The sequence below is a fragment of the Molossus molossus genome, unplaced genomic scaffold (genome assembly GCF_014108415.1).
Source record: "Molossus molossus isolate mMolMol1 unplaced genomic scaffold, mMolMol1.p scaffold_m16_p_1, whole genome shotgun sequence".
Lineage (NCBI taxonomy): Eukaryota > Metazoa > Chordata > Mammalia > Chiroptera > Molossidae > Molossus > Molossus molossus.
Window position 1 is genome coordinate 238,022,467 of NW_023425344.1, and position 288,358 is coordinate 238,310,824.

Consider the following 288,358-nt stretch of genomic DNA (forward strand, 5'->3'; position numbering starts at 1 on the left):
AATGAATTTGGCAAAGTAGCAGAATACAAAATTACCGTTAAGAAATCGACAGCATTCTTATACACCAATGATGAAATCAGAGAATTAGAAACTGAAAAACAATCTCATTTACCATCATGGCAAAAAAATAAAGATACCTAGGAATAAACTTAACCAATGTAATAAGGAACCTATTTGGAAAAAACTATAGAATATTGAAAAAAGAAATAGAGAAAGATATAAAAAAGTAGAAACACATACCTTGTTCGTGGATGTGAAGAATTAACATCATTAAAATGTCCATATTACCCAAAGCAATCTATAGATTCAATGAAATCCCTACCAAAATATCAATGACATATTTCACAGAACTAGAAAAAATACTTCAAAAATTCATATGTAACCAAAAAAGACCTCGAATAGCCACAGCAATCTTGAAAAAAAAGGACAAAGTAGGTGGGATTACAATACCAGATATCAGGTTATACTACAAAGCGATTGTAATCAAAACAGCTTGGTACTGGTACAAGAACAGGCATATAGACCAGTGGAACAGAACAGAGAACCCAGAAATGGATCCAAGACATTATGCTCAATTAATATTTGACAAAGGAGGCAAGAGTATACAATGGAGTAAGACAGCCTCTTTAATAAATGGTGTTGGGAAAATTGGACAGTTACATGCAAAAAAAAAAAATGAAACTAGACTATCAACTTACACCATATACAAGAATAAACTCAAAATGGATAAAAGACTTAAAAGTAAATCCATAAAAATTCCAGAAGAAATTGTAGGCAACAAAATTTCAGACATCACACTCAGCGGAAATTTTACTGATATATCACTTAAGTCAACAGAAACAAAGAAAAAAATGAACACATGGGACTACATCAAACTAAAAAGCTTCTGCACAGCAAAAGAAACAACCATCAAAATGAAAAGACAACCCACTGTATGGGAGAGCATCATTGCAAATGATACATCAGATAAGGGGTTAATTACAAAAATATATAGAGTATTCATACAACCCAACAAAAGGAAGACAAAGAACCCAATTAAAAAATGGGCAGAGGAGTTGAATAGACGTCTCTCCAAACAGAACATACAAATGGCTAAGTGACATATGAAGAAATGCTCAACATCACTAATCATCAGAGAGATGCAAATTAAAACAACAATGAGGTATCACCTCACACCTGTCAGAATGGCTGCCATCAACAAATCATCAAACAAGTGTTGGCAAGGGTGTGGAGAAAAGGGGACTCTAGTATACTGCTGGTGGGAATGCAGACTGGTGTAGCCACTACGAAAAACACTATGGTGTTACCTCAAAAAATTAGAAATTGAACTTTCATTTGACCCAGTTGATCCCACTTCTAAGAATATACCCTAAGAAGCCTGAAACACCAATCAGAAAGAATATATGTTCCCCCATGTCCATAGCAGCACTATTTACAATAGCTAAGATCTGGAAACAGCCCAAGTGTCCATGAGTAGATGAACAGATAAAAAAGCAGTGGTATATATACACAATGTGGTACTATGCAGCTGCAAGAAAGAAAGATCTCTTATCCTTTGAAAAGGCATGGAGGGACCTGGAATGTATTATCCTAGGCGAAACAAGCCAAGCTGAAAAAGACAAATACCACATAATCTCACTTATATATGGAATATAATGAACATAACAGTTTGAGGAATAGGGTAGATTCAGAGATGTGGAAGTAGGGTATAGACTGACAACCCTCAGAAAGGGGGGGGGGGGAGATAAACCACAGAACTTATATGCATGTACGCATAACCAATGCACATGGACAACAAAGCCGGGGACGGGTGAAGGAGATAGGGAGAAAGGTTTCAATGGGGTAAAAAAGGAGAAACATCTGTAACAAAAATAAAATTAAAAAAAAAGAAAAGCAATTTGTATTGACCCAAAAACATAAATAAAAAATAAATAAATAAAAAGTTACTCTCTTCACTGACGCTCCAGCCAACTAAATTATATAAACATTTATGGTCACACAGCACTGTATTACAGAGCTTACATTTTATAATGTTCCTCTCTTTTTGTTTTTTAAGTTTTGGTTATTTTGATCAGATGGAAAATTTCTTTTGATCTATCACTAACTTTGCTGACATTATAGATATTCAATAAACATTACCGATTCTTTTTACAAGCGCCCCCTGTGTGCAAAACCACTGTTTTGGGCACCAGAGTTCAGGCCCACATAATAAATGGAATACATCTGCCATGGAACGTATTCTGGATTCAGGACTGTGGCCTCCGCTACTGCGGCTTCCTCCTCCCAGGCATTGCCCTCCTTGCTGGGCAGTGGCTGTGGTTGTCCTGGACTCTGTCTTCAGTTTTTCAAGGCCAAACATAATAGTGGGTTTTCTATGGGAGATTCAGCTGCCCCACAGGGCAGAAGCCATAAAACATGACACTCACCAGAGCTGTCTCCTTCATCTACATTTAGTCTTTCTCCTTCACCTGTCTGCTCTCTGAAGCCTTCGAATTTTTTGTTATGTTTTTTAATGTCTTTCAGAATTTATAATCACCTGCGGAAGAAACACTTTAATAGCAGCTACTTAGTTATTAACCTGTATTTTGCTTATTTGTTTGTTTGTTTGTTTATCTTGTCTCTGTCCCCAGTTCCTGGCTCAGGATCCCTGAAATCATTGTAAATAGGGGTGATAGGACCTTTCATTCTCGTGTGTAGTTTCTGACCCTGGTTCTTGACAAGAGCTCCTAAAACTCTTGTGACTTCCTAAGTGATAAGAACAGTGGGAGCATCTCTTACCCTCATATTTGGTCTTTGACCTCAGGAGGGCTCCTAAATCTCTTTCAATTTCTTGGATGATAGAATTGACTTTTGTTCTAATGAGTGTGTTCCTGGATGGCTCTTGGATCTGGGTTAGTCACCAAAAAAAGACCAAGCCAAGGTTAGAAGCTTGAAATTTTCAGTCCTGCCCCTTCCTCATTCTCTAGAGAGGAAAGAAGGATTAGAAATGGAGTTAACAACTGATTATGCCAATGGGATGCCTTCATACAATTTCAGTATAATGCATTTAGAGGGGCTGCCAGGTTGAACATATCCATGTACCAGGAGGATGATTCCCCTCAAGTTCAAGGAAACAGAAGGCCCTGCCATCAGGACCCTCCCAGGCCTTGCCCTATGTATCTCTTCTTCTGACAGTTTGTCTTTACCCTTGATCGTACTTTAATAAATTAATAAACCTAAGTTAAGTGTTTTTCTGAGTCATGGAAACTTTTCTAGGAAATAATTAAATCCAAGGAGGAGGATATCATGGGAATTTCCAACTTGTACCCAAGTCAGACAGAAGTCCTGGGTAACCCGGGGACTTACTACTGTGATTGGCATTTGGATTTGTAGGTAGTCTCCTGGGGAATCCCGCTCTCTCCAAGTAGTGAGTGTCAGAAATGACTGCAATTGTAGACACTCAGCTGCTGTTGCAGAATTGCTTGGTGAGGGAAAAAAACAACCCCATGCATCCTCTCTATCCCAAACTATAATCCTCTTGAGAAAAGTATCCTGGCATTACTTATCTCTGTTTCCTCTAGTAGTATCTAATAAAAAAAAATTATTAACAGTTGAAAATTCTTTGTAGAATTATACCCACATAGTCAGGGCTTAACGCATTCTTGAAATTCTTCAAGGATGGGAAAGTTATAGAGCTATTTTTCACTGGTTGAAATTATAAATTCTATATCATTATACTATACTTGACACTCTCCACTAACCATTTGAAAAATATAGATCTTATATTATTTCCAGTAGCTTTTAAACTAAAATATTGGCAATTAAATACTCATTGGTGAAATTTATCATGTAGAAACGTATATACAACAGGGTTCACAAAATATAGAATACTCTTTGGAAAAAATATTGCTGCAAAGCAAGCACAATAAAGATATTACATTAAACATTTAAACTAGAAGTGCTGAGAATTAGAAAAAAACTTTCCAAATAAGTAGAAAGTGGCTCCCACTCATCTCCCTGCATTTATTTGAGCCAAATTATCTTCAGAGATGCTGAAATGTTTCTGAAGTCTTCATGCTGTTCATATTTGAGTTAAGAATGTAAATTTCTCAGAATCTCTTCTTTTACATAAATTTCTAATGGATAACAATCATTTTTGAATCCCCATACTGTTTCTTCATGGAATTTCCTTGAAAAAACCCAAATGTGGACAGGAAGAGCAGGGTTATTTGCAGGCAACAAGAGGCAATTGGCTATCCTAGGCATTTATCTCAAGGACACCATAAATTATAAATGCTCTTTAAAGAAATTGCATGCTATAAAAAGTGCAATTCTTCTATTTTCTGAGACTCCAAAATCTGTAATTTCTGCTACAAATTAAAGCATAATAACGGTACCCTTAAAAGTTGAGTTTGGCCCTGGCCGGTTTGGCTCAGTGGTTAAAGCATCGGCCTGCAGTCCAAAGAGATCCGAGTTCAGTTCCCACTAGGGGCATGTACTTTGATTGCAGTTTGTCCCCGGCCCAGATTGGGTCATGCAGGTTGCAGCCACTCGATGTGTCCCTTTCACTTCGATGTTTCTCTCTCTCTCTCTCCCTCCCGTTCTATCTGAACAACAACAACAACAAAAAATGTCCTCGGGTGAGAATAAAAAAAAAGTTGAGTTTGGCATTATTAAAATCTATTAACAACGATTAAAAATCAGAGGTGAAAAAAAAAAACATATATATATATCCTGTATTTCATAAGCACTTATTGGGTGCCACTTGTGTTCAGAGTAGAGGGGAGCTGGATTATTACATGCAAATGTAGCTGATGAGTTGTAAACACACCTAAGAAAGACATGTCCTAGTCCATGTTACTCTAAGTCATGATTTTTTTTTCTAACGTACAAAAACCACTTTTTCTAATTTATTATTTTCACCTGCTATTTAGCCATCAGCCAATCTTTCTCATCACTTCCCCAGTTTTGAGTCTTATCTTGACTGTTTCCCAAAATGTGTTGAACAATTTGTTATTAGTAATATGATTTTATTTCCCAGATATTTCCCTTCATTAACAAATCCTTATTTGTTATCACATTCTATTTTTCCTAAGTAGCCTTCCCCCTCACCCCTAAAGTCTACCTTACACTTCTCTCTGAGGCCTGAAAATGAGTGTGTGCAGGAACAATGAGTGTTAAAGCTCCATCAGATTAACCTCCCTCTTTGTTCTGGTGCCAAGGCACTTAATTGACATGACAAAAAATAAATTCAGAAGAAGGGGCTCTAAAGTGCTAATCTATCAGGAGGAAATGGTCCTATTTAAATGGAAAATAAACTGTGTAATCATATTTCTCTAAATGCTGGGATAAATTCCTCTCCACCACATCTTATCCCACCCATTTCTTTTAGAGAGAAAATATAAATCAAAATAATTTAATTGAATACAGAGCCAATTTCCTGGGTAAAAGAGAGAGAGGACATTAAAAGTTATGCAGCAGAATAATTTATAGAAGTACTAATTTCTATATTGTCCTCATTGTTAGAGAAACCTTAATGAAATTTTTAAAAATTGTCTCTCCTCCCTTCCTTGGCTGGAAGGACAGCCAACCCTTTGTGTTGAAGTATCAGGTTTCTCCACATCAGCAACTCTTTTAAGGAATTAGGTTGCAACACCGTTTTGTGGTCAGAAGTGAGACTTCTACCCACTTTAGAACAGGAAAGTGACTCATTATGAAGAAAAATGGCTTCCCAAAGACAAGGAGGGTATACCTTCGGTGGAGAGGTCCTTCAATGGTTTATATCTATGTACTATCTGAGAAGTAAGCCCCAGGAGGTTCAATTTTTAGTGCTACAACTTGGGAGGCCTTTATAAAAATCTCTGTGTCCAAAGTTTGCACCAAAAAGAAAAAAAAAAAAAAAAGAAGAAGAAGCTACATGATTTTATTGAAAAATTATGTCTATGAGGAGTCAGCAGTACTCAGCAAAGCAGCCGTAAGGGTTAGAAGACCAAAGACTGTTTCCAAAACCATTGAGCTTGTCTAAACTAAATTAATTTGATTTAGTTTGGCCTGGTTTTTTTTAATATGTTTTCTTTACCTCTGCCTTGCAGAGAAAATGTAGAGAAAATATGAAGTATGATGCTGCCAGCTACAGAGTGAAATAGAAAAGAACCAAAGGCATCCAACACACTGAGGGGAAGCCATTATTTCTAAGAACATGGCCAAAGTCTTGTGTTTAGGCAACTATGATTTTTTTCCTCAAAATGAGTGTAGAAGGTAGAAGGTATGATTAGTGGTTATCTGTTGATTGTTTATGGCTTCAAGGCATATTCTTTCCAAGCCTCCTATTCTCATTTGAGGATTAGCCAGACCAAGACGTTCTTCTCAGCCTTATTAACCTTCAGTCAGATTTCTTCTTGGCTATGGGCAGCTTGCTCTCTCTTTTCTTAGAACATTTTATTGTACATTTTATTGTAAATTCTTTCTTTGCTCCTTTAAGGTGTAATATTTTGCCTATCTCCTGCCAGTTTTAAACCCAGGAATTTTTTCCTCAAGGATTTGAGAATCTTCTCTTTGAAATGTAATTATTTCAATCATCAAGAATGAAAGAGCCCAGCCTCTTTTGGAAGGTAGAGGTCTAAACTTCATGAATGCCACTTAGCAAGCACAAATGGCCTAACCCCATTATCAAACCTCCCTCTTAATGTCCTCCCAGCTTTCCACCAGCTCACTCCAGTGCTTAAAAATCCTCCTGCCTTTTGTTTTAGTGGGATCGAGTTCAGTCTTTCTCCTCTATTGCGAAGGTCCTGAATAAAATCTACCTTGCCTCTTTAAATATGTCTACTACAATTTTTCTTTGACATCTCCTTCTCACATTTATTTCATATGGGCTGCAGTGAAGCAATTCAAAAGGGACTGAGAAATGGAGGGAGAGACTGTAGGTCCTAGTTCAAGCACCATGAACAGGGTGCTTGATATCACTTAAGTCTTTCCATCAAGCCACAGCTAAAGCAAGAGCTACTTTTGGATTTTTTTTTTTTTTTAATCCTCACCCGAGGACATTTTTTCATTCTTTGTTCAGACAGAGCAGGAGGGAGAGAGAGAGAAACATCGACGTGAAAGGGACACATCGAGTGGCTGCCACCTGCACGACCCAACCAGGGTCAGGGACAAACTGCAACTGAGGTACATGCCCTTAGCGAGAACCGAACCCAGATCTCTCTGGACTGGAGGCCGACGCTCTAACTGCTGAGCCAAACTGGCAGGGGCTACTTCTGGATTTTCATGAGTGAAAGCCCATCCAATCTATTTCCTTTTTGCTGACTTCAGTTAGGGTTGAAAGGCTTTGTGTTGGCTTGGTTTTGCTTGTTTTGTCTTTTACATGTGCAACACAAGGCATCCAAGTTGTCATAGTTGGTCAACTGGTAAAGTAGCCAGCCAAGCAGCAGTTTGTACTTGTAGGGAAACTGAAAATAAAAACTTGTACCAAAGAGTCAACTTGAATCCTTGTTTGTGGGACCACAGCCTGTCCTCCAGCATCACCTCACCTAACCTCCGTAGTCCCTATAGGATAAGACAGAAAAAACATTAACGCCATTTAGCTGGTGTCCAGGGCATGTGTCAAGACTGGATGGCCCTACAGGAAATCAGAATAAAATCTCTTTCTGAGGTAAAGCACGTAGTTTTCCCACAAAGGGGATTATGCTTCAGCCTGTGAGTCTTGAAGAACAGGGTGCTTGAGAGGTTGGCATGCTAATTAGAGGCAAGATCTTCTCAAGTATTCTCAAATTTTAGTGCCTTCTCATGGGACATACAAAAGGAAAAAGCCATACCCTCCTTTTGCAACTTCCCCTCGTGTGATTGCACTAAATCTGTGGTAAGGAAATTTACATAACTTGAGTAGCATACACAATCTGGCATGTTCATTTTTAGAATTCAGTGAGAAGTGGGTGGCTATTTTTTCTCATTGTTCCTGCATGGGGAAAAGAGGTTTAGATCACAATGGTCTAAAGGTCATGGTCTCAAAATTAAAATTGCTTATGGCAGTCGCTCATAAGAGTTTGGAGAACATCAAAAGATCCATGCCCTTGTGCATTGTCCTGGAGAGGTCACAGAGTTCCTGACAATGACAGCAAGCTTCTAGTTCCCTCTGCGGGTTAACCAATGAAAGATGTGGGGAGGGTTGCAGCTCTGTCCTGAGTTGTACAGATCGGACAGTTTGGAGGAGATCCAAGAAAAAAAAGAGAAAATCTTGCTGTTCATAATCTTCTTGATAAAATGAATAAGTTTGTTTGGTTTTGTCATCCAATTAACAGATGTTTTCAGAACACAAGGAAAAAGGAGAATTCAGTCAGTCATCTGATTTTGCCGGAGGTTTCCCAGTTAAATGGCAATTTATAAAGCAAACAGCACACGACTTTCTTGCGTCGTATAAAAGGCAACTTAATACACTCTAATTTAATTACCCTCATTTCTGGTGATGCTTTCTAAGTCTTTAAATGCAATGTGGGGGTATTTATTTTTCAGATTAGAAAAGAATAAATGGTGTATGAAAAAAAAAAACCTGCCCCACTCTGTGCCCCTCAACAAAGCGCCTCTTACAGCTCACTGAAAGATAGCTTTAAATTAGCCAACAGCAAAACATGACACTGAAGTTTAAACTAAAATTTAAAAAGCAGGCCTAAGAATGCTCATATTTAATTATGGCTCCACGTAATTAAGTGTGGCAATCTGGTGAGAAAACCTTTAAGTAATGACTCATAAAGAGATAAAAATGGAGCATGTGTTTAATCAGTTCACAGCCTTCCTCAGAAGCTGGCATCGCTCAGGTGCTAATGAGACACCTGTTACTGGGGACACCAGAGGGAGCAGGCGAATCAGCCGATACAGAAAGACGCAGACTCACTGTCGCTGAAGGCAGGTGGCTCTGCCAAGATGACTGTCGGGAGGATTCAGCTCTGAAAGTTATTTAAATGAAAGCATATCACCAATTCTGCATATTTTAAAATAGAAAATACAAGAGAAAAGAAGAAATTAAAAAAAAAATACTTTTTCCTTTACTTCAAGGACAAATTGTGGAGCAAGGTTTTAATGTTTAGGTCATAATTCATTTCAGTCTTCGGTGACTAATAAAGGTAAAATTCCTTTTCTTCTTTGTTTCTCAGGCAGTTGTGTCGTGTGCATTCAAGAAATGTTATTTCTATTGTGTATTCAGGTTCCACTTCCTTGTGCAATTTCGAGGGGCTATATTTCCAGTCTTCAGAAATGAATAGGGAGGTATTTGCCCATGGTACAATGATAGAAAAATAAACGCGCTCTGGTCTTTGAGTATGGATTGGGCTCTTTCTCTGGCTAGGTTGACTGTCATCTCACATGTTGAGAGATATAACCTTGTTCCTTCCATTCCAGCAAAGAGAAATGGGGCATTCATATCTGGGTTCCTACATAACCTTAACAATGTATTAGAGTGTGACAAGCTTAATGGCCCAATGATGAGAAATGAAGACAAGACTCTCACTCCTGAAAGGTGGAGGGTACAATTGCTAGCACTCTACTCCCTGTAGGGCTTTAGACTTGTCACAGAACAACCTCTTTCACTCTTACAATTATTCTCTGTGGTCTATTCAACCTTTGGCTATAAGCAGAAACCACCCCCAAGGAGCTATTGGCACCGAGTTTAAATAAACACATGCTATATTAAAACCGGCTTTCACAACATCTCAGAATAATGTCTTGCTATTTCTGGAAATGGAAATTGTTCATAGGTTTCAAGGAGCATCAGAAATTTTGGGAGTTTGAAGTTAGAGCAAAAGATATGGGCTTTTATCAAACATATGCAGAGGGGGGAAAAAACAAGAGTAATTAATAAATTTTTGAGACAAGACCAATAGAGGAAAATATTTAAAAGGAAGGGTAGTGATTGAAATATTACATAGGCTAGTTATGAATCAGAGCAGTGACAATACCAGTAATAATTTCACATTGAGCATTTGCCACCCAAATCTGGCTAGAACAAAGTGGCATGAGTCATACCCCAGCTTGAATGCTAAAACACTTCAACAAAGAATGCTTCTTCTAAACAAAGTGACTCGGCCAAAATAAATAGGACAGAGCTCAAATGTCACATGTGATGTTCCCATCATCCAAGCCCCTCCCTGCCCCCCCAAAAAAGGAAAGACTATTATTATGGGTGGAAAATCAATTATTATCAGATAGATTATCTACAATCAATACATTCACTGATTTCTCAACCTCCTATTTAATTTTGATCTCTAGGTAGATTTTTATCTTTATGAAAACATTTTAAATGTCCATATTTCAGAAAAGCTAATGAATGAAGGTCTTAGTGTCTGTTTAAACCTTGGAAAAGTCTTAACTTCAGAAAATATTAACCTTATACTCTCTAAATAACTTATTTTATGGTCCATATAAGAAATGGCTGGAGTCCAGCCAGTGTGGCTCAGTGGTTGGACATTGACCCATGTACCAAGAGCTCACAGGTTCAATTCTTGGTCAAGGCACATGCCCAGGTTGTGGTCCAAATCCCCAGTGGGGGGTATGCAGGAGGCAGTCAATTGATGTTCTCTCTCATCAATGCTTCTATCTCTTTATCCCTCTCCCTTACTCTCTTTCTAAAATCAATAAAGAAAAGAAAAACAAAAAAACAAATAAAAAGAAATGGATGGAGTTTATATAAACTTTTATATAAATTTACATTGAGCAGCTTACATTAAATTTTTTATAAAAACATTAATTTTGTAAAGTAACATCCACTTAGAAATCTTGTGTTAAATATGCAAATTTTGTATTGTTTGTATCTCACAGGTTTACATTAATTTTATATTTTTGCATCAATTGCATTTTTATGTCAATAGATTTTTTTTTTTTTAATGAATTTTTATTTATTTTTTTGTTACAGATATTTTACCTTTACACCCCATTGGCACCCCCCACCCTACCCCCCCTCCACCCTGTCCCCTGCTTAGTTGTCCATGTCCATTGGTCATGCATACATGCATATAAGTTCTGTGGTTTATATCTTCCCACCCCCCCACCCCCCATCCCCTCTTCTGAGGGATGTCAGTCTGTGCCCTACTTCCATGTGTCTGGGTCTACTGTATTTCTCAGACTGTTATGTTCATTATATTCCGTATATAAGTGAGATCATGTGGTATTTGTCTTTTTCTGCTTGGCTTCTTTCACTTAGGATAATACTTTCCAGGTCCCTCCATGTCGTCTCAAAGGATAAGAGATCTTTCTTTCTTACCGCTGCATAGTACTCCATTGTGTATATATACCACAGCTTTTTTATCCATTCGTCTACTGGTGGACACTTGGGCTGTTTCCAGATCTTAGCTATTGTAAATAGTGCTGCTATGAACATGGGGGTACATATATTCTTCCTGATTGGTGTTTCAGGCTTCTTAGGGTATATTCCCAGCAGTGGGATCACTGGGTCAAATGGAAGTTCAATTTTTAATTTTTTGAGGTAGCACCATATTGTTTTCCATAGCGGCTGCACCAGTCTGCATTCCCACCAGCAGTGTATTAGAGTCCCCTTTTCTCCACACCCTCGCCAACACTTGTTGTTTGATGATTTGTTGATGGCGGCCATTCTGACAGGTGTGAGGTGATACCTCATTGTTGTTTTAATTTGCATCTCTCTGATGATTAGTGATGTTGAGCATTTCTTCATATGTCTCTTGGCCATTTGTATGTCCTGTTTGGAGAGGTGTCTATTCAGCTCCTCTGCCCATTTTTTAATTGGGTTCTTTGTCTTCCTTTTGTGGAGTTGTATGAGCACTCTATATATATTGGAAATTAACCCCTTATCTGATACATCATTGGCAATGATGTTCTCCCATACAGTGGGTTGCCTTTCCATTTTGATGATTGTTTCTTTTGCTGTGCAGAAGCTTTTTAGTTTGATGTAGTCCCATGTGTTCATTTTCTCCTTTATTTCTGTTGCCTTAGGTGATGTATCAGTGAAAATTCTGCTCCGTATGATGTCCGAAATTTTGTTGCCTACATTTTCTTCTAGAATTTTTATGGAGTCACGGGTCACATTTAAGTCTTTTATCCATTTTGAGTTTATTTTTGTGTATGGTGTAAGTTGATGGTCTAGTTTCATTTTTTTGCATGTAGCTGTCCAATTTTCCCAACACCATTTATTAAAGAGGCTGTCTTTACTCCACTGTATGCTCTTGCCACCTTTGTCAAATATTAATTGAGCGTATTGCCTTGGGTCCATTTCTGGGTTTTCAGTTCTGTTCCACTGGTCTATATGCCTGTTCTTGTGCCAGTACCAGGCTGTTTTGGTTACAGTCGCTTTGTAGTATAACCTGATATCTGGTATTGTGATCCCACCTACTTTGTTCTTCTTTTTCAAGATTGCTGTGGCTATTCGGGGTCTTTTTTGGTTCCATATGAACTTTTGAAGTATTTGTTCTAGTTCTATGAAATATGTCGTTGGTATTTTGATGGGGATTGCATTGAATCTATAGATTGCTTTGGGTAGTATGGACATTTTAATTATGTTAATTCTTCCAATCCATGAACAGGGTATGTGCTTCCACTTTTTTATATCTTCCTCTATTTCTGTTTTCAATGACCTGTAGTTTTCTGCAAATAGGTCCTTTACTTCTTTGGTTAAGTTTATTCCTAGGTATCGTAATTTTTTTTGCGCAATGGTAAATGGGATTGTTTTTTCAGTTTCTCTTTCTGTGAGTTCATCATTGATGTACAAGAATGCCGTCGATTTCTTGACGTTAATTTTGTATCCTGCTACTTTGCCAAATTCATTTATTAAGTCTAATAGATTTTTGATGGAGACTTTAGGGTTTTCTATGTACAATATCATGTCATCTGCAAATAATGACAGTTTCACTTCCTCCTTTCCAATTTGGATCCCTTTTATTTTTTCTTCATGTCTGATTGCTGTGGCTAAGATTTCCAGTACAATGTTAAATAAGAGTGGCGAAAGTGGACATCCCTGTCTTGTTCCTGTTCTTAATGGAAATGTTTTTAGTTTCTGTCCATTGAGTATGATGTTGGCTGTAGGTCTTTCATATATGGCCTTTATTATGTCGAGATATGATCCCTCTATTCCTATATTGCTGAGCGTTTTTATCAGAAATGGATGCTGGATTTTGTCGAATGCTTTTTCAGCATCTATTGATATGATCATGTGGTTTTTATTCTTCATTTTGTTGATGTGGTGTATCAGGTTTATTGATTTGCGAATATTGTACCAGCCTTGCATCCCTGGAATGAATCCCACTTGGTCAGGGTGAATAATTTTTTTGATGTACTTCTGGATCCGATTTGCTAATATTTTGTTCAGGATTTTGGTGTCTATGTTCATCAGGGATATTGGCCTGTAGTTTTCTTTCTTCGTAGTGTCTTTTTCTGGTTTTGGAATTAGAATTATGCTGGCCTCATAGAACGTGTTTGGAAGTCTTCCTTCTTCTTGAATTTTTTGAAATAGTTTGAGGAGAATGGGTGTTAGTTCTTTTTTGAATGTTCGGTAAAACTCCCCCGTGAAACCATCTGGGCCTGGGCTTTTGTTTGCTGGGAGAGTCTTGATTACCTCTTCAATTTCCTTGGTTGTTATTGGTCTGTTCAAGTTTTGTATCTCTTCCGGAAATAGTTTTGGGAGACTGTGTGTTTCTAGAAATTTGTCCATTTCGCTTAGATTTTCGAATTTGTTGCCATATAGTTGTTCATAGTAGTTGTTAACGATCTTTTGTATTTCCGTGGTGTTGGTTGTTACTTCTCCTCTTTCATTTCTGATTTTGTGTATTTGGGTTGTCTCTCTTTGTTTCTTGGTGAGTCTAGCTAAGGGTCCATCAATCTTGTTTATCTTTTCGAAAAACCAGCTCTTTGTTTCATTGATCCTTTGAATTGTTTTTTTGGTCTCTATGTCATTTATTTCTGCTCTGATCTTTACTATTTCCTTCCTTCTACTTGCTCTGGGGTTTTCTTTTTGTTTGCTTTCTAATTCTTTAAGTTGTGAGGTTAGACAGTCAATTAGAAATTTTTCTTGTTTTTTGAGGTAGGCCTGTAGTGCTATGAACTTCCCTCTCAGAACTGCTTTCGCTGCATCCCATAGATTTTGTGTTGTTGTGTGTTCATTTTCATTGGTTTCCAGGAAGTTTTTAATTTCTTCCTTGATCTCCTCGGTGACCCATTCGTTGTTTAATAACATGCTATTTAACCTCCATGTGTTGAAATGTCTTTGCATGTTCTTGTTGCAATTGATTTCTAGTTTCATGCCATTGTGATCTGAGAAGATGCTTGATATGATTTCAATCTTCTTGAACTTGTAGAGATTTAATTTGTGTCCTATCATGTGGTCTATCTTTGAGAATGTCCCATGTGCACTTGAGAAGAATGTGTATTCTGTAGTTTTGGGGTGTAATTCTCTGTAGATATCTATTAAATCCATTTGGTCTAGTGCTTCATTTAGAGTCTCTGTTTCCTTGCTAATTTTTTGCCTAGAGGATCTATCCAGTGCTGTCAACGGGGTGTTGAAGTCCCCTGCTATGATTGTATTGTTGTCGATTTCTCCTTGGAAGTCCTCCAGAAGATTTTTAATATATTTTGGTGCTCCTATATTGGGTGCATATATGTTTATCAAGGTTATATCTTCCTGTTGGATAGATTCTTTCAATATTATGTAGTGGCCGTCTTTGTCTCTAGTTATGGTCTTCATTTTGAAATCTATTTTATCAGATATGAGAATTGCTACCCCAGCTTTTTTTTGCTTTCCATTTGCTTGGAAAATTTTTTTCCATCCCTTCACTTTCAACCTATGTGAGTCTTTTGTTGAGAGGTGGGTCTCTTGTAAACAACATATAGATGAGTCATGCTTTCTTATCCAATCAGCTACTCTGTGTCTCTTTATGGGAGCATTCAATCCATTTACGTTTAAGGTGATTATTGATATGTACTTATTTATTGCCATTTTTGTTTAGTGTGGTTCTATTTTTCTTCCCATTTCTACTGCTAATTACAGCAGTCCTTTTAACATTTCTTGCAGTGCTGGTTTGGTGCTAATGTATTCCCTTAGCCTTTTTTTGTCTGGGAAGCTCTTTATTTGACCTTCTATTTTGAATGATAGCCTTGCTGGGTAGAGTAGTCTTGGATTCAGATTCTTGTTTTTCATGACTTTGATTACTTCATGCCATTCTCTTCTGGCCTGTAGTGTTTCTTGTGAGAAGTCAGCTGAGAGCCTTATGGGGTTCCCTTTGTAGGTAACCTGTTGCTTATCTCTTGCTGCTTTTAGGATTCTCTCTTTGTCTTTAATTTGTGGCATTTTAATTACTATGTGTCTTGGTGTGGGCCTGTTTGGGTTCTTCTTACTTGGGACTCTCTGTGCTTCTTGAACTTGAATGCCTTCTTCCTTCACCAAATTAGGGAAGTTTTCTCTCACTATTTTTTTGAATATATTCTCTATCCCTTGCTCATTTTCTTCTTCTTCGGGGACTCCTATGATGCGAATATTATTACGTTTCCAGTTGTCCCATAGTTCTCTTAAGCTGTCTTCCTGTTTTTTTAATAGTTTTTTCCTTTTGTTTTTCTGATTGGTTGATTTTTTCTACCCTGTCTTCTAATTCACTGATCCGGTCCTCAGCTTCCCCTACTCTGCTTTTTAAACCTTCCAATGTGTTTTTCATTTCGGATATGTCATTTTTTATCTCTTCTTGTTGGTTTTTAATTTCCAATTGGCTTATTTTCAGTGTCTCTATGTCCTTACTCATGCTGTTCAGCTTCCTCAAGATCATGGCTCTGAATTCTAGCTCTGTTAACATGCCTAATTGCTCTGCATTGATCTCATCTTCGGTGGAGGTGTCTTGCTCTTTCATTTGGCTTCTGTTTCTGTGTTTCACCATTTTGGCTATCACTGTGGGCTTTGGAGCCTGTCAAGTTCTCTCTGTGGGTGTTGGTGTTGTGCTGTTTGTGGCTCCCTCTCCTGTGTTTAGATGAGCGAGGGAGGACCCACGTTGAACACCACTGTCAAGTCTTCCTTTCCTGGTTAAAGTTGCCAGCCCAGGAAACGTACTGTTATCCTCTAGCTTTTTGCCTGGAGGCTAGCAGTCTAGGTTACTTGATGAGTTTTGGGTTGTCAGTTGATTGAAAAACTCCCTCTGGTGCTCAGCCAAGGGGCTTTCAGGAGGGTGGGGCAGATGCTGGTTGTTAGTGAGCCTCAATTAGCACTTCAATGGCCCACAGGGTGGGGTTGGATCTCCGAGGGAGGGGCTGCTGCCTCTCCTCAGAGCCCTGGGAAGGAGCAATACGGCCACCGTCCTGAGTGGCTGCACTCAGCCAAAGCTCTGAGAGCCCTCCAAACCCCGAGTGTCCCGACTCAGTTCCAGTCCAGTCCGCCCTCCCTCCGCCGGAGCCCAAGGTGAGTGGCTGTGGCTGTTTCAGCCTCTGTCCCGGCTGCGCTGTGGGGCCGCCTGGGAGTGTAACCGGAGGGCGCCGCTCCCAGCTGAGGCCACTGCCGAGCTGCTGACCGTGCGCTCCCAGCCCCGTCTCGCGCCTTCGCAAGCCTACCGGGATCGAGTCGGTGTCCCTTGTTGTATGGTCCTTGCAAGCTGCTTTTCTGTTGGTTTTTCCCGTCGATTTGTCTGTGTTATAGTTGTAATTCCAGTTTGGTTCTGGGAGACGGTCTGTGTAGCTCCGTTCACTCCGCCGCCATTTTTCGATTCTGTCAATAGATTTTATTTCTACAAAAGAATTCCATGATTTGCCCTTAGCAATTGCATCTTAAGTGAAGCAGCATAATTTATGTAAAACAGTACTATCTGAAATAGTTGTGAGAAACCTTTGTGAGAAGGCTTGGGGAAGAGGGTAAAAAAATGCATTTAGAGTAGAGAAAGCAGTAAAAGATGAAGTACCTGCCTCTTCTCAGGAGGTTTACTCTAGGTTTTAACCATCTGAAATTCCCAGAATTGAGAAGTCTGGAATTAAGAAAAGGGCTATAATTAATAAATTGATTTTAAGAGAATAGATATATCTAGGAATAACTGTCAAATTTGAGCAACTTCACAAGGTCGCTTTCAGCAGAACGGCCAGGCTTCGACTGCTGAGTGCTGACCTGCCTCTGCCGGAAGTCGGTCTACGCTGGAGATCAGCCACCAAGTGCCATGTGACAATGCCACTCACTGGAAGTGTTGTTGGTGGGACTGCGACCTTCTGGGATAAAGGGCACCTGTGGAAAGAGGGGTCCCTTAAAGGTGGAATGTTCACTTTAGGGTTATGTTGAGAGGAAGGTCATTGTTGAAAAATTGCTTCTGCTGTATTTATTTTTTCACTGCATCCCAGATTTCCACATCACAAGTTATGTTTTACACTTTTTCTTTTATTTTATTGATTTCTTTTTAGACAGGGAGAGAGGGAGAGAGAAACATTAATGTGAGAGGGAAACATCCATAGGCTGCCTCCTGCAGACCCCTTACTGGGGATCGAGCCAGCAGCCCAGGCATGTGCCCTGACCTGGAGTCAAAGCAGCGACCTTCCGGTGCACAAGAAGATGCCCAACCAGCTGAGCCACAGGGGCCAGGGCTACTTTTTCAAAGACTGGTTGTGTATGCTCTCACTTTCTGGTTTCAGTTGGAGATTCTTGCTCCGGCACTGTCCTTAGATAAAGTGTATATTTTAGTATCATTTTGGCTATACTTAAAATAGAGGTTTATTCTTTCTCATTAAAAACCTACACTTTTACATTAGTGTTATATTTTCCTTAAATTAGTTGTTTTATATATTCTAACTCATAATCATTGCCATAAACTACTAAGTTCTAAATATAACTAATTGCTTCTACTAGAGAGATGTGATATAATTTTGTGCTCTTCCATCCCTTCTCCTAAAAATTATTATTTTTCCATTGACCACTCATGATTTATACAGATTTAGTAAAAATTTTGTTTGTGTTTTCAAAACCAAGACATCAAAAAGCCCAATAACCCCCATTTATTGTATACTATAATTGTACTGAAAATATAATAGTGAAGGTCTAAAAGCCTGTTTTTAAAATTTTGGAAAAAGTTTCAAATCTTGCTTCTGACACAATAGTCTATAAATAAAAATGTCATATATCATTATCTCTTATAATTCTATTATTTTAAATAAGTAACTAACTTATAAACAGTGAATTTTTTTCCAGCCAAATAATTTTGAAATGTCCAATCTACCCCAGTATGTGTGTCCTGTGAGCTGAACTGTTTCTAATTCTTAATTCATCTGGTTCACTTGATGTAAACAACCTTTATCTGGATCCTCTAGTTATTACTTTGGACTCACCTATTAATAGCTCCCTCCAACTCAGATTTTAGAATTATTCATGAATTCTTGGGGAAATGGAGCCAAGGAAGTGAACAGGTCATTATTTTTATTATGCTTATCTGCTGAGTTTCTCTCTTTCCTTTGTCTTCATTTTATTAAAGACAAAAATGTAAATATTAACGTTGATAAAATGCTTCCTGCACTCTATGTAATTATTTTATAATTCAAATACTTTTATTTATTTATTTTTTTAATCCTCACCCGAGGATATTTTTGTATTTGTCATCAGATACAGTGGGAGGGAGAAAGGGGGAGAGAGACATGACGTGAGAGAGACACATCAACAGGTTGCCTCCTACACGACCCCAACCAGGGCCTGGGATGAACCACAACAGAGGTACATGCCCTTGGCCAGAAATAAACCAAAATATGTTTTATTCGTGCTTATTCTTTGAATTACTTTGGCCTTTTGGTTATTTGGTTATAAAAGAAAATCATTGTTTAGTATTGTAACTTGGAGGTAATTAAGCTCCTCGTCCTCAAGAATTTTGCTTCACAAAATGAAGTGCTTAATCAACTGATATTTTAATTAAATAACATTTAAATAGAAAACCAAAGATATGATTTTAGAATTTGATTTGTCAAGTGAGTGAGTTTTCTTTCTCTGAGAAGTAGAAGGCAATCACTCAGTGATCACTACTTTGAACCTGGTACCCAAGCTTCCATTCTTAGTCAACCCACTACATGGCTGGAGTTACTTCACAGGGCATTTCGTTAGCCACATGAATGCATTGCCTACATGTTAGACAAAGCTAGTTAATGCATTTTAGTGGTTTAAAACCTCTTCAGGTGCTTGCAATTATAGTTATTCCACTCCAAAAATGGTCTCCCTTTCTTTAATGGTAACTATAAAAATATGTCACAGTCTTTAAATTCTATTATTATTTAAGGTATGTAATAAATAAGAATGTATGTAAAAATTTCCACATTTATCCATATACATAATATATATATATATATATATAGTATATGTATATATAAATTTAGTAGCATTTTGAAACTGAAAGATGGCTACTTTATTTGTATTAATGAGGTGACCTATAATTTTGTGAATTTTCTGAAAATGCAGCTGCTCACTGGCCAAGACAGGACTAAGATTTTATTTTATGACTGTAGATAATAATTTAAAACACAAAAATTTGCTACCCTTTGTATATATATGAGCTTAGGGGGGGAAATGTGAAATTGCATGTATGTACATTAGATGTGTGTTTTACAGGTGTGTGCCTCATGTGTGACTTTGTGTGTAATCGAGAGGAAGATATGAGGATTAAGAAAATCATAGAATTGAATGTCGATAGGCATTCTTGCTTAAGATATTCTGTTCTACTTAAAATTATTTTCATACACTTTCAAAAGTATCTTTTGGGGAAGTGGAAGTTTGAATATTTGTTCTCAGCCATTAACACAAGAATGTGAGATGTTGATCACTATTTAATACACGAATGGGGTGAGGAAGAGAAGGACATTCCTAGCTGAGATAACGTGAAGGTGCGGAAGGGTTTGTACGCTGTGGAATGTGAAGAGTTGCCTCTCACTGATCTGTGAAGAATGGGAAAGGTGGAGAAGAAGAAGAAGCTGGAATAGCAGGTGCATTTAGTCCAGATCCCTGCGCACCTTCCGTTTTCATGCTACGGACGCTTTTGTGTGCTGTCCTCACTGTCACCGAGAAGGAAAACTGCTTCTTCCAGGTCTTAGAAAGGACACTGTTTGTACAATAAAAGAGTTTGAGAGAAAATCCTCAGCTCTGCTTGTTTTCCTCCCTTCTTTCACTCGGTTTTCTTCTATGTCGCTATTTTTAAAATTTATTTTCACATTCTTCTTACGACATGAATAAAATATGACTTATATTTGTACCCTTTGTAATTTCTGATCCGAGCCATCAAGTATCGTATAAAAACTGTGTCTGAAAGAAAAAGGGAAAGAGAAGAGAGAAGATTCTAATCAAATTCATCGTTTCAGCACACTTCTCTTCAATCTCCTTCTCTCCTTCCGAGCTCCCTCCCTCCCCCCTCCACCAGGCCCTCTCATTTCTCGTCACATATTCCCCAATTTTCTCCCTCCAACCTCAGCTGAGAAACCTTTCAGCTACCCTCCCTTCTTCCCGCTGGCCCCCACTCAGGCCAACTTAACCTGGATCTTGCTAAACCTTCAACTTCCCCTCCATGGACTCTGCTCATTCATCTGCCCATTCCCTATTTCCCCATCGAAAAGGTAGAAACTTCACTAGCAAAGATTAGAATATCCTTAAAGGGCTGGAAACTGAGGAGAAAGATATTCTTCAGCTATGGGCTTTGGGAGAAGGAGAGCTGAGAACATTTATACTTGAATGAAATTTAATAATATGGCTGTTTAGTTAAAAGAAATCTCCTGTTTCCCCTCAAGACTTATTTTTTCCTTCACAGCCGTCCTTTCTCTACTTGAAATAACATTAGTCTGGCAACATACTGATGTTTGCCTTTTGCCAAGACACTGAAGGGTTAGGATAGGATTAGTGAAAAAGACAAAAACAAAACAAAACTTAGTGACTTCCCTAAGTTACAGAACTGTTTGCATTGTTGCTGTAGTTGTTATGTTTAAAGTGAGGAAGGATTCTTGGTGACTATTAAAAGAAACAGAGAATTACTCAAACTGGCATTAATATAAGTACCTGTATGTGTGATTTTGATATTTCTTGTAAGCTGTGAAAGTTGGGCCTTATGAGTAATTGAATGAGCATCTAGAGACTGATCTTGGTGATGGCTTCATAAAGTGGTTTGGATGATGACTCAGGTGGAATGCTGCTTCCAATTTCAGGCCCATTATGGCTCAGGGGCAATGATAATGTGCACATAAAAGCTACAGATTGGTCCAGAATGGGTGCTATAAAGATAGGCTTGTCCTAATCATGTCACCATTTTGTGTCTGCTGGATTGGACTAGAGCCTAGATGTTCAAAGGCAAGACTATAAATGGAAAATATTGAAAAGCATGTCATCATAAGCCAGAGTGATCTTTAAAAAATGGTAATTAGATCACCCTAATTTCCCAACGGAAAAACTTTCAATGGCTTCCTACGCACTTAAGAACATATTCTTCAACCTGGATTGAAAGGCTCCGCATGATTTTCCTTCTGTCTCCCTCTTCAGGATCATCTCTGCCGGGTCTCAGTCTCCACTTTCCATGTCCCTGCAGCCGTCTATTTGGTCCTAATCACTGCCAGCTCATTCCTGCGTTATGGCCCTGTACTGCATTCCCCCTGCCTAGGATGTCCTCTCAAATGATCCTCCCGTGGGGGACTGATTTTGTCATTAGATCTCAGCTATTTTTACCATGAGTTAAGCACTGAACATTGTCGAGCAGTTTCTTTCTTTAAAATAAAAACAAAAAAAAAGTCAAACCATTTCTTACTTGTTGATTTATTTTGCTCTTTCTCATTCATTTACACACACACACACACACACACACCCATGAATCTACTTTTTTCCCATCCCCAAATCTATCTTACTCATCATCTAAAAGTAGAAACAATCTTCCAGGAACACATGCCCTTTTAGTCATTTTTTGAATGAGTCTGGGAGTGTAAAAACTGATCAACATTTTAATTTTTTTTAACGTGCTTTAAACTCTAAATAGGACATCTGAGCAACATCGTTTTCTCTTGTTTGCCCTGGAACACTGCAATAAAGCTGTACCAACAAGTGAATTCCCTGGACAAGCCCTGACATTTCTTTCTAAACTTCTGTCTTCTCCGCGTGTCAAAGGCGCACTGCACAGATGCCCTGACCTAAGCTAGCCAGACTGAGGGCTGAGGGTCCGAGCCGGTCCTGGGGGCTTCATCCAGAGACAGTTTAATCGTTACAGGCTCCAGCAGGTGTTTTCTTGGGTGTTTCTTCTCATCTCCGATAACTACGACAGCTCATTTTCTCCCACTGAGAAAGCAGCTGGTTATTTGTCTAAGAGAAGATGCTAAGAAAATTAGCATCTGGTCTCATTTTAAGTCTTCTTTTATCTGAATTTTTAGGGATGCATAGGCATGCATATGGGCAGAGTGAAGCAGAGCACCAGACTCAGAATAAAAACCATGAACACAGCAGGACAAAACCCTGTTTGATATTATGAATAATTTTCATTTAGTGCCATTAGGAAGTAGGTGGTGTATATTATGCAATATATTTGGTAGAGGATGAAACAGATGCATACTAACATGTATAAAAATTTTAATTGATAAAATCACTATCCAGAAACTTTAAAAATAAAGATAAAAAGATCATTCATCACTTTATTCTTTAAACTCTCCATTTCTAACATTTTGTTATTTTTTTCACTAGTATTTTTAATTCGGCAACTTAAAAAATAAGCTTTCAAATGTCTTAGGACTTTCCTCTTCTTATGTAATACTAAATATGTTTTGCCTCATTTTTGCAAGAGATTCACTGTCAATTTTGAAAACTTTAGTATTTTGTAAAGTAAGTTAGTTTGTCCTATCATTCCCCTGTTGATATTACCTTATATCTGAGTTATTTACAATTTTTCACTGGTCAGCTTTTTTTTTTTTTTGGTATGTGCCTCTAGCAGGAACTGAACCCGGGACTCTCTGGTCTGCAGGCCGAAGCTCCAACAACTGAGCCAAACCAACCAGGGCCTGGTCAGCCTCTTTAATAGATTTAATGATTACTAATTAAATGTAAGTGCTAGAAAATATTAACTTTAAGAGGACATATTCATAAAGATATTTTTATTTAGTTTGAAATTCTGTGAAAGTAGTGGTCCTTGACATTTGAGTAGTGACTCCTTTGCTATCCAAACATCATCAAAATGCCATATGCAGAAGTATGCACACAGGGAGGAAAGACAGCTTAGAAAGAAAGATGACTATTCTCACTCCTTTAGAAATATAAAAATATTCACTTTGTAAGTGTCTGCAATATTTGAGAAATCTGATGAATTGTACCTTAAAGATATTTTCAGTTATGGAAGATAAAATGATCAGTGGATTAAAGTATCGCTAGTGCTTACTTCGCCCAAGAACAAACAGAGCTACAGTGGGGGTGACTTTCAGCTAATGGTGTTTTCAGTTTCTTAACTGAATTCGTTGTGAACATCTCATGAGAGTTTCACTGAAGAAAAACCTAGAGTTTCAGTGTTTCTAGAAATACTAGATTCTGAAGCACTCTTAGATGCCTGTTTTCCCTTTGTAATAATCTACAGCAACTGAGTGGAGGTAGCAACTTGAAAGCCTGTTTCCCATAGTCCCCACCATCACCCAGTTCCTTTATCCTTTTCTTTGAGTTAGAGACTTTGGATAACTTCTACAGACCCAATATTACCAAGGAGGAAACGGAGGCATAGGAAACTTAATGACTTGACTGGTCGAACACTAGTCGTTGGAAGAGCCATGATATTTCAAATTCATTGTGTTCATTGCAGTGTTATTTATAGCAGCCAAGATCTGGAAACAACCCAAGTGCCCATCATTAGATGAGTGGATAAAAAAAGCTGTGATACATTTACACAATGGAATACTACTCTGCCGTAAAAAGGAAGAAAAATTTATCCTTTGCGACAGCATGGGTGGACCTGGAGAACATTATGCGAAGTGAAATAAGCCAGTCAGAAAAAACAAGTACCATATGATTTCACTCATCTGTGGAATTTAATGAACGAACTGAACCACCAAGTGAAACAGAGACAGACTCATAGAGAGAGAGCAGGCAGACAGCTCATGTGGGAGGAGGGGATTGAGCAAAAAGGGGGAAAAAAGAGAGAATGCATAAACATGGACAACAGTGTAATGATTGGGGGAGAATGGAGGTAGAAGAGGACATAGAGGGGATAAATGATGATGGAAAATTAAATTAAATTTAAAAATTTAAAAATCTCCCAATTTAAATATTTATTGATTTTAAACGTGATTACCCATGCTCACAACTTTTTATTTCAAATGAGCATGTGTCAGACCCTGTTCTAAGTGTTGCAGGGACAATGGTAAACAACACAGGGACACCTGATCTCTTGAAGCTTATATTTTAGGGTCTAATGAATGGACACTAAAAAGAAAATAAGTGCAAAGTATTCATTCATGAAAAGGATAAGCCCGTGCTCCAGAGAGGTGAGAAAATAACAACTCCCTCATCCCAGAAAAGGTTAGTGAAATGTAGTAGGAAGGAGGACAGGACCTGTCAAGGAGGTGAGGCTGAGAGGATGGGAAGGTGATGTTAGAGGAAGGTGGTCTTTTATTTATCGCAAGCCTTTTGGTTTAAAGAAAAGGTGTAGTTAAGTTAGGTGTCAAAGAGCGAGGAAGATAAGAGGAAGATTCCTAGAAGGCTTGTTGGTAAGACAGATTTGCATAATTCCTTTTTATGCTTTTTGCTGCCCTGATTGGTAGTAGACAATATGATTGCACTTTTTTTTTTTTCAATTTACAATCTTTAGGAGTTTGGCTTCTTTTAAAGGTTTGCTCATCACCGTATGTTATGAAGAATGATATTTCAACAATTCACTGTTTCTACTGGAAGTAATACTGCAGCAATCCAATGAAATGGTCAATAAAACAGGGCTCTACACCTAAACAACTTGGTTAGATGAATTGAAAACAAATTAAACAATTATAGATAAGAGTTGTGAAGACTAATATATGCTGTTGCAAATAAAGATCATTGGTAGGTAGTGACTAGAACAGATCAGAGGGGGCTTCTGGGTGCTGATAATATATTGATTTTTAGAGGGAGAGAGGTATGTAAACATTGATGAGAGAGAACATAGATTGGCTGCCTCCTGCATGCCACCCACTGGGGATTTGGCCCACAACCTGGGCATGTGTCCTGACCAGGAATCAAACCAGCAACCTCTTGGTGCATGGGTTGACACTCAACCACTGAGCCACACCAGCAGGGCAATAAATATGTTTTTTTCATGTGGGTACTACTTCCATAGGTGTATTCAGTTTGAAAAAATATTCCTCAAGATATACAGGTAAGATATTGGTACATTTTTATATGTATACCATTCTTTAGTAAAAAAAAAAAAAAAAAGTTTAAACAATAAATGAAATAAAAAGTGCCAAATGAGTAATGTAGCTATTACTAGTATGAAAAATTTCCAAGAGAAAGGAATCTTTTCAATCCTATGGAGGCCCTAAAAGGATAGATATACTTCATAAATGGAGACGGAGAGAAAGGGTATCCAGAGGGAAGAAACAGCATGACCACAGAGAAAAAGTAGAAACCAAATACCTAGATCAAGAAGGAGCCAGTAATCTGCTCCAATGACGTGATCATCTCGGATTCTCCTCCCACACAACCTGCAAAGATACCTCAGCGGGATTCACATGGCAGATGACTCATGAGCAACCTCAAATCTCAATTATGGTTGGCTTTTAACTTTGCTTCTTTTTAGAAGAAGTTATTTATATACCCATGCTTTAGCACAGCAGTTCTCAAGCTCTGCCATACCTCAGAAATAACAGAAAGATCTGCTAAAATGCAGATTGCTAGAACTGACACAGAGTGTCTCATTTAGTAGGTCTAGGGTGAGGTCTGAGAATGCACATATCTAACAAATTCTAATGGTGTTGATCCCGCACATTTTGTGAACCAATGCCCAGAAAAATATCAGTGGCCTTTCTTCATTTATCAAGCTATATCTTATCTTTGTGACTCAAAAGAGAATCAGTGAATTTCCAGACTGCAAGGGACCTTAAAGGTTAGTTAACTCAGATTCCAACAAATCGTAATTATCTGGTCTATAATGACATAGCTTCCTTCACTTTTATTCTTTTCATTTAATTCATATTAATCCCTCAAAGTGTATTTCAAATTACATAAAGTTTGTACAATTAGAGAAGACTTTAGTCATCTTCTTCCTCTGAAAGCCTGCAGCACTTATAAATGGTGCATAGATTATATTGAACACCTGGCCTTTGAATTAATTGTCTGTATATCTTTGTTCTCTCTGGCTATACCATAATCCAGTCCACATACACAACCCCCACTTTCAGACATACACTCAAGTTTTGATAGTCTTGTATGTCTACTGGGTGCCAGTTACATGGTTAGTCACATAGTTTATGATACCTTAATTTTGCTCAGTAACCCTTGATAATGCTTTATCTTTCTTTGCCTTGTCCCCACTGCGGGGCACATTGACTTTTACATAGTAGGTGTTGACTACCAGAGAACAGAGAGTGTTTACTGTTAATAGTGAATCCCCAGAACCTAACACCGTGCCTGGCATATATTTTATGCTTGAAAAATATTTATGGAGTGAATGAATGATGCAGAGCCCATATTTGCCATAGAAATATAGAATATACCTCTGAATATATAATTTGTAGGTCATATTGGACTAGTGCTAATGTAAATAAGAATTTCGTTAAATGTATTTTTCTATTCAAATCAAGTCACAAATGTCAGTGAGAGTATACCTACAGCCCAGCCAAACATCATCATTTCAATTTTCTAAATGTAACTACCATTTTTTTTGTTAAGACCAGATTTAATCCTTATATAAGATTCTGTTTTGAATCACATAATTCTCCACCTATCCTCCCTCAGACATTTTATCTTTTGAATTGTATTTTTGAGTGTTTAACAAGATAAAAAAAATAGTAACTCTCTTGCCTTGGTGCATAAATGCATCACTTCCAATAAATGTGACAGCAGCTTGTTGACAATATGAAAATAGAACTGGTAAGAGCAGCTTCCAGATTCCACATATGATAAAGTAACACACAAAGCAACTGGGTGGCCTTTAATTTTAGTTTGTACACTAAGTGCTGTTCTCTTATTTTCTCTTTTCATTATTGTAACACCTGCCCCATGATTGAATGCTAAAATTAGAGAAACTAGCCATCCACCCACTTAGGGGGATCATCATTAATTCATCTGCCTAACAAAATCTTTATTGAATGTCTAATATATATCAGGCATTATCTTATGTGCTGGGAAACAGTGTTTATAAGGACAGACAAGATCTTAACACCATGAAGCTTATATTACAGTGAAGGAGAAGACAGACAAATATGTATATACATAAAAAATATGTAAATGAATAATTTCAAGAAATGATATGTGCTAAGGAGGGGAAAAAAAGAATCTAGTGACATAGAATGTTGGGTTGAGTTACTTTCGATTATGTGGACAAGCATGGTCCCTCTATAAAGGCAATATTTGATCCTAGAAGTAGTGTTGAGAAAAATTCCACCATGCAAGATACAGGGAAGACCATTCTAGGCACAGGAAAAACGCAAATGTAAAATGACAAATGAAATCCATGAGAGCACACATGGCGTTCTATTCAAACATTATTGTTGAATTTCTAAGAAACGGCTTTATCATGCCCGGCCAGTGTGGCTCAGTGGTTGAGCATCAACCCATGCACCAAGAGGTCTCCAGTTTGATTTCTGGTCAGGGCACATGCCCAGGTTGTGGGTCAGATCCCCAGTGGGGGGCATGCAGGAGACAACCAATCAATGTTCTCTCTTATCAATGTTATTATCTCTCTCCCTCTCCCTTCCTCTCTCTCTAAAAAATCGATAAAGAAAAAATATTTTTTAAAAAAACTGCTTTATCACAAATCAAGATAAAAAATAATTAGTTCATTGTGAAAAAAAGAAGCAAGATGCTAAAACTTTTCAGACCTGCAACAACTGTTATTTCTGTTGAAAAATATGTAATAATGAAGGTGTTTCTTAATCTTTAAGCAGAGATGGTCTTCTAAATATTTAGTAGTCAGTCAGAATGGACTTGGTCAGGGATGCTGCTTGAAAGTCTGCCCTTGAAGTATTGCTATAAAACATAAATATCAATAAGTAAATACAGCACTGGCCAGGAACAGCTCTGCTCAAGAATAATAACCTTTCTTATCCTAAAGCATCAGAACTATATCAACAGCAGCATGATTTTCATGGTTCTCTAAAGCAAGAAAATGATACAAAAAAGAACCCACTCCAAAGGTTGCCCATCTCCCTAACTACACTGAGCTCTTCACCAGATGACAGTTTCAGAAGGAAATCCCAGTGTGGTCTGGATATTGTAAATGTTTTCCCTAAAGAAACTTACATTGTCATGCAAAAAAAGATGCATCCGTTAAATGCAAAGCATTTTCTATAGCGATAAGAAAAGTAAGTAAATTAGGGAATAAAAATCTCAAATGTTAATGAGATATTAAAATTGTAGGTAGGGTGGTCTTCCTGAGAGGGTGGGTTTGGAAGCAAGGCCTAAGCGCAGGTGAGGAATCCCATTGCACATGTGTTTGTGGGGAGGACATTCCAAGCAGAGAGGAGGACAAGGGCCATGGTGCTGAGTCAGGAGTGACACAAGCAGCCAGTGGAACAAGAGAGCTGGTGAAGACCAAGCCGACTACAGACTACCAGAGGACAGATCAATAGGAGGCGATTCAAAGAAGCAAAGGGGGAAGTCACCCATGCCCTGGAGGTAATAACACAGTCTCAGCTTTTGCTCTGAGTAAAACAGGAAGCCGGTGGAGGTTCTAAGAAGAGGAGAGATATGGTAAAGTTTTCATTATAATAGGGGGATTCTGGATGCTGTTTTGTGCATTTTGGAACCACAAGTGTGTCTCGATCTCCTCTTCCATTCTTTTGCAAAACTGTGAATTATCATAAAGGCATTGATATATTTTCATGAATCTTTCATACCCCATAAACCTAACCTGTATAGTTCTTGGTTTCTACAGCTGTACTCTAAAAGATGTTTAAATAAAGAATCCCATATATTCATTCTCAGTTTCTTGTGGGCTTGAGCATTTCTTATTCTTATTCTTATTTTTATGCTAGGAAGTCTGAGTGAAAAATAACTCTAAATAAAAATCATAACACTTCTTTTTTTTTAAGGAAAAAAAAAAAAATCCCTTTTAAGATGCAGACCTTAGAGAAAGAAATATGAAAATTTCCCAGTGTAGAATTGGTACGCTTCATGCCTCGTACACACTGACATTTCTTCTACAGTCAGTGTGGCTGAGCTCTGCCTGCAGGATGCCGGAGGACAGATTGCAGGTCCCAGTCCAGGAGCACTGGGCTCCTGGGAGCAGCCTAAGGGAACCCAGCTCAGCAGCACTCCCATAGAAATATAGGAGAATTTTTCAAAAATGCACAAAATAGAAGACAACGTAACTGAACTAAAAAATAACAATTCAACAATCACAATTCTGTGGAGGTGAAACAGAAGTTGTTGATTTACCAGAATAATTAAAATTTCAAAAGATAAATATCAAAGATTAAAAAACAATTTAAGACACATCTGGACAGAAAGAGCTGATCTATGTAGCCTTCAAAGTTCTTTTCCATCCCCAGTGATGGAAGACAGTGAATGACAGAACGGTGTTTCAGACATGGAAGGAGCAGAAAGTAGACCTTCTGTGTAGCATCCTGGCAAGTGGGCAGAGCAGGGTTTGGATTTTATTCACTTTCCCTTCATAAGAGATTAATCGAACAGCCATTATGGTAGTGTTAGTATAAAATAACCAATAATGAGTATTGAAGCCAGTTCAACATACACTGTAGGCAGTTATACAACTCAATACATTAAAAATACATAATGTGGAAAATATACCAATTTCTGCTTTAAAACCTTACATAAGCCTGATACCCACGCCTAAAAAATAGGTCACAAAAATAAAGCTACAAAAAAAAAATTTTCTCACTTTTGAGTTAAATGTGAAATCTAAATAAATACTAACAAATCAAATTCAGCATATTAAAAATAATACACTGCAAACAAGTACTATTTTTTTTATAAAAATGTTAGGGTTGTTTAATATTAGAGAATCTAATAATATAGGTCTGACATCATTAGATTAAAATTAAAGAGAAAATAATTTTATCATTTCAAGAGACCCTAAAATGTTTAGCGAAACTCAAAATCCAGACCTGAGCAGACTTTTAGTAATAAGGGAATATATTGAATTTTTTTAGTACAAGAAAGGACAAGCCATAAACAAAAACTGTTCCCATTGACAATTTTGATTCAATAGATATTTACTAAGTTCCCCTAGGATGTCAGCCACACACATACCCTAGTTCTGTATCCATAGATTCAATCAACCTCAGATTGCAAATACTTGGGGGGGAAATTTCAAGAAAGCTCTAAAAAGCAAAAGTTGAATTTTGAACACTATGTTGAATCCACACATATGAAGTGATGTGTAGGCAAATCCTGCTGAAACCAATATGTAAAAGTAGCTTCTATGTAAATACTATGCTATTTTATGTAAGGGACTTAAGCAACCTCAGATTTTGATGTTCTGTGGGCAGGGTCCTGGACATCCCCTTGGATACTGAGGGACAAATGTGTATAAGAAAAAATCATGGCAGCTAGCTCCTATTTTTGAGATAGTCCTTGGCTTCCATGGAGTTTACATTGTAAGGGATGGTGAGTTTTAAATGAGGACCCACAATGAGAAGGAAATCTAAGTGTACATTGGTGAGCAAACATTCCAGGCATAGAATCGAGGACAATGAGGTATAATTGACAAGTGAATGGAGCTCAGCCATTACCAACAGAATCAGAGGCAAGGCTTCTAACACATTTATCCCTCTCTCTCATTATTACCTCTCGATGCTCTGGAAGCTCTCATAACTGCCTTGGGGGAGAAGGAGAAGGAGGGAGAGGAGATGGTGAGATGGGGTCGGGGACAGGAAAGAGAAGGAAAGAGAAGAGAAGGAAGAGGAGGAGGGGGGAAAGAAGAGGAGGAGAAGGAAAATGAGATAGAAAACAGAAGGAAGAAATGTAGTAATGAAACTCAAAAAGAGAAGACAAAAGTAATTGGAAATTATATAATTAGAAAAATGAACTATTAAAATTTAACTATGTAGCAATTAATATTTTCTAATTAATATGTTTCTTATATCAGCAACAGAAAAACCAGAAAGCTTACACAAATCCCATTGTCAGTACTAACCATATTACAAAATACTCAGGAATAAACTTAAAAAGGAAATCATTAAAAGAAAAATACAAAGTGTTACTAAGGAAATAACAAAAAGCTGAATAAACAAGGAAAATATGGAGAACTCCTAAAGGAATGATTTCCTTTCAGAATGTAATTTACTTGAGAAGATAAAGAAACCTGAGCAAAAATGCCAATGCTGTTTTGGGGGGCTAGGATTTAACAATTTCTAAACTTGACCTAACTAATAAAATATGTAAATACATATCAATTTGAGAAACAAAACTAATAAGAAGAATTCAAAATAATAAATATCAAGCAATATATAATAATTAAAAGGATGGTACTGTCATCATAATTATAATTATAGTAGAATAAAAGGCCTACCTTGATTTGAGAATATATAAGAATGTAGAATATTAAAATAGTAAGATACTTTAAACTCGGGATTTAAATGTTATAAAAAAGTAGTGGAGGAAGAGTAATCCATAAATTGTTTTAAAAAACGGGTTTTATATAAAGTAAAAATGATTTATTTATGCAACATACACCCAACCTCAGAAACATGTAGAGACAATTTGTGATCATTGAAATCTTTCCAATTCTAAGGCAATAAAGGGAAGTAATTCTATAAATCCCCTTTGTAATTATTGCTGTCATGGATGTCACTCTGTATACTGATCATAAGTTTTCCAAGTGACAACATTATTTCCTGGCTTTCTAGTCGAAAGTACACAATGTGGTGACACCGTTGTAATAACTTAGGTGTGAATAACAGGAAAGGAGCAAAGAGAAGGCCAAAAAGATGCATGCTCAGGAAAGTCTGGGTGAATAGGGAAGGTGCTTGCCTGTCAGTCACACCTGGGAACAGGTTATTGGTCAGAATACGTGTGGCCGCTGCAAGCGAGGGAAGATTTAAGATACTTAAACCTCTAACTGGAGGAGTTCTCCCTCTCGCTCTCTTGCCTCTCGGTCTGCGCTCGTGGCTTGCAGAGCTCTCACATCTGTATTTGCCCACGTGGCCCATGGCCACATGGACCCCACACAATGGACTGATGGACTGTAAGTAGCCTAATACTGTATTGGATCCAGCTCCACCATGGAATGGAAACTGTGGCTTTGCTTCTAGCTCTGCTGAATCCACAGCTACACCTCTTCCAAGACTCATTTAAGGGAAATAAGACCCAGGGGTATAATTCCATACAAATAAGTTTTCTACCACATCTCATCCTCCCTCTCATGGGGCCTCCAGAAATTCTTATTCCAGCAATACCCCCAAGAACCCCATTCTCATCAGCAACAGAGAAATGCATCCATTTCTCCGATAATAGTGGCACTTGTGAAAATCGTGGGTTTTCATCTTTCAAAACCTGTATTCAAATCTTGACTTGGTGTATATGTAGTCTTAGAAAATTAACATTTCATAACTTCAAATGCTACATTAATACAATGTTCCTGCCTGGGTGGTGTGGCTCAGTGGTTGAGCATCGACCCATGCACCAAGGGTTCACTGGTTTGATTCCCGGTCAGGGCACATGTCCAGGTTGTGGGCCCAATGCCCAGTGGGGGGCACCCAGGAGGCAGCCAATCGATGTTCTCGCTCATAGATGTTTCTCTCTCTCTCTCCTCCTTTCCTGTCTCTCCATAATCAATAAAGAAAAAAAAATTTAAATACAATTTTACTAATTGTACCTGTTTTAGAGTATGTAAGATATGACATTCACTTAAAAACTAGCAAATTTTCAAACGTCAGTGTACTGCCATTTCTAATCCAAATGCCATTCCTTTGCTTTGCTTAAGTGCTTTCTTCATTGTTGTATATGTCTGTGCCAAATCTTCTCAATTGATTCCCAGAACCATCCCTGCCCCTGAAGTTAGTTCCTGTGTTATGGAGGCCACAAGCCACTGAATTCTATCAGAATCTGTAGCCAAATTCTACCAAAGAGAGGCAGCCCGTGAAATTTTAAAGTTGGAAAGGAAGAAACCATCACCCCCTGCCCCCCACGCACACCCGAGCATTGGTAGACATTCGCAAACATGAGGTTTGCCTTGATTTCCAGTGAAGAAATCTTCAGTGTTATAGGCAGCAGAGAATCAACAGAAGTATCTTCCTGGGGTTCCAATAATTCTTATTTTAAAACTAGAAGAAATTCAGCATGGCTTCACTTCTCTGAATTTTGTAAGCGTCTAATTAAACTATGATACACTATCAATTGTAAAAACTTTGTGATATAGGGGATGTTAAAAGGAAATACGTGCATTCTAGAAATGATGAAATGCAATGCGTGAGGAATTTCTGTTTCTTTACGGAACCCTGACAGACACTGTATTCTAACACAATTATGCATAGCCCTGAGTTTCAAGATGAATCTTTTTCTTCTTTGTGTCCTTAGCAACAAGGTAATTTTTTACACAAAGTTTATCAAGAGAATACATAAATAAATCTCTCCCTTACATCACATAAAACATACTCCCCCATGTGCACACCAAGAAAAAGAATCACAGAAATTCCATAATTGGTCACAAAATTACATTATATAATGTGTTTCTGTTCTTGGTTTTTCTGGAATATTATATAAGAAAAGTAACTGGACATCTCAGAGAGTAAAGAAGTGAAAGATGGCCCATCATATTTAATGATCCCAAGGGAGCCTACTTTGTTGATAAATTCACAACCTACTTAGCAACTGTATCAAGTGTATTCTGTTTGCGGTAAGTTCCTGGTAGTATAACTTTCCCTGTATTAAATCTCTATTCTCAATTATATAAATGTTGAATTTTTTTAAAAAACTGCTATTTTCAAATATTAGCCTATATCAGTCTATGACATTTAACTTCTCTGCATTCGATGATGATATTCTAAGCTTCTTTGACCTTGTTCCTCCTTTAGTTTCCCTACGGCTGTGACACTGAATTTCTTTCAGGTCCTCGGGTTGAAACTTCCCGATCAGTTCCCCAAGTTTCTGTTTCTTCTTCTTCCTCCTCTTTTTTTTTTTTTTTTTAGTTATATACATTTCAGCTTTCTCAGTCTCCTACCAACAGAGGAACCATGCTCGACTTGAACTGCTGCCAAGTCTAGTAAAGTCTCCCAACTTGCTGATTTTAAGCAATTAAGGAGAGATGTAAATATCCACAGCTGCCAATCAATTGGTTTTTCTACATTCTGGTATAGTTTGCAGAGTTGATGGGTACAGTTTTCTCTCCCCGCAAGTTGCAGCTGCAAATTTGCAACTTCTGAATTTCTGTTCATTTGCCATTTGGAAATTTTGTTCAAAAAATTAAAACATTTTGTGCTGGAAAAAAAAGAAAAGAAAAGAAAAAGAAGTCAGCGTACTCCATAAGTAACGTATAAGGCAAGGATCCGACAGGAGAAAGACCATTTGGTTGCTAAATATAGATTCCCAAGGGCTTTATTTCAACTATTTCTCCCCTCTGATACTTGCATAAGTGGGGTCTGTCATAAAATTGGAAGTTCCCCAACACAATAAAATGTTAGTATCATAGAGAAAGCCTTCCGTAAGCATCCATATTCCTAATTCTTACTGCATATTCCAATTATATATCCATGCCTATATGTGAATGCTTCTACTCATTTATATTTTGTAAGTAGTTGGGTTTTCTTTCTGTGGTCTAAAAAATAAACTTCTATTGATTCTTGCTTGGATCGGGTCATTTATATACCTTTCTCACTGTGAGGGTATTGTTTCATTGAACGCTTTTGTTCAACACACTCAGTACGCCAGTGTCTGGAGCAAGATTCAGTCCCTGACTCAAACTGCTGGCATTTTTGTGGTGTAGTTCATCCATCTCACAAATATTTTCTTTATTCACCTTTGTGTGGTTCACAATCACCATTTTCTACCTTCAAAGAACATGTTTTGGGGATACTGTAAAAGCTTTAAGATACAGAATGGAGTTATAGGACCTTTGATAGGAGTTCTTTAACATTTTTCAAGTAGAAAGGAAGACAAAACAGAAGTTGTCCCAGGGAGAAGAAAAGGCAATGTATTAGGTTATTTAAATATTGTTGAACAGCTAAAAAAAATGTATCTAGAAAAGACGTTTCAAGCTGTAAAACACATAAACAATTAGTAATTAATTCCAATCCACCAGCAGAAACTCATAGAACAAATTCTGTGTCTCATCCTATAAAGCAGCCTCTGTCTTTTCATTTCATTCAGCCATGTGCCCTACGGCGGAAAACGCCATTTCCCGTAGAGAAAGACAGAGCTACTATTAAAGGAAGCAATAGTTAACAAGCTTTTGGCACCTCCTTTAATGTGTGTGAGGGAGGGAAGACAACTAGGGATTGGCAATGGATGCATCCTCATTTGCCTACTTCTAGGTCCATAATCAAAACCTAGACTATGACTAGAGAATACAGCTGGGTAGAGAACCAAGGGACTCAGGGGAAGAGATAAGGGCCTTATCAAGCAAAACAACTGCACACGCAGTAATCCTGAAAGAGCAACTGGCAATAATCAGGTAAAGCAACACATTTCCAAAACACAGAAGAAGAAGACAGGGTAATGAGCATCAGGAGGGAAAACGAGGCCAGTCCTGATAACACCACCCAGAGAGCAAGCAATAACAGAGAGCAGAGAATCGGCCATTAACCTTGCTGACGGGGTGAGAAAGTGATGGAATTAGAAGTGTAGACACAGAGCTAGACTTCTGAGCCACAGGAAGAATAAATTCTTTCCAACACAGGATAGCCTATTTGATTTGTTTTTGTAGCCTGCAAATAAAACATTCCATATGTTTCTGATTGTGAGTGAAATGGAGGGGAAAATAAAACATCCTACTTTCAAAGTGGGATCCAAATGTTCTCAAATGTCTCCTTCCGTAGATGGGGATTCCGTTATGGTCCCCAGAAATCCTATGACAGACAGGGCGTGCAATTCACAAAGAATTTGTACAGGTGTCTGAGCAATATGATTCTTTTCTAAAGCTTACGTAAATTCTGATGCTTCTGTGGGGAAGCATAATTTTAAAATGTATTTAGACACGAATGCACATCATGTTAAATTTAAACATCGTGATTACTACAACTTCTAATTATTAGGTACAAAGGCAAATTTCAGATACGATCAATAAACATGCTGAGGACACAAATGATATGAAAAAAAATGCAAGGATATACTGAGACATCAGAAAAATGCTCAGTGTAGCAAATGTTTTTCACTATTTTTTTCTTGTGTGATTAAAAAACATTCATTACATTTAATTTTGGAGAGGGCTTATTGTAGTTTAATGTGTTTGTGTTTTTTATATTTTAGCTAAAGGTATTGCAGCTGTGTTTTATCCCAAGATAGTCTAAGTACTAACCCATGATTTCTTCTCATTTTTATGGATTGCAATTTTATATTTAAAATAATTCACCTAAGTAATACTTTGGTGCATGGCTTGTGGTTATTTTTCCAATTAGAAAAATTTCCCAATATAATTTAATGAATAATGTATCCCCTTACTAATGATTTCCAATGGATCTATAATGGTATTAGATGTTAATGAATATGTTTCAGGGAGTGGGAATGTTTCCAGGCTGCTGCTGTTACACCAATCTGGCTGTTGATTCTTGGATTCTCACTATATATTCTACTCACTGTCATTTTATAATGCTATTTAATAGCTCATTGAGGAAGTCTCACTACATTGTCCTTTTAATTTTCTTTCTTCATTATACATGCCTTCAGAGGTCTGTAGACATATTTTGTGCAATTTAAAAACATACACTGAAATAGAATTACACTCAAATAAAATATATAAATTGACTAGGGAATGTTAGTGAAATTAAATGCTATACCCAGCTGAACCCCTGCTGTTCTTCCAATACACCAGGAATGCCCACTTCACACTGCTCCCTGCTTCCTACTCGCTTCTTCCCCAGATTCCGACACAGCTTGTCCCCACACTATGCTCAGGTTTCTAATCAAATGTCATCTTTTCCAAAAGGCCTCCCCTGGCCATTTATTATTAAAGAACATGGCCCCTCTCACTCCTTCCTCCTGATCTGCTTTGGGGTTCTTCATAGCCATTATTATTACCTGACATTTATGTTCTCTACTTATTTGTTCATGAGAAGAGGAATTTTGTCTGTTAACTGATAATTCCTTAGCTCTTAGGAATTTGGTGTGCTTGGCACATCAAAAATTCTCAATAAATATCTTTGTAAGAAATAAGTGATTAAACGTAAATGCTGCCTCCATTCAGTAGCTCGTGAGTCCTCAGTGAGGTCGCTCAGATCAGCAGTGCCTCAGTTTCCCCCAGTCCTCCACATGCCTTCCTGAGATTTTCTTCGTGGCAACCTATGGAGGGGGAAGATGTTCATTTTTAACTATTCACTGCCTGCAACTCAAACACCCTTCCACTGCCCCAGCTCTCTTAGGCTTCCCTCAGATGGCTTCTCGGAGCCTGTCCTGAACTTTGAACAAGACACTGTTTATGTAGCACTTATCCAGGATCTGGCAACATGGGGGCCATCCTGTAAATGGGCTCTTTTGGCCTCACAATAATCTTGCCAAGTCTGTGGTATCAGCTCCCATAGTATTAAATAGAAAATCATGGAACTGAAATAAGTTGTCTGCAGTGACATAACCAGTATGGAGCAGATCTAAGACTTGGACATAATGAAAAAACTTTGCAGCCAGATCCCATCTCTCTCTCATTCTCTCTCTCCCCCCTCCCATTCTCTCTCTCCCCTCTCCCATTCTCTCTCTCTCTCTCTCATTCTCTCTCTCCCCCCTCCCATTCTCTCTCTCCCCTCTCCCATTCTCTCTCTCTCTCTCTCTCTCCCTCTCTCATTCTCTCTCTCCCCCTCTCCCATTCTCTCTCTCTCTCTCTCTCTCTCTCCCTCTCCCTCCCTCTCCCATTCTCTCTCTCTCTCTCTCTCTCTCTCTCTCTCTCTCTCTCTGTTAATTCTCACTGGAGGATAGTTTTTCATTGATTTTTAAAGAGAGTGGAAGGGAGAGAGGGGGAGAGAAAGAAACGTCCATGTGAGAGAGACACATCGATTTGTTGCCTGCCTCCCCTGGGACCCTGAGGATCAAACCTACCACCCAGGTACGTGCCCTTGACTTGGAATCAAACCCAAGACCCTTCCGTCCATAGGCGCACACCCTAACTGCTGAGCCAAACTGGCCAAAGCTTTAGAAATATGTTTTTATTAATTTTTAGAGAGAGAAGAAGGAAGAGGGAGATAAACATCAATCAGCTGCCTCCTGCACTCCCCCTACAGGTGATTGAGCTCTCAATCCTGGGCATGTGCCCCTGACCGGGAATAGAACTGGCAACCTCTTGGTGCATGGGTCAATGCTCAACCACTGAGCCACACCGGCCGGGTAGCTCTCCCTCTCTTCTGTGAAGGGGCTACCTACCCACGATTAGCTAAACTGCAAAGTGTGAGGTCACAGTCACCAAGACTATCCTCACTTCAGACACCAACTGCAAGTTCAGAGAGTTCTCAAAATGCCCTTTACTTTCCATACTTCACTGGAAGGACTCACAGAGCAAACTAAAAGCTATTATGGTTTATTACAGAAAAAAGGAAAAAAAAACACATAAATTAAAAGCAGTCAAAGGAAAATGTGGGTAGGGCAGGGAGGGTTTCAAACATGAGTGTTAGGACACATTATACTCCCAGCACTGATGTGTGAAAATACTCATAGGGCATTGCCAGCCAGGGTATTTCACTCAGGCCTTGATATCCAGAATTTTTACTGGGACTCCATTATGTAGGCATGACTGACTGATAAAATGCCTATATATTTAAACTCAGTCTCAAGGTCAACTGATTCCATGTGACCTAAATCACAGGACTGCTCTTTCTGCTGTGGTCATCCCCATCCAAAGACTGTAAGGTGGGGCTGGCTCCACCCTAAGAGCCCATGTAAGCCTGAGCCGTCCATAAATGTAACTCCCATCAGGTGTGACATACATGACTTCCTGGAAGCTGAGGACAATGGCCAGATCTCTCTTTGAGCCAAGCCAAATTCTTTACTACCAACACCTGAATTATCCGTGCAGCCTTCAAATTCTCCTTGTAAAGAAAATGTGGCCCCTTGTGTTGGCCAGGAGGCTTTGCCAAGTTATGCCAACAAACTTAAACTTGTGGACCAGGGAAGTCAGTGCAACAGACTGGCGACGGGCTGAAACACACACACAGACCAGATTTGATCGCCACGTCAGCTGTTCCCCAAGTGCTGTGCTCCATCTCTCCAAGCATGTTCCAGGCTGAGCAGGTTTTTACAGTACAAATCGAGAAAAACTCAGATGACGGCGAAAGTGAAACATCAGGACTGTAAACTGCTAATTGGCGATCCCATATGTTTGCAAGGCAGGGAGTATCAGTGGTGAGAACTCGCTGAAGTTTGTATTTATATAGCTAGTAGAAAGATGGAATTATGTCAAGTCATATCTCTCACTAATCTGTCCTCATCCCCAAATCAAGAATTCTTCAAGTGAAGATAAGGCTCCTTGAGTTAAAATCTCAGCACTTCCAAACAATTTCTCTATATTTCTTTGCAATCTACTTAACCTTTTCTCTATGTTTTGGGGATATGGGATTGATGAGCAAGGTAGTATGATACATCATAAAAATAATTAACTTAGACTGTCCACTTAGATTACCTAAGTTCAAATCCAACGTCTGATCTTCACCAGTCCAGTAATTCTCAATATGTTGCTTAATCTTTCCGGATCTCAGTTTCTTCATCTACCACAAACCTAATACAAAAAGTCTTTGTCACAGAAGAAACGGTCAACATTGTGTTATCTAGTATTATTATTTCTAAATCATTGGGGTGAAGCAAAACAACAACAACAACACAGAGATAAAATGTTTTTGCTGTTAAATATGCCTAATCCCAAATGGTTTATTGTTAACAGAGTTAGAATCAGCAAGAGCATTACAGATGTTAGGAAACAAAAAGTTTCTGACTAAAGGATCAGAACATCATTATCACCAGTTAGTAAAAACCGAAAGGATGGAAGGCATGAGTAGACTGGCATGACTCTTACTCACTAAATGAATGTCAATTTTGAAAAGAATAAATAACTATAAAATGCAAAGTGTAATGATTAATAGTCTTGTCCCTTCTCCAGTATCCTGTCACCTCCATGGAGGTAGGTCTCAGTTGAGGTGAGAAATATTATGTTTCTCTCCCCTTGTTAATCACTAATAGAGAACCATTCAGATTTTTTTCAATCCACAAAGAAGATAAAGTCTCAAGAGAATAGCATGTAGTTAAAGGAGAATAACCCAGAGGCAGTTAAACTCCTTAGGACATCTTTTTCTTTTCTTTCTTTTTCAATTCAATTGATGCTCATTAATCACTGGCTTCTAAAATCTCTATTCTTCTTTTTTGGTTAAGATGTGTTACTATACACACTTTGCTAATTGCTCTGTTGTTTCAAATAAGTACGAATACTTTGCTGGCAAAAATACATGGTCAAACGTGCTCATTCAGAACTATGATTAACAATAGTAATATCAATAATAAATAACATAATATTTTTGACACATGTATTTAACTTATATATTATTGTATATATGATCCATATAACATGTTTGTTCATACTGTGGTTACAAATCACATATTTATAAGTATACATGTTACATAATAAATATTATATCTTCCATTTTTATTGAATTTTTAAGATGTGGTCCATATTGCACTTATACTCGTTCTTCAATACGGCTCTTAGATAATTCTATTACTCTTGATTTTTAGATGAAAATTCATCTGGAAGGCTACATGACTATTCCAGTGTCACAAAGAGTAATTGCAGAGCTTGTACTGAGAGATTGTACCAATCTCTAACAAAAAGGTCCATGATTTGCTGTTATTCCATTTTGGAATAATTTAAAGTAATCACTATCATCTCTTGAATGCTTACTATATACCAACATTCTTAATATGTGTCAAATACTGTGCTAAAAGTTTTACTTCAGCTATCTGAGGAAATAGTCTCAGGGAAATCAAAATGATGTGATCAAGCCTGTGGTTATGTTATTGAAGAATTGCACGGGTTGCCCTTTTTCGTTGCTAGTGGGAGTGGGGTTGTTGGGGTGCCACTGGAATGAGCATTTCTGGAGGCCTCTATGCAAGGGTGAGATGTGGTAAAGCTTTATTTTCATGGAGTTATATTCCTTGGTTTCTGGAGTCCCATTTCCCTTAAACCAGTCCTGGAAGAGGTGCAGCTGGGGATTCAGCAGAGCTAGAAGCAAAGCCAGTGTCCAGAGTTTACGGTCCATGGTGGAGCTGAGTGCAGCACAGCATCAGGCTAGTTCCAGTCCACTGTGTGGGGTCCACATGGCCGTGGGCCATGTAGGTGAGTGCAGAGCATGAGAGCCCCACAAGCAGGGGTCAGGTGTGAGCAGCAAGAGACCCAAGAGGGCAGAATTCCTTTGTTCAGGAGTTTAAATATCAAATCTACCTGCCCTTACAGTGTCCACACCTATTCCGGCCAATGATTCGTTCTCATGTGTGATTGACAGGTATGCACTTTCCCACGTCACCCAGAACAGACTGGGCATGTGTCCATTATCAGTTCCTTTCCCCATCAATCTTCAGGGGAACAGAACCGAAGAGTGTCAAACTGTAGCTTCTTGGCAAAGCTGTATAAGTGGAATACTTATATTATCTAGCCTTCCCTTTGGTTATTAATTAATAACCAGGTTATTACAATGATATCAGGGACTTTCTAGAATATGTCATGCCCTAAAAACGTCTTCACTTTAATGGTGCCTGTGTTATTCTGAAGACATTTTGAACATTCCTGGCATAGTCACTCAGGTGAGATATATCAAAACTCCAGCCACTATGAAAGATCAGGGACAAAGATTTAAAAATACCTAAATTCCATAATTGATAAGCCATGATTTTATTGCTGGTCTGACACATTTTGTCAGAAGCTGCATCAAGTCATCTGATTCCTCTATACTTAAAATGTGTCATCAGTAGAGAAGTAAATTAAATATGCTTTACAGTACATCGGTAAGCAACATTAAATATCACAATGGAGATTAGGCACACTTGTACAATGAATGCTGTTATTGCTCAGCTGCCTTACTGTCCAAAAGGGTATTATCACACCACATGTCATCGAAAAGGAAGCAGAGAGAGACAGATCCGAAAACCGGCCCTGATTTCATTGCTTACCAAATTTCATTTGTTCTCGTCCCAGTGTGCAGTCTGGACCTCAGTAAAGGCCTCATTTACATTGATTTCTTATCAGTCTGTCATATGCCAATGCTGGCCTGCAATGTACTTGACAAGTGGCTATCAGAAACAAAAACGAGGATTGGTAGATTTGTGTCAGCTTAACTTTTAACCACAACGCGATGCAATTGAATGATAAAGCAATGTTAACTTTACGTATTTGATTCCAGTCCTTGTCTGCTCAGTGGGCTAACATTTTAGAATGCCCACCCTTAAAATTCTAATGCATGTCAAATCAGTATGTAAACACCAACAATTCTGGGGAAATTTGCAATGTGGAGCCCAGCGCTAATGAGCGCTCTCCCAGGGAACTAGAGGTTTCCCTTTAACACTACTGGGAAGCAAATCAATTTAGGAAGTGGTTTGGGGGCTAAGCTGTTAACAGATGCAAAGTGCTGCAGTAGCCAGGACCTAGGATCCTTTACCAGTGATAATGAATAGTAAATGAATATCTGTTTATTTTACATTCACATACCTATCTCTAACAATAGCAAAGTTAAACAAAATCAAATCCCCAACAAACAAAACCCAGATACAGGGAGTTGATTAAGGTAAATATAATACTACCTACATGTTTTATAGTCAGTGCAGAGAAAGTGTTTCTTATTCCGCCTATTTTGAAAGCTTGCAAGTTGAGAGATGCCAATGTCCTGCTCATCAGGTGTTTCAAAAGCATGACTGGATATTAGCTGTTAGCCTTTATTCCTGAAAAACAAAGACGTGATGGTGTCTGATTAGAGGATCATTTAAAGTTTGGTTTCTTATTACTGCCCTATATCCAAAATACTTTCATCATAAGAATGGCTCATTGTTACTTCTACTAAAATACTGAGAAGATGATGCCGGGTAACAAAAGATCCATCCGGGTCATTTTAGCAGTCTCTAAGCCCCATGGTAAGTATTTACTCTGTGCAGTTTCTTAAGCTCTGTATACTAAAAAATGGAATGAGACAGAACTCATTTTTCTCAATAACATTGCAAGAACTAAACATACCATGCATTAGCCAATGTCAAGTTCAGTGTATATATAAATAATCCTATCATTAGTATCTTGCATTTGATCTTTGCTGCAGAATTAACAGTGCCAGGCCTCTGGAGTTTGAGAAACATCATGTCTTCGGTCAATATGAGTATCCTAGAGAGGGCTTCCTCCACATTTAAATTATATTTTTTAAGCAGCCCATTTTAAAGTGCCTTTGAAAAGTTTACACTGCAATTTCTCTTGCGTCTATGGATCTTTTCCTCTTGTCAAATCCCAGGGCATTTCAAATAAGGAAAGGTCATTTAGCTCATCTGGTCGATTATAGCTGTGATCCATTTCCCCAACGAGAAGCAAGGGAAGCGTTTCTCAATGTGTATCAAGGAAAAAAAAACTCTTAGACCATTAGGACTAACACATTGCATATGCCACCCGCACGAGGCACCTAATTTCATCACAGACGATTGATGATTCTGCCATCCACGCTGAATCAGACCTGGGACACTGAGACCCGGTGCTGCAGGAGGGAGGCAGGTTCACGGCAGCCTTCATCCAGTTTAAAAAATATTTTATTGACACATAGAGTATTCAGAGTCATAAAAATATATCATGTTTATCACTGCTTTTATGGCACGAATAGATATGACACGGAGGCGCTGAGCCATACAATATTAGACAAGCGTTTACTTCACTCTGGGCTGCTCTGAAGAATGCAGAGCTCAGCTGCTATCCTTTGAGCAGACAGGACAGATTTCATCAGGAATAAGCATTTAAGGAAAAAAAAAAAAAAACAACAACAGAAAAATCAATGCAGATGCATAAATTAGTACAAGGTCCTGATTGGGTTTTGTACGTGCTAAACAAGCCTGTTAGTCATCCCTCAGGGCCCATGTCTGCCAAAGGCATCAGATTGCTAACCCGGAGATTTTGAAAAATGATCATCTTTCATGGATGTGGGAACAGAGCCAGGAAATTTACCTTTAAGCACTTCGACTAACACCCATGGTTTATGATTACGTTATCACCCAGGCTCTGATATACATTTTTATGGAGAGCTATTTCCTGAAGAATTATGATCCAAGACTTTTGGTGTTGGAGTTACTGAGTGGACATACAGCTAAGGATGGATCTCAATTTCAAACACACAGCTTCCATTATCTACAGACAGGCTAGGGCAAGGTTGGAGGGACCACATGTTACTCTGACACCGGGGAGATGGCTGATATTTGCATGTAAATGGCGAGTGTAAGTAAGTGGAAAGGAAGCATTAAGAAATTTGCATCTGATTCAAGCCTTGTCCTATTCAGCAGAATGCACTTGTCACAACTTATTGGTCTGTGTTAGAATGGGAGCCAGATACAAAGACACAGTTGAAAGAGATGATGAAGAATGAAGTCTTTCTGAATGTGGATTGCATAGCATCAAGTATTCTAAGACCTTCCAATGGAGGGATATATCCCTGACTATTTAGCTCACCTGTAAGCATAGAAAATCTCCCCTTACTTGACTCCCAACTGCAAGGCCTCCCAAAAGCTTGTCGTTTTTCTTCTGAGACACCATCAGACTTTCTTTGTGCAAAAGAACATGTATATGACTTTTTCCTGGAGGTTGCTTCCAGTCCTTCACGGCAGGAACCATCTCATTAATGAGTGTATATCCCTTAATTCCCACGGTCTCAGGATAGTGCAGCAAATGGCATGCATCAGGCCCCAAAGAAATAAATAATGAGTGAATAAAAAAGAGTGGCAGTTGCAGAATAACATCATTATAAACCTCTGCTTACAGTGCGCTTTCCTCATAAACTAAAATGCATCACCATTAGTAAGAACTACCAAAAAAAAAACATTCAGTTGCCTGACCGGTGTGGCTCAGTGGTTGAGCATCGACCCGACCCATGCACCAAGAGATCGCCGGTTCGATTCCCGGTCAGGGCACATGTCCAGGTTGTGGGCCAAATACCCAGTGTGGGGGCATGCAAGAGGAGGCCAGTCAATGTTCTCTCTCATCAGTGTTCTCTCTCTCTAAAAATCAATAAAGAAAAAAATAAATAACATTCAGAGAAGACATGCTTTCCTTAAGAAAACAAAAATAAACACTGTTTTTGTTGTACAACTATCTATTCCTTCCTTCCAGTTTTTCAAATTCAGCTCTGGATTTTCTCTGGGTCCCCGATGAGCATCCATGAGCAAGTATCGTCTCAAAGTCAGGCGACGGACGAGCCGCATTAGACACGGCTACACACTAATATCAAAGAACAAAGTGAGAAAAGGTTTTCTTGTCACCAAAAATAAAAGTATACATTATTTTGTTTCATTGTGTTTAAAATCCGATGTCAGCTGCCATATAATGAGCTAGGCAACAGCAGGTTTCTTTTGTAATAACCTCATAAGACATATTGAATTATCTTGTGTATCCCGGAACGCGGGCCGCACGGAAGAGGGAATTCGGCTCCTTGCACTGTGGAGTCATTTACCTGTTCAGGATGGCTGGCCAGAGGATTGTAAAGAATTGCAGGCAGGCACTTTTCCCTTGGTGGAATAATTGCTCATACAGAGTTTAACTTGTCTGTATAGCTTCCAAGATGCTTCTGAAGTGTGCTATTTAGAGGACAGGGGGAAAAAGTTGTTTTCAACCAAGAAATAATTAAAAAAGGGGGAAATGATGCAGGTTTCAGTCCATTTCTTATTTTAAAGCAGCAGTATGTAAAGAGGCATGCCCTCTCTTTCCACTATGTATCATCTTAGGTGGCAGAGTGCCAAGTCAGTATCCTGGAGCAGCTGGATGCATCTCCTGCTGTGTGACCTTGGGCAAGCTACTTGACTTCTCTGTTGTCTCAGTTTCTTCATCTATAAAACAAGGGACAATAACATACTTAATTCTAAGGAATAAATGAGCTGACCTCTATAAAGCACTGAGAACAATGCCTGACCTATAGCAGGTGTTCTCTGTGAAATATTTGTGAGGTCAAAAAGACTATTTGGGGAGCATTGGACAAAATCTGCTTTTCCTGCTTCTTTTGCATCTGGTTCACAGCGTGACAAAATAGCTCTCCACTTTGAACTCTTCTTTGTAACCCAGCCACTCATTGTCGCCCAATTCATAGCTCCTTTACTCTCATCTTCCGATGCAACAAAGTTCCTGTTACAAAAGCACCAAGAGGTCGCTGGTTTGATTCCTGGTCAGGGCACCAGTGGGGGGCACACAGGAGGCAATCAATCAATGTTCTCTCTCATTGATGTTTCTCTCTCTCTCTCCCTCTTCCTTCCTCTCTCTCTAACATCAATAAAGAAAAAAAAATGTGAGCATTCAGCACTTACTTAAACACTTGTGATACACTGAGAAAATCAGAGGAATCACCTGCAGCGAGATTTCATTGTCCACTGAATGAAGTTCCAACTCCTTACACCATAGTTCTAGTATCCCCTCCCCTTAATAAAGTGGTCCCCACCTTTGTTATTTATTATCTCATCTCCTGCTGCCCCCATCTGCTATACCCAGTGCGTACTGCTTATCATTCTTCAAATATATTTGAGCATTTTGACTTCTGCTCCTTCTCCCTGGCATGACTGTCTCCTCCACATCTCTCCATTTCTTCAAGGCTAAACTTACTTGGTATTTCCCATGAAAGATTGTCCTTGATTTATCCAGGCAGAAAAAATAACTTTCCCTTCAGATACTGGGGTCATTTTCTCACACCTCCTAAATGGAAGTTTGACTCTAATCCTCACTTTTCTGTGCATACATCCCATTTCCACCCATGAACCATTTGCCTCCTGAAAACCGAAACAGATACAGTGATACCACCCTTGCCCACAACAGACGCTTGATAAATGTTTCATGAGTCAATAAATCTGCATTTCTCACACATAGAAGCATAGATTTGACAAAAACCTCCATCCCTAATACAAGAAACATAGACAACTTCTCTTAATACTTATTCAGGAAATATTAATTGAGAAACAAGCATGGCCGGGATTTGAACCTGGTGCTAGATATGTAAAGATGAAAGTCTCTGACCTTGAAGGGTTGGAGACATTGGCAGCCTCATCTCGAAGACTTTATTTAAACAGACACATTTTAGCTGGGTGAGCAATGATGTGTCACAGGAGACGGTGCCGGAGCGACACCACTAGGCTTTGCAGCAGTGGTGTCAGGAGGGTCCTGGAGGAGTTTCCCAGGTAAAGTGACTGAGAACAGCCACCAGAGGGAGAAGCAGAAGCAAAGGCATTGAGTTATGAAAGGAACAGATAAGTAATAATTAGGAGAATAGTTTGCTATTTATTAGGTACTTAGATATCAAGCCCGATACTAAGCTCCTTAATTGTCATCATAAACCTAAGAATTGGCACAGCTATTCCCATTTTCACAAAGAACAAAAAACTGTGGTGTCTTAGGATTCTTTAGAGAAATAGAACCAACAGGATGTACACGGTGGAGCAAAAGTAGGTTTACAGCTGCGAGTATATGAATCACAAAGTTTATTCTTGTATTAGTATTTATTAACTATTGTATTATTTTCCATACAAATAACTGTAAACCTACTTTTGCCCCATCCTATATATCTATATCTACATCTACATCTATATAGATCTATATAGATCTAGAGATAGATCTATAGATATAGATACAGATACATAGATATAGATATAGATATAGATATAGATATAGATAGATACAGATACAGATACAGATATAGATATAGATATAGATATAGATATAGATATAGATATAGATATAGACATATGAGAGATTTATTTTAAGAAAGTGGCTTATGTGGTTGTGGAGGCTGGGAAGCCCAAAATTTGCAGGGTGGGCTGGCAGGCTGAAGACACAGGGAAGAGTTGCAATTTTAGTTGGAAGGCAGTCTGCTGGTAGAATTCCCTCTTTGGAGTTAAGGTCAGTCTTTTCTCTTAAAGCCTTCAACTGATTGGGTGAGGCCCACTCACATTATGTTTTACTCAAATTCTACTGATTTAAATGTTAATATCATCTAAAAAATACTTTCCCAGAAACATCTAGAATAGCATTTCATCAACTATCTGGGCACCATGGCTTGGCCAAGTAGACACATGAAATTGAACATCACATATGGCCTATAGCATTAAGGTCATTTAGTAAAGCTCATGTAGCAAATATGTGGTAGAACCAAGATTAAAACTCCTACTTAAATTGCCTAGATCACATATCCAGGAACAAGTTAAATTTCTAGGCCATATTCAAGCCAGAACCTTTAAGGCAAAGCTAAGAGTCAGAAATGGAAAAACTAGTTATAACTGCCAAATCCAAAAGGTTAGGCCAAGCGTCAGAAGCCAAGCAGAAACAGAATCAATGTGGGGACAGGTGTTGAACAGGAAGAGGCTTTGCGATGCCTAATCACCTTCTGGGGCAGTGGAGTGCATGGATGCGTTGGTGTATTAGCCAGAATTATGGAAAAACTGGGCTTCAACGCAGGCTGACTAGAGTCTGGCCAAACAACAAAACTGATTGTCGTGAAAAGCCAGGCCATTAACAATGGAAGTCAAGCTAAGGATAATAACAACAAGACTAATAAAGATGTAAAACAAGTCAAGTTCAAGTTCACATAGCCAGTAAATGACAGAATCTTGCCTCTATTCTGCAATTACATTTAATTAGTTAACACTGGCCAGGTTCTCAGGCTTGCTGGGCATGTGAAAATAAAGAAAGAAATAAGAAAGACATGAAGTCCACCCAGGTAAGACTCAAGGAAGATATTTAATGAGCAATGCTAGCTAATACACTTATAGAATTGCAAAGCCTTGAAAAGATGCATGAGAAAAATAGTTGCATTAAAATATTAACCTATCTTGTGTTAGAAAACAAAACACTCTAAACAGATAAAATGTAATGAATAAAAGAAACATAAATGTAACATTATTGCTGTGCTCTTAAAATATGTAATTTAATTTAAGTGATTAAATATTATTAAGAACAAGTGTATGTTTTTTTTTTATTTCAATAAAGATTAAGTAGATTGCCCAAGGACACGTAGCTGGTAGTAGAAAATCTGGTATATGAACCCAGAAATGGTTGTTTTCAAATCCCATGTCATTTTCATATCAATAGGGCCACCCTCTGAGGGAAGAACAAGCCAGGTACATCAGTTGTCTGTTGAGTATCAGAGGTAAGAAGATGTCAATTCATCAACACATGCTTTTTTTATATTAAGCTCTGTTGAAGGGCTCAGAGAACATTAAATGACATCAGAGCCACCTGCTCCCAGAACATTAGTCTTCTTATATAACATTTCACAACTGAATCTAGAACCTAGCACACATAGCCACCATGCACTCTACACCATAGAAAACATGGACTAATTCGAGTTATGCTCCTACCATGGAGAGATTACAGCTGTCCCAGGAATCTCCCCTCACTCTTCCCTCATTATTTCCTGTCACAGATGGTCCTATTGGCAAAAGTCCAACTGGATGTCCTTCTGGTTGTAGGCCAGGTGTCTCAAATGTCGGAGGTGCAAATGGCAGTGTTGTGTTCAATGGGTTACCGTTGCCCTTCTAGCTTCTGGTGAACCAGGCAGCAACTCAGTGAGTCTGAGCACAAAATACATCCGCTGTGTGTGCTTTTCATACCCAAAGTCAGCTGTGAAAGTGCAGGTAAACAGCTCAATAAATTTAAGGAAGTTGCAATTGCCCATAAATTATAAACATTCCAGTTGTCTCTATATTTTTCTATCAACATATACATAACATGATGAAAGCAATAAAACTGATTATTTTATAAACTATAATATAGTAATAGAGTTAAAGATTTACCAAAAAAGTATTTAAACATCCAAGTTAACCGATAGAGAATTGTTACTGAAACTCATCATATATTCAAACACTCTTAAAATATTTATGTAAAGACTAAATAATGCTTTTTACTTAAAAAGTGTTTTTTAAAATTTTTATGTCTGCATTGCCTGATTTTGTCATAAAATATTCTATGGTATCTATGGATACCATAGTGAAGAAATCTTCATTATGTGAAGGAAAGAATTCTTTCTCTATTTAAATCTTCAGGAAAAGAACAGAAAAATACGTGTCACATTGATACAATCACATGTCCAAAATCAGTGTTTAAAACATTATTCAGTAAATATTTTTGGAGCACCTATTATATGCCAGACTCTGGGGATTCAAAGTAATTAAGACATAAGTCTTATTGTACCAGAAGACAAAGTTAGGAGGGACAAAAAATAATTAAGTAGTTTTATCAAAGTAACCAATGCAATAACCATAAATAGATAACTAGATGAATAGTTTGGTAGACAGACTGATAATAGATGGTATTATAGACTGAATTTTTTTTATAATTCATATGTTGAAGGCCAACCCGCAATGAGACTATATGTAGTGATAGGGCCTTTAAGGAGGTAATTACAGTAAAATGAGGTCATAAGAGTGGGATCCTAATCTGATAAAATTGGTGTGTCCTTAAAGAAAAAGAAGTAATACCAGAATGCACACATATTCTCTCTTTCTCAAATAAAATGTGATGTGAGGCCATGGTGAGAAGGTGGCTGTCTGCAAGCCAGGAAGAGACTCCTCTCTAGGAATCAACCCTGCCAGAATCTTGATCTTGGAGTTTTTCCCTTCATAACTGTGGGAAAATGAAGGTTAAGCCACCTGGTCCATGATACCTTATTATGGCCCTGGAACTGGGCTAGAGATAGGAACACACAGTCCATGGTAGGGGTGTAGTTTGTAAACATAGGAAAAGATCCTCAACTTTACTCAAAATAAGAGACATGTACATTTAAACTCTACTGAGATATCATTACTCATCTTTCTGATTGGTAAAAATTCAAAAAGTTTACAGAATACTCTTTTGATGAGACAGAGTGGTGTATCACTCTTATGCATTGCTTCTGGGAATGCAAAATTGTACAACTTCATCTAGCAAAAAGGTAGACAATTACCCTTTGACCTAGCATTTCTTCTTGTGGGAATATATTACAAAAATACACTGGTGAAATATGAAAATACATATAAACAAGAAATTCACTCAGGTATCTTTATAACTGAAATATAACAGAAACAACCTAGATTTCTACCATTAAAAAACTAGTTGAATAAACTGATACATTTACATAATGGAGCACTATGCTGCTGTGAAAAAAAAAAAAAAAAAGAGGAATGATTCTATTTAATGTTATGAAGTGATCACCAGGATATTAGGATATACTAATGGGGGGAGGGGGGCAATAAAGGAATATATATATAATAAGCTACCATTTATCTTATCTATAAAGAAGTTGAATATATATAAAATATACATACTTATTCATGTTTAAAAAGATGAATAACCAAACAAAGTTTAAGTAGTTACCAACTGATGAGACTGGAGTGTGAAGGAGACAGGAATAAAAGCTAGGTTCTTCTAGCCCCAGCAGCTTTTGCTCAGTGGTTAGAGCATCCACCCTCAGGCCAAAGGGTCATAGCTTCTATTTGGTCAAGGACATGTACCTGGGTTGTAGGTTTGATCCCTTGTTCTGTCCGGGGTCCTATCGGAGGCAACCAATTGATGTGTCTCTCTCACATCAATATTTCTCTCTCTTTCTCCCTTCCTTTCACTCTCTGTAAATATGCTTAACTAATGGACACAGACAACAATACTGTGAATGGGGGTTGAGGGAGGGAGCAGAGAGAAGGATGTCAATAGGGGAAAAAGGAGAAACATCTGTAACAAAAATAAATTAATTTAAAAAAATTAAATAAAAAGCAACAACAAAAAAATCAATAAAAAATATTCTTGAACATCATACTCAATAGGCAAAAACTAAAAGCATTTCCCTTAAGAACAGGAAGAAGGCAAGGATGCCCACTTTCGCCACTCTTATTTAACATAGTACTGGAAGTCTTAGCCACAGCAATAAGACAGGAAGAAAAAATAAAAGGGATCCAAATTGAAAAGGAGGAAGTGAAACTGTCATTATTTGCAGATGACATGATACTATACGTAGAAAACCCTGAGGACTCCATCAAAAATTTACTAGACTTAATAAATGAATTTGGAAAAGTAGCAGGATACAAAATTAACATCAAGAAATCGACAGCATTCTTATACACCAATGATGAACTCACAGAAAGAGAAACTGAAAAAACAATCCTATTTACCATTGCAGCAAAAAATTAAGGTACCTAGGAATAAACTTAACCAAAGAAATAAAGGACCTATTCACAGAAAACTATAGGTCATTGAAAAAAGAAATGATATAAAAAAGTGGAAGCACATACCCTGTTCATGGACTGGAAGAATTAACATCATTAAAATGTCCATACCACCCAATCTATAGATTCAATGCAATCCCCATCAAAATACCAACGGCATACTTCACAGAATTAGAACAAGTACTTCAAAAGTTCATATGGAACAAAAAAAGACCTCGAATAGCCACAGCAATCTTGAAAAAGAAGAACAAAGTTGGAGGGATCACATTACCAGATTTCAGGTTATACTACAAAGCCACTGTAATCAAAACAGCCTGGTACTGGCACAAGAGCAGGCATATAGAACAGTGGAACAGAACAGAAATGGATGCAAGGCAATATCCTCAATTAATATCTGACAAAGGTGGCAAGAATATACAGTGGAGTAAGAACAGCCTCTTTAATAAATGGTGTTGGGAAAATTGGACAGCTACATGCACAAAAATGAAACTAGACCATCAACTTACACCCTACACAAGGAAAAACTCAAAATGGATAAAAGACTTAAATGTGACTCATGAATCCATAAAAATCCTAGAAGAAACTGTAGGCAACAAAATTTCAGACATCATATGCAGCAGAATTTTCACTGATACATCACCTAAGGCAATAGAAACAAAGGAGAAAATGAACACATGGGGCACAGCGAAAGATACAATCATCAAAATGGAAAGGCTACCCACTGTATGAGAGAGCATAATTGCCAATGATATATCAGATAAGGGGTTAATTTCCAATATATATATAGAGTGCTCATACAACTCAACAAAAGGAAGACAAAGAACCCATTAAAAAATGGGCAGAGGAACTAAATAGACACCTCTCCAAACAGGACATACAAATGGCTAAGAGACATATGAAGAAATGCTCAACATCACTAATCATCAGAGAGCTGCAAATTAAAACAACAATGAGGTATCACCTCACACCTGTCAGAATGGCCGCCATCAACAAATCATCAAACAAGTGTTGGCGAGGGTGTGGAGAAAAGGGGACTCTAGTACACTGCTGGTGGGAATGCAGACTGGTGCAGCCACTATAGACAACACTATGGTGTTACCTCAAAAAATTAAAAATTGAACTTTCATTTGACCCAGTGATCCCACTTCTAGGAATATACCCTAAGAAGCCTGAAATACCAATCAGAAAGAATATATGTACCCCCATGTTTGTAGCAGTACTATTTACAATAGCTGAGATCTGGAAACAGCCCTAGTGTCCGTCAGTAGATGAATGAATAAAAAAGCAGTGTTACATATACACAATGGAGTACTATGCAGCTGTAAGAAAGAAAGATCTCTCTTATCCTTTGAGACGACATGGAGGGACCTGGAAAGTATTATCGTAAGTGAAACAAGCCAAACAGAGAAAGACAAGTATCATATGATCTCACTTATTTGTGGAATATAATGAACATAACAGTTTGAGGAATGGGGTAGTCCCAGAGACATGGAAGTGGGGTACAGACTGACAATCCCCAGAAGAGGGGGTGGTGGGGAAGAGATAAACCACAGAACTTATGTGCATGTATGCATGAACAATTGACATGGACAACAAAGTTGGGGACAGGGCAGGGACGGAGGGGGAGTGGGAATCAGTGGGGGGGAAAGGAGAAACATCTGTAACAAAAATAAATACATTAATTAATTAAAAAAAAAAGAAAAATATTCTTGGTGAGGATTAACAACAACAACAAAAATGCTAGGCTCTCCAGCATATATAACTTTTGTAAACTTAACATTAGAATTGTGCAAATATTTTATATTTATAAAATAGATTAGTAATTTAACAACAAACGATAAATTATAAATAAAAATTGGGAGACAAATGATGTATTTGGCATAACCACACCAAATGGAACTATTCTAAATCACTTTAAACCCAAAACTTTGATTAAACATCATAATGGCATGTACCCAAAGAAGAAGTGCAGAACCAAACAAAGGAGATAAACAATAACAATAAAATACCTCAGGTTTTTTTTTTTTTTTTTTAAGGTTTAGTAATCTTTATTTATTTATTTATTTTTTAAATCCTCCCTTGAGGACATTTTTCCATGTTTTTGTTCAGATAGAGTGGGAGGGAGAGAGAGAAACATCGACATGAAAGGGCCGGGGACAAATTACAACCAAAGTACATGCCCTTAGCAGGAACCGAACCTGAGTCTCTCGGGACCGCAAGCCAATGCTCTAACCGCTGAGCCAAACCAGCTAGGGCTCACAGTCCTTATAATAATCATCTAGCAGTAGTTCTCAACCTTCCTAATGCCGCCACACTTTAACACGCTTCCTCACGTTGTATGTGTGGGTATCTGCATGTGGGCGGACCCGCCTGGAGACGGATAGTGGAGAGGTGTCTCGGTTCCTAATACCAAGGGAAATATGTGTTTTCCGATGTTCTATGGCAACCCCTGTGAAAGGGTCATTCGACCCCCAGAGGGGTCACAACCCACAGGTTGAGAACCACTGAATTCTACAGTGTGTTGATGGTACAGCTCATAGTGTCATTCTGGTCCCGTGACATGTTATTGGGGGATGAAGTAAATGAATAATGATATTAGTGCCTTTGATGACTGATTTTTGGCATGTGAGAGAGAACATATGGAAAGACTGATGCGGTTAAGTAAAAACCATATGGAATTGGAAATATTTGCATGAAATTATTACTGTGTAAATGTTCCCTTTTAAAAATACGCACTTTGTAAAACTGTTCACTAAAATGGGAATAATAGCAATCAGTAGCTCAGCAGCAATGAACCCTTTTTTTATCTGTATTATAACCTGTAATGAATATATCTCATTAAAATAATCCAAGGCTCCTTGGAGAAACACCTAAATCCAGGTCTGAGATAGAAAGAGGCAAACTGTTCTGATAGCAAGGTAGCTGTTAAAGTCTAGGGGTCATGGCAAATGACTCAGGAGCCAATTGAAAAAAATTTCCTCCAGCTCCATATGGGATAATGTGAATATCCGGTCAGGTAATTGCAGTGGATTGAAATACATCAAATAATCTTATCTGTAAAGTCTGTGAGTTCATGATCTTACAAAAACATATTGCTTACCTTCATAAGCAAGTTTTCATTGTTTACATTTAAAGAATTCTAGGGCCCAAACTCATCAGTTGGAAAACGACTAAGTAAAAGGAAGAATTCAACCATTTATAAATATTGATGCACTTATGGTGCATTCCTTTGTAACATATATACCTCTGTTGCCAAGTAATTGATGAGTGGTAATTTCTCTATTTAAAGTAGTCATAACAATAAATAAAGAACTAGTAGAATCAGAACAAATTAGAATTTTATTCACAAATGAAGGCAATTAAAATTATTCTGTCAACACTAAATTGCCCATTTAAGTTCTCATCACTTTCACAAATGTATCAATTCCCAGCAGGTCATTACCATTTAGATTTCATTCTCACACCTCATTCCTAAGGTTCCTAAAGCAAACACATGTTTTCTCCTTGCATCTGCCATCTCTTTGTTTTTATTTTTAGGTAACACACTTCCTGCATTTCAAAGGCTTGAAAACGTTGTTACCCTTAACTCATTCTCTTTTCCATGATCTTCTGTTCCAAAATAACTACCAGGTCCTGTCAATTTTACCAGAGCAATATCTTAAAAACACATCTCCTCTTCCCCATTCCCTTTCTCAGCTCCACCTGTGGACCAGGTAGTCAGGGCCCCAGGCTTGGGTCCCCCCATCATCGGGCCTTCTACTCTGGCCTTCCTCTGGACACAGGCATCCCCAAAGATGGAAAGACCAAGGGGTTTTGCCCACTTGAAGCTCACACATCCCATTGTAGATTACAGCAAAGGTACCCATGACCCTAGTGATCAGCATCTAAAAATTAACAAACTGTTCTTTCTTATATCAAGAGATCATAAAATAAAGAATGAAATGTATAATCCAACTTTTCAACATTTAGTTCACATCATTCTAAAATCTTGGGAATTTGGAGAAAACGGGGAAGGGAAAGAGACGTTATGGCTCCTCTCAGAAGCCAGCAATAGGCGTGGCATTTACCTGTCATAACAAGGTATCTAGAGTGAAAATCATCAGGCAATGCTCTCGACGTTCTTTCTTAGTGGCCGTGATACTTGTTTGAAGCTTAATAAACAAAGCAGGGAAGGAGGAAAGGCAGCCAAATCGTTAGTGAATAGAGCACAAGCAGTGAGGAAATAGTGTAAGCAGAGGGAGCAGCTGCCTCCAGTTAGTCTCCGAGCCACAGACAACACAGAACAAAACTGCTTTGCAAAATTCTGTTTTCAGCTGGATAAAAAGTGAAGTTTGTTCTCTTTCATTTCAGGATGTTTCATGTTTAAAAAATAGCTTCGCCATAAAAATCACTGCTTAAATGGAGAAGTTAGTATCTGCCTGACCATGAGACAATAGGCCTAGTTAAACTGTTATTTATCAACATAAATGATCGTGCACATCTGACATGTTTCTATGCAGAAAAGGATAGAGTAAGAGACCCATGCTTTTATAATGCAATGCCCTGTAACTAATGATTTTTGGAAAAATGATTTTTCATTCCTAACAATTTTATGAGGAAGCTAATAATTTCAAATGATGAATGGCTATTTTAAAAAAAAAAAAGACTGACTTTGTGTGGTTAATGGTTTCTCATAACTAATGAGAAAATGCCACTCCTACAACTTAAGGGAGTATGCTCTCTCTGAGTGATGATAGATCCTAAAGATACTTTTCCTTTTACCCAACTACTTGTAAGTAAATCTAAGATGGGTTTCCATGCACATTGCATTACTTTGTGCATGTGCATGGATTGTATTATGACATCCTGAAACATTAAGAATGCTGGAACAGGAACATCCAAATGGATTGCTCTTTTTGTTGAATTGGTGTTGATGATCTTTTAACTTCTGCTTGTTTGATCTGTTAAAACTTGTGGGTCATAATTTTAAAGCAGAAAATATGGCAATTAAAACAAACAATACTCTTCCTTCTAGAATGGTTCTTCTTGAGTGGAGCCAATTTTCAGTGCACATCCCAGTCTTATTTGGTTTTCACATTTGATAGGGGGTCCTGCTGACATCTAGTGGGTAGAGACCAGGGATGCTGCCGACACCCTAAACATGCGGGAGAGACTCCAACAGTTAACCATCTAGTCTAAAACGTCAATAATGCTGACCAAGTGTTCCTCCAAAGTGTAATTTAAAGTCTCTTCTAAATGAAAATTGTTGATTTCCTTTTCTCACTTAAATCTGGCCCAATTCTCTATTCTTTATAAAACATTAGCAATCCTGATTACACCTGTCAGAATGTACACCCTCCTGCCAGCTGCCAGACAATTCCTCTCTGCTAGTGTGCTGCTTTCTTGCTGGTTTCTGGCTCTGTTGACAGTTGAAATCATGTTATTGAAGAGCTTGTCCACTACGTTCATGCCATCAGCTGCAACTGTTTCAGCATCTGGACAGCCACTCGGCATTTAGATAACAGGGGAGATGCAGGAGCCTTTACTGAGGTTCCTTTTCATCTGTCTAAGATACTGAGAAGATGGATGCATGACTGAAACACATAATGGAAAAAAAAAAAAAAAAGAATACCACATTTTAGAACTGGCTTCGTGGCTTTCAACCAGTATTATCTGCATTGTAATAGTGATTATATGGGAAAACGAGAAGTAATTTCCAACTTGTTTCTAAAGTTTATTGGTTCTATCTGAATAAAGAAAAGACTCTTTTTATGGAATCTAATAACAAAATGGCAGTCACTTTAAGACCTAAAATATGATTTCAGTGCTTGGCTCAAAGAGTTGGTAAGTGTGCCATTTTATGTTGGCTGACACCTCTGAGCAGGATTCCAGAACAGTACCATTCGGTCACAGCTTTGGCAGATTGCTATCAGCCAGAGACCTTTTTATAAGACTAAAAATAAGAAGCACAATGTGAAACCCACCACATTATTGGATCTCGTAGATGGACCCAGTGGTCTAAAGCTTTATGAGGTAAAGTCCATTTCCAAGTTTGAATAGCTGCCACCCAGAGATGATGGAAAAACATCAACTAGCTTCTTCCAAACTTAGAACAACCATTCTTATTGAGCAGGAAATTGCACAAAAAGGATTGCCCTGTTCTCAGAATAGGGTTCTGCAAAAGGGGTTGTCTGTATAATAAATGAAGACAAACATTAGTATTCTGTTATCACGTGTAGTGTGTATATTCATGGACATTCTCCTTCTGGAGGACTATACTCACATTTCAAGGGTTAATGGATGAAAAGAGAAGCCAATGGATAGGCTATATTGTAATTTGGAAGAGACACAATTTTGCTTCATTTCAAAGATTCTAGGAGTCTAGATTACGTATATTACCACTGGAATAAAAACTTAAGATATTTAGCTCTGAGGTGAGTTAGGTAGCTGATCTGAGTGAGCATATCATTTAAAACACTATGGCTCCATTTTAGAGAGATTGAAAACCTTTTTTCCCCCTAATATCCTATTGTATGTGATCTGGGTTAGTTTCCAGGAATTTCCTCATGACATGGAAGCCTAGTCTCTTTTGAGAATAAAATTTAAATTCTTAATAAAAATGCATAAGAGACATGAGAATGAAAGAGAATATTAACACAAGAGAGTAACCCAAAAGGTGATTAATTTTCACCCTGTTATGAAATTTTATTTCTGAATCTTACCTAAGCATAATATACATCATTTAAAGACTCAGTTAAAACAGAAACACCATTATTCTATTTTGGTGTCTTTTTTGTTAAATTATATGATGATAGTGTTGGGCCGTACTATACGGTACAAACTCATTCAAACCACTTCCGGAAAATGAAGAGAACCCCTTCCTTAGCTGTAGGTATTTACAAGATAAATGATGATTCTTTGAAATCAAGTTTCTTAGTAAAGCCAGTATATTGCCTGCGTTTCTTCTAAAAACTTGATTTTTACTCGTCATCATTTAAATTGTCTTCATTTACTTATTAAAAACCTTATATTTTGTATAAAGTGGAATAGTGGTTACTTCTGAGAGAAAGGACAGGAGAGAAACAGTGAGAGCATGGAGTTTCAATGTCACTGATATTCTTTTTCTTAAAATGTTTTTATTGATTTTTTAGAGAGAGAGGCAGGGAAAAAGAGTTAAAAACATCGATATGAGAGATACATGGATCGGCTGCCCCCTGCGCATCCCCTACTGAGGATCAAGCCCACAACCCAGACATATGCCCTGACTGGGAATGGAACTGGGACCTCTCAGTCCATGGGACAATCCTCAGTCCACTGAGCCACACCAGCCGGGCTTGATAGCATTCTTCTTGTAAAGTTGAACAAATTAATTTCATTATGTGCTTCATAAACTACATGTTAAGGTAAATGCATTATTTGTAGTAAATGTTACATAATAAATCATTTTAAACAATAAAAAAGGCTTGCATTTGCATGTGTGGCCCTTTACCAGAAATAATTTAGAATATGGTAGCTGCTTTGCCTCTATTAATCTTGAGATTATAGCAATTGTGGGAAAAGAAATTTAAAAAGTGGACTGAAGTGGAAGGGAAATAATAAGGTTCATGAAGGAGTCTATTTTATGCTGGTATCGATAAATGATCTTGAGTCTCTACACTGTGAAATGCTTTGTACAAATGAATGTAAAATGAAACGGTTTCATGTATTTATTTCTGCTAAAGTTTTATTATTGTATGAAATATTAAAATAATAAAATGCATATGGGAAATTTTAAGTAGTAGCAGCAGCATATGCTTAAGATGGATAGTTAGTTATAACTGACTACAAACATTATGAGTAGGTCATATTTCTTTATAGAAGGAAAAATATCTGAATAAAATCAAAGAAAAAAATAAAAGAAGAGAATACCATAAAACAAAGAAAAGATGAGAAAAGTCATAATGACAAGGATAAAACAGCAATCTATATTGTGTTAACCAAATTATAGCATCATTTTTACTTAAATGCAGAGTAGGGCAAAAGTAGGTTTATAGTTGTTCATATGGAAAATAATACAATGATTAATAAATAAGAATACAAGAACAAACTCTGTGTTTCATGTATTCACAACTGTAAATCTACTTTTGCCCTTGCATTTCTGTTGCAAACAGATAGAATATCAATCTGAAAAATCATGGAATTATAAATCTCTAGAACTAGAAGGCCTTTAAGATGACCTTACCAAAATGTTGTCTTATTTCATGTGAAGACATGAGCCTGGAATTTGATTAACTCTGCCTTTTTTCCACTGTCAATGCTTGAAATAACTCATCTGAATTCAAAGCTGAATACCTTTTTTTCTCCAAATAGATCTGAGATTTAGGGTTCACATGTGAAAGTAAGTCCATAAAGCTACCAAGTTATCTACTGATGCTTGCGGTGAATTAGTGATAAAGAATTTGATGTAGTAGGCATCTAAGAATATTTATTTTATTTTAATCACAAGTTGACACTAATATATATAAAAAAAGAGAATAGTGCTTTGGCCCATATCTACCAATCCTCTCAGCACTGGTACCCTAACTTGAATAATTCTTAAGTACTTTTTTCAAGGTTGGGAGTTTGATGTGGTTGAATGGAAATTCACCGAAATGAAACTGGATTCCAATGGTCGTCAAGGGACATCGCCTTTGCCATTGTACGAATGAGCCAAACACTAGAATATAGCTCCAGTACATCTGTTTATAATGGTGTTCTGCATTTAAAACAAGATTATTTGCATCATCTATGATATCTTAGCAATGATCCTGTTCCCAGTTTGGTAATAATTCATGTGGTTCGGTATAGAAAAGCGAAAGTGTAATTTGTGCAGAAATAAAAAAACACATACGCTTTATTTTGCTCTGAAATGAACAATGTTATACATAATTATAAATGAAGTTTATCTGTTTTCCAGTAACACACCCTGAATTTCCTGGGTCCATTAAGTAGCAGAACTGTACTGGGGTGCAAGCTCAACATTTATGTATTGCTATAAAATACATTATCAGAGATTGAGATGAAGAAACATGAACCTTTACCTTATTAGAGAGCTAACGTTAACACAGTTTAAACAAAAACATAAGTCAGACGCTAAGTTTTTTCCAAAAGAAAATAAAGGCAAAATTAGTCTGTAGCAAATCCAGATAAAAATCCAGTCTTTGACTCCATACTTGGGTAAGGCTTTCAATTCAGAACTGAACCCACATCAGTAGTCTTCAATCTGGGTCATTCTGAGAAACCCCCAGGGCCCACCAGATCTACTAAATAAGGATCTCCAAGGAAAAGATCACGGAATCTATATATTTTGAAAAGCTTTCATAATGCTTTTAATGACACATTACTCTTGGGATTCACTAATCTTGATAAAACTTACTTTTAACCAAAATTAAATTTCGAAGAACTGAGACCCAAATTCATTTTTGTATAATGAAAATCTTTCGAGTATAATGTAAGCTCAGTTTTGTAAAAGAACCTCAGTAGTAAGTGTAAATCATTCAATAATTGGGTTGATAGGCTTCGGGTTTTGTATAGGAGAAAAGGTTTTTTTTATAATAGAGCCTATTTGTACTAGATTCTAAAACTCATGGATTGCTTACATTTTAGTGAAGAAGGATCACGGAAATTAAATCAAATTATAATTCAGGTCCATTCAGTTCTCCAATTTATGTCCTTGCAAGGTGACTTGGTTTGTGTTTGGCTTGGCATTTTATGAACTTGGACCAAAGATAAGTTACTAAATATTTTATCTGTATTAATTTGTTTGTATCCAGAAATTTGACAAACCGATGATTCTTCCAGACTCAAGGTGGCTTTGAGGTGAATTCATTCAATAAACAACTATTAAGAAAGTTTGTTTTTTTTTGGGGGGGGGGGGGTCAGGCCCTGATTTGTCTGATAAAGTAAAACTCTTTTATTAGTTTAGTATCCATTAAAGGCATTGCAAATCACTTATTGATGTTTTTATGAACATATAAGAAGTGTCAGTTACCAAAAATACATAAGAAATGGGGTGATTCGGTTACTAAGTATGAAACACCAGTAAGTGATGCTTAACTGAATGATCACTTTTATATCTGTCCAGCTCAAAGTCATTTGGTGCACTACTGTGACGTTCGAGACATTGGTTAAGGTGCAATGTGGAACCTGCTTTCTGTGAGCTCATGACTTAACGTGAAAGTATCAATAGCCTAATATTGCACATCATATATTGATTTTAAAAGAATCAAAGAGAACATCTTTTAATAGAAATAGGTCTAAGGAATCTTTCAGTAGACAATATGAAGATATTAAAAATAAATCGTCTTACATGTTGTAAAGATATAAAAACAACATTTTGTTCAATATAGTCACGTTCTTTTGAAAATAGTCTTGAGTTTTGTCAGATCCTGATGATTGCATGTAAGAATTTAACTTGCACATTTACATATATATTGAGGTCAGAACTCCTAGCATGCCTACATCCTATTGAAAAAAACAAACAAACCAGCTTTTAATAATGATCTTGTATTACCTCGATAAGTAATTATACTTGACCGAGATTCTATTTGATTAAACCCACTTTTGTAATGCAGATATGGCAACATAGGATTCAAGTACTAGTGGAAGTGTTCTATAATTTCTTATTATGTTTTACGCGGATTTAATTCTTTCATGACTTTAAATATCAACTGAGGAGAAAGACATATGATACATGTACTTATTTTTTCAAAATGCTTGCACTTGTTTAAAAAATGTTTTTCTAGCTTACCAAGCCCCATGTCTCACGCCATCACTGATCTTAGCAATGGCCAAGAATACTGGGGCATCACCAGTCTCTCAATAGCCAGCATATACCAAGGCCAGCAGAAATCCGGAACTCTTCCCAAAGATGGTGCAAATCCTCAAAGGGTTGTGGCCCTAACCCTCACCAGGCACCCTCCCCATTCTCTGTCTTCCCATAGGTGCATTCTCTGTGCAGTGCCAACTTTCTCCAGATTTGAAATTCAACATTATTGTCATCGCAAAAACAACAAAAATGAATACATATAGACCCGTATACATATATATTTCTAGATCTATATACATATAACAACATAAAAAATGCATGAGTATAGAAAACGTTCTAAACTTTTAAAGAGGAAGATACACAGTAGTGGGTTGGCTTCATCCTCATTTCCCAAGCTCTCGCTGGGAGGCCCTTCTTCAGTGTCACCCATATTCCTTCAATGGACCAACCCCATTCTTAGAGGACTGGGATCTCATGTTCCTGACTACAGTGGCTGGTGGCGATATCTGCACCTCATCAGGCTTAATGAAATGAACGGAGATTTTGGCTGCAAAGACTCTGCTCCTAGACTCCAACCTGGGAACTCCTAGAAGAATCCTAGGAAATGAAAACAACACAGAAGAAAAAGAATCAAGAAATGCATCTTGCTGACCGAGGTAAGGCCCTGAGTCAAGCTGGTCTGCCTTCTGCCTTGTAATTGAAGGAGGCAATGAATGCTGTTTTTTTTTGTTGTTGTTCACTAGTTTCTTTTGCCATTTGCACCTGAAAGACTCCTGATAAAAAGACTGAAGATACCGACCATTAGTTATGTGATCCATTGACGCTTACATAGAATTAGTAGAAAAACTAATTCTTTTTAAAAATTCACAGGCAGAGAGAAATTCTGCTTTCATGTTGAGCTTATTCTCCCTTACTTAAGGTAACGTAAATTAAGTTATACACCATATTTCAATTTTTACTTAGTTGCCATAATGTAATTTCATGCCACTGCACAATAGACATCTTTGCCTAGGTTGGAGTACAGCCATCTTTCCACCATCCTATTCATTTCTTCACTATACTTTTTCTTTATTTTAATGTTTACACTGTGTCATTGTCTTTTGCTGAAAACCATTTTAATGGCAAATTTTTAATCATTCAAAATAAAATAGAATATTATCATCTAGGTTTCTCCATAACTAGGTAGGAAATCCTCCTTTTAAAGTGCCATTTGCAATAATCTCAAAACTTTGCATTGAATAATGAACATTTTGAACTAAAAAAATTAGACTGATATAGTTTGACAGGTACATCAGATTGTTAAAACTTTCCTGAAAATTACTCAGATTTGTAGGAATGAAATCACAAGGTGATTCTACACAAACTTGTTCATGGGCTTTTGAGTAAATAAATTAATTACAGAAAACATATTTTCTGAATTACTTATTTAACTTATAATGACATTGAACAAGTGAATATGCGCACACGCGCACACACACACCCCTGTATATGTATATTTACATACCCCTCTAGTCTACTAGGTAATTGGTTTATATTTTCCAAACCAATCAAAGGATGAAACATATCACAAGGAATAAAGAAATTTAAAAGAATTCCTGGTTTCTCTAGTGGCTTCTCTTGTAACTGTATGCTCTGAGGAGGCATATAATAATATATGGCAATTCTGAAATAGCAATATCAATTGCAGATGTACTTCCTTGATATTAGAATAATTTCTCAATCTCTCACTGTGTTGATAGATAAGCCTGGATAGTGAAAGCCATGTTTAAAATTCTAAAATGAAGGGAAATAATATGATTCAAGCAAGTACAATATGGGTAAACAGAAGTACAATATGGGTAAATTCAGCCCAAAGAAGAAATTTGCTGAAATATTAAGAAGATGCACAAAGAATCAAAGGATATGCAAAAGAACTGGAACTTCATCCACATGGGAGCTTGTTCTCAGAACCTGTGCAATAGGAATAAATGGGCAACCAGTCCTTTTGGGGACCTGCAGAAAGAGTGAATGAGAATCATTTGTCAGCCCTTGTGCCTTTTAGACATAGACTGGTGATTCCTACAGTTTGATGGCTGGGTTTCATTCACTCCTCCACTCTACGTAATGGGAGGTTAAGATTCCCTGAATGGCAATGTTTTGAAGAGTACATGCACTGGGAGAGATTCCGTTTCCCAAAGGAATATCAGGGAGCTATTTCCAAAAGAAATGGAGAGGAATATTGAGTAGGCCAAAAACATAATGCCCACATCAACAGACTGGGCTCCAGTCCAAAACAGTCTAGAAGGAGAAAGATAGTAAGGGCTGATGGATGGGGTAAAGAGAGGTAAGCCATCCACTCAAGGAAAATAATCTGAAAGAATGTTTTATATGCTTTCTCCAAAGGCAGGTCATAAATTATGGTTTATGATATTGCATTTCGCTATAGTTATTTCAAGGGGGAGAACAAGTCAATTCCCTTTCCAAATTTCCCAGATAGAGAAGCTAACAAACTAAAATATTTTGAAAACATTCAAACCCAGAATAAATTTGCTTTCTTTTCACCCAGTTGGTGATACCAATTTTAATGTTGTTTTCCATTTATGGAGCTCCTGAAGCCTTTACCTTTCCATCTACAGGAAACAGGTGGTGGTGTTGCCCTGTGCACTTTGCTGGTCCCAGACATTGTTTCTTTCTACCCTGAGTTACATAAACATGGACATGTATTTGAGCTTGTAAATTGTTTATGATTAGTTCTCTTAATGCTTGCAAGTGCTTATGCAAGGTTCTTTTTCAAGAATGGATGCCAGTGCTGGCATGCATCCTGGAACTTGAAGCCTAGAGAATGTGACAAAGTTACATATTTATATGGCAAGACATTACTTCTCAACCATCTGATTTTTTAAATTATGTATTTATTATTTAATTAGAGATTACATTCAATATTCTTCCGTATTAGTTTCAGATATACAACAAAGTGATTAGAAAATCATGTACTTTGCACAGTGGTCCCCCCAATGCTTCAAGTACCCACCTGGCCCCCTAAACAGTTATTATGATATTATTGAGTATATATCCTATGCTGTAATCTACATCTCTGTGACTATTCTGTAATTTAAAATTTGTACTGCTTAATCCCTTTGTCTTTTTCACCCACTCTCTAACCCCCTCCCCTCTGACAGCTGTCAGTCTGTTCTTCTGTTCTCTGTATGTATGAGTCTGTTTCTATTTTGTTTGTTCATTTTGGTCTTAGATTTTGCATATAAGTGAAAGCATATATTTTCAGGACTATGCCATGCCACAATTTTATTAGAAAACTATTATTTTAATGAGTCAATTAGTCTTTCTGCTGATTTTTAAAAAAACATTAAATAAGAGTGGTCATAACACATTTTTTAAAAATCCTCACCTGAAGATATGTTTTTATTGATTTTTTAGAGAGAGGAAGGGAAGAGAAAGAGAAAAACATCAATGTGAGAGAGAAACATCAATCGATTGCTTCCTGTACATGCCCCAACTAGGGATCCAACCTGAAACTAAGGTATGTGTCCTGACCAAGAATTGAACCCACAACGTTTTGGTGTATGGGATGACACTCTAACCAACTGAGCCACCCAACCAGAGCATAACACATTTTCTTATTGAATACACAGAATACCATGATTTTTTGTGTGTGGTTTATCAGTAGTTTTAGTATATTCGCAATTGCATAACTATCTCCACTATCTAGTTCCAGAATATTTTCATCAACCCAAAAAGAAGCTCTATATCCTTTAGCAGTTACTTTCAGTGCCCCTCCTCCACCTCCAACCAACCTCTGGCAAACACTAATATATTTTCTGGTTTTATCACCTTTTCTTGACATTTCAGGATATCCAGAATCATAAATGGAATCACACAGCATGTAGTCTTGTGTCTGGCCTAGCTCATTTAACATATATTTTTAATATTCACCCTTGTTGTATCATGTATCAGTTCTTCATTTACTTTTTAATGTCTGAATAATATTTCATTGCATGAATATATTGTTTTGATTGTCCATTCATTAATGGATGGGCATTTTCTTTGTTTCCACATTTCAGGTTTTATGAATAATGACACTATGAACATCTACATAAAAGTTCTTATGTGGACACCTACTCTGCGGGTGTGCACTTGGTAGTGGAGTTGTGGGTCTATGGTAATTCTCTGTATAACTTTGGGAGGAACTGCCAAAGCACTTTTAAAAGCAGTTGCACCATTTTATATCCCAAACTCCCTGTTCTTGTTGAGATCCAGCCTTTTCTTTTTTTGTATAAATGCTCCTTGGTCAATTTCCAAAGTTCTGAAAAAGTTGATTTGGACAATTGTGCCAGCCAATATTCTCACTGTTTTTATAGTGGAGTACATTTTTGGAGGATTTTACTCTGTCATTTCCACACTTCTACATGTTTTACTCAGGGATAACAGTCCATTATTAAATCATTTTATCTTCTTTATTGATCTTCAAATAATGAGTATGCAGGGATCCTGCCAATTGTTGGGTAAGGTGGGCAGTGCATGGACAACTACAACACTGGAAAGATTACTTCTTATATATAGGACTAAATGCAATCTCCTAGGTCTGGTCCTCATTCAAAAAGAACTCCAGTGTCAGTGGTTTGAGGGTTTGGATTTGGGATATTATATTCACATTGATTGGACTGATAGCTATTTTACATGACATAATTTAAATTGTTTAAATAATGAATCTATTTACACTGGGAAAGAGAGAGTCACTGAGCATGACTTTAGAGGATTTTCATCAGAGGAACTCAAACAGATTTTTGACAGCTTTTTAAATTGATTTTATTTAAATTACAAGTGTTTTTAATGCCCTTCCAGATGCAACTATCATAAACCATAGATAGATACTCTCTTCCTTTATAACTCGGGAGAAATCATGCACAACTACATTGTCAGGGGTTTAAACTCAAATAAATTCTTAAATACAAACTGTCTATTTTAGTCATGTTATCTAAATAATTGGAATGTCACTAAATAAAGCCAAAACCACCAGGCACAGTTCTGTCTGTTATCTGTCCCCATTCACTGAATTTAAAATGCTAATTTCCATTGGCTGTTCTTCAAAAATGATGTACACTGAACACAATACTCATTATTTAAGCACATTTTTAATGAAAATGAGGAAGAAAGTGAAGATTTTGTTAATTTAAATACATTTTCCATCAGGCTTTCAAAAGAGTTCTTTATTTACAAATAAAGCACTTAATTGCTTTTCATGTAAACACATGTCTGAAGTGGATGAAAACCTTTTAGGAAAACAGCTAATGTTAAAACACACTCACTAAGGTTCATAGAGTACTTTTTGACACCCTGACAACAGCTATGGAAAGTCACTTTCTATAATATTAACATTATAAAGAAAACTTTATTTTATGGGAACTTCAAAGAAACAGCAATTAATAGGATTCTGGATTCGAATGGCATCTAGACTCTTAAGATACCTTTAAGAACCCTCTGTAAATATTGAAGGATTACCATCTACTGAAAGTTCATTAAATGTTCTGCTATTTTAATATGATACTTTTTTACTGTTCATAAACTTTTGACAAAAAATAAAATTTTAGAGCCTCAAGTATATAATAACAAAGTCTTTCTGGACACTTTAGAAAGGAATCCACTTATCAAGATTTCGTAGTATCAAAAGTAAGCTGAGTTCCATGCTTGCTAGAGAAAGATGTGTATGATATACTATGTTTTAAGAACTAGTATGTTAAAAAGAATAAGAAGATTGTGATCTGAGAATAAGAGTTTACAGACATTAAGTTAGAATCATAGCATAGCACTGCAGCACTTGAAGCCCTAGATTTTGCCCTTACCTCATTTGCACCCTTCGGTGAGCTGCTTAACCTGTCTGTATTATAGCTTTCCAATCTATAAAATGATAATATTGTTACTCACATTTCAGGGTGCTAAACAAAATGATGCTCAATATATAACGGCTTTTTCTAAGAAAAAAATGCTAATAAAAAAAACTATTAGCCCTGGCCGGTTTGGCTCAGCGGTTAGAGCGTCGGCCTGCGGTCCTGAGAGACCCGGGTTCGGTTCCCGCTAAGGGCGCGTACCTCGGTTGCAGTTTGTCCCCGGCCCTGGTCGGTTGTGCGCGTGGCAGCCACTCGATGTGTCCCTTTCACATAGATGTTACTCTCTCTCTCTCTGTTCCTCTCTCTTCCCCCAACTCTACCTGAACAAAAAATGGAAAAATGTCCTCGGGTGAGGATAAAAAACAAAAACAAAAAACTATTAAATAAGAGTGGTCATAACACATTTTTTAATATGTGTTATATTTTTATTGATTATAGAGAGAGGGAGGCGGAGAGTGAGAGAGAAACATCAGTGTGAGAGAGAACATTTGATTGGTATTATGTAGCAGAAGATTGAATTAGTTGGGACAATTTATAGTGAATGTTAACTTCCTGGCCTTAAAGGTCCAATAGGAAGCCAAATGTTTATTTCCAGGAGAGATGAGTGTAAAATTAAAGAGAACTGAAAACAGTGTTGGGAGTAACTGACTTCTTCCCCTCCATTCAAGATTCACTCTTGAGGTGATCTGCTATATCTGGTGAGTTTGCACGTGGATTCTATCAGCATAGAACACCACTTTCAAAGCACTAACCTTGGGAAACTGGCCCTCAAAGTCAGTTGTGCTGCATGAAGCAGCCCCCAGCCCAGAGAAGAGTGTGGTGGACAGTGACCTGCACTCACTTTCTTTCTCTTCTAGAGACAGATTTGTGAGGAGATTTTGTATGTTCACATGAGATGTTATCCACAAATGGTAGGAGACTTTTGTATGAAAAAAGAACACAGTATTCATCATGGCTAAGATCCTTGGATCAAAATTCCTGCTCCCTCACTTATTAACTATCTGATTTTGGCTGAGACTCAGTTTCCTTATAAAATTGAATAACTGCAATCAACCCAAGAGGATTATTGTGAACCTTCAATAACATTATGCATACAAATCACTTAGTGCAGTGGCAGGCACATGATAACTACCCACTCTATATTAATAATAGGAATAAATTATTATTGGTAAAAATTATTACATGCACCAGGATTGTTAATAATATATGTACAGGAAATACCCCACTTAAAATATACCATAAAACTATAGTAATATTTGCAGAGAGAAGCCAATTATTTGTCCATTGTAGATGTGTCTGATTCTAGAAGTTTCTGGTTATCACCTCTGAGTACTCACAAATTCTTATAGAAAGTAAGTCAGGTACAAAGCTTTTGAAGTGGAAATCCTTGAACCATATACAAAAAGTGATATTTAGGTAGAACCAGAAATGCTAACCCAAATATTACTCTATAAAAAATGTTAACTTTATCATGATTTATTGCAGGTGGGGTGTCATAGAAAATACAGTCACAATCCTGCTTCAAAGAAGTTCCTGAAGTGACAAGGGAAACTAGGAAACTGCGTGGCTCAAATGAGAAGAGCTGAAGACTTTTGTGGGTGATAGACAGAGTGGATTTCAACACATCATCCAAGTGTTGAATTTATCATCAGAGCAGTACCCTCCCACATTAAGAAATAGGTTAAGTGATAATCAACATTTCTGTGAGTAGACTAGATTCCAGTTGTTCTTTGTGGAAAGGTTTTGGTAAAGATTTGAGAGAAGGGCCCCAACTAAAGGGGCATATGAATGAACTAGTTGTGCAGGGAGCAAGACTCTTGAAGGCAGCATGTTGACCAATTATAACTGATACAGGAGACAAACCCAGAATGGGGAGGGGTTCTTTAAAGTGTGATCCTCACTGTGCTTCAGGCTGATCAACTGGCATGAAGAGATTCTCAGGAAATGTGAATTGAGTTAATCACTTTTCTTAAAGACAATAGAAGGAGCATAAAGTTTAGTAGGGACTGAGCAGGGCTCTCATTAGTTGAGCACACCTGGAATAATCCAGTTAATTTTTTTTTCCTTTATTGATTTTAGAGAGAGAAAGGGAGAGGGAGAGAGAGAAACATTGAGAGAGGACAACAATTGGTCGCCTTCTGCATGCCCCCCACTGGGGAATTGGCCCACAACCTGGACATGTGTCCTGACTGGGAATCGAACTGGCGACCTCTTGGTGCATGGGTCGATGCTCAACCACTGAGCCACATGGGCTGGGCTAAAATAATCCAGTTTTCAGACCTGTGTAGAGTGATGTATGTATTTCACTTGTGCCTGTTTCTCCACCTGTGAAATGAAGATTGGAAGCAAAATTAAATAGGGGATGCCAATTACATTTGAATTTTGGATAAACAATTAATAATTTGTATTCAAATGTCCTATTTGATGTTTGGAAAATACTTATAATAAGATGTATTCATTGCTTATCTGAAATTCAAATTTAACTGAGAATATTTGATTTTTATTTGTTAAATCAGGCAACCAAAATGAGGATAATAAGTTGTAAAGATTAGGAGAATTAATTTCTATAAAGCACTTAAAACTGTGCCCAATACCAAGACAGTGCTTAATTAATGTTAGCTTTTAGTGAAATGACTGCTATTACCACATTGATATGAATATAAAAGATTTTTTTTATGATTTGAGATCTACTATCATCTCCCATGTTCAAATATTTGGCTATTCACACATCCAAAAATCATAATCATTTCATGCAAGTAATTTTTTTCATCTGAATTTATGCTATTTGGGTTGTACATTCTTGAATGGATGGCAACATGATGTTTATTGTTACTTATAGCTTTTGGTTTACCAAATTAATCCTTTAGGAATTGATTGTTTCTAGTTAGGATATTTATTTCCCAATCTGGTTATTTGTACATTAGATAAAAATAAGAGAAAGATATCTGGCTTTGTATGAAATGTGTTAACTGGCTGGTTTTTTAAAAAGATACTGATGAATGAAATAAAACTGTCCTAATACCAGATATATTTTTTTTTATTTATTTATTCTTTTTCTTTTATTAATTTATTTTTGTTACAGATATTTATTCCTTTTTCCTCATTGACATCCTTCTCCTGATACCTCCCTCCCTCCCGGCATTGTCTATGTCCATTGGTTATGCATACATGCATATAAGTTCTTTGGTTTATCTCTTCCCTGCCCCCGACCCCCTCTTCTGAGGTTTGTCAGTCTGATCCCTACTTCTATGTCTGGATCTATTTTTTTCATCAGCTGATTTTGTTTATTATATTCCACAAATAAGTGAGATCATGTGATATTTGTCTTTCTCTGATTGACTTATTTCACTTAGCATAATACTCTCCGGGTCCCTTCATGTCATCTCAAGGGAAAAGAAATCTTTCTTTTTTACAGCTGCATAGTATTCCATTGTGTAGATGTACCACAGCTTATTTATCCACTCATCTATTGATGAACACTTGGGCTGTTTCCAGATCTTAGCAATTGTAAACTGATGGAAGCCTTTCTGGCAGGTGTGAAGTGATACTTCATTGTTGTTTTTGTTGTTGTTTGTTGGTTGGTTTTTTGGTAAGTGCCGCTAGCAGGAACCAAACCCAGGACTCTCTGGTCCGCAGGCCAATGCCCCAACCACTGAGCCAAACCAGCCAGGGTTGGGGTTTTTTTAATCTTCACCTGAGGATATTTTTCTATTTATCGTCAGATAGAGTAGGAGGGAGAGAGCAAGAGAGAGAAACATTGACATGGGAGCAACACATCAACTTCATTGCCTCCCACACGATCCCAACCAGGGCTGGGGACGAACTGCAACTGAGGTACGTGCCCTTGGCCAGAATCGAACCTGTGACTCATTGGTCCCCGGAGCTAATGCTCTGCTGCAGAGCCAAACCAGCCAGGGCTCATAGTTGTTTTAGTTTGCATCTCTCTGATAGTGACGTTAAGCAATTTTTTATATATCTCTTGGCCATTTGAATGTCTTGTTTGCAAAGGTGTCTATTTAGGTCCTCTGCCCATTTCGTAATTGGATTCTTTGTCTTTCTTTTGTTGAATTGCATGAGTACTCTATATATTTTGGAGATTAATCTTTTATCTGATGTACCATTGGAAACTATGCTCCCATATAGTGGGTGCCCCTTCCATTTTGATTCAAGTTTCTTTTGCTGTGCAGAAGCTTTTTAGTTTGATGTAGTCCCATGTATTACTTTTTTCTTTGTTTCTCTTGGCTTTGGCATTGTATCAGTGAAAATTCTGCAGTGTGTGATGTCTGAAATTGTGTTGCCTACATTTTCTTCTAGAATTTTTATGGATTCACAAGTCACATTTAAGTCTTTTATCCATTTTGAATTCATTCTTATGTATGGTGTAAGTTGGTGGTCTAGCTTCATTTTTTTTTTTTTTAATTTGTAACTGTCAAATTTTTCCAACACCATTTATTAAGAACCTCTTTTTATGCTGTTGCATGTTCTTGCCACTTCTTTTTCATTCATTTTTTAATGAGAGAAATGGAAAAGTTAATATCTTCATGTATTAATCTATGCATATCACACTCGTTGGTCCAATTCCTTTTTACCCTATCAGAATCCCTGCCCTATTTTGGTTCAAGAGACATGAGACCTTGGTTTGCTCAAGGAAATAGTATCTAAACAGAACAATTATCAGCATCAAATTCTTGTGTTCATTTGGGCCACAATAAAGTGTAAGTACAATTTAAAGAATGCATGATACAATTATATTACCTTCACCCAAGCTAGAATAATATCCTTTAAGCTAAAGAACAAAAAAGACTTAGAGAAGGGTCCAGGGTATTAGATGTTGGTGAAATTGCAGCAATCCCTTTTCCTAGGAGGAGGAATAGAACCCCAGAGAAATTTGTGTATTAAGAATGGCAGAATCTCCTAGCTGGTGTGACTCAGTGGACTGAGCATCATCCATGGACTGAGAGGCCTTGGTTTGATTACTGATCAGGGCACATGCCAGGGTTTCAAGCTCATTTCCCAGTATGGAGTGCGCAGGAGGCAGCTGATTGATGTTTTTCTCTCACATTGATGTTTCTATCTCTCTCTTCCTTCCTCTATCTCTAAAATAAATCAATGAAACATATTAAAAATAAAGAGTGGAAGAAGCTATGTCTTCTTCCTGTCTGACTGCTCGGGTATTGGCAAGTTTCCCAGAGTTCTCTAGCTAACCATGGCTATGATGTGTGGAATAGAGATAGCAGCATGGAGATCTCAAGGAGGTGGCTTAGGATAGCCCAAGTTCAGTTCTCATACATGTATTATCACCCATATTGTTTCTTGTAGTCACAGTTTGCAGACAGGACACTAAGAGCCTATAGACTTCGAGTCCTCTATCCTAGTGAATAAAGTAAAAGCCAAATAACCAGAGACCAAATGACAAAGTAAATATTTCTGCAAATACTGTCATAAAGTAGTTCAAGGCATTGATCACATGCAGCCCCTGAGGACAAGATGCTATGTTTTCCTCCCAAGCTCCAGTGAAATGCTTCTCTAATGAGAAAACACAGAAGAGAAGTAGCCTACATTGTTTGCATTTTCCTTCTGAATAAACTGAAAACCCTGGAGTCGCTGTTTTTATCCTGAATGAAGTAAAATGGAGAGGAAATCTATTTATTACAAAGAAAATTACCATCCCCCCACCAAGCCCACGTGGTGTATAAGGTTTAAAGATTTCTATCTGCCGCCAGTCATTATAAAACCAGTCTAAATACTGCTAATATTGAATATGTGCATAACAAATTTTTGAGGGGATTTAAATGAACACCTGTATAAATGTATTTACTTTGCCCTTGGCCATAATGTTAAGAGATTTACGTCACCGGTATTAAACCTGAGCTCAACGAGATTGAAAAATTTGTCCAATTCTCATACAGCTTGTAAGGGGCAAGGGTTGGGTTTGAATGAGAGCCATTTACTTTGAAGTAGAAACTCTTTGGGATATCAGAATACAGTCTCTCCCAGTTAAACGTAATTTGTTATCAATCATTGCTCAACTTATCCTTGGCTAGATTGGCTGAAGTTTATAAGGATCTTTTCACTATTTTTCATTCATATATTTCAAGAAACAAAGGGCCTTGGCTTCTGCAGAGGCTGCTTCTACCCTCTTCAACAACATTGAAACTGGCACAACTTTGGCATCACTAATTTTTGGCTCCTCACGGAAAGCTAGACATGCAGAACATAGAAAAGTATGTTTTATTCATTCCTGATGAAAAGAGAAAGATATGCTGGATCGTGGGAAAAGCTCTGGGTTAGTAACAACGTCAAAAACAATGCTCAGAATACATCACTTCAACTCTTGAACATACATGTTTCTCTCCTAAAAAGGAGAGATGTTGAAAGTGCATTTAAAGTTGGACTTGAGAGCTGACTGTGGAGCCTGCCCAATGTCAAGTTCAAGACATGTCATTTGGAGTATTCTTGGGTTTTTGTTTGTTTGTTCTTTTGTTCTTAAAGGAGTTCTAGTGAAATGTTGTTCTTTTGGGGAGTATTCACATTTCCTATGTCTTGTCTCTTAATTCTGAGCCATTGCTGTGGGGACTTGTAGTAACTTCTAACAGTTTCCTGAATACACTAAATTATTTTCTTTTTTTTTATCCTCACTTGAGGACGTTTTTCCATATTTTGTTCAGATAGAGTGTGTGTGTGTGGGGAGAGAGAGAGAGAGACAGAGAGATTGAAACATCGACGTGAAAGGGACACATCGAGTGGTTGCCACCCGCACAACCCAACCAGGGCCGGGGACAAACTGCAGCTGAGGTACATGCCCTTAGCGGGAACCAAACCCGGGTCTCTCTGGACTGCAGGCCGACGCTCTAACCGCTGAGCCAAACCGGCCAAGGCAATTATTTTCATTAATTGTGGATGCTGAGGCTTTTCTCTTTTTCACATGATTTCATGGCCATGTCAATAGGAAACTTTGAAAAGAGTGTCTCTGGCACTTTAAGTCACTCCATCATTTTTTTTTTTTTTCTGGAAGTTTCTCAGCAATTAATTTGTAATCCATGGTGCTTGTTTTGCTGCAAATGCATTTCCTTAATTAGTTTATGAGAACAGACTTTTATAAAAGACGAATAAAAGACAGCCTGAAGAATATTGTTTAGACTTACCACTGCCCAGCAAAATAAAGCGCTCTCTATAGAAGTGAGAGAAAAGAATCTCAGGGGCTATTATTTCAATGTTAAGCATGGTTTACTAAAACAGATTAAATTAGATTGTTCACATTAGAATAACTTTCTCTTGTTACAGATGCTGAGAAATAAATTGGTCTAAATAGCTTGATGAAATATTTACCAAATGTAATTTTTATTGTGGAGACAAATTACTTGTCATAAATTGAACTGTAATCAATGTTTTTCATATGCCTTTAAGGCATTAAAATATGATCTATTGGGATACCATATGATCACTGATCCAAGAAAACTCTAGCATTATTATTTTTTTTAATTTGGATGCAATAAATGAATTTTTACCTTAACAAAATAGAATAGGGAGAGGTTTTGAAACCTAACAGCGTGAGTATTCTAGTCTTTATATATAGGAAAATAATACTTCTAGCACCTTAGAAATGTCTGGTCTTGTAAATTTAGAGGCTCTGTGATAACATTCTTAAATCCAAGAAATTTGCTTTTCTGATTCTAATGGCTAGAGTGGTCACATACAGACTGTCCACTCATGAATGGCTAATCTATTCTTATAAAAAGGTGCATCTGTTTCCCTGGGCAGCATAACTTAAAATATCACTAGCCTTTCCTTTGTTCATATTATATAAGTATTTTAAGAGTTCTTGGGGGAAGTGTAACATTTAATCCCAAGTAACAGTGTATGTCAAAACCTCCTAAAGCATTTGTCAATGTTATAGTAAAATTTTCATACTCACAATATTTTTTCTGGGATAAACACAATATATTACAATTTAAACAATGTAATATAACCTCATCTTAACCACAGCTTTGACATTCTGACTCATAAAGAAAAGAGAATTTGTGTCAATAAACTTAAGGTCTTTAAATTTCACTTCAAATCGGTTTTGTGTTGTTTTCAGAAAATTAGACAAAAAAACTTAGAATCTATAAGAAGAGTTTCTCTAAGAAACAATTTATCTTAAGTCCATGACAGAAACACAAGAAGAGTTCTGACATTTTGAATCCGGTCCAAAGGACCTGGCAATGTGAAACCACATGAAAATGCAAGAACATTTTAAAGAAAAGGTTACTTATAGTCTTTTGCAGTGATACGAAGGATATATAGTTCATATTATGCCAAATTTAGATAGAATTACTTGGAGAAACTGTCCTTATTCTACTGAAACTAGCTTTCTTCTCCTCATCAATTAGATAACGTATTAAGCATTAGTGAGAGAACGACATTTGAAAGTACTGCCATTTTAGCATAATCCTGATTAATGTCTATCAAGTGTTATAGACTGAATTAAGAAAAATTCCACATTAATGGGAAAATATAGCTGCATGTCTATTGCACAGAAGGAAATATGCTCAAAGCAATGACCTGGAGACACTGTGTGTTGCCACCCAAGTGACTGTCTAATCATCAAAGAATGTTTAACGATTGCAATCTGTAGTTTGTTTCATTAATCTATTGCTAGTTAGTAATTCATGGATAGTCTACCTTAAAATATTATTGGAATTGTATCTTTTATTGTCTATAAAAAGTGAGTCATTATATTGTACTACAACTTCAAAAATTGGAGTAAAAATGTAAACAAACACAAAGCCAGTATCTGATATTCTGGACCCTCGTATTGTGGAAACAGAAACCATGAATTGAAGCAGCTACTCTGAGGACTGAATCTGATGTGGAGTCCAGGAAATTAAACATTTGGTTGTTGGGACATCAGAGTGTCTTTATGTATTTGCAACGAGGTATTAACATCCCCACACGTGCCCAAAGTGTTCAGTGATATCTAAGGCAACGTTTTCTTCTCTGGTGCTCACTGATGCAGTAAGCTCTCGATGGAATGCCCATGACACTGCAGCAGCAAGTTATTTAAGGACAGTGAATCTGTACGTCCAACTTGAACTTGACAGGTGAAGTCACCTTGAAATATAGTTACAACAAAGAAAAGTTATTAGGGATTTAATGAAGAGATGAGACAGCACTGGTCTTTTAATGGTGTGGTTCTTTGGAGGCTCACAACTTTAAAATTTTAAAAATGGTAATTATTGGGAAAAAATAAATGTTTCTCTTTTATGCATGCAATTGACTCTCACAAATACATATTATTAACATTTATATCCTAAGACTAATCTGTTCAGTTTCTTAGATCACACCTCTACATAACGATATAAATTTTGCCTATTACTACCACAAAAAGAGAACATCTCTTTATCAGGACAGCAGATAAAGTGGTCAAATCCAATTGATCTAGATAGATTATTAAAATATAACAGTTTTATTAAAACTAAAAATTTTATAATTTCATCAACCTAAGTGTTGTACACATGCATGCATGCATGTGCAATGAACTTATCATGTGCAAGCTATTGCTCTTGATATTTTAAGTCTGCGAACATGTTTATATAACACAAATTCTTACTCCAAAGAATTAGTCTAGATTACTGTTTTTGTCAACTCAGGCTGCCATAACCAAAGACTATAGATTGGGTAGCTTAAACGGCATCTTTATTTTCTCACAGTTCTGAAGGCTGAAAGTCCAAGATCGGGGTGGCAGACAGTATAGTCAGGTTCTGGTGTCTTCTTCCTGTTACAGAGAGCCTCCTTCGGGCTGTGTCCTCTCATGGGGGGCGGGGGGCAGAGAAGAGACAGAGAGAGCTCTCTAGTGTCTCTTCTCATAATGACACCAATCCTATAGGATCAGGATCAGGGCCCTATTCTTATGACCTAATCAAACTTTAAATACTTCCATAAAGGCTCTATCTCCCCAAACAGTCACATTGAGGGTGAGAATTTCAACATATGAGTTTTAGGGAGAAACACAAGCATTCAGTCCCCTTATGTCTCCTTATAATATAATAATTGGAAAGAAAAATGAGAACAAAAAAGAAAACTAAAAGAAGAAATAACTTCAGGAGAAAAAGCACAGACAAATATATGTGCATGTTTGGATGAGGAAGAGACTATTTCTAGAGAACAGTTCATGGAGAATGCAGTAGTACATGTAGAGGATACATACAGTGACCCTATAAATTATTATCCAAATCAGGTCACTTTCAGAGTTAAAGGGTTTCTATTAACCCCTGCAGAATTGGTCAAGCCCAAAGGCATCCTACGTCCTGGGTCTACCTGTCAAGAGGAGTCATTTAGCGTCACTGAAAGATAAAAAGTAAAGAACAAGGCAAGGAGAATCAGTTGAGGTTTAGATTCAGATTGGAAGCAAAAGGAAGCTATTGGAGGCAGGAGGGCCAGGATCAGAACTGGGCTATGTTATGATGAATTGGGAAGCAGGGTAAGTGAAATATATGGGCATAATTTAACAAAGTTGGTGGCTGTGCAAACAATGAAGAGGAGACAGGTAAACAATGTGGAGGCAGAGTCCACAGGACGTAGGGGCTGATGAGGGACAACCGGGTGACCCAACTCAGAAGAGGCCAATTGCCTCTTTGTCTGCTGATCTTTCCTTACATAGTCTCTTCTTTGCTCCATTCTTTGGGTTTGGCACTAAATATTCAAAATCCGCCCTTTACAGTGTGGACGCAGGTTATAAGTTCCAGACATCCTGAAATGCTGCTGCCCAGTCGAAAAGTTCTATGGGTGAGCAGTCAACTCAGGCGATCTCTCAAAGGTAATATTTTCTTAAGCGACGAAAGCATACCTAGTGTGTAAAAGGAATCATATATTAAACACTGTTCTGCTTGAGGGAACTTCCCAAAGTCTCTAGATACTTCCTAGCTGAGATCTCTTCATCCTTCAAAATAAAAGGAAAAGGCAATGCAGTCTGGGAATTAAAATGTTTCAAAGATTTCTTATGCTGCCCTTTAAGAGTAGAGTTGAAGTTTTAGATAAGAAAAAAGAGAAAAGATACTATGGCAAATCCTATAGCACATGATTAGAAATATCTTTAACATAATAGAAAAGCTAGCGACTCTGTGTCCTTTATCCAACTCCTTCCCACCAACGGGAAAATCCATTTCAGAACTTGTCAGTTTAGCTGGAAAATGTTTAGATTTTGCTAGTTAGAGGGGCAGGAAAACTATATCAGATACTTTTGTTCACTGATCAGACCAAAGTATTATCATCTTGTAGTATTCGCTTTGAAGTATTAGTTTGCAGACTTTTCTTGCTTTTCACATACTAGGATACAGTAAATTTAAGGGGAAAAAAATGCTGCATGTCAAAGAGGCGCTTAGGAATGGTTTTCTGGGAAGTTAAGTTTATCCATGGACCTGCAGGCAGGTGTCTCTGACTCAACTCAGAACTCCTATAACATACCTTATGGAGACTTTTAAAAGACTTAGTGTTAAGTTGTTATCACCACAGTTCTTAGCACATCTTGCGGATATTTTATTTAAGTATAACTATTTCTGATGGTTGTTTCCTTCTGACTCTATTGCGAAGTGGTGCCGGTCCTACTCAGGAGCAATCCGTTCTCAGCCCTGGAAGCTGCTCTCCCCCACCTCAGGTCAGGAGAGTGTTCCTTTGTTCTGGGATATGCATCCAGTTTTCAGGCAATGCAAATGTGAAACATAGCAGGGAGGGAGAATAACATGAGCATACATCAAGAAATCGCAAAGACCTTGAAATATAGGGCTAAACAGTTGAGAAAATACCAGATCTTGCAGGGAGATGAAACGTGTGCATTTAGAATATTTCTGGGGAGATCTGAAACCATTTTGACTTTAATCATAGAGGCATTGATTCCTTTGTAGAATGTGCTCAGGGCAAGCGAGATACCAGAAAGCCAGAGGAATTAGAAAGCGAGACAAGGGAACAAAAGCAAAGCTGAAAAACACAAGATTGGTATGTGGCCCAAACAGAATTTCAAAATAACATTTCAGAGAATTTCATATTTAAAAAGCTTAAAATGATAAAGACTTGTAGGGATGTGGATTTCATAGAATATAAGTTACCTTCTGCAAGAATTAGATAACCAGTGAGGAAAATAAAACGCTGTTGATGGGTGATAAATGGAGCCAAAGTTTCAAGGTCAAGACCACGTAAGGCAGCCCTGGCGATGGGGACAAAGAGTTGGGGCCATTTTCCTTGGAGAAAATGAGATTTTATTCTGAGTGTCAAACATGAGTGCAGAACCTGGAGCGGGGAATGAAAGGATGATAAGAGGAGGACCATGGGAGAAAAATTCTGGGAAAAGAATAATTTCTCTGCCGTGTCCTGAGTTCCCAAGGTGGGGCAGAATCATGAAGAATGCCTGTGATTTGATATAGAAGATCTAGGAAATGAGGCTCACGCCAGAGAGCTGCTTTGGTGCTAAATATACGAGTGTTTCATTAAATATAAAGAAAATAAATGACCCCGTTTCAGCAATCATCAAGACCTTACCGCCCATGTTGAACTCACTTCATGAAGAATTCGTTGGGGATGGGAGGTAGGGCGAGTTCTTGTTTTTACAAGCATCCTCTCTCATGTCAACTTTGTAATATACACATTTGAAAAGCAAAGCCATTCAACTGGCAGAGGTCCAGAGAGAGTGTTTTGTGAGTAGGATGGTGGAAGAGGGAGAGTGATAACAGGATTTGACAAGACCTGGCCATGGGGGTTTCCAGGGAGAGTCTGTAGGGTAGGAGGGCAGAAGCAATGCTGCCCAGGGCTAAGTCAAGGTCCTCAGACATCCTTGAGCTGCAGAGCTGCCCACAATGTCTGCTCCAGTGCAGACCACAGGCCCCAGCTCCTGAGATTCTGATTCAAGTAGAAGGGATGAGACTGGCTTGTATCTGCTCTTTTCTTCCAAGTATCTACTTTGACGTTGATGTGGTTGTTTTCCCAGCAGAATTTTGAGTCATTCTTGACAAAGTCTGTGAGGGGATGAAGCACTAGAAAGAACGTGTACAAAAACTTCTTTGAAAATAAGAAAGCATTCCTAAATGCAACCTGTCGGGTTATAACAGGGTCCCGGAATGTTAAAGAGGGTGAGTGGGTAAAGACTCAGAAAGAGCATCCATTTACTGAAAGTCTCAAGACATTGTTCAACTCACATTTTTAGAAAGGCATCTCTGGAAATCAAAGTTTTTGTCTATGGCCCATTTCAAGCATTAGGCTAGTCAGCAGCCTTTCTTGTTCTCTGATGTAAAAGTAGCAAGTAGACCATGACATGTTAAAGCAGAAGCTGAGAGGCAAAAATAAGAAATGGGCCATTTCCTTGGGTTATATATAATGAGAAATAGTCTGTTACAATACAAAATGATTGATACTGCCACGAAATTTTACAAGGAAGGTACAGAAAATTATTTTTCAACGGACTTCAATTATTTTACATTCACCAACTACTAAACTAAATTAAATAAAAACATGATGTACTTCACTACAATATAGTTTTACCAAAGGAAGGGCTTCATTGTTCACACTTGGGATCCTCAGGTTTCAAACTATGGGCAAGTTGCATTGAAGTAATTTAAGGGATTTGTTCAAAGTGCAGACTCCTGGGCCCTACTCCCTACAACAACTAACATGAAAGCTTAAGGGTTAGGCTGTGAATATCTTCTTTTAAAACAAGGTACTCAGGCCTGGCTGGTGTAGCTCAGTGGTTGAGTGTCAACCCATGCACCAAGAGGTCACCGGTTCAATTCCAGGTCAGGACACAGGCCCAGGTTGTGGACCAAATTCTCAGTGGGGGGCATTCAGAAGATGGCCAATCAATGTTCTCGTCTCTCTCTCCCTTCCCCTCTATCTAAAAATCAATAAAGAAAAATAAATAAATAAACAAGCTACTTAGGTCAACCCAATATATCGAAAATTTGGGAATCAATGCTTTGTTTCTTTTTGAAATGTTCCAATCCCTAAACTGACAATATTGCAGAAAGAACAAAGCTGGTCAGACCAGTTAAGAAAATATTAAAATACATCAATAATAATTAGTAAACAACTTCCCTGACCCCTGCTCTGAGTGTTAGGACCCATGATAAAATGACCCCTTACTCCACCAGAGTTACCCCCCCTCTCTATATTCAGGAACTAAGATAGCAGTCTCTGAGGAGCAGGGGAATTGAAGACCCTGTTCTAGTGCTGTTGCTGGTACCCTTTCTAATCGGTCAGTAGACATGCCCCACTGGCTGGTAGTTACTTATAGCACCATCTTGGACTCTTGTTGATCCTAAATAGGCTAGACTGTCTTGCAATCTTAAAATGTGTGTAGTTTATTCTATGCCCATTTTACTTCAATAAAACTGTTTTGTTAAAAAGGGCAAAGGGCATTGAAGTTCTCTTCCTTAGAGTTTGGTAGAGTTCACCTGTGAAGCCACCTATCGTAGTGTGTGTGTGTGTGTGTGTGTGTGTGTGTGTGTGTGTGTATTTCTTATGGAAGTAAAATTTCTTGAATGAATTAGTCAGTAGTTAATATATTAGTGCACTTGTTTCAATTAGACTTAAGGACTGACCATTAAATTCATTTGTTGGCTCTATCATTTTTCTGCAATTACATTATTGATAATTTTATCCACGTTAAGAAACAATGGAATACAGTTGATATATCAGGTTAGCAGAACAAAGATGGGAATGAGAAACACTTCAATATTTTATGAAAAATATGTCTTTTTAATTGGCATATAAAATCAGGGGAAATTTTTATGTAATATTTTTGATTGAGGTAAATTTTTAAACAAATATTGCTTTTAAAACATGCATGTCTTAGTTTAAAATATGAAAAATATGTTTTTTAAGATCTGTGTTTATTTTCTAATTGAAATTTAATTTGCACTAAATATACTATAAGTTATTTTTCTTTCCAAAGTACCTTGCACTCTCCAATACATGGTTAAAAATTATAAATGGAACAATTACATTTTCAAATATTTATGTTATAAGCTATAGCTTATAAAAGTACATTAATTCCTATAATGCTATCAACAATTGTTTACTCAGTCCCCATGCACTATCTCAGGAGAAACGTCGCGGGTAGCTCTGACAGAAACACTAGGTTGCTAGCACAGCCTCCTATTTTTATACATAATAAAGTGGCTATTGGTCAGGTTGTAAAGGATGGACAGACAACATGGGGTCATATTGGGATACACGTTCATATTTACTACTTTAAAAAGGTAAAGCAAATGTGTGCAACTGAATGGAAATATATAGCACATGCTACTGAGTCACAAAGCATACCCCTGGGTCTCTGTTGCTCTGATCAGTGCCTGATACAACTGAGAGTGGTCATTTACCTGCCTCCAGCTCTTTCTGTGCCGTGGAGAAACAAGTTCATTACTTTGATCAAAAGTTGTAGCTATATGAATGAAAATACAATAGATATGTTATTAAGAAAAAGGATATAATTGTGTCAAAGTAAAATTGCTTCTTTGTGGCAGTAGGTATAAAAAAGACAATCAACAGCATTCTTAAGTTAGAAGATTTAAAGGGTTGTAAAGCTTGTTCACCTTGATTTAAAATACTTGCAAATAATGAGTTTGAAAGAAGCAGTAAAATGCATACAATTTTTTTTAAGTTAGTTTAGTGTTTATGGCTGTATTCATAAGACAAAACTAACTTGCTAAAACAGAAAAGAATATTATATTAGTTGTATAAACTGGTGAAAACTAGAATTCAGTTTACATTCTGTACAAATAGTTTTTTTTTAAATCTGCCACTTCTGTATATTTTGCCTAGATAACAGCCATTTTTGTGACTTTTTTCTATAAATAATCTTTTAATAAGTAATATTTGAAAAAGCTAGAAATCTTAAAGTTCTTTGTTTTTTTGGTTACAAAGTAACCAAATGTTTATATTAAATAAGGTTTGTTTATTGTACTTATTACCTCAACCTTTGTCTTTAGACATCTACATAAAAACGCTCATGTCTTTTCTGCTTTGACAATTATTTTTGATATTTTTAAAAATTCAGCTCTCCAAATCACAGTAATAAAATATCTTTTGCACTCAATCTGTCTTTGGGGTTTACCAAGCTCTCTCTGGGCAATGCCAACAATAAGTGTGCTCACCTTACAAAATGAGAAAGCTAGAAATCAGTAGGTATGTTTGTCATTCTTCATGTTTTCAATGTGCTCAGGATTATTGTGAGAGCTGTTCAACTTATCAAACTCACACTGGGAGAAGACTAGCAAAACCAAAAGAGACACTCAACTTTTCCAGTTTAATTATATACATGTAAAATGATATCAATATGAATGCATTTATGCAAATGTGGGCTTTTCATGGTGCATAGAAGCAAAATTATGTTCATGTATAAAGACTGGTAGAAGAACTGTCAAAAATTCATATTCAAAACCCATTTTATATCCAAGTTTAAATATAATTTTTATTTATGATCACTGTTTGGTCAATTTTTCGCACAATGTGAGTCATTCAATTATAAAAAGTGACTCAAAATCTGTTCCCGAATTTATAAGAAGACATCCGTGAAACTACCTCAGACCGAAAGGCATTCGGGTAAGCTTAAACTCACTGGCCAAGGTTGTTATGGATGACAGACTGAATGGAGCTAGACTTCCTCTTTGTAGGTTAAGGTATAGTCTGTGTGATCGCTAATACATCCTATTTTACCATGATTTATGCCTTGGACCAAGTGGAAAAGTCAATACAAAAAATTAATAAAAATGCCACCTGACTTTATAAAGTAGACTGGTGGTTTGGGGGATTTGTTAAGCTGTCTGGGTGAGTTGCTGACCCAAGGGGGAGAGGGGTTGAAGCCAACTTTGCAGATTGGCCTCATCCTGCTGCTTGGAACCCAGTTAACGGTAACTCTAATTAAACACTGTATGGGCAAATTGAATGGATTTTTGTCAATGTCTGTTGGCCATGTTAGAATTACAGTGGCGGACAGAATAGTATATTCATGGATAGGTTTGTTAGACACAAACACAGTCAAGAAAAGAGAAATGAATATTTTTGGAAGACAAATTTCCATGTGATTCTTGCAGTTCTGTCCATTGTTTAGACGATCCTTTTAAGGATGTCTGTATAGAAAATGTGTTGGAAGATACAGATAAGGTCTCACTCAAGATGAAGGGGAAATATTTACTACTGTCCAATATAGTAAATATTGTCTTCTTCTGGTACAAAGGATAGCTCTGTTTGTGGTCCATTTAAAAGGAGTTTGGTTTCCTATTTTTGAGTTTTCTCAGCTGTTACACAGCCCACCATGTATCGCACTCACCAGAGTCCCTCTGAGTTGCCCCATGAGGCGGGGACATGAGAAACTCACACAAACATGAGGCTGTCGCTGCCTCCTGTGCTGTGATCAGTCTTTTGTCTCTGTCCCAGCAATCTTGTGTTTTCTGTCCTCATCCATAAAACTGTGGCAAGTTAGCTTATTAGCTTACAAGTATGGTATAAAACCTCAAATATTTCATAGTTCTTGATACTGACCAGTTCTCTTAAAAAAAAAAAGTACTACATCAAACTAAACAGCTTCTGCACAGAAAAAGAAACAAATATCAAAATGAAAAGAGAACCCACTATATGGGAGAGCATAATTTCCAATGATACATCAAATAAGGGGTTAATTTCCAAAATATATAGAGTACTCATACAACTCAATAAAAGGAAGACAAATAATCCAATTAAATGGGGCAGAGGACCTAAACAGATACTTCTTTATACAAATGGCCAAGAAAGATAAGAAAAAATGCTCAACTTCACTGATAATCAGAGAGATGCAAATTAAAATGACTATGAGGTATCACCTCACACCTGTCAGAATGGCTGCCATCAACAAATCATCACATCACAAGTGCTGGCGAGGGTGTGGAGAAAAGGGGACTATAATATATAGCTGGTGGGAATGCAGACTGGTGCAGTCACTATGGAAAACAATATGGTATTTCCTCAGAAAATTAAAAATTGACCCAGTGATCCCTCTTCTAAGAATATATCCTAAGAAGCCTGAAACAACAATCAGAAAGAATATATGTACCCTTATGCTCATAGCAGCACTATTTACAATATCTAAGATCTGGAAACAGCCCAACTGTCTATCAGTAGATGAGTGGATAAAAAAAAAAGCTGTGGTATATATACACAATGGAATACTATGCAGCTGTAAGAAAGAAATATCTCTTATCCTTTGAGATGGCATGGAGGGACGTGCAGAGTATTATGCTAAGCAAAATAAGCCAGTCAGAGAAAGGCAAGTATCACATGATCTCACTTATTTGTGGAATATAATGAACAAAATAAAATGTTGAACAAAATAGACCCAGAGATATAGAAGTAGGGTTCAGACTGACAAACCAGAGGTGTGGGGACATAAACCAAAGAACTTATGCATATAAGCATAATCACTGAACACAGATAACAATGACAGGGTGTGTATGGGGGGGAATGGGAGGAAGGTGTCGTCAATGGGGAGAAAAGGAAAAACATCTGTAACAAAAAGTAATTAATTTAAGAAAAAGAACATGAAAGACAAAGAAAATCTGAGGATTTGTTTCATTAAAAGGGACATGACAGCCCAGCTGGTGTGGCTCAGTGGTTGAGCATTGACCCATGCACCATGAGGTTGTTGGTTTGATTCCCCGTCAGGGCACATGTTCAGGTTGTAGACCAAATCCCCAGTGGGGGGCATGCAGGAAGCGGCCAATTGATGTTTTCTCTCATCTATGTGTTTCTATCTCTCTCGTCCTCTCTCTCTAAAAATCAATAAAGAAAATAATTTTTTTAAAGAGACATGACAATAAATTCAGTGTATCCTCCTGGATTGGATTTTAGTACATATGAAATATTACTGAGGCACTTGGTGAAACTGGAATAAGGCACGCCCATTAGATAATAGCATTGTACCAGTGATAATTTCCAGAATGTGATCATTGTTCTGTGTTGCATGGAAATACACACAGACATATTTTGAGGTAAAATAAATCATATCTGCAATTTATTCTTAAAAGTTTAAGAAACATATATAAAGAAGAGAGAAAGAAACCAAGAAATAATGAAAAAATAATAGAACCAGTGTGATAGATGTTTATATTTGTAAAATCTAGGTGAAAGGTATAGAGGAATTTCTTACATTAGTTTTGTGACTTTTTGTAAGTCTAAAATTATTTTTAAATAAAGATTTTGAAGTAGGCAGTGGAAAAATCCAAAGTAGACAATAACATGATTATCTATATACATAATATTTTTTTAAAAAATTGTATTGCTTTTAGAGAGAGGGAAAGGGAGAGGGAGAGAGAGATAGAAACATCAATGAGAGAGAACATCAATCGGACACCTCCTGCATGCCCCCACAGGGGATTGGCCCACAACCCAGGCATGTGCCCTTACTGGGAACCCAACTGGGACCTCTCAGTCCATGGGATGATGCTCAGTCCACTGAGCCACACCAGCTGGGCTGATTTCTTCAATAAATAAATTGCAAGGAAAAAGTTGATGTAGAGGACCTGTTATTTAAAAGTAACTTAAAGATACATCAACCAATTGCAATAGATTAACATTATTATATCTTAAGACCCCAAATACTAACAGCCATCTTGAGATAGAAGAAAAAAGTTGGAGGAATCACACTACCTTATATCAAACTATACTGCAAGGCCATAGCAATAAAAACAGCATGATACTGGCATAAAAAACAGACATAAAAATCAATGGAACAGAACATAGAGCCCAGAAATAAATCCATATATTTATAGTCATTGAATATTAGACAAAAAAGGCAAGAACATACAGTGACTAAGGATAGTCTACTCAATAAATGGTGTTGGAAAATTGGACAGATACATTGTAACTAGACTACCTTCTTACACCACACACAAGAATAAACTAAAACATACTAAATTTCTTCAAGTATGATAAAATCAGGTAAGTTTGAACATTGACTAAATATTTGATGATACTTAATGTTTAGGTATAATATACTCTTGTAGGTATATGTAAAGAAAAGTTTCATTTTTATCTTAGAGATACATGTGGAAATATTTACAGATGGAATTCATTTCGAAATAACTTGGTGGTGGTGTAGAACAAATGTAGTACAACTAAACCATCAAGAATAACTGTAAGTTCTTAATTGCTAAAGCAAAGTAATGGCCATATGGGAGTTCATTGTACTATGTTAAAATTTTGCATATGCTTGAAAGTTGCATAATATATAAACTTAAATATCTTTGTATGGAAATGCAAATGGGGCAAAGAGAGCCCAGACAATCTTTAAAAAGAACAATGTGCTAGGACTCACTTACTAGATTAGATGCAAAACTTATTAAGATGACTATTTAAAACAATGTGGTATTAAGGTAAGGATAGACATGTATCAAGAAACATTCCCTCCATATACAAGCAATTAATATATGTTTTTGAAAAAGCACTTTAGATGTGTGGGGAAAGGACTATTTTGCAAAAAATGAGATATGGTATTGGTTAATTTGATATCCATATGGGAAAAAATTACATTTTACTCCTCCCTCTCAATAGACACACACATACACAAATCGATTCCAATGAATTGTGTATCTAAATGTGAAAAATAAAACTCTAAAGGATAGCAGAATATTTTTATAGGCGTAAGGTGGGAAATATTTGTTAAATATGGCACAAAAATATTGACATAAATGAATAGATGAATAAATTGATTTAGGTTTAAATGAAGTACTTCCATCTCTCAAAAGTTACCATTAAAATGGTTAAAAAGGCAAGCCTCAGAGTGGTATGCAATAATAAATCAAAATAGGGCTTCTGTGAAAAAATATATAAGAAACTCTTACAGATACAAAAGAAAAAATTGATAATGTAATTTTTAAAATGGGCAAGAAACGCAAATGTACAGTTCAAAAACAACAACAACAACAACAACCAGGATGTCCCAAATGGTTCATAAACATGTCAAAAATTCTTTAACTTATTTAGGCATCTTGGCCACCGACATGCCATCCAGACAGAGGAAGACCTGGAAACTTTGGAGCCACGTAAGCCACGGCCACGGCCACATGGGCAAGCACAGGAAGCCCCCGGGGGGCCGAGGTAATGCTGGTGGCTTGCGTCATCACAGAATCAGCTTCGACAAATCTCACCCAGGTTACTTCAGAAAAGTTGGTATGAGGCATTACCACTTAAAGAGGAACCAGAGCTTCTGCCCAATTGTCAACCTTGATAAATTGTGGACCTTGGTCAGTGAACAGACGTGGGTAAATGCTGCCAAAAACAAGACTGCAGCTGCTCCTATCATTGATGTGGTGCGATCGGGCTACTACAAATTTCTGGGGAAGGGAATGCTCCCAAAGCAGCCTGTCATTGTGAAGGCCAAATTCTTCAGCAGAAGAGCTGAAGAGAAGATTAAGGGAGTTGGTGGAGCCTGTCTCCTGGTAGCTTGAAGCCGCATGGAGGGAAGTTCCCAAAAGCAGCTTGTAAATTCTTCAGCAGAAATGCTGAGGAGGATATGAAGGTATTGGCAAGGCTGAAGAGCTGAGAAAATTGATGGTGTTGGTGGAGTCACATGGAGGGGAGTTCATTAAAATGTCCACAAGTGCAAAAAAAAAAAAAAATTAACTTATTTAGTTATGAGATAAATGAAAAGCAAACTATGATCAAATAATCCACTGGAATGCTTAAAGTACAAGTGACTAATAACACTTACGGTGGACAACCATGTCAACCAAAGGAATTGCTATGCATTGCTAATGGAAGATTAAACGAGTACTACCACTTTGGAAAAGTTTGGCAGTGTCCACTGAGGTGGAACATATACTACTCTCTTTTCTTCGTCATCATGTACTAAACTGAAATATGAGCACATATTAACCAAAAGTCAGGTTAACAAAAACGTTTAAAGGACATGACGTGAAATAGCTAGAACCTGCAAAGAGCTCCAATGTCCATGAGCATTATTTCAATAAATGACCCAAAGGAATTCTACACTACAAAGCAATGAAATTAAGCTACTGCCTCACTCAATGACATAGATGAATCTCATTTATAATGTGAGGGAAAACAAAGAGAAACAATATAATGTGAATATATGATTCCAGGTTATGGACAGTTCAAAAGCAGGCAAATATAATATATGGTGCTAGAAGTTAGGATAGTGATGGCCGTTAGAGACGATGGGGGACCAATGATTAGGTGCGGACATAAAGGTCCTCTTAGGCACAGATAATGTTCCAGCCCTTGCTGTGCGTGAGAGTTATACAGAGTCGTTTCCTTTTTGACAATCCTTTGAGTTTTTACTTCTGACTTGTTTGACCTGATAGATGTACTTTATACTTAAGGGAAAACATTAAATATGCAAACCTGCACACCAGCCAAAAGTCTAGCTTTTTTTCCCTTCAATTTTAGACGAAAATGACTGAGGTAGCTAGCCTTATTATGGCAGAATCCCCAAATCAGAGCATAATACCATTCACAGTAATAATTGAAATTGCTATTTTATTATTCATCATCTTGAAAATAACAAATATGTAGTATTTACTAGGCATTAGTACTATGCTCATTCTTTCTAGATTATCTCATTTAATACCCCCAGTCCAAGTCAGATAATGTGAGTACTACAATTATTTTTCTCATTTTCAGGTAGAGAAAGTGTGACTTAGATGGGGTAAGTTCATGATCACAGTCTAGATACGACTGTCATGGAGACTGTCCTACTCTGTACCCCTTGAGCACATCCACAGTGCTACACTGACTTCAACTACAACCTTCCAGATGTGGGTGTCTGTCATCCCCTGGAAGGAAAAAAAAAAACAGAGAAGCTAATTCACAGTATTACCCCAAAGCTAGAGTAAACTGAGCTTTGATAAGCAATTGCTAAGCAAAGGGATATTAGCAATAACATTGCATTTTTTTTTTTGCAGGAGTGAGGAGACTGCATCTGGTCAGAGCAGGTCATTAAGCTCAAGCAAAAGTTCACTGAAGCTAAGGCTCCTATTGTTTATCTCACAGAGTAACTGGAGGGTTTTCCAGAAAGTGTGGAGCAAAAGGTAAATTACCTAGTGGAAATGTCAGCAGGACGGAATTGCACACTGGGGCCTTTTTCATGTACAATTGACAACAGCTAAAAATAAATAGAACATAGCAATGGCTCCCCACGTTTCCGGAGCCCCAGGATGCTACTTTCATTTTAATGACTGAAAAATATGTTTAACTTTTTTCTGTTTTCAGACTGATATTCAGGGACACAGGAAATGCACTACTCAATATTTTGCTGCCCTAGCTTCAGAAAAAGGGCTGTCCTTAATAATTAGTACTAAGAGACTGGGTTCACCATTAAGAGTGCAAGACATTTGAGTTGTTTTATCATTAGAAGTGAAGACATGTCATCTGCCACCACATTCCCTTCCAACTTCCCAGTGATAGACATGAAGGTAAACCTTCTGGCCAAGGGAAAGGTGTACAGTTAGTGGTCATAAAATGGAATAAAATTAAACAGTGTCTGTGAGAAGCAATTTTGTGATGGTGCCAAGTGGCCAGGAATTGGAAGAGAAATGGGAAGGAAGAGGCAATAAACTAATGATGAAAAATAATGTTGTCCTAGTGAGAAGTTGAAACCAAAATAATAAGCACAAATGTTTCCGGGGTCCATCACAAAAAGAAAAACCTTAGGGAAATACTGAAATTATTTTGCATTTGGGTTCCTTGAAGATAACACCCACGCTATGCTTTTGTGGGGGTTTTCTTTTCCTTCCCATAGTGCTTTGCACATTTTGTCATATTTCGTGACATCAAATTCAACCAATACCTTTTTATTTGTTGCTGCCTGCGATATGTTTCTTAGAAAAAAAAATATTATTAAAGGAGGCAAAAGCTGCCATTTCTCGTTCTGAAAAGGTGGACTGTGCTCAGGACTTGATGTGCTTCCCCTCAATTAATCCCCACAGTAAATTAGGAACTAGTATTGTCCAAGTTTTATACATAAGATCAGGAAGTCACAGAGACATTAAGGAAGTCTCTGGGATTCCACAAGAGAAGGCCAAAGCTGGGGTTGAACCAGCTCTCTTTACCTGCAGTCTGAAAGGGCCATCAGGTAGATACATGTTGAACAGTTTGGGGTTTCTAGTCCATGATGGAAAATAATGGACAAAAGATCCTTAGCAAAAGGTGTTTATTGATACCTTTAGAACATATGTCTAGCCAATTGACATTATATTTATAGAACTTAATGCCAGAAAAATGCTAGACGAAATTTAATCTACCTTTCTCTGCACTGTAGAAAAAAATAATTCACCAGGGAAGGATTAATCTGCCATAATAGGAATAGATCTAAGCAGTAGAAGAGTCACACACAGCTAATCAACTTTATTGTTTTTATTTCCTATAGAATCACTTATATAGCTATAATAAAAAAATTCTGATAAAAACAACATTCGCATTATTGCCATTAGATATTTGTTAAACAGCTACTATATGTAAGAACTTTGAGAATATAGCTGCCGGACAACCACTGGGAAAACCAATTAATATGAAAAAAACGAGTTCTCCTATGAACAGTTTGTGCTGAAATCACAAGGACATTTTAGTACAGAAGACCTAGTGGTTAATACAGAAAAGAAGACCAACAAATTAGGTAAACACAGAAAATTTGATTTGGGAATGGTTCTCAGATACTAAGTATGTGATGTTATCTACTTAGGTCATTAGAGAGCATCCATGGCTAAAACAGCAGACCTCAGAAGGTAAGTCATGAAGGAATCAGAGGAGAGGTAGAGAAGTAGAAACCAGGGATACAGAAGTTAGGGGACAACATTCCTAAAAATGGCAGAATGTGGAAACAATATTAATGTGAATTAGGAACTATGAGAGATAATTCCAAATTCTAGTTCTATATTTGGACTAACCACTTTGGTTCCCTGGGCTCCATTTTCTATGAGTAAAATAGAAATGTTAGATTATGTAATTTCTCTGACTTCTCTTCACTCTTCCATATGAGATATTTTATGATTTTAAGAATGGGAGAGGTCAATTGCATTCAAAGCCCTAAAGAAGGAGAAGAGAGTGTAGCACATTCAATTACATTAGAAAAAAATGCATTTGTGAACTTTTTAAAAATGGCCAGGTTGCCAACACTAAAATGGAATGGATGGTAAACCATCATATCCGAATTATAAGTAATTGGGGTAATCTCATCTAAAGTATGCTAGACACCAAACCCACAGAGAGGGCAAAGAGAAATTACCATGTCTAATTCAGAAAGTCAGTCCAGGAGGTCAAGAATAAATATGACCACAATCTAAAGAAGCTATGAATAAAGAAAGCCAAAGAAATAGTACTCTGGGACAGAAGAAAATCAGGAAGGGAACCAAAATAAGCACTTGGGAGAGATCAACATAAATTTAGTTGCACATCTGCACAGGGAGAATGGCAAGATGGATAGCTGTGGCCTAAAGCAGGCTACTGGCTTGAAGAGCGGATCTCTGAGGCGTGCGCTATGCAGCTTGTTAAAGAGCTTTTCTTGTACACAGATCCTGCCACATGGACAAGACTCCAGAAATACTAGATCATCTATTCTAATTCTTCAAACTCCAATAGAGCAGAGTCTATCTTATGGGCATAGCATGGCTTAAGGTTATGTTTTTGAGAATTTCATGGTGGGTTCAATTATGTTCTGTAAACTCTATTTAAAAAGGCAGGGTAAAGACCAACATAATTGAGAAAATTATCTTTTTGGAAAATGCTAATTATTTTAAGGTTTCATAACAAGGCAGTGACCTTCAGCCATCTGGAAAATCAAATTATGCGGAACACATCATGGTGGAGAAACAAGATAATACATACATTGCATCTTCCAAGGCATCAAATGGTGGTTCCCATAAAATATTTCAAGGAACTGACAAATTCACCTGAATTTCTTCACCCACAGAACATATGTTTAAAGCTTACCTTGTGCCTATTTGGGTGTTTGTTTTCTAATTGGTATGCAACTTTTTCTCTGCCTCCTCTGATAGTTATTCAAAGGCTGTTGCATACTCATTTTCAGATGCTTTCTTCCTGCCTTGGACCAATGAAGCAATAAATAAGGAGGGAAAAATAAAGATAGGTCTCTCTAAACAGCATCAGAACGGTGGTGCAGGAAATAGAAAGCAACTCCCAGAAGAAGCAAATGCATTCATAGCAAATTCCACCAGCAACCGAGTGGTGTCACCCAGCTAATTATACGTAATTGTCCCCTATATTGAAACAATAAATAATGTGAGAGGCCAGTGCTGCTTGCTGGAGATTACAGCTACATAAATAGAAGGAAAACAAATGAGGAACAGCTTAAAATAGGTGACACATAATAAAATCGTTGTCATAGGCATTTTATAGTACTGCCCACTGACCAATTTTTCTAAAGGCATCCATTGAATGTTATATGTAGGAAAAATGGAAAAGCAAAACAGAAGTTGTATATTTTTCAAATTCTGCAGTGACTCTGAGCATGCCACCTAGTAGTATGAATAAGCAGCCCAAACCACCGTTAATATTTTGATCTCATTATCCTGGCCAGGAGTAATAATATATCACAATTTCTTAGGCATTTGAAAAGATGAGCATATTGTGTCAAAATATGGCATAAAAGAATCAGCGAACCCTGTCTGCATCATCAGCATGACAAGGACATTTAGTGGCATTTATTCCCCTGTAACACAGGCACTTTCATGTGCTGAAAGAATCTCTGTGATTTAGAACAAAATATCCAAATGATAGCAGCAAAGCCACAAGCTCAATGTTATGGTAGCCAATAGAGATTATAAAACCCTCCATACTCTCTGTAGGTTACCCTGAGCTGCCGGAGTTCATGTGTTCATGCATAGAAGAGATAATTCCTTGCTTGTCCCACAATTTCAATTCATGCACAGACATGTCTTTCTTTTTTCATCTGATATCTAGTCTACCTTTATTTTGTTTAGGACAAACTGAGGCCTTTCTACTCTTCTCTAATTCCAATAAGCCAAAGCCAAGATCATAAGTACATATTTACAGAAACACAGCCCATTATCCATTGTCATTACAGAGCCCTGGAAGGCTAGGTCCTTTGTAATTGTCACTACCATATATTTATTGTCACGACTGTCTTCGATAATCCACAATAGTACTAATCTTAGACATATTTGTTTATCCATATGTACATCTACAAATCCACTTGATTATATTCTCTTTTATTCAAAGAGGGTGTGTTAAGCACCTAATTTGCACTACAGGCCCTTGATAAGCTCTGGAAATTCAAATATGAATAAAACATAACATCTTTCCTTAAGGGACTCTTCGACTAAAGAAAATGAACTGAAATACCATTTAAAAAAATTATTAACAGTTCAAACCACTCATAATAACTCAAATAGAGTTGGAGAGAGAAGGAGAAATTAAAAAGCATATAAACCCGGTTTGGTGTATTCAATTAGCTTGCAGTTTTATTGATAAAGTAAGACAGTAAAAGAAAATACAGTAGGGTATGATAAAACGTTCAATTAAATAAAATCAATGTGGAAATATATGATATAGACTTATAGTCTCTGTTTTCAGAAAACCTTTTATCTAATTTCCGGGTCCACCTGAAATAATTTCTGACATTGTCAGAGGGATAAGTTAGCAAGCGTAGGTCACGTGTTCTGAGACAGAAACTCAGACAGCTGGTTTTCTTCTAAGCCTCTCCTTGATACCTTCACTAGACTACCTCGGCCAGGTATTTATGTTCCATAAAGTGTTAAGAAAGGCAAGGACTGCCTAGGTGAAATCAAATCTCATCAAAAGCATATCAGTATTTTGTTGGCAAATACCCCAAAGATATGATATTCAAAATCTGAGGAAACACTTGTCTCCCACTTGCATTTTCTTTTGTGTCATCAAATCTGCACCGGGGAGAAAGCAGTCTTCATTTCCAGATACAATGTTTTCTTGGAATTGTCCTGATAGTGTGTTGATTGCTCCCAGAATTCTTGCAGGGGAAGTAATTCACTCAAAGTAGGTTTTGTGTTAGCTTGTCTGCTTTCAGAGGTTGGGAAATCAGCTGAGAAGAATTTGAAGCCTATCAATGTAATTTTTTTAATTAAGTGGAAGTTTAGAAAAATGCGTGTCACTCTATATTTGACAAATGTTGGATGAGTGCCTCCCAGGAAACAAAAAGCTCTGTGCCAAGCATTGGGGAGCAGGAGAATGAATCAGAAGAGAAATATACAGTTTAAATATCATCGACAATACTGAAGCCTATCAATTATGTGAATAGACAACTATCAGTCCGCTGTGATAAATTTCAAGGGGCTACTCTTCAAAAATTAAATCCTCCCACTTGCAAAATGCTGATATATGATAGTGCACAATGAAGGGTTTATTTCTTTTGACAAATATTTAGTCATTTGATATAATGTGGGTGAAGATCAACATTGCAAATGTGATTGATTTTGAAGCTAATGTTCTTTGCTGCAGTACCCCCTTTATATAGCCAAAATTATACACTTGAGAACTCACATGATAGTAAAGAACTAAATGGATATATAAAGAATCCAGAATTAAGAGTGATAGAGAAGCAGAATAAACTGAACAACAACGGCAATGAACAAGAAAAATATTCAGTAAATCTACACAAAGATCCTGAATTAGTTACATGTAAGGAACACAAAATGCCATAGGTAGTACAAGTTGCTTTAGGAAGTATTTCTATAGAAGATGGATTTGGAGTTTATTTTAAAAGCCCGGGGAAACTCGAAATGGTGGAAGGCAAAGCTCGGGCTATGTCCCGTGGTGTTTTCCTTTGATACATGAGTACCTTCAAAAATAGCCCAATGGACCACAAGCCCCAGGAACTAGCTGCTCATAGCTAATTATCCAAAGACTTGAAGAAGCCAGCTGTGCCAAGTCAATTCAGCTTTGCCTAGTACAGCCTGAAGCTGCTTTAGTTAAACCTCAATCATGGTGTTTCTAATGAAAGGGGCAAAATAGAATAAAAATTGCAAATACAATACAATGTAAGTGAATAAAATTGTAAGAGGTAAAGGCACACAGCAGCCAATAATTAAGACTACCAGCACTGTTGTTTCTCTAGAAGCCCAGGCTATAAAAGAGAGCAATTGTTTGATATTTAATTCCAAGACAAAACTTATTTAATCAGGATAGAATCTTATGGTACACTCAAACTGATGTTCCTTCTTACTCACAAAGAAAACATGCCATAGAAAACATACTTAATGTCCATTAAAAATAACAGTTTCAATTCATTTGTTTTTATAGAATTGAGACAGAAAATATGTACATCAAATACTAGTAGATGAATAATAAGAATGAAATAGGGTCAGAAACATTGGCTCTAATGACTGTCTAGCTTAACCACAGCAGAGACCAACCCTGAGGGTACCATTCCCAGGTGGGAGAAGTCAGATCCCTGATGGCTAATGAGTTGTTGGAATCTTTCACCATGGAAATGGTAACCACTTCTCTGCTTTACTAGGATAGGTATGTATTCTGGGTATGCATTTGGCTTCCTTGCCCCAAATTCTTCTGCCAGCCAATAAAATAGAACTTTTTAATCACATCAAGATATTCCCCACAACATTGCTTTTGACAAAAGGACTCAGATCAACAAGGAAGAATGACAAGGGGCTCATGATGAGTTTACTGGTATTACCATGAATCTCTTCACCCAGAAGCATCACCCAGAAACAGTGATAAAATGACCTAGTAGAGACTCAGGTACAATGCTAATGGGTATAAAAGACACTGAAATGTGAGCATTACATTTTAGGGCACGGGTTACCTGTTTTGAACAAGCTATGAAAATAATGTTGCCATTTTTCTCAGAGTCAAAATATATTAGAGAAACTAATTGGTGGAAGAAGTGGCTTTTTTCAGTCTTTTATTTAGTAATTGTGATATCGTGATTCATAAAAAAAAAAAAAAAAAAAATGTATATTTGATCTTTGTCCATATTCTTGGCACAGAGCTCCTAAGGTTCTTGAAATTTCCTAAGTGATAAAATAAAGATATCTTGATATTCATTACAAACCCCTTTCAACCACACCTGAGATTATGTAAATTAGGTGACTTTGGGACCTCACCTAAAGATGGAGTCAGGTTGCTATGGTAACCAACCACATGATGAGAGGGTTGAAGCATTTAGTTCCACCCCTTTGACGTCCATGGATGGGAGAGGGGCTAGAGGTTGAATTTGTTGCCAGTTCCTGGTGATTTAATTAGTCACACCTATGTAATAAAAGACAAAGGGTGGGGCTTGGATAGCTCCTGGATGGGTGAATACTTGAGACGCAGTGAAAATGCCTCACTCAGAGACCTGTGTGTTTCTTCCATCTTGCTGTTCCTGAATGATATTCTTTTATATTAGTAATCTAGACAACAAAATATTTCTCTGAGTTCTGTGAACCACCCTATCAAATTAGTCAAACTCACTGAGGGGTCATGGGAACCTCTCATCTATTGCTAGTCTATCAGAAGCACAGAATAAAAATCTAGGCTTTCAACTCTCATCTGAAGTGGGGATGGGGGCAGTCTTACAGGTCTGATTCCCTTAACTTGTAGCACCTGATACTCTCTCCAGGTAGACAGTGTAGGAATTGAGTTAAATTGTAGGACTCTTGGTGTCCAGTGAGAATGGAAGGATTGCTTGTTTATGTGGAAAAAAATAATCAAAAATAATTTTCTTGCAAGTTTCTATTTTCTTTTCTGCAAAGTTTAGACTCCCTTTGTTCTTAAAGGTAAAATGCTGCCAGCAGGTGATACAACAGTTTTTTTTTTTAGTTGAAAGATGAGATTGCCCCCTTATCATTTTGTGTTTCTCATGCCACTGCACCAACTGGGTTATTGTATTGGCTGGGAACGTGACCCTGTTTATCAATGGGACATTGGCTTGATACTAAACTGTGTGGTCTGGAGAATCTTGTCTAGAGCCCAAGTGATTTTCTAGGTGCCTCTTAGTATGCCTATGTCTCAATAGTAAAAATTAGTAGGAAACAGTAGCAAGCCAATGAAAACAAATCCATAGAAGATATAGACACTCTGGTGGTTTGGCCATTCCACCAGGTAAAAACCAAAGGGAGGCTAAAGACAAAGGCAATATGGAATAGATGGTTAAAACACAAACACAAAAACTATAGCCTCATTCTTAGTCACAGAAATAATACAAATATGAAGATTACAGTGACTACACACATATACTCATTGTAATGCCACAGAAATGGTGGAGATTTCATCATATTTATTAGCATATATAATATACAAATTTCCACCTTTTTTGCTTATCTCATATAAGAATAATTTCTCAGTGGTAGTTATCTTTCAATTTAATGTTTAGATTAAAGAATATTCAAATAATTTTGTGACTGAGCCAAAAGAGAAATTGACCTCACTTTGTGATTTTGTTCTTACTCCATTTAGAGAGAAACTAGAGCAACTCCATTTGGCCAAAGATAGCTGCATTTTATTAGGCAGAGGAAGTAATTTTAACTTTGTTGCATAAAAAGGCAAATGTGTGTAGAATGATGTGAAAGTATGCAAAGCAGCTGGAAGGGTAGATTGTGCAGTTTAGTTACCTACACCCTTTTTACATGTTCAAATCCACTTTTCTTGACTTTCCTTTGTAAGACTATGATTAGAATTCTATAAACTCTGTATACCAGACACCCTTGTAACTGGCTTACTCTTAGATTTTGCAGTAGAAATCATCAGAGGGAAAATGAAAGGTAAAAGAAGGGAGAAAAGCAAAGACTTTGTTTGCTCATTTGTCTAACATTTCTGTCAGTGATGCTTCTTTAATGGCTGTTGGCTCTACTACCAGCTTTCTTGGGTGCTACCATAACCAGCTCCGTTGTGCCTTCCAGTCATACAAGGTAAAGCCAGCCAGTGTTCCCTTTTCAAAACCTGACCACATGCTTTGTAGGACCCTTTCTTGAGCTCCTAAAACACCATCTGGAGATAAGCAGCACTCCTTGCCTAGAGTTCTGAGCACTATTCCAAGAAATTCTAGTCTGAACACATCGGTCTTGGTGACCTCTACTTGAGTGAAGCATGTGCCTACTTGAGACAATGGGCTGTTAAAGAAGTTACCTAAATCATTCTTGAGACATGGCATTTAATTGGCAGAATTACCCAGTCTTCATTCCTTGCTATAGTAATGTTTGAGAAAGCTTCGTGTTGAGATGGCAGAGACATAAGTTTGAAGGAGAACAAATTGATGAATCCTTTCATAGAGGTTATTGCTTCAGAGAGTCACTTGGGCTCAATAATGAAATTGGTGTAAATAAGATATAAACAGTTTTTATATTAAGCCACTGAGGTTTTGGAATTGTCTCTTATTACAGCATGACCTAGTCTCTCCTGATGAATACAGAAGTCGGCATCAGGATAAATGCACGCTACCATGACAAATACTAAAATGCACAGCACTGGCATAGTGAACAGAGATGAAACTGAGAAACAACTCTTTCTGGAAGAATGATGATCCATGAAATACAATGACAAAACATCATCAAAGTGTTGCCCACAATGACTTGGGAAGCAAATGTTTGAGGAACTTGCAGTTCTAAGGAAAGAGATAAGGAAACAGAACTTTACCACTGTATGTTGATTGCTGTTGAGGTTTAGCTCATCACATGGGAACTGTTGCATGGAAGAATAGATATTCCGACCCCCCAACCCCCAAGAGAAGATGTATGGAGAACAATCTAGAATACACATACCAAGTATTTTTCACATGTAAAAGACTAAAAGATAAAAACTGATGCTACCAAGATGAATAAAACATATCCTCTATCATGCACAAGCTTTCAGTTCAATCCCTTGCCCGTTATTATAGTCAGAGTTCCTGAGTCTCCTACCATGCTAAGAACATAAACACCAGCCACAAACAGGTTCTCCCTCACAGATTTTACTAGAATCCCATATAAGCTTGCTTTGTGCTACCTTACTTTGTACTTCTAATACTCTCCATCTCCTGGATATACCATTTTTATCAGTGTACCCCATTTTCTCTTGAGTAACCCATTTTGGGAGATCATAAGACTACACTCTATAACTTACCAACCATGTCTTCCCACTCAGCTTCCGGGTAGGTAAACTTCATGACTTTGGCATCTTCCAGACACCTAGACCACTGAGTCTCCTATACCTTGTGATGTTTAAGCAGAGACAGAGATGACCATTTACTTGAATGTCATTAGAAGCTGACGGAAGATGGCACTTCCAAGTGCCTTGAACTAACATTGTTTTATGTTATGTTGTTTTTACGGATTCAGAAACAAAAGCCTGTGAAATCAAATATCAGCTAACATGTGTTATTTATTCAATCACTTACTCAACAAGCATATTTTTGAGGGTCAATATGTGTTAGGTGCTATGCTTGGCACTGAGGAAATTGCAAAGAAAGATCCTGTCCCTGTGATCGTAGCTGATCACAGCAGAATGAGGAGAACAGCCCAACATCCCTTGGTATTTCCACTCCGCAATACTATCATGCCTACTTAAAGTTCCTCGTTTGAAATGGATCATAAACCAAAATAATTTTGTCGTAGGTAATTTAAAATGACAAATCACTAGCAATTTCATGTAAATCAAGTTAGTATCAGCAATTAATTCACACACGTCATATTTTACATTTTAGAATGTAATTTACTTATTACGCGTTGTCACATTTCAGAGCACTGCCTGGCCCGCACACCCCGCTACCGCTGACCTGCATCCCGCCTTTATGGATGTGTTCTTTATCCAGTCTTGGTGCAAACAGAAGATACAACAGCATAAATTCAGACTGAACTGCTCAGGACACAGCACGCCTCAACCCTACGCATTTACTGTTTGCAAAGTGTTCAAATGCCTTTACAAGGCAAGTCATTTAGGAAGGAAGAACTGCCTGAAGAATAAGGGGCGAGAATGGAGCTGTGCATTTTCCTCTCAGTTGGCTAACTGAAAATCAATTTCCTATTTTAAAAGCAGACCCATCAAAGGCAAGTGTCCAATTTTAAGCTAAGCTCTAAAATATGCTTTTCAATAAAATGTCTTTCTGCCTCTTTCCCTTTTCTCATTTCAATGTCCTGTTACATATTTCCAAAAGCTCAGCTTTCAAACTTGCTGTACGCTCTGATTATGTGCAATGAAAGGCTCTGAAAGGCCACAAAGAAGAGTATCAGTTGCGTCGATCTCCGAAGAGAGGGCCCTTTGAATTAAGACTGATTCCACCTGCGAAGCCTGTTTGAGCCTGAATTGATAATGCCCGCGTGTTGTGGGTTTTCTTGCTTTATTTCCCTTTGCATTCTCTTTCATTTCAGGGTGTATTGTGAGCCATTATCCGATTTTCATAGCAGCGTGAGTGATTTCTAAAATGCTGTGAAAGAGAAACTAAATCTTTTAAAAGTGGTATTCATTGAAGCCTCCTAGGAGTCATACGCCAATATTCTTCACTGATTATTGGAATTCAAAGCTGAACATTGGAAACAACCAAAAGAATTCAACTTTACCTCCCCAAGATACTTTTAATTTTTATTTCCTTACATGCTTAGAGCTCTTGAGACTAAAGAGTTTCTGTTAATTTTTATACTTTAACTCTTATTTGTCTTTACATAGGTCTATAGCGTGGCATGGTAAAGGGACGTGACAAAGATACACAACATTTTTTTATTCAAATAACTACTCTAGCTGAATGCCCATATCAAGATTTTGACTCTGTGAAGCACTGTGCCCTTTGCCCCAAGGAAATGTAAAAGGAGGTTTTTAGCAAACTGCGACTTCAGCAACCTGCCAGTGATAAGCACAGCATCCAAACATGGCAAGTGGCTAGAAAGAGGCGGAGCTGTCGGTGGAAATGCTGCCTGTTCATGGGCTGGACGGGCAAAAATCACAGAAGCTCGAGCAGAACTGGCAGGTTGAATGGAAACAATGCACAATTACCCTTGATGCTCATTGAACTCCTTCTGTCTGCCAGATACTGGGATAGGCTACAGGCCTAGAAAAGTGCATCAGATCTTTCACTGTTCACAATTATAATATGGCACATGCTAAAAAGAAGTGGGTATAAAAAACTATAAGAAGACATGGATATTAAAGAATTATGTGAGAAACCCAAATGTCCATCAACCTTTAAGTAAACAAACAAAACATGGACTATTCACTAATGGGATAATATTCAATTATAAAAAGGAGCAAAATACTAAGATGAACCTGAATGAACCTTAAAAACACTGTGGTAAGGGAAAGAAACCAGGCATAAAAGACTGCATATGGTATGATTCCATACATTTGAAATGTCCAGAAAAGGCAAATCCAAAGGAATAAGAAGGAGTTAGTGGTTGTCTGGAGCTGAGGTTGGGAATAGGAATTATCTATAAACAACCATGAAGGATCATATTGGGTTGCTGGGAAGGAATGATCTAAAACTTGTTTACAATGATTGATCCACTAATTCATTAAACTGTACACTTAAATACTCAACTTTAGAGTCTATAAGTTGCATATCAGTAGAGCTGTTGTAAAATAAAGTCCACATGAGGTGAGGGAGAGAGGAAGGAAACAAATGAAGAATGACCTTTGAGGGGGGGCTTTCAATATTTTCCAGTTGCTGCTGTAAGAAATTACCACAAAGTTGGTGTCTTGAAACAACAGACATGTATTCTTTTATTGTTTTGGTGCTCACAAGTCTGAAATCAGTTTCAGTGGCCTAATCAAGATATTGGCAGGGCTGATTCCTTTTCAAAGCCTATAGTCTTTGGTTGTGTGACCCCCTTCTTCCTTCAAATTATGAGATCCCCCTCTTTTCAACATTATGTCTTCTTCTCTTCTCTTCTCTTCTCTTCTCTTCTCTTCTCTTCTCTTCTCTTCTCTTCTCTCCTTCTCCTTCTCCTTCTCCTCCTTCTTCTCTGACTATGATTTCTCTTGCGCCACTCTTATCAGAACAATTTTGATTACATAAAAAACACATGGATAATCTCCTCATCTCAACATATTTAACTGAAAGATCAAGTTAGGATCCTCGATCATCTGCAAAATCTCATTTGCCATATAAGATAATATTTCCAGGTTCTGGAGGTTAACATGTAAATGTATTTGAGTTGTTATTCAGCCTAACGTAAGGTCCATTTTTCAGAAGAGAGCAATTGGATCTTAAAGAATGAATGCCTTCAGTTAAAAAAAAAAGTATGAAAGTTTATTTAAAAAAGAAGAAATGTCAAAAAAGAAGAGAGAGAGAAACCTGCACATAGTCTGTGGAGTCAGACAACAGTTGGATTTACTTGTAGAAAAACAGATAAATCTGGCCGGTGTGGCTCAGTGGTTGAGCATTGACCCATGCACCAAGAGGTCACCAGTTCAATTCTCGGTCAGGACACACGCCCAGGTTGTGGGCCCAATCCCCAGTGGGGGGCATGCAGGAGGCCGCCAATCAGTGCTTCTGTCTCTCCCTCTCTCTTCCTCTCTCTCTAAAAATCAATAAAGGGAAAAGAAAAGAAAAACAGATAGCATTGCTAACTGCTGTCATTTTATGGCTGGAGTTTTCTCCGGCTAGTACACTTTCCTATGTTATTGTCTATTTCCATCTTAACTGGTTTGTTATGATTGGGATTCAAATATGCTATAATAGCCTCTTCCCTTTAAATATTCTTCCTTGCCTACACATCCTTCTTCAGCTACTGCCCAAAATATGTTTCCTCACTATCTGCAGAAACCTTTCAATGGAGATTCTACACTCACTTTTCTTCTTCCTTTTTTACCGATCTCTCTGAAATTCATACCAGTTAGGAGTTGGCTCTCTACGAGGTCAGCAATGACTTCTGTGTTGCCAGATCCCATGGTAAATTCTCATTCTCATCTGACATGATCCATTAGCTGCAATGACTTACCTGATCATTGTGCTTTCAGGACATCACTGTTCCTTATAGCCATCTACGTCGTCACATCCTTCTTGTCTTCCTTATCTCCAAATACGGCAATTTACAAGAGTTCAGTATTTTGACCTTTGTCTTTTCTCTCCCTGCACTCACATTCTAGATTATTTTATTTACCTCATGTTTCTAAATACCATTGTTACTATAATGTCTGTGTGTAATCTTATGACTCCCACTTTCATATCTACAGCCCTAACCTCTCCCCTGAAAACCAAACTCATTCATTCAACAGTCTATCCAGCCTCTTTATTTGGATGTCTACTATATATTTCAACTTAATACATTTCAACCAGAATTCTTGATTCCTCCTCCTGCTCCACATTGGCGCTTCTACTAATTTTTTCCTTCTTAATAAATGTTACCAACATCTGTTCTGTTTCTAAAGCCAAATTCTGGCATTGTCTTTATTTATTTTTTTATTTTATCATTATTTTTTTTTCTTACTTGCTTTAGACAGAGAAGAAGGGAGAGGGAGAGAGAGCTGGAAACATTAATGAGAGAGAACATCGACTGGTCACCTCCTGCACGCCCCCCACTGGGGATTGGGCCCACCACCTGGGCATGTGCCCTGACCAGGAATCAAACTAGTGACCTCTTGGTGCGTGGGTTGACGCTCAACCACATAGCCACACCAGCTGGGCTGGCATTGTCTTTAATTCCTCTATTTCTCTCACACTTCACATCCAATCCATCAGGAGATCCTCCAGATTACACCTTTAAAATATACATAGAGCTTGACCGCTTATCAATACCATCACTTCTATAATCCTTGTTTGAATAATAATTTATTATCTATTTCATCAATTATTTTAATAACCTACACCTGATCTATATGTTTCTAAGAATGATCCTTTCAGTCCTAGGTCATCATGCTACAGTGCTCAAATTCTCCCTGCACAGTTTCCACAATGGTCCCCAGTACCTTGCGCCCTGGTCTTCACACTCATGTATGGTTCCTTCCCATGTTGCATCAGGAACTGGTCAGTGTGACTAACAGAACATAGCTGATGATATACCATTTCCAAAATAAGTTTATAAAATACTATGGCTTCTGTCTTGGGCACCTTAATTACTGGCCCATCAGAATCACCTCTAAACACCCTGATTGCTGACTCAGAGAAAATGCAAAATTTAAAAAAAAAAATAAAGTTTGTTGTTTTAAGTTGTGTAAGGTGCTCTATTTGGAGTAATTAGTTATGCATAAGTAGATTGATAATTTCTATAGTAAAGTGAAAAACAGTGCCTTTCGATTATCCATCAGGAAAGTAAAATGAAAAGGTAACTGTTTGTCATCTGACGTTTTCAAACTCTGATGAGTCTTTGTTAATTTCAGAGAACTGCAAGTCAGTTTTGAATTAATGGCTAAAATAAACACTATTCACAAGATGGCTCTCTCAAGATTATTTAAAAAGGAGTCATGGAATAATTGTCTACTCATTTGGTTTGGTGGCTCAGTTCTGATGAGTAAAGTTGATAGCTAAAAAGGGTAAGGCACAAGTGACAAATGTGGGAGGCCTCCTTTTGCAATTAGCAGCAAGGCAAGAAGAATGACAGTCTGTGGCCATTTATTTGCCCATTTAGTCCTTCCTTCCATTAACAAATGTGTGTGGCACAGCTATTCTGGGGCAGACACAGAAGGTCTAGTAGTTAGCAACGCATAATGCACACCCTCAAGGTAAAGAGATAGAGGAAGAAAGGCAATTTTGGAACATCGCCACAAATGCATGCAGGAGTGAATTATTCAATAAAAAGGCCAGTTTTCATTGAAATCACAGTTCTAAAGAGACACTTTTTTTTTTAATTGTGTCATTGATGTTTCCTCCTAAGCAGCACCTAGTTACACTGGGAAAATTCATCACTCGGCTAGATTTCCACACACTCACTTCAGTATTATTTTCACTTTTTGAATTACACATGATAGTGAGAGTGCAAATGCACACTTTTTCATACCTGGAGCCTCTAAGATCCAAATTCAGGAATAAGTATGTGACAAGAATAGGTTTCACGGAATCGTGCAGGGAAGGTGTGATGAACACAGGTTGTGTTTTTCTAGGGGGAGGAAGCAGCCGGCCGGGAATCCATAAACATGCATTCTAGAAAGTGCAAGTTTGGCCAGCAAAAACACATGGGGCTAGTCATAAATATATAATATCTGGACAGTGATAAAAAGTTAATATTGACAGGTGAGACCTGAGGGTTCACAAGACCAGGAAAATGAGCAGAGATAGATGGTACGCTTTGAGGAAATTGTGCTTTATTCTTAGATCAATGGCGAACCTTCTCAGTAAGAGACCAACACAGTTAGATTTGTATTTTAGAAAAATGGCACCTGCTTGAAGAAAGTATTTAGGGGCCAGAAGATAATGAAGAACATTTATATTACAGTAATCCAGGGGACTAAATATGTTGGTTATCTTGTCTAAAGTGGTATCAGGATGGAGAAAAATGGACAGATTCAACAGATATTGAGTAGCCCTAAATGAGAGGAGGTGTTGATTTAGCAGAGGTGATGTGGGGAGGAGGAAGGGCAGGAGTCGTGAATAGTATTCATGTTTCTCACTCGCGCAGTCTTGAAGATGTTGGTGCTCTCCCCAGTGATAGGGAACACAGGAAGCATAGAATTGCATTATTATGTAGACTTTCCAAGTTACCAATTTAAATCACGTGAGAGCTATCATCACACCAGTGCTTTTAAAATCCTCACCCGAGGATATTTTTTCATGTTTTCTTTCTTCCTTTTTTTTTTCTTTTTTCTTTTCTTTTTTTTTTTTTTTAAGCTAGAATGAGAAAGAGAAAGGGAGAGAAAAAGAGAGACAGAGAAACACCCATGTGTTAGAGACACATCCATTGGTTACCTCATGTGCAACCCCATACAGGGCTGGGGATTAAACCCACAACCAAGATATGTGCCCTTGACTAGAAATCAAACCCATGACACTGGGCCATGGCCGATGCTCTAACCACTGAGCAAATCAGCCAGGGCCACACCAGTGCTATTTAAAATGGGATTCCCTGATTTTATAGAACTGTCTACACTGGGAGTGGGCAGAAAGGAATCAAAGGACACCACCTGGTGGGGGTGAAGCCCCTGGCCCCTCTGGCTCCAAGACGTCTGTGGAGACGGGTCAGCAACAAGTGCCACCAGGCAGCTCCCGTAACACAAGCTGGCTCCAGCCAAATGTGAGCAGGGCTGATTGAAGCCTTTTAAGGAAATGATTAAACAATACACATTTTTAAAAGGAAACAAGTTATCTGCAAACTCCTAAAAATAGCAGCGTCATGCTTAGAGAATAGTTCTTTTGAGTGAGGACATAGAAACGTGCGAAAAATAACAAAACAACAAAAAATGTTTTTAAAGTATCAATTAACCATTGATGTGTTGCTATGTTACAAATGTTTGTTAGATATTTTATAGGTAATATTTTATTTAGATACAAAGGAGGTCAGTATTATCATCTCACTTTATAAATGGTTAAACCAATCAGGGTTGTCCATGGCCAACCCAGGAAACCAACTCTGCTTCACTTAACCAGCAAAGGAATTGCCAAGAAAACTGGAGACGTTATACTAGGACATGGACGGAAATCAAGGGAGTATAGCTGTAGGATTTAGAGCGAAGCTTACCTACCCCATAGGATCGCGAGTGCCTCTGTGTTGAACCCTCTGCTCAATACATGTATGTTAACCCTGGACAATAGTCTCAGCTGCCACTGGACACTTTGAATTCCTTCATCCTGGTGAACATCACTGAGATTCAGAGCTGTGGGTGAGAGTGCCTACCAATCCATCCCTCGCTGCGAGACAGGACTGAGAGTGGAGAAAGTTTTGCTCTTCCTCCGTTTTCCAACAGAAAGAAGTTTCATGCCTCCCACATACACTCTCATAATTGCCTGTTCTCCCCGAGTTAGAAATGATTTCAGATGCCCATGAGCACGCAAAGCATTGTCATTCTCAAGATGACCTAGCTAATGAGAAGAGCTGTTATTTTTCAGTGCAGGTCTGTCTGAATCAAAATCAAAATCATCTTTACTCTTCATGAAACTGATTCAGTGGCCACACATTCTACAGAAAAGTTTAGAGATAGAAATTGCTTATTTTTAACATCATTTTTTGTGAGGGTAGGTCTCCTGTTGAGCACAAACTCTGTACAAAAGGATGCAGGGCAGGACAGAGTAGGGGATATATTCTTCCTTTCTAGATTTTATGATTCAGTTAGAGGTCCTGTTAATATAATGTCAACTCACAACCAATGGAATGTTAGTGCTAAAAAGAACTATGAATATTCAAGGTTGGGAGAAATCACTGTAAGCTGAGATATTCTAGAAATCTTCATAGGAGGAGTATTTGGGATTTAGATATGTAAGGGATATTTCAGGCAAGGGAGACCTTACTTATACAACAATATATGTAGGCACAAATCCATCAGACTGTAATGCATAACTTTCTGGATTAGGTTCATGATTTCATTAAGGAAACAAAAGAATTGATTATTGCAGCCACCGGACTATTACTATAAACTAAAATGCAGTCATTAGATGAATGGACAGGATGGTGGGGAGTCAGGAAGTAACTGTCAGAACTTTCAGTTTGAAGGAATCCATATTTTTAGAGGAAAAAGCAAGGACCGAATACCAAACTGCAGTGGTTAGCAAACAGGCATTGGACAAATGGGAAGAGATCCGTGCCTCCAGCTAAGAGGTTCTCTCAAGGAGGTGCTCGACCAGGGAGGTGGTCGCTGGCCAGCAAAGACCATGGATGGCTTTGGGTGAAAGTCGGTGATGAGAGGTCTGAAATCCAAACAAGTTTAAACTCGGAGTTTTGTTACTTCAGGATAGAGTTTCATTTACACTGGCTTTGACCTTGTGAGAACATTGTCAGTGGCCTGGAAGCAAAAATAGTAATGCTCCCTTCTGCAGTGAAGCCAAGAATAATGCATCCTAGGGCTGCACCATTCAGGCCTACTTGCATCAGGGCTCACCTAGGAAAGGAAATTTCTAGGTGGACCAGTGATCCTGATAGGAGTCTTAAAGCCCCAATAGCATCCATACAAATAGTCTGCGTTATTTTTATTTATTTTTTTTTGTCATGAACACAAATATTCATATTTATTGAAAGTCTTTGGTGGTATGTTACACAATTACAAACAAATGTGAGCATGTTGAAAGAATGATAAATAGCAATACATTTTAGAGATGATTCATTTCCCAAACTTCACACATGCTCTTCATTTTGATGGTATCGTGTATCCACTTCCTGCCCCTTCTCTGCACGTCCCTACACGCAGGCACCCGTCATCCAGCCCCTGTACGGCTCTCTCAGTGCCCATCACAGTGTCTGCTTCTTTCTATTTTGAATTCTTTTATATGTCACCTCTGACCTGTCTAGCTGATGTAGGTTAACTCTTCTTTGACACAGCATCTTATTTTCCCCAGAATACATATCAAGTATTTAAATTTTACTTGCTTGTTCCCTTGTTTACTTCTACTTGTCCTTCTAGGCTCTTCACTTTAAAAATCAAGTAACCCTGTTGCCTGTATTTACTGCGCATATTCAGGGCCTAGAAGAGTGCCTGACTATAGAAAACACTCAATGATCATTTGTTGAATGAACAAATGAATGAGGAGTCAAAACATGTCCTGGCTTTTTCTTCTGACTCCCTTTAGCTATCAAACAGCTGGTGGTAGACCTCATGCATGGAAGGAAAGGGAGAGTCAAAGGACATCAGAGCTCTGACACTGAGCTACTTAATCTGGTTTCTTTCTGCTCTTTGAGAAAATAGGATCTCATTACATATACAAATGAATGTCAGAATAGTTTGACTGTTTATGTAACATAATGAGTTATCTGCTACCTGAAAAGGGTCTCCTATTTTTTTTAATTTAATTTTTTTAGTTGATTCTACAAAGAGAGGAAGGGAGAGGGAGAGAGAGATAGAAACGTCGATGGGAGAAAACATAGATTGGCCGCCTCCGGCATGCCCCCCACTGGGAATCAGGCCCACAACTTGGGCATGTGCCCTGACTGGGAATTGAACCTGCCACCTTTTGGTGCATGGGTCGATGTTCAACTACTGAGCCACACCAGCCAGGCGGGTCTCCCTTTTTTTAGTACCACATGGCACACAGTTTTGATAATGTCACTGATCTGTATTATTCATTGCATAGATATTTGAATGATTTGATGATTACATGTACAGTACAATTAAGAGTGATATAATAGTACTTGGGATCAGGGATTTTTTTCAGGCTATGAATCAAATAACCAAAATGCAAACAGAAAGATGATTCTTGCTTTGAATCCGGTAGGCTCCAATTAGTATTTATTAGGTAGGGTATAGAGTTTCTGACTGGGAATATAAATTACAAGCCGATGGGTTCTCTAATGCTCCAAGCGTAGGTTGAAATTTTTTAGCCCAGTTCTCATCAATCAATTCCATAGCTCCATACTCCACTTGCACTGTGCTCACAAAATTGTGATATTTTGTATATAAGTAGTACAAGGAGAGGCAGGTGGTTAAGGGCAAAATCACCCTGTGTCTAGAAAGACAACTCAAAATGTTTCACCACAGCTCAGGAACAGTTCTTAGTTCATTGCTACACTGAAGTAGGAAATCAATGTTGTAAAAGTGGACTTAAGGGCATTACCATTTTGTCCTGTATGATAAAATAATGTGGTAAGTTAAAAACCCTTCGATGTATTTCAGTATATTTATGAAAATCTGTTAGGAAGCCTAAGGAACTGTGCTCCATTCTCAATCTAGAAAAAAGCCTGATTATTTCTAAAGTCTTTTAGAGGCCAGCATATATTGTACCTCCATTTAAATTGTATTATTCATACAAAATGTCTTGCACACGATGCATGAAATGAAGTAAACTCCCAATAAATGTTCATTTCCTTCCTTTTCATAACACTTGAAAGTTACAATTCGCTCATGAAGTTTGTTATTTACAAAGGGCTCGACATAGTTCAGACATTGTATGAGTACTGTGAAGGCATTGCCTTGGAATCATCCCCTCCCCGCAAGGCAGAGACTGTGACCATCACTATTTTCTAGTAAAGAGAAGCAAGTCACTCATCTAAGGTTTCATTGCGTCATGCAGGTCTGTCTGCCTTCTCTAGAAATCCATGTCAGTAGATACTTCACTACTGAATTAAATAGGCTCACCACTTAAAAGCATCAGTACACTTAAAGCTTTGATTACAAAAATTCTATTGTGATTTATATCTGTTCGGGTAAAATGCTTTATGTCTGAAGTTGATGATGAACCCCATAAGAATGAGAACTGTTTTTATTTTTATGTTCTCATGTCTTGCCAGTGCCTGAGATATAGTCCATGCTTGATAGATATTTGGTGTGTTAGTGAGTGAATGATTCCAGAAGAAATACATAATATGAACATACTGCTATGGTGTGCTCGGTATCTCCCTATGAGGGGTGCTTGGGTAAATCTGTGTAGTCAACTGTCATGGATGATTTAGAAAGAATTAGGAAATCATGGAAGAGATTATCTTGGATGATGAAAACAATTTGTGCAAATTAAATGATTTTCAACTTGTTTCTGCCAAGTGTCAAGCATTCAGGATCTTCTTTATGTTATCCTCAATTAACTTTTTCTTGAAAGTATGAATACGAAAGAATCTAAAAGAGAAAAAGGGTTGGTGCCATCCCCCTATCACTACCCTCAAACTTCAAGGAATCCTTTATAGGTCCAAAGCTTTGCACCAATGATGTATAATTTCCTACCCTGTTGTGTTGGTCCATTTGGGCACTGTAACACAATACCACAGACAAGATTGCTTACAAACAACAGAAATTTATTTCTTACAATCCTGGAGGCTGAAGTCTAAGATCAGTGTGCCAAAATGGTTAAATTTTGTTGAAGCCACCCTCTGGAATCTCACGTGGTGGAAGGAGCAAGGGGTCATGGTGGGGCCTCTTTTATAATACACTGATCCCATCCATGAGAGAAGGTTTCTCTCTCATGATGGAATTACCTCCCGAAGGGCCCACCTCCTAGTATATCTCCTTGGGAATTAGACTTCAACATATGGATTTTAGGGAGACGTGAACATTCTTGTGCCTTGGGGACATGAACATTCAGACTATAGCACCTGTCTTGAAAAGTGACACACCCATAAAGCACCTTGAAACAATAGGGGATGTTTGGTAGAAAAGGCAAGATTCTGGAGGCTCCATCTCAGACCTATTGGAGTAGACTCTTAGGTTGCGCAACCAAGAAAATCACTTCTTATCCTTCTTCCATGTGGTTGGGATGCTCACGAAATAGTAGTTTCCCTTTATTTGTGGAGGATACATTCCAAGACCCCCGGTGGATGCCTGAAACCATGGAGAGGACCAAACTCTAATCAACGTATTCAACTCTGCTGGAAATGTGGCAGCAGCTTCTTCATCCACAGACTCAGCTTCTTCAATAATCTTTATATTATTCAGTCAAACCTAGTCTTTCATTTGTGTAACTAACCCTTACTTTCAGTACATGGCTTCGTGTCACTTGTTTTCAGGGGCTCCCTTGCTGAAGTCTTCATATACCCTCAAAAATTTTTTTTTTTGATGCAACACGTCAGCATCAAAGGGAACACGATTTTTGTTCTTGTCTTCCACCCAGACATTTAATGCCTTTTCCATCCTCACGACTCACTTGTCATGCACTGTGGCTGTAACTTTAACCATTTGAGGCGCAACAGTAAAACTAGCACACATTTATTTTTCCTTCTCCACAATTTCAGGGATAAACGATTTGTTCCCTCCTTAGATCTTAGCAACCATGGCATACAACTGTGGGTTTTTGGTTTTTGTTTTAAGTCAAGAACTTTATCACTTTCACTTGAAGGAAACACTTTGGTTCTCTTTGTCACCTTCAAATTGCCAGCACCACTACTCTTGTGCCTTAGGGATGTTCTTAAATAAAATAAGGGAGATTTGAACACAAACACTGTAAAACAATTACAATCAGATAACCGAAATGGCTACTAAGTAATGATTGTGCAAGTGTGGGAAACAGTGTGGATACACTGAACAAAGGGAAGAGTCATGGGGCATCCCTGTGTGAGACAGTGTTAGATTTCATCACACTACTCAGAATGGCATACAATTTAAAACTTAAAAAGTGTTTATTTCTGGAATTTTTTATTTAATATTTTCAGAACATGTTTGACAGAAGGTAACTGAAACTGTGGTGAGCAAAACTACAGATGAGGTGGGACTACTGTAGTCTGAAAATTGCTGCACCCAAACTATCTAGAGACTAGAAGGAAACCTCAGGCATGCACACACACACACACACACACACACACACACACACATAAATGTCTATCCTCCCCCGACGTATTAATCAAGGTTCTCCAGAGCTACAGAACCAATAGGATGTGTGTGTGGAGAGAGGAGAGAGAGAGAGAAAGAGAGATTTTAAGAAATTGGTTCATGCAGTTGTGAAGACTGGTAAATCCAAAATCTGCAGGGCTGACCACCGCGCCAGAGAGCCAGGAAGAGGTGTCACTGCAGCTCAAGTCCAAAGGCAGGCTGTAGACAGAATTCCCTCTTCCTCAGGGAAAGACAATCTTTTTCTTAAGGCCTTCAACTGATTGAATAAAGTCTACCCATATTACGGAGAATAATCTGCTTTACTCAAAGCCTATTTATTTAAACACTAATCTCATCTGACAACAACAACAACAAAATCTTCACAGTGACATCTACACTGTGACCAAAGGTCTAAATATTGTGGTCCAGCCATGCGGACATATAAATTACCCCTCATACCCAGCAGTAGCATATGAGGAAGCCCATAGAGTTGTAATCGTCATCAGGGCCCACGGAGAATAAGTGATTCTGGACAGAAAGCTCACAACTCACGAAGTGACACTTCAAGCACAAAGGAAGGCCAGAGGCTGAATTACTGAAACTCTATTTATCTCCATTGGAAAACGACCAGATGAATCCAAAGGAAAACCCACAATAGACTAATTTTTATGATGGGTTTTAATATTATAAACCGACACACACATACATGCACACACAGATATTTGTATAGTTAATGTCAAGTCATTACATTCAAGGTCCTGAATATTTTTTTTTATTCCCAACCAAAAAAAGATGGGAAACAGAGAAGCACAGGCAGCAGGGAGAGGCAACCTGTCTCTGATCAATGTATTACTTGGGAGGAGCTGAAATTTCCCCTGGATCATTTGACCACAGAGTGAGCTTTTTTCCTCTCCCAGTCACAACACAGTCACAGTTACCGACAAGTTGGAATTCCAGAGAAGAATTTCATTCCAGGTAAAAGTTTCACTCTTGATGTTTCAGCCAGAGAGCGTATTTCTCTGATTCACTGAAGGAGCAACTCAGCCACTACTCTATGGATCGTCAAGTTTCCATTTCAGTGTGCCAACAGGTCTGCCAGAGAGCACCCTTGCAAAGCTAAACCTCCCTGAAATGAACTTTTTGTTCATTAGGACTATGTAATCACATTGCTCTGGAACTTATAACCTGGCGTTGCTTTGGTGGAATAAATTAAGGGGCATTAACATTCTTTCTAGAACACGTGAAATTCTTCTTAATGAGCCTAGAGTAGAAAGCCTGCAAGTCAATTTTCTTTTGCTTGTTAATGGTAAAATGGGAAGTTTTAAAGTATATACATAAAATGCCTCATTAATAATTTGTTTCCAATTTGACAAAGTAGGTAACTTCATCTATTATAACAATGTTGCTAAACTAATCTGCAGGAGTTTTTGTGTCTGGTGATTATTTCATAAGATATCATTTCACCCAAGGAGCTCTCATGGAATGCTTCTTAGAACAGAGCCCAAGTACACATGTCTTCCACTTTGTAGGATTAGAATTTTAGCTTCTTCTCTGTTGGTGTTACCATGTGGCTCTCACGAGAACTCGTGCACATCAGAGAGGCTTTTATTTTCACCAAACTTCCTCTTGAGCTTTTGAATCTGTGGCTGGAAATGATCCCTGGGTTACAGAACTCAGGTGTGAGTGACTCTGCACTTGTAAGTGACGAAATTATAAATATTTGCCCCAAGAATACCTCAAGGGCTGTTGCCTTTATACTCTATTTCTTTCTTAAACGTTTTTCTCTCACTAGACTTTGAATATTACTAAAGTCAGATAGCTAGCTAGGTAGACACATATACATATGCATATGCATATATGTACATATATATGATAGATAGATGATAGATAGATGATAGATAGATAGACATGATATATAGATAGATATGATAGATAGATAAATATGATAGATGGATAGACAGATAGATATAGAGACAGAAACAAAGAACATTTCTAAGGTAATTTTTTCAAAATAGGTGTACTTTTGGAAATCTGTGGCACTGGTTTCAAGGCCCACTTTGTGCACAAAGGTACTGCTTCAGGTGATCAATTGTCACTGTTCCCCAAATCTCAATGCCATTCCATCCTCTCTGCTTCTGCAAAAGCTATTGATAGTTTTCCTAGGAGGTTCTTCATGATACCTTCTCTCCCACCAAATCCTACTCATCCTTCTAAACCTAAATGAAGAGATTTATATACTGTGAGTACTGTACACTTTGAACTTTGCTTGTTTTGGGGTTTTGTTGTTGTTGTTAATCCTTACCCAAGGATATTTTTTCATTAATTTTTTTTGTTTTTTAGATAGATTGGAAGGGAGAGAAGGAGAGAGAGAGAGACATCAATGTGAAAGAGACTCATCAATTGGTTGCCTCCCACACAACCCCAACCAGGTATAGGTATCGAACCTACAACCCAGGTATGTGCCCTTGACTGGGAATCGAACCCACAGCGTTAGGTCCGCAGGCTGAGGCTCTAACCGCTGAGCCGAGGCATACTTTGCACTTTAACTATATGGTATTTCTGTTTATTTTACTGTGGTTATTAGTTGTTGTGTTTTTTGTTTCGTTTTGTTTTTTCTTAAAGGCTGTAATAGTATCTTTTCAAGGTGCTTATTCACCTCACACAGTACCTAGTGACATATAAGGTATTCAAATTGTGGGTGGATTGAAAGAAAGCCTTAGTCAAGTTGATTCTCACGTTATCTCCCCATGATTGTGGTAGGGAGCAGTTTATTGATGGCCTGCACATGGTGATGTTTGGGCCCCTCTGGAAAAAACTCTGAGTTCCCATGTCTCAAAGATAGATTTATAACTTCTGCTTCATAATCATACCCCAACCCACCCACCTCCCCACGTCGCCGGAAGAATGCAATTTCCATTCTCTTCATTCGTAAAAAGCAAGACAGTTAAATTAGAGGTAAATTATTCACTAATTGTGTGATTTAGTGCTCTTACTAAGATCAGTAACCAGTTGCTAATAATAAGCCTCGCATCCTTCTTCCTCACTACCCCACCACACTCTTTCTACTCTCTGCCTCCTGCATAAACACAGCACCGGGAGGAGTTAGCCAATGCCGCCATGGGGGTGGTCGACGTGGAGGAACAAGGGTGACTGTCAGGAATGTCCTAGAACTCCCATAGTTCAAAAATAACACTTTTAATTCTAATACATACTATGGTTGAGAAAAATGTCCAAATAATTGTTTTTGAATTTGTAAATATAGCAAATGCCCACTCTTCATGTATGTATTCATTTGATAACATTCATGATCTATGGCTTGGAATGTTTTTCCCAAAAAGTAGAACAGAGCTGTAGGGATCTGTGGAAGTACCCATGTCCTGGCATCTATTTTATGTGTGGAACGGGATCCCAAGTGAAATAAGGTGTCATTCTCATGATCATGCCTTGTTGGTCAGATACAGGGGCTGAACAAAGCAGACATTATAAATTAAAAGTCATAGAAATTTACTTGTGACTTAATCAAGTTTCCCTTGGGAAGTTTTTAAGCAACTCTTTTGGACATAAGGAATTCCCATTATATACAAGGAAAATATAAACAGAATTCCTTTTTGTCTACTTATATACACACTTGTCGAGTTGGTTCTCTAGAATGCTAGATTTCCGTTCACGTTGCATGATGATTGGCACTTGGTTTCTACTCCATGATAAAAATGTGCATCATTTGGGAGAGTTGGACCATTTCTCTAAGAAATAAGCAATAATGGCTACCCTTATAGTAAAAACAATTTTGGCTATTGCAACTGACTAAAAAATGAAGGCCAATTTTTAAACACCAAAGTTTTATACATTTTATTCTGGTTATAATTGGAATGATTCTGCCTTGGAAAATCTTGGGAGTATCTTTGCTTCAGCTATTTATGTTGTTTATAAGAGCTCCATGGTTTTAACTGTGAACATAATCTGGCTGATAAAAATGTTGTCAGATTTGTAGATACCTTTACTCAAAGTAGGTCAGTAGGCTATTTTCAGAAACCATTCTTTTTTTCTGGTTTAATATAAACTACAAAGATCTTCCCAGAAAATGCAAAGACAGACACAGGGTAATTTTTTTTCTTAAGAAATTACATTGTTACCAAAGTATTGTTGACCGACAGGCATGGTGTTGTATATACATAATTTGCAAGTGTTTAAAATAGATACTGAGTTCGTCTCTCAATGAGGGTACAAAATCCACAAATGATGAAAGGAAAGGTATTGCTTGAAACAATCCTATTTCAGAAAAGTATTTTGTCCAGTATAGCATGAGAGATTGAAGTAATTATCTGAAAGACAAAACTCAAATTATGAACCCTTTGGTTTTTCTTGTATCTTTCTAAATGTCAGAATTTGTATAAACAAAAACCAATTTAACAATTTAAAATTTGATATACGTTTTGTTAATTTATACCAAAAGGGATTGTTCATTTTTGACACTCTCTGAAGTGTTCTTAGCTGAAAAAATAAAAATAGAGAGGGAATGTGGGAGAGAGACAGAGAGAAGGTTTAAACTTGCATAATGGACTGCATTTCAAACTCCAGACACCAGGAAACCGGTTGTATTCCAAAGTATACTATGAGAAATCACAGATTGGAAACACGGTTTAAAATAATCAATATAAACTGTGCCACTCTAAATAATGTTCTATCCAAAAATACCCTCCAAATGCACATGAACTTTATAATCTGAAATTTTATTTATTGGAAAACAAATATTGTATTGCAATTTTTTTGAAAGTGTCAGAGGATGAGACATACTGGAACAGAGACACACAAAATAATTACCTATTTTTTGGCAGAGGACAAAATAATGTGAATTATTTAAAACAAATGCACAGCCCTGGCCAGTTTGGCTCAGTGGTTAGAGCGTCGGCCTGCAGTCCGGAGAGACCCGGGTTCAGTTCCCGCTAAGGGCACGTACCTCGGTTGCAGTTTGTCCCCGGCCCTGGTCGGTCGTGCGGGTGGCAGCCACTCGATGTGTCCCTTCACGTCGATGTTTCTCTCTCTCTCCCTTCCTCTCTCTCTCTCCCACTCTATCTGTACCAAAACAAAATGGAAAAATATCCTCGGGTGAGGATAAAAAATAAAAATAAAACAAATGCACAATTATACCTCCCCAATAAACATTAAACAGGACAAACACTTTAATATAACAAGTAATGTTAAATTTAAAAAATCTCTACCATATGGTAATTATTTAGATCTAATCAAATTATAATTTACATGAACTTTTAAAATAGTCTTCTAATTAGTATTCCTGTTTCTAATTTTCTTTTCCTCCAGTCGATCCTCTACAATGTGGCCATTATCTAAAAAAGCAAACTTTAAAATAAAGTTTGTTCACTTTATTTTTTTATTTTTCCCGGGGTGATTTTTTTTTTTAATTTTATTTTTGTTACAGTTGTTTCTCCTTTTTTACCTCATTGACACGCTCCTCCCCATCCCCCCCACCTCGTCCCCGGCTTAGTTGTCCATGTCCATTTGTTATGCATACATGCATATAAGTTCTGTGGTTTATCTCTTCCCTCCCCCCACCACCCCCTCTTCTGAGGGTTGTCAGTCTGTACCCTACTTCCACGTCTCTGGGTTTCCCTATTTCTCAGACCGTTATGTTCATTATATTCCACAAATAAGTGAGATCATGTGGTATTTGTCTTTTTCTGCTTGGCTTGTTTAGCTTAGGATAATACTTTCCAGGTCCCTCCATGTCGCCTCAAAGGATAAGAGATCTTTCTTTCTTACAGCTGCATAGTACTCCATTGTGTATATGTACCACTGCTTTTTTATCCATTCGTCTACTGATGGACACTTGGGCTGTTTCCAGATCTTAGCTACTGTAAATAGTGCTGCTACAAACATGGAGGTACATATATTCTTTCTGATTGGTGTTTCAGACTTCTTAGGGTATAATTTTAGAAGTGGGATCACTGGGTCAAATGGCAGTTCAATTTTTAATTTTTTGAGGTAACACGATATTGTTTTCCATAGTGGCTGCACCAGTCTGCATTCCCACCAGCAGTGTACTAGAGTCCCCTTTTCTCCACACCCTCGCCAACACTTGTTGTTTGATGATTTGTTGATGGCGGCCATTCTGAGAGGTGTGAGGTGATACCTCATTGTTGTTAAAGTGACATATTTCAAAGTTAGTAACACAATTGAGCATAATGTCTTGGGTCCATTTCTGGGTTTTCTGTTCTGTTCCACTGGTCTATATGCCTGTTCTTGTGCCAGTACCAGGCTGTTTTGATTACAGTAGCTTTGTAGTATAACCTGATATCTGGTAATGTGATCCCACCTGCTTTGTCCTTCTTTTTCAAGATTGCTGTGGCTATTCAGGGTCTTTTTTGGTTCCATATGAACTTTTGAAGTATTTGTTCTAGTTCTGTGAAATATATCGTTGGTATTTTGATGGGGATTGCATTAAATCTATAAATTGCTTTGGGTAAACCTTCAAGATATTTGACATAAAAAATAATTGCCCATGATACGGTCTTTGCCTACCTTTCTAGATTTACCCTGTACAGTTCTCTACAGTTATAAAATTTCAGCCACGTCTTGCAAGATCATGTCTATACTTCTTATCCTCAAATGCAAGATTGTCTGTGATAAGCTGCCTTCCGCATTTCTCGTTAGCCTTTTCTCATAGCCCTCCATTCTTTGGTCTACCCACTCCAGCCAGACCACACACTTGCTGTTTCCCTCTCACCATGCTCTTTCCTTCCTCTGGGCCTTTGCACATGTTTTCCCTTTGCCTGCATTCCCAGCGTACCCCATTCGTCATCAGGATAACTGCTAATCACGCTGTCCCCCAGGACCTTCTCCCATCTTCTGCCAGTTTGATTTATTTTTCTACTTCTGTATTCCCAACACGCCCAATCCAAACTGATGCCACAAAACTTTGCTCCACTGTATTGAATATATCCTTTCAAAGGTATTTCCCTTACTAGAATAAAAACTATGTGAGGGCAGGAATTGACTCATTTATCTTTGTATTCTGGCTTCTACCAAAATGCCTGGCATATTATAAGGTCTCCATGATCTGTTTTTGAAGTGAATGGTATTGTTATAAGGAAGAAAATCCTTTGAGATGATGTATTAGATAGACTTAATATTTTTAGTAAAAGACAATCTGGCAGTTTTATAATGGTTTCTAATGCCTGCAATTTTTATTTCTATACTAAGTCATACCTCCTGGCCACCATTTTTACAAATTGCTAAAATGTTAAAATTATCTAAGCATTTGAAATTATATTACCTTTTCAAATAAATAGCATTGTAAACCATGTGAAAACTTGGGTTTGCATATGAAATATTGTAAAAAAAGATTATGTAAGGCTGGTGTTTTACAACGATCTCAATACTGATGTCACAGTTGTAGGGAAGGAGAACATGAGTCTTTTTTTGTTTGTATCTTTTTTTTTTTTTAAAGACAGAGAGAGTGCCCTGACCAGTTTGGCTCAGCGGTTAGAGCATCGGCCTGCAGTCCAGAGAGACCTGGGTTCGGTCCCCGCTAGGGGCATGTGCCTCAGTTGCAGTTTGTCCCCAGCCCTGGTTGGGTCATGTGGGTGGCAGCCACCTGATGTGTCCCTTTCACATTGATGTTTCTTTCTCTCTCTCTCCCTCCCACTCTATCTGAAACAAAATATTTAAAAAAAATGTCCTTGGGTGAGGATAAAAATAAAGAGAGAGATTAATGTGAAAAACATCAATCGGTTGTCTCTCATACACACCCCAACCAGGGACTGAACACGAAACCCAAGTATGTGCCCTGACCAGGAATCAAATCCATGTCCTTTTTGTGTGCAGGGCGATGCTCCAACAAACTGAGCCACACCATTCTGGAGATGGGGCAACATGATTCTTGAACCAACCCTGCTCAGTAAAATTGAAAGGGAGGTAGCTGACCAGTATTAGGATTAAAGGGAAAGGACCAATGTCTCTCAGAGAGAAACACAGATAAATAGATCTCTTCGACCTAACCCATCAGCTCCAAGAATATCTCAATTTTAAAAAGGAGAGCAGTACAAAACCTGCTGTAGAATAAGATGCAGATGAGCCATCTTCATGGTTCAGGGAAGTGTGCTTGACAACGAAAGCAACACAGAGACAAGGACACATCAAGATACAGCAGGTAGATGATGTTCCGAGCGCTCGCTCACTCAACAGATGCTTCTTGTATTCAAAATGTTTTTGGTCCCTATGCGCCAGGCACTGTGCCAGCCTTTAGGGGTATATGTGTGAAGACAGATTTCTTTGTCATATAGAACTTATCATGGAGTGGGGAGAATTTGGAGCACATAACTGATTATAAATGACCTCCAGTAGATACTATATTCTTTTTTTGTTTTTTCACCATATGGACCAACTACTATTGACAAGGATGACAAAATGGGAATGGTTTTTGATACTAGGAAATAGATCTTTGGAGACGGATTGTACTCTACTATTTTGTAGGTATGAAGATTTTTATAATAATTTTTAAAAAATAGTACCATCATAACCATTAGAAAAATTTTCTACATGCCTTTTTTTCCTCTTTCCCTTTGCTCATTACTATTGATTAGGAAGGTCAAGGGAGTAATCTGTTTGTCTGGAGGACAAGGCCAACTCCAGAAGAGCCACTATCCTATGCAGACTCCTTCTGTCATTGTTTTTATTCAGTATCTATTTGCTCTTCAAGCTTGGCCAAGACCTTTAACAGTATTTTAACTGCAACTGTTTCCAATGTGAGATGAGCTAGAATGTTTGCTGGAGACTCCGGCTCCAGCAACTCTCAGATCCTCCCCATCCAGAGGTGGGAACTGAGATCCTGTTCTCTAGACACCACCACAGCTTTCTGGGACAACTGTCCTGCCAGACTGCTGTCCTGTGCAGGGATCCAAAGTCCCTAGCAGTTGTGCACACAGAGACCGTCTTTTTCTGAAAGTTTCTATTTGGATATAATTTTAAAAGGGGGTTTTAGCAGTTCTTTCTGCATCATTACTTTGAACGACTCAGCTTTAAAACCATCTTTGACCACCTGTATACATTGGATTTATTTATAATTTTTGACAGAGGCCAGATGTTTGCTGTATCCACTAGAGGCAATGGTAGCACAGTTGAGCCCCTTCCTCTAACCTCGTTTTATTTTATTTTATTATTTTTTAAGTTAAATTTGTTGGGATGACATTGTTTAATAAGAGGATATAGGTTTCAAGTGTTTAATTCTATGATCCATCTCCTGTATATTGCATTGTTGTTGTTGTTGTTGTTGTTTAATATTTTTTCTTTATTGATTTTAGAGAGAGAGGAAGGGAGAGGGAGAGAGAGGTGGAAACATCAATGAGAGAGAACATCGACTGGCTTCCTCCTTCATGCTCTCCACTGGTTTTCAGGCCCACAACCTGGGCACGTGCCCTGACCAGGAATCAAACTGGCGATCTCTTAGTGCACAGGTCAGCGCTCAACCACTGAGCCACACCAGCTGGGCTGATTTTTCATTTTATTTATTGATTTTCAGAGAGAGAGAGAGGAGAGAGAAACATTGATTTCTTATTCCACTTATCCATGAATTAATTGATTGATTCTTGTATGTGCCCTGACTGGAGATCAAACCTGAAACCTTGGGATATTGGGACGATGCCCCAACAAACTGCGCTACACCACCAGAGTGTGTTGTGTTTTTATTAAGTCAAATGTTATTGTTTTTCCTCAATAATTGAGGTTTATATCATTTCAACTGCATTTTATGCCCTTTTAATCATCCTCTATCTCTCTAAGCCTATTATCTATTCTATTTGCTGCCTTTTGAAAAAAAATTTATCTTTATTGTTGAAAGTATTACAGATGCTCCTCCTTTTTTCCCCTGTTGACTCCCTCCACCCCACTGCTTCCTCCCCACCAGCCTTCACTGCACTGTTGTCAGTGTCTATTGGTTGTGCATATATGCATATAAGTTCTTCGGTTTATCTCCCTACCCTACCCCTTTCCCTTAGAGGTTTGTCAGTCTGTTCTCTACTTCCATGTCTCTGGATCTATTTTGTTCATTATGTTCCACAAATAAATGAGATCATGTGATATTGTGTCTTAAATTTTTCAAAACTATTTCTCTTTCAACATTATATAAATCCATCTAAAAACATACATAAAGGAAACAAAATGGGAAAATGCTTATGATTCTTAAGTTCTAACTTAAAGTTCCATTTCTCTAGCATTTCAAAGGGTTTGTTGGTATGAAAATGTTCACATCTTTATTTGCTCTATTTAACACCTTTTATAGGAATGAATCATTATTTCATGAACAATCTTAACTGAATCACTACACTAGCAAGCTTCATTACAGTATGGTTATTTTTGTTATGGAATTATTACTAGTACTCACAACCATGATAGTTCTGATTCATGGAGCATGTGTGAGATGTCAGGCTCTCATGAAGTACTCTACATGCATTTTCTCAATTCAGCTCATCACCACCCTCTCAGTAAAACTCATATCATCCATGCTTTATGAGTGAATGAAACAGAGTTGGAAAGGTTATGTGGTATAACTCTCTCCCAGCTAGTGAAGGAAACATCAAAATCAAACCCAGATCCTTATGAATCCAAACCCTCTGCTTAAGAGCTGCACTATTACTTCAAGGGCCTAGTCTTCTTACAGTTTTCTACTGCTACACATGATTTTCATTACCCACATAACCTCATAGTCCATAATGGCTGCAGAGACTCTAGCCATTCTATCTACCATCCAGACAGCATGAAAAAGGAAGGTGAGGAATACAAAACAGTACCCTTCTCAGGTGTGTTGTTAGCCTTTCAAGAAGGACCAGGAGGCTTCCACTTAGATCATATTGACCAGGCCTTAGTCATATGGCCAAAACTGTTTTAAGAGTGTCCAGAAAATGTACTGTTGTAGATGGGCTCATTGTCTCTTCAAAGAAACTGAGGTTACCCCCAAAAGTAAAAGTAAAAATAAAATAAATAAATAAACAAAAGAGGACAAAATGAATGTTATTAGCATTTAGCGATCTCTGTCATAGGCTAGGATTGAAAAGGTACATTTTAGCTAGAGAGGCCTGGGTTTGGTTCTCGTTAGGGGCACGTACCTTGGTTGCAGTTTGTCCCCGGCCCCAGCTGAGGTCGTGTGGGTGGCAACCAGTCAATGTGTCTCTCTCACATTGATGTTTCTCTCTCCCCCTTCCTCCCTCTCTCCCTCCTGCTCTATCTGAAGATAAATGCAAAAATGTCCTAAGGTGAGGATACAAAAAAAAAAAAAAATTCAGTTGTTTTTTAATTTCTGGTATATAGTTTACATTTATTTGATCTTGTGGATTTAATTCTCCCTCCTTCCCACTGTCATTAACAAAAAACTGAGAAAGAAGGAAACCAATTGCCCTAAATAACTTGTCGTTGGCTCATGATGAAGGTTAGAATCACGTTGTTAATCCCCACATTGAAAGTTCACTATATCAGGGCATTCCGCTCCTTCACTATACCCTTCTCTCAGTTTGGATTTCTTTTCTTGTCTAATTTTCTTACTTTTTTTTTCTCAGATGGTGAATTGTTTAGATGCTATGACATAACACTCTTGGGATGACTTCCAAAGGTATTTTGTTAAATTCTTAATTAATTAATCCCGCCATGTTCTGTTACATACAGTGATCTGAGGTGACAGATGTATATTACTTACAGGCCCAAAAAGGATCACATAAAATACCAACACCCCCAGTAGAACCCTTCGCTAGAAAGACTCAAAACCCTCCAATTGGTCTAATGGCTCTTATTCACATTAGTCTCATTCATAATGTCAATATCAGTGAAAATCACAACTTACATTTTTATTACTTCTTCAGGCCTCAAAAGCTTCATCTTTTTTTAAGTTATTTAAAGTTTTAGGAGTATTACTTTCTATTTATTGGTATGTATCAAGCAGAAAGAGTCCAAAGTAAAGCGAAAGGACTGTGAAAATGAGGAAAATTATTCTGAAGAACCCAGAAAATATCTTAGTCTGTTAACTAAAGCTTCAATTTATTTAGCTTTGGGAAGAATTAGGTCATTGTCAATATTTGGGCTCCAAAAAAACAAAAGAGAAAAAAAATAAAATCAAAATGACTTTCTTATCTTTATTTTTTGCTGCCTTTTGCAGCACTGACCTCTGATTTGCGTCTGGCCTCATAGAAGTTGAGTACGTGCTGGGGAGGTTGCATTTTGCCTACAATCTCGTTTTAAGAGTTTCATCTTGCTTTCCAAAGCAACAGAAAATTTTCTCTTCACTCATGTTAACCTTTCTCAAGAACAAAGACTTGCTTTTGGCACCTGGAAAAGTGGCTTGAATGATGAATATTTCAACTAGCTCAAGAAAACACACCGAGGCCAAATCACAGCATTGAGATGCGTCAGGACAAAGCCAACTCCTTGATATGCAAGCACAAGCACCTCTGGGCCCCGACATGGAAGGGCTGTCTCCTGCCTCGAAGTCACTCTTAGGAAAGAAAACAGTTGGAGGAGTAAGGAGCCAACATATGGCAGGTGTGACCAGCAGAGATGTGAGCACTGCCAACCCGAAAGTCCAAAATAGACCTTCCTTGCTTTTTTTTTTGTCTCCTAAAATATTTTTACATAAAAATCACCCAGAACTTTGTCAGATCTCAAGAGAGTTGAAGTTATTTTTAATTATATTTAGGTACAATCACAATGAACAGTATTTCAAAAGATGTGTCAGCAGGAAATACATTCTAGTCACAGCCAAATGTTTTGTCAAAAGATGGAAGCTCTTAAGAACAATTAAACTAAGAAATAGAAAAATAAGTTTTAAACTAGGGGAAAAGTTTTAATAAGGGAATACATTTTATTACAAGCAAGCGACAATACTGAATGTCCACAGTTTAGAAGAAAATATAAAACTTAATTTTTTTTTCCCAAACAAGATCTCCTATGCAATATTCTTTTTTATTTATTTTTTTATCCTTACCCAAGGACATTTTTTTTTTTTTTGCATTTACCTTCAGATAGAGCAGGAAGGAGAAAAGGAGGGAGAGAGAAAGAGAAGCATTGATTTGAGAGAGGTACATTGAGTTGCTGCCATCCACGACCCCAACCGGGGCTGGGGACAAACTGCAACGAAGGAACATGCCCTTAGCGGAAACTGAACCTGAGACTCTCTGGTCTGTGAGCCAACACTCTAACCGCTGAGCCAAACTGGCCAGGGCTAATTTTTTTATTAAAATTTTTTTCTTTATTGATTTTAGAGAGAGAGAAAGGGAGAGGGAAAGAGAAATAGAAACACTGATGACAGAGAACGTCGATTGGCCACCTCCTGCATGCGCCCCACTGGAGATTGGGCCCACAATCTGGTCATGTGCCCTGACCAGGAATTGAACCAGCGACCTCTAGGTGCATGGGTCAATGCTCAACCACTGAGCCACACTGGCCGGGCTGCACCATTTTTTTTTTTTTATCCTCACCTGAGGACATTTTTCCACTTTTTGTTCAGATAGAGTGGGAGGGAGAGAGAGGAAGAGAGAAACATCGACGTGAAAGGGACACATCGAGTGGCTGCCACCCGCACGACCAACCAAGGCCGGGGACAAACTGCAACCAAGGTACATGCCCTTAGCGGGAACCGAACCCGGGTCTCTCTGGACTGCAGGCCGACGCTCTGACCGCTGAGCCAAACTGGCCAGGGCAGCACCATTCTTTAATACCTAATAGAAATGAAGCAGAAGGAAGCAGATTTCAATAACAAATGTAGAACCAAGTAAGCATCAATATTCACACTGCATGACATACATCTACATCTATCTATCTATCTAGTCATCTATCTATTATCTATCTATCTATCTATCTATCTATCTATCTATCTATCTATCTATCATCTATCATTATTACATTCCAGGTACTATAGTAGGGACTAGAAATTCAATGTGAACAAAAGTGGTTTGGTCTCTATTGCTTTAAAATGTAAGTTTAATTATTGGATAGGCATGGCAAGGCCAACAGATCAGGAGATGACAGTCACAGATTCCAAGAGAAGGAGGCGTACTGTGTATGTCAGGCAGGGCCACACACGGACGCATTGGGTCAACCAGCAGGCAGAGAGAGGGGGAAGAAAACATGGGCCTTTATTGTGGATTCATGGGAAGGAATGGGTGTCAGGAAAAGGCAGTTTAAGCTTGGTTAGTGTGAATAATCCAGTGGCTTCTGGGGCATAGGGTAGATCCTAGTTGTCTGGTACCTGGCTCTGAGGTGATAAGGGCAGGAGAAGGGTGGTCCTGAGCGTAAGAGGTGTCTGAGGTGCTGATGCTGGGGTGGTGGGCTTCCATATAAAAAGGAATGCTTACCGTGGAGTTTTTTACTATCTCTAGGAATGGACTAACCCTGGGAGGGGCAGTCCTTCCAGTGTCCCCAAGGCCCAGATGTCAGAGCATCAAAATACAGAAAAGTCAATACATCTTTGTGCAAGGATCTTGTTGCCTGGCAGAAAGTCAGAGAATGAACCAGTGATTGATGTAAAATGCAAGAGTGGGAATGGGGGATTCGATACCGAATCTATAGAAGGGACACCTCATCTAGACCAGGAATCAAGGAACGCTTCCTTGAAAGAATGTCTAAACTGAGTCCTGAGGGGCACAGAGGCGGGGTGGGGAGCAGAAAGGAGAGGAGGCACTGTTCACATCTCGTGCTAATGGCCCAGACTCACGAGCACGTTTTGGAAATTCAATGCCAGAAAGGAATTTGATATGACTGGTGTGTACAGCAAGGGAGGTATGAGCAAGAGAAAGCCTGATAGACACCAGATATTTACTGAACACCTCCTATGTATCAGATCTTCCACTGAAACTAGAGGTTGACAACATGGACTGCCTTGGCTGAGGTAAGAAGTTCAAAGTTCATCCAAGTGCAGTGGGACTTCATGCGGTCGTATTCAGAATGTGCTTGAGGAGGATGGAGGAAGAGGGGAAGGCTCTGTTGCAAAATAATAATCATTTGACATTTTTATAGAACTCTCGTCCAGAGTACAGTCTGAGGTTCACCAAGGAAGAAGAAAAATATTAATAGCAGGTGGTGGAACAGAGATTTGCTTTGGAGAGTTCTTAAGTTCACATATATGTTCTGTAAACTCTGGGCTCTTCAGAACATATTTGAACATATTTTTTCAGAAGAGTTGAAGCTGGGACATAGAGCATCATTGTCTAAAGAGGAAATAAATCATTTTACTTACTCTCTCACCATGTTGCACACACTCAGTTCAAGTTGGAATGGTAAATTAAAAGGCATCTGCAAGGCTGTTGAAACTGATTGCTGCCTGTTTTGCAGTAATGTTTTTCTCCTTATGTTTTGTAAGAAGGAAGGAATGGAATCCACAGCTTCAAAATTGCTAAAGACATGAGTTGTGGGGTTTGCTTTTGAACTATCCAAGTAAATAAATAAATGTGGAATTAACAACAACTCTGTGCTAACAAACATTTGTGGAGGACCATGAACTTCGAATATGTTACCAAGTTCATTCTCTCTGCAACTCTACCAGGTAGATACACGATAAAAATAATGATTCCATAATAGAGGTTCATGAGAATTAAGGAGCCTGCCCAAGATAAATAGCTACTAAGTAGGACAAGTTGTAATTCAAACCCAGCTCAGCCTGACACCAAAGCCCAGGCACTGACTACCATGTCCTAAATCACACTGTCTCCCAACAACTGCCTCCAGAGTGCTGGTCTGTATATCACATAGTCCATAGTTAAGAAAAAGACCTCACAGCAGGGATTTTCTAGCACCGTTGTCAGAACACACTGAAGACATCTGTTAGGTCACAGCACACTTCCTGGCCTCCCCACCCTGACAACATTCAATCTAATTGGTTCTTTCCAGGGGCAAGCACATTATTTGAGCCTTTGCAAGAGAAATCCCATTTCCCATATGAGCTGCTGTCCATTTCACCTAGATGAATCGGCTCTATTTACTAGGACTGCTGGGGGAAGCAGAGAATGTGAGTCCGTGTAGGCTTCCCACCATGGTCAAGTTTCTTGTGGCCCTAGGGCTCATAACTTCTCTTAATTTCTGTTGAAAGAAAAAGAAAGTATATTTTAAATATTTCATTTCAGGCATTCAAATGACCCTTATTCTTCTATGTCAGTGTCCTTGGTGGGCTGACAAATAATCAAATCATCATAGAAAAATGAAAACCTTGGAGAAACAATCTCTGTTGGAAGGTGTCCTCTGGCCGGCACAGCACTAAAACCAAATGTCCAAATTAGTAGCCATGCATGTGTTTTATTCTTTCAAAACACATTTTCATGTTTAATTATAGTTATTTCATAAATATTGAGGAAATGGACAAGTTATAAGAAAAGAAACAAGAAATAGAAAGATTAAAAGAGATTACCCAATGAGAACACAGTTTTGAAAATATTTATTTTACTTGTAGAATTTATGAGTTTTATTAGTTCATGTCAGCTCCAGAGAAAAAAATAATTTTACATAAAGTTAACAGTCATGTACAATAAGAAGCGATTTGTTAGAAAGAGAACTGTTAATGATTTTACTGTCTCAAAGTATCTCCCCAACTGCAATGGCAGAGGACCTACCATTTTGCACTGTGTGATTCTGCAGGGCACAGTCTGAAAAGTACCATTTAAAATGTAACAGTATCTCGGCCAGTGTGGCTCAGTGGATTGAACATCATCCCATAAACTGAGAGGTACCATTTTGATTCCTGGTCCAGGTTATGGACTCGATCCCCAATTGATGTTTCTCTCTCACATGGATGTTTCTATCTCTCCCTTCCTCTCTAAAAAAAAAAAAAAAAAAAAAAAATTAATAAAATAAAATGTAACGGTAACCCATTGGACCACATGTCAGGCTCTTCTTATGTGCCAACCATGTCAGGTCTAGTCTTTCTTGTCTGTCTGTGGTTCTGTTGGGTGTTCTACTCTGCATGAGCTCCAACCAATGTCAAGGAAGTACCACCTGACCCCACCTGACTTTTCACTCAGGCTATAGAACCTCCTCCTCATTTCCCTGTTGTTGTCAAGAAGTGGCCATCAACAAGCAAGACTGTGCACCTACACAACCTCAACCTAGAGGAACTTGATGCCAAGTATAATGAATGCTGACCAGGGCAGATGGGAACAGAAGATGAGTTCTTCCCCCACCCACTCCACTAAACTGAGAGCAGGTGGCATTTTAGAGGACAGTCCTCAAGATCCAGCAATCGGCCTGATTCTCTAATCATCTTTCTCTCGCTGCCCTTGTCCTTCACCCCTGCTCCCTGAGGTTACCTTCTCTTGTCAAGCAGTGGGACATAGCATTGCTCTAGACTAAAACAGACTTTTTCATAAATACCTCACTTCACTTATCTATATCTATATAGTGTTTTTTGTGGTTCAGAATAATATTTTAGAGGTTTTGAAAAATAAAGAAATGAGAATAATTCACACTTTTGATAAAGGATAAACCAATTATGCAAAACAGATAACTTTAAGCTTTTCCAAGTTATATGTATCTAATCCAGACAGCTTTCACTAGGCTTTAACCACTAAGCCTTTCTTTTTTAGGGATTCAGTGGAGCTCTTACCAGCTTTGTATTTAAACAAGAGTTTCCTCCCATTTCTCCTCCTTGTTTTCTTCATGTTTTTTCTTCCCTGTCTCCTTATTTTTGTGCTTTTTGTTTTCTGTTTTAAGGAGATTTACCTTCCCTTGTCTTATACTCAGTTCTGTAGACATATTCTTATCTTCAGAGTGGTTATGGCCAGCTGCTTAATTTCCCTGGACTTTTGCTCAGCCTTAAAATTAGAATAAAAATAGTACCTACATTATAAGATTATGTAAAGGATTAAATTAATACATTTACTTGGAGCAATGCCTAACAAATATTAAACATATAACCATAGATTTTTTTTACTTCTTCTCTTTTGCTACTATCATTCTTTGAAGAGAGGGAAGAATTACAAGGTTAAAGTCAGAAAGACTTGGATCGAAGCCTCAGGTTTACAACTGAAGAGGTGCTAGTCATGAGCAAGTCATTTAACCAACTCTGCAAGTCTACAAAATGTCTTGGTCCCTCTGTGAATTTCCAAATGTCCATAATCCCTTATCTGAAACCCTTGGGTTCAGATGGGTTCAGATATTCAAATCTGTCATCTTTTAGAAATGCAATAAGGTACATATACAGTGTATTTCAATAATAACACCATCTGGGGACTGGTCCATATTAACATTTTTACCAAAAACCTTAAAAATATTATATGAGATGGAATACATTTAAAAATCTAAAGTAACTTAGTGGAATCAGATCAGGTTTTACCACTGAACAAACTTGGCACATGGGTTTATGTCATTGTATTCCTGAACGGCAGAAAATGGACTGTGAAACAGCATTTGCAACGACCACCAGGACACACACAAGTCCTTGGCTGGAACGTACTGACTTTGAACAAAATGCCTTTCCTCTGCAGCTTCGTCTTTCCTTCCTGTGCTCCATGATGCTCGGGAGGTGGGTGACTGGCCTGCATTTGCACTTACTACTGTTCCACTAGGAATGTCCCCTTTTCTTTACTCAGATCTTTCAACAAGTCTGAATATAAACATGTATTGGGTACCTGTACCAGGTGCATGGTAGTCAAAAGAGGTACATAGTTCCATAAGACATGATGTACTCTCTAGAACACAAACATGCAAAAATGTTGAAAGAATTAAAATATTCTATAGAGATCCTCTGCTAGAAATAGGTGGACACTGCATGCGTCTTCCTCTCTCCATTATATGCTTAGACTAAGCCATGTGAGAAATGGGATGGTCTCCCTCATAAACAGGCACTAAATACCTGTCACAAAACTGCAGACAGTTCTTTCCTTTAAAGTGCTAATGAATTCTCCAGCAATGATTCCTTTTAAAATGTCTCTAGGGTTCAGTGATTTAAATTAAAAAAAGTATTGCCTATTAAATTACTTGATAAAATTTACTTTTCAATTGCCGGGAGTCTGAAGCATGAATCTGAAGTTAGAGTCTATTGACAATGGAAATCTTTTATGTTGTTGTATCCTCTAAAAGGAAAAAGTGTTCCTATCATTTGGACCACATTTCTCTCCAGAGATATTTTTTCATTATCTCATGATACAATGTATTTCATTAATATTTTAAAAAACAAACATAAACCTTCCATTAACTCAAACAAAACGTCAGTCACATCCATCAGTTGGCATCTCTTAGAGTGATGACTGCTTTGTGAGGCTATGATATTCCGTCCTCAGTTTTCAGTTTTCTGTCGTGCTAAAACCTGTTCTTTGGATTTGATTATTTTTCATCAATAAATAAACATTTACCTTTGTGTGTGGTTCTTACCTCAGGGGGTGTTCACATGTGTGTTCTGTGATTGTTGCCCTTAGTTATTTACTGAGAACTCTGTCCTGTCCCCACATTGTCCCCACAGAGTCAGGCTTCCCTCACAGCTGGGCACTGTGTCTCTCCGTGTCTTCATATCTGCATCCCTCTCCCAAGATTGATACCTAAAACAACACAAATGACCTTTGAAATCCCAGGCTGGTGTCATTATTGAAATAGAAAAAACTGTGTATCTTTTCAATAGTCAGTTTTATTCCAATTTCTTTTCCTACTTCACATGAACCAGTTCAAACCAGCTGAGTTTGTTAAATAAATAGAGATGAAACAGAATCATTTAGAAGCAACAGCTCAATTGCAGCATTTTTTTTTCCAAGCCCTTTTTTTTATGTGAAACCCCATAGGTGAAAAAAAAAAAAAAAGAACGAAACAGAATGCATAGACATGTATTGCACATTTGTCTGGTTTTAGACTTTTGACATCAGGATGCTGCGTAGAGTAAGGTAAACTATAATCTTACCAAAAGAAGGACTTGTGAGAGAAATACCAGCACAAAGCTCGCTACACTGGGTGATTGGCACGTGGGTAATCATCTCTATTCTTTGCACGGATTTTTGACAGCATCTGATTTGGTAACAACTGCTTTATCACTGCCTTGAATGACCATAAACCAGAAAATCTTGCATAATTCAGCGAGAGGATTCTACAGGCTCTCCATCTGTCTGATGATGTCTGTTTTGCTGCACAGTTTGGTGTCACAAGGATTTCTTAAGCAACAGGTGCACAATTACACACACCAACAACTGGTTGAGAGAGGAGCTCCATAACTCTGCCCATCACCTTTTGATCACTATATAAAGAAATGAACTTCCTTAAGGAAGGAAGAATAGAGAATGTCTCATTTGTCCAAATGCATTTGAGCTAATGTTGTTTGGAAGATATTTTGGATTCTGAACAAGCATTTATAGTTTAATCTCAATTCTCTTTCCACACAGCCATGGTTTGCTCACAAAGAGAACTACTGTGGGCAATGTGATTTTTCCCTTTGCAGGCTTGTGCTGTTTCTGAGCTCATGCCTACTAGGAGTGTGTAAAATATGGATTGGGTTGAAATTGGACCCTGAGAAACTGTCCGTTCAACCAAAAGGAAAATAAAACAGTTTTTAGCAATCGGAGAACTGACAACTGGTACAATTGGAACAAATTAAAACCTTGACTAAAATCTCATCTTGGGCCTGGCTGGTGTGGTTCAGCTGGTTGAACATCGTCCCATTTACCCAAGAGGTCACCGATTCGATTCCTGGTCCGTCAGGGCACGTGCCTGGGTTGAAGGCTCAGTCCCTGTGGGAGGCAGCCGGTCAATGTTTCTCTCTCATCTATGTTTCTATCTTTCCCTCTCCCATCCTCTTTCTCTATAATCAATAAAAACACATTTTAAAAATAAGTTTCACTTGAAGAAAAACTTAAACTTAATAAAAAGATAAAGTCTGGTCTTGGTTAGGTTTTCAGTTTATGGCCCTTTGAATGCCTCTTCATATCTCTGAACTTTGATTACTGAAACTAGAAGCTGGGACTGCCAAAGACTTCCTCACACATGTTCCTGTTGAGAATTTGAAGAAAGACACGGAGTACACAGAATGTGGAATAATACCCAGGGCACAGATCATTAATACGCAAATGTGAGTTTCAAAGCCTCGTGACAATCAAGATGTCTAGGGTTCTGACTCACAGCACACTGTGTGACCACAGACCTGTGACCCTGGATTCATTGGCTATGATAATAGCTATCTTATCTACCAGTTATTTCAAGCGTTTGTAAGAATGGAATGGAACAATGTTGAAAATCATTGAGGAAAGGACACTGTGTATGCAATTATAGAATGAAATTGTTATTGGTGCAGTGGACACTAATATTGAGGAGTAAAGTTGTTGTTGATGAAATATCTCTTATATGAGGTCCTTCTCTGAGCAGACAGGCGCTGTAGATGTTAGACACATCACCCACTGTACTGACTCTCGCTATATCCCCTCCCTTGAGGCTTCTAACACTTCAAGCCCTTCCACGCTCTTCCCAACAACGATTTCAATCTCATCACTTCCTTTCTTTTTTTTTTTTAATTTATTTTTTTTATCCTCACCCGAAGACATTTTTCCATTTTTTGTACAGATAGAGTGGGAGGGAGAGAGAGGAAGAGAGAGAGAGAGAGAAACATCGATGTGAAAGGGACACATCGAGTGGCTGCCACCCGCACGACCAACCAGGGCCGGGGACAAACTGCAACGGAGGTACATGCCCTTAGCGGGAACTGAACCCCGGTCTCTCCGGACCGCAGACCAATGCTCTAACCGCTGAGCCAAACTGGCCAGGGCATCACTTCCTTTCTTAAAACACTTCTGAGAATTACCCACTGCCTCGTCCAGCTGCTTAGCTTAGAACTGAGGTAAGGAGAGCATGAACTTTCCATCAACCGAGGGTAAATAATGTGCTTTCATATTCAGAACTAATCACCAGGCACCATACAACCCTTGCAAAGCCTTCGCCTGGTCCCCATCCTGTGCTCACTGTTCCCTCTAGCCACCTGCAGCTCCTGGCTGCTTGAAGCGCTGGTTACCCCAAAACCTGCCATCTTGTCCTCCCCAAGCAGTGTTACCTGTTTCCTCCTTTATTTATCCAGTCAGCTCTATGCCTCCACCACAACGCTTTAATATTTTGTTTCTATGACTGCCTTCCATTCACAGTCACCAAGCAACAGGTGTGTCTTTTGCCCTTGGGGCAGTACCACGGGTTAATGTGTTGGCATGAACTAATTAGTGTTTGTTGAGTGATTGAACCCACTGCCCAACCATTAACTTTTGTTATTTACAGCATAGACATATTCCTAAGGATTCAGAAAATGTCTTAATTCTAGTCTTGCTCTGCTGTTATTGGATCCCTCAAAGTACAAGTCAGACTCCCATGAGTCTTTATAATCTCGTATCATAGATTTTCCCATAATGGCACATGAAATTAATGAACAAAATGGCTGTAAAAACCTGGTTCTCTTTCTTTCCCAGTTTAATTTAGTTAAGTTCTAACAAAATCTTATTCTGGCCTTACTTTCACAACATTTGATGTTTCCATCACATTTAAAACCTTTCAGAGTACACTAATTCTGTTAGTACTCTTGCCCTGTAACCTCCAGTCTCTTGCCTGGATTGATTTATTTTGCCATTAACCTTGCAACCTGCGCTGCTCCCACCGTACTTTCTCCCTTTTCCAAATGAGACACTAGGCGATGAATACACAGTGTAACTGTATTTCTCTCTGTTGGGTGATGTTACAGCACAGGATAGTGGAAAGAATATCGACCTTGCTTTCAGAAGACCTGATGTTATTCCTTTTCACAGGACTGGCTACATAATTTTCAGGACCCAGTGCAAAATGGAAATAAAAATGTTTTGCTCCTTTGATCAAAACACATACACACACACAAATACACACACACACACACACACACACATACAATTTCCTTTCTCCTGTGGCTTCTTTCTCCACAGGTGTTTTTTATTTTCTAATAGATTCGTAGGGGTAGATCTATTTAGTCTGCATTCCTTAGGTGTGAGGTCACTGTCAGAGGTACTGCAGAGTCATACAGGTGTCCCAGTTCTACAATTCAGCACTGCAGCACACACCCAATCCTGACCCTTCCTGGCACCTGTGCCCAGACCCCTGCCAGCAGCTGAGGGCTGCAGTGGCCATTGGGTGGGAGCAGAGGTCGGGTCCGCTGAGAGTCAATGCAAGGAGAAGGCAGGAAGCAGGACTGCACCTGAGCAGAGGCTCAAACCCCCTGAAATATTCTGCGATCCCATCAGACTTTACTTATGAAACACGGTTTCAAATATGACAACATTAAGGGCTTCAAAAGGATGGCCACAGAGCATTTAACCTCAACCATGAGGCCTTTTTCTGAGCAGGGACCCTGTGGGTCGACACTAGTTACACGCAAGATAACCTGGCCTCTTTATTTTTAGTACTCTTATCTACTCAGGAAAAAATCCTCCCTGAGCCTCCAGGGATAAATTAAATAATGTTAGTGTTTTGCTCTGTTGTGAATCATCACTCAGAGTAAGTGCTTAATGTGCCAGTGGTTTGGGCACGGCCTCTCAAACTTGACTTCCTGAGTTCAGACCCCAACTCTGCTTCATGTTAGCTAGGAAAAGTGGGGCCCGTGACACTTGACATTTACTTCCAATGACTTAATTTGCTTTAAATGACAGCCTCGGTCTGTACAGTGGGATAGCATGTGCATTTGATACTTAAGTTAATTAAACCAATGCTCAGGTGCTATTCAAATAAGTGCATTTGAGAAATGGCCAACCGACACATTTTCAGGAACACATAGTCTAGAAGTCAGCTAGCTTTCTTTTAAAAAAGGTACATTTTCCTGGTGGTTACTACAAATATTGTGAGTACTCCCATCTGTTAATAATAGGTAATGTTTTGCTAACTACTATACTACATGCAAATATATGAATTTTTAAAAATTACTAAACATGATATGTTAATCAGCGTAATAAATATCAGAAATGGTTTCTTTTTGGTGAAGTTAAATGCATTCAGAATAGTTGGATTGTCTAAAATACTTTAAAAATACTCCCCTCTCTTGATGATCAGGATATAAAAATCCAGGCAACCTACACACTTAGGAATGATACATTACCCTAAATTCCTCAACCATCTGGTGTCCAGCCATAAACTCTGGAGTTTGGGGCTGTATGTGTGACAGAATTCTTCCTGTGACATTTTGGCATTTGCTCCAGGAAACTTTTCCTGCGAAGTAATAGTTGGAATATGTAAGAGGAAAGAGAATTGGGATATCCATGAGCCAACAGAACAGATCATATATGAAATATGTTTTTAGTGCATGTTAGTAAATGTGGAGTTAATGTGTGACCTATACTGCACCAAAATTGGATCTAAGACTCATGCGTTGGTTTTCTGGAGCCGGCACAACAATGTGTCACTGGACAGGTGGCTTCAACAACAGAAACTTATGCTATGACAATTCTGGAGTCTAGAAGCACAAGATCAAAGCATTGACAGAGCTGGTGTCTTCTGAAGCCCCTCTCCTTGGCTTGCAGATGGCCGTCTTCTACTGTGTTCTCACATCCTCTTCCTCCTGTGCAGGTCTCTGTCCAAGTTTTGTCTTCTTATAAGGACACAGATCAAATTAGATTAGGCCCCACCTTCATGACTTCATTTTAACTAAATTATCTCCTTAAAGTCCCCATCTCAAAATACAAAGTCATATTATTAGGTACTGGGAGTTGGGGGACTTCAACATACAAATTTGGGGGACACAACTCAGTCCATAACAACTGGTTTTTGTTATACACTGTTACACTACAATTATTTACCAAGAAGAACCTAAGAGCTGTGTACATACAAACTGGTTTAGGTCAATTCACAATCCTTGGGAAATCTACTTGCTATCTCTGTGCCTCAGTATCTAATTCACAAGTCTGTTTTAATAATTAAATTTATGTTTTAAAAATATGTGTTTAAAACAAATACTTAGTGAATAGTAAATGTTTGTCATTATTAATATTATACTTTATTGAATCAATGATAAAATGAATGAATGATTCAATCAATAAGACTAGTTTTACTCTTTTATTTACAGAAGTAAATTAAAAGTAAGCAAGAGTCAATGACATTCTCTTTATCACCCACCTTTTCAGAGATAGAACTTGTATAACAGACTCAAAACCCTTTTCTTTTTCTTCATTATGTCACACAATTTCTTTTAAGACCTAACTTGACAAACGTACTCCAAAGTGTGATTTCCACTTGATCATACCAAAAATATAATGAACTGAGACCACTATATTTCAGTTACTAAGATCTCAGTGTATATATGGTTGATTTAAATTTAATTTGAACTATTACTCCATTAAATTAATTATGTATTTAATAAATGCTAATTGGGCCAAGTATATTGTTAAAAGAATGTCACATACTGAAACTGAAAAGAACTTATTATGAACTGATTTAAATCAATTTGATCTCACCCTCCTATTAGGTTCTGTTTGCTGTATCTTAGTAGATACCAGTAATTACAGGTTAGCTACTCCTCCACATGACATATCACCAGGTTTCAATGAAGGAAAAACTCAGACCCTAGTCTGAAAAATATCTAGACATATTCTAGCAAGCATGAATAAATAGTCATAAAATCTGTTTTGTCAGCTCAGTCAAGTCCTAGTTTTCTGTCTCTTTATAGATTCCTAAATACTTTGCATGAAAGAGTCAACTAAGTCAAATGCAAGAATAAGCTAATATACTCTTAGGCAACCAAGACCTCTCCACACCTGTGGCAGAACACAGATTCAATCAGGGGTCAAGGCCAAGGGACCACTCTCAAGGACAAAGAGTAAAGGGTGTGCTAGATTCTATACCCACCCCCCACACCCCATTCATGAAAAGATGGGGAATTTCTTTAAGATATTATTACCAATCCACATATTTTTAATAGCACTAATTTTGGTTATGTTGCACCTTTGTAACACTCATTGTGCTGATTTTTAAAGGGGTTGAACTGAGGTAAAGGAATTCCAAGTATCTCCTTGAGACTGGCTGCTTCTGAGTACGGTTGTTTTGATTAATGAGAGAGAGACTTTGCTGGGGTGTGAATGCTAGATAAGGACAACTGACCGACCCTAGGATGCAAATCGACACCAGCACAGACGTTTTTATCACACGCTTCATACTAAAGTGTTTTAAAATAAATTACAGACATAACATCTACCATGCTATCAGCGGGCCTATACAAATTTCACCAAAATGGCCTTTCCAGTCAAAGGAAAAATGCTACCATTCTGAATGATTTATCTTCCAGAAGATGCTCACAAACAGATTTGTTTTATTTGTAGCAAATGAAATCATATACTTGAAAGATGCAAAGTTTCTCCCAAAAGATAATTCTCTCTCTGTGTCTCACATTTACATGTATATGTAGATGTAACTTTACACATATATGTAAATGTCATTATTACAGAGGAGTAAATTAAAAACAAGCAAGATTCAATGACATTCTCAAATGTGTTTGTGTGTATGCTCTGCGACTTTTTCAACAGAAATAACTATCATCTATTACAATTTATACTTTCTCAGCTTCATTAGTCTGTGGAATTCTAGGCTTCAAGGTATGTACTCCCTCCACACAAAATGTGTTTAGAGATCTAGAACAAGATATTATCTCTAAAAATCTAAGTACAATATTTATTCATTGTAAAATTTTAGATAATATACACTAAATGTGAGGTATTAAGTATAATATTTATATATTCATAGATGCTGAGATACTGACCAAGAGATTAAAAGTGTACTTGACTTGAGTTTAAAAATAGCCCATTTAGCAATGAACACTTGCATAATCCCCTCTGTTATATAATCAGCATGCCAAGGCCTCCCACTCTTGTAGGAGGAATGCATTACGGATATATTCTAAGAACAAGAAAGCCACTGCTGATGCATGGCTCTATGATACCTTCTTGAAATATCACAAAAATAGTGTTATTATTACCAGTAAAGGATGAGGATGACTCAAAGCATATGAGAATACAGCTCCCTTAAAACAGGGCCATTTTAGATAGATACATGTATATCCTAAAGGTTCCAGCACATATTGAGAATTAGGAATTTTTACTTGATGTTTTGATGATGGCAGTATTAAATTCTAGTCTCAGGTCACAAGTTTTCTGGATAAGCATGAAAATCCAAAGAAGAAAAGGGAACAGGTGTGACTATACAGACAAGTTTGTCACTAGAGAGCCAACGAGTACATTGTATACTATGATGTCATTTCCCTTGTATCTCATATGAAAGCAAACTGGAAGTCCATAAAATGGAGGAGCTAAAAGGTATGCTTAAATTCATCTAGCAGTGAATATCTTCTTTTAACTGAAGTGAAAACTCCATAATAAAATTTAAATATTTAAGGCATGACTCTGATGACTCTCAGAGGACTGCTTAGAAGGGGAGATCTGGAGGAAGATATTTCACTTCAGAGCTATGATGAGAGTTATGAGAACCATAACTCAGGGAGGGAGGGTGTAAAAAGAGCATGCATTCAATAGATATGTAGAATGTAGACTCAGCATATGGGGATGAAGGAAAGAAGGAGGTTGAGTTTGCCTCCTAGGCTTCCAGCTTGAACACCTTGTCATGATACAGAGGTGGATTTCCACAGGAAGAAAATCTATTTGGAAGAACAGGATGGGGATGGAAGACACCAAGTTAGATTTCTTTGTGTTGATTTTAAGAACTGTGGTGACAGTACAAGAGGGTGATCTCAACACAACACACACACACACACACACACACACACACACACCTTCTTTCCTCCTATTGTGGATACCTAGTGATTTGACTGTGGCAAACCTCTTGCTATGAGAAACTGTCAGCTGGAAAGATCAAAAACCTGAATATATTGTTCCTTTCAACTAACTCTGTCCTGACTAACATGCAATCTCGTTCCAACACACCTCCATAGCCGAATAACCCCAGGAAATTGGAGGTCATGATCGATTAACATGCTTGCCTCTTGTGTGTATTCCAAAAGTGAGGACACTTTTCTCATTTCCAGTAATAAATCCCAGGGGTTTTTTTTACATTTCCTAAGGCAACCTGTTACCGACTTTTATTTGACTTAACAGACTTCTTCCATTCCCTAGCACCTAGAGAATCAGTCACAACACATCCAGGGTAACTCCTGTCCAACTGGACAGTAGTCATTTTGAGTAAGAGCTCTGAATTCCATAAAAACTATAAAAATAGGCTGGTCAATATTTTTTCTTTTGGAATCGTTAAGGCAGGGAACTCTAGTCATGCTATTTGATCAGCAGGACCATAATTTCTGATTCTCACTTTCAGGTAAGCTCTCTCCAGTGTGAAAGAGCATTCCAGCAGCACCAATGGTAAAAAAATTATTTGTCAGAGTCCTAGAGCTGGCTGAGCCCCTGGAATGTTAGTGTTTGTCTCTGATCCAAGCTGTGACAATTTTTGGCAAAGAATTATTTTTGTATTCTTTTATTCAAATGTAAGGAGATTAGAATCATTGCTTTTGTCCATTTTTATTATTCTTGATCAGAAAAAGATTGTCACCTACATTTGTCTGAAGAAAAAACAAAACAAAAAAAAAAAACATCAAAGACCAAGCTGTTAGCAATACAAAAAGATTTAGGAAAAATCAGTATGGGGAGAGGAAGCTATGCTTAGAAATTTCCTAAATGGCCACAGAAAGGATAGTTTGTAGAAGACAATGATAAATAAAAGTCTGAAACTCAGGCAGGATCTTGGCCTTAGCTACAGCTTGTTCTTCATTGAGGTATAAATAGTTGTAAAATTAAAGGGAAGGACAAAAATACCCAGAGATGCAAGGTAAGGTCTAGAAAAAAAGAAAACCCAAAATAAAACCTTGAATACCATTTAAAGTGTGGCAGAAGGAGGCCATCTTAAGAAGAAAACCAGGAAGAAGTAGAAAAAGGAGGAAGCTAACTACAGAAGAATACCATTATGGAAACCAAAAGGGAAAAAGTTTCGAGATCCAGAAAAATCATATAAGATGAAAACAAAAAATTATCCATAAAATTTGTCATTTGGAGAGTCATTAGTTGACTTTGTCTGTGTGGTTTTAATGGAACAGTACAGCCATGATTATGGTTACAAACCACTGTAGAGTGATTGAGTTGTGAGTGAAGAGATACTAAAAGCGTTCTTGCCAAAATCGTGTACTAGGAAAGAATATCCCCTCTCACCACCCTTTTTCAACATTATTTTGGAAGTTCTAGGAAATACAGTAAGACATAAAAGGAAATAAAATATATTCATAGTAGGAGGGAAGAAATAAAATTGTCTTTGTTCACAGACGACATGATCAACTATGTAGAAAATCTGAAAGAATTGACAGAAAAACTTCTAGAAGTAATAACCAATTGTAACAAAGTTGCAGGATGCTAGGTTAATAAAAAAAAAGTCACTTTCTTGTATATAAACATTGAACAGGTAGAATTTGAAATTAAAAACCCAATACCACCCTGCCTGGGTGGCTCAGTAGGTTGGAGCATTGTTCCATACACCAAAAGTTTGTGGGATTGATTCCAGATCAGGACACATACCTAGGTTTCAGCTTTGATCCCCAGTCAGGACGCGTATAGCAGGCAACCAATCAATGTTTCTCTCACATGGATCTTTCTCTCTCTCTCTTTCTCTCTCTCATCACTAAAAAGCATATTCCCGGGTGAGGATAAAAACAAAAACTCAATACTATTCACATTAGCACCAGAAAAAAAAAATCCTTAGATAGAAATCTAACAAAGTATGTACAACATCTATATGAAGAAATATGCAAATATCTAACGAATGAAATTAAAGAATTAAATAAATGGAGAGCTATTTGTATTCACAGCTAGGAAGATTCAATATTGTCAAGATGTCAGTTCTTCCCAACTTGATCTACAGATCCAATGTAATATCAATCAAAATTGCACAAAGTTACTGAGTAGATATATATATAAAGTAATTCTACAGTTTAGATGGAAAGGCAAAAGACTCAGAATAACTAATAATATTGAAGAACAAAATTGGAAAGTTGACACTACTCAAGTCTGTGACTTACATAAAGCTATAGTAATCAAGACAATGTAATATTTGCAAAAGAAAAAAGAAAAAAAAAAGGACAAATAGATCAATGGAACAAAATAGAGAGCCCAGAAATAGACCCACCTAGATCTAGTCAATTGATCTTTAACAGAGAGCCGAAAGCAATACAACAAAGATAGTGTTTTCCACAAGTGGTGCTGAAAATCCACATTTAAACAAACAAACAAACACAAACTTTATACCCTTCACAAAATTTAATCAAAGCAGACCACAGGTCAAAACATTAAATGCAAAACTGTAAAATTTATATAAGATAACATGGGAGAAAACCTAGAAGACCTTGCTAAGAGTGAGGATATTTTTAGATACAACAGTAAAGGCACAATCTATGGAAGAAATCATTCTTAAACTGGTCTTTATTATAATTAAAAAGTTCTGCTCTGTGAAAGATAATGTCAAAAGACTGAGAAGGTAAGTCATAGGCTGGGAGAAAACATTTACAAAACACACATCTGATAAAGAACTTCTATCCAAAATATAAAAGAACTCTTACAACTCAAGAATAAGAAAACAACCAACGCAATTGAAAAATAAGCCAAAGACCCTGGCCGTTGTGGCTCAGTGATTGAGCATCAACCCATGCACTAAGCAGTTGGTGGTTCAATTCCTGGTCAGGGCACATGCCCAGGTTATAGGCCAAATCCTCAGTGGGAGGCATGCAGGAGTCAGCCAATCGATATTCTCTCTCATTGAAGTTTCTATCTCTCTCTTCCTCTCCCTTCCTCTCTCTCTAAAATCAATAAAGAAAACATTTTTAAAAGAATAGGCCAAAGACACACCACCAAAGAAGATATACAGATGAGAAATAAGAATATTAAAACATGTCACATCACGTGCCATCAAGGAAATGCAAATTAAAACAAGAAGATAACACTACACATAAATTAGAATGGCCAAAATTCAGTAAGCAGACATCACCAAATGCTGGCAGGGGTGGGAAGCAAGAGGTCACCTCATTCATTGCTAGTGGAAGTGCAAAATGTTATAGCCTTTTTGGAAGCCAGTTTGGCATTTTTTACAAAACTAAACACCCTTACCAAATCAGCCAGCAATTGCATTCCTTAGTATTTACTCAAAGGAGTAGAAAATTTTGTCCAAACAAAAACTTGTACATAATTGTTTATAGCAACTTTACTCATAAGGTTATACATTCATATCAAATGTATGACCTTATTGAAAATTATCTAAATATTTATATAATTGAGTTTTAATCAGCTTGATTTTAGGGAATTTTTAAAAATATAGCAGTCTTGATTTTTAATCCAGGACATTAGTAACATTAAGGTAATCTTGAAATATTTATAACAAGAGTAAAATCTGAGATTATTAACTTTATTCTCTGTCATGAATCTTATACACTTTGTGAATAAAAACACAGAAATCAGATCTCCTCAGTAACCAAGAGTCATTAATTCTTTGTTAATGCAACACACTTTTGCTCTTTTGGCATTATTATAATGAAGAACAGTGTTTTACAAAAGCAAGTCAAGCAGATACATTAAATCACGACCTCTTTCTCTCCACCACTCTAGTTTCAGTGCCCTGAAGTGAACTTTTTAGCTAATTAGCATTCTTCTGTTTGTCACTTTAAGTAATTACTCTTTTCAGTTTAATTGAAGTGTTATATATGAGGTACTAAGAGCTGGGGAATAGACCCACCTGATGAATTAAGTTCACTAGCAACAAAGCAGATAGTTGCATTCTGGAGTCAAAGGGGCAGACTGTTGGGAGGTGTGAAGTGAACTAATGTGAATCATTAACATCTCTTGCTCCAATAATTGTATTGGAAGGATGGATTTCAAATATCCATTAATTTAAGTGGTCTTTATTCCATCATTAAGCAAACTGCAGATTTGGCACAGACTTTTGCATATGCTTAGCACAAATAGACCATGTTGTACATGCACACCCTTGGGAGTGATTGTTATAAGAAGCTTCCCGGGTTCGTCATGTCTGTGCCTCTTGCGTCTGATGCTGTAACCAGGGATGGGCTGATAACTGGGCTAAGTCTTGGGGTTGCTGCTACTTCTCAAGAGAGCAGAAATTATGTCTTCACTTCAAGCTTAAACCTAATGTCTGTTTAAGGATAATTGTCCCTGAGAAAATTGCTCTGTAGCATCTAAGCTAATACTGGTCTTAACATTTCAGCTTAATACGTTATAAATAAAAATGTCATACTTGCTTGTGTATAACCAATATGGGTGTTTTTGTCACATTTTCAGATTTCTGAAATTGGAATGCTATGTGTAGTTTTCTTTTCTGCCCCTTTCAGAGATATAGTTAAAAGTCTGATGTATTACATTTGAAAAGTAAAGATATATAGTGTCCCAACTACACGGACCTTATGTGATGAACTAGTGACTTTGCTTTTGTCCTTATAAGCTTTACTACATGTCAAGTAAGGTACCAGGTGCTGTCACATGTCTGATTTCATATCGTCTTCTCCACAAATGGACGATTATGTATTATTATCCTCGCTTGGCAGGATAGCACAGAGATGGAAAATGTTAGTCTGATTTCTTCCATTCACTCATGCTTTACTCACCTATTGATATAGTCAACCAACACCTGTTTGACCACCTGCAGTATACATAATAATAATAAAAACGATAAAACACAAATTTACTGAGTATATTATATGTCAACCACTGTCCTAGTGACTATGAAGAGAAGGGTGAACGGGGTCACAGATTCAAACCTATATTTGACTGACTCAAAGTGTGGGCTCTGAGGCCACGCTGCCTTTAGAAATCATATGAAAATGAGGATATGTAGCTGCACTGGCTAAGATATTCACCACTGAAATAATACCTGCTGGTCTGGTCTGGTATACAATATCTCCCAAGGAAAATTCTGGAGACTAACTATCCATTTTTGAGACCTAATCTTGACTCTTATTGACTACCAAACACAGGATGTATCAATACACCCTTCTAAGATAGGATCCCTTCTGTAAAATTCTCCCATAGTCAAGTGCTCTAGCTAGGTTTGCTGTTTTTCAAAAGACAGTACAAGTTCTGCTTTCCTTTTGAGAATGTCGTGGTGCCACAGAAAGATCTTCACTATAGGTTTTTGGTTTTGTTTTCTATTTTTGTTTTTGCTAGGAAATATAACCTCAACTTCTGAATACCCAGTCATAAAAAAATCTCATTATAAGGCATGGTGTTGATGTACATTGTCTGAAATATAAGCAGTCTGTTCATCACCAAAAAAAATCATAAGTTTTAACCTTGGATCAGCCAGATTTAAGAAATTATATAAATGGACCCAATATTGTAGATTGAACTTTGCTTACTTATCAAGACTTTAGCTCACATGGAAAGATATATAGATATATATAGATATATATATATATATATATATATCATATATTGATAGATAGGTAGATGATAGATAGATAGATAGAGAATATGTTAAAATGTTGACTACTACATCACATTATACTTCTGAAGGATCTGATATAAGAAATTAAGACAACCTTATAGGTAAAAATTTGTAGACAACTATGGGTCTTCTAATACATCATATTTCCCTTTCTGAGCTTTGGCTCCAAGGAAGCTTAGAGCTGATTTGCATACTATTTCTAATGGTGGTATAGAATGTCCCAGTGGGCATTTCTGCTTACTTAATTTGCCTCTGTTTCTTTGTCTACATTTTTTCATTCCACATACTTGCTTTGCCTATTTTTGTCCTATCATATTGCCTATATTTATATGGGTACCTTAGTTTATTTTTGAAATGTATTAAACTAATGATTAAAAAATTAATGTTTGAGTAACTCCACAGTAGAGAATCCTGACAAAGGCCATCTCAAGCAAGGTGATCAAGGTGACTTCATCAGTGATACATACTGCTAACAGTGGTTTCCCTTGATATGATGTGATGGAAATGGCATTGGATCCCTCTGGTGTTCCTCCTCAAAACCCATAATCCTCTTCTAATCATGAAAAATTATCAGACAAATCCCATTTGAGGGACATCCTATCAAACACCTGACTACTATCCCATAAACCTTTCAGGACATCAAGAACAAGAAATGTTCATGAACAAGAGGAACCTAAAGAGACTTGGTGGCTAAACATATGCAATATCCTGGGTAGAATCCTAGAACAGAAAAAGGGCAATCAGTAAAAGCTAGGTAAATTTGAATAAAATATGGACTTTAGTTAATAATATTCAACAGCAGTTCGTTAACTATGACAAGCACTATTCTCCTTTAATACGACAATAATAGGGGAAACGGAGTGTGGAGTATATGGGAATTACCTTCACAATTTTTTTATAAATCAAAAAGCATTGTAAAATTTAAAGTATATAAAATGAAAAAAAAAAACTAAAACTAAAACTAAAGATGTGGAATAATTGAGTGAGGTGCTGTGTATGATATGGTTTCACACATTATGAAGTGCAAAAAATGCATTCTTCCTGTGTGCCTGTGTGTCTGGCATAAGTAAGTGACAGGTGACATTTCCTGATAGAGAAGATATAGTCTGTGACTAAGGCAGTTGAGAAAGATGTTTTGAAGATGCCGTAAAAACAAGCTAGTGCTTGCAGTCAAGTGTGGCTGATGTGAAATTTGTCTTTGAATGAGATCAAGCTTTTAGGAAGAGAAAGAGAGAGACCTAACAAGGAACATGTTTCCCCAACCCTGTCTTTCTCAACATGGTAAAACCACAAATCCCTACGAAGAAAGGGCCCTGCAGTAAGTATGGATGGATCTTTGTCAATATCTCTCTTCTCGATCTGACAAGTCTGCCCATTCTCACCTGATTGGACCATAGCCTGTTCACTCAGGCACTGTTTTGACAGCCTTCAGGCCCCTCCTGAATCTGGTCAACTGTCTGAAGGTGCTTCTTTGCTAAAGGAAGTCAAATTGGCCCTCAGGTCTGGATTCCAGCTGGCCAGCCTCTCTGGTCTTCAGATTCATATTTTGTCCCTTTGGAGGAAAAAACTTCTAATAGGTGCTGGATTACCCAGGATGGGATTTGATTACAGTAGAGATCCAATTTAAAAAGCAGCAGAAATGAGTTGCTGTTTTTTTTTCTTCCAACATGTCCAAAAGTGGGCAGTCTGGGTCTAGTGTGTCTTCCCCTTGGTCTGGGACTCAGGGTGTTTTCTGTCTTTCTTCTCAGCCACCCTTACTGTGTGGTTTCCATGAGCATGGCCCAAGATTGAACCACCATCATCATATTCCGATTTCAGGAAGAAGAATGGAAGAATATAGGAAGAAAAGGAACAAGGGGTACATCTCAGCTACTTTCTAAGAAAGTCTCTCAGTAGCTAATTGACCACAGTTGAGGCGGGCTGGAGATATGATATTCTCACTGTTCTCAAAGGTCATGTGCGTTGGCAACAGAAGTTCTATCTCCAAGAAAAAAGAGGTGAATTTATATTAGGCAACACCTAGGAATCTGCTACAATAGGAATCTTTGTCCGTAGCCCTTAATCTCATTTATTTCCAGTGCTACAAAATTGTCTTGGGAAGACCTCAGCTCTGTTCTCATCTCTACTATATATTACATAAATATATGACTTTGGTTAAATCACTTAAACTCTCCTACATGACTTTGGTTAAATCACTTAAACTCTCCTACATGTAGTTTTCTCATCTGTAAAATGAAGCTAATAATTTCTTCCATTTATTCTCAAAGGATTTAATTAGATAAACGTATGTGAAAGGGCCCATGAGCTACCATTGGCTGCACTCTACAGTACCAGATGTTATCTCCATTATCTTCTTCCTACTTCTTCTTCTTATAATGATGTGCCCCCTACCCATTCATCTTTCTTTCAACATATACATACTAATCTATGAATGATATTTTTTTCAAAGTATCAATTACCTTGACCCTAAAGTATTATTATGTTGATGACAAATTTTTAAAATTATAAAAACGGAAGTAGTAAGGCCAGTAAATGTTCACATCACTTATTGAACTCATCTAGATTTAAGAAACCACGTGGTTAAAAAACCCAAGATGTGGCTAATGGGTATCAGTGTTTTAAAAATCAAATATAACTGATAGGAGTTAAGGGTCAGGTTTATTGACTGAAAGCAAACAAACAAGAGCTGATGTAGTAGTCTGAACATGGTGCACTAATCAAGTTTTAGAATTAGAAAGGCATGGGTTCCAATAGTAACTACTCCATGAATGATCTGTAAAAGCTTGAACAATTTTGTAGACTTCTCAGACTAAATTTTTTTTTTGGTATATCACATTAACAACTGATATAAAAATCAAGTGAGGTAACATTTATAACTCTTGACACAGTGTCTGACACGTAGTAGGCATAAAAAAATGAGAGTCAAATTGTCTCTCTTCCTCTGTTACCAATAATAGGAGCAAAGAGCAGGTCATGGTAGTCTGAAACTTGGAAAATACTATTTACTTGTTTTGAGCCCTTACTGTGTATTTCACTGTGTTCAGTCTACTGCATGGGTTATCTAATGATACTTTCATTATCCCTAGTTTATGGATACTATAATTGAAGGTCAGAAAGGTTCACTTGCCAAGGTTGCCCAGCTGATAAGTGGTGAATCTGGAAAATGGAAACCAGAGGTCAATGTCAAATTCAAACTCTTGGACCTTCGTCAGTTCATTAAACCTAATTTACTGAAAGACAATTTGTCAAATAGTAAGTCAACATACGATGAATTTGCCAAAAACTCACAAATAGAAGAATAGTGTGGTTAGAGATAATGCAGACACAGCTTTCTGTCAGGGTGTACATCTGCAAGAGAATAAGTAGCCTTAAAGAAATAGCTTATCCACTCCCAAGTAAAACAATGGGCAAACAAAAGTCAACAGTCTTGGCAGCAGCAAAACCCCAGTGACAGCAAACATTTGGAGACGATGCCTAATTTGGTTAATTGGTCACTTTATAAACTGATCATTTTCTGAATTGAATTCTAGTTAACTGGCCAGTATCCCAACCCCTCAGCCACCACACTCCTCTGCCAGGTCAGTTTCTCCTGAAATGGCAGGTGGTAGTCCAGTCAATATTCCCCTATGCAAATACCTATCTATCTGTCAGTAATGTTCTAAGTGTGTCATTTACCCAGAAGACCTATCAGGGCAAAAGAGTAGGATCCAGAATTGATTAGCTGGTAGTTTTGGAACAATGCAGGTGGTGGCATCTTGCATAAAAATAAACAAGCCCTTTTCCCCTTCCCTCTAAAAGAAGACAACCGAAAAAGCTGTCTGGCAGAATTTTGAAACCATCAAGTCAAGGTACGCCAGGGAGTGAGCACTAGATTGAAAGACAATGGGCCATCATCTGCCTATGAACCGGGATTTTGACTAAATAATCCCAGTAGCCAGAGCGATTAAGGAAATGAAGAGAAGAAAAGAATTAACAGGTCATGCTTTCACTGTACATTAAAACACACCTATCTGCTCATTACTGCCTACTGTGGTATTCCTATTTATATTTGATAAAACTAAAGCACACATGAATGCCGTTATTTTCCATAGCATGACAATCCCACTTGGTAGATAAACTCCTCAACTTCCACCTTTATAAATGGACAATTCCTAGCTATATAAATGCATAAGTCCCCCTCAAAAGTAATAGTGACAACAATAAGCATGTTTACCAATGTTTAATATTCCAAACTATACGAGCCGGGATTCAAGCCCACCATGCTGACACAGCAATTCATGCTCCTCCGTTTTAGTCTGTCCAGACCAGTGGGGGAGCGGGGACGGGGTTGGTTTCCTCAGGTTGCCACAACTTGCTTGCTAAAGAGGCAATGGTGTTTTCTGTTATTTTATGGGAATGTTTTTAAAATATAACATGTTTTCTCATCTCCATAAACCTATATGCAAAGCTTTTACTAATGACTCAGAATGAGCGTTAGTGTGTTTAATATGATGATAAACCTTGGTAATATGGAAATATGTCGATCTATTTTACAAATTCTTAGCTTCCTTTTATATTTCTCTGGATTCCCTCTTTGGAGTAAGGAAATCACAATTTCACTTCTTCCTGTTAGCGGTATACAAATGATTCTAATTTATTCCTTTATTTAAATAAATGTATAAATGACTTTTCCATCTACCAAAAGACATAGATATTTGTTGACAGAGTTCATGGTTTTTCCAATAATTATTTTCCACACTGTTGAATTTGTTTTCATTCATTTATGTCAGTTTTGAAGTTAGGTTTGAGAGTTTGAGTGATAGAAGCCATAATAGTAAATTATGGAAAGAGTTGGATAAAGAAAAAAAAAAAAAAAAACTACAGACAACAGTACAGTGAGGGAGGGTAGGGGTGGCAGGGGCAGGAAGGAGGCTGTCAAATGGGGGGAACAGGAGGGACATCTGTAATTTAACAACAACAAAAAAAAAAACTTAAAACTAACATTTTTATAATCTTCTTGAATGTGACCTTGTTTAAAACAACAAGAAAATCTTAGTGTTAGTCATTGCTAGCCTCCACCTCATGCCTCTGAAAAAGTCAGCCATTATTCTCACTTACTCTTTGGCCCTGATTCAAGTAAAATAAGCTGGCATCTTGGCTGTGCAAGTGTGTGGTCATAGTGGCCTTGTCAGAAATGCTTGTTTCGTACTTAGTCCCATAGCTCAACTCAGAAGAGCAACCTTCCAGGATGCGCCTAATCACCACATTAGTAAGAACAGGGCCAGGTATATCCAACAAGGTCACTGCCAGCTCCCATAGCTCCCACCGAACAAGGCTGGCACCCGAGATTCGAAAACAGATGGCTCCCCAGTGGGAACCAGGAGAATTGGACCAGTTGCTGGAGGCGGAGCAGTCTTTTTCCAATGGGCAGGCTGATCCTGTGGGTTGTCCTGTGGCCAGGCAGCCCTTGGGGGGGCCTGCCAGACTGGTGTAGACTCCTGAGAGAAGAGTGATTTAGTGAGGAGCCCTGGGTGGCGTTAGGAGGCTTTCTTTCCCAGTGTTCTTCAGCAAGTGCTCTTTGCCTGTTCGTACTTTATTAAACTTACATAATTGAGACTGAAAATCAAATTCGGGTCCCTTCTTATCTTTGCCAATTTCCTCTTCTCCTGAGTCCTTAATGGGCTAGGTACAAATATGTAAATATCATGCCTTGTGTTGGTAATTAATTTCCTTAAGGTCAAGACTGAGTGATAAGAATGCCACCTTCACCTTATGAATAATTCATTTCTGCAGAACATCTTTATTCATTCAGACTTCATGAAAATAGCTTAACTTTTAGATACACATACCTGGGGCCACATCCCAGTTCCGCCACTGCTGTGAGTTGTTACCTTCGGTCACTTAGATAATCTTTCTGAGCTTCTATGTCTCCATCTAAAGGATGAGTTTAATAATGTCTATATCTCACATGCTCATAGCTCAATAAGAATTTAAATTCATACATGCATGTAAATGCTTATGAAAGGGGGTGTTTGGTGCATATCATTTCTTTCCTCTTTCCCAACCTTGAGTGTAATACAAAGCTCAGCTACGTGAGGGAATTTTAATCTAACTAGCATGTTGTTTTAAAAAAATGATGGTGAAAACAAATAACATCAGCAAATAAATAAATAAATAAATAAATAAGCAAGAAAAACCAACAGACACATAATACGTTTAGGTTTTAAAGAATTTGATATTGATTATGGGCTTACTCTGGTGATAAATGCTTCCTGTGCATTGTCTTTTCTGAGCCTCGTAACACACCAATAGAATAGACTAATAGTTTTATTATTACCATTTCACCATTGGGAAGACTTATTAGAGATGTTCACTTCCTTGACCCAAACATCCAGATAAACATCAGGTGCATGAAGAGAATAAATCTTAAGATCCCCACTTTCATACGGCCCCTCCAAAAGTTGGTTAAGGCCCAGGAAAGCATTCCAATGGAGATGTGTCATTGTAAAATGTGCAAAAATATTTTATAAACTTTAGGCAAAGCAAAACATATGTCTTCTCTGACTAAATGCCTTCTCAGTGAGACGTCCCCAAGCTACTCTAAAATTTCAACTATTCTATACCTTACTTTTTATTTTTTTGTCCTTAGCACTTAACACAATCAACTATATTATAAAATTTGTTTCTTAATATATCTTCTTTTTGCTAACTCCTCCAATGAAATGTCAGACACACGAGTGCAGATATTTTGCTGTTGTTTTTCTGTTACATCCTATCACCTAGAACAGTGCCTAGAACATAGAGCTACTCAATAAATATTTGTTGAATAAATGAATGGAATCCTTCTGACTTCAGAGTCTATGCCCTTTAACACAGTCTTGTTCTGTTTCTCTGAGAAAGACATACGCCCTTCATCATAAACCACTTCTTCTCCCAGATGTATGTGAACAAAAATCCAACTTGTAAGGCTTTAAATTGCCTCTGAGATAATGATGAATGGGTTGCCATTTAATCGTTGTCCAAGAATTATGAGACAACATTTGAGACCTGACAATATAGCAACAAATGAAGCCAAAACAGAAGGGAAACAGGCCTCTGAAAGGGGGGCTCACAATGGGAACGTAAACCATGAAAGTAATATAATCCAGCAGGCTGAGCATGTGTGTCCCTCAAACTCCTCTTCTCCCTCCATAATGTGGGGTATAGATCATTTAACACAGAATACCCCCTTTGTAAGTTAATTCTATAGTTTCCATTTATTTTCAGGAAATTTATATATATATGTATATATATGTATATATACACACACACACACATATATATATGTGTCTATATATGTATACACACACACACACACCACAAGGTAAGGATAATTCCCTTTGTAAATATTAACCATCTCATGCCTGGACCATACGTCTGGTATGAATGTATCATGTCAAGTCACAGGTGACTCAGTTCCCATGTACACATAAAAAATCATCCAACAATGCATAATTGCATTGTACTTTCTGTAACTATTAATAAATCAAACCAATTAACTAAATCAGAATATTCTGATAAACTAAATATTTTATTACACATTGTTCCAGAGCAAAAGAAACAGCTATATCCATACTCTTTTTAACTGTTGAAAATGTTCTAGTGCATTTTTCTGCCTTCTACATATTGAAGGTGTGAAAAGGTCCCATGAATAATCAGTATGCAGGTATTCAAGGTTACATTAAAGATAAATGTCTAATTCTGCAGAAATCTGAATGGTTATTGCCCCCAGATCCATCCTGGAAACTTGTGTTTCGTGGGGAGTGAATTCCAAATTCAAAGTGTTTCCATGTTGATGTATGCAATCACAGTATGTTAGACTTTTAAAATTTCATTCATGCCCTCCTTTTATAGATGATTCTGAGACTCAGAACAAATAAGTTTCCCAACATTCCACAGACAGCTCAGGGCAGAAATAAGCCTTCAAAGTTGGCTTGCATCAAGCATAACCCATGGGCATGTCCTCAGATTCCCTCAGCCCTGGCCACCTCCTGGGCTTACTCAGCCACTGTCCTGCCCAGATGAGTCTTCCTGCCTTGCCCTGAGAGTGCCATGCTCTCCTGCTGGCCTTTGCAGCATGGCCAGGACGCAGGTGACACCCCAGGTTTGGTTCCCTCCCTCACCTCCAGATCTATATGAAAGCTACATTACAGAACTTGGGTTTGGTATCTGGAGAGCAGCTGCTGAGGAAGCCAGATGCCGGTGTGGGGTACTACCTACCTGAGGGGCATGGTTAATCTGTGAGAAATATGGGATGAAAAAGATCTAGGCTAATGCACTCCCTCCCTTCTTCCCACCAGTGGTCTTGCCATGGTTTGCGCATGTCTGCTTTGAGAAGTCCATCTTCTCAGTGAGTGCATACACCTCTTCATGGCTTGTCATGAAGCGGCAGCCAGCTAGAGAACACTCATTTTGCTTTACTTGGCATCTTTCTTTGCTCACTTCCCTTGCTCTTGAACCTCACTGTCCTGGGATTCTATTTCCCTAATAAAACATTACCCCATTAGTCCTTGCCTCAGTTTCTGTTTTTCTAGAAAATCATGATAAAGCTGTTACTAATTACACTTCAAAATGCATTTTGAGTAATGTTTTAAATCCAGAAGTATTTTTTTCAAAACTAAAAATCTTTAAACCCTAAATGCTTAAGTCATTTCAGGCAATCTGCTAAGAACCTGCTAGAGAAGACATCTGTGAGACTCTCCCCACACAGAATACAATTATGTGGGGGAAGAGTTGGTCCCAGTTATCTGCTTGGCCAATTGGTTCTATTTTTTTAAAAAATATGTTTTCATTGATTTTTAGATGGAGAGGAAGGGAAAGGGAAACAGAGCTAGAAGCATAGATGAGAAAGAAACATTAATCGGCTGCCTTCTGCATGCCCCCTACTGGGGATAGAGTCTGCAACCTGGGCAGGTGGCCTGACCAGGAATCAAACCAGGACCTCTCAGTCCAAGGGACACACTCAATCCACACCAGCCACACCAGCCAGTCAGCCAATTGTTTTTGACCAGAATCATCAAGACGTGGAGAATAAGATCAACCTAAATATACTGCTGTGAGAATGGCCAGAATGAAGGAAAAATTAGTAGGAAGATATGGCTTGTTTTCTGTGTCTAAAAATACATGTATAATTGGCAGAAAACTCAAATAATTTTTAAGCTATATTGAAAACTAGATATCTTGATTCTGCTACCAAGTTGTTCAAATCTGGCAAAGGTATTTAATATTTCTGGTTTCGTTTATATCATTGAACCTTGTTTTCCTTAACAGACTCTTTTGAGAATATACATTTTTAGAACTGTGAATCCTTTCTATAAGAATATTCACTCAAAGTCTTATTCAAAAACTGCAATAAGTTGCCAGGATATTTCTGACTCCCACCAAGCATCCATTTTCCTCCCTGATTTCTAATTTCAATGTCCTTTTTCCTATCATACAACAACCCTGGAAGACGACAATGCCATTTCAGAAGCTGACCTTTTCAGAGCCTCCCACTCCCCTTCCCAATATAGGAGCATCTGAATCTAAGTCTCTGAAGCAAGGCACAGTGGTAGAATTATTCACAGTGCAGGCAGAGGTAAGCGTGGCCATGGCATCTGACCAGGACATTCAGCTACAAGATGTTGCACTGTTTCCAAATTCCCAATTCTTTACCTTTTGGGGAGTCACTGGGTGCTTTTCGTTCCCCAGTCTAGTCTGCCAATCCCATGAACTCCCAGTAACCTTTCAGTAAATCATCTTATCTAAGGTAGAGGTGGTTCTCATTTACAACCAAAAATTCTGACTAATCCCCCCTTACTTATGAAATTCGAGGGTGCTTATTCCACCAGATTTTCTTTAAAAAAATTTTTTTTCTTGATTTTAGAGAGAGAGAGGGAGAGAGAGAAAGAAATGTCAATGAGAGAGAACATCAATTCGTCACCTCCTGCATGCCTCCCACTGGGGATTTGACCTACAACCTGGGTATGTGCCCTGACCAGGAATCAAACATTCCACCTCTTGGTGCATGGGTTCACATTCAACCACTGAGCCACAAGGGTTTTAGAAAAGTCGAATTTGGGTATAAAATGCAGAAGACCAAAATGAGACTCAGATTTTCAGCCTATCAAATACACAACAAAGAGTAAAACACCCCCAAAAAACACTGCTTGTTCTATTTGTACATACATAGATAGGTAGAGATAAACAACTTCTTCCAAACCACCCCATTGTGGCTTCAGTGATAGAATACAATGAGACTTGAGAAGTATTCTATAGTTTGTGAACTCTTTTGTATTCTATAGTTTGTGAACTCTTTTGTTTAAAATATGTTTTTATTTTAGAGAGAGAAGGGAGAGGGAGAAAGAGATAGAAACATTGATGAGAGGGAAACATCAATTGGCCGCCTCCTGCATGCCCCCCACTGGAACCAAGTCCAAAACGCAGGCATGTGCCCTGACCGGGAATTGAACCAGCAACCTCTTGGTGCATGGGACAATGCTCAATCCATGGATCAACACTGACTTGACTAGTTCGTGAACTCTCTAGATAACTAGAAATCAATATGACCTTTCAGTGGAGTAGAAGTTTGGGGTTTTCAAAGAGTGACATACCCAAGTTTGCTTTTCCCTGATATTTTTAGATGAAACAATCATTACCACAAAGGCTGTCAACTCTGGTATGTATTTGAGAAAGTTTCCAGATTAAATACAGGATACTTTTTTAAATTTGAATTTCAGATAAAAATTTTTCTAAGTGTATATTCCAAACAACAAAAGGAATATACTTAAACTAAAAAGTTATTCCTTGTTAGTCTGAAATTCAACTTTAACTGGGCATCACCAATTTTTATTTTCGAACTCTAACAACCCTAATTTGAGAGTTCATGATTGTGGGAGTTCTAAGCAAGTGTGATTAGGTTAGGAGGAAACTACATTATCTCAAGTAGGCAAAAAGACCTAAAGGGATAATTATATTTGCAAAACCCTTGAATAATTAGAAAGGTTTCACTTCTTTGATTAAAATATAGAGAATTATACAATAATTGATTTACTATTCAGCTCAATTGATTTATTTGTAGGAATCATAGAGTGACATAGAGGAGATCATAATCAAAAGAATAATGAGATAGCATGGTTTAGAAGGAAGAACAGAGATAACTGAATCAGAAAAACTTAAATTTGTTATGATAAAATAATTAAATTAACATATGCTCAGGAGTATTTTTAAAATAGATATTCTTAAAGGTAAGATTGATGGATCAAATAGTTTATATATTTTAATTCTAATAGAGACTATTAAATTGCCCATCCAAACATATATATTTGTCTACAATCTAAGGAAATGCTTTTATTTTGCCAAACAGTATTTGAAAAAAATAGGTATTTTATTTTACCTTTAATTTGAATTTTCAATGTTGGGAAATGAAAAAGTAAGCACATTTTTGTTTGGTGTGCCATCTTGCAAAATATGGACAGAACTCAAGTCTCTATTGACCAGTATTTAACCTTCAGTGATTTTTCCTACTCTGTGCTTCACTTTTTTCAGGTCCTTGATATTAGCAATCATAACACCCAACATTTATTAAGAAGACTAAATAAGCACATATTTGAAAACACCAAATAAACACTGTGTCTGAAACATAAATGTCCTGTATAAATATATGTTTCTTCTCTTATTCCTTTTTACTGCATCCCTTTGTCCTAGTTGCGATATACTTCTACTCAAGAAGATATCTCTTTGGCAGTTTTATTGACAACTAAGTGTTACCATTTTTATAGCGTTGTATACCTTTTTATTATCATGAATATCATTACTTAATTATCTTGTAAAAGAATGATAATTGGTATTATTATTATTATAAAGATAAAAATATGGAAGCCTTGAGGATCCTGAACATAGAAACCCAAACAAAAGTATACCTTAGGATAATAATAATAATAATAATAATAGGGCACAGAATCTTCTTCATTGTGTAATATTTGGATAATCCATTCTCTAGTCAATTTATATTTAAAACCTGATATCATCTGTTACATAGAGTGGAAGATTGAGGAAAAATAAATCTTAACCATACATTAAAATTTTCTTAAACCAACCAAGGGTCACATGGGTTTTTAATCATAAAACTTCTTACACAATCACTTTTAGTCTTTTGGTAATGGAATATAAGAGAAAGTGAATGGAATAATCTACAGCTTTGAGAAGTTATACCTTGAATAAAATAAAAATTTTAAAAGTAAGCAAGCCCTAAATTTAGTACTGTTCATAGATAAGATAACAATGACATTTAGGAACCATCACAAACGAAACACTTGCTAAATGTTAGGATTCCACACCAAGTTCTTTACATAGATTATTGCACATAACCCTCACAAAATCCCTGCAAGGTAGAAATCACTATTCTTTTCATTTTTTCAGGCAGGGAGGCACTAAAAGTTTAGGAAAATATGCCCAGGGTGACATTGCCAAGAACAGTAAGAGTCTGTCTGAATACCATCAACCTGGAGAAGCATTGAGGTTGAAATAATTATTTCTTGGAGTATTTCAGAAGCATAAATGAACACATAAACATTTATTGGATGCCTTCTGGATGCCAAGTTATAGTCAGAACACCAAAACTACGAGTTTAAGATGATGACTTTCTCCCCAAACCAAGATGTAAATGCAGGGGTTTCCACTCTGGTTCTGATACATTTACATGTTTCATCTTAAACATAATTTGATTCAAATGAATTCACTCAATGCTCCCAGTTTTAGTGGAAACACAAGCCAAAAATCCACCAAGAAATATTCTTTATATTCAAGCAGCAATATTCTCAAACTAAGTTTCGATATTCCCATTTCTTGATCCTGGTAAGGGCACTGTTTTTTGTTTGTTTGTTTTTGTTTGTTTGTTTGTTTGTTTTTTTATGTGTAAAATGTGTGGTATTTGCAAAGGACAATGAAAGAGAAGAGTCTTTGATCAATGAGGTAGTGGGGATGGAAAGGGGCTTGACTTCTAAAGTCAGTACTTTTGAGAGTTTAGTTCAAATGGAATTCTAAAAATGAGTGTGAATCCTGGCGTTGAATTAACTACAATGGTGGTAAGAAGTAGCATTTGATTCATCCATGTTGATCATTTGGATTTTCTTTCTGACTCTCAGTGTATGACCTTGGTCTATTCACTTAACCTTAAGGGGCATTAGTACTTTCATTATATAAAAACCAAAACTGCCACCATTTTTCCTAAGGCCATTTTCTAGTCAGAACAAAAGGGTTCTGCTGCTGTGATTTTGGCAAAGATCATGCTGACGCACTAATTTATTCCTCAAAATAGTCTGTCTTTATTGTGGAAAAATTATAAAATTCAAACAAGAAAAGTTGGCTATAATCCCACCCGCACATTACCCTTCCCAAAATATTGCTTGCTGCCCAGCCATCTGAGAAATAAAACAGACAGAAGGAATTTGAGAATAAAGAATAGCTGGTTCTAAAAAATAAATGACAGTGAGCAATGAAACCAGTAAAACTGGGAGTTAATCTCTAGACTAGACTTCTTTTTAAAGGGGCAATATGCAGGTGTTATAGGTTAACTTGTGTCTCCCCAGAAAAGAGATGCTGAAGCCCTCAGTGACTATTATACCAGAACGTGAACTTATTTAGAAAAATGGTCATTAGAGAAGTAATGGAGTGAAAATAAGGCCATTAGTGTGGACTCTAATCTAATATGACTGGTGTCATTACAAAGGGAGGAGTTTGGACAGAGAGACAGTCACCCGCAGGGGGAGGATGATGTGAAGACACACAAGCAGATGGCCATGTCACTGTGGTGATGCACATACAAGCTGAGCTAAGGGATGCTGGCAAACACCTGGAGTCAGAAGAGGTAAGGTAGAGGATCCCCCAAAGCTGTCAGTGAGTGTGTGGGTCTGCTGGCACCTCAGTTTCAGATGTCTATCCTTGAGAACTGTGGGAGAATAAATGTCTGTTGTTTTAAGCCACCCATTTTGTGGTACTTTATTGAGGCAGCCTAGGCAAACTAATATAGCAAGTGTTTCCTGGTTTTCTTATATCTCTGATTCATGATAATAGCTGCACTCTACAATAACAACCCCTGCTTGTCATGGTCAAGTGTGTGCATGTTACACACACACATGGACCTCCCTTATTTAATGCAAACAAGTTAAATAATGAGTAACAGAAGAAATCAGCCTCCTGCTCTATTCCCCTCCACTTAAAATGACTTTGGGGGTGGGGGGGGTTGCTCTCATCTATGTGTTGGTCTGTTTGTTTTTTGCCCCCAAACAGCAGCCATAATGTCCATGAAGGACTCCTATAAAATAGCTAATAAAAGCTTCAACTGAAATTTATCCAGAAAAAATCACACACACACACACGCACATCACAGAACATATTATGAGAATAGAAATCATGCTATTTGCACATTTAAAGCTGTGTTTGTGTAGGCTTTGACATGGAACTGTGCTGAGGATTGGCTGACAATGACACAGAGGAAAAAGCATGAGTAGGAGGGCCTAATACTATTCCTTCGATGACACCTCCTCCCTTGGCTTGAGCATTTGCCATTTCCGGCAGCCCAGCTCTCTCCCTTATCTATCATAGAACATCTGAGCCTCCTTGTTCTGAATACCATTGCTGAGAAAAGGGGCACCATGTACAGAGGGCAGAATGTTCTATGCACCAGGCATCAACAGATATAAGATACTTACGGAAGAAAGTGAAGACACTGGTAACCAATACACACAAATATAACCACTAATAAAATATCTAGATGTTCTGTGATTGATACTACACAAAATAAAACAATGAATCACCCATGAACAAGTATTTCTTGAATGATCCATAAATTGTCCTACTTCTTAATTAGTCCCCCAACCTCCCGGCTTCCTTATTCCATTTGGATGATAACTCTTGGACCATTGCTTAATTCTGCATACTATGATGTTTAAAATTAGTCAAAATCTCCAAAGCTAAATACTCAATATTTTGCCTATCAATGTTTATTCCTCTCTATTACCTTGTATACATTTTAAAGGCAAGGACTGAATACTGTCCATATTTATATAACTCTACCCACTCACACCAGAGTATATCATATGTTCTGCTCTATAGTGACTATTCAGTAAGTGTTTATTAAAATGGATCATCAGGAAAAAAACATAGGACAAATTAGGTTAATCTCCAGTCCTTACATTAGGTTGGAGAGTAGATGAGAAACTCATGTCTTGAATGTAAAACCATTCAACCCAAATTCTCTATCAGGTTACTTCTCTCTCTCTCTCTCTCTCTCTCTCTCAATATATATTAGAAAAATGGTAGGAACTTGGAGGAAATAAAATACTATGATAACCATCTCAGTGCTAGGCACATAAATATCATCATAAATGTTTGCTTATTAATTGATCTTCATTACAAAAGAAGAGTCTTATTGATTTTCTCTAAAAACCAAGCAGGAGGCCTCAGCTCACCACACTGCTTATTAACAACTTTTTAAAAGACACTGTCAGTACTCAAACATTATCAGCAGTATAGATGGCCTGTTCCTTTTTTCTTTTTTTAACCCTTTAATGACAAACATTATTATATCTTTTGGTCACTTTAGTTCTTCCAGCATTTATAAACTGAAGCACCTTAATTTTCTTTAGGGACAATGTCTCCGAATCAGTTGGTGCTAACAACCACAATAATGTTCAACATGTGGAGGCCTGGATAGACCCGTGACATGAGACGGATGAAGGGGTGGGAGCTGTCACATAAAAGCCATCATTAATAAAGAGCTCATGCAGGAAGGAGCCTCTCACAGTACCTCCTGTTAAAATGATAAATGTGAAATATTAATTTAGGAAATAGCAATGTAGGGCCTTTTTTTTTTTTTTTTTACTGAAATCAGGGATAGAATCAACCATGCCATACCTCTGAAAAGTAAAGTTGAAATAGAAGGTGAGGGGCTTTGGATATTCTGGTTACCTGCTGACGGATCACCTGACTGTAGTCTTCCTGAAAGCCACCACCTGCCCAAACACAGGGATGGGTGTGTAGATATCAACACACCGGTAATCTTTCCAGCCCAAACAGGGTCAGCGGTTTATGTAATTAATCACAGCATCTGTCACAGGCTGTACTGCTGAATTTAATGCATGGAGGCAGAGGGGTGCAAACAAGAATTAAACAAGAGCCTGGTTTCCTTGGAGGGAAAGAAATAATAAATCACATATACAGCTGTTTACCTTGTTTAAGATTTTTTTTTTATTCTCACCCGAAGACATTTTTCCATTTTTTGTTCAGATAGAGTGGGAGGGAGAGAGAGGGAGAGAGAGAGAGGGAGGGAGGGAGAGAGAGAGACCGGGGGGGGGGGGGGGAGAGAGAAACATCAATGCGAAAGGGACATATCGAGCGGCTGCCACCCGCACGACCAACCAGGGCCGGTGACAAACTGCAACCGAGGTATGTGCCCTTAGCGGGAACAGAACCCGGGTCTCTCTGAACCACAGGCCAACGCTCTAACTGTTGGGCCAAACCGACCAGGGCAAGATTTTTTTAATCTTCCTGTTTAAGTCAAACTTGTTAAACTAGCTAACTAGTTATACAAATACAACTTAAGAGAATTTCTTAATACTAATTGTACACTTTGATTCATTTTAATAGTAATATTTGTCTTTCTTTTTTCCTTTATTAATTTAAATCATTTTTAATTTTTAAATTATAGTTGACATACATTATTATATTAGTTTCAGGTGTATACCCCACTGATCAGATGTACAACTTACTAAGTGATCATCCCAATAAATCTCATATTCCTCTGACACCATGCATAGTTATTAGAACATTATTGACTATGTTCCCTATGCTGTACATTACATCCCATGACCATTCTGTAACAACCAATATGTACTTCTTAATCCTTTCACCTTTTTCACCCTTGCCCCCAACCCCTCTCCCATCTAGCAACCATCAAAATGTTCTCTGTATCTGAGTATGTTGTTCATTTATTTTGCTTTTTAGATTCAATTGTTGATAGATATGTATTGCCATTTTATTGTTCATATTTTTACCTTTTCTTATTCATCTTCTTTTTCTTCTTCTTCTTCTTCCTCTTCTTCTTCTCCTCTTCTTCCTCTTCCTCCTCCTCCTCCTCCTCCTCCTCCTCCTCCTCCTCCTCCTCCTCCTCTCCTCCTCCTCCTTCTTCAAAGAGACCCTTTAAGCCCTGGCCAGTTTGGCCTGCAGTCCGGAGAGACCCAGGTTCGGTTCCCGCTAAGGGCGCGTACCTCGGTTGCAGTTCGTCCCCGGCCCTGGATGGTCGTGCAGGTGGCAGCCACTCGATGTGTCCCTTCACGTCGATGTTTCTCTCTCTCTCCCTTCCTCTCTCTCCCTCCCACTCTATCTGAACAAAAAATGGAAAAATATCCTCGGGTGAGGGAAAAAAACAAAAAACAAAGAGACCCTTTAATACTTCATATAATACTGGTTTGTTGGTGATAAACTCCTTTATATTTTTCTTGTCTGGGAAGATGTTTATATGTCCAGTGATTCTGAATGACAGCTTTGTTTAGTAGAGTCATCTTGGTTCTTGGTCCTTGCCTTTCATCACTTTCAACATTTCTTTGCCAATCCCTTTTGCCTTGCAAAGTACAAGTTAAAAATCAGCTCACAGTCTTATGGGAACTCTTTTGTAGGTAACTAACTGCTTTTCTCTTGCTGTTTTAAGATTCTCTCTTTGTCATTAACCTTTCACCTTTTAATTATGATAAGTCTTGGTGTGGGCCTCTTTGGGTTCATCTTGTTTGGAACTGTCTGCACTTCCTGCACTTGTATGTCTATTTCCTTCACCAGGTGAAAGAAATTTTTGTCATTATTTTTTCAAATAGGTTTTCAATTTCTTGCTTGCTCTCTCTCTTCTCCTTTTGGCACCCCTATGATGTGAATGTTGGTATGCTTGAAGTTGTCCTGGGGGCTCCTTACACTTTCCTCATTTTTGAGGGGTATTCTTTTTTATTTACACTGTTCTGATTGGATATTTTTAGATGTGAGTACTGCATTTACATATACCACCATCCTGACCAGGAGTGTATATTTGTCTTTCTTTTCCTATCAAATTCAGTGATGACACATGTATTTAACCTACTTCAAATTGGTAGAATTTGACCAACTTCAAATTGGTAGATTTTTTTCAGTTGAGTAGTGACTTTCTTAAAGACCTCAAATCTGTTGATCACTCAAAGCCAAGTTTACAGATTTGTTGCAATAAGGAAACACTACCTTGATCGGATCAAGGTGGAGGGGGGAATAAGAGATGTTTATAAAAAAGGACTAGACTGAATGACTTTAAGAGAAGGCAGAATTAATGACATAATAGATTTTGATTGGTGGGAGCAGGAATATGAAGGTCAAAAGAAAGCTTTGATAAGCAAGGTATTAGTCTTCTTTTTTTTAATCCTCACCAAAGGACATTTTTGCATTTATCCTCAGATAGAGCCGGGGGGGGGGGGGGCAAATCAATGTGGAGTCGTTGCCACCCACACTACCCCAGCAGCTGGGGCCAGGGACAAACTGCAACCGACTTATATGCCCTGCAACCGTGGGAACCGAACCCAGGACTCTGTAGTACGTGGGCCGACGCTCTAACCTTGAGCAAAACTGGCCTAGGCAAGGTATTAGTCTTGATAAGCAAGCCCTTGTAGCTGGTTGGGAGTATTATCTTCCAAAAGCAAGTATTTTCCAGTAATAAATTTTTATTGCTTTTTCTCAGTACTATTTCTTATTAAGATCCACAAAATATTCCTGACCACAATATTGTTTAACATAGTAACAAGAAATTTTGTTTGAGTCCTTTTTACTGTTTTTTTTTTTTTCTCTTTTTCTTTTCTCCTTTCCTTCCTTTCTTTCTCCCTTCCTTCCTTAACTGAAGGGGACTAGCAGTCTGTGGAGTGCTGGGCTCCTTCATGTCTGGTCCTAATGAGCTTTGAAATCTGGCAAATCTGTGCAATCCAAATACATTCAGTAGAGGCTGCTGGCGTGCCTTCTCAACTACCCTGAAGTCAGGACTCACCCCATCCTTGGATTAGCATTTGAAAAATACATTTCCTTCTATCAGGTTCTGCCTGGGGAACATTAGCTCTTCTCCCCCTTCTCCCCATCTCTCTTTTGAGTTATGATATGAATAACTTAGTTAGCAAACTAAGTCCTTTTTGCCCCAAGTGTTGGTCTTTGAGGCTAATAATTTTGACCTTTAAGGGAAGTAAAATAGAAACCACAGCATCAAAATATTGGGGATATATGAGCTCTGGCTTCCATTTTCTTCACTGGAAGTTAGTTCCTCTATAGACCTTGAATAGAGAAAACTCCTCCTAATTCAAATAGCAAGCCTTGTAAAATAACTCCCCAATGCCTTCCCCCAGGAGAACTAGAACTACATGCATTGCTGAAGCTCAACTGCCCACAGTTGGAGGAAGGCAACTCTCTCAAGGAAAGAAAAAAAAGAGCCAGAGAGGTTTTTTACCCTTCATCTTCATCAGGCCTTTCTTTCTGCTCTACCTGGGGATGTAAATTATTTCAAACCTTTGCTGATGAGACTGTAGGACATGTAGATCAGGGGTCAGCAAACTACAACCCAGGGACCAAATCAAATCCACTTCCTGCTTTTAAAATAAAGTTTTATTGGAATACAGCCACACTCATTTACTTATGTGTTGTCCGTGGCTGTTTTTAAAATAGCAGTGGCCCCTGAGCCAATTCCCAGAAGAGGGGGTGGTGGGGGAGAGATAAACCACAGAACTTATATGCATGTATGCATGAACAATGGACATGGACAACAAAGTTGGGGACAGGGCGGGGAGGGAGGGGAGGGAGGAATCTGTGGGGGGAAAGGAGAAACATCTGTAACAAAAATAAATTAATTAATTTAATAGAAAAAGAAGTACAAAAAAATAATAAAAATAGACAAAAGGAAGAAACTATATACACTCTCTTATGACGTGATGATGATTTTGATAAAAGACTTTTCACAAAGTGTGGCTGAAGATGGGAATTAAAACAAGGAGCAACATCACTTACTGTTACTAAGAGTATAACTAACCACTTAAAGGTAAAGCTAAATCAAACACACTTAGTACAAATTAATAGATGGATATATTTAACACATTAATCCTGGGATATTTCAATTTAGCAAAGTTGGCCCTTAAGAGCAAAATAAAAGGAAAACATGAAGAGGTTTTGAAATTCTAGTGTTTCCTAGAAATAAAACATAAAAAATTTAAAAAATAATAATAAAATAAAATAAAATAGCAGTGGCAGAGTTGAGTAGCTGCAAGAGAGACTGTATAGTCTGCAAAGCTTAAATTATTAACAATCTGGATCTGTAGAGTAAAAAGTTTGCTGATAGAGGAAAGGAAAAGAACTAAATAAAACCAAAGATAAACCTGGTTTCAAATGTAATATAATTTCAGCTTCCATTCCTCTGGTCAGAATCAAGTCTTCCCCTACTTTCAAGGAGACATGGGGCAAAAGGCTCTCAAGGTCTATACTCAGAAGTCAGAAAGGGTCCAATTGAGGATAGATATTACTGATAAGATGTGTATTTTTGAAGAAAAGTTCCCCATGGAAATTATTTTGTAACACACAGAAGGAGGGCCAAGACATAGTATAATTTCCATCATACACTCATTTTCTTTTGTTCTTCTATGAATATTCCCAGATTGAAATTAGATCCTCAGTTACTCGCTGCAAAGGACTCCCCAATGCATTCTTTATACGATTGCTCACGATGATGCAGAGGCTCTTCTGAACCCTCTCAGAGAAAAGGCTGTGACAGAAAGACCCTGGCAGGTAGGTAAGAATAAAGTCAACACATACCCTTATATGCAGTGTGTGCTCTTCAGAGAGAATTAAAAACCTGTTGGGTTGCTTGTTCGTACTGCCTGCTTGGAAAGCATATGCAATTATTCATTTTATTCATCTGACTGGCCCCTTAAAAAAACGATGTAGTCAGTGCTTTGGCAATAATTTCATCTCGAAGTGTTCCACCTGGTTATTTTTCTGTGTGCGCACACTACTAATTGATGACTATGGAGAAGTCCATAAATTTCAGCATTCAGTAGCAGTGGTGCTTGAATCTCTTACCCGTGAAAGCCAGCGTCTGCCGTCACTCAGTAGGCACAAAGAGGTAAGTATTGATTTTATTTTTAAGCTTTAATTTTTATCATTGAATCTGAATGAGCAGATTGCATTCAAGCAACCCTGGTGGAGCAACGGAGCACAAGGAATTACATACAGCCTTTGCCCCACAGGGTGGGCTCAGCCTACCAACTCCCATTTTGGAGACTTTGTGTGTGTGTGTGCATGTGTGTGTGTGTGTGTGTGTGTGTGTGTGTGTGTGTGTGTGTTGCTGATGGAGAATCAATGACAAACCATTCGGTGTTCTTAAAAATGGCAGCCAAATTCTTCTCTGAGCATTAGTGTCTTATTAAATTGGAACAAGGGTATTAAGAACCTCCTGTGTTCAAAACCTAAGGCCCCAATAAAACTCCTGATGTGGTTATATTTGGTAGATTCAGCCTCCCACAGTACCTCAAGCTGGCACTAGTAAGACAGCAGAAAGGCTCAGGCTGGTGAGTGGGGACGTCTCGGTGCTAGTGTGACCCCGGAATGTGGATTTTGAGGAATGAGACAGGATGGTACGGGGACAAGACATATGGGAGAGATGGTTTTGACTCCCTCAACTGCTCCCAAATCTAAACTTTTAAAAATAAAGTTATTTATGCATCCGTGCCACTCATACTCACAGACAGGAGTAAGCCTAGCGGAGTCTTCGCTTTGTCAGCCAGCTCGTTTAACTGATTTGTTCACCAAGGAAACCCCAGGGTTGACAGAAAATATCAATCGCGTTCCATACGGCTCATACTGCTGTGTACAAAAATAACTCAAAGTGTTCTTTGAGACAAAACTTTCTAAAAGCAATAAAATGTGTGCTTGAGCAAGGTTAGATTTATTACCAATAAGATTGCCACTGGTACAGTTGTGGCAGTGACGAATGGCGAGGCGGATTAGGCAGTGGATAGGATGACAGCTGTGGCGTCTGCTAATCGAGAACACTGGCTGGCATCTCTGAGCCTTTGTTTTCTCCATTTGCAAAATGAAAATAATACCTGCCAGAAGATTGCAACCTGTCTTTAAAAAACAGATGGAGGTTAGTGTGTGTCCTTCCCTATTTTACTTTAGCAATGTCATCCACCACCTTCTTACTGGGATGACCATAGTCTTTCAGATTCTTTATTCCTTGGTGGTCACCTTCTTCCTATCCCTTTCAGCTTGTACTAGAAGAACCCTGCTTGTACAAATATGTCCATTTATTCATTTGAGAAATTGTGTTTTAGCCCAAACAATTGTCCAATTAGGCCATTGATATTTTTATAATCTTATTTTACGTGCTGAAAAAATGATATCAATAAATGGACCATGTGCGATTTTATCCATTGCTTGCTAGGATTCTTCTGGTTCTTAATTCAATAAGGAGTTTGTCTGTGTGTCCATCAAGGTGTTGCCAAGTGCTTTCATTTTTTTCATTAACACATTGATCCATCTAATACCAGTTTTGTTGCATCATGGAAGGTCAGGATATTACTCTTTTATTAGTATTTGATATCTGATCCTTCAAATGTAAACACACACGCATATCTCGGTGTGCTTTAACTTGGAGAGACTTTATTATTGCTCAGTAGCTCAGAGTTGGATCTGAGGGTTTCTCAAGCAGATTATCTTCCAATTTTAATTTGCATTGCTCATAAAGGTCAAAAAGGTATATAAACACTTTTTTCAGTATCCATGAAATAGCTGTGGGCTGGGCAGGATCATAAAGAATATTGTCTGGCTGCTATTGGTAAAGGCATGACTGGAGGTGGTGTCTCCAGAGGAAGAGGCGACCCAGAGAACGTGAGAAATGGGGGAGTATAGCCCTCTAAGACCTTACCTTTCATGTAATGATGAAGAATCCCAAATTCAAGAGAAACAGAGACATGATAAAGAAGCCTTCAGAACCGTACCCGCTCAGGCAAGCCTGTCTGATGAATGGACAGAATCTGCAATAAGTGTCATTGGTGGCCAGTGTTCTGGAAGTTGAACAGACAAGATTGAGGAAATCCATATAAGATGCTATTTAAACATGCTAAACGTTAACATATGTTGTTAAACATATGTTTAAATATATATGCGTTTGACATATATTTTAACGTCTAGTTAAACTCCATTTAACTAGAGTTAGAGCTGTGCATTCAAAGAGACAATAAAATCAAGTTTTTCACTGCAAAGACTAATATAATTTATATTCTGATTAAATCATGCTTGAAATACATTGTTTGCGTTTTAGAACAATCTTTATTTCTGGGAGACATTTCTGTTGCATTTTATTAGCCTAGACCCCCCTTAGTAGGTATTTTCAGTTGTTGCATTTAAACTCATTAAGGCTTGCCCTGGCCGGTTTGGCTCAGCGGTTAGAGCGTCGGCCTGCGGTCCGGAGAGACCCGGGTTCGGTTCCCGCTAAGGGCATGTACTTCGGTTGCAGTTAGTCCCCGGCCCTGGTTGGTCGTGCGGGTGGCAGCCACTCGATGTGTCCCTTCACGTCGATGTTTCTGTCTCTCTCTCCCTTCCTCTCTCTCCCTCCCACTCTATCTGTACAAAAAATGGAAAAATATCCTCGGGTGAGGATAAAAAAATAAAAAAAATAAAAAATAAATAAACTCATTAAGGCTTGCTGTTATGAACACCACCAGCACCTTTGAAGTAAGAGGGGGTTAACGTTTTGCCTTTCTATCCTTTGAAAATTGGTAAAAGCTTATGTTCCAGAACTGTAGTGGCTTGATTTCAATAAAATAGCATGTATTGTTCAGTGCGGACATATATTTTGGTACAGTAGTCGCCATTATCCATGGTTTTGCTTCCCATGGTTTCAGTTATGAGCCATCAACTGAGGTCTGAAAATATTAAATGGAAAATTCCAGAAACAAACAATTGATCAGTTTTAAATCGCACTCCATTCTGAGTAGCATGCTCGAATCTTACACCATCCCATTCCCTGAATCGTCTCTTCGTCCGGCATATCCATGCTGTGTATGCTCCCTGCCTGTTAGTCTCCTAGTAGCTGTCTTTATCAGCTTGACTGTTGGGGTAGCTCAATGCTTGTGCTCCAGTCACCCTTATTTTGTTCAATAATAGCCCTTAGGTGCAAGAGTAGTGAGGCTGACATTGCAAATATGCCAAAGAGAAGCCGTAAGTGTGTCCTTTAACTGAAAAGGTGTATATGTATAGGAAACAACTTAGTATATGTAGGGTTTGGTACCATCTCAATTTCAGGCACCCACTGGGGGTCTTGGGACATATCCCCTGCAGATAAAAGGAGCTACTGTGCCTGTTACATGTTTCTTGTTCCTTTCTCAGGACTGGGAGAATACAGATGTAGTAAGATAGAATTATGGATATCAACGAGCATGCAAGTCTAATAGAAAGGATGCAACAAAATCAAGGTCAGAGGAACCATGTTGAGATGATGAATTCGAATAAAAATTTAGGATAATGTGGTGTAGGGTGTGTGGTGTAGGCTGAAAGTTCCATGGATGTTCAGAATCGAAGACTGAAGTGCGACATTTCGGGAACAGCTTAACATATGAAAATCACCAAGCTGGTGTTAGGCCCAAATATGACAATGCCCACAAGACCACTTCACTCACAGGAGGCATGATTCACATGTAACACAGAACCAGCCTTGCATGCCCAAGGATATGAGGACTCAGAAGACCTTCATTCAAGTCCCAACTTTGCTTCTTTCCCACAGCACATCCTTATACCATGGTCCCCCTTTATCCTTATACCATGGTCCCCCTTTATACGGTCCAACACTCCAAGGGGATGCTTGAAATTGCAGATAGTACTGAATCATACATATACTAAATTTTTCCTCTATAAACATGCCTATGACAAAGTTAATTTATAAATTAGATGCAGTTAGAATGAGCAACAATAACTAATAAAATAGAACAATTATAACAATCTAATGTAATAAGAGTTATGCAAGTGTGGCCTCTCCCTCTCTCAATACTTTACTCCCCTTTTCAATTACAGGAGGCGCTTTATAGCTTCTCTTTGGCGTATCCAAATTGCCAGCATTGCTACTCTTGCTGTTTGGGGACATCATTAAGTAAAATAAACATGACTGGAACACAAGTACTATTATGCTTTGGCAGCTAATCTGGTAACCAAGACAGCTATTAAATGACTAACGTGAGCAGGTACCACACACAGAGTGCAAACACGGGACAAGGGAGGATTCATGGCCCACGCAGGACAAGGTGGGATGGCATGAGCGTTCATTATGTTACTAAGAATAGCATGCAGTTTAAATCGTTTATTTCTGGAATTTTCCATCTAACCTTTCAGACTGACATCGACTCTGGGTAACTGAAAACGTAGAAAGTGGGAACATGGATAAGTCCCTTTTTCTGAAGACCCATTTCCTTCCTTGCAATGGGTTAAATTGGCATATTACTACTATTAACAAAAACTCATTAAAAAATTTTTTAAAAATCCTATTGTATTTGGACTAAAATCCTCTCTATATAATAGATATTAATGTTATTATCAACTTTATGAAAATATTGGAAGTTAATGTGAGAAATCAGATAGAAAAACACAAAATTCTTCATAAACTGGAACATGCTCTCTTTTTTTGATAAACTGGAAACTGATTTTATTTTCTTCCTTCCTCCCCCCCCCCCTTTTTTTTCTTTTTATAAAATGGAAGAAGTGTTGTTGCTCCTGATCTATCCACTGGCACTTATTAAGTGGCTGCTAAAAGGATAGGAAATTGGAAGATGCAATAAGTGTGCGATCCTGAGCTTTGCAGTGATGGTTATTTAAGGAAGACGGAAGACCACCCTCGTATTCCCTTATTAAGAGTATATGTCATATCCAACCTGAAGCACTACCGAGAACTAAGAGAGAGAAACACTTTAGGCTCAGTGTGGGCACTCTCGTATTCACATGTCCCCCCCAGAGCTCACCAGCGTGAGTGCATCTCCACTGAAGAATTAGAGGATGCGTCCGATCTCAACGCACTCTTCCCTGCCACTCCAAATGAGAAATCGAAATGACCCCCTAGGCGATTTCTACAGTTCTGGAAATAGTAGCATTTGAGCAGCCAGTATCTTGTCATTTTCCTGTTAATGCCAATTTCTGAGGTAAACCATCTCATGGTATTTTTAACAGGTCAATGGCTGGAGTAATAGAGAAAATTCAATATATCAGTTTTCATTTCTTATTTGTGGGAAGGGGGAAGCAGAATGTCATCCTAGAGATTCAAATTTTCTAACAAAACCCACTGATATGTGAAACTCTCGTCTTCTTTCTCAGGGGAAATGCATTTTAATATTCTAATTCCATTTATTTATAAGGATAATTTTATGTCCTACGGAAGTATGTTCAATGGACTTTTAATGTTTTTCCTTCATATTCTATATGACTAGTTTTCTGGTACAGGCTATGCAGTGATGGGTAGGTGTTACGACCACCTGTGGTTTGCAGAGGTCCATGCCTTGAGGGAGACGGGATGTGTAGGTTTCGATTTTGAGGAAGTGAGGAAAATATCGGTGGAGGACACTAACCAACAGTCTGGACAAGCCTTTTTCCAGGTCTTCAGATTAATACAAACTAGGAGTTGTAAACTTGGTTTTCTTTGCCTGGAAATCAATCAGATATGATTTTAATATCGCAAAACCGCAGAAATCAAACTGAGCAAATGGAAACAAAGACTTCATGGTAATTAAATGTAAATTCTACTTTTGGTCTCTGGTTCTCTTTGAAAACTATTTTGGAAGGGTAGAAAGGAACAAATAGCAAGAAAGAGATGAAAGGTCCTTCTAAGTACTTTTCATACAGAAGAAAGTGAAATAAAATGAAATTCCAGGTATACTTTTGAACCTAAAAGATTAAGTTATTTTTTATAGAAAAGTGTTTTTTGAAATCTGGGCTCGAGAACAAAGGAGACAGAAAATCAAAATTCCAATTATGCTACTTGTGAGTAACTCGGGCAAGTTTCTTAACCCCACTTAGCTTCAGATTCCCAAACCGGGAAACAAGGAAAACAATAGCAGTCTTGTCTGTCATGCATGCGATGTTGGGGACCATGTGAAATAATACACATAAAGTGTCTGTCACAGATCCTGATTCCGGTAAGCACTTAGGAGATCTTAGTTGATTTATTTTCATTCCCTTTTCTGGTAATACAACTTCTATTCCTCTGGGGTCACCTTGCCTCATCAATAACCATGAAGGTCAGCTAGGGATGATATCACCTCCTAGATTATGACCCCCACTGAGATTTGGGGTTCCGTGGATGGGTGTTTGAACCAAGTCTAGCCAATCTGCGAATGCCTAAAGCTATTGTTTGAACAATCAATAAAGAGGTTCTCATTTGGGGTCCTGGTGTCAAACACCATTAAGCCTGAAGATTCTGGGGACTGCTTTGCTCAGCGTGGCCTTCCAACCCACCTACCAGAATAATGAGAAGAGAGACTGCCTTGAGCAAACCTGTAGGCCCATTGTTATCTATTTACCTTGTACATCTGGGTACTTGAAACCATAAATCCATGGTTTGGCTTTATCTAGGCTACCTTAGGTCTTTATCACTATCAGTCCATACTCGGTCCTCAACAGTTTTTCTAGTAACATAATGGAAGTAATGAAACATATCTCTAAACTATTATTAATATGTGATAGCAGCCTAGGAGAGGCCTCGTTGGAGGGTCACTTGGATCTGTGATGTATTTAAAATCTTACACTGAAAAGGGGTTTCTTCGTGGGCTGCAATCCAGGAGAAAAGTAGCTTGTGAAGGAGACTTTGCATATAGAAAGACAGTGTAGTTAAAGTAGCTCCAGTCCATGTCCGATCGTCCTAAACTTGGGCCCTTCAGAGGTGAGACCCAGTAAGTTAGCTCTCATTTAATCCTTCATTTTTCCCTTCAAGAGCAACGATAACAATGCACTTTGTCTAGGGTACTTGCTCTGTTTTCCTCGTTTCTTTTTTTAACTTTATATTATTTCTCAAGAATTTTCAATGCTCTCAAAATTTCTAAAATAAGATTCTCCATATATTGGATGAAATTAAGGAACAAATTAAAGATTTTATAGAATAAAAATATCACTACCCATTTACATTCAGTTTTTGAAAAACGTCCTATGTCCCTGATTTGAAATGTCTCAAGTTCTCCAGCATTAACTCATGGAAGGAGGTTTTGTTCACTTTCCTAAACTAGATAATTATGTTTATCAAGTTAGTCTTTTAAAAATATTAAAAGTTAGGCATTCATAAAAAAATCTATTGTTTAAGAACAATTTATTATTTCTTTAGCATAAAGCATACGTTTTTAAGGAGACCAACACAAGGGTTGTATTTGCTCCATGCCATTGTGAATTTGTTCAGGGATGCAGGCTGAAGACTGTCACTGTAAACACATAGCTTCTCAAGTCATCCTTGTGTCTACAGCTCATCGACTGACCCTTTCTTACTCATCTCAGCCCAGAAGTGGCACACATCTCTTCCACTTCCATGTCACTATCATGAAACAATCATATGACCCCACCACGAGTGCACAGAAAGTTAGAAAATAGAGTGTCTGTCTGGCAACAACTCTACCTTGCATAAGGGAGCATGCATTTTTAATGGATAACTTTCTTTTTCTACCACAGGCTAGTAATGCATTTGGAATGTAAAGAAAAAAATAAGTTTCCAAGTTATCCTGAAATTGGCCCATTCTCATTCTATGGCCAGGTGAAGAGAGAAGTAGGAGATGGCCAGAATCTCCCATGTGGGCTCACAAGAGGCAGCTAGGCAGGGGTGAAGAGTTTCCACGTCTTCTAAGGGTTGGAGGGATCTGCTGTCCTCTAGCTGACAGCGAGGGGGCACTGCATCACAGGCCAGTTAACTACTGGGTTTATTCCAGAGTATCTAATGGGTTTCATAAAACTCACAATACGGGCCCAGGTCCAAAAGCTGGAACAAGTTCTCTTACCAGAAGTTTACAGAGCAATGAACAGGCCATGTACAGAAACTCCAGGATGGCTGCAGACTAAAACGATTACTTCCAGAGAGTGTTTTCCAGGATGTGCAGGACAAAGTAATGATGTTTCATTTCTCTTATGGCCAACACATAATCATGTGGGACTGCTAAAAATTACCCCTTAGCTGTTCTTTCATGAAAAATATTAGAACTAAGCTTTGCTTCCTGTCCTAGATGACACACATGATTTTGTCATGTTTTCAATTGTTAATTTGTCTCATAGAGCAACCTAAAACAATCTGCTGGATGGAAAATATGGAAGTTAGGTAATTCCAAGCATGTATGAATCTATCTATTCATTCACACACATTTACTGGGAATTTGCTGCATGCCAGTTACTGCATTAATGTTGGCAGAATAAAGATGCTAATAACAACAAAGCAATGCTAATATCAATGTCTAATGTTTATGGGGGACCTACTGTGTGCTTGGCACTTTGTTAAACGTTTTATAAGCAAGGCAGATTTGATTCTTATAACTGTTATAAAGCCCTTGCATAACTAATGAGGCTGAAAGAGAGATGATGAGCAGAAGATCAGGACTTGAAGTCTTATCTGTTTCACTCTGACCATCAGAATCTTAACCAACACTCAGTAAATCCCCAGAGAAAAAAGAAAGCTCAAGGTGCTGTGTGGCATTTGTACAACACTGTCTTATCACCTAGAAGGAAAGGTAGATAAATAAGTAAATAATTAACATACATATTAAAAGTGCCCAAATATTACTCCTCATATTTACCCCCTCAAAAAAGATTGCATTTAGAATTGGATCCAACCATAATTAGGAAAATTATTTTATGTTGGTAGTGCACATGTCTAGCTCCCCAGATAGACCCCCATGTCGTTAACATCTTGCTCAGTAATTGGCACATAGTTAGCACTTTATGGTGAATGAGGGAATGTAAAAAAGGAGACTGAGGAAAACAAAGGAGAAAGTTATTCATGCTCCTCCGGGGGAATCAGAGCAAGCTTCATAGTCGTGACATTGGGACATGTTCTTTATGGATGAGTAGTTTGTGAGACAAAGCGTACTTGTATTCTCGGGGGTAGGAGTATAAGTCAACATGTCATATAGAAGGATGACATGTGACTCATGGCAGCAAGGCAACACCTTGCATACTTAGGTGGCAGGAAGCACACCCATGGAGTTGGCTGTTAACAGCAGCATCAGGGACCATAAAGGCTGATGAAAATAAAGTGGTAGAAAGGGAGAAACTAATGACAGGACCCAGGCAGGGGACGTGTTCTTGAGGGAGCTGGAAGGGATGAGATGTGATGCAGGAATATAGGCTTGTCTTAGGTAAGTTCACTGACAGTTAAGTCTAACGACAAAAGGGACGCAGGGTGCGTGCCCCACACTGGAGGCGGATGGAGATGGTGAGGGAGGTTTGTGTTCATTGCTTTTATTTCTCCAAATTTTCTCAATTAAGTGGAAGGAACTTAACTTCAGAGAAAGTCAGTGTCTTAAATATTGGAATGAGATGATTTCTCTGATAGCAGTTATTTATTGGTAACTCCTTCTGTCTTCTATGCTTCCAGTCGGCTCATGTGTTGGTCATTTATGCATTTCCAAGTATCATTGTCTATTCACTGTGGCTGGTTTTGCAAGGTGACCTTGGCCACTGTCCAGTCATTAGGTCTCTTTATTAAAATGTGTGGCATCAGCCAGGAAAAGTTAGGCTATGCGATGAAATCAAAATCTCAGTGGATTAAAGCAACAGTTTGTCTCCCATTCATGTCACAGGTCTATCGTACATTGTCAAGGCATCTCTGCTCATTGTATTCAGTGAGCCACCCAAAAAGACAGAGACACCCCTTTGTCATATGCTTCTATGCTTGAAGAGGAGGGAAAAAACATGTCATGTGAATCATTCACTGGCTGAAAGCTTCTGTGCTTTATTTCAACGCAGGCAACTTTTCAACCAAATTCTGCCAAAGAACATTTATTAGCAAACAAGCTGCTAAACTGTAAAGATATGTTTTCTTATCAGCTTGGGGAACTCTCATCTCTGTCTTCAAACATCTGACAAGGAAACACCTGGAATGAAAATTTCACTCCAAGACAAATGCTATGATGCTTTCACTAGAGAAACAGTCACTTTATTGCTGGATCAGGCTATCCAGCAGGTGCTTCTCAAAGGTGTGTGGCAGCGGGCTGCCAGAATGTGTACGTACGCTTTGTTTTCAGGCGAGGACAGTGAGCAGCCCACTGTAATGTCCCAGTCAAAGCCATGTTTTTGCATCACTTACACTTTATGAATAAAATTATTTTAAAGAACCCCCTACGTAAATATAAGCCTCTTCTGCCGGTTTTTATAACAATATTTGTGGCTCCACAGACACATGAAGATTCGTGGTTAGGGTACTTGAAATGCTACTACCTCCCTCCAAGGAGGAAATGAAGTTAACTGAAACTCATCCACATATATTTCTCTCCTTATATTGAAGTACAAAGTACTATACAGAAAACACAGCATTCTATTGTTAAATGTGTATACATACTTCAGATAAGAAAATATCTTTTCATAGAAGCAAAGTAACAGGATCCTAACTAACATCATAATTCTTTAATCTATTTCAACACCCAATCCATATTCAAATTTTTCTGTCTCAAGAATGTCTTTTGTCTCTGTTTTGTGCAAATCGAGAGACAAATCAAAACTCTATGGTGCATCTCAGAGTTCTTCCAATGTCCCCTAATGCCATGAGTGATGATACTCTGCCTCGGTGAAGAATGCATGGTATTTATTTTACAGAATTTCCCTCTCACCTTCCAAATTTACCTAAATGCTTCCCCATGGTGTGATTTGGCGTATGTGATGGTTAACTATTGCTGTGTAACAAATTATCCCCAAACTTAGCATCTTCAAACAACAAACATCTATTACAAAGAGTTTCTTTGTAATGGGAATCTGGGCACAGCTTAGCTGGGAGTTTCTTACTCAGTTTCACTCCAGAATCCAAACAAGGTATCAGCTGGGGCTGCAGTCAGCTCAAGGTTTGACTGGGGTGGATCCTATTCCAAGTTTACTCATACAATTGTGGGCAGGAAGCAGCTCCTCTTGGGTGGCTAGGCAGAGATTTCTCAGGTCCTAGAAGGCTAGGTGGCTGTTCTTTGTTGTGTAGGCATCTTTGCAAGGCAACTTACCACATGGCAGTTGCTTCCATCAGAGTAAGAGAGTGAGAGGGCAAGCAAGGTGAGAGTCCATCGCCTTTGTTGAGTTCTAGTCATTAGAAGCGAGTCACTAAGCCCAGCCCACGCGCCAAGGAAAGTGATGAAACAAGATACAGTACTAACACCAGGGGGTGGGGCTATTAGGAGCTTGCTTCTGTGTTCTAGGTCATTCCTGAAAAACTAAAGTTAAATATAGAACCTTGCTTAGATGAATGATGAATATCTTTACCAGAAACACATGAGGGTGACATTTTGTACTTTATGTTGTATGAAACCAGGTATAAATATATAATCATCCCCCTGTTACCAAAGCTACAGTTGATCACTAGATAAAGGTAACAGCAGCTGGAGTCCACGGTAAGATTATGCTTCTCCCCTTCATCTAGAACAGTGGTTTTCAACATGTTGGTGGCAACCCCTTTGGGGGTCGAACAACCCTTTCACAGGGGTCGCCTAAGACATAACAGTATGAAGTTACAGTTATGAAGTAGCAGCAAAAATTATTTTATGGTTGGGGGTTACCACAACATGAGGAACTGTATTAAAGGGATGCGGTGTTAGGAAGGTTGAGAACCACTGATCTCGAGTGTGATTGGTGGATTTTATTTTGGTATCACATAACTGTCTATTTGCCAGCGATTTTAACATTATGCATCAGTGATTGCAAAGTATATTTTTGAATTCTAATTCTATTGTACCTCCTATATTTCTGTCTGGACTGCTATAAAGTAGGGCTTTCCCTCTTGACAAATACCTATTCAGTTATCATGAAACATATCAGAATGGTAAGAAAAATGTTTATTTCTTTGAATTACCTCTAAACTTAGTTTTCAGTACTCAGAGCTTGCTGAAATCCAACATATCACCAATCAATTGTGTCTCCTTTAAAATACATACTGGGTAGGTTCTGTGATAAGTCTCTGGGAAAAATAATTATGTTTTATCATTTTATATGTTGTTATTGAAATTCCCCTTAATATCTGTACTCCCCAGTCACTTTTCTTACAAAATCCCACACTGTGCATTGTAAGAACATACTCAGCTCATTTAATGCTACGTTTCTGCTGTGGTATTCCCAAGCCATGTCTTAAACATTTTAATTATATCATTTATTGGATACTGGCTTTATTCCCACAAGTTTATAACATTTTAATTTTCATATTTAGTTCCAACTAGCCTGATCACCCCTAGTACCATCCCTGTACATCTGGATTGGCCAACTCATGGTCTTCTCTATGGCCTCAAAAATCATTTAGACAACCAATATTCATTAAAGAATGAACACCACAAATATAGCATACCTGCCAAGAACTCATTCCCCTAAAACCTCAAGATGGTCTCTTATAAAATTGCCCTAAAATTGACAATTACTCTGTTTGTTATTATGAGCTTTTAGCCTTTTCCTTGGTGTTGTATTGAAAACTTGAATAATGCTGTGTACCTTCTCTAAAACAACACAACACTTAAAATAGACTGTGGTGCAACAGGCAGGATTCATGTGTCAGAAAATTAATACAGACTCTAGAAGTTGGTGAATCTCTTATTACTGGTGCTGTGGATAAGAAGGATGGAGCCTCAGAGAGAAGTAGAATTTCCAGGGAGTCCCAAGCCCATCACAGGCCTGCTCTACCGTGCCCGTGCCATGGCACCCTTAAACAACACCTGGAAAATGTGGGTTAGATATCTGACTAAGTCTTTGATTGTTAGGAGACTCAAAGACCTGTAAACAAAATGAAAGATTCAATACTCAGTCCTGCATTAAAATGCTATAACTCTGTGAATCTGAGCTATAGCAGTTCTGTCCACATAGGTATTTTAAGGCAGAATGTGGCCCTTGTGTTTGGTCAGTCCTGAAGGTCGTATATACTTGAAATTGCCCAATAAAATTATTGTCTGGTGAATAAGTAGCTATGCCGATGGCATACTGCCTTCTGCATTTCAGAATGATTTTCGTATCTATGTTAAGTGACACCAAAGTGGTAGTGTTTTGCACTTGTCTTAATTTTTTTCACTGCCAGTTGCATTATCAAAGTAGGGAGTGGGGAACAATGACCTTGCAGTGATCCTAGACTGCCAATTGCCAGTTAGCTAGACTGCTATCACAGGTATCATCTTCAACACAATCCCTAGAGCAATTTTCCATTTATTCCCATTATATATGTTCATCTCAAATTCCTATGATCCACTTAACAATTAGACATATTTAGATGAAGCATTTCTCCATCTAATTCTGATATCTTAAAAAAAAAAAAAAAAACACTTTACCTTTTCATATCCTTGCTCCATTTTTTTCTCAAGGAGGATATTTGGACCACTTTATCTCAAACGTATATCGCTGACCTAACCTGTTCCTTTCTGGCAGTTCACACGTAAGCACATGTATGTCAGGGGACAATATCTATGTGCATTGTCTCCTATCACCAGAGTATAACCCCATGTCTTCTACTCCCTGCTGTTCTCCAGTGCCTGGAAAAGCATCTGGTACACATTTAAGCATGCAGTAATATTTTTAGATGAATAAAAATGATTGAATACATTACATGAGTATCTACTTTTATGTTTTTATCAAACTAGGATGGAATTTAACATATCTGTTTCTACATTCACTTGCTGCCAACATAGGGTGGTTTCCATTTGGTGATCCATTTCCAAAATAAAGGCAGTTTCTAAAACTGTACTCAGAGTTGCTGGCTTTTCTTTAGCATTTCTCTTAAACCATGGTTCATTTGTACTTTTGATTGGTTAATAATCTTGGTTATTCCATTTCTAATACAAAAGCTACCTCTTGTTTGTTTGAAGACTTGAAGCAGGGCTAGCATTCCAAATAGAATACACCTTCCAATTCCAAAATATGTTAAATTTGGCTGCCAAATCAATATCAGAGGCAAATAATATTTTGTTCCTTGACTGAAAACCTACAAATGATTACATTGGTTCATGGGATGAGAATTGTTTTTTGCAAGAAACTAACTGGTAAGGTGTCTTTGACAACTCTTCATAACACATGGTCTTTGTCCTTAGTCTAACACATAGAATTTTGTCCACAGTGAACTTACAACAAAACTAGTTGTTGTTGTGCTACACAAACATATGCTGTGTGTATGTGGTGAAGATAGAAGGAATTAGGACACTGATGTCACTCAGGTGGATCTGAGTCACTACAGCATATGGAAGATGTTTATAAATGCAACTTTAAAGGCCACAGTAAGCCCTGGCCAGTTTGCTCAGTGGTTGGAGCTATGGCCCATGGACCAATGAGTCGCAGGTTCGATTCTGGACCTTAGCTGCATTTCGTCCCCAGTCTCTCTCTCTCTCTCTCTCTCTCTCTCTCTCTCTCTCTCCTTCCCTTCTCTATCTGATGATAAATGGAAAAATATCCTTGAAATATATATATATATATAATATGTATGTATGAAAACCACAGTAAAAGCAAGGACCCAGCCTGAGTACCCACATACACAGAAACAGAGCCCACACAGTAATTTTGTTGTTGTTGTTGTTCTTGTCGTCGTTTAGATTCATTCAGCAAAGATGAAGGAAACTTTCCCAATGGGCACAAAGTTTGTCAGTAAGTGCAATTAGTATCACAACCATTCTCAAAGTCAGCATCTAAATTACTCTGGAAAGACAATTTCCATTTTGTCCATTTTGTTCATTCTGTCTTAACATACATTTATCCTTGTCTTGTTAATTTTTATTATATTATTCCTGCTTCTGCTCCCATAATTGCTTCCATTTCCTTGGCTAACCTTTTGGTGTGTGTGAGTTTGCACAGAGCATTTGAGCAGTTAGAGCCCATGGTTGTCTTGCTCAGTGGACAGCATTTAATATGCCTTAAATAATCTTCCTACTTTCCTGAGCCAGTTCATTTTATTGTTAGAAAACTAATTCTTTAAAATACCTTACCTTTGGCTGGGGAAATTTCCATTGGGATATATTTCGGCTAGAGACAAAAATCACTTTTCTTGGAAACTTCATAGATCTTTTGTGCATTAGTAAATTTTTTTATTCAATAGCTGTCTGGTTAGTGTTCTTTTGACCACTGCTATGGGCATAATTATTTGTGGCAACATATAGTACCCCCTTGATGGCCTCTCATTTAAATGCCTAATATAGAATTGAAGCATATTGCCTGTTTCCTACTAATTTCAGGACCCAGGTGTTTTATTAACTCTCTTTTAATAGGCCATTTTACCTTTCCAGTGTCAGGGCTTTTTCATATGGGATGTAAAATACCCACTGACTACTCCTGTCACTTGCCTATTCTAGCATAGTTTTTCCCACAATGAGTTCCCATGTCAGAGGATTATATCTTCACACTGTTTTCCCAAGTCTTTCGGTTGTGTTTTGATCAATCACAGTTGAGATACAAATACAGCTCCCCTCCCTGATTAGGAGCCAGGGACAGTGAGAAAACACAGATTTTATTGCTTTTAACAAATGTCCTGTGAAATCTACCCACTACTGCTTCCCAGGAATTGGGCCGAGGGGAACCTGGCTTTCAGATTCATCCAAAAACCTGACTCGATGGTCACACTGGACTCGTCACCACTGCATTTGAAGAATTTTAAGTTTACAAGTGGGATTCCCTTTCCTGACCTCTACTCACTTGAAAGAACAATGCCTGAAAAAAACAGATATATACTTATCCTCACATGTCTGAATGGGTCTGATGATGGCATTATCCCCAATTATCCCAGGCTATTGTTTTATGCCTCATAAAGTGTATGCTCTTTTGAAAGTTCCTTTTTCTATTTTTTGATAGATCACATGCTCAAATTGGTATAGATAAATTACTGGGTCCTTCTTTAGTTTTTTCCCCAAACTGCTTTTCTTTCTTTCTTTTTTTTCTTTTTTTTATCCTCACCCGAGGATATTTTTCCATTTTTTGTACAGATAGAGTGGGAGGGAAAGAGAGGAAGGGAGAGAGAGAGAGAGAAACATCGACGTGAAGGGACACATCGAGTGGCTGCCACCGCACGACCAACCAGGGCCGGGAACAAACTGCAACCGAAGTACGTGCCCTTAGCAGGAACCGAACCCGGGTCTCTCCGGACTGCAGGCCGACGCTCTAACCGCTGGGCCAAACTGGCCAGGGCGCTTTTCTATTACTTAGAAACTTTTTCAATTACTTGACCATATAGACCATTAGGCATCATGTAAAATCTGGAAAACCATGAACTTCTGTGAAATTTACTATCTCAGCTAGATAACAGCATTTTGAGTACTTAGAATTCAGGATATCTGATTGGCTTAGTTTTTTCCTTACTTGAGACTTTCCCATATTAGGGTAAAGCCAGAGACCTACTAATTAACTTCCTTACTATTGTGAGAACACTGGCCCCTGGGAACCACAGATTTTGTGTTCTCTTGTAAATTATCTCAAGAATGGTTGAATTAACTACCTTTCACTTAAAGTGTTAGTTTTCTGGTGTAAAATATACTGCTTAAATGACATCCAACTCAGCATTTTACTGGCTGTCCCTTTATATAATATCAAAAACTGGCCAGTATGGCCTGCTGTTGAAGTTACAAGTCTATTTCAGTTTATCAGAAAAAACTTTAAACCACTTCTTAGTTCAGAGTTTGAAAAACCGTGTATTGCTATTGGGGACTTTGTTCATGTAGCCATATGTACATGTTCTATTAGACCTTGGTTTCGGTGAAGTCCAATTATTTTGGAAATAGTTATTTGGATAGGAGTATTTAAATGGCTTGTTTTACCCGGAATGTTGTGTATCCAAATTTCAGTGGGCGCCATTGGCTGTCATACTTGATCATGTAGAGACCACCTATGCACCTAAATGCAAGTGCCTAATGACTAACACTTCTAAACTGAATTCAAGTTCGGTTGAAACTGCTACCCAAAGAACAGTCTATTGTATTGCTATTCTTATTCAGTTGAACTAATTCCATTCCCTAAATAAAATATTTGCTTTATTTGGAGGGATGATTTACCTTGTAAATTGGTGCAAGTGATGTCTTCAAAGGGGGAACGTGTTTCTTCCCCATAGCTGAATAATCTTGCAAACCACGACACTCCTTTATTCTACTCCTTCTTTTCCTCTTCCTCCCCCCTCCTCCTTCTCACATCAAAACTCAATGTCTAAAAAGATCAATGTTCATATATTATCTCTCACCATCTCTTTGCATCTGGACTTTAGGAATGGCTTGGTCGGGCCGTTCTGACTTGCTGTTGCCCAAGGGATGTAGTCATTAGTTGTCTGCACTCATCTGAAGACTTGACTGGGCCCGGAGGATTCACTTCCAATGTGCTCATTCACATGGCTGAAACATTGATGTTGGCAAGTCAGGTCTACGTCATGTATACCTCTCCTCAGAGCTCCTTGACTGTGCTCATCACAGGCAGCTGGCTTCCTTCAGGGTAGGCAATTCCAGAGATCAAGAAGAACTTCTCATGTTCTTATGATCTATGCTTGGAAGTCATGCAACTTTTCTCCTATTGTGTGTTGCATTGGTCACATGAGTGAAAACTGACTCAATATGAAAGGGGCCCGACAAGAAGCTTGATATAGAGAGATCATCATGGGCTATTTTAGAGGCTGGCTACCACATCTTTTTATTTATTTTCATTGTAAACAGAATGAAATCAATATAAAGGGCTACATGAATGTCCTGAAAGAGTATTTTGAGCCTTATACCTATTAACACAATTGGACTGTCAATGTAACTCAGAGCATCCAGTCAAAACTATATTGTGTTTCTTGCCAAGTAAAAAAGAATGTTCTTAAATTTCTTAGCAGTGTCTGGATGAAAACAGAAAATTGGAACTCTTCTTCTGGGTATAGGAGATTATGTAAATTTGACTGACTCATCCACTGAGAACAATTTAAAAACCAGGAAATAATGGGATCCAAATTGGAAAGGAGGACGTGAAACTGTCATTATTTGAAGATGTCATGACATTGTACATAGAAAATCCTAAAGACTCCATCAAAAATCTACTAGATTTTCCCTGGCCAGTTTGGCTCTGCGGTTAGAGTGTCAGTTCGTGGACCAGAGTCCCGGGTTCGGTTCCTGTTTAGGGCACATACCTCGGTTGCAGTTTGTCCCTGGCCTCGGTTGGGGTCATGTGGGTGGCAGCCAGGTGATGTGTCTCTCTCACATTGATGTTTCTCTATCTCTTTTCCTCCCTCTCTCCCTCCTGTTCTATCTGAAGATGAATGCAAAAATGTCCTTGGGTAAGGATTAAAAAGAAAAAAATCTACTAGATTTAATGAGTGAATTTTCAAAGTAGCAGGATACAAAATTAACGTCAAGAAATTGATGGCATTCTTATACACCAATGATGAAGTCACAGAAAGAGAAACTAAAAAAAAACAATCCCACTTACCATTGAGGCAAAAAAGTTAACATACCTAGGAATAAACTTAGCCAAAGAAGTCAAGGACCATTTTTCAGAAAACTACAGGACATTGAAAAAAGAAATAGAGAAAGATATAAAAAATTGGAAATACATAGCATGTTTTTGGATTGGACAACTCCACATCATTAAAATGTCCATACAACCCAAAGCAATTTCAGATTCTGTGCAATTCTTATTAAAATAACAATGACATATTTCACAGATCTAGAACAAATACTCAAAAAGTATATATGAAACAATAAAAGACCCCAAATAGCCACAGCAATCTTGAAAAACAGAACAAAGTGGGAGGGATCACAATACCAGATATCAAGTTATACTACAAAGCCATTGTAATCAAAACAGCCAGGTACTAGCTCAAGAAGAGGCATGTAGATCAATGGAACAGAACAGAAAACCCAGATATCAACCCAAGACAGGATGCACAATTAATATTTGACAAAGGAGGCAAGTGAATACAATGGAGAGAAGATAATCTCTTCAATAAATGGTGCTGGGAATATTGGACAGGTACATGCAATAAAATGAAACTAGACCAGCAACTTAATACCATACACAAGAAGAAACTCAAAATGAGTAAAATACTTAAATATAACCTGTGAAACCATAAAAATTCGAGACAAGAATGTAGGCAGAAAATCATCAGATATCATACATAGTGGAATTTTCACTGATACATCACCTAGGGCAAGAGAAACAAAGGAAAAAATTAATAAATGGGACCACATCAAACTAAAAAGCTTCTGTATGCATGGCAAAAGAAACTAGCATCAACATGAAAAGGAAACCCACTGTATGAGAGAACATATTTGCCAATGATACATTGGATAAGGGGTTAATATCCAAAATATATAGAGTATTCATAAAACTCAATAAAAGGAAGACAAACAATCCAATTAAAAAATGGGCAGTGGACCTGAATAGACGCTTCTCCAAACAGGACATAAAAATGGCCAGGAGACATATTCAAAAAATGTTCAACATCTCTAATTATCAGACAGATGCAAATTAAAACAGTTATGAGATATCACCTCACACCTGCCAGAATGGCCCCCATCAACAAATCATCAAACAACAAGTGTTGGTGACGGTGTGGAGAAAAGGGGACTCAAGTACACTGCTGGTAGGAATGCAGACTGGTGCAGCCACAATGGAAAACAATAAGATGTTTCCTCAAAAAATTAAAAATTGAACTGCCATTTGACCCAGTGATCCAACTTCTAAAAATATAACCTAAGAAGCCTGAAACACCAATCAGGAAGAATATATCCACCCTCAAGTTCATAGCAGCACTATTTACAATTGCTAAGGTCTAGAAGCAGCCTAAGTGTCCATCAGTAGATGAGTGGATAAAAAAGCTGTGGTACATATACACAATGGAACACTATGGAGCTGTAAGAAAGAAACATCTCTTACCCTTTGAAATGACATGGAGGGACCTGGAGAATATTATGCTAAGAGAAATAAGCCAGTCAGAGAAAGACAATACCACATAATCTCACCTATTTATTGAACACAATGAACAAAATATGCTGTCAACCAAAAGAGATCCAGAGTCATGGAAGTAGGAACAGACTGACAAACCTCAGAGGTATAGGGGAGATAAGAAATAAACCAAAGAACTTATGTGCATATACGCACAACCAATAGACACAGACATTAGATTGGGGAAAGTAGGAAGGGGGTGGGACCTGGGAGGAGGGGGTCAATGGGATAAAAAGGAGAACATCTCTAATACTTTGAATAAAAAAATATTTAAAAAGAAACAGAAAACCTAGAAATGAAGAATAAATCTTACAAAATGTAAATATGTGTGTATATAAGTACACACACACATATATATATCAAACCTCAAACTACATTTATAATTTTTATATAGACTGTCTTGCAGTCTATCAAAAACAGCTATACATACAAGAAGATCAATGAAACCAAAATCCAAAGGAAACAACAGAAAATATAAACAGAAGTACAGCTGAACGAGAAAAGGATGTTTCAATTATGAACTTTAAATTAACATCTATTTATTTTTATACTAAATATTTAAGTTCTTCATTTGCGTCATATACATAAATATTTCCAAAGTAACAACACAATCATTATTGTAACACTTAGATTACCAAAGATATTTTAAGCTTTCTTTTCAGCTCTCTTTTCCTTACAATAGATCCCACTAGGTATACATGACCCTTCTATGAAGTTATTTACCAAGTTCGCTCTCTCTCATATCTACTATTAGAACAAAGACAATTCTTTAAAAATATCTAAATGAACATATTTTTATTAATTAATTAATTTATTTTTGCTACAGATGTTTCTCCTTTTTCCCCACGGATTCGCCCCTCTCCCTCCCTCCCTGCCCTGTCTCCAGCTTTGTTGTCCATGTCCATTGTTCATGCATACGTGCATATAAGTTCTGTGGTTAAAGGGACACACAGTTACTGTGAAAGTCCCTAGAAAACCTGCAGAGAGAATTCTATCACTCAGTGGAAAACTATGCTTCTTTGGAAGTAAAAAGATGAAGCTCTGAATTGATAAATGCCAAGGGAAGTAAAAAGAACTGTATGCACTTTGCATGATCTGTTATCATGTACAAAACATAATCAAGGATATTATACCAGGTTTTTGTTTGAAATGAGATAGTTGTGTGACCAGTTTCCCATTAATGTCATTATTTTGGAGGAAAAGAAAAGCTTTAAAAGCCAAAGTAACCTTCATGGAAAGTGTATATACAGAGTTCAGATAAAACTAGGTGTTGCTTTTTCAGTATCTCAATCCCACAAAATCAGTTAATTGTTGAAGGACACTACAATAAATAGGTATCAAATTTACCTTCTTTGATTTAGCAGCCATGAAAATTGAAAACAAATTCCAGCTGCTAGAACAGCAAGATGCTAGAATACACTTAATACAAATTTTTGATATTCTATTCACAATTAGATTGCTCTTTTACTTTGCATTCAATATTTAGTGGAAGATGTTTTCTTCAATTTAGTTTTATTTCTTTTGTAGTTATAGAAAACACATTGTACCGTCAGCCTAGTCATTTTCGTACTTAGGGTTTTTCAATCATTAAAAAGTATGATGCTCCCACTTTAACCTCCTTATTGGTTGTCACTACCTTCTAACCAGAGTTTTTGTGTTACCTTTGCAAATATATTCACACACATTCATGCCACACACATGTTCATAAATAAGTACATATACACACCTATACAAAATTCACATGTTCCTCCATGCTGTTTGGCAACTTGGATTTTTTTTTTTTTAGTTAAGATTATATTCTGAAGATCTTTTCATATTATACAGAGAGATTGTCCTCATCCTCTTTTCCTTTTCAAGTCAAATTTATTTGGGTGTGGTTTACACTGAGTAAAATACACCCAACTCAGGTACACAGTTTGGTGAAGTTTGACAATTAAGCACTACCACAATCAAAACAGACTATTTTCGTCAACTGCCAAGTCACCATGTTTCCCTTTTTGTAGTGAACTCATACATTATCACTATGATTGCTGTCAATATGGATGAGTTTTGTCTATTCTAGGATTTCAAACAAATGGCAGCAAGCAGTCTACTATATTTTATCTCTGCATAATTTTGCTCAACGCAATGTTTCTCACATACATCCATGTTGTTCCTTGTGTCAGTAGTACATTTTTAACTTTATTGACAGTCAACATTCCATTGTGTGGATACAGCCAATTTGTGTATCTAGTCATATGTTGTTGGACACTTAGCTGATTTTTATATGTTGGGGAGTTTATATACTAGAAAATTCACGTTTGTGTACTTGTGTAAATATAAGTTTTCATTTCTCTTATGTAAATACTTAGGAATGGAATTGTTGAGTTGTGTGCTAGGTGTATGTTTAACTTTCTAAGGAACCTTCAGACTGTTTTCCAAAAAGGCTGTATTATTTTACATTCCCACCAACAACAATGTTCCAATCGCTCCCCATCTCTGCCAACACTTCCTATTATTAGTCTTTTTCATTTTGGCCATACTTATTTGTATTTAATTTATATATCCTTGATGATTAACAATGTCACATATCTTTTTATTTTTTTGTTTAGGAATTCTTAGATCTCTTTTTATAACGCGTTACTCAAATATTTTAAAATTGTTACCTTAAGGCACATTTTGAAATTGGGTAGGATAAGCCCTTTCGTTTTTGTAGGCCTTTTAAGAAATTCATTTTGCTAATGTAAGTTCTTTGCATTTCCATATAAAATTGAGAAGCAGTTTGTTCATTTCTACTAAAAGAATAGTCTGCTGGGATTCTGATTGATTTATAGATCAGTTTGAGAAAAGCAGACCATATTTTTTCCCTATAGTTGTAACTCCAGTCTACTTGTAAGAGTTTTTTTTTTCTCACTCTGTAGGTTCACTTCTTCATGTCATGGGAAGCTCCTGACTAATTTCTGTATTCTTTATAGCAGCATTTTCTTGGATGGTTGACTTTGCTAAAACTCCTGGGCAGCAGATTCACTGGCTGGGCATTAAAAGAATATTGTTCTTCTAGCTGTTCATTACTTAGTTTTAAAAGAAGCTACACTCTCATCTTATCGCTTTCACCTTTCTACGTTGTAAACCGCGGTAGTACTCTTTTTCTGTCCTTTTGCCCCACAATTTAAACAAAGACATACCTTCAGCAGCCACGTTGGTCAGTAACCCCTAAATGTCAGACCAGCTGATTGCTTCTCAATGATTCTGTTAACTTGTCTATGATGACGTACAACGGTTCTAGTTTTAAATAACCTAGGATTTGCCTTTACACAACACGCAGATTTAGGCAGAGAGGTGGTGACAAGCCCACAGTGTTCTGACCTCAGTGCCCAGTCCTCCTCCCCAAGGACTCAGATTTAGTCAAACCATTACTATGTTTTAAAAGTTCCATAGGTGGTTCTAACGGGATGTCGGAATGGAAGACACTGACAACTGCTGAGCTCAGTGGATGGCAGGTTTTGCATCGACCCATATCTCTGCGATGAGCCCAGCAATATTTCTAGCCAACCACAAATGCACATTTCTTGTTCTAAGAATTCCCACACTGATATATAAACCCACCAGTATATTTTTTGATAACAATCGTTTCAAAGTTTAATCGACCTTTATAGCGTGGATTTTTGTTTAGGGCTCTCCAAACACAAACGACATTAAGGCATAGATTAAGGTGTATACATATGTATATTCATATTATTTATCCTCAATTATTTTAAAAGTAAATAACTATACAAATAATATGACAAGGGTAAGATGAGAAGAAATACCACAACCACCACCTCATTCTTGAAGAGAAACAAAAAATGGTAGTTATGATACTTCTATGATTGTTTATCATTCATATGTAAATATTAAGAAAAGGGTACTTTTCTGTCTAGTCCCTGACAAAATGTATTGCTTCTATAACTGCCATATACTACACACTGCATAGTTGATTGAACATAATTTTTGTCAAAAATGTTCTTTCAAGTGTCTTTATCATCACTTTCATACCAATGAAGTACCTAAAATATATTTCTATAATTGAATTTCAAATACACATCAGAAATTTCCAGTTTTCAAAAGCCTTTACTGAGAGGTCACTTCAGGTGATAAAAGTTTTAAGAAAAAAAAAATACAGGTACCAGAAATAATGTATAATTTCAAACAAAATGTCATTTAGAATGATGACCTCTGCCCCTTATCCAAGGCAATGCATTTAAAAAGATGTTTTAACTTCCAGAATCAATTTTTAAAATAGTTTAATATTTTATACTTCTGATCCAAGGGTGTAGAGACACTTAAATCATATCCAATAACAAAAACCCAGGACAATTCCTTGTAATTCTTTAAAAGAATAAAATGCCCTCAAATGTATTATAATTACACATAAATTGCAAAGATTTTTAAAAAATATAATAACTCCCCATGCCCCATAGAAACCACTGACTTAGATCTCTTACTGATCATAAGATGCTTTAAGGAAAAAAGAAAATCTGAAGCAATTGAAATCTTTAGGTCTAGTATCAGATGGGAGCTAGATCCATTCCCTAGAGCCCCCCAGGAACCCACCAGTGCCACACAGCAGGCTTTACTGCTTGTAACAAAGAAGACCGTATCACCAAGGAAACCATGGTGTTATATCATTAGATATGTTAGAGCATTGGCCTTCTGACCAAGGGTCACAGGATTTATTCTGGTTGAGGGCACACACCTGGGTTGCTGGTTCAATTGAGGTTGTGCAGGAGGCAACCAATCACATCAATGTTTCTCTCTGTCTCCCCCTACTCTCTTTCACTTTCTCTGAAAACCAGTGGAAAAATATCCTTGGGTGAGGATTAACAAAACAAAAAATAGTAGAATTTTGGCTTAGGAAAGGCATTTAAGAGTGGGTGTGAGGAGGTTCAAAGAAGAAGTGCTTTGCTCTAGGCACTGATCCCGAGAATCTGTGAACGTGACCTTATATTAATAAAAGAGTCTTTGCTGGTGTCATCAAGTTAAGGATTTTAATATGTGATTATCCTGGATTATCCATGTGGGGCCTTCATATTTTACTATTAGAATCACTGAGGAGATTTATTTAAAATGTGAAGTTTCAGACTCTAATAGCAGATATTCTGGTTCAGTAACGATGGAGTTGATGCTGAAAGAGTGTGCTTCTGATCTCTACTTTGAGAAACACTGGATATATATTTAAATTTATCACAGAAATTGCCAGGTCCATGAAGGGGCTTGGTGGGATGCTGGTGCTCATAGCAGAGAATAGGCCATCAACAGCAGAAGTCTGGCTGTCCCCTGAGCTCTGCATCCACAGCAGTCTCCCAGGTTGGCTCCCTGCCAAAGCTACCTGCAGGGATTTCAAATCACATTAATGACTAAGCTCTTTCCAGACCAGTAACATCTGAGTCTCCAGGAAGACCAACTGGGCATTGTTTTTTGTTTTTGTTTTTTTAATGTACTTGAGTGATTCTTATGTGTGGTTGGGGTTGAGAGCTAGATAAAATGTCTTTAAAACACAGGGCTAAGTTATGTATACTCAAATGATGAAAGAGCTGATCCTAAATGTTAATGAGAATTCATAGTTACACCAGTTATACGTTCTCAAAAACTGTGGCTCACTTTTCACAATGAATGTCCTTTTTCATTTTTAAATGAAATTCAACGAAGATTTTTAACATAGCTGTTATTAGAATAATGAAGAAAGAAAAGGAAAGAATTGTAAGATATCAAATTTGCAATTCTGCTGTTACAGAACTAACTAGTACCAACAGTACCTCTTCTGTAAGGTAGCCAGGTGCCGCCGGTGGGAGGTGGGAAGAAACCAGAGAGCCAAACAGCCGAATAAGCAGAAATCAGGCTTTATTGGGTACACTCCGGGCGGGTTCACAGACTCGGGGGGTCGAGTCCGAGAAGCCGCGCCCGATGCTGGGGTTTGTGATTTTTATATCTGCGCCTGTAGCAGAGGGAACTTGTTGTTAGGTTAGGTCCTGAGGGGCTACGCATGGGGGCCCCTGGAATGTGAGTCTATTGTCCCGGAGCGAACAGTTCCTGGACTAGGACAGGAGAATGGGACAGGAGTTGATCTATGAGTTTGGGGCAAACAGTTCCTGAAACAGGGAGGGAGTTTAGGTTGGGTAAGCGAGGTAACGGCTGAGCAGTTTGCCTGGTGCCAGTTCCCAGGCTCTCGGACATCTTCTATTTACAAAAGAAGATGGTATAGGCTGTCTCAACCTCTGCACAGCATTGTCAAGTGTGCTTACTAGTGGGGACAATATAAAGCCAGGACCATTCTACTGTTCGTTCCCAGGGTTAGTTGTTTTAGAGGGATAGCATGTCTGGAAAGGAAAATTCAGTAACAGGAGATTTACACTAACCACTGTAGCATGGTGGTCATGATGTTATTCAAAACTGAAATTGATGAGGAAAATGTAAGCAAATGGTGACAATCTAGGGCTGTTGTAGGATGGAAAACAATGTCATGAGGTATGTAGGGTTCAAGGAAGGAAAGGAAAACGAGCATCTACTGACAAGGGTGGTGAAAACCAAAGTCTTCCTCTTGAAATGATTGTACTGCTCTATACGTCGGAACAATAGCCAGTCCTGCTTTCAACAGAAGTCTGATGGAGAAGACACCACTTGCATTTCTTGATAAGTTACAGTCTATGTGACCTTCTCTAGAAAACTGCTGGCCACATTGCCTTGATTATAACTCGTGCTCCATCTTTGGAGAGACAATGTGAAATAGAGGACAGAGCCTGGGCTATGGAGTCAGAGTCTCTGTGTTCAACCCATGGCTTTGCTACGGACTCTCCAATGGCCCTGAACTTAATTTTCACAGTTTAAAAAAATTTCCAGGTGAAATTAATAAAGTCGATGTAAAGGTTTTATGGGAATTAAATAAAAGACTGATTAACGGGATTTTGTAACCTATAAAATTTTAGTTGTGGTTATTACAGCGATCCACTGGACTATTTCACCAATGAAGAGATAATGGTGCAGTGTCAGTGTTTATTAAATATTTACTTAATGAACAAAGCATTAATGATTGAATATGTGGGACAAAGAGGAAGGGAGGGAGGGAAAGAGGGAGGGAGAGAGGTAAGAAGGGAGGAACAATATTTTATTTATTTTTTTATTTTATTTTTATTTTTTTGTATGTGCCCCTAGTGGGAACCAAACCTAGGACTCTCTGGTCCGCAGGCCAACGCTCTAACCGCTGAGCCAAACAGGCCAGGGCAGGAACAATGTTTTAAAACATTTAAAATATTTTATTTGAGCAAAGAGTTATCCATCAAGAGTTACTGAATTCTTCTCTTTGCTGTGCACGTACTTAGTCTATGATTATAAAGAAGACATGAAACGAGAATCCAAAAGAACCATAGACAGTATCCAGTGAAATCTCAGTTTTATAGCAGAGGAAACCTAGTGATTTTTTTAGGGTCATTTTAGTGTCTTCAACAAACATAGTGGAATTAAAGTATGTAAAGATGGATGGTAAGCTCAGGACCTTGACTCTTCAGTATTTCCAAATAAATCATTAAGAAGGCAGACGTCCACTTTCCCTTTTCATTAGAACTATATGAAGTCATTCGTATCAAAAGGCACAACATAAGTAGCCAGAGGTTACACACTATGAATTTCAAAAATCCTGCTAAAAAAGATATCCTTAAAATCTTAGGACAAACAAAATTAAATCCATAAAGCACCCAATTCTGTCAGAAGGGAAGCACATAGATTATTGCTTTTATAAAGAAAATATTCAAGCAAGTCTCAAGGGTAAAATGCACAATTAAACAATTTAGCAAATCTGGCAGCACAACTCTCTGAGGTACAAACCAGTGTACCCTCTCCTTTCCTCTAGTTTGGAGCATTTCCTCTCTCCTAGAATCCTTTCTCTATAAGTAGAACTCTTCCATGACTTATGCTGTTAGGTATCTTCCATGCACACTACTTACAAGGTCCTCCTTGATCTTCAATAGCTAGACCCTTTGGATGAAGTGCAAAGATAAACCACATTATATTAAACTCAATTCTATAGGAAATAATAGGATCATGCAGTGGGGTTATGGATTATTTAAAATGATTGACAGACTCAAAAACTTTGCTTTGCAGGTAGGGTATTAATGTTAGGAAGAACACAGGGTATGGAATCAGCAACATTAAATTTAGGTGGCCATGTCTTCTGCTAATTTTATTTTCAGCCTCTTAAACAATAAGCATTTATCTTACCTAGTATACATGGGTTCTGAATCTAGGACCAGATTAGCAGCTTAGTTCTGGCTCAGGGACTCTCCTGAGGTTACAGTCAAATATCAGCCAAGGCTACCATCATCCAAAAACTTGACTGAGGTTGGAGATGTGTTTCCAAGGTGACTAGCTCACATATGATCTAGTGAGTATTGGTTGTCTTCCGAGACCTCAGTTCTTTCTCAAGTGGGTAGAAGGCTGTTTGACTGTTCTTATGACATGACAGCTGGCTTTCCCAGAGCAAGTGATTCATGAGACAATACTATAAAAGCCACAATGTCTTTTGTGACCCCATTTCAGAAGTCATACACCATCATTTTGCAATATCCGGTGAGTTACACAGGTCAGCCCTATGTACTCAGTGTGTGAGGGAACAACAAAAGGCTAAGAAGATATATCAAGGGGGGAGGGTTCATATGGCAGTCTTCTGCTGAACTGGTCATTATATCAGTTACCTCTTCTATATCTCAACTCTCAATGGAATACATCACTACTACCCCCTACTCACATTATGGAGTTCCTATGATACTAAATAAGAAAAAGTACAAGAAATGGATCTTAAATTAATATAAGAAAAGTTAATCTCTTATTAATATATTTATTATGGATTTTATATGTGATCCTTTTTATCAGGTTTTATTCATCCTCTCAGTATCTTGAAAACAGCAAGAGAATTGTTCCTGGTGCATTAGGAATCTTGATGAATCTTCCCTGATTCCACTGTTGCTCCTCCTACCCATCACTGATGTAAAGCCACCCAGGTGAATTCCATCATGCATACCTATAGACTGCATTACAATTAATGAAGGACTCCTATTTAACTGTACTTTTCTTAAGTTTGTGCCACACATCTTAAAGTTTCTTACTCAACTGTTATGCTATTTCCTTTTTTTAATTTTTATTTGCTACATTTCATTCAGCTGTCCATATTTCAGTATCCAGTTCACTCTGCTTCAATTGTCATCACAATGGGACATTTTACGTAGAACTCTCAAAATACAAGAGGAAAGACATGCTCACCCATTCACTAACGTGGTTTAAAAGTCATCAGACACGTGATGGATTTGTGGGATTACTTCTGGCTTCCATAGGGACTTGGATACTTTCAACTACTCCCTCTCAGTTTTCTCTTTTAAAATATATTAGAGTTATGTGAATGAAATAATAAAGCTTATTTCTAAAAGAGAAGAAAATATTACAGGTGTCTATAGACCATTGATTTCACAAAAAAAATACTTTGATCAATAGCAGTGCAGATCCTAAATCAACCTTGTAAATACTTTGAGAAAAAGTCATTATTAAGTCTTTACAATATTTGTTTAGCTTAAAGAAATTGGCAATCTTATTACAATATTTTTTTGTAACAAGTACACAAACATTTTTACAGAAACCATTAATATTCACCCCCTCCCTGGTCTCAAATATTACTAGTGGAATCAATAGATTGGTGAAACCTTTTAGAAGCTACTTGATAATATATATCAAAATTACAACTATATTTAGCTCATCACATAGCAATTGTAATTTATAGGTGCACAAAGATGTGTATATAAAAATGTTCTTTGTGATATTTATTGAAGTAGCAAAAGGTGAGAGGAGGGCATACATAATCAATACTAAATAAGTGATAGCCCAAACATTTCATGGCATATCCCAGAGACCTAAATATACTGACTTGAAAAGATCTCCAAGACACATCATTAAGTTATCAAAGCAAGTCCTTTAATAGTATGTGTAATATGGTCTATTTAAGCTGCTTATATCTGTGTGAACATACACATACTGTAAAATTAAAAGTACATCAAGCCATTGACAGTGATAGGGGTGGGATGAATGGTAACAGATAATGGGATATTTTGATTTTTTGTTTTAATCACTTCTCTATATTTTCGATCACATACGGTAAGAGAGTATGCCTATATTACTTATGTACTAAAACACTAATATTTACAAAATAAATGTTTCACTATTGTCAAATACAACTAGGAAAGAAAAATAAATACTAACAATATTTTCAATCCCCCTATCTAATTTTATATGCATTTTTGTTTATTTTAGTTTCTGAATATGCGGCACAAAATGCATAAATCTAGTTGTATGTAGAATCATATTGCAAATGTCTCAGGCATGGTCATATTTGTTTGAATAAGTATTTTTCAAGTGAAACATCCAAAAAAATGAAGGCATGAGTACATGAAACACAAATATCAGTAACTCCAAATGTCTACCAGCTTGGTAAGTCCACAGCTTTGCAAACTTTATCCACAATCTCAAATTGCAAACTTTCTTGGAGTCACTAAGAGACAGGATGTTTTGACAGCCTGAATTGTCCCAGGCTCCTTTGCTTTGTATATCTTTGATAAACTCTCATTGGGTCTTACTGAGTTTGACCCATTTCCCCTCTTTGTGGCTCTCTGGTAGACCACAAGGGAGCAGAGGAACATTGCCTGGTTAATTCTCTGTGACTAGTTATGCCTGTCCTGGCTCTCCTGAGCACCGACAGCCTGGCAGTTCCCTCACAGTGTCAAGACCACTCCTAAACTGCCATTTAGATCCAGACTGACAACCCTCTGCCTTGTTCACAGGATATGCGTGCCCTCGGCTTTGCCACCTTCCTCTGGATTTCCAGTATCTACTGACAGAGATTTACCCTGACCTTCTGAAGTTCATGAAGGTGTGAGGCATCTATTTCCTCAGCTGCCATTACATGAAGTTTTTCTCTACCTACTTCTGGATCATAGAACTTTCCAGACACTCAAGAAATTGATTTCCTTCTTCTACCAAACTCTTTATATAAAATAAGCATGAGCTTCCTCTGAGTTTTCCAACTGAAGACTCACTCAACTTGGCATCCTATCTTTGAGGTCCATCCAAACTCCAGAAATTCATAATGGTGCTGAGACTGTGGCTGAACCAATACTTGAGGGATCAAGCAAAACCAAGATGAATTTTATAGATTTTAATTAACCTCAGGTTTATATGATTATTGTCTCTTCTAGCATCATTTTCTGTTCTGAAATGGTTTGTAACAGTGTCAGATGATGATGATGGTAACCATAGTTTCTAATATCTACTGAGCCTACCATAGACCCACCCTTGTGCTTTTATTTTTAAAACACCATATCATTAACTAGAACAAGTTACCCATGCAGATATCATCAATGGTTCCATTTCACTGTTGAGAAACATATACTTGGTGAGATTAAACAACTTGGTAAAGTGTTCTGACACCAGAACCTGAGCTCTCGACCACTGGTCTGTACATCTTAAGATAGCTTTCAGATAAAATAGAAGAACATAAATGAGAATTGATTTTGTGCTTTGAAGTTTTAAAGGACCAAGCCATCAAACAATAAAAGATGGCATAAAATTGCTTATTTGTGCCATGCCAACACTGGGAATCCAATAGCACTTCAGTTGCAGAAAAGTATATCCACATGTCTTCTTTGCATAAGAAGAGACTATTACAGTTTTTTTGCTTTTCCTCAGAAAAATAAACATGTACAGCAGAAACTGGAACAAACAGAAAACGTATGCTAAACATCTTCCCCGAGGCTAGAACAGGTAGGCACTGACCCTCTCTGCTTCTGAGAAAATAATAAGAAGGGAAATAAATGTGCCCCTCGCTGTTGAAAGAGTTGCAAACTTGGAAATTTGACAAATATAAGCAGTAGGCCTTCTTCCACCAAGTCTTACTGAGGGTTTAATTATGTGTCTATGAAACATCATTCATGCTGACCACGGGCACTCACTCACGGAGAGAGGCCTGGACAGTTCACTGGACAGATTTCAGATGTGGTTGCTGTTTTGTTTCTTTTCTTTTTTCTTTTTTTCTATCAAGTTGGGACTATAATGAAACCTTCCCAAGCACTCCACTCAGTAACTCTTTGAACTCACAACACCGGGGAGAACGGTGCTGACCGAACGTTAGCGATGGCTAACAGTAGCACCGATGAATCAGTTCTCTTGAAAAGAAAATCGGAGCGGAGAGAGCTGGAGACTGACTTACAGATGCAGGAGCTGGAATTATTTTTCTGCAATAATCTCCGGCAGTTATAAGCCAGCCAAGTTTTTTTTTTTTTTTTTTTCTCTACCAAAGAGAATGCTAAGATAATAATACGTATTTATCTATTTAATGGGGATGTTGAAAGGTTTATTTAGTTGCTGTTTGTAAAGTGTTTGGGAAATGAAAACGGCTATATAAGTACTAAATATGATGATTTGCCAACCTAGCACTTTTATCTGAACATTCTGTTCTGCTTTCTTCCTCTATGTCTGCTTCAGGGCAGCTTAACACCTCCACACAGAGGTTTCAGGAAGGCGTCCATGTTGGGTCTGTTGAGAAGCCAAAAAGTCCATGATCACTCCAGACAAGACAAATATTTGGCCACAGATAAGTCACAAACACTTGAAGGCATCCTAGGAATGCTTCGTAATGCATAACAAGGGTCTCATTAATCAGAAAAGCATCAGTGTAAAATCAATGGGAAGTCAAATAGAAAAATGATTATGTTATGACTTTGCAGAAGAATCATGCAATCCTATATTAGCCATGCCATCCAACCACAGGAGTAAGGTCCCTCCTAGGAAGGAACATGAAAAACGAAAGTCATGCCCAGCCGGTGTGGCTCAGTGGTTGAGCATTGAGCCATGCACCAAGAGGTCGCCAATTCAATTCCTGGTCAGGGCACATGCCCGGGTTGTGGGCCAAATCCTCAGTGGGAGGCATGCAGGAGGTGGCCAATCAATGTTCTATCTTTGTCTCCCTCTTCCTTCCTATCTCTCTAAAATCAATAAAGAAAAAAATTAAAAAAAAAAAAAAACTGCCCTGACCAGTTTGGCTCAGCAGTTAGAGCCTCGGCCTGTGATCCAAAGAGACTCGTGTTCGGTTACCACTAAGGGCACGCACCTTGGTTGCAGCTTGTCCCCGGCTCTGGTTGGTTTGCACGGGAGGCAGCCACTCGATGTGTCCCTTTCACATAGATGTTTTTTTTCTCTCTCTCTTCTTCTCTCTCCCTCCCACTCTATCTGAACAAAAAATGGAAAAATGTCCTCAGGTGAGGATTAAAAAAAAGGAATTCATTAGAGCATAAAATTCTCCACCCAGAAGTCCTCATTCTACAATTTCCAAGAAACTTCAGAATCGTTTCAATTTTTCTGAGTCAGACTTTAAACTTTCAGTGGGTCAAAAAACCATTCCTGAGATTATAATACACGTTTAAGGTATAAGAAAGCATTGTAAATGGAATTTCCTTTGTTTGGAGATCTTTTGTGTCAGATATGCAACTCCTGCCACAAATATTGCTGTTTCATCTTTTGAACTATAGCCTGGAAAATGAATTCATGGGAATAGTACGAGACTATTGAAGAGAGCCCCAGGTGGTTTCCTCAACTCTCATTTCTAAGAGTTAGTTAGAAAGTCTGAGGAAAAAACCCCATCGTAATCAATCTCGGCTGCCATACAAGCAAGCTCAGGCTGTGTGCAGGTATTTAGGGACTTTACTGGGGCATATTTGACATTTCTGTCTAACATGTCAAATCCAGTCAGAAGCTGAAGGAGATCAAAATTAAACAGAGAGCCCTGGCCAGTTGGCTCAGCAGTTGGAGCGTAGGCCTGTGGACCAAAGAGTCACGGGTTCGAATCTGATCAAGGTCATGTACCTCAGTTAAGGTTCAGTCCCCGGCCCTGGTTGGGGTCATGCGGGATGCAGCCAATTGATGTGTCTCTCACATTGATGTTTCTCTCTATCTCCCTCCCTCCCACTCTGTCTGAAGATAAAAGGAAAAGAAACCTCGGGTGAAGGTTAAAAATATATATAAAAAATAAAATAAAATGAATCAGAGAAAAACACTCCTGGTGGTTGGCTAATATTGCCTCCAATTAAACAAAGGACAGATGTTTACCACAAACTCCGTGATTGGGGGACTATACTATCTACAAATAAGAAAAAATAAAAATAGCCATGGTAACTCTGAAAGAATTCTGAGTTGGTTTGTGTGGGCAAAGTTGTGTGCTGCTACGTGAGAGAGTGGATGAATGAGCGAGCATGAGGTTTAACAAGGTTTCTAACAAGACCGTCAGCGTTGTTTTCGAAGAGAATATCATTCCATTATCAACTGTATTAAAAGTATCTGTGTTTATGGCAGTAGCTTTATTTTCTGCAACTAAATTCACTTGGGGGTGTTTTATTACATAGAAGTAATGAGCATTTTAGCATGGAATTTAAGTTGGCACAAAATTTCCAGAAGGGCTTAATTAGAAACAGCTACAATGGCCAAAGGAAGCCTGAAGCCGTTATTTGCCCTGGACACCTTCCAATCACTCGATGGAGTTCTTGCTATAAAAAGATGATATTGTTGAAGATGAAATTATTCCCACTCTCGGGTCTTTATTCAATTTTATATGGTCTACAACAAAAGTGTCCACTTTCTTGATTATATGAACTACCGAGAACAAACAAAACATTAAACCTGTGGCAATCTCAAATTCCTATCCTCAACACCCAAAAGATACTAGTCTTCCCCAGAAAAAATGTGGCTGCACCTGATTTCCTGCTAGTGATTCAGTATTAAGAAAAAGTACTGCAACCCTGGAAATAAGCAAAAGAATGGCCGCATTCCTCTGAATACCATACTGAAATAAAAAATATCATGCCCAAGGATTATTTACATCTCTAAGGAATTCGCTTGTTTGATTTGTTATTTACTATTGATTAAGGTCTAGACTCTGTGAAAGTCCATGCTAACAGATTTTTGTCTGTAGAGATGTAAAAATTTGGTTGGGTAAGAAGATAATCCCCAATGTTATACAAATGCTCCTTGACTTATGATGGGGTTCTGTCCCCCAAAAAACATTGTAAATTGAAAATATTGTGAGTCAAAATGCATTTAAATCACCCAAGCTACCGAACCTCAGAGCTCAGCCTAGCCTACCTTAAACGTGCTCAGCACACTTACATCAGCCTACAGTTGGGCAAAGTCTCTGCCCAGCATCACAAGAGTCTAGGACTGCATATCGTTAGCCCAGGGAAAGATCAGAACTCAACATTAAAAGTACAGTTTTTACTGAATGCATATCACTTTTGCACCATTGCAAAGTCAAACAATCCTAAGTCTAACCATCGTGAGTCAAGGACCGGCTGTAATTTTATTGCCCTGTAGGATATTAACCAGTTTTGCCTTTGGCGTAGCAAAACACTTTCAGTGTGATTTTTCCAATAGGTTTATATACACAGTGATTCTCAAAGATATTTTGAATCAACTTTTTTATTCTGCTTGTTCCCTCATTAATAAGTTTAAATACAGTCTGGCATCTCTATTTATTTAATAGTTATATGAGACGCATGTTGTTAAATTTTTTTGAAAATTACACATTGACACTTTTGGCGGGTGTCCCACTAACATGCCCGAGCAGACTCACTGGCCAGGGCCAGTCAGGTAGGTTTCTGAGAAATGCTCCTGGTGGGCTGCCTGCACCAAGGGACATATTTTCTTGATCGCAGGAGTGAATCCCAAGTGGCACTAGGGTTCTCATTCTGCTGATTGTCTGCTTTTCGTGTTCATGCTTTCCTCCTCCACCTTTGAATTTTGTGTTGGTTTGTTTTTTCTGGATCATGGTCAGGTCTGTTGGTCTGTCGGTAGTTAAGGTGCTTGTTAGTCATTTTCATTAGTTTATCTATTTGTCTGTGAACTGAAAGGACACACATTTAAAAGTATCTCATGCCCGGCCGGAGTGGCTCCATGGTTGAGCGTTGACCCATGCACCAGGAGGTCGCCACTCAGGGCACATGCCCAGGTTGTGGGCCAAATGCCCAGTGGGGGCCATGCAGGAGGCGGCCAATCGATGTTCTCTCTCATCGATGTTTCAGTCTCTCTCTCCCTCTCCCTTGCTCTCTCTCTAAAATCAAAAAAGAAAAAAAAATTATCTTTAAAAGTATCTCATACCCACTGGAAGGCAGAGCTTCCCTTTGAGATGTGGACTGGTGGGTTTGGCGGCCGAGCCGTCTCTGACCCTCTGCCCACACCTCCCCAGTGCCCGCGTGTCTGCAACAGAGAAAATCCTAAAGCTGGTCTCGTGTAAATGTGAAATGTTCCTTAACCTCTGAAGAGCATTAATGAATTAAATGATGAGTTCTCTCAAAATCAAGGAGGTCTGTCTGATTAAGTGCTTGAATGAACCTAATTTTCCCAGAATCCTAAGAAAATAAGGAAACTGAAGTTACAGTACTTCAAATGTGCCAGACAGTAAGGAAAAGAAAGTCTTCATATAGAAAATAAAAGTTCACAGCATTTTTCATAAAAATTTAAGTTCACCTAATCAAGATGAGTTTTTGGATTGGTTTATAAAATTGGTTCAAAAACAAGTATATGTGTTACCCTTATGAACGTGGTATATAATACAAGCATATGTTTTATGTTTTATGAAATTTTTATAAGACTTTTTAAAACTGGGTTTATTTTCCCAAGAAAAGACTATAAATATGAATGTCTCAAGTTCTCATATTTATTTAGTGCTCAGATAAGTTAGTAGTATTTATATTAAATATCTAAAATTAAGAAAATACAAAAGAATGATTTTAATTAAATTATAGTCTTGATAAACATTTTACACTAACAATACTTACATTCTAAAGCATATCTGATTAACTATCATTCCCAGCATTCTTAGTTAACTCAAATTATTGAGTTACTTAATGGATAAACTTTGGATAACCAGATAACATGTAAGTAAGAAATAAAAAACTGAAATATTCTCACTATTACAACTGTGCATACAATTCATAGGGCATTTTGTTGTTGTTTTTGAAGGGATAAAATGAGTATTTTTGTTTTAAATATCAGATTCATATTATATCAATATAAAATTACCATAAAGGACAAAACAAGTATTTATAGCAAGTTATAGAAAGTTTTATTGCAGTGAATCTTATCTGTCTTGGTTTCTAATAATTGCAAATAATTATGAAAAATGGAATGAAATATGTCAAAATTTTGCCAAGTGGACTCATTTTGATGGACTTATTTATAACTTATTAAACCTTTACTGTCAAAAAGAATATTAATGCAAACTAGAATTATTTTCTCTATGTTAAAATGACAAATGATCTTACAGTATTTGGTAATCTCTAAGAATTGTAAATATTAGTCTTCAGTTTGTCTGTAATCTACATAAATAGCAGATTTTCTAGCTCTCTAGATCCCATTCTGTGCTATGAGCAAACTTGTACATTTATAATCTTTAAAAAAGTTATTCACTCCTGAAGAGCTAAGTTTCTATCTAATTGTTTTATACTCTATGTTTATTTAAAATGTTGTACTGTCACTTTGATGAGCTGGTAATCAAGCTAATATTCTCAGGACTCATAGTTCTGCCTTAGTAATGAAAACAAATATATTTTTTAAGAATTTTTTTATTATTATAGAGAGAGGGAAGGAGAGAGAGAAATATCGATAAGAGAGAGAAACATCCATTGGTTGCCTCCTGCACATGCCCCGACCAGAGATCGAACCCAAAACCTTGGTATGTGCACTGAGTGGGAATCAAACTCATGATACTTCAGTGCATAAGATGTTCTAACCAACTGAGCCACACTGGCCAGGGCAGAAACCAAATTTTTTTGATAAATCTGTTGACTTTGCCTTGTCAAGATCAAACTCTATTTTATTAACTGTGTTTACTAAATATCTTTTGCATGTAAAACAAGATTTCAGTAAGTACACACACAGATTTCTTCTTTCACTCTATATAAGCGAAGATGCTAACGTAATTTGGTTTGGTTGACGTATTCATATTTCTTTATTACTCCAACAGTTATTATAAAAGCTGCATGGAAAGAGTTTCCCAAATCGAAGAAGCTTGTCCTGTGTCAGATTCATCTGATGTAGGAAAAATGCAATAACTACAAATATTTAGAGATTATAAATTTCATAGATTTGTTAATCCCCTTGCCATTCTTGGTGAGTTTTAGCTTCAGAGGAAACACTGATCAGATTCTTATAACCCAATGGAGAAATTCACTCTCCTTTGTTCTCATATTGATTACTGTAATAAATTAACCATGGCCATTTGGGCCTTTCATTAGCAGATGCTTGATAGTTTTGTTATAAGCTATGGGCTGGAAATTGGTTTTTTAACAAAGAAAGATAGCCTCGGTGTCTCCGTAAAATGGATTCTATCAGGTTCTATTAACTATTGATATTTCAAGAAATAAACTTATGAGAACAGGCTTTGAAGCTTGAACTGGCATCACTTAGAAAATCTGAGATTGTCTAAGTGGACTCTGACTTCAGTCACGATTTCCCGGCAGCCTTCCCATTCAGAAGCAGACAGTTTCATGGGCAACTGCCGACCCCAAATCCAATGAATGGGTGAAACTGAGTGCACATAGTATAGAATGAATGGAAAGGGAAGTGTAATTGTTGTCATTTGTTTGGGAACATTCTGGTTTTAGTTTTCCTAAGAGTGGAAGAGGAAGCTCTTTTTCTTCCTTTGAATATCTCTAATCTTTACACTATAAATGGTATCATGTTCTCCATAATCCTTAAATTTATAAACAAATACATATACATAGAGAAACTACTCTGAGTTTCATTATTTTTCTTGGGAATGCAGTTATTTGCCAGAATTTGACCTTTAACCAGAATATAATTGGACAAACTGATTCTATAATCAAGGCTACACTTAACTGAGCACTAATCTTGTAATTAGATATGACATACCCATCATTAAGGCATAGGAATTACACAGCATAGAAAGAACCAATGCCCACAAAGTCCTCCCAAGAATCTGGACAGTACCTGCCCTGTGTCTCACAGGGTCTCATACAGCCAGAACTTAATCCGATTTGACAAATGTATAGCAACTGCAGGTGCAACCTGTGGATACGGATGTTTCAGGTTTGGACTTGCTCTCCTAGATGTCACATAAGAGAGCCAGCAGGAGCAATAAGAAAAAAAGAAAAGAAAAGAAAAAGAAAAGAAAAACCCTCAAGAATAATAGATGTTACTAAAATGCAATCTGAGATTGCTATGAATTTTTAGTCACAAATCAATTCTCTGGCTTTAGTGTATGTTTTACCCTGGGAGTCTCTGGATTTGTTGATTGGCAAGAGGCTTAGATGGTGAATTTACCACCTCTGGCTACACCTCTGTAAATAAGTCTATCAAGATCAGAATGAGATCAGCATGCTTTGTAATAAAACATAATCTTTCAAAATTATTTATGATCACCATAAAAACTATTTAAAAATTATCTCAAATATGAAAATAAGCAAAAGGAAGAACTACATGTTCTTTTAATGTCATACCGCATCATTGTTTAGCAGGCACTTCCAAAGAATGTTTAATTCTCTAGGGGATTTCACCTTTATTTAATTTGCAGTTTACTATTTATTAGGGACTAGTTTTCATCTTTCAGGGATGCAGAAAATGTCAGTCCTGTAGAAAAGGTAAATCTACACACCATGCCCTCCAAGACTTAATCTAACTCGGTTTGTCCCTAAATTGGCCAACTATTTCAGCATGCCTTTTCTGACTGACTATATCAACCCCTGATCTTCAAATGCTACCCAGATTAGCCATTCTTCTAGTTCTCTCATTAATGAGTAGAATTTTTGACATATGCTCATTTCATATGAAATTTCTTTAGACTCAGTCTATATGAATTATTCTATATGATCACAGGCTATGCTTCCTAACTTTTCAAAAACTATACTTTGACATAAGGCAATCGCTGTTAAATGAGTAAACTAATTGAACACACTAAGGTAAGCATCATTTCTCAGCACAATTTATTTGAGCTTCTCACTTCCTGGAGATATCCACAGAGCTTTTGGTTGTAGTTCAGCTAAAAAATATTTGGCATTCTTACAAATAACTCCTGTAAGATGACTTTAAAGCATAATTTATCTCCAATGTCCTGATTATGTCTTTTAATGCACTAAAATATGTTTATTCTGTGGGAAAATTGAGTAGGGAAAATGATAAAGAAATGAGAGGGCAATTCATAGTCTTAGATGTTACATCAATATAATTATTATAGGATTATTAGTGACTTTTGGAATTTACTCAATAAAATGTATTATTCAGCCCAATACTCTTGCCAATATATGTCAAGTCCCCATCACTCCCCTCCCCCAGAGAAGCAATGATAATCTAAATGGCCAAAATGAGACAAATCCATGACTGAAGTTACATTTCTATGACTCTCTCGACACATTCCCTTCCCTTTCTTGTCCTTCCCACACATTTATTTGAAAGGCACCCCAGTTGATGTATGTTAGCACTTTAGTTCAGATTTGAAATAAAATATCTTTAACACCAAACAAAGACAGGACAGCAGAAGGTATAAATACAGTGGACAGGCTTGGCTAGCCTACTTTTGGCTTAATAGTGGTTTTTAAAAGTATTCATATATAAACATTATTCAAAGAAAATCTTGACTTAGAACCAGATGTTACCCTAGATGTGGTCTTGGTGATGGACTTATAATTTTTATATATTTACCTTTTTGTTTCCTGTTTCAAATACATCTCTTATCAATTCCCTTAACTGCCCATTTGAAGAGAACCAAAGCAACAGTAGATGAAGAAAGGCTTCAGGGGCAGAAGAGTAAGTGTGATGGTGGGTGAAGAACTTTTCTGCAGGTAGATCCAGTCACTATTGATTTAGCAAATGGCCTCCTTGAGTTATCAATGATCTACTTCATTGAGTCAGAGTCTTGAGCAAGGAGAGGCTAGAGTAGATCACTAGACAACCCCCAACTCCTTTTAATAATAATAAACAAATAAAGCTTTTTGTTTCCTGCAGTGCTTACGATTTCCTCACCACTGCTCCAGAGCTTCCAGCACAAATGACCTCAGGGGCCACATGACAAACACAGAAAGCACCCAAATTAAAGGCCAAGAGGAATGGTGAGGAAGGCGATTGCATGTTAGTCCTGAAAGTTTTAAATTCAAACACAGAACAATCATTAACTGCCTGTGCTCTATATTTCTATCTCATCCACCTCTTCATGGGGCCTGACCTCAGACCAAAGAACTTAATTTCCTGGTTAGTAAAGGAAAATTACAAATTAGAACCAAGTTACCAAGAGGGTCAATAAGACGATCCCATTTAACCAATGCATGATTAAGCAGTTATTACAAAATGAAGACCACCACAATACAAAAAATAATTAACATTTGCCTAGAGCTTATAAGGTAATAGAACAACAACTTATGCATCATCATATTTAATATAATACAGTAAGGTTATTTTACTTTTACTGTTTATTATATTGCTTTTCAACTCCTACTAATACTAGAACTGTTGCTGCTACTAGGCTACTACTAATCTTATTGCTACAATTATGACTGCAACTACATAAAATTCCTCATTTTCATATTATAATGTAGTCCATGTCAGATAATGAAAGTGGAAGTTATAGGAAGGAAATAAATTCACTCAAAATGCATTATGAATCTGCAATCTAGACTTATACTATAGATAAAATTATTGAGGCTATTTATCCATCATTTCTAGTATATGAGCCATTGAGGTTAAAGAGTCACCATTTCACCTGTCTGATATTTGTACCTGTGTCTCAATTACATTGTGTTTGAGACCAAGTCTTATTTTCATGTTGTCACTTTCTTATTTCAGGAAAATGTGTTAAATTCAAATTGAAATAAAATGTTTATAAAGTTTCACAAATGCTACTGTATGAAAAGGTGGTAAAATGCCCCAATTAAGCACTTGGATGGCAAGCGGCACCCCTATGAAAGAGCTTGAAATGTTAATTGGTGTAGGAAAGTCTGATTTGGGTTTTAGAAAAGGAGTTTGGAGGTACCAGTGTATTATATCTAAAGATGAAAATTATTTGAAATTCAAATATGTAAAAATTAGAGATCACATCATTTTCTCATAAGGAAATAGTTTTAGTAAATCAGGGTCAGTTTTCTAAGCAGCTGGTTTCCAGATTGGGATTTCCAGAAAATGTGGAACTGAATTGAATTACCAACTTTTTCTTTATATATATATATATATATATATATATATATAGAGAGAGAGAGAGAGAGAGAGAGAGAGAGAGAGAGAGAGAGAAATTTTAGAGAAAGAAAGGAGAGGGAGAGAGAGAGGAAAAAAAAACAGATGTGAGAGAGAAACATCAGTTGGTTGTCTCCCACATGTGTCCCAACCAGAGATCGAACCCACAACCTGGGTTTGTGCCCTGACTAGGAATCGAACTCATGACCCTTCAGTGCACAGGAAGATGCTCCACCCAAATAAGCCACATTGGCCAGGGTGAATTGCCAATTTTTATTTTACCAAAAAAGTATATATGATACACATGCATTCATACATACACCTACAAAGACAGCCTCCTACTGTCACTGCACCAAAGAAAGGGCCTTTTCACTCCAAAACTATTAGGGATGGTAACATTCCAGGGAAAATGTAACCAAGAAACAAGAATATGTTTGTAGCGGATTGAATTGTGTCTCAAAAAGATATGTTAGAATCCTAACCTCCAGACCCTCAGAATATGATCTTATTTGGAATCAGGGTCTTTTCAAATGTCATTAAGGTAAAGATCTTGAGATGAGATTGCCCTGGATTAGGGTGGGCCCTACATCCAACTACAGGGTTCTTAGAGGAGAAGACAGCTGTGGGAGACCAGAGTGGTGAAGCCAGACTCCAGGAATGCCGAGGATCACAGGCGACCACCAGAAGTTAGAAAGAACCTCTCCAAACAGGACATACAAATGGCTAAGAAACATATGAAGAAATGCTCATCATCACTAATCATCAGAGAGATGCAAATCAAAACAACAATGAGGTATCACCTCACACCGGTCAGAATGGCCGCCATCAACAAATCATCAAACAACAAGTGTTGGCAAGGGTGTGGAGAAAAGGGGACTCTAGTACACTGCTGGTGGGAATGCAGACTGGTGCAGCCACTATGGAAAACAATATGGTGTCACCTCAAAAAATTAAAAATTGATCTTCCATTTGACCCAGTGATCCCACTTCTAGGAATATACCCTAAGAAGCATAAAACACCAATCAGAAAGAATATATGTACCCCCATCTTTGTAGCAGCACTATTTACAATTGCTAAGATCTGGAAACAGCCCCAGTGCCCATCAGTAGACGGATGGATCAAAAAGCTGTGGTACATATACACAATGGAGTACTACACAGCTGTAAGAAAGAAAGATCTCTTATCCTTTGAGACTACATGGAGGGACCTTGAAAGTATCATCCTAAGTGAAACAAGCCAAACAGAGAAAGACAAATTTCATATGATGTCACTTATTTGTGGAGTATAATGAACATAACAGTTTGAGGAATGGGGTAGTCCCAGAGACGCGGAAGCGGGGTACAGACTGACAATCCCCTAAGGAGTGGGGAGGTGGGGGAGGGATGAACCAAAGAACTTATACGCATGTATGCATGAACAGTGGACATGGACAACAATCTGGGGAAGGGGCAGGGAGGGGAGGGGGAGGGGGGAATTAGTGGGGGAAAAAAGGAGAATCATCTGTAACAAAAATTAATCAATAAAAAAAAAAAGAAGAAGTTAGAAAGAGGCAGGGAGAATTCTCTCCTTGTAGGCTTTGGAGAGAGCCCTGTCTTCCCGTTGATTTCAGACTTCTGGCATGAGAATCAAGTTCTCTTGTGTTATTTTTAAAATTTGTATATATTAATTTTAGAGGGAGAGAGAGAGAGAGAAACATCAATTTGTTGTTCTGTGTATTTATACATTCATTGGTTGATTCTTGTGTGTGCCCTGACCAGAGATTGAACCAGCAACCTTGGTCTAATGGGATGACACCTTAACCAACTGAGCTAACTGGCCTGGACACATTTCTGAGGTTTGAAGCCACCATAGTTGTGGCAATTTGTTGTGGTAGCTCTAGGAAACTAATACAATATTTAACTGTAAAAACACAGAGAGACACACCCACACACCACACCAGTGCCTTCCGTCCTCTCGTTCTACCACAGCGGTCGATCTCATCTGGTGTTGAAGACCGTGCTGTAATGTGGATTTGTCGATGCCAAATTCCACAGGTCCCAGTAAAGGAGAAAGAAAAGGCTTGCAAGTTACAAAAGCTTTTGTGGACTTTCTCCAGCAAATTGTGTGTGGATAAAGGTGGAAAAAATCCCCAAACCTTCCCTTGTAAAAAACTTGGGAGGGCAGACAGCCCAGGACAGCATGCAGCCATCGACCTCAGGCTGCGTGGGACTGGGGGAAGGACGGCCAGCTTCTCCTTGTTCCCGGAGATGCTCTTTCTCTATAACCTGTGTGAAGCACTTTAAGACTGTTTTAGAACCTTGTTAAGTTTAAATGTATTTGTAAAACTTATTATGATCGAGTAAACTTGCCTTATGTAACTCCCAGACTTTTAACAGACATCAGCTGTATCAGGAAGCAGCCCTGAATTTGGTACTGTACATGTCATGGAAGCTGATGAACTATTTGATGGAGAGCATGGATAACAAAAGACAGGATGTCAAAGGGCAATAAACTGGGGTTACCAGAGGGGGTGCCAAAGCTGTGAAAGCCTCTTAGAACTGGAAAAAGACAACTACTTGGAGATTTCCTACTGGATATACACGAATTTGTTTTGAGAGCTCTCTCCTTTTCTCTCCTTCTCTCTCTTTCTTCTCTTTTCCTCTCTGTCTATTCCATCTATTTCTCTCCCTCTCTCTGTTTTTCAGGGGTTTTGTTTGTTTGCTTGTTTGTTTGTTTGCTATTTCTTTATAGAAAGATGTAGAAAGTTGTATTTCTGCTGATGACACAAAGGAATAAATAGCATTGCCTCTGACTACTTTCTGAACAAACAGAAGGGTATGTGGTCCAGGCAAGGGTTTGAGCAGAGTGTCGACCAGAGATTCTGAGTCTGGAAGGTCAGGTATCGATTCTAAAATGAAGCATTCGAAGTGATTGGGGAAATGCTGGCTCAGACAGCGCTTCTGCAGCTAACTTAGCCTGGATTTGAGCTGTGATTCTGCAGTGTTGGGCCCCGTGAATTTGGCAACTCAGATAATTCTCTGAACCTCTGTGATCTGAGCTTATTAATGATCACCCCCTGTAAAGCTGATGTGAGCACTGAATCAGTTACTTCCAGTAACATATTTAGAATGGCACAAGGTATATGGTAAGTACTCAGTAAATGTTAGCTATGTCTAGGATCTAGAGCCTCAGGATTTGATTCAGCAATGATCGTTAGCAGTTTAGATTTGGAGAACAAAGCTCCCAACTGAACCAGGAGGTTGATCTTTTACAAACCAGGTGTAACTGGGTACACTCTTTAATGTGACTAGTAGGATTTATTAACCCTTAGGGTTTGTTTTTTTTTTAATTATTATATTTGTACAAATAAAACTTGCATGCCAGGAAAGGATGCATAGTATGTCGCCTCTCCTTTTCTTCTCTTTCTTGCAAACCCTTTCCAGTGGAAATCTGGTTTTCGGATCATGAAATAGTATCATAACCCATGGGCTGACAGCTATTTCAGAGAGAACAAATAGCTTCTTTGGAGCATCAGAAACACCAAAACACGATGAGAAAAAAATTAACAATAGATTATGAATTTCCTATCCAGACGGGTGGCTATGAAAAACGCCAAGAGTAAATTGGAATTCCTTCCCAGGCCACGCACAGAGAACATCTGTAACCTTCACGGCAAGTGCTGAGGCTACCTGACCAAAGCCCTGGTCTGAGGGGCCTGCAGCACTGATCCCTGCACAGTCAAGTGGGCATACAGGGCGCAATTTTAATCAGTGTTGACAGATCTTCTCAGGGCACAGTCATCTTCATCATAGACCTGATAGTTGTTTTTACCAAAATCTCCTCTGTTGTGCCTGCAACCACCCACTTCAGATTCTACTAGACAGCAGGCTTGTCATGGACTTGTGATCCATTCCTAGTTGATGCATTTTTATTACAGTAAAAATAGCTCCAGTTAGTGGGTGGGTAATTCTCCCGGGCTTCCTTATAAATGACCTTTGCCTGTCACTCAATATTTGTAAGTGTCCTGCATGGCAGGAATGAAACCGTGTGCAAGCTGACAGAGATGTTGATGGTGCCCAAGTCTGACTTCAACAAAAGGTGCTGGGTGAACACCACTGACTTGTTGTTCTTGTCAGCTGAACTGGAACTTTACGCAACATTTACAAACTTTGCCAAGTTCTATTGAAATACATTTCTTCTCATTGAAGACTACTACATGTAGATTCTGGCACAATGTCTTTTGAAAAGAATCAGAACATAATGTTTTCTATCTAATATCGTATCTTTTCTTATCTTCCAGAGGATTTTGCAGACTTACTTACGGGAGATGTTTACTTTGGGAATCACTGACTACTGGGTAGAGGGCTGCCCGAGTAACAAAAGTGTGTGCTACTTTTCTCGGGAAATGTTGGACCGTGATTGCACTTGTTATCAGACCTAGTCACAGTCTATGGCTTTGGTGAGTCAGTAAACTAGGGCTCATGGTCCCAATCCAGCCTATCGCTTTTTTTGGTAAAGAAAGTTTATCAAACACAGCCATGCCTACTCATTGACATGCCTATTCATTGACATGTTGTCTATGGCTGCTTGCCCATTACAGTGGCCGAGTTGAATAGTTACAACACAGACTGCAGCCCATCCAGCCTAAAATGTTTACTGTGTGACCCTGGTCTAGAGCAAAATGCTTTGAAATGAAAACAGCAACAACTCTTGAAAGTGTACAAATATTCTGAAGGTTTTTCAGAAAATTGATTTTCAAATTCTCATGGATTTTTCTAAAGTCTATCAGGAGAAAGCTTTAGAGTTTACAATAGCCCTTGGGGGGAGAAAGAGAGAGAGAGCAAGAGAGAGAGAGAGAGAATGGTGGAGGAAGAAAAGAATGGCCGAGGAAAAGGAGGAGGAGGAGGAGAATGAGCAGTGGGAGGAAGAGGCAAGGAGAGGAAATAGAATTTATCAGAAAGCCTATATTTATTAAGCCCAACTCTGGAACTACAGTGACCAGATGTACCTGTGAGCGAATGCATGTCTTACACATCTCAACTATTCAGACAAAAAAATAAATAAATTTTGATCTTCCACAGTAAAGATTTAACTATCTCTGCATTTTGTCTACAGAGAACATATTACAAAATTTTTCTCATATGAAGAAGCTATTAAAGACTTTACAAACAACAAATTAGAAAAAAAATAATTATGAAGATAAGATGGACACTTAGTTAATTAAGAAAAATATCAAGAACATATCTGGATTTCATAACTTTTGTGTTATTTGTCAGGTTTTAAAAAATGTATAATTTGTTATGACTCCTTTCTTCATGAAAATTTTTAATTATAAGCATCTTTTTTGTTTCATTTGTCTTTCAAAAGCTACCTACCAAAGTATGTATAAACTTTAAGGTCCATTAAACTTGGACCTGCCATAAAAACATAAAAATCTTCTCAGCTGCTGAGGACAGTCCTTGTGGTTAGTACTTGTGATTAGCTGCACAAAAAAAGTTCCTTTAAACAACCATAGCAATGGAATAAATGCATAAACTCTAAATATAATCAGAATACCTTCAAAGATGGCAAGATTTTAAAAAATATTCTATACAAAATCAAAAGACAAGGCATTAACACTATGTCTTTCATATTTGCTAAGCATTAGTAAAATAGAAAAAAGATATTTTATCAATTTGTATCATAAAATATTTATTTCAAATATAGTCAACCTTTATTCTGTTATATCTTACAAAATGTTTAATGTATATTTACCTTCTATAAACAAAAGTTAATTTATATGAAAACTTTCAGATAAATTAATTTTTAGCATCAAATAGCTTTCATTAAGTTTATAACAGAGAAGTAGTGATCATATGTTCTAAAGATATATTTATTCTTATTTTTATACTTAGTTTATATTCAATGATTTCCAGAAGCTAAACATAAGAGTTTAGCACATGAACATGTAGAGTAATCAAAAATCTACTAATCACTTCTTAAATAATCTCCTGCAGTTACATATTTTATTACATTATTATCATTTAGCTAATGATTAATAGCCTACTAGTTCATGTTATTTTATAACTTACAAGATGGATACATAAATTTTATTATATCTTCAGCATCTTATCTTCATTATTTTAATACTCCATTTTATGATTCATTTATAATTTATTTCTGTACTTTTAAAAAGTAATGCTTCTCAACAAACATTTTAATATGCTTATTTGAAATATAAAGTGAAGGAAGATGTTCTTGAACAGAAAGCAAGTGATTTTTTAAAATTTGACTTGGCTAACCATTTGGGTAAAAGGCAGACATTTTTAATAAATAGAAAATGCTAAATTCGAAACCCAATGTTTTGATAAAATTGTATTTATATTGGTCACAGGTGGGATTTGCCAGAAGTAGATGAAGTCTAGGATGCAAGATGCTTTACTCCTAATCAATACCTGTGGATGAGAAGCTGTGGGAACAGGATTGTGTGAGGAAGAAGTGAAATGTGATGCAGGCCCCACCTTGCCCAAGTGGGGAGTCCTGAGGCAAGAAATGCCCATCAAAGTTGTTGGGTATCAGCCAAATTGGCAGAGCCCTAAAACCCTCGCCTCGCTCAGTCACCAGATGCGGGCTTCCCCGGGAGGTACCTGTTGTCCTGCAGGAGTCTCTTTGCAGCTGAGATACACAGTGAAGGAGCTGGCACTGTACAAAGTAGTGCTGACCACCCTGCCCAGCACCTGGCAGCAAGGCCTCTCTTAAAAACCTTCTGGAGCCCTGGCCGGTTTGGCTCAGCGGTTAGAGCGTCGGCCTGCGGTCCAGAGAGACCCGCGTTGGGTTGCCACTAAGGGCAAGTACCTCGGTTGCAGTTTGTCCTCGGCCCTGGTTGGGTTGTGGGGGTGGCAACCACTAGACGTGTCTCTTTCACGTCGATGTTTCTCTCTCTCCCACTCTATATGAATAAAAAATGGAAAAATGTCCTTGGGTGAGGATAAAGAAAAAAAAAACTTCTGGATTTCTGTGTCCACCACAAAAGCACTGACAAAATAAAAGTATTTTATCAAATTGAAAAAATTGTGTTAGCAATGATGTAAAAATATGAATAATAAAATTCCAATTTTCCCCAATTAGGTTAGGTTAAAAAATTGCCTGTAGGTGAAAATCTGTCAGATAGAATTAATAGTCACTTGATAAATTTTAGGTAAGCCTTTTGATATAAAGTAACAAATCCTTTTAGAAATCAAATAGATTCCAATGTTTTGCTTTTAATAACAGGGAACTTAATTGAATCATTAGCTGGTAAATTACTAGAAATAAAGTTATGCAGTAGAGAGAACTGTGTGGCTTTATACTGATTACGTGGTAGACGTTCAAAGATTTGATAGACATTACCTTTCTCTTCCATCTACTTATTCATGATTTTTTTCTATAAAAATATACAATAGATTTTTCTAAATAATGTGGAATCCTATGTCATTTTAGAAGCCAAATCTATGCAACAATGAATACAGAAAATAAATTATTTTAAATTCACATTTATTAAGAGCTGTAGGGTTGGGTTTTTTGGTTTTTTGTTTTTTGTTTTACTATTTAATGTATAGAACTTATCTATGACATTTATTATAGTATTTGGAGTAAATGTTTATTAATAATAATTGTGATGATTCAGAATATTTTTTATCTAACATTTAAAATCTGTGGTCAAAGGAATTACCTTATAAAATGTTAGTCATACACATTTAATGGTTTAAGTAAACTTAAGCATAAAAATACATTTAGGATAAAATGCTAACAGGGATAGTCATGGAAATATGACTAAAAGAGAAATAGTTAAGATACAAAATTAAATGTTAAAATAGAGCTTGTTCATCAATTTTTAAATAGATCACTATGGGTTCATAGCAATTATACTTAGGTTCCATTGGATATATTTTAAGAATTAATATAGCAATTTTATTTAAAGATATTAATACTTATCATATGACAGAAGTCATATTTTTTCTTAATATTTAAACTAAAAATGAAAAAATTGTAGACTATAAGCAAAAAGTCAATGAGGTAGTCTGTCAGCAAAAAAAGGATTTATTCAGTAAAAAGAAAGGATTTCAGTCCTGTATGCATAGTCACAGTGAGCCAAGTGCCAGTCCCTGAGACCAAGAAGAATGTCCTTTTTCAGAGGGAAGGAGGAAGTTAAGAGGAGGGGCTGTTATCACCATCCAGCTCTGTTGGAACCACAGAGTCTTTTTGAAGATCATTTGCACCTCACTTAGGGTATAAGAGCTCCTTCCACAGGTCCTCCAATTTCTGTCTTGGTTAAAGCCTCTGTCAAAAATGTGACAAGGCCAATTTACATATATGCAAGGAGGTACATATTTTCAAAATTATTTTAAGTGGTACCAGGAGATCACCAGTGGACAACAGTGGGACACAGGTAAGGTGAATTCTTCACTGTTCACTGTCTACCTTATCAACCCTTCTCGAGACCAGCTCAATTCATGATGTCTGACTGTTTCCAGAGAAATGAGTGGGTGTGATTTCTCTGTCACTGGTGGGAGTGGGGTTCTTGCAATATCTTGAGAAAGAGAATGTTCTAAGACTCTCACAGAAGAATGAGTGATTTTTTATTAGTGTAGAGTTACATCCTTGGGTTGCAAAGTTCCAGTTCCCTTAAACAAGTCCTGGAAAATATGTAGCTGTGGGTTTAGTAGAGCTAGAATCAGGGCCAGTGTCCAGAGTTTCCATTCCATGGTGGAATTGGGTCCCATGTAGCATCAGGCTAGTCATTGTCCATTAGTCCATTGTGTGGATCCCACATGACCTCAGGCCACGTGGGCAAATGCAGGGGAGAGCTCCCCTAGCAGCAGGAGTCCCAGGAGAGCAAGAGGGGCAAGAGAGGGAACTCCCTTTGTTCAGGAGTTTAAATATCTCAGATTTTGTGCCCTTGCAAGTGGACACACTTATTCTTGTCAATTACCTGTTCCCAGGTGTCACTGACAGGTAAGTATGATCCCATGTCACCCAGACCTTACTGTGCATGTGTCTAAACTGCTTTTGTCCAGTTCCTTCCCCCACCTATCTATGAGGAACAGATCTGGAGAATATTAAACAGCAGCTTCCTGGCAAAGCTGCGTAAATGGCATGCCTATATTATCTAGCCTTCCCTCAACTCCTTTCCTGTTAAATAATAGCCAGGTTATTATAACAGTATCATGACCAATTCCATCACCTCCCAGGTCAGGGGAGGATCCACAAGGGCCAGAAAGATAGTGTGGTACCTCTCCCTCCCCACCCCCTTCAGTACCATGGACTTCTTTTTTGCTGAATCCCCACTCCCAGAGTCACAGCATAGAAGGTAGTGGCCTAAACACCGGCATTTGTCAAGTTTCATTTAATTCACAACAAAGAAAGAATCATCTTTTAGATAAATTTAAAACACAGATGAGATTATATCACTGCCCCTGCCAGGTTAAGAGCTTTCAATAAACTTTTCACTCTGAATGAAATCTGAAGCAGGAAGAATAAAGGCTCCCAGTATGTCCGTAATCCAATCCCTGGAACCTGTGAATATATTACATGACAAAAGGAGTTTTGCAGATGTGATTAAGATTATAAATTTTAAAATAGGAAAATCATTGTGGATTGTCGGGATGACTCAATCTGATCATCTTGGATCCCTTAAAAGCAGAGAACTTTCTCCAGCTGGAGCAAAGACAGGCAGAGTTGAAGGGAAATCCTCTTCTATGTAGCCTGCTGGATGTTCCCAAAGTCCTTTCATTAAACTCCCTCACAATCATGTAATGCCAAAATGTCTTTTTGTCATTTATCATTAAAAATAACAATTAATACCCAGCCTGTATGGCTCAGTGGTTGAGTGCACCAGGAGGTCACTGGTTCGATTCCCGGTCAGGGCACATGCCCAGTTTATGGGCCAAACCCCCAGTGGGGAGCACACAGGAGATTACCAATCGATGTCCTCTCTCATTGATGTTTCTATCTCTCTCTCCCTCTCCCTTTTTCTTTCTCTAAAATCAATAAAGAAAAAAAACACACAATTAACATGTCTATAGTACTGCATAATTTAAACGCATTTCAAGAGAATGTCTTAAACATTAGACAACCGATCACAAAGTGAAGTAGAGTAGATATAAAAATATCCCCTAACTTTCTGACGTCTGTTTTCCTTTACTCAATACTGTACAGTGTCAAGTTCACTCCAGGGCTGTTTTTGCCACTTGATTCCAGAAAACTGACACATGTTTATCTCTCATTGCGGTATTCCTCTAAGATGTTTACTTGATACTGTTTGCAACACAATTTTAACCCCAATCAGACCCATTCCTCCAATGACGGAGGATGGCAGAAACAGGACTCATAACTGGTCATCACACCAGTTCCATAGGAAGGGTGGGGCTAGGCGTGTTTTAAGGGTGATACCTCTTTTGAGAGCTCCGTAGGATTGAAAAACAAGTAAACAATGTGCTATGTATCTTCTTTCACAGACTTAAGGTATGCATTTCTCATCCATAGCTCTCCATCATATTCTGCCCAAAATCTATTCTTTCAGGATGTTGATGTCTAAAATGAAACACATCAAAGCCATTTCTTTGGCTTAGGATTTGTCACCTGTTAAAGAATAAACAATTCAGAAAAATGTTGTAATTTAATTTTTGTTAATAATTATTCTTTAGAATACACTTGTTACTAGTTTGTCCTACAGATTTAAATGAGCTTCATACCACTCTAGCTCTCCTCTTAGTCAAATCATACGCTCATGCTAAGCCTCAGCTTCCTCAAGTGGAAAATAAAGGTAATACTAGATCCCACATTTTAGACTGTAGAGAACTTTATATGAGAAAATACATTTTTATTTTTTATTTTATTTTATTTTTTATCCTCGCTCGAGGACATTTTTCTATTTTTTGTTCAGGTAGAGTAGGAGGGAGAGAGAGGAAACAAGAGAGGGAGAGAAACATTGACGTGAAAGGGACACATCGAGTGGCTGCCACCCACAAGACCAACTAGGGCCGGAGACAAACTGCAACCGAGGTACGCGCCCTTAGCGGGAACTGAACCCGGGTCTCTCTGGACCGCAGGCCGACGCTCTAACTGCTAAGCCAAACCAGCCTGGGCTATCAGAAAATACATTTTTAAACACTAGACAGAGGGCCTGGTACCTAGTACATGTCTATTTTTTCACTATTTTTTCTCAGCAATGAACACAGTGTCTAGCACATAGAGGGCACTCAGAATAATATGAGAGTGGGTAAGTGATTGAATCATAGGATTATATAATTATGCAAAGAAAAAAAAAAAAAACAGTAAACATGGTTGCAACTGGAGAATGAGTAAAAGAAGCAAGGAGCAGAACAAGATTATTATGCTGAGCGAAATAAGCCAGTCAAAGAAAGACAAATACCACACGATCTCACTTATATGTGGAATATAATGAACAAAATAAACTGACAAACAAAATATGTCCAGAGGCATGAATGCATGGACCAGAATAACAGGTCTCAATGGGGATGACGGTGGAGGGGACAGGAAGAGATTAACCAAAGAACATATATGCATAACTCATGGACACAGTCAATAGTGGGGAAAGCCTGGGGTGGGGCAGGGGTTCGGTGGAGGGGGGCAAAAAGGGGGAACATGAGGAGCATCTGTAATACTGTCAAAAATAATATAAACAAAAGCAGAAGCAAAAGGAGGAGGTCACACACCCCTGCATAAATACTACCTATTTCTGGAAGCTTCCAAAGACTGCCTCCAGAAATGTAATCAGAAATGTGAGTGGGATCTGTTCCTGTCATTTTCTTTGGTACTGGAGTCTTCCTTGTTGTTTATTTGTTTTGACATAAACAGGAGCAATCTTGCAAGATAAATATTGTGCCAAACAGCCAGAAGGCTGTCAAATAAAAATAGGCAGCTCTACAGAATCCCGGGCCGCAGACTCAGCAGCTCCGGAACACGCAGCTCCATCAACAGGCTTCTCTCATCACTCTGCGCTCTTCCCAATTTAGTTCGTGCCGTTTACCTTCAGGGAAATGGAAAAACAAGACCATGGCATGTGTTACAGGGGGTGACTAACACACTGAGCAAACAGCGACAGCCACCGAGCAATCGGCTGGCCACACTGTCTCAGACGGGGTTTACAGGTCTATACCAGGGTGCTGGGTTTATACTTTGGGGAATAGAAGTGATAAAAGTGTTTTTTCTCTCCTGTAGCTTGAAGGCATGCCACCATAGGGATTTTCCATGCAGCACATAAGAGTCAACAAGGTTCTGTGCTCCCACCTAGCAAGGTGAGGGAGCTGGGGAAGGTCTATCTGAAAGTACAGAGCTACTGCTAAGCACTTTTAGAACTCTGAAAAGATCAATATGTAGAAATTGCATCTCAGAGTGTGGTACATGGGCCACTGGCATTAGAACCACTTGTTTGTTAAAATGCCGATTCCTGAGTTTCATCCCAGAAATATTGTATTTGTATTTATTGGGGTTGAGCCACAGGGGATTAGTTGAACTCTAAAATTAAACCACTAAAATATAATACTTCTGACTTAAGAAAATAGAATAAAGGGAGAGAGACTGTAGAACACAGGCTCCCAAATTTTCTTATGATACGGGACTTTTCTTTCTATCCCAGAAAATATTTCATGGCCTAAAGAAACACCTAATAATTCTACTCATTAAGTAGTTAGGTACAAACAACTTTATCAGTTGTTAGATAAAATAGCAGGAAAAACTGAAAGGAAAAAACACACACACACACACTATTTTATATTTATCCACAATTACTAGTTGCAATAACTAATTCTCATAAAATGTGTGTACCAAGTGGTCACTGTGCAAATTTCCAACCTTGGAATCAGAGTGGGCACCACCACCCTAACTTCCTGTTACAAATTAATTTTCACCCAGTACCAGCTTTTTAATCACAGCATGACCAAGAATGTAACTTCCCAAAGAAATGTCATTGAAATGAGAGTAGTGCAGCTAATGTTGAAAATGTAATTTACCTTGAGGTAGCATCTGATAAAGGGCAAGAACTACTATTTCCCTCAAATATTTACACTATCCCAGTGACTTTCCTATGAGTTCACTAGCACCCCAGGGCACCTTAATACACAGATTGTTAACCAGTAATAATAGACAGAGATCAATTGAGTTTCATTCAATGAGCAGCCTTGTAGTGACTTTACAAAGTATATTGAGTGTATGTGCTTGGCTAGCCATTCTTTAAGTCTGACTTAATTAGGCCAGTAGTAAACATCACTTGTGGTGGATCTCCAACTGCTAAGCTCACTATTTTCTGGAAACCACCTCAATCCACTGTATGCTATATGACTCTGCAACTCTAGTCATAGCGGATTGCCATCAACTCAAAATAAGGCAATCAGATTATTTCTGTTGTGAATTTATGAATGAGAGATAATGGCTAATGGAACTGGGTCCGCTGTTTCTCTCATTTTCACAATATGCGAGTGAAGGTGAAGAAATTATGGATGAAAGTAGAGTGGCATCTCTCCCAGTTGCATCTAACGAACCACTTTCAAAGTTTCACTTTCCATTTCTGTAGGCCTACTGCAGAGCAGAGCGCTGTGTACTGGTTAGCAATTCCAGGGAAGGACTCCATTGCATCTTGCCAATGGAGTTGCCAAGAAAGCACAATACTCTCAAAGCACTGGATGCAACAAGACATTACTTACATAGAGAAGAAACAGAATATCATCCGCTTCAGTAGTCTGCATTGGTCCCTTCACACCCATCTTGTGCCACAGAAGAGGACTTAACTCCTCCCTCTCAGAGATTAAAATACTGAAAACTGGAGGCGTGCTTGAGAGCCACTGACTTACACCTTTAAGAAGCCTCATTGCTTCTAAAACGGGTTATTCTGAATATCTTGAGTGATATTCCCATGCAAGGTAATAGCCTAGCTCAGACTATGTAGGCTCTTAGCTCTTGGTAAAGAAGAGTTTCAGGTCCAACGCTCAGTCTTTTATGGCTAACTGAGAGAAAAAGGCTGAGCATGTGAGACTGCTTTCCCAGTACTTATCTCTACTCGTTCAGAAGTGTTAGTACAGACAGGAGGAATGATTTTACCTATGTGGCATGGGAAAAATTACACCGCATCGGAAACATGTTTTTCTGGTGTCTCTGTAGCCACTATAAAATGATGACTATTAACTTCCCACAGACACCAACAAGGAAAGGTGTAGCTATAGTCTGAAAGTTTGTGTCCTCCCAAGATCCACATGTTGGAATAATAACGCCCACAGTGAAGGTATAAGAAGGTGAGGACTTTTGAAGTTGTTTAGGTCATTCGGGTGGAGCCCTCATACATGGGATTAGTGCCCTTATAAAAATGACCCTGCAGAGCACCTGAGCCTCTTTTATCACATGAAGATACAACAGTAAGTGTGTAACCTGGGACAGGATAACCTTACCCACTTATGCTGGCATCTTGATCTTGGACTTCAGCCTCCGGAACTGTGAGAAATAAATGTCTGTTGTTTGTAACAGTCTGTACCCAGTGTGTGGTATTTTGTTATAGCAGCTCAACATAATTAAGATACCTGTGAATCAAGAAAAGTGAATGTTTAAACTTACAAGAGCAAGAGAGAACTCAACCTTGACATCTCTGCAGAAACATACAGGGGGGATTTAGAAAAGGATATCCACAATGTTTTTGTTTGAGTTAAAGGGATCCCAAAGAGGAAAAACTGGTTGGGATAGTGCAAAATTCATGACTTAATAGTTTGAAATTGGTAGACATGGTAAAGTGAAGTTTTTGAATAATTAGTGATCAGCAAGCTGTTATCTGATAAAGGAGCTCTTTGACCAGGTGAGCAAACTCTTTACCCAGATAATTTAGTGCACAGGGATTTCCTAAAACAATGGAGTTATTTGTTAGTACACAGCCTCATCTTCCTGGCCAAGAATTTCCTGGTAAAACATTTAAAAGGGTTTGATACAGATGTCCTCAATCCTCAGAACCAAGTTTAAGAAAAAGTGTTTCACAGAAGAGGCTGAAGTGATAAGACCCTGAGTTATGGACTAAATTGTGTCTCCTCAAAATTTACATTGAAACCCTAACCCCCTGTGTGACTATCTTTGGAGAAATGCCTTTGTAGAAGTAAATAAGGTTCATTGAGGCCCTAAGGGTTGGGTCCTAATTTTATACGACTGGTGTCTTTATAAGAAGACAAAGAGATACCAGAGTTATCTCTGTGAATACAGAGACAATTGGCCACGTGAGGACACAATGAGAAGGGAGCTGCCTACAAACCAGGAAGAGCTGTCTCATCAGACATCCCTGATGGCACCTTGATGTGGGACTCCCTGTGATATTCTGTTTGGCAGCCCAGGATGCTAATATACCTGTGTATCAACGGCAGATAACATTGCCACAATGAAATAGAGAGGGAAGAGTATGAACGTAACCCAGCATGAACTCTGTTGTCATAAACCTTTGTTAAAGCTTAATGAAAATCACCATTACCTCAACAGGACTACCAGGAACTCAGAATACTTAAAAAGTGACATATGGGTTTTCTTTTTTTGGTGTGTTTTTAATTTTTTTTTCTTTATTGATTTTAAAGAGAGAAGAAGGGTGAGAGAGAGATAGAAACATTGATGAGAGAGAACATTGATTGGCTGCCTCCTGCACGCCCCCCACTGGGAATTTGGCCCACAGCCTGGGCATGTGCCCTGACTGGGAATCGAACTGGTGACCTCTTGATGCATAGGTTGATGTTCAACCACTGAGCTACACCAGCAGGGTGACATAAAGGTTTTCTTACTAAAACTTCCAACCAGCTGAATACTCATAAAAGATAAGAGAAAAAAGAAGGAAAAAAGGGTCAAAACGAAAGAAGCCATTAATAGGCTATAAGAATAAGAACTCTAGCCTATTTTACTTCTTTGTTTGTTATACTATCTATTCAGATAAGTCATCTCAAACACTCAAGTTAGTGTGGTCCACCTGCATTAATATTCTTTAACCAAAGAGTCCACTTCCATCAAGGGTTAAGATGTAGGTAATAAATCCTTGAAAAATGGTTACAATTCTTCAGATGAATGAAAATTTTATGTGTAGATAGTCAGAAATGCCTAGATCTCTCCTGGACTTTCCTGGGATGTGGGCACCAGGTATAGCCACCACAATGACTTTTGCAACTCCTCCTCTAATAACCCTCCCCAAATGACTGGAGTCTTGGCTCCAAAGGCTTCCTCCTTCTGCCTCCTCTGAATACTTTACCCAGAGTAGGCAACCCATAACAACAGCAATAAAAGTAAATTGACTACTCCCTAGGGTGCATATTCATAGTAGATTCCAGTAATACAATGACAAGAACATTCTTTAAACACTAATGTCCTGCTTTTTATGCTTTTATAGGTTCTGTTATTGATTTGTTTATATTCCATTTGCTTGTTAATGGTTTAGATCTACATTGTACAATATCTAACGCACCATTATCACACTTAACTCCTCTTTTTTTCCTTTTATTTGTAGCAATATCTAGAATTTCTTATGAAGAATAATACGGGGATACAAGTAGTTTATTTTTAACAGTGATGAAGATGGATATTTACTACAGTGTATAAACGAACAGACAGGGAAACTAAAACGTTGAGATAAACTAGGATTTAAGCCATTGTTTCAGACAGGCTATAAAAATGTTATTAGGGATTTGCTACAGGAACAAAAGAAAACTGCTGTTTCTAATTCTTTCTTGGCTTAATCATCGAAAAGTTTAATAGGCTGTATGCCTAAATGGGAGACGGATTTTACAATTTTGGAATAACAGTGTGTTTATCTGTCCCTTTGTACCTCATTTGCAACAGAAACCATAGATCTGTCATTTCATTTGGGCTTCAGAAGGATGCAAATTCTTACTTTCTTTACAAGTTGATTTTTTTTAAGAAGCAGGTGAAATAGTCACCATAATTGCATGGATGCATTTTCAATTACTCAGGGATTTATAATATTAAAGGTCTGGAGCATGATTTATTTATCGTTTCATTCTTCACTGGTCCAACCACGAGGCCTTCACCAAAGTTTGGGGAATTTAATTAAATGCTTAGAGATGACTTCCTCTATTTGCTCGATTCTAAGGTACATGTGTTTTCAGATTTTAATATTTTTAACTAAATTATTTATACTTAATTATTGTAAGTTTTTTCCTCCAAAGTATGTTAGTAAATCAACTGTTTCTCCTGATTGATAATGTTTTACAGTTGGGGAAGTATGAAATCTGAAAGAATAAAAACTCATATTTCATTATTTCAGAACTTACTCTGTAATCTCAGAACAGATTTGAGACATTTCTCCTTTTCAATTTAATAAAAGTAATATTTGTTGTGCACTTTCTACCTGGCAGACACTGAGCAGGTTTGTTCTTAATTGGGAATGTTTGTTTTTTCTTCCATTTAATTGGAATGCTTAGTTATTTTTAAGGTGAAAAAATGCTTCTCATAGGATCAGTTCCTAAAAATAAAAGAAGAACATTTTCCAGAACTAGCAGAAAATGAACCATTCAATACTAGATTCCTTTGACCCTTGATTTGCGACAGTCAGTCTGATCCTTCGATGACCCACTCCCAGAGGCCTTTGAAAGCTCAGCCGGAAAGCACTTAGTCTGACGCTGTAGAGAAGTGGGCAGGTCCGCTACACAGCCCAGGGCCAGTCACTGAGAGCTCGGCATGTGGTGGAAGGGCCCTGCCTTCACGTGCAGTGGGCTGCGTCTCCACACCTCTGAGCTGTGGCCCTGTGGCATCCTGTGCGTCCTCAAATGAGAAGCAACCAATAGCCTTGAAAGAGTTGTTCAGAATAATCTCAAACAAATGCACAAAAATATTGTAATATTTACCTTCTCTTGCCTACTTGCCTACTACCTTTCAATTATCTATATTCTCTTAGTTTTACTGTACCTGTATTGAATGCTATAGTAAAAGGAGTAGAAAGTAAAAAAAAAAATGCACACACACATCTCAAGGGGATGGACCTGATTCCCTTGCCAAGATGTGATTCTACCATAAAATTGAACCTGTAAGCTATCGCTCCACAATCAGGCTGCTAGGTTTGAACTCCAGCTGTACCGCTTATAACTGTGACCTTGGCAAGTTACTCCATTACTCAACCTCTGTATCTGTTTTAATATTTCAGACATTGAACAATAATTCCTTTTTTGATCAAGTTGTGAAGATTAGATAAAATTAAGAGAAGACAATACAGAGTATTTCACAAGATGGATACACAGCATATGCTCAATAAATGTAATTGCTCTATTTTTGAGTTTTGGCTAATTGATCTTTTTCTACTAAATGTCCTTGTCCCCTCTACACACACACACACAGAGACACACACACACACACACACAAATAATGACCTAAATTAAGATTAAACTTTGGTTGTATAATTTAACAAAATTTATCAAAAACGCAACTTGACATAAATACTAAATGATATTTACAATGTAAAATGTAGCTTATGGCACTCTAATTGTCATTTCATAAGTTAACCTGCCTTTGATTTCTTCCTCTGTCTGCAGGTCCCTTGCTTCCACATCTATTCCTCCAGACTCCTTTCTTTTCATTCATTTGTACATTAATTCATGTATTTATTTGTTCATTTTCAAGTGCTTTTATTTATGTATTTCTTTATTTTAAAAATCTCTATAAAAATTTTTCTAGTTTTCGGTTTGTAGTCTAATATTTAGTTCATATCTTTACCTATTTTTATTTGCATAATGTTTACATTGCAAGTTTGTTTGCTACAGGGAAATTAAAAGTACACACATATTTATATATCCTATACACAGAGTTACTGTAACTGACGTTCCTTAACCTCAGTGTGACTGAAGATTAAGTTTTTTTTTTACTTCTAAATGTTTCTATTATATGCAGTGAACATATTGATATCTTTTTTTAATTAATTTATTTATTTTGGTTATAGATGTTTCTCCTTTTTCCCCCACTGATTCCCCTCTCACCCTCCCTCCCCACCTTGTCCCCAGCTTTGTTGTCCATGTCCATTGTTCATACATACATGCATATAAGTTCTGTGGTTTACCTCCCCCCAACCCCTCTTCAGGGTATTGTCAATCTGTACCCCACTTCCACGTTTCTGGGACTACCCTGTTCCTCAGACTGTTATGTTCATTATATTCCACAAATAAGTGAGATCATGTGATATTTGTCTTTCTCTGCTTGGCTTATTTCACTTAGGATAATACTTTCCAGGTCCCTCCATGTCATCTCAAAGGCTAAGAGATCTCTCTTTCTTACAGCTGCATAGTACTCCATTGTGTATATGTATGATAGCTTTTTTATCCATTCTTTGAAGATTAAGTTTTTCAGGATTTTCTCTCCTACCAATTCTTGTTGCCTATTAAATGTGTCTCATTTTCCGTCTGTGTAAAGAAACGTTTTGAAAACATGCTCCTTCCCTCTCCTCCAATATGCTAGATGCCAGATAATTGAGTTATCAGAAAATTAGACTCATGTGAGCAGCCTATCTTTAGATCTATAGTGTGAACTATGTGAGAATAGTTCACAGACAAGATAGAATGCAATATATTTTGGCTCAGTATTAGGAAGAATGCCATAAAGTGCTGAATTCCACTAGAATGAAGGTAGCAAAGTAGCTCCTAATGAATAGGTTTAAGCAGAGCCTGAGATATTATGTATCAGAGGTATTGGAGGTAAATTTGGGAGAACAATTAAACTAGGCAGCAGATACAGCGTAGGTACAGTATTTCTCTGATACTTTGTTCTTTCCAACACTAGGGTCTGAAAACCGAGTACATAAAGAATCCAATAAGAACAAGATCTAGATCTCAGATATGTATTAATTTGTGATCAGAAAGAAGAAGAAACTATTTTAGGTTGGAGGCAATAAGAGGCTTCACATTTGTTCAAGCTGGGATACAGGTGGCAGTAAGGAAGAAGACAACCCCAGGTCAAGGTCAGAATGGCTCACAAGGGAGGAAGTTAATGATAGGCTTCCTCTCAGCTGGCCCTCACTGCTCTAAGGGAGAAGCAGGTATGCTTAGATACTTTCGTAAGAGCCCTCTTAGGGTTTGTTACATCTCTGAGAACAACCAGAGAGAAACAAGAGGAGTAAAACATTTTGACCTAAAAAATGAACAAATAACCATTCATTTATTTGGACAACATTCGCTGATATCAGACACTGTGCCAAGAGCATCTCTAGATGCTGGGGATAAAATGATGAACTGGATAGGGTCTCTGACTTCTGGAACTAACCTCTCAAACTTATGAAAGAGTTAGTCACATTACCAAACCTAAATAACCATACAGCCTAAGTGCTGTAATTGAACTATAAAGAAAAATAGAACTTCTAAGGAACCAACTCTTCAACAAAAAACTCTACTTCCCAAGGAAAAAATAGTTACTCTATATAGATATTTAACTTGCCTGATGTACTTAAGAAGATTTGGGGCCAGAGAATGTAAAACCATCTTACACTGCTGGAAGATACCCAAATTGTATTTTCCTTCTTCCTGTTAAGAAGCTTTTATATCTTTTAAGATAGAAGCACCCTCCTGTTAAGGTAATGACTGCATTGGAGTTAAAAAAAAAAATCATACCAATATGAGGTTAAATTAAGTTTGTTTTCTGTAACATTCATAATTTGTCATTATTTTTCCAACTATATGGAATGAAACTAACTCATGTGGTTCTTAAGCATGGTTTATTGGACATATCTCCCTTAATAAATAATTTAAAATACTGCCCAGGCGATGTGGCTCAGTGATCGAGTGTCGACCCATGCACCAAGAGGTTGTCAGTTCGATTCCTGGTCAAGGCACATGCCCAGGTTGTGGGCCAAATCCCCAGTGAGGGGTATGCAGGAGGCAGCCAATTGATGTTCTCTCTCATCAATTTTTCTATCTCTCTCTCCCTCACCCTTCCTCTCTCTCTAAAATCAGTAAAGAAAAATAAAATTAAAATACTGTAAAATTATTTTCAAGTGGAAGTGCGTCTTCCCAAATCCAGAGGCTGTAATTTCCAAGTGCCTAAATATGAGGGTGGTAAGAAAAAAATGTCAGGCTTGACAGTGTTATTGAAGCAGCACAGAAAGAAAAATTTTTGAAATGTAAAGGCAAAATCAATTAAAGATATTTTTAGATACTCATAGATTCACTCTGGCTGGTTTGCTAAGTGGTTAGAGCTTTGGCCCAAGGACCAATGAGTCACTGGTTTGATTCTAGCCAAGAGCACATACCTCGGTTTCAGCTGGTCCCCCACCCTGATTGGGTCCGCAGGAGGCAACCAGTCGATGTGGCTCTATCACATTGATGTTTCTCTCTGTCTCTCTCTCTTTCCCTCCCTCCCACTCTATCTAATGATAAATAGAAAAAATATCATCAGGTGAGAAATAAAATAAAGAAACCCATAGATTCAATAACTTTAAAGGGAAAAGCTAACATTTGTTAATATTATTAAAGCAAATTAGAATTTGACACCTCAAATACCCAGCCTCTGGTACAGGATCTTAGATTGAGCTGACAAAATATTGCTAGGGTTTCTAATGAAGAGTATGTGTTCTGTTGCATTTTTGAAACCCTATGTTAAATTTAAAAATTCAGACTTAATCTATGACAGTTGTCACTGGATTAGAGTTCTGATCTTAAAAGTTCACTTGCCACTTACCTTATGGTGAATTTGAGGAAGAAAGACTCCTGGCTGATGTGGGCATTTCTTCAAATTCTTTGAGTCATTAAAACTCAAAGTAAACACCAGGATGATTTATGCAAATGCAAACAAAGGAAAACATTTTCTTAATGACACCACAAAACCTTATTCAGTTGGAATTTTGTTTAAGATTAAATAATGGGTGCTTTATTTAGATTAATTAGCAAGAAGATCACAGTAGTCAATAGGTAACTGAAAGGCACCATCTGCTCTCTTTTCCTATTGTATCTATGAGCTTTGCGTTGGTGTACCAGAGAACATGGGAGAATTAATTAGGCAGCAAATGAACTCTTCGCACAGATGGCACCCATTTAGTTCTTGCAAATGCACATCAGTAAATTTGCATGCTTTTGCTTTAATCTTGTTTGCCTCCTTGACAGTTTTGAAGGACCACTGGAGTCTGATCATCAGTTGCCTATTTTAAAAATGGAGAAAAATAGTGTGTAGCTTAGCCTCAAAAGAAAATGCCCAGTTAAAAATAACATCATAAGATCTTCATAAACCCTTTAAATACCACTTTGATAAGAGTTTAAATCAAGTTGGTCGTTGTTTTGTTTTTTAATGTTATTTTAATTTTATTTTTTATTAAGTTTATTGGAGTGACATTGGTTAATAAGATCGTATAAGTTTCAAGTGTATATTTCTAGGATACATGATCTGTATGTTGCAGTCTGTGTCCAGTACCCAAAGTCAGATCATCTTCCATCATCATATATTTGGCCTCCTTTACCTTTTACCACCCCCAACTCTTTTCCTCCTGGTAATCACTATACTGTTGTCTGTGTCTATGAGTTTGTGTTATAGACCACGTATGAGCTCCAACAAGAGGTTAATGTCCAAAATATATAAAGAACTCATTACAACTCAAAACCAAGCAAACAAACGGTCCAATTAAAAAATAGGCAGAGGACCTGAACAGATACTTCTTCTAAAAATACATGCAAATGGCCAATAGGTATATGAAAAGATGCTAGCTATTAGGGAAATGCCAACCAAAACTACAATGAGAAAGCACCTCATGTCTGTTAGAATAGTTATCATCAAGACAGGTAATGACAAGCGTTGGAGAAGTTGTGGAAAAAAAGGAACCCTAATTCACTGCTGGTGGGAATGTAGACTGGTTCAGCCACTATGTAAAACAGTATTGTGGACTCTCAAAATATTAAAGATAGAGTTATCATATGACCCAGTAATCACTTTTTTGGGCATCTACCTAAAAAACTCAAAAGCATTTATTTGTAAAGATATATGTACCCCTGTGTTCATTGCAGCATTATTCATGGTAGCCAAGATACGGAGACAACCAGAGTGTCCAATAGAGAACTGTATTAGGAAGATGTGGTACACATATTCTATGGAATACTACTCAGTCATAAGAAAGGATAAAATACTGGCATTTGCGACAACATGAATGGAACTTGGGACTATTATGCTAAGTGAAATAAGTAAGTCAGAAAAAGCCAAGAATCATATGATTTCACTCAAGTTGGTTGTTTTTAATCCCAGGATTATTGTTGTTTATCTTTTTTTTCTATTGTAGCTCTTAGTGTACAGTAAGAATTCTTGCTCTGATCTTTTTGCATTTCAATAGAGACTTAATTTGTTTCATCAAAGCTGTCCTCCAAAGGTGGCTTAATATAATTTACATAATACATTTTTAAAATCCAGTTCTAGGGGTCTATGAATCACTGAACAAAATGATATAGCAAGACCACTGTACTTAGTTTTGTTTTAGAAGCAGCTTCTTCAGAAGCACAAGCTTGTGGTTTGAAAAAAATATATATTATTCTATCAATTATCGCCATTGAAAGAGCACTGTCATCTGACCATCTTTCTCTTATTTCCCCATCAATCTTCTGGAAATACTACTCCTAAGCTCTCTTGCTCAGCCTCCTGATATCCCAGTCATTTCTTAACCTACCAAAATCAGGCCCATGTCTACACCACTCCACGGAATTGATCTTTCAAAAGTCATAAAAGATTTCTTAATTTTAAAATGCTAAAAAGGACATTTGAATTATAAATTTAAAATAAGAATGAGTCAATTATTCAAAAATCCATTAAAAAAAAGCAAACAAACAACAAAAATGTATTGCAAGCACATGGAAGCTGAAAGCCCAAAACCCTTGAAGCAGGAAGAGTTTGTCAAGTTTGAGGGGGGAGAAATCTGTGTATTTGAAAAGCAAAAGGCAGAAGAGGAAACGGGCATGAGATAACATGAGATTGGAGAGGTGATTAGAAGTAGGACATTCAGAGCAATGAGAAAATTATTTCCCCAGAGCTAAATGGGAAGCCATTAAGTATATTTAGCAGAGGAGTAACTTGATCTGATCTGTCTTTTCAGAACTGTGGAGAATGGAAGATAAAGAAGAAAGGAACAAGTCCAAATACAGTAACATTCATTTATTCAGTACTTGTGTATTGAGGACCTATTATATTATTGCCACTTTTTCCAAACTGGCTTGAACTAGAGTGGTGGTAGTGAAGCCTGAGAGGACTGGAAAGATATAACATATATTTTTGAACAGTCAGAATTGGATGATGAATTATAATGAGAGGAAGAGGAAGAAAGAAAGAAAGAAAGAAAGAAAGAAAGAAAGAAAGAAAGAAAGAAAGAAAGAAAGAAAGAAAGAAAGGAAGGAAGGAAGGAAGGAAGGAAGGAAGGAAGGAAGGAAGGAAGGAAGGAAGGAAGGAAGGAAGGAAGGAAGAGGGGGGAGGAGGGAGGGAGGAAGGACTTTTGAGTTCTTGTCTTGAGCACCTGGGTGAAGGAGGTACTGTCATTCTACTGATAAAAGAAATATACTGAGAGGACTAACTAGGTTGGAGGCTGGAGCAAGGAATTAAGGACTCCGTTTTGGATGTAACAATTATAAAATGCATATCCAGTACCTAAGTTCAGACTTTAGCCATCTGATCCTTGACCACAAAATCAGGGCTGGTGAAGTGAAAGGCATCAACTGTATGAAAAGGGTTTTTAAAGCCACTGGACTAGAGGATATCACCTAAAGACCATGTGCCATTAATTCAACTTCTGAAATGTCATCAAATCTCCTTCTACATTTTCCCCACCTCCTGGTCCTACCTTCACGTGGGCCCTCACCAAAGCTTCCTCTCAAGACTTCTTCCATTACCACCAGACATCGTTTATCATTTTACTTTCCTGAAAGCCTGAGATAGATGCGGCTGTCTGTAGCATTAAAGGAAAACTCATTAAAATCATCTGGGTGTGCATGAGCCCGCTTATCCCTCTGCCAGGAGAATGTCAGGTCCCAGATAGATGGCTTCTTTGGCTCAGGTTTCAGAATGAAGGGAATGAGTGGAGCAGAGTGGTGTCTAACCGCTGCCATCCAACTTTCGTGTAAGAATTAAGAATTCATTGTGGTAAAACACAAAGAACCAGGAATTGTTTGTTACTGCAACCAAACCCAGCAAAGCCGCCTTTTTTCCTAGACCTTCCTGTTTGGTGAAAGTTATGAACAAATTTTAATTTAAAATTTAATAAACATTAAAAACATACAATAAAAATTTAGGAATTTGGCAGTGATAAGTGGCGTGTTAATGTGATCTTAATGGATGGAAAAGACTAAGACATGCCAAATTCTGTTACATAGAAAAATTTAAGTTTTTGTTAACTTCTTATATGGCAAAGCCCCTTAATTTACTGTCCTGAAGTATGTGGATAAAAGTTTTGCACAGACTTTAGCCAGCCACCAAGTGACAGAGTCTGTGATTAGAAGTATAAACTCAAGCACGTCTAATAAAATAACTAATAACTAAAATGTCTTTTTATCGTCTCTGAAGTTAAGGTTTAGCTAATGATTAGGTGAAATACTTCTTGACATTTGTTGAAAACAAATGGGAACAGGATGCAGAGCAGTTTTTAAATACTGTAGAATTTCCACGAAATTGTATTTATGTATGCAATGCACAAAGCTTCTTTATTTCATTTAGTAGAAGCTTTGTGGACAATTTTATGACTTTGATCATTCTGTAGGTCTACTGATTGTTCATGTATTTATGCCACTGTTTGTGATCTGGTGAAGGCTTTCAGTAAGCTCCAAATCTTCAAAGAATTTTCATTATCAAACAACACGAGTTCGGTTTCTATTTATAAGCTTATATTTAAAACGAAAGAGCAACTTTTCCTTGATTATCAATGTAAAACCTATTTGGTAAAGATCAAAACTATACATGTATGTGTAAATTGTTTTAAACTTTCTGGTTCAACCTGCCAATATCAATAAAAAGCCTTAACATTGCACACAATTTTTAAAATATGAGCTCCTTGATCATTTTCTCTTTGGAAAATAATTTAACAATTTGTGGATGGATTTAGCTACAGGTATTTTTGTAGTATTATTCCAATAATAAATGCTTATAAACAACCGAAGTGACCATCATGTCATGGTTACAAGTAAACTAAGGTAATCTACATATGAAACAAAATTTTATTATTTATTGTTAGAAATAAATATGTACGATATGAATATATGAGAGTTGATTAGTCTAAAATACCATCTATAAAACTATATATACAGCATAATTTTATCCCTATTAAATATATAGCAATAAAACTATAAAAACATATGCAAAATTATTTAATGTAGTTATGTCTGATTATCTGTATTTTTAAAATATTTTCACAATTAACAATTTTGTTATATAATAAAATATAGTTATTTTAATGCTAAAACACAACATTTCTTTAGAGTATATTTGGAGTATCCTGAAAACCACACAGAACACTAGAAACTATTTATAATATAGTTACCCAGAGATAATCACCAGAGCATTTTATATGCATACCTCCAATATATTTTGTTAAATATATTTTTAACACAGTGAATTCATAGTGTGTTCTGAATTTATATCTGCTTTGTAAACATTAATATTTTGAAGAATGACTTTAAATGTAAGACTTTAAAAATGCAAATTTTACTGACTATATAGTATTTTGTATGATTTATTAAATATTTTAGTAATACTCTAGAAGTAGACATTTTGACTACTTCCAGATTTCCACTACCATAAGAAATAGTAAACTGAGCCTTCTTATAGATATTTTTGCTGGTATTTTCTCAAAATAAGTATAGAAGATGTTTTGTTAGTTAAAAGAATAAGTGCATTTTAAGACTTTAGAGACGTTTGCCAAATACCCCACACCAAATTTGCAGAGCAAAGCAGGAACATGGGAGAAGGCTCATTTATCTGCATTAAAAAAATTCCTTCAAGCCCTGGCCGGTTTGGCTGAGCGGTTAGAGCGTCCACCTGCGGTCCGGAGAGACCCGGGTTCGGTTCCCGCTAAGGGCACGTACCTCGGTTGCAGTTTGTCCCCGGCCCTGGTCGGTCGTGCGGGTGGCAGCCACTCGATGTGTCCCTTTCACATCGATGTTTCCCTCTCTCTCTCTCTCTCCCTCCCACTCTGTCTGTACAAAAAATGGAAAAATGTCCTCGGATGAGGATAAAAAAAAAAAAAAAAAAATTCCTTCAAAATATTTCCATGTCAATACACTTTAGCTTGACCTAAAAGAAAATAAGAACTTAATAAGCCTTCCACCCATTATCCTGTAATTTTCCATGTAAATGCATGTATATATTTATATATTCAAACATGAATATGTATATGTATATGTGTGTGTGTGTGTATATATGTGTATATATATTTATGTGTACATATGTACTATTATATATGTCTATACGCACATGGGTGTTTTCCTTTTAACAAAGAGAAGAATGTTACCTCCTATTCTGGACTTATCTCACTAAATATGTGTTGCCTATCTTTCTATATTAGGTTGTAGACTTACTTCATTCTTCTAATGATTTTTAACATTACACAGTATTTTAATATTTTATATGATAAAGTATTTTATCACATAGATGTACATAATGTATCTAACAGTTTCTTATTTATAAGCATTTGAGATGAATCTAGAAATCATTATTTTTAATATTTATAATCTAATATAAAAAAAGAGGTCATTCTTATTTTACTTGACAGTGGAATGTGTTTGACTTTATTGGTCATTTGACTTCTTTCTTGTGTGTGTAATTGCTTGTTTATATATATATATTTTTTCATTATGTTATTAATCTTTTCCTTGATTTTTATGAGCTCCTCTTATATTTAGAATTTTTGACATATAAGTAAAACAATTTGTTATTCCTATTTTTGTTTTCATTTTAATATATTTTGAATTCTTATTCTTATTATCCACTCAAATTTTTGTTTTTCTTAAACTTTATAAAGACCTTCTCCACCCAAAAGAGTATGTTGTCTATATTTTCTTGAAGTTCTATTGCAAATGATTTAAACAATGAATTAATATTTTTGGAAAACCACTTTTCTGGGCTTCCATCGAATGATGCAGCAGTAATATGAACTGAAATAAATGGTAGATTTAACCCTATAAAAGAGGCCACAGAGATGGTGGCATTTCTCTGGTGCGCAATTGAGACTTGCTGTGATCTGCTCTTTATTGCTCAGATATTAAAACATGGATATACTTAATTGAAGGGTCATGTAATTTTTATTGGGGTAGCTGTAGCCATGTCCAAATACCAGCTGAAGTACATTCTGCTTATAAACAGTAGCAGTATAAATTCAATTAAAATAGCATCAAACGAACTAGTGTAAACCTAGAAGTTTGAAGCCCACTCAGGTCACTGGGAGATAAATGAGACTTGCGACTAGGGAAATGCTCAGAGGTAAAATTGATGTGTAAGCAGTTTCCAATAGCTAAACATCAATGGATGTGGGTAAGCAGTTTCCAATAGCTAAACATCAATGGATGTGGGAGTGAGAGGTGGCGTGGAAAGGGAAGTGATAGAATATACGAAATACAATAGCAAGTCTTAGAAGGTGCAGTCCATGGCAGACATTGTTCTGAATTTTCTACATGCATTTAATTATTGAATGTCTGTAACAATCCATGAAATAAATACTATTATTATCTAACAGTATTTAGATTATATTATATAGATGTATTATAGATAAAGAAAAGATATGGTTAAGTGATTGGAAAGATTAAATGATTACCCAAATCACACAGTTATTAAGGGGCAGAGGTGGCATTTGATCCACAGCATTCGGGCTCTGGGGTATCACCCTCCACTTAGCTAGATTCTCTCTAAAGTCCCATTTTTCTTATTCTTCTGAATAGCATCCTCACAAAGACATTCTTGGCTGTGGTCTGTAATTTTTCCATTTATCCTTTTTTTACTGTCTCCCCCACTCAATAATTAAATGAGTTAATATTTATAAAGTGCTTAAAACAATGCTTGGCACATAGTAAATAGCACATAAATTTATTAATGAATAAAATGTCTAAGCTCAATTACATTTATTGAATGCTTTTATGTTGCAGGCACTCTTCCAGATTCTGGAAATCCAAAATTGAACAAAGATCATAAAAATTTCCTATTTGCTTTAACCTATAGTCAAGTAGGAAAAAATCAGACATTTAAAGAAAAATTTCACCAATAACTATTGCATAGCTTATGTGAACAGTGAGGGCATTTGGCAAAGAGAGTTGACCTAGGTTAGGATCTAGTAGCTCACAGAAGATCCTAAGGTTCTGACTATTAATAAGGAAGTAGGAAAAAAAATGCTAGGATAAGAGTGTTCTAGGTAAAGGAAAACTCAGGTGCAAAGGCCCTGAGGCAGAAGGGAAGCTGGCACTCTGGAAGGTCCTGGAAGAGGCCCATTGTATTCAATTCCTGTTAAACAGAAACAAAGGCGGCATCCAGGAAAAGTTCAGATGGGACCCTAACTGTCCCCCAATCCATGATATCACCAGAATGTCTTTTGCCATCTCCATCTCAACATGTCCAAATCTGAACTCCTTTATTTTCTGCCAGGCTTTCTCCTCTCTCTACTTTGGTTTTTAGTTAATGGCACCACTGTTTACCAAGTTGCCTAAGCCAGAGACCTAGGAATCATCTCTTACTCTGTCCCTACAATATGTCTAGTAAGTCAGCAAATACTATTGTCTCTATTTTCTTCATATACCCAAATCTCTTAACTTCTGCTGATGCCCCTTCCTTAGGGTTACGCTTATTTTTCACTTATATTTGTATATTGACCATCTAATTTTTTCTCTGTCCCAGACCTGGCTCTAATGACCCATCTCTTATATCATTGTCAGAGTGACCTTTTAGGTCTGCAAATATGAAGAAGGCCTTTCAAAGAAATGATGACTCCATTGCCAGCAGAATCAAGTCAAAACATAAGAGCTTCATGATGCAAGTTCCATATTTAGTGCTCTGTCCACATTACTAACCACTCTTCTTTATGTCAACTCTCATCTCAGTCAAAACTACATGTTGCTTCTGGACCCTCCTCAAGTCTTTTTCAAATGTTCCCCTTACTCCCAGTATTCACCAGAATAATCCTTACCATCTCAATTAACTTGCTGTGAGCCTGTCCTGGATTAGAATTTACATTTTCACTTGAGTCACACGTATCTCCACCCGAACCACAGGTGTCATGAAGATGCTTGGAGTCTCCAGGATCAACACCAACTAGGTCCATATTCATGACTTCAACATCCAGTAAGTAAAAATAATTTTGAATGGAATGGAAATGAAGCATACCACATCAACCTTTGTCAGATGCTGCTAATAAAGTATTTAGAGGAAAATGTGTAACATTAAACATTTATAATTTATATTAGGGATTTAAAAGAATCTCAAATCAATGAACAAATCTTCCACCTTAGAAAATCAGAGTAAGAACAACAAAAAAAACATAAAATATCAAAAGAGAGAGAGAGAGAGAGAGAGAGAGAGAGAGAGAAAAGAATAAACATAGTAAAACAATAAAACAGAAAATCAATAAAAACAAAAGCTGGCTCTTTGAATATACTGATTTAGGAGAATAGAAAAATATAATAGAAATGACCAATATCAGAAGTGAAAGAGAGAACATTAATGCAGACTCTACACATATTAAAAATATAATAAGAGAAGATTATTCTCAATTTTATGCCAATAAATTTGAAAGCACTGATGAAATGAATAAATTCCTTATAAGACAAAAACTTCCAATACTCACACAAGAAAATATAAGAGTATAATACTCTTTGTCTATTAAATAAAAATTAAATTCATAGTTAAAAACTGAGAAAGAAATTTTCAATTCCAGTGATCTTTGTTGGTGAATTAAAATGATCCTTAGCATGTAAAGAAGACATAATACCAATTTTGCACCCACCTTCCCAGAAAATTGAAGATAACAATACTCTCCAACTCATTTCATAAAGCCAGAAGTACCCTGATGTAAAACCAAGACAAAGACATTGTAAGAAAACTAAGAACCATATGCTTCATAAACATAAACAGATAAATTCTTAGCTAAAGACTAACAAATCTAATTCAGCAATATGTAAAAGGAATTATACACCAAAACTAAGTGGGATTTATCCCCAGAATAAAATATTTGTTCAACATTTGAAAATCAGTCAATATAATTCACTATACCAACAGACTAAAAATAAAAACTACTGATCTTAATTGATACCCAAAACAAATTGACAACATTTAACATTTATTCATGATAAAATATTAAAATCTAAATAGGAGGGAAACTTCTTAACATGATAAAGGATGTCTATGAAAAACTCAGATACATAATGTTTAACAAAAAAAAAAAGACAGAACGCTTTGCTCCAGATTGGAAATAGGCAAGAATGTTCACTCTCAGAACTTCTATTAACACTCAACCACATGTCTTAACCAGTGAATTAAGGGAGAGAGGGATGAATTAAAAGTCATACAGATGGAAAATGCAGAAAATGGAAATAAAGACAGATGACAACTGTCTCTATGTGTAATTAACAATGATCAAAAATATATAAAATCTCAAATCTTAAAAGAAAAATCTACTTCAACAAAAAGTTTGTTTAGCAATGTGGCAAGGTGCAGAGTCAATATACAAAAACGATGGCGAAGCAAAACTAAACACACACACAATTATGAAACTATACTCAATATCAATAGTCATCTGGGAAATTCAAATTAAAATCACAAATTAAAAATAAAATGAGATACCACTACTGACTAGACTGGCTAAAATACAATAATAGTGAATATTATAACAATAAGAACAACAATACCAAGAGCTCGGGGAGGTGAGATGCAGCAGAAACTTGCATTGCTGGTGGGAAAGCAACATGATACACCTACTTTGGAAAACCAGTGGGAACTTTTGTATCACGTTAAACATACTCTTGCACAACCTTGACCTAGCAAAGCCACGCCCACATATGCACTCACGGGAAATTCGAGCATGTGCCCACAGAAGCCTGAACACTTCGGCAGAGCTGGCCAGTCCCAATGCAACCACAGCTCTTCCTCACTTGTCCAACAAGGCTCTTAGCAGCCCACATACCTTACAATCTTGATGTCACTGGCGGAAGTCAGGCATCATTCCTCTGTGTACCCCAACTTCAAGAGACTCAAAGCACTGCTTTCTCCAAAGGAAATATGTATCCCAATACTTTTTATTCTCTCTGAAATCTCTGACCCTTTTGTGGGATTTAAGACTGTTGGCCAATCCCCAGGAAGCTGGAAATGTCTACTTGTTAGTCAATAGTGGCTCTGGGATTTCGTGTAGATAGTGGCTCATGTCTTGGCCAATAATGCCAATATAAAGTCTTTTCCTCTGACACTATAAACAATTACAGCAATAAATGTGTCTAAAAGTACAAAAACTGTCTCTGAATTGATCAAATAACTGATAAATATTTGATAAATATTAAAAGACACATCTCAATTACAATAAATGTGTCTCAAAATAAGAAAAATGCCTCAGTATTGATAAAATAATTCAAAAGTATTTGATAAATAACTGATGAATTGGTCATTAAAATGACATTTTATTATTCTTGGATCCCCCATCAGGGAGCCAAAATTTAAAAGTGATTTCAACTCTAAGTTATAAGTCTAAATTAGCCAATTAATTATACAATTTAAAATGTGTTAAAATGATAATTACAAAAACAACCAATATGTGCAGATTACTTCATAATACACATTTTTTAAAGGAAGAAAATACCTTAAGAATTTTTTATTTTTATATTGTTTATTTTAGGTAGAGAGGAAGGGAGAGGGAGAGAGATAGGAACATTGATGAGAGAGAATATCGATTGGCCGCCTCCTGCATGCCCCGCACTGGGGATCGGGCCCACAACCTGGGCATGTGCCCTGACCGGGAATCGAACCAGCGACCTCTTGGTGTATGGGTTGATGCTCAACCACTGAGCCATACCAGCTGGGCTATTAATTATTTTTTTAAGAGAGAGAGAAGGAGAGAAAGATTTATTGTTCCACTTACTAATGTATTCATTGGCTAATTCTTATATGTACCTTGACTTGGTTGAAATCACATTTTATTTTTAATTGTGTAGAGCTTGAAATAGAAAGTATCTTAGATTTGTTGAAATTTGATATTGTCCAAAATGCCTAGAATGTGCCCTGAACCCTTGCACCCTGAACACACTCACCTTCCAGGAGGTTTTCACTCAACACTCCTGTCTCTGTAGTCTTTCCTCATGCCATCAGACAGAGCTAAATACTGTACCCTTTCTCTCACCCTGTGAATCTATCACACTTGGTTTATGTATTAAATATTATATTAAGTTATAATTACTTATTTAGATTTTTTTTTGTAATATGTGGCAGAGATCAATCTTTACCTTTGAATCTTGAGTGGCTCCTATAGTATACACATGGGATTGATGCTTCATCATACATATTACTTTTTTAAAAAATATTTACCTGCCATTTGCCAATTCCAGTGCTAAGTAATGAGGATAAAATATCAAGTAAGGCTTGCCCTGACTTCCAAGAGCTTATAGTTTAGTAAGGTAAGCACGGGGTGCTATGCGAGAATATGTGAGGGGGATCAGATCAGATCAACTTTGTGAGATGGAGTGCAGGCAAGGAAAATTGTCTAGGTTTGAAGTTTGCATGAGAGTTAAGTGGATGAAGAAGATGTCAATAGAATGAATTCATACGTGGTGACTGCTAATCAAGAAAATCCTGAGTTATCAAGAAGTTTGGTCAGATAATTTTAAATAAAAAAAAAGACCTATAGTCCTAAATTCATGAACAAATACAAGATTTAATCAAACTCATAGTCTCCACCGTTAAAAATATAATTGGAAAAGTTACAATGCCTGCTGAGGAAGAAGTTGCAGAGAACGTGTCTAGACTTTGGTTTGAATGACTCATGGAGATAAATAGTTTAAAAAGAAAATTGTTCGTGTAGTTTTGGAGGAGAGGGGGAAACACCAGCAAAGGAAAATGAGAAACTTCAACAAAAAAGAACCTAAAGTAGTTTATGGAGCAATTCATAACTTCATCTTTTAAAAAAGGTTTTCATTTTCTATTTGGCTGAAACATGGATTAAAGCAGAAGACTGTGCGGACGCCAGGTTCTTGCCTCCGACATTGAACGTGTGGTTCCAGTTGCAGGAGCCTGGAGCATGGGCAGACTCTGTAAGCCTGTGGTCCTCCATCTCAAAGGAAGGCAGAGCCTTAGCCACTGGAAGTGCCGAGTTTCTCCCTCAATTGTTTTGGGACCACCTATGCCAACCAGCACCTGAAGACACGTTAGGGCATTTGAGGCCAGACAGCAACCCAGAATGTGCTTCCCATAGCACACAGCCTAGTGGGAGAGACAGAAGCACAGCGGCAATGACATTATGTAACTACTTTAAGGGAGGTGTGTGTAAGTGAATGGGGACCGGAGCAATGTTGCATTTGGTCTGTAGAAGTCAAATGTCAGTTTGAATGTGAACTAGAAGAGATGATTTAGAAAACAGCAAGTATACGAACAGACTTCCATGCCTGGTGTTTGTTTCTGTAATGTTGGCTTCATCGACGTTCTCATTTCCTAAGATATTTGTAGTGGGCACTGCACTTCAAAATGTGGTTAGGGGAGTTTCAGAGGGTTCTGAAACCTTTCTGGAAATCTCACAAAGGGAGTAAAGGGGTGAGAGACACTTTCATCAGAGCAGTTTCATTTCTGTAAGCATTAACCGTGTAGGTTCCGTCGCAGTATTTCATTCGAACAAATAGTTCCATGACCAAAAGTAGAGGAATAAAAATTTTGACAGTTTAAATTACTATACATATTGATCCTTAGTAATAACAAAGAGCTTTGTTTTCAATATAGGAAATAACAACGACAAATATCATCAGGTTTAGATTTATTTACAGTTGGTCTATGGTGACTACCCAACACATATTCGAAAAACTATGTAAGTCCTATAGGGCCCAAGAGATGTCTGTGACCAAGATGATTGATATGGAGAGGTCTCAGAATGCTAGGAAAAAAATTGAATTAATAACAGAAAAATATATTTCACAGGCATAGAAAAACAAAGCAGCATTGAAGTATTTTTCTCCTTTTATTTTATTTATAACAGAATAAAATGCCAGACTGGAAACTATTGTTGGCAGAACCCTGATCTACTCATTAATATAACCCGCTAAATATAAACATCAGACAGATAAAGGTGAGGGGAAAAACACCCTTTGTAAAGAAAAAAAAAAGTATGAGAATTAGAATAGCTGTGTGTTAAAATTTAAAGAGTGGATCGAGTTAAGAAAGTGCTTTAAAAATAGTCACCAAGAAATTAAGTTGTTAAATTTAACAGTGACCTGTACTACCTCGCTCCTTCCCAGAACTGACATCCACTTTCTCCCTTTTGTGCCTCTGATTAATGCAACATCTATTATACATGGAGAAATAGTGGGTGTACAGCCCTATAATGAGCTGAGGTGCCTAAATCTTGTACAGATTCTATAACCAGCAGCTAGAGACTAAAATTAGGACAAAATCAATTAAGTTCAAATAATGTAACTTTTCCTAACATCTGTCAAAGATTTGGTTTTTCGTCTTATGATTGGAAATGGGTATTGCCACGTGAACAAAATTTTCCTGGTTAACTCAGTCATTGTCAATGTTAGAATGAATTTTATGGTAATTTAATGACAGAATTTCAGTTAGTTCTCTGAATATTTCACCACACAGAGACAGAGAAGATACCTGAGAAGCAAGATTTCTTTTGTGTGTGTGTGACACTTTCTTTCATCTCTGATTAGGTTTTTAAATGGGGGAGAAGTATTTCTAGCTTCTGCATGGAATGATCAAGACCTTTGCTCTGAAGTGGACATAGAATTAGGGAGAGATTCTCTGAGACTCAGGGGGTGTTCTCATGGAGATCCTTTATTTGATTCTTGAACGCTACCCACCATATATTTTTCTCCTCATTTTGCATTTTCTAAAAATCTTCTTGAAGAACAGTGGGGACCAATAATATGGAGACACATTAAACATTTGTTCGTAAGATTGTGAGATTAAATATAAGAATCATAGCTAAATATGAATTTTAGGTAAACAAATAATTTTTAGCATGTCACGTGCAATATGGAAGATGTACAATATATATTAGAGAGATTATTGTAGAGTTTATTATAGATGAAAATATATAAAGTGATTATAAGGTATATAATGTAATATATATAAAGAGATTTATGTTAAAGTATTGGCTTATGTTACTGTAGAGACTGAGAAGTCCTATCATCTACCACATAAAAGCTAGAGACCCAGGAAAGAGGGTGGTGTGGTTTGAAGGCCTGAGGGCCCGAGAGGTGATGGTGTAGATTACAGTCCAGGTCTGCAGACCTGAAAACAAGGAGCAGCACTGCAAGAGACATCCAAGTCACGGTTCATTCAGAGAGAGAGAGAGAGAGAGAGAGAGAGAGAATTCCAACTTTCTCTACCTTTTCTATTCAGACAGACCTTCAACAGATTGGATGATGCCAACCCACACACTGGGGGGACAATTCACTTTACTCTGTTTACCCATTCAAATGCTAATTTCTTCCAGAAACACCTTGACAGACACTCTCAGAAACTGTGTTTTATCTGGTACCTGATTATCCAGTAGTCCAATCAAGTTGAGGCATAAATTAACCATCATATAGTACTAAAAAAATTGTTATTTTTCTGAAACTTACATTTAACTGTGCATTATATAGATAAAGATAGAGATAGAGATAGTGTTGTAACCCAGGAGATCGACCACACTCAGACTCCATTTTTCAGTTTTTGGGGATGTTTTATTACCTGCGCAGGGACTGCAGCCAACCTACACAGAGGAGAACTGCAGCCCCGAGCTCAGGGGGAGGGTTGCTTATATAGGGCAGGGGTCATTCAAGAGTTTAGCAGAGCAAGCAAGCTGCTTGTACAGAAGCTGAGGCAGTTAGCCATAAGCAGGAGGGAACGGAGGGGGGAGGGAGCTGAGGCGAAAGGGAACTGGGTCAGCATACATCTGTCCTGCTATTCATTCCATTATCCAAGTTTTAAAAACTAACAAATTCGAGACAGATATCAGCGGTCAGTCAGGTGCAATACACACATGTTGAACAGTTACAGTTTTATGGGGTAAAGGGAGCTTCAGTTTCTCCCTATCAGTTTCTTTACAGAGCATGCAGGACACTCTGGCCTTGGGGCCGTTTGTGTCCTCCCTTTTCTTGAAGGATGTTGCTTTTCAAATTCCCAGTGAAGGTCAAACTCTAGTTAATTTTTATGGGGCTAAAGCCCTCTATAACATTCCCCATTGTTCATCTTGCTGTCTCTGAGGTTGTTAATTAGGGCAGCTTAAAGACAAGTTGGATTCTAAGGACAGTGAGCTACAACAATAGAGATAGAGAGAGAGAGAGAGAGAGAGAGAGAGAGAGAGAGAGAGAGAGATTCCCCCTAAATCTGGTAATCCTACTAGTTACATAGATAATAAAGTATATTTGTGCATTTGCTGACATGATAGTCTGTGAAGTTCACTCTTGGCACACCTGATCACATTACTATAGTAACTATTTTGTTTTCCTGATAAAACCAGAGTGAACTTAAAGACAAACTATAAATATTTTTAATTATATTTGTTTTTATATTATTCATTCCATTTTTCCCTCTATTAATTCAAAAACAAGCCACTTAATTCTAACTTCTTTAGATGTTATAACTTTGTGTGATTGGAGATAATACAATGGCATAATTCACTAAAATTATAACATGCTTGTAAATGTCTTCAAAATTCATAGATGGAAACTGTTTCAAAACCCCTCAATATTTTCATTATGATTTTTCTATATCTTTATAAATATCATTATGCCTTAGCTAGGAGAAAAAGATAGTGTTCTCAAGCTTGGGGACTGCAAAACTTTGTTTTTTTCAATAGGAAATACAGTTATAAATCATTCATTAAACTTTCATAAATCCCTTTTCCACAGGTACACTCTGCTCCACTGGGCATCAAAATCCTGTAATAGCTAATTACGAAACATAAAGGTTATATATTTTTCAGCCCAATAACTTTAAGATGCTGATCAAAAGATTTGTTTTAATAAAACTCGGTAAAGCAAAAAGTGTAAATAACGTGGGTGAATAAGTTTTGAAATGTCAATATAGTTTCTATATAAGATTTTACTTCTGTTGTAAATAAACAAGGAAAAATTTAGGCAAAACCAATTTTTACTAGCCTTCACTGAAAGTTTCTCTGAGATTTAAATAGTGGCACATTAGCCACTACACAGTCTTAACAAAATAGGAGCGACTTAAGATAATCTTGCATAATTTTGTAGGTCCATAAAACATTTTCCTTATTTAAAAGTAAAATGTTTCAAATATATAATATTAAATATGTAAAATGTTTACTTCCCAAACATTAACTGACAATGCACAATAGAAAGTAAATGAAAATATTTTAGCAATAGTAATTAAGAGAAAGTAAATTTATTTCTTAAAATCTAGCTGAATTTTGCTTTTTAGTTACAGGACCAGAACTTAAAGAGAAAATGTTTTGCGTGTCAACTTAAATAGACTAGCCACAAATAACCATAACTCTGCAAAGAGAGTAAGGTGCTGAGCACAGCTTTACACCATGCTGATCTCTGCTCCATGAAAGAGGGGTGAGCCACACTGACCCAGAGACAGGTCACACTTCAGAGCCTTCTGGATTCTTATTGACATAGTGCACATGCCTCCATCCAGGGCTAAGAACCAGCTGGAACCAGGCAGAGTGTAAGAGTTTCAGTGAAGAGCTGCCACTGCCCTAAACATAACCAATCAATGGCAAATTAACCCAGGTGGAAGGAATGAACTCCTTGCTATTACAACCAGAATGTATCACTCTGTCTTTGTGGTTCTATGGAGGGAATCATTACCTTGGCTTCTTCAACATTTTCTCATTGTGTCAACTCTTAGAACATGGAAATGCAGAAATGCCCAAGTGTACTTGAGAAAGTGCACTGAGGCCCTGGCCGGTTTGGCTCAGCGGTTAGGACTTCAGCCTGTGGTCCAGAGAGACCCGGGTTCAGTTCCCGCTAAGGGCACATACCTTGGTTGCAGTTTGCCCCAGGCCCTGGTTGGGTCTTGCGGGTGGCAACCACTCGAAGTGTCCCTTTCACGTCAATGTTTCTGTGTCTCTCTCTCTCTCTCTCTCTCTCTCTCTCTCCCCCCCCCCCACTCTGAACAAAAAATGGAGAGAGTGTCCTCAGGTGAGGATAAAAATAAATAAATAATACAAAATAAATAAAAGTACATTTACAAAAAAAGAAAAAGAAAGTGCACTGAGGGTGACCTGCATAGGAGTAGGTGCAGGTCGGCTGGTCCAGGGTTTGAGGCAGGGACCCGTCGTATATGGAAATGGTTCTCACTCTTTTAAACTCTCTCGTCTTTCTAAGGTTCCTTCAAGTAAACTGTGCTCTTTGTATTATCCAAAAACAAAATGGGGAGACAGCTGAGAAACACTTTAACCACTAAAATCAGTATTAAAACTTCATTTTAAATGTATCTGGTATTTTTTAATGAATATGGTATTATGGTACCATATTAAAAATTGTATTTTTAATTTTACAAAACTACAAAGTGACCTAACAGAGGTCAATACTCTTTTTCTCTTTTAATAATATTGTATTGAGATTTTAATAAAGTTTATGCTTGTTCTTTATTACTCTTCTTATAGATTACATAAAAATGAATAATAAAAATAGAATAATTTTGAGTTCAGTTAAAACTTCTAATTTTTTGCTAATTAAAATGTAAAATTGTCCACATACACATAATTTAAGACTTTGTGAAATGTATTCTCTTAAAGCTGAAAAGAAATAAAGCAAAATAATTCAATATAAACCTGTAATAAAAATAATGTCAATTACAGCTAACAATAATGTATCGCATACTTAAATTTTGCTAAAAGAATAGATTTTATGTTAACTGTTCTTACACAAAATAATAATTATAATCATAATAATAAAAAAAGGAGGAGGAAATTGGAGGCGATGGATATATTTATGGTTTGGATGGTAGCGATGGTTTCACTGGTGTATAATCATCCTCAAACTCATCAAATTTATATAAACATGTGTATATACATATAAATATATATATATCTTTTTAATATAGTGGTTTTTAAAATAATGTCCGTTACCATTTAAATATTTTATTATTGATGTTAACATAATGAAAATCTTCTTTCAATCTAAATAACCATGATTTGAGGTTAACCATTGATACATATGAAGCCGTAATACATTACAATTATTTAGTGTGCTAATTGTAAAAACATTAAGGAAAGACAAGGGGAGTCTTAGAGTAAAATAACATCAATCTTCTAACACAAATATGCATTTGTAGTGAAATGTATTGAGGAGACTTTTCCTCATGGTTACGTTGTTTAAATAAATTATGAGTGTGATACCTAACCCAAGTTCAAAATCCAGCTGCTTGAAAGCCAGTAATCAAGAGACAGGGGTTTATTCAAGAGCCAGCAGCTTGAGAAGATGGTGGACTCATGTGCCAAAGACAATCTTGACAGCTGGACACAGGCAAGAGTTTTTGTAAGGATGGAGGAGGAAAAAAGAAAAAGGAAAAACAGAATGAAGGAATCTCAATGAGGGTGTTGAGAGTTCTCCATTGAGGGGGTGGGGGACTATTTGCAAGCCAACACAATCTGTTCAGGTAACTGGTTGAAGGAGCCAGGATGTCTGAAGGTTGAAGCTGCCTCTTTATAAGTTAGTTCTTAGAATTCTTAAGCCAACAGGCTGTTTATCTGCAGTGATACATTAGTTAACAGGTCATCATTCACAGAAACATGGTAAAAGAATGGTAGGGTAGGATACAAGAGGGTTTTCAGAGATACTGTAGATTCAGAAGAGGTAAGAGTCACAATATAAATTGAGTTAGAATGAGAGGACTCTTAGATAAAAACTTGCTAGAAGAGTTGGAAAAGCACCCAAACTTGATTTTCCTTCTTAGCTGTTCCTTCCATATTAGATCATTCTTAGTCCACATTTTTATACTCTGCCCAGTCTTGATGACCCCACACAAATTCTTTCTTTTCCATGAAGCCGTCTACTACATTACCATATGGAGTCAACTATCTTTCCTTGGAACACCTTGTTCATATTATATTTTAACTTTTGCTCTTGTTCAGGAGAAAGTTTTTATTTTACTTATCTTTCTATGACCTATGGTCCCATTTCACAATACCCTGTACACAGAATAGGCTAAAATGGTAAACCTTTGGTATCTATGAATTTAAAGTTTGCTGTTTTAATCATCTATAAATTATCCCCAAAGACTAGGGCTCATAATAATGTGCTATTTTGATGGTATACAAAAGATAGTGCGAGAGATCCACTTAGCCAATGAATGACCATAGACAACTAAGTAGTGGCCACACTCAGCATTATCGTGTTATATCCATTCTTCTTGGTAAACTAGCTAACAGCATTTAGATATATTATCATGCAGTTTTGTAGGAAATTATGAAAATTGACAAATTACTCAAAGGGACCAGGATGTAACCTTTTCAAAAGCCCAGAGCTCTCTGTGAAGACACTTAGTGTTTCATTGATTGGGTGTTTATTGAATGGATTAAAATCACAATGTTGAAAATTTAAACTTACTCCAAGTGAAAATTACGGGGCAGATTTGGAGCTATCACAACATACATGTGACTTTCTTTTGCTAGTATTTCCCCTAAAATGAAAGAGGAAAATGTTATTTGTTGGATATAAAATGTCTACATTCTCAATGTATCTTTAATTAAATCTCTTCAGATTATTTAGGTATCATTTATTGATATATCATCGAGCCAGGATTCAAAACCATTTGACTATTAATGTATGATTCCACCATAATAAGGATGAAATACTTTTTTAATTGTCCTCAGTGTATCCAGGAAGGTTAATACATTTGTTTTAACATGAAGATCCAATTATATTCAGTAACATTTGAGTATCTGTTGAATAAAGTATGCTGAACTAAATTTTAAGTCATTTCAAAAATAAATAAATAAATAAATAAATAAATAAATAAATAAATAAATAAATAAATGAAACAATTTTTCTTGGCAATCTAACAAGGTAAAATAAGATGACTGCATTAAAAATAAAAATATTTAAAATGGTAAGTATTATAAGAAGTATAAAAACAAATTAAGTGGATTTCCAAGGAGCGTTTGGCAGGAGGAAAGTTTTGAGAAAGAACATGGATATGAAGGATGAGTAAAAATTAAACTAGAAGTGAGGGGAAGGCATAAGCAAAGGGCAGAGAGGCAGGGAGAACAAAGAACGTTGAAGGAAGAGAGTTTTGTTTCATTTGGCCACCTGTGTGCCGAGTAATGGAGTAGTTGTTCCCAGTCCCTTCCCCAGCATGCCTCCCCACAGTGAGGATGACACCACAGCACTGGCACCCTGAAACATCCACTGGCCATCTCCTTCCTAAATCCCAGCCAAAACTTGCTCCAAAGACATGCTACGAGCCATGAACTCCTTACATACCTGCACAACAGGGTCTTCCCTCTGAAATAGGTATTTTCATTCTAATGTATTGCCAGCTTTAAAGAAAAAGCTTTAGTTGCCTGATGAAGACCTCTGGACATTACCAAGCAGGTGAAACTGGAGACATGTTCTAGGGAGGAGTGATTTCCTCTGAGGATAACTGGTAACTGAAGTTACAAAATTCCATCCTGCCGTCAGTCAGATTGGATGGAAAGGGGAGCGATTAACACACAAGGGGCTACCAAGTGAAAAAGACAAACTGTGCAGCTGAAAAGAAAGTGTGGCAACAAAGTTTTTTCTTCTTTAACTGGCCCTTACAAGAAAAGTCCTCAAACAGTATACTCGCAAAGGGGAAAATCCGGACCGCTTCCTGTTCAGACATGGCAGGTGGGCTGTGCTCAAAGCGGATGTTGCAGGGGTGCAGCCACCTTGGTAGCTCAGTGGGGCTGCATCCAGCTGTCAGCTGCAGAGCCAGGAGTTTTCACAGCAAAGGTGTAGGTGTTTACCAGACATGTGTCCTCGTGACATCGAAGACACTTGTTTTAAAAAGTAGATATTGAAGAAGTTTCACTCATCAGAAAATTTTTAGGTATCACTTAAACTGACTTTAAAATCGTATTAAATCCCTGGCTGGTTTGGCTCAGCGGTTAGAGCATCAGCCTGCAGTCCAAAGAAACCTGGGTTTGGTTCCCGCTAAGGGCACGTACCTCGGTTGCAATTTGTCCCCGGCCCTGGTTGGGTCGTGCAGGTAGCAACCACTCGATGTGTCCCTTTCACGTCGATATTTCTCTCTCTCTCCCTCCCACTGTATCTGAACAAAAAATGTCCTTGAGTGAGGATAAAAATAAAATCGTTTTAAAGTCACTGAAGTGTCTATGTTATTCCATCCACTATCTGGTAATAAAGATAATTTTTCAAAATTCAAATGGCAAATGGCAATATCGTCTCTAAACTGACTCAGAGTAGGCACTGGTGTAGATATGGCCTTTAAAGTTAGAAAGATCTCAGTCTTGCTTTTCAGTAGGTGACTTTAGATAAACTTGATATCCTCACTGAGCCTTACTTTTGTCATCTTCAGAAGGCAGAAAATAATGCCTATGTCATTGATTCATGGCATTATTCGATGTTAACATTTTAATTATTTTTATTCAATTATTTTTTTTAGAGAGAGAAACATTGATGTGAGACAGAAACATTGATGTGAGAGAGAAACATTGATCGGCTGCCTCCTGTATGCCTGCTACGAGAGATCGAGCCTCCAACCGAGGCATGTGCCTTGACAGAATCAAACTGGGACCTCTCAGTCCATGGGATGGTGCTCAATCCACTGAGCCATTATATTATTTATTATTAAGAATACACATTTCAAATATACTTTAAATGTTATATTAAGGAGATACTCTTAAAACAATTATTTTACAAAAAAAGTGAATGTATCATTATCATGTTCAGAAAGTAAAAATTATGCTGCCGTCTTAGGTAACTGATGCAATATATTATTAAAAATATTCAAACAAATGTCTCAGATGCCCTAACTTTCTATTTGTGGTTCATCTCTGGAGGGCCCTGTCTTGATACACTGTTGAAGTTGAAAAGAAACGTTCAGATGAGAGGTTTATGCTGGCTCAGAGACTAGATGGCTGGACTTTCAACAACAAACCAAAAACAGATTTTCTGTATGCCAGCCTTAGAGTCCTGGGTTTAACTGTTAAGCTGCCCAGTTCCAAGATAATTAAAAGTTATCACCTTTCCACCAATTTCCAAATTGGAAAACATACGTGGTAATACTTAGTAATGCAACCTTTGCCAGAGGTTTTAGAAAAACAGAATATAGAAAGCCAGCTGGATTTTATCAGTCAAAATAAAGTTTAGATGTCATAAAGTACACTGAAATTCGCCTTCAATTCAGCAAGATGAGAAACTTCTCTTGAGAGAGAATGGAAGAGAAAGAAAAACAAATACAATAGAAAATCAGAATCAGAAAAAATAGGTGCAAAAAAGAAACTAAAAGGAATGTCATGTAGCATTAAAAATTAAGATTCTTTTCTCTTATTTTTTGTATAAAAATCAATAGTATTGTTATATTCCAATCAAAACCAGTTCAGATTATAATAGGTAAAATTATTACAATCACAAATCAAAACAATAACTGCAAATCCCAGCAGGAAGTATGCAGGACATACATGAAGAAAAATATAAAATTTAATAGAGGATATAAAAAGACTTGACCAGAAGACTTCATGCTATAAACATATCCATTTCTCCTGCAGTTATCTGTGGATTCAATGAAATTTCAACAAAAAGCATAACTGGATTTTTTGTAACTTAATTTGATCTTCAGTTCAACTGAGAGAGTGATTATATAAAATTGATTAGTGAAAGAAAGAAAAGAAAAGGGAAGGAGGGAAGGAAGAAAGTGGAAGGGAGGGAGAGAGGGAGGAAGAGTTATAAGGAAAGACTTAGCTCTTAGCAGCCATCCTTTGAGATGGACCTTAGTTGTACATTACAAATTTTATTTTATTTTAGTTTGCAATTTGTCTTTTTGCTTCCTTTTTTTTTTTTTTTTTTCCATTTAGCTAATTGAGATTTTTTTCAAAGTTGATAGTTATTCACTATAATTCCCAGGAGTAAAGCTGAGTAACCTCACTCATTCATTCATCAATCCATTCATTCATTCTTGCCACTGTTGACAATGCCATCTTCATGACAGGTACTTGGTTAGTCCCTAAGGATACAGGATGACTAAGAGAAGATTACAGCACTGGATGAGAGCTCATGAGACCACATGGCCAACCACCTCAGCAGAAGAATGCACATTGGGTTTATGAGTTTATGGAGGAGACATATGCTCAGAGGTTTTAAGTCAGTTCATAGAAAAGACCAGGGTTAACATAGGATGCTAATTTCCTTCCATATCACACAGCTCTTTACTGAACAAGAACATTCAATAATGATTAAAGCCTTTCACTGGACACATTTTCTTCTTATGCCCTCATGCAAAAATTGAGGAGATAGATGACCAATCATATCATCAAATCCATGACCAACACACCACCTAATCCATGAAAGATGGGTCTCTTGAGTGCATCTAATCTTGTTCATGGAGTCTTAATAGCTCAGAGGATGGAGTTTCCACCACTTCCCTTGCATGATAAGTCCAAGGAATAATAAATTTTAAAGTCAAGGAGTAGATCCTAATATAAATCTTCATTAGGTTTTCCTTGTTTAACATGAGCTTGTGAACATATGAATAACACATTCATTTGCCTAGGGATATATAAGTCACAATTCACTCTTTTTTTTAATGGAACAATGCTAGTCTACTCTCTTGCCAGGATTACAGGGAATCAATTCACAGACACTATAAAAACTGTTAGTCCCACCTATGGATATTTTACAGTTAAACCCCATTTCTCCTGGAGACCCTAAATATTCAATTCTGTTAACTCCATAGAAGCCTATCTGACCATACTGCAACAGTACCTGCAAGGTGCAGAGATTAACAACCGTGAACCTTCAAATGGAAGAGGACGTGGTCTTTTGAATCATTTCTATGATTATATGACCCCATAATACCCTTTTTTTTTTTTTTTTGGCTACTAAATCTAGCATTTTCAAGTACCATTATTTATTAATTCATAGATATATATTTAATGTAAATAGCCTCCTTCCTCATGGACCTTAGAGCCTAGAAGGGAGAGATATTAGCCAAAGATTCACAGAAATACATGTAAAATTATAATCACAGTCAGTGTTTCAAAAGGAGAGTAAATGGTGCTAAATAAGGGTATAAGATTTCCCAGGGGAGTTTCCAAGGGAAATAGGTAAGAAGAATAAATAAGAGTTAATAAAGGGAATAGAGATAAGACATGAGCATAGCAATCAAAGAGACCAACACATATAAAGTCCCTGAAGGTAGACAGGCAAGGCACAATCATGACATTTAGAGCAAGCCAGTGTGGCCTGGTTACAGACAGTATGGTATATGGTTGGAGATAGTATAGCTCCACACCAGGCGGGTGTTTTAAAAGGGATGGACACATGATAAAATTTTCATTTTAATGATGCCATCCAGCTATACAGAAAAAAAAAAATGAGTTGCGAGGTGCGAATTTTATATAGAAAAAATTTTAGGAGGTTATTGAAAGAGTTCAGGCAAGTGATGATGATAACTTGAACTAATGTAATGTCTTATGGGAAAAATAACAATAATAATTAGAGCAAACATTTATTGAACACTCACTTGTAGTAGGGGGAGAAATTTGGTGCTTCAAAGTTTTTGTAGATTGCCAATGGGTGGTCCTGGAGAGGAAGGTGTTCAGAACACAGCTAGGCATCTGGTTTGCAGGCTTATGGAATGATGGTGTAATTTACTGAAGTGGGAACTAATAGGGTGGTTCTTCTGCTCACTTACATAATAATAATCCTTAACATCACACAACATTATGTTTATAAAAAATGACATTAAAATAATCTGTGATTTCTCAATCCATCAATATTAAAGCCTCATTCTGTTTGGTGAACTCAAACAGTGAATGGCAGGGATATGATATGGAATGGCTAGGCAGCTGTAATTCAGGACTTCCCAAATTTTCATTAGCATTAATTATTTTTTTTTAGAATTAATCTTTCTCCAATGGTAATGAGTTCTATAGGACTCTCCAATGGTAATGAGTTCTATAGGACACACACTCTCTCTTAGATTTCTCATTATATGCTATTGGACTACTTCAAGAGAAACTGTACATTTCAGGGTATAAGAACCAAGAGCAGAAATTAAAGGTTGGTGGCATGAAGACATATTTTGTTTGTCCTACATAAAGTTTTCAACAATATTTAATTAATTGCCAATTTCAGTTGAGGGAGTTCACATTAAAAACCTGGAATTCCACCCTGGCTGGTTTGGCTCAGCAGTTAGAGCCTCGGCCTGCCGTCCAGAGAGACCGGGGTTCAGTTCCCACTAAGGGCACATAACTCAGTTGCAGTTTGTCCCCGGCCCTGGTGGGGTCGTGCTGGTGGCAACCACTCGATGTGTCCCTTTCACGTTGATGTTTCTCTCTTCTCTCTCCCTCCCACTCTATCTGAACAAAAAATGGAAAAATGTCCTGGGGTGAGGATAAAAAAAAAAACCCTGGAACTCTGACTTCTCTCGAAAAAAAATTATTAAACAGTCTGGAGTATTTAGTACTTCTCCATCACCTAGCACTGAAGTCTGGCTACCACTGCTTTTGGAAAGGCACACACTCTTCAGTATTCCTCAGACATCACTTGGCCCATTTCACTCATGCTATCATCTGACTGACCAGGGGGCTGAGATTGCTGACTCGGAGACCACTGATGGGGATACCATTCAGTATGAGAATGAAGGTAAGTAACATAGACAGGAGTAATGCTTCCTTATAGAATCCACAAAATGCCAAACATGAAGATAAACAGCTTGAGAATCAAGACAATTTAGGCACTAAACTACAACATGAATTTGATGATCTAAGCTTCCCTCTGGCTTTAAAATTCTATCATTTTACACTGTGTGAAAAGGATAAGCATTTGCATTTAATGAGGTAAGTTTTAAGAATTATTAAAACATGTTTTCTTAACTGTATGCTCGTCCATTTACGATGTCATAAACAATTTATATTGCCTACTCAATGTGATGAGACTAACGTGAGTTTGAAATGCAGAAAATATACACACAATCATTTCAAGTGATAAAGTAGAATAATATGTGTATCTCCATTTCACTTACCTAATGGGAAGTTCCTCACAACCATCTCTTTATATACAGAAGGGAAGATACAACAGGGGAGATGCTGTCACTGAATTTGCAAATGAGACTGTTGAGCTTCACTAGAGAGAGACATTACAATTTAATGAACTGGGGTGCATTGAGAAAATATTATTCAGAATCCGGTATTTTTTTTTACTGAAATGATAGTGTTGGAAAATAATTATCGAAAGGACATTCTTGACCTCTGTTGCATCAGGTATAATTTGGCCTTTAAAATTATAGCTCGAACAATACCGTTTTTTAAAGAAAACTTTCACATGACTACTCCATGGGGAAAAGTTTCATTCTCGAACTTTTAAAATGTTGCTTTTTAAAATTCTTCCTGTAAAAGTGAATTTTTAAAGAAAGATTAAGCCAGTGACAAAAAGACACACACTGTATGATCCCACTTATAGAAATACTTAGATTAGTTCAAGTGATGGAGACAGAAAATAGAACTGTGGCTACCAGGGGCTGAGAGCGGAGTGGAATGAGGAGGTATTATTTTATGGGGATAGAGTTCCAGTCTAAAGACATGAAAAAAGTTGTGGAGATAGATGGTGGTGATGGTTGCACAACATTACAAATGTATCGAATACCATTGAACTGTATACTTAAAAATGATTAAGATGATACATTTTATAAGTATTTTACTACAAAAAAAAATTAAAAAGGAACATAACCAAATATATCTGAATTATTTGAGCTAGAATGCAAAAACTAATGCAGTAACATTGAATTTAAGACACTAACAACTCTAAGATAAATCATTGCATCTACTGAGAAAAAAACCCTGCCTCCATCTGCATGTGAATTTCTCCCCGTGTCTCCCGCTGGGTCCTCTCATGGCGTGCTTAGAATGACACTGGTCATGGGACTTAGAGTCCACACTAATCCATTATGCTCTCATCTTAACTGAATGAATTATATCTGAAAATATTTTATTTCCCAATAAGGTCTGACTTTGTTTTGGTTGGTATAACAGAATACCACAGACTGGGTATAAAATGTTAAAAATGTTAAAAACATTGGAAATTTACTTCTCACGTTTCTGGAGGCTGAAAGTCCAAGATCAGGATGCAAGCAGGGTCAGGCAGGGGCCTGTTCCAGGTTTCAGACTCCTCACTGTGTCCTCCTGTGATGGGAAGGGCTAGGCAGCTCGGTAGGATCTCTCATAAGAACACTAATTCTACCAAGGCTCCATTCTCATAACTTAATCACCTCCCAAAAGTCCCACCTGCTAATATCATCACCTTTGGTGCTGAGGATTTCAACATATAAATCTTGGGTGACACAAACATTCTAGGACATGAACTTTGGGGGATACTATTAGATCCTGTACAGTACATCTTAGGCTTGGTTAAATTCAGCCATAGCTATTAACATTTATATGGACCTATCTCATTTCATAGCTACAACCATACAAAGCCCATTTCACATAGAAGTAAAAAGGATGTTGGGAGCTCTTAAGTCACTTGCTCAGTGTCACCCTGCTGAAACCTAGATATGAATGTGCATTTGTTCAACAGCACCGTCTATGCACTGAGGTTTCTTCCCACTGTGCCATGCTAAGGCTGAGAACGGTGTTCTTTATTTTGCATTTGGCCCACCCGCTCCATACTTCAGGGACCGGCTCTGTGCTCCTGGAGCTGAGCCCTACAAACTGCATCACCAGGGCAGCCCTGCACTTGCCTCCAGTGGGTTCATCCAGGGGGGGAGTGTCGGCAGGAGGTACGATGCAGGCAGCAAGGCAGGGCAGGACAGGCATTCCCAGTCTCCTCTGCTGCCCCTGGCCTGGCGGTGTTGGCATTGTGTCCACTTAAGGTCTTCTCTTGGGTGGCCCATTTCAAACACTGCAGCTCCAGTTGGGTTATCAAGACGGCTTCTTCTTGCTCTTCCAGGCATAGGCTGATATCTGGATACTTTACAATTCCTCCATGGTTCCCTTAACCCTACCCTAGCTTTGCAAAAGTCTCCCTTAAATTTTCTCAATTACCCCTTGAGTATGCCATCTGTTTCCTAACAGAGAAACCAATCTGGCTTCATGAACGACTAGGAATCTTTCAACTGAGCAGAATCCCTTACAACCTTACTGGTCAAGAAAGAAATCAGTTGATTTTGGGGGGACAAAAGGCAGAATGCCAGGATAAAAGTGGATTGCCTGAGGAATAGTGGGCAGAGCTGCAGGTGAGTAACAGAGCCTAAGATACGATGTTTTATGTTAGAACAATAGTTGCTCAGTTTTCATCTTTTACTATATACAAAGCTCAAGATTTTAGTTAAAAACGGTGAAAACGGTATTTGTCTATTAGCCAATCAGTAATATCAAACTCAGTTTTTATAATGTGGACAAAAGCAGAGAACAAAAATAAAAAATGTTTTAAAAGACTCCACAGCCTAATGGAAAGAAAAGAGTTAATAATGACACCACTCCTCCAACCCCCACTCTTCCCAATGCTGTCTTAAATCTATCTTAGTAGACTTTGGGGAGTTTGCAGATCTCTGACTGGGAGATCTGATCACCTCTTCGGACAACTACAGAAGTTTTGAATGTGTGGGCAAATGCTCTTAGGCACCACTAGGAATTGGTTTTTATATTCCTCTTTGTATATTGAAGTCATCTTTCTGAGGTGGATGAAACTGACCTCATCGTTAGAGTCACTAAGATTGAAAATGAAACTTAAATGTTTTCAATACTTAACCTTTCTGTGAAACTATTGATTCTCTCCACGTTGCTAGATCAAAGACAAACATTTAAACTAATGCAAGTTATATATTCAAGCAAATGCTCTGCCCGGGACACATAATATGACTCTATGCATGGTGAGATGAGACTTCAACTTCCAAAGGACAATGTTTGTATGGCTACATTTTCAAGAAAATAAACTAGAACGGTCCTTCAGTGCAACTTTTACTTCCTGAATTGCCTTGCAGTTTCCTCTGAAGTTGTTCTCAGGGAACATTGTTTCCCTCCCGTTTCCGTTTGCAACATTGCTAAAACATATTTGAATTCAGGGAAAAGATTCAGGAGAAATTTTGTTTCTATCACTTACACTTGGATAAAATTTGATTTGACTCTCAGCTTGCAAGAAGTTTAATTAAGTGGATGTTTCTTGCAATTAATGTATGAGCTTCACACATCTGTTTAAGAAATTCAACATGGAATACAATTAGAATAAAGCAGGCTCTCTAAAAACAAATACTCTTTGCAGGTGTTAGACAAGTACCTAAATTCACTTATATATATATACCTAAATTCACTTACATCACTCAGGGGGGATATAAGTTAAATTCCTAAAATTGTTATTCTTTCTGAACCAATTCTAGCTCTACAAATGCAGAGAATATTTCTGTAATGCTTTATTATTTGGCCAAGAGTGTGGTAATAATTTTCAAATGATGTAGTCCAATTGAGAGCAGTAAACACAAAAATGTATCTAATATAATGTACTATAATGCGTTTCATATTTTTGTACAACTTTCTGTATTAAGCTTCCTTATAGTTCAGGCATCATATTGAGCTCTTCCAATGAACTTCCTCCTTGTGATCGTCACTGTGGAATTCTGCTTGGCTTCTGTGATGACCTACATTTCCCACCCTTGTATATGAGAGCCCAGCTCTGTGGCCCTGAACCTATGTTGGGCCCCTCATCAAGTGCTGACTTTTCTCACCAGACAATGGCTGTGGTGACAGAGAGGACACCAGAGTCTTTCAGCAGCCTATACATCCCTGAAATTCTGGTTAAAATGATATGCTGAACAGCATGGTAGACCTCAATAGATTTATTGAACCAAGGAGCATTTCTCCATTTATTCAGTCCTTGCTTCTATCACTGAATAACGATCTGTAAGGAATTGATATAAAAAAAGAAGAAATTGGGAGTCTGGTTCATATTCTTTCTCTATTTAAGATCCTTGGCTATAATTCATGGTAGTTGTAGCCATTTCTAGAACAATAAAGTAGCAGAATGAAGTAGGCTGACATGACCAAGTATGTGTATTTTTTTTTCTTCAAGGCAGAACAGAGAGATCCTGAAACTGCAAAAATGAAGCAATCATATACTTCTCCTATTTCAGCCTAAATGTGAATTTCAGGAACATTCATCTTTGAAATTTTTTTCTTCATATCTTTCTTGTCTGGCCCAGCATTACTTTCTACTATGTTTCTTCTGGTGTGAATGTACTGGCTGCAAAGGAAATTGTTGTGTATCTCACCAAACACTTTGGAACATGAGCTATGTGTCACTGTAAACAAAACATGATCAGATGATAACTTGCTAAGATAACTCTTAGCAAGTTATTTTTTAATGTTTACTCGGCAACGATAGCACACAGGATTGCAAATGAAATCTATGCAAAACAAGCTTTTACTCAAGAAATACACTTCTGGAGAGAGAATTGCTCTCCATTGCATTGGCAAATTGTACCATCTGTTTGTAAGAAGTTATACCTTCAGCCAAGAACATACACATCTTAGTTGGAGCATTCGATACTAAGTGATAGAAAAGACAGATGATAGCCTTGGTATAGAGTGGTGAAGAGTTTGATCTCAGTCCCTTTTCAAAACCCTTGGGGACAGTTATGTTTTAGGTTTTTGTCTGTTTGGAATTTACAAACAACAGCCACAACTAGGTGTTGCCGATGCAGTATTTGACATAAGCCGTGTAACAGGGACTGGGTCAAACCCCACAGTTCAACACATTACTCTTTCTGTATGTTTATGCACCAACAGTCACACTAAGTAGGTCGACTATCAGTTTTTGTCACTTTTGCCACCAAATTAGTTTAGAAAAAGATAAATAATTTTGCTAAAATCGGTGGCCTTTGAAATTGTGGAAGAGGAAGGAATTGGGATTTGGGATATTAGCCGTGGCAGCATTTTTGAACATTTACTCCATGTCATCCAATTATGACAAGTTCACTTGGTGTTCACCACTGATCATTCTTATAAAATCTTGCAAGATGAATATCATGCCCATTTTATAGATGAGAAGACTAAGAATCAGAAAGGCTGAGACATTTATCCAAATTCATCTGGCTTGTGATTCAATGTGGGCCTGGCTCCTGGTTACTGCACTTCTCACTACTTCAGTATTTCATACATCTCACAATCACTACCGTGTTCTTCCACCATAACCATTACATGCATTGAATCAAGGCACCAGGGAGTCAGCTTGTCTTAATTCCTTCCAAAAAATTCCTAGGAACACAACCAAGCACATAATATCACTCATATGTATTAATGAATGAATTACTTGGTTAACACTGTTTTACAATTTAATATTAAATCATGATGCTATTTTAAGTGGTTTTCATTCATTAAATCGCCCATCGTTAATACTTCCCAGTCAAGCAAGCAAAGCCTGTGCCGCAGGTCCATGTCTCAGGGGTCCCTGTGCTTCAGATGGTCTGCCTCCAAATTTCCACGTCCCCTTTCTGTGGCTGGGACCAGCCAGGCGAGAGACCATAAATGTGGCTCTAACCCTCGTAAAATGTTATATTATTTGTATTCAATGACATCCTTTTTTGTTTCAATTATGGACTTGGTCAAAGACAAGAAATGTGAGGGCATGAATGTGAAAAATCAACACGCTAATAAAAACTATTACAAGAAAAGTTATTTTGCAAATGAGCTTCAATATTATCTTCATTCATATCTGTATTGAAGATATGAATTGTATCGTATCTGTATTGTATCTAACAAAGCAAGATGTTTCTAGTACTTCACTAAATTTTTTGAGAAAGAAAAATCGTGATCATTTAGTCTCTCAATCTTTAGAATAATGGCTAGTCACATCAGAAATGAATTCGTGCCTGGCCAGTGTGGCTCAGTGCATAGAGTGGCATCCCATGGACTGAGAGGTCCTGGTGCAGTTCCCGTTCAGGGCACATGCTCAGGTTTCGGGCTCAAGCCCCAGTAGGGGGTGTGCAGGAGGCAGCCCATCCTTGTTTCTCACATGGATGTTTCTATCTCTCTCTCCCTTCTTCTCTCGGTAAAAAATCAATAAGAACATATATTTTTTAAAAAGATTCCAGAATATACTTACTTCCTAGATCTTTCACATTTTAGGCACAAACAAGGGATATATGTAGAGTCTGAACCAAAGGAATATTGTAATTTAGCACTATGGTATAAGAATAATGGTCACATTTCTGACTAGTTGGTTTCGTGGCTAGGCAGCTAGTTACTTAATCTTCCAGTCCTCACAACAAACTAAAAAAGTAGACATTTTTATCTATTAAAAGACAGGTTGTGTGCTCAATCCCCAGTAGGGGGCATGCAGGAGGCAGCAGATAGATGTTCCTCTCTCACATTGATGTTCCTATCCCACATCAATGTTTCTATCTCTATCTCCCTTCCTCTCTCTCTAAAGAAAATCAATAAAAACATTTTAAAAATGAATTAGTGACTGCGCCTACAAAGCAGAGGACCTTCTCTCTAATTTCATGACTTAAAAACAAAACAACAGAGTAGAATCTGTCTGATTGTGTCCTCTTTTGCCTTATCTTTCCTCTGCCCACCTCCTCTGCCTTAGATTTTTCTACCTTCTCTCTGATTACATGGAGACAACCCAGGATAATCACTTTATTGTAAGGTCAGCCAATTAGCAACTAGTAATTTAATTTCATCTGCAAAGTCCTTTCAGAGCTCCTAGATTAGAGTTTGACTGAATAATCACTTGTTAAATATCCACCTTCTCTGCCAGGTGACCAGATCTCTGAGCTGAGGGTCATCACCCAGGTGGCTCGCGTTTGTACTAACAGCTCATTGTCCCCCACATAGTAAACTCTCATCAAATATTTTCCAAATAAATGAATTTTGGGAGCACTCTCATGAATCAAAAACTCCAATAAGAAGCATCGGTCTCCTTCAGCTCCATGAGTCTTGCTCCATCACCACATCAAGAACATCTGAAGCTGTAGGGGTTTTAGGCAGTGTCTGAACATGCACAAGTGCAACCCTGGTCTTCTCCAAACCAGAGTCAGTTGACCCTCCTCTCGCTTGGAGTCAGGAAGTGGTGAGCATCCTCTAACTTTGACCAGAGGGGACTATTCATGAGCACTTAAGACTAAGGGTTGCAGAAAAGGAGTTCAGGGACTTTTAGAAGATATTTATTTGACTAGAACAGTTCTGTTTTGTTTTGCTTTGCTTTAGGTTGACTAACTTTAGATTGCAATGCATCCTCAAATTTGCCTCACTCCCCAGCATTACTGATTACTAGCGCAGCCCAGTGTTACTTATTTTTGTTACCTGTCTGGTCCCTACAGGTGTTTGTGTTTCTTTCTCCACAGCTGCACATCTCACCTCCCCAAGTAAATATAAACCCACCAACCAAGGTCACATGAGAATGAGGGACTCTGCCCCTCTAGATTTGGCCTACCCTAACAACTGAAACACCTTTGGGTCCATTGCGAGTACCAAGAGGCATGGTACAAGTTGTCTTACTGCTAATTTGTCCTCACTTTCCCTTAACCTCCCACCTTACTTATTCTTTGAAACATCAGCTGTTTATACCTAGACTTAGCCTTTCCTGTCACCATGACTACTTGATGGGCCACTAGTAGTACTTGGTCCAATTAGTTGCTGTGGCATAAAAAGGGAGTTGTCATCCCCTTCCCACCATTCTGGGAAGTCTGAGCTATTTAGCTTGATGCCATTTGCATTTACTATGCTAGAAGAGAAGAGAGGAATAGAACAAATCTGCCATTTGTTTGTTTGATTTGTTTATTTGTTGTTTGTATACTTTTTTTGACCCACAGGTCTGTGGTCTTGTTAGTGTTTCCTATTTACCATCCTCACAGCAACGATTCTGATACATATTTCTCCCCATAAGTGGAATGATTGGAGGTCCTAGTTGAATGTGACCATTTCTGTTAATGCCTATTACTCAGTATAACTATTTATAGCATTCTCTTTTAACTTCAACAGTGTTCTTGTTCGGGCAATAAATTATATGGTCACTATTATACATGAACAAAGTCAGTGCAATGCCCCTATTAAGAATGCCAGATTCCTCCTTGCTCACTGTGGCTTGCAGAACAATACTGTGAGAAAGAAAAAGAAACTACACATTTTTACACATCTTGCCTCCCATATGCCACACTTTTTTTATTTTATTTTTTTCTGCTTTTCTTTACAAAATTCTCAAACATAGACCCCTTGCTTCTTACCTACTCCTTATATGCTATTTGTTCCCTTGTAATTTTCTCCAATGTATCTGATGGCTTGTCCATTTTCAGACTCTTACATTTCCCTGGCACACATATATTGATATTTTATTATTTTCCCTACATGTTGGGATTATGGCTTTCCCTTTCATCTTGGTTTTGAATTAATATACCTTTCAGAAGTCTTCAAAGAAGCTGAACTCCTCTTAGCCCTCATTTCTGAGTCCATCAGAACTCATTTGCTGACCCCTTGTGTTGGTCTGACCATGCTTTTCTTGGTTATTTAATCCTTTCAGTCCCGGCCCTTTCCTCCTTCATTCTTAGGCTGATAAACTCTATTATTTTGTGATCAATCGCACTCAATTACCTCAGCTTTTAGTGTCAGACATTAAATGGTCATATTCCACATCTCTTGTCTCTTTTGTGTACATTTTTTTCTTCAGCTGACTTTGTGCTTCTATCACCTGCTTCAAAATGGTTCATTTTCTCCCCAAGAGAAACCTAGATAATTCTTTAACTTTGATAAAAATATCCATGATACATTGTGTTGAGCCAGGAGAGAATAATTAATAGATGAGTATGCCTTCAACAGAATTCTGTTATGGGGGTGAGGGCAAGAGGGACCCAATTTGGCCAAACCAAATCTAAAATCACTATGGTGGAGCTGTATGAACACTTTATATATATTGGAAATTAACCCATTATCTGATGTATCATTGGCAATTATGCTCTCCCATAGAGTGGGTTCCTTTCCATTTTGGTGGTTGTTTCTTTTGCTGTGCAGAAGCTTTTTAGTTTGATGTAGTCCCATGTGTTCATTTTTTCCCTTGTTTCTGTTGCCTTAGGTGATGTATCAGTGAAAATTCTGCTGCATATGATGTCTGAAATTTTGTTGCCTACATTTTCTTCTAGGATTTTTATGGATTCACAGGTCACATTCAAGTCTTTTATCCATTTTGAATTTATTCTTGTGTATGGTGTAAGTTGATGGTCTAGTTTCTTTTTTTTTTTTTTTTTTTTTTGCATGTAGCTGTGGTACATATACATAATGGAGTACTATGCAGCTGTAAGAAAGAAAGATATCTTAGCCTTTGAGATGACATGGAAGGACCTGGAAAGTAGTATCCTAAGTGAAACAAGCCAAGTAGAGAAAGACAAGTATCACATGATCTCACTTATTTGTGGAATATAATGAACATAACAGTCTGAGGAATGGGGTAGTCCCAGAGACGTGGAATTGGGGTACAGACTGACAAACCCCAGAGAGGGGGTGAGGAGGGAAATAAACCATAGAACTTATATGCATGTAGGCATGAAGAATGGACATGGACAACAAAGCTGGGGACAGGGCGGGAGGGAGGAAGAGGGGGTTATCAGTGGGGGGAAAAGAAGAAACATCTGTAACAAAAATAAATTATTTAATTAAATAAAAAATAAATAAATAAAAAAGAAAAATGACTATGGTGAGTATGTCTCCTATGGAAAGAAACATAAGCCACCATAGAGTCCTAGGCACACAGAACGCCGCTCAACTTCCTCCCTTGTTTCCACAGTAAACAATCTGATGGCCAATCAGGGAAATCCATTCCTGGGACTCTTTATGATACATGAGCGGTGTGTAGGTCAGCAATTACGCTGACAAAATTATCACTTCCTGCCCATGGGTCTCTCCCAGGGACTATAAACCACTAAGGAGTGGCAGCCACCTCTAAAATATAGGTTTGCTGTCATACCCAAAGCTCAGGTCACCAACTTTATCTTGGGCCATTGAGAAACAATGTTTTATAGTAATTGTTTTCTATTCTTTTTTGTTTGACTTTGTTTCAATAATGAACACCTACCCATCCCCTGTTTGCATTTGTCAGGATCCAAAGAGAAAAACAGAAATCACTGCAGGTATTTTGAACAGAGTGGATTAAATACAGTTATTGGCTGGAGGAGCAAAAACAAGAAAACACATCCTTGAGAGCCCAGGATCAATGTCCCCTGAGGCATTTTCCATGGGAGGCAACAAGCCACCTGAGAGAATACCAGGAGGCTGTATATTCAGAGCACGGTGCTGTCACCCTCTCCGTGGCTGCTGTCACTGTCACTGTAGCTGCAGACACGGCTTCTCTCCTGGTCTTCCATGCCACCTCGGTGCAAAGTCCCCACTGGCAGAGCCTATTCTGAAGCCATGTGGCAAAGTAGCTTGGGAAATTGAATGTATGGTGTCCCAGGCCCTTGTAATGTAGAGCATGACTCAGCAAAGCTCAGGATGAAGTGACTCAGTGTTCCTTGCTCTGCATAACAAAGCTATGGTAACAACATATAGAAAGATCCACTTACACCAGTTTTCACCAGGGAGCAGGATTTTGGAAGGCCTTGGGATGGCCATGGACTCCTCTTCATATAAGAACAGGCAACTTACACATGACTAACTTGGTGAGAGGGCAACATTTTATCATCATAATCACAAGTAGCTCAACTACTTCCTTTTTTATGCCATTATGGAACTATGTAACCTGGACTAACTGCGCCTCCCCCTTCTCCTGTAACACCTGCACCAGACCTTTCTCATGTTCCATTTATTGTGCTGAAATTTTCTGTCTTAGGAACTGTCTCTCTAACTAGGCCATCAATTCATTGAAAGGAGGAAGCATCTTATTCAATCCTGTATCCCTCAGGTACAGTCAGTGTCACTCTTGTTCCTCTTGAACCAAAATGAGCCTCTGGCCTTAAATTCATCAGCTCCCAATAACAATTTGCCCCTGCTTCAATAGTAACAGAATGTCAGCAGGGTCCACTGCACTCAGAGAAAGACTGAATTTCGCGGGATTTCTGTCCCTAACTGCATCCATGCAGTGAGAGTGAAAGTGATGTGTTCCATGTGGTTTTGCTCTTAAGAGGATATGGTGTGAACTCCCATGTTTGTCCTCACTACTGCTGGCCAGGAGATGGATAGATCAGGCAGCTAACTTATTCCATCCACACAGCGGAAGATATGTGTTAGGGAGGACAGAGCTGCTTACCAGTCCTGCACTGTTCAATTTCCTCTGATTGCAAAATGAAGGAGAAATAAATTCCAGTATATTTTAAGCCACTATGTAGTGGGTCTTTTAGGTAGTTCGCATGCTAGCTAATATAATACTTTAATTCCAAATTCTGAATAACAAGAATATCAGCCAGGAATCCAACAGAAAATACCATACACAAAATTCAGGATAACTCAAGGAAGGTTTACTTACAAAATGCTTGTTTTTTAATAGTAGCTGATCTAATAGTATCTGAGGTGTTATCACTTGTAGGTCCCAAGAGCTGAGTTAAGGGCCAGTTATTCAGCCCTTGGTGGGAAGATGATTATGAAGAATTAGAATCCTTAAGAGGAGTAGTCCTTCAGTCAAAGGATGACCCAGTTCAACACTCTAACCTCATTCTCTCCTCACTCTCTGCCCCCTACTCTGTCCCTAAAGGCTATCCTCTGAAATAGAAATTCAATAGGAAGCTGAGCACTCAGGGACCCTATTAATATTGTCTATACGGTCAGTCTTTTAGGGCAGAGACTAACCTAGAGAAGAGTGAGCAATGTCTGTGAAGGAGCTTAAAATGTACTTTTTCTATAGAAATAGAAAATATATAGGCACAGAAAGAATAGCATTGTGTTCTGCTTTTATGTCCTTTTCTACATTTAAATATGTATTTTTAAACTGATTTCTAGGAAACTGCCTAATTAGGAACTAAGTGGGGCATGTCCTCCTGTTGCTGATAATACATTGACAGATTTAATAAATAATTCAATGAACATTCCTAAGACCTCAACTAGGTGTCAGGCACAGTGCTAGGCAGTGGAGACTAGAATCTTGGGACTGGTCCCTGAACAGCTGATGGACTCAGCATATTTTTTACCTAATCTTTCCCAGCAGTTTAATTCAGGGTACTCTTGGTGCTTTGTGTCATCTTTTAAACAATTTTCTTAAGAATTATAAAGCATAATGATAGCAGCTGTCCACATGTCGATTAAACATGTATTTAGTAAATGCAGGTCTATTAAGAAAAATGTTAGTCTAAGTTTAGTAATGCTATACTGAAAATAATTAGCAAAGAACCAGGATTATTGCTTCAGGGGCTCCAAAACAAACTAAAGGTACGCAAAGTCATGTTACATTGGGAAGTGTATCAGTCGGAGTTCTCAATGCCACAAAACAGAAACCAAATTTGAGTAACTCAAAGGACGCTTCATTTGAGAGATCTCAGGAGTATGAAAAAGTGATGGAGTCTGAAGGGTCAGGCATAAAAAATAATGAAAAGGATCTAAGTAAATCAGGTAGGTAGAATCGAGACTCCGTTGCTATAATAAATAGATGCCCAAATATAGTAGATTATTCTTGTTGGATTTTATTTTATTCTTACATGAATCAGGCTATGCCATAGAGGTGAGTCAGCCTTTTCCACAAAGCCAATCAATCATGGGTCCAGGTTTCTTTCATTCTGTTGCTCTGCCATCCCTTAAGGGGTTTTCTTACTTTGCAAGGCCAGAACTTCATTGCTATGATGGCCCCATTTAAACCTGCAGAAATGGAGGGGGGAAAAAGAGAGTCAAGGCAAGAAAATGACCCAGTGGTGGAACCCATCACATCTGCTCCCATCCCATTGTTGGAAACTTAGTCACGTGGCCATACCTAGCTACAAGGAAGAATGGAAATTTGAGTCTATATTGTTATTCGTGTGCCCAGTTTAAACTTTACCAAAATGAATAAGAGGAAAGTGAACACCGAACTATTAGTCGTCTCAGCCACATTAGGGGAATTCCAAAGGATTAGCCACATAAGAACCACAGCAAAAACATAGTTTTACAAAAATCAGTCCAGTTCATATGCTTCCTTGGCCCCTAAAATGGACTGACCTCTTAGTGCCCCCATATAATTACATCACCCACTAAAGTTTCAGAATCTCAGAGAGGACTGACTTATTGATTTAGCCCAAGTCAACAAGTGCCCACCCATGGGTACACTGAGGCAGGACACAGCATTAACACCACTCAAAATAAGCATCATAATGAGTTCTCCAAATTAGAAGCCTGGAAGTGGGTTTTTGATATTAGACAGCTGAAATCTGACATAAAATAAAAATATAATAATATAAAAGAAGTTCTTATATTAAAATAATTCTATGAAGATTTTTTTATAGACTTTATTTGTCCCTGTATTCTAGCTCAATGTATTATAAACTGAGTTATCGGTAGCACAGTACTAAGAATGTCATTATAAATACATGATCAGAATTTGTGACAACTATCTAAGGAAAAACAGTGATGATTTTGGTTAATTACTGAGTATTCTTATTGAGCTCTAATTTCTAGCCAATGTTATGGAAGTAATTTCAGATATATTTTCACAATAGGAGAAAGAACATTACGTTGGAGTTAGACAAGCCTGGTTCTTACCCATGTAATGTAGTTGGGCCTAATAAATTTACTCTTTACATTTTATTTCCTCATCTATGCAGCAAGGACAATAATTTCACCCTATAGGGCTATTTTAAAAACTAAATTTGAGCATGAATAACAACTACTTAGCATGTTGTGGGCCCTCAGCAATTATTAGTTTCATATCCTACCATGTCTATCTCCCAGATATGCTTGAGTTTGTTGCCAAGATAATGTGGTGTCTGCTCTGGGATACAACATGTCTTTCAGTTAAAAGGCATCGTTTCTGGCCAGAAAACATATGGCCAACACACATGAATAACTGAATGGCATAGGCAGTTTTCCAATGAGTACTTCTCCCTTGTTCAAATTACTTTTTAAGCCTGTCTGCAATTCTAAGCAATTAATAGTGTGAGATTTGATTGATTTAAAGAAGTGGATCAGAGAATGTTGCAAAGATGATCCATCCAAATAGCATCCCCGTATAATTTTCAAACAGATAAAAACAACTCTCATGCAAACATAGAATGACCATGTACCTCATGTTTTATTCAGCTCATTAATGAGAGAGAGAAGCAGTAAGATGATAAAGGTAGTTCAAAGCATCTGGGGAATGGTGATGTATACCGTGAGTCAGTAAAAGAAATACTGAAATTAATTTGATGATAGATATAAAATTGATTAATGTCTTACACAGAAATAAAACTGTAACCTTAGAAATCAACTCTTATATTGGAAGACATCCTCAAGTTAAAATGTAACTTCTTAGTGTCTGGACTCAAACCAAATAGTAAATAGCAAAGTCAAACAAATTTGCATTCTACTAGATAATTAAACCTTGTAAACAACATCTTAATATAACATTGTAAGGACATGGAATCATCTTTTTTTGTGTGTTTCCAAGTTTTAGACAATTTTTCTTAACAACAATAAAACCATTGTTGATTGGCTATAACATCTAAATACAGGTACCCATCAGTCTTATTTGAGTTATTAAAAAAGAATCAACTGCACACATGCAAAAATAATCAAATGTCACATTTACCACTCAAATCACTTTTCTGAGCATGCAACAACTACCTCTTTCTCTTCCCCTCTCTTTCTTGATCAGAATTTCACAATTCATGGGCAACAGTTATTTTTTGAACAGTAACAGAAATTATTAAATTTCTACACAGCATTAATATTGAGTGACCCCCAAAACTTACATGTGAGAAAACTCATTTGCCCTACCTGCCCACAAAAAAAATTGCAAATAAAAATAAGTATATATTTTAAGAATCCCATTCTTATAAAACTAGAAATTCAGATTTTTAAAAAATATTTTTTCTTTATTGATTTTAGAGAGAGAAGAAGGGAGAGGGAGAGAAAGATAGAAACATTGATGAGAGAGAACATTGATTGGCACCTTCTGTGTGCCCCCACTGGAGATCAGGCCCACAACCTGGGCATGTGCCCTGACGAGGAATCTAATCGGCAACATCTTGATACAGGGTTCATGCTCAACCAGTGAGCCACACCAGCCAGGCAGAATTCAGATTTTAAATAACAATCAGAGCATCAAGTAACTCCAGGGCCTGAGGCAAAACTGTAAAATCTTCAAAGCGTGATTTCTCTGTTATTTGTTCTTTCTGGATCCTCCCTACTTTCTTCTGCCTGTGGTCCATGACAATATTCACTCATTTTGGCTATGTAATTCGGTCTCCCAGGATACCCTGCTCTGGACTGCTCTTTATAGCAAATGTCTTAGACACAGAAATATATTCCCATCTCAGAGAATAATAAACCCCTATGCCCTCGTATATTTAATTTATTGTAGGTGCATAAATCCTTCCAGATATCATTTCTGCTAAGTGTAAGAAACTGGTTGGTACTGATATTTCAATTTGCTCCGCGAGTAATAGTATGTTACTCAGACACCAGTAGTATGTTAATCAGACACCGTTACCCTCATTTCCTGCCCCACATTAATTTTTTGCATTTTTTATCACTGCAATTAAAAAAAAAAGCTTCACAAAATGTGACACCATAAAAAAGAAAAGAGCATGATCTAATACTGAAATTGTGAACTACTTTAAGCTTGAAACTCATCAGTGACAAACAGACTTGACTGTCACTATTTTCCATGAAAATTCAAAATACTCTCATTACTAACAAATTAGTGGGAAATATCAACTACTTCTCTTACTGCATATGTGGCTATAAAAAATCCAAGTATAATTTATATCCTTTAACACGAACCTTTAAATTAATGAGCAAAATTTCCAAACCAGATGAACCAAACGTCCTGAAATGGAAGAAGAAAAATCCTTACTTCATTTTTATTCATTTCCCAAATGAATCAAATTTCTCAAACTATTGCTTTTTACTTTTTGCCAAAAGAAAATAGATATGTGTTCTGGCATATAAAAAATATGAACAATTTTTTTCCAGATCTTTTAAAAGTGCATAGGTAACACTAGCAAATTTGTAATCTAACATCTACTGGCTGATATGGTTTTAAGCTTAAATAGAAATTATTAAGCTAATATATCTAGCTTATACTAAGACTTATCAGAAACCCACACAGTCTAGAAACACACACATACTGAGCAAGAAATTGGTGTAGTTCACAAATATTATAGCACTTCACTAAAAATACTCCCTCAAGGTGTTAGTATCCATTCATCAACTGAACTATAATCCACAATAAGCATGACAAATATATTTATATGACAGTCTTAAATTAGAATGAATTTCTTGATGGATTAATGACTTCTTATTAGCCCTGGGCAGGTGGCTCAGTTGGCTGGAGCATCGTCCGTGCAACAGGAGGTTGTGGATTTCATTCCCAGTCGGGGCACATAACCTAGATTGCAGGTTTATCCCTAGTTGGGGCAGGTACGGGAGGCAACTAATTGGTGTTTCTCTCACATCAATGTTTCTCTCTCTCTTTCCCTCTCCCTCTCTTTAAAATTAATTTTTTTAAATATCCTCTGGTAAGGATAAAAATAATTTTAAAATAGACTTCCAAATTAATATACTGAAAAAGATACTCGTGGAAATCCCAAAACTGGCCTTGGGGATTCTTGTTCTGAAAACTGACAGGAACCTCACTAGTAACAAACACTAGCATAATTAAGATATGTAAGGATCATTTCAAATTGCAAATGTTTAGTGAGGTAATCACCACCACCATTTACAAAGATCTTACCAATCATACTGTTTTTATTGAGGAAGAAACTAAAGACCAAAGAATTTAAGTGATGGCTGAAGATCAAAGTCTGTAAAAGATACCATCTCTAATATAGGGGCTTCTGGCTCATATTTGATGTATTTTCTAATAAATATCTTGCTAAGGATAAAATATATAATAAGCCCCCAGATGTGATTTGAGAAGTTCTATCATATTTTCTGGCTCATCTCCCCCCAGCAAGGAGTCCAAAGGCTTGCCATTTTGGCCATTTGCTTGGGTTAAATCATTAGACACCTTTCAAAATGAAAATGTTAACTTGGTTGGAGATAATATATGTGAACACTTTTAATACATTTCCTGACATATAGAAAGCATTCAATAAATGCTTGTTATTACTTTTTAATGAATGCGTTAACACTCAATCTATTACTAAGGAGTCATTTGTCAAATTAACTGTCACTTAGGAGACTAGAATCAGGAAGAACAGGACAAGGAAAGATAAATTTGATTGGGGATGAGGGAGAAAAAAAGGGTCTATTTCAAACTGAACACTGACTCCGAGACACTGGCAGATGGGTTACTGTGGTTTTAATATTGATGTGCTTAAAGAGAAGGGTATTGCAGACATGTTTCACTTTCATTAGAATTTTTCTTTGGGACAGCCATAAGGATCATTTTTATCCTTCTGTGTTCTTTTCAACATTCTAGTGTTGGTGATCTGCTCTTGGCTGCTGGTTAGGTGTTACAGAGAGTAGGCATCTCGAGGCATGGCGAAACTGGAAAGAAAACATAAAAATCACTACTAAGTGTAGAATCCCACTTCTCGGTTAGATTGTCTGTGGTAGTTTAAAACATTCAGAATGTTGCCTTGAGATGCTGCATGTAAAGTTTTGTGTGTTTCTGTCTTTGTCTTTTTTTTTCAATCAGTGTAGCTATATAAACTTCCATTAACTCTCACTCAGACAGCATTTTCTAAGGCAAGTTCATAATCTGTCTTCAGCTGCAATCTCTTCCATAGCTTGCAATTCCTCACCCCCAACTGTCAAGGCCATCTGTGCTCACTCTGTTCCCAAAGAAGGTCCCTGTGCCAAGCCGTTCTCTTCCCTCCCATGCCTCACTCCACAGAAAGAACACACAGATATAACTCTGAATTGGCAGGCAACTTTAAAACACTAGAGTTTATAATAACTCTAGATAAGATTTTCCAAATCTGGCTTCTTTCAAATTATATAGAGCCAGAAGAACTACTGATGAGTCATATAACACAGACTGTAAGTTTCACCAGGTCATATCCCCTGCAGACCTAAGACTACAGAGACAAACTTTATAATAATGAATGATGTAATCACCTCGGGGAATATTACTATCCTTGCTGTTAAATTCAAGTAAGAAAATCCTTTTCCAAAGGGCGAGACTCACTAATTTTAGGAATGTAACACTCACAGAGAATATGTCCTTTAACCACTGAAAAGTTTATTTGCAGTCTAGAATCATCAGATTTTGTCCTTTTCCACCTCAAATCCACCCAACCCCTGAGCTGTTAAAATACTTGGTTTATCACAGCACAATATGTATATGTGTGAGTGGGTGCACCTAAAACATTAAGTTTGGTGACTTTATTTAGAAACTGAATATATCACTTAGAAATTTCATTCTTCTCAATGACCATCCAGAGTTACTGGGGTATGAAAGAAAGGGGAAATTTCCAAGTCAGAGACCTAATTCAGAGGTTCTTAATCTTGACTGCACGTTGGGTCATTTGAGAAACTTTAAAATATGCAAATGCTCTGGTTCCTCCCTAAGAGAGTCCAATGTAACTAGACAAGGGAGTAGCCTGAACATGTGGGCTTTTATAAGCTCCTTGGTGATTCTAATAGGTGGCCAAGGTTTAGAGCTACTGTTTCAGAGGGAAGGACTCTTGCCATGTTCCTTTCTCCCATTGATGGATATTGACACATATCAGAGCCCCATCGTCATGTTACATGTTGTAAAACTGTATGGCAGTTAGAATGTGTACCTACTAGGGACCAACAGCTGTGCTAAGTACATTGCATTGCTTCATTTCATTCTCAAGACAATCCTATAAAGATGGCATTAAGTTGTTACTTTTCAGATAGTGAAACTAATATGTTCCTGTCAAGAAGACAAACTAGCAACAACTGTTGGTTGCTTGCCCTCAAATTTAGCCTAGAGAAACTACTAAAACAAGAGGGAAGCATGGATCTTAAGATTGAACAACAGCAACAACAACAAAAACTGCCAGAAACTCTTGGGGAAACTGAAAGCTACTATGAGCCAGAGAATGTCTAGGAAAGACAAGCCAGAGGGTCTGTGTTGTGATCTGGAGCCAAGGATGGACAGAGGAAGCAGTAGGAGGAGAGTTTGAATAGTTTTCAGATTTGCTTTGCCTCTTCACCAAATGTTCAGCCTGCTCTCGCACTCCAAAGAGATGATCATTGTCTATACCGTCATCTCAATGACTGACAAACACCAGATTCCACCGAGTAACAGCAGAGCAAGACAAAGAGTCTGTTGAGTTGGTGCATTGATGAAACAGATCTTGGTGGCCAGTTACCCTTGACATTGTGGTTCTCCACCTCCAACCTTGCAAAATCTCTTTGCATAAGCATTCCCAATCCAAGCACATACCCAGTATCTGTCAGCAAATGGATATTATCAAGAGTGGCCAGTGATTACCAAGATTTGTAATTTTCTTCCCTTAAACCAAGAGTTCCTAGCCTGGAATTCAGATCCTTTCTTTCTTGATAAATATGAAAAACCACAAGAGTATCAACAGTGTCTGTAACTTTGTCACCAGTTTAATGACAGATATTTTCTTATCCTATTACAGTTGCAGATATCCTGTCGTCTCTCAGCCTGCCTGGATCAGTGCAATGCAATGAAACTACAAGCACACGTTGCTTGGAGTTAGGGGGAGATTTGCAGGGTAACAAATGCTCCAGCTCTCTGGACGTAGTCCCATTTATTTGCAGGCTGGTACCCCCAGGTTACAAGAGGACTTAAGCAAATTATATTTTTGAGATGGCATTACTGCATATACTCTAGCTTTGTCTCTTGCTTTTTACGGGAAGAAACCTTGAAGCCAAAAGATAACAAACCCTTATTCACTTGCAAATGAAGCACCCAACATACCTGGGTGGGCCAGGTTTCTCCCTGCCACCCCCCACCCGCCTTTAGGATTCCGAGAATGCATTGACACAAGGTTGAGAGTGCTTAATACAAGGTTAAAAAAATGTCCATCTTCCAACCCCCCAACCCCACAATCCTGAAATAGCCATTATATTCATCATTCCTTCAAAATTATGACAAATATTTATTAAACATGGTGCTAAATTTTGATATTTAGTGCATCAACAAAAACATATTGATAATTATAATAAATTTTCCTGTTTCATAACTTATTTCTAATATGACTGGTTTCCTTTGTAATCATATATATTTATTTTATGCATGTAAAAATGATATCTGGAGAAGGGTTTTATAGGTTTTCCAAAGTTGCCAAATAGGTCCATGGCCCAGAAGAATTAGAAAATCCTGGCTTAATGTCATGAGAAGGAACACAGACGGGCCTGGGTCTTTCATAATACATATTACTAGACTAAAGTCTACATTAGACCTTTGTTCATGTCTCCTCCTGATCTGCCTTTCTGTACAATAAGGCTGGAATGCTATAAAATTACATTGCTTAGACTTTAGCAAAACATGTGCAAGTTCATAGAATATGTGTATTCATGCAAATGTGTATATTTCTATACTTCCTATACTCTGCATCTATATCCCTCTGTTGATGTATGTGTGTGTATGCACACATATATATTTATGTGTGTGCACACACACGCTATTCTCAAAAGCGGACATAGCCATCTACCCTACTATCACTAATGCATGAGGGTTCTATATCCCTATCACTTAGAAATGTATAGTCTTCTAATTTCTGCCAGTCCAATGGGAGAATTAGAGGCAATCCAGATATCTATAACTGTGATAATGAAGAAGCAAAATGTAGTAGAGACAAACAATGGAATAACATGTAGACTTCTATATACACAAAAAAAGACAGAACTTTTAAAACATAATGTTAAGTAAAAAAGATAAAAAATGAGACCTATTTTACAAGATAATTACGCAAATTAGGGCTATGTGCAAACAAAGAAATAATACATGTTTTACAATAAAAGATATACATCAAACACATTAAAAGAGTAACCTATGGAAAGTGAGAGTAATGGGATTGAGTAATAACGATAAAAATTAAATGAATAAACACAATTAGAGGAACCTTACGTGGACCAATGACAATAGTGTCCAACAAACTGAGGAGGATGATTAGCTCAACTCTGCACCTGAGTGCCTAGCTCCACAAAAAAAGAGAACAAATGAACTAAAGGGTAAGTAATTTCCCTGAATTTGTACAGATAACCCATGGTAGAGATACTTCTCGAAGACAGATTTTGCTTCTCAAATTATATCTGGTGAGAAGGCAGAGAAACATGCATGGCACTCGATGTGTTTATACGTCTTCTCTCAATGCAGTCGTTGAACCTACTTCTTGAGATACGTATACATATTCCTAGTTTCTAGAAGAGAACACTGAGGTTCCTGGATGTCACCCAGCCAGGAATTTAAGCTGGATTGTTCTGACTTCAAAGTTCATGGTTTCTGGTGTACAATAAGGCTTCAGTGAATTCTGCCACTGCCACGTTCACTGTTTAGTTTCATTAGCATTTTATATAAGGTGTGATTTTCCAAGTAGCTACACTGATAATTAAGTCTCTACAGACCTATAGAGTTAACACCAGACAATATTTGCCTGTTCTCCATTTCTAAAATGTTCACCAATGGCAAGATTTTACTGTATTCCGTATTAGAAGTGAACTGCCAACTGTGGTTGGAGAAACGTTTCTTTTAACAGCTCTGGTATGTCCACACATTTTGTATGGTCATTAACATTAAAGAGCAGTCAGCTACTTTTGGGGAGCACTTAGAGAAGGGTATGGGAACAGTGATACACAATCATTCATTTCTATAAATGTTGAAGTAAAAAAAAGTCAATCTTTTTATTACCCAAAAAAAGTAAAAGATCAGACGTGGTTCAGAGACCTCAAGTGGATTGTGAAGGGGAGAAGAGAGAGAAGGAATGAGGAAAAATAAGAGAAAAGAAAAAATTAAGTTTAATAAAGTTTTTAACAATTAAAAGTCCTCTTCAAAAAAATTTATAGAGACCTGATGGCAGAAATAATGAGCCACTTTCTGAACTTATTGGTCTGCATAAAGACATTCTGAAAACTCCAGTGATTCATTTGTTTGCAGAACACACACATTGTTATTCGTGGAAGGTTGGAGACACTTCTAGGAAGGGGCCACAAGTCACCTGGGAAAGTTAATGTTATCACATCTCTAATTAATGTGAAAGATGAAGGCAATATCCATATCTTGAAGGAATAAGAACAGTTTCAATTGTGACAGAAACAACCGTCTTCATCTGATGTTAAAGGAAGATAGATCTAGAAAGACTTGATTCTACCAAACCCTTCAAAGGGTCTTCAAGGCAATCGATATTACTGCACTTAAGTAGGAAACCAGAATGATGTGACTTTTTCAGTCTGCTTTGTTCTATCCTTTCTGATGCCTTCTGACTACTGGCCCAGCTTCGTCCACCAGCAAAGGCTCCAGGTTTTACCATAAATGCAGAACAGGTTGAATTTTTCCAGTTCTAAGAGGAATATGACATTTGCATTTCCCAGGAAATAGTTCTTCCCTTCTTAGAAGAAGATACTCTTTGAGATTAAAAGATGGAAAGAGTCATATAGCCAAATCTAGGGCATTGCAGGATCGTGCCTGACTTCCCCACTGCCTTCCTCAATGACATTCTCTCCACTGACTCCCAGGAGACTAGAAATGAAAATCACTGTAATATTTAAGTCCATAAATACTTAGTGATCAGTTACATAGTCCAAGGCACAGCACTAGATTCTTGGAGTACCAAGAACAATAGATATAGATGTAGTTCTTGACTTGAGACTATTATCTAACAGAAAGAAAAAAAAAAAAAAACAAATAATTGCACAATTAAACTTTTAATAAAAATGTTAAGGTGTCTATTGTGTGCCAGTACTTTATGCTAAGTACTAAGGTTAGCTCCTCTAATTAGAACAACCATTTGAAAAAGATCATTTTATCTACTCTACAAATAAAAAAATTACAACTCAGGAAAAATAACTCATTTTTCTAAGATTTCAAAATCAGTAAGTAAAAGAATCTGAAATCCTACATGTCTGCCTGACTCCAAAGCCCATTTGTTGTTGTTTGTTTTCAAAGACAGTCTGTTGTCTCCATGGATAGGGTTTTTATCTATTCTGTTGCCTATGGTTTGTTGAATTTAAGTCAGTAAGGATTTATCCCTGTAGAATAGCCCCACTTTTTTTTTTTTTTTTTTTACTGGATTCAGATACTCCTAACACTATCTTAGCACTGTTAATCTACAACCCCATTTCTGTTATGGCAATTCGTTCTCTTAGGCTGTCTTTTCATGGCCCACCTGTAGGGGCTGATAGAGGAGCATCTGTGCCTCTGACACAGGGTACAAGATTCTCTTCTTCTAGAGATGGAAGCAAAACTGACCAATTGTCATGTTGCATTATGTTCTTGGGTATTATTTTATTTCCTAGAGACAAATGGCAATCTACTACTAAACAAAGATATTTTCAAAAGTTTATTTTGATCTAATAGTTAAAATCTGTTAATATGATGAATTTATAAATCAGTTGTTATTCTTTGCAATGAACCCAAAGTTAGGTCTAGGGATGGTCTACCATGATCTCATCTAGGCCATTTCAATGAGTAAAGAAAAAACACTGGTCCTTTTTCATCCAGATGGGCAACAGAACTTGAAAAAGAGTAATGTGCCAGGAATTTAAATAAACATGCTTTCTTATATCTGCCCTACAAATGCAAAGTTCTCTCCAGGCTTTGAACATAATCCAGCAGTGGGCAGGCCCACCCACTGTTTTCTCTCTTTGTTGACCTAGGAGAGATGAGTCATGCATTGATCAAGAAAGAAACAACCATCCATCAATGTAAGAGCCTTTGGCTGTACCAAACATCAGCAAACCCAACCAGCATGCTCACTACATTAAAGTATTCTAGCACATTAATTTCAAACCTGCACCCTGTAGATATATTTGGAACAGTTTTGGGCTACCGATCTACAGACAAATAAATCACATTTAATAGGTACTGTGAAGCATCTAATATTATCCACATATACATACAGTCCATATAAATCATCATCTTGGGGCAAATATCTTAAACACACTGAACCCAAGAGGAAAAAATACATGCACACACAATATTAGTATTAGGTATAGTGTTAATACAGTCAAGTGTACAGTTGGCAGCATCATTCCAGATATTTATACAAAAAGAAAAATCATAGAAAAGAATTTAGAGTTTGTTCTTATTTGTTTCCTACCCAATTCAAGATCTCCTTCTGCAGTATCAAACACAAATTCTGGTTTAACTTTCTAGCAACGGCAATAAAACTGCGTCACCAGGTACTCCACTTCATTTCTTAAGAAGTCTAATGGTCAGAAATGTCTCCTACATAATAACCCCAAACTCGTCTTTTATATCTTTTATCCAATAGCCTTAATTAAACCATTAAGTTTACACGGAGGAAACTCTAACATCTCTCTCATGTGACGGTATATGAAACGTGACCACAATCATGACGTTGGCAATTTCTATATTTTTCAAGGTCTTTCTCAAGGTCAGTGTCACCTTCAAAAGTTGTCACTTCAAACAAACTTCCTGTTTCCCCCAAAATGTATTCTCTCTTTTTTTGCATTGTCACCCAGTTTTCCTAGGCTTAATTTAGCTTTAAGACCCTCATCTTCCAGTTGCATGAATTCAGATCTCTCTAGTGAGAAGACTTTGTAAAAAATTATTCATTTCTAATTTTTTTCAGACTAACAAAAAAGTTGCACAAATTGCACAAAGGGTCTTTTTACATTTTTCACCCAGATTCCTCAAGTGTTAATATCTTACATAAGTGGAATATAATTTTCAAGTTTGGTAAATAATCATTGATGTCATATTACTATCTATTCTACAGACTGCCCCCCCCCCCCAAATTTCATCTGTTTTTCTATTGTCTATTTCTGATTCAAGAACCAATCTAAGATCATCCTCTAAGTGAGGAACCTCAAAGTTCACACACACACACACACAGACACACACAATGAGTGCCAATAATTGTATGCACCCTTCCCATATTTTTCTCTTTACCCTACCCCAAAACGAAAAGGGTTCTTCAGCATAAGTTTCATTTAAATAAAACACCACTCTGATCATAAGAGTGAGAAAGTAGTTCTGAGCATCTGGAAAAGTCAAGGTGGTAGCCATGCTAAGCAGCTATTACATGAGAAGAAATCAAAGGCCATTTCATGTGAGAGAACAAGGGAATTTCAATGAAACTCAAGGCATTAACTACAGTAATTAAAACTCCCCTCTTCTACTATAATTAAAGAGGAAAGAGCATCCTTCTCTCTTGGTGTGTGTTGTCCTTGAGCAATTCCTCCACTTAAACCTGCTGAAGGACGATGCTCCCGTGGTTTGTGTAAGTCAGGAATGCACAGGTAATAGCTCAGTGCCTGTGCTCAAAGACGAAGTGCAGAATTCAGGTCTTCATGCAGGACTCTCTCGGAGGCGGGTCTCATGAAACTCCCTCATACTTTTACTCTGTGATGAGGCCAATCGCTCCTGTAGTTGACTGATTGAGTTATCAGGATGTGTGGAGTGATACTTAAAACAAGATGTGTCTCCCATTATTTATAATTCTCATCTAAGTCAGGACCTGGTCTCCAAAAATGAAAGGCTGTGTCATAAGCTCACGTCAAGCATTATAAAAGCAATTCATCCTAAATACAATTAATTAAAGAAAACTTCTAATACTTTCCACCTCCATGACTTAAAATAATTCATAATTAATAAGATAGCAATCTGCTAGGCTAAAATCATTTAAACTAGGAAAGCATGGTAATAATAAAGTAATCAATTTTATCTCTTATAGTGAACAGGACTTGACGCATATTTTATTTTTGTGAAAGAAACATGGTCAGTAACCTATAGAGAGTGGGAGTAAGAAATTAATTAATCAAAGGGATCCTGGAAAGAGAAATACTCTTGTTTAAAAATCAAAATGAGTCTTTTGTTAGGAGGAATTGACATTTCTATTCTTTAATATGTGAATATAGATGAATGATGAATAACCTACCGGTGATAATCACCATCTAGTTACAGAATACAATTATAGAATTTCTATAGTATAGGATTTAGTGGTGGCACAATCTGCATTAACTGAGAAAATACAATTTTGGAAGAGCTAATATTCTGTGAATAAAGAATTATATAATTAAATCTGAAATTGCTGCATTTTAGAACACAGCAGTGATAAGAATGTCCAAGAAAAAGCCAAATTCATTGACACATGGAGTGGAATCGTGGTTACCAAGGTTTGGAGAGGGGGAGGTGTTGGTAAGAAAGTACCACCTTTCAGTTAGAAGTGACTAAATTCTGGTAATGTAATGCACAGTATCGTGATTATAGATAACAATACTGTACCATATACTTGAAAGTTGCTTAGAAAGTATATCTTAAATGTTCTCAACACACACACAAAAATGGTGATAATATAACTTCTGTTTTAGGTTGAAGCAGGAAAATAATTTTCTTCTTTTTATAATAACTTAATTAGGAAATAAGTTACGTACTATAAATTTCACCCATTATAAGTAGTGCTGTAATTTTTTTTAATCCTCACCCAAGGATATGTATTTTTATTGATTTTTAGATAGAGAGGAGGGAGAGAGAGAGAGACAGCAATCAGTTGCCTCCCATATACATCCAGACCAGATATTGAACCTTCAACCAAAGTATGTGCCCTGACCAGCAATTGAACCCGTAACCTTTCGGGGTATGGAATGATGCTCCAACCAACTGAGTCACCCTGCCAGCGTAATTTTTAATAAATTTATAGAACTGCACAGCCTTCAACAAAATCTAATTTTAAAATATTTTTGTAAGCCCCCCAAATTACCTTGTGCCTATTCTCACTCCCTCCTCCACCTCCAGGAAATTACTGATGTGTTTACTGTCTCTATAGATTAATTTTCTAGCTGTTTCATATAAATAAAATAATTCAACATATGATCTTTCATGTCTGCTTATTCCATTTAGTATAACATTTTTGAAATTCATATTCATATTGTAGCATATATTGGTAGTTAATTACTTTTTATTAAATAATAGCATTTCATTGTACAAATACACCATATTTTATTCATCCATTGATGGGCATTTAGATTGTTTCTAGTTTAAAACTATTACGAATAATAATGTTAGGAATATTTGCATGTCAGCCTTTGTGAGGAAATATGTTTTTATGTTTTCTGGGTAAATTCTTAGGAGTGAAAGGGTTGGATTTTACAGTAAATTGTTGGGAAGTCATGTATGTGGAGGGCCAGTTTAAGATGCATGCAGATTTTTGGTTGTGTCAGCCATCAACACCCCAGCACCCACGTTGTTCAAGGTTCAACTACACGGGTTTACCTTTTTAAGAAACTGATGAACTGTTATCAAAAGTGGTTGTATCATTTCATTTTTCCAGCAGCAATATATGAGGGTTCCAATTATTCCAAATACTCACCAAAACTTTATCAATTTTTAGTCTTTTGAAAGACATCACCATACTCATTTTAGGGTACATGGGTGAACGACATATTATTTTTAATTGTCATTTCTCCAGGGTCTAATGGTTTTGCATATTTTTATGTGTTCATCAATGATTTTTATGTCTTTACATCATCTTTGATGAAGTATCTATTCAAATAGTTCACCCACTTTTTAATTGGCTGTTTCTCTTCCTATTGATGAGTATAAGTTCTTTATATATTCCAAGTGCAATACAAGTGATATACA

General features: G+C 37.6%; 1 protein-coding gene across 1 annotated transcript; it reads left to right on the forward strand.

Annotated features, from left to right (window-relative positions):
- Positions 1–90,225: 90,225 nt before the first annotated feature.
- On the forward strand, positions 90,226–90,795 carry LOC118643832 (60S ribosomal protein L27a-like). Its single transcript, XM_036282203.1, has one exon. It carries the CDS (start codon positions 90,226–90,228, stop codon positions 90,670–90,672), a length of 447 nt encoding a protein of 148 aa, XP_036138096.1. The 3' UTR covers positions 90,673–90,795.
- Positions 90,796–288,358: the final 197,563 nt, after the last annotated feature.

Bases quoted from the DNA above. Each gene is read 5' to 3' on its own strand.
- LOC118643832 (XM_036282203.1), top strand. From the start codon at position 90,226: ATGCCATCCAGACAGAGGAAGACCTGGAAACTTTGGAGCCACGTAAGC.